The sequence below is a fragment of the Opisthocomus hoazin genome, chromosome Z, assembly GCF_030867145.1.
Source record: "Opisthocomus hoazin isolate bOpiHoa1 chromosome Z, bOpiHoa1.hap1, whole genome shotgun sequence".
NCBI lineage: Eukaryota > Metazoa > Chordata > Aves > Opisthocomiformes > Opisthocomidae > Opisthocomus > Opisthocomus hoazin.
Genome location: NC_134454.1, coordinates 41,092,957 through 41,381,314, shown reverse-complemented (window position 1 = coordinate 41,381,314; position 288,358 = coordinate 41,092,957). Strand labels below are relative to the sequence as shown.

Here is a 288,358-nt window from a genome sequence, read left to right as displayed (position 1 = left end):
ATGTTCCTTAGCTGTGTCGTAACCTGAGAAGCAAAAGACCAACAACCCTAAGGGTGGGCATGGACATGGCAGATCCTCTTGCAGTCCTCCAAGCAAATCAGCATGCTTGAGTTCCTCCTTGAAATGGCTGTACACCAATGCATGCAGCACGGGCAATAAGCAGGAAGAATAAGAAGTCTGTGTGCGGTCACAGGACCATAAACTCATTGCAGTCAAAGAGCCATGGTGGGACAGGTCGCATGACTGGACTTCTGTAGCGGACGGCTACACACTCTTTAAAAAAGACAGGCCAACAAGGTGACCCTGGTGTCTGCAGGGCTGTTTCTCTCACTGTTTCACTCACTACTCTCTCTCAGCCGCAGCTGCATAGATTTTTTTTTACTGTTTCTCAAATATGTTATTGCAGAGATGCTACCGCCATCGCTGATGAGCTCACCTTTGGCTAGTGGTGGCATCTTCTCATGGAAGCCATCTCCGCAGCTCCCCCCCCCCGCCCCCCCCAACTACAGAAACCTTGCAACATAAACCAAATACATACATATATCAGCTGTATGTGTAGTATTATAAGATAAGATGTTTGTAGTTGGATAGAATTGGTTTTGGATAAACTCAAGTTAGACTTAACGGTTCTGCCTTTTACCTCTTGATTTATGATGCCTAGGTTAGTGAATCCATTATTTTGACTTCAGTGGCATTTCTCACTTGCTGAAAGCACAATGTGCTCTCAGGCTTGTAGCAGTACAGCTGTAATCAGAACATTGGAGTCCCTGCTGTGGGAACCCCTCCCCCCGATGTCATATTTTTGAGATTTTTTCCTCCTCTCTTCTCTTGGCTTCAGAGCTCCTTGGCAGCCCATGTTTCTAAGCCATTTTACTATTGTTTATGCATCTTCAGTCACAGATGCTTTGAATCAGCACGTCATTTTTACAGCTTTCCACTTTCCATACCTTTTTATCTGAGCTCTGTGAAGGATGCTCAGACCACTTGTATCAATTTATACCAAGGGCACAGAAAACTATAATATTATAACGGGGCTAGCAGTTAATAGGATACTATTTGCATTTGTTGCACTAGTAGAACAGATTGTTCCTTAGGCTCCCTGTTAGCAGTACACTGTAAATTGCTTTAATCATTTGTTGGTTTCACTCTTGAATCCGTTTCAATTTTCTAGGTATGCTTTTTTACTACGAGCATATTTTTCTAACCTTCTCTCAGGAAATATTTAGTTGTTATATTTAGTATGCAAAATCAAAGTAGAATCTCGTCTTTAGCTGTTGTCTATTTCTTGCCATTGTTCAACCTTGTTTCTGGTAGACTTTAAGACTATTGTATGATGGCATGGGAAAACATTAGGAATATATGTTCTATACATATGTACCAATAAAAACAATATACAGTTCCAAGGAATGTTTGTGGATTTCTTCTTACTGGTGTTTCAATAGTGGCCTTAAAAAAGCTGCAAATTAGAAAAGCAATGACACAAACTTATATTCTTGTAAAACAGTTCTGAGTTTAGTTTAATGGCACAAACAGTTCCTTTCACTAATTTAACTCATCTTTGGTTGTGTTGCAATGCATAATAGGGTGCAATGTTTTGCCACTGCATTTTGCTGTAAAGGTTGTACAGGTTACGATTCCATGCTTATTAATACCAGGTCTGAGCATCACCTGACAGCACTATTAGGTTTATATCAGCCGTGAGCCCACCACTGTATGCCTGTGAGTTGTGCAAAAATGCAAGTAACACTATGATGCTTGTGGTAGAATAGGCAACATGCGCCAGAAGAAAGTACTTGTCAAAACTCTTTCAAAATGTTTTTAACAAACTTGAATAGGCTGAGATCATATTGACCGAGCACTTAATTTGGGCTTCTTAGGTCAGTGGCCTAAGTCTTTTGTGGAATAATGGCCTTATTAAAACATACCAACATGATCACAAGTGACCATCTGCTTTTAGTCTTTGGCATGGTCATAACTTGCAGAAAATCAAGCTGACATTTGTATGACAGTTATTTTTAATATAGTTAAGAATTAACTGGTTAGGTTTCTTTTGGCTTTTTAACAAGAGTATTCATCAGGTTTTTTTAAAGAGGAAGCATTGACTGGGAGGAGGCTATTTGTATCATATCACTGTCATTTTCTGGAAAAGTACGTGCTGTGTTGTGGGAGAAAGATGGTTGGAAAGCAGCAGCAGGGTGTAGGAGTTCCTACTGAGGGAAAGAAACAGGGAAAAAGGACAAAAAAGGAGACATTTGGGGGCATACTGGAATGATGACTGTGTGTTGAATAGGCAATCTAACAAAAAACTACTGTGTTGAGAAGTTGGAGGGGATTTGAGCAAATAATCTGACAGGAGTGATTAGAAAAACACCACAAAGGCTACGTGCCACAAGGTAAACTGACTGCAGTTTACAGTGTTCAGACCAAGCTGCGGAGCCTGTTAATGTCCATGCTCTTTTCCCTGTTAGAAGTGCTGGGCAGAGTAAGGAAGGACACCATACACAAAACAGCCTTTGCCTTTTATTGAGGGGTAAGATATATTGCACTTTGCAGGAGAAAAAAAGATAGAGATTGAATATGTGCATACCTTTGCTTATTGGCAGTAATTACTTGCATCATGACTGACTGTACTTTTCAGGAAGTTTGGAGGCTTCTGATCACAAAATGTAATCCACTGATGTACTGTTTTGTACTGCATTGTGCCTATGTAAGGAAAACCTGACTTAAATCTTGAATTGTTGTGAACACTTGAAAACTTGCAATATACTTCTAGTGCACAGACTTGATATCCCAAATGGTATTTCAAATTCCTAGAAGATTCTGTGTAATATTTCAGAGCTACATGGTCATTCACTCTGATATCCAAGATGGATTTGTTTGATTTTAATTTATTTGGGTTACATTGCACTGTTTTCTGTAATGGGATAATTTCATACTTCAATTTGTGAAAATGTGAAAAAGTGAAAACTTGCATCCTGTTGTTTCTGGCTTGTTAGTTCTGGTCATCTCTTGCAGATTAGCACTCTTCTCTCTGGAGAGAGTCCCTTTTCTGCGTTGGCACTTTCTTCTGTGTTCTTCACACCATTACTTCTGGCTCATGGACATCAAGGAGTTAGGAAAGTGCTTGGAAGCTGTTGCTTTATGTGACTTGACCTTCACCCTGTTCCAGAGAGGGTCTTAACTGTGGTGAGGAGAAGAAGCTTTTTAAAATCTGATTTCACAGATAGCCTGGCGGATGTGGTCAAATACTTTCCTGGCTAAGAGGAATGTGGTGATGTACTCAGGTATTAGATGCAATCCTATTCATCGGAAAAAAAAGCAAATGCAGTGGAGTGCTTCTAAACTTGTAGGAATCCAGCATCAGGAAACAGTTATTTAATAGTTCAATTTTTCTCGTAGTTCCACATCTAAGTCAACCAGTATTCAGCACCAGAACTCACTTCTTATTTCACTCAGAGTTACTCCACGTGTCTTTTCTGACATGTCTTGTGCCTTGTTCTTTTCTTACTGCGTCTCTTTCAGTGCACATGTGCACAAATGTGAAGACTGCAATCAAGTCAGTCCTCCCACTTTGGCATTTAACATCAGCGCATATAATTCAAATTCCTGAAGGACTTTCAGTGTGGCATGTGGTTTGTGTGATGGCTTTCATTGTTTCACCATCTCTAGTCAAAGGGACATTTCACTGTTCCCTTGGGCTTCAGATGAAAGGTGTTTCTGTTTACCAGTTTCAGTCTGTTTCTCCTAAGCCATAATAACATTCTTATTTTCAATACTTTGTAAAATTGAAGAATGAGAATCGAACTGTCAATGCTAATTATACAGATGTTGTGGGACTAACAAAGTAAGGAAATGTATGTGCAAGGTTTTTAAAAATGAAAAAGCAATTCTCGGGGAAAGCACTTCTGTACTCCTTTTGGCTTTTCCAAGACTCAGAGCAGTAAACCAAGGAGAAAAAATCATTCTGTTTAGTAAGAAGACTGTGAAGCTTAACTGTTAATCCAAGACTAAAACTTGATGGATTAGAATGAATGTTCTGCCAAAGTAAGAATGAAATTTAAACTGTAGAAAGAAGTTTAGTTCTCAGATGAGCTCAACCACCATATTCATTGATAAAAATTTTCTGTTAAGCTCCATATATGCACTTAATATTACTGGTGCTACAAGATAGTTCTGCACAAGTCAAGTTCTAATTATAGTATATGATTCTCCTATATATGATGTAGGAAATTTTATGTATGCTAAATCAGGTTGTCTGAATAACACCTGGTATTTTACATGTTTACTGAGCAATCAAACAGCAATCATAACAGCGTATGTGAGAAATAATTTCTACTTCACCCTGGATGAGTTTGTGTAAAGTGTGTTACTTCTTTGTTCTTTTCCCCTGATAAAAGCTTATCTTAGTAATTAATTGTATGTTGGAAATATTTGTGAAAAAAATGGCCAATTGTAGGTTGCTTTGTAGTGCCTGTGGATAATGCACCCGTTACAAACTGTGCTCTGCTTAAGCAGGATTAACAGGGACAGCACACTAGCCACAGCACTTTATCCTGATTAATACAAAAATACAACCAGGATAACCTTACAAACACCAATTCCTTTATTTTTAAAAGACCAGGACGTGTGGTATGAAGAACTGTGTCTTGAGGGGCCATCATAATTTCTGGAAAACCTTGAAAATTGTATGAAATTGTATATTTTTCTGTTATCAGTATTTCTTGACTTCTCTTGCTCTGATAAGGATGCGACTAAGAAAACCATTTTTACTGTCCTTTAAAACCCTAATGAAATTTTAAAAAATCCCTAAAAAGTCAAGCTGACATAAATTATCATTATTGTCTGAGAAGTTAAATTAGTCAGCATAATGTACTGCATTAATCTGTTGCCTCATTCTCTTTTATACTTGCTTTGGTGCTGATTAATAACAAAACATTTTAACAATCTTTTTTATTGCTATTTTATTCTTATTTTTTCTAAGTCAGTAATAGAAATGAGTCTAGTTCTGTAATGCAGATTAGAACTTTTCTGCGATATGCACAGAATATGGGAAAGAATTCTCAACAGACTGGTATAAAAAAAGAGATTGTGAAGATGGAACTATTAATGCAGGAATCTATTCTGCTCTTATATTATTGTTGTCACCACTAATGAGCGGAGGGGCTTGAGAAGACACTGCTAGCCTGCTATGTCATGCTGGAAGGGGAGGCTGGCTGTGACTTAGGCTTCCAGGAGCCTGGAGCAGAGTCATTCCCTCATACAATATTTTGAGGCCATGGTACTGTAGCTTGGAGAAAGTCTAAACTTGTAAACACCATGAGGAAGAGGGCTGAGATCTGTTTCACAGCAATAAACAGGCTGAACAATGGGAAAAACACTAGTTATGAACAGACAAGACTGATACAGGGGTGGACATTGTGGTGGCGAGTGGCTTGTGCAGGTGGTAGCCAGAACAGTTGATAGCCCAAGGGAAGACTGGATGTCTAGTCCTCATGTCCAGGCTTGGAGGGTTGCCACGGGCAAGCTGTCACTACCTGCCTTTCTGCCTACAGTCTCCTAAGCACTTGGGACAAATATGAATTTTGTCTCATCCCTAAGCAGCAGAGCGTACAAAAATCTATGAGTGCGGGTGAACCAGAGGGCTGTGCTTGTGACACTGTGACAGCACTGCCTGGGGAGGCCTCCATTTCTACGGAGACTCACAAAACAGCTGTGCAGGGGTTTGAGCAGAAAATTGCTGAGTGCTTTGTTGATTCAGCTATTTTGCGCATCTTGGCACTTAGTCTGTACATCATTCCGTGACTATATCCTCTTGTGCCATGGAGGTCTTTCAGGCTACATACAGTATGTCTGCTTGGACTTCATCTTGCAACTCACTGTATTTGCTGTTTACAATTAAAACTCTGGCATTGTTACAGCTGTCTAACATCTTGCAAGAATGTTTCAGGTTGCTTATAAGCAACCTGAAACAGGAAGAAGTAGAGAACTGTGTGCGGTTACAGGACCATGAATTCATTGCAGTTACAGAGCCATGGTGGGACAGGTCGCATGACTGGAATGCTGTAGTGGATGGCTACACACTCTTTAGGAAAGACAGGCCAACAAGGTGAGGTGGTGGAGTTGGTCTTTCTGTGAGGGAGCAACTGGAATGTATGGAGCTCTGCCTGGGGGCGGATGAAGAACGAGTCAAGAGTTTACGGGTAAGAATTGAGGGACAGGCTCATACAGGTGACACTGTTGTGGGTGTGTACTACAGGCCACCTGACCAGGAGAAGGAAGTCGATGAGGCCTTCTACAGACAGCCAAAAGTAGCCTCACGATCACAAGCCCTGGTTCTCGTGGGGGCCTTCAACCACCCTGACATCTGCTGGGAAGACCACACAGCCAGGCACACGCAGTCCAGGAGGTTCCTGCAGAGCACTGATGATAACCTTTTGACGCAGGTGTTGGAGGAGCCAGTGAGGAGAGGTGTGCTGCTGGACCTTGTGCTGACAAATGGAGAAGGGCTGGTTGAGGATGTGAAGGCTGGGGGCAGCCTTGGCTGCAGTGACCGTGAGACAGTGGTGTTCAGGATCCTGCATGGAGGAAGCAGGGCAATAAGTAGGATCAAAAACTTGGACTTCAGGAGAGCTAACTTCGGCCTCTTCAAGGACTTGCTTGGAGGGATCCCGTGGGTCAGGGCTCTAGAAGGCAGGGGAGTCCAAGTGAGCTGGTCACTATTTAAGCATCACTTCCTCTGTGCTCAGGATCAGTGTAAGATCCCTGAGTAAGAAATCTAACAAAGGAGGCAGGAGACCTGTGTGGATGAGGAAGGAGCTTCTAGCGGGACTCAGATGGAAGAGAAAGGTCTTCGGAATGTGGAAAGAGGGACAGGCCACTTGGGAGGAATACGGGAACATTGTCAGAGCATGCAGGGAAGCAATGACGAAGGATAAGGCCCATCTGGAATTAAGTCTGGCAAGGGATGTCAAAGACAACAAGAAGGGCTTCTTTGAGTACATCATCAGCAAAAGGAAGACTAGGGAAAATGTGGGGCCGCTGCCGAAGGAGGTGGGTGCCCTGGTGACAGGGCATACAGAGAAGGCGGAGTTACTGAATGCTTTCTTTGCTTCAGTTGTTACTGCTAAGCCTGTCCCTCAGGCACCCCCAGCCCTGCACGTAAGAGAGGAAGCCTGGAGAAAGGATGACCTTTCCTTGGTTGAGGAGGTTTGTGTGAGAAATCATTTAAGCAAACCAGACACCTACAAATGCATGGGCCCCGATGGAATGCACGCACGAGTGCTGAGGGAGCTGGTGGATGTCATTGCTGAGCCTCTCTCCATCATCTTTGAAAGGTCCTGGAGAACAGGAGAGGTGGCCAAGGACTGGAAGAAAGCCATGTCACTCCTGTCTTCAAAAAGGGCAAAAAGGAGGACCCAGGGAACCGCAGGCCGGTCAGCCTCATCTCCATCCCGGGAAAGATGATGGAACAGCTCATTCTGGAGGTCACCATTAGGCAAGTGGAGGAAAAGAAGGTCATCAGGAGTAGTCAATGGATGCACCAAGGGGAACTCATTCTTGACCAATCTGATAGCTTTCTACGATGGCATGACCGGCTGGGTAGATGAGGGGAGAATAGTGGATGTTGTCTACCTCGACTTCAGCAAGGCTTTTAACCCTATCTCCCATAACATCCTCATTGCGAAGCTTGCGAAGTGTGGGCTAGATGAGTGGACAGTGAGGTGGATTGAGAACTGGCTCAACGGCAGGACTCAGAGGGTTGTCATCAAAAGTGCAGAGTCTGGTTGGAGGCCTGTAACTAGTGGTGTTCCCAGGGGTCAGTACTCGGCCCTGTCTTGTTCAACTTACTCATCAATGACCTGGATGGCAAGTTGACCATGAGCCAGCAGTGTGCCATGGTTGCCAAGAAGGCCAGTGGGATCCTGGGGTGCATGAAGATGAAATTGGCCAGTACGTAGAGGGAGGTTCTCCTCCCCCTCTACTCTGCCCTAGGGAGGCCCCATCTGGAGTACTGCATCCAGTTCTGGGCTCCCCAGTTCAAGAAAGATGAGGATCTACTGGAGAGGGTCCAGGGGAGGGCTACGGGGATGATGAGGGGACTGGAGCATCTCTCCTATGGGGAAAGGCTGAGGGAGCTGGGCTTGTTTAGCCTCAAGAAGAGAAGGCTGAGAGGGGATCTTAGAAATGTTATTTGTATATAAAAGATATTTACATATCTGAAGACTGGGTTTCAGGAAGATGGGGCCAGACTCTTTTCAGTGGTGCCCAGCGACAGGACAAGGGGCAATGCGCACAAACTGAAGCATAGGAAGTTCCGGCTGATCATTAGGAAGAGCTTCTCTACTTTGAGGGTGACAGAGCACTGGAAGAGGTAGTGCAAAGGGATTGTGGAGTCTCATTCTCTGCAGATCGCCAAAACCCACCTAGACGAGGTTGTGCAGGCTGCTCTAGGTGACCCTACTGTGACAGGGAGTTTGGACTAGATGACCCACAGTTGTCTCTTCCAACCCCTTTGATTTCGTGAGGCTACACTGGGGAGAACTGCAGAATCTTCACAAATGAAAGTGGAAGAAACACAGTTGACTGCCTTAAGCAAGTCTCAGTAAACAAATCAACCCACTTGCTAAAGATGAGGAAAGTTTACTAAGGAGTGCTCTTCAGAATGATGCAGAGATTTAAGTGTCTTTGTTAGAGAGTTATCACAAATTGGGAGTGCTTTTCCAAAGGCAGTTTGAAATTAATGAAAGGTCTCAGAGACAGGGCAGCCAAAATGCCTCTCTGGCCCACTTAAAGCAGTATGTTCTCAGCTTAGCCTGAACTATCTCAAAATCATAGAAACAAAGGATAAATAACAGAGCGTGATAGGGCTTTCTCTGGAGCGGGGAGAAAGAGAGGCAAAGAAATAAAATGGCACATGCTAGTGTAAAAATAACCGCACTAAGCTATAATGAGAGCTTAACATGGCTTTATACCTCAAAAGCTAAAACGATTTTGTTTGGTTTTTTTCCACGCTTATTTGTTCTTCAAGAATGATAAATTTCAGATCTCCAAAGAAACTACCTTTTACAGAATTATTAAATCAGGATGAACAAAAAGAAAATTACTGAAAAAATTGTTAAATCAGGATGAACAAAAAGAAAATTACTGAAAAATTTGTAGAGTTCTCAGTATTTTATTTGCAAAGAACAGCAACCAGCTGTTTTTAAATTAAATTTCCATGAAGAGAAAAGGTGAAGAAGAGGACAAAAATGCCATAAAGAGCTACAGTGGTCAGTACTGTCTAACTTACTTACACAATTCAGATGTGATTTCTCTCTTAATGTAATCCTCATTGTGTTATCAAACGACAGAACAGCAGAGAATTCATTTACTTCAGAACATTAACAGCACAGAAGCTGTAAGCTAATGTAGGCTGCCTCGAGAACAGCAACAAAGCAACCCAGCTCAGCCTCTTATGCAAAAGAGAGATTAGGGATGAATAGAGAGGTGATACTCTGAGGGCACAAAGCAAGATAATAAGTGACCTGCAGAGAATGTGGGCTGCATCACCCTGCAGCCTTACTGAAGTCAAACGGGGCATCCATTAGCGATCAGGACCAGAGCCTTCCACACGTTTTTCGGACACTGGTCACAACCAGGATTTTTTCACTTGCTTTATGTACATGATTTCTTTACTACAGTCACAGTGATGGGGACTTTCCTAGTAAGCCTGCATACTGCTCATAGTACAGGCTTCTAATAGATATAGCATTTATAGAAATTACAGTGCAAGAAGCAGTTTTGTTTAAACTGCCTATTTCCTCACACTATACCTTCAAAATATAATCTATTAGTAGAATGGAGGAAAAGATAGTACAGTGTAAAAGTGATAAATAAAAAATGAATGATCTGCTTTTTCAGTAAATTTAAGAGCATATTAAATCGAAAAAAAGAAAAAAAATTCCCTCATGGTGTTCAAAGGCCAGGCGGTAAGAAATGGGTAGTTCTGCCTACCTGTTTTTACCCTTGACGACGCTAGTAAAGGAAATAAAATAGCATGTCACAATACTATTCTTCATGAACTGGAAGGAGATAGTTCTCAATACCTGTCTTCTTTTTATGACCAGAATGTGACTCAGATGTGGATGACAGCAGGACCAGATTTTGGGTCTGTACCCTTCACATATTTCACTGTGTTATAGAAAGCATATAATCTTCCTCTCGTCAGTTATGTGAGGAAATGGTCCAACTGAGGAACACACATTTGACCAGCATTAAGAAACAAGACAGAATCATTTGATAACTTCATGTCCTGAAAGATCCTAAAGAGGGAAAAAAAATCCATGGTTCTAATAGCAACCGTTTCATTTGTCCCCAAACCAGTCACAGATTTACCACATATTTGACTTGTTGATATGCCCCAAATGAAACTGAGACATTTTGTTTCACCCTAAATAAAGTACTTCTTTTCACTTATGTCTAATGATATTAACATTTTTCCCCCCCACCTTAGTTCTATGAACAAAGGCTCATTTCAGATCATTTCCGACCTGTTTCACCACCAAGGAAAAAGCTCATTTTTACACTTCATTGAAAAGTCAAGTCTTCAGGTATTCCTTTAAGATTGATTTGATGGATACCTTGTTTTTGCAAAGTTGCTTCTGCCCTACTTGGGTCCACTCTATTGATGTCTGTTGCATGGCCAAGTTCTTAGCCTGTTTAAGGAAGACACTACAATTATCACCTCATACAAAGATAACTCCTGCCAAAGAAATTCAAAGTATATCTGTCATTAGATCTTAGATGTCATAAACTCAGCCATATTCCTTTCAAAATATGCCCCTCTTAGGGTCATGCTTTTTCTAAATCTCTCATTTATTTTAATAATCTTAAAAAGCTCCAATGTTAATTTTGATTCAAGAACACGTTATCTCTATTGCTAAACATGTAGATCCTCCTAAAATCAGACTAGCAGTATCCAATAGCATATTTTTACATATTATTTTTAAAGCTTTATATAAAAAAATAATTTACAACTCATATTCAGTCTATCTAAGAATGACAGGTAATGAAAGAAAGTACCTAGCCTTAGCTTCATTTTCCTAAAACCTAAACGCTTAAGAAATTGTCTAGTACAAGTTTATTTTTTCTTTGTCAAGATAAAATAAAAAGCATTGTGGAGGATATGCAAACAATTTCTTAAGCCTGAAAATAAGAATGTCGTAAGAATGGCACCACTTTGCAAAGCAGGAAACTGTGGCAAATTCTGTTCTTTTTTTTTTAAATAGCTAGAAGGGAAAATTTGCAAAGAAACAGCACAATAAATACTTCTACAAAGACACAACAAAGTCAAGAGAAGCTGCACATCCACCCTTTTCATATAGTACATAGGGTACATTTCCCTCAGCTCTTGGCATGAAGAAAAGGTAATGAGCATGCCAATTATTTTCTCAGGCTGTTCAGGACAGGGTGAAGATTTATTGCTGTTTTCAGACATCATAAAGATGATCTGAACTGCCCAGAAAGTTCATACTCAAGCTATCTTCTTGAATCCAGTTATTCTCCGCCAGAAAAATCCAATTTTAGTAGAGAAATGCTGTGTAATCACAGGTGAGAAATTCTAGACCACATCCCAGATGACATATATCGCATCCTCATTCCAGCTTAGCGTTAGTAGACTGAAATCAAATTACATATAGATTGTATAGCATGTTAAGTACCTTTGCCATAATAACAAACCTTATAAGTGCGTGACGGTTGTATATTTGATCTTTGCTCGCAAAACCATGAATGATTTCAGATCCAAGTAATAGGCTACACTACAGATATTAATTCCTTAGATTCATGTGAAGTGATTCTTAGATGAGTTGCCATAAACTGAATTAGATGTCAGTGCACAGGTATTAATATATTCCTTTTTTTTTCTGGGGTAGTCTTTAAACTCATACACAGTAAATAAAAATTACTGCAAGTAAGTACCATGTTAACTAGACTAGGCTCTTCAGTGCTTCAGAAAAAAAAGCTAGTGTGCTGCAGTACATTGGGTTTTCAGTCTAGGCACTTCTGACATAAAATAATAGAACGTAAAAGAACATAATATAATTACCTAACTCCATCAATTAAGCATAAGTAGCTGTATCTCGTGAACTTTGCTCATTTTAATATCATTTCAATACCAAAACACACCTCCATTCCAAAGGCTACCCCACTCCGAAGTGCGACCACCCCTCTTCGAGTCTGTGCTCTCGATTTTTTGTAAACTATACCTTGAAACGTGAAGCAAGAGAATTTTACACCAGTCATGATAAAAGGTATGTATGACTACAGTCACTCAAACTCCACCTTAAATGTAGAAAGGATATAAAAATTTCGAGAGAAATAGGGGATTTTCGGAGAAGAAGATAACACTGTGAGCAAGTCAAGGGAAAGTCCATCTCAGACTGCCTCTGTTTACCAGGATTGGCCGACAGGCTGAGCCTTGCTTCTCCCCATCTTGGAGGCCTTGGGTGAGACTTAGACTAAGCGCTTTTCTCGGGAATCTTCAGTCTGGCAAATGTTGCAGCATTTCTGATGCAAATATTGAATGTAATCAATAGATACTAGTTTTAATAGCTAAGCAAAAATTTACACTTTTTTTTAATTACCGGTTATTTGGTTTTTTTGACGATTTCTCAAGATATGGCCTGTCCTTTCCTCCGGGTGACCATATTACACACCTACATTATCCATTACAGAATTCTCTTTTACCTTCCATCAATGGTTCTTTTTTCCAAACCAACACTTTTCTTCACATTTCATGGATTTTGTTAATATGGTTCTGCCTGCCAGCAAGACTTTAAGAATGTCACCAGCAAGTATTTTCCTGATTTTCCTTTATTTTTCACCCAGAATGTTAACAAAATGAGAGTTTTCAATGACATTCAGTGGTTATGTAGAGCAGAACATGAAATAAAAGTAACGTTACATCATCAAATTTTCAATAGGCTGCAATGGTAGGGGACAGGAGACAGACCTGTCATCATCAACATTGCCTAACCCTGAAGAGGAGTGTGACAAACACGCAAGAGTGCCCCATGCTTACAGCACAGGATATTCCCACCCTTCCAGCAGAAGTGTTTGCACACGCTAAGAGAAGTCCTGGTCATCTTGTACTGGCAAACTGAAAAATAATCAGCTCTACTTTTACATCTTTAATTTCACATCCCTTGGAGATATGCATGTATGTTTGCTGTTTGTTTTACTACCTACTAAATCTAAATATTTACCATGGAATGGTGACCTTTCCTGAACTGCTACCTTAAGTCACTGCATCTGTTATCAGTTAAAAACCCAAGTCATATATCTATAGACACACACACACTCACATACATATATGTATATTTAGTGCACCAGTCTTGAATCCATTCGTTTTGCTTTGCAGCACAGAGTCAGTTTCACACCAGAAGCAGGAGAGCTGCATTTGTACAGCGCCATGCTCAAATCAACAAAGTCCTCTGCTTGAAATGCTCTCAAGCTGCTTCTACCTGTTTTAACACTAACATTTTCAGAGCTTGTTTTTCCTCCTCAAACATGACACCTAGACAACATTATAAACATGTAGCCAGCTATGACAGAGTCTTTCAAATGTTAATGATAACACATGGTAATGATGTTGATGCAGATATTTATCATGTGCAAGTCATCCTAACAGTGAGTCAGGCAAGTCATCTCAGTTAATGTCAGGGTGCCAGCTCTGCCTGTAAATTGTACTTTTTTGTTTCTCCTCCAGTCCTCCTACCCACGGGAAAAACAACTGTAACTGGTCTTTTAATTTCCCCTAAAACTGTTAAGACATAATCTGGCTATAAAGAAGAAGTTATCTAACCCCAGCAATTTACTGATGGCTCATCCCATGAAGAAAAATATTTTTTCATGTGCTGAGAAAAAAAACCAACCAAAGCTGCAAGGTTTACAATGCTGATAAATACATTAAAAATAAAACCAAAAAATCCTGAAAAAACTCCTTAATTCTTATACATAAGATTATCTTGTAGCAAAGAATTTCAAATGTTAATATGTAAAAATAAACTAAAAATATTCTTCTTCCTGTTTTACTTTTACTTCAAGGCATTTGCATGCCAATATACAAAAATACATTAGATCATGAAATCCATCAATATGTGATTGTTTTTCAAAATCAAAGATTCAAGCAGGGTAGCATCTCACACAAATGAAGTTCAAAACCGAGTCAAGTGACATCGACAGTGTGGTATTTTTGAATGCATAGCTGAAGTCAGTCTGCTTGGTTCGTTTACACCAACAAATTCACAAATAAGTTCAGAAAGAACAAAGAAACCCTATGAAAGAAACCTACTTCAAGAGATAAATTTGATCTTGCTTGTGTGAGAAATTATCTCCCCCAAAAACCAAGGCATTATAGCATAATTAGCAGAGCACTCCAGCTGTAGCTTCATGTTAATAAAGGACAACCAGCCTGTACACCACCCCTAAGACGAAGTTCCCCCTTCTACTAAAGCCTCATGGCCCATTGCACACGATACAGCAAAACATACCTATTCATGCTATACAGCACTGTTCAAGACAGCTCAAGATTAGCTAATTCAAAACTGAGCTAGTTCTAGAACCAAATACTCTATGGTGTCCTGACCAAGTCCTGACCATTTGGTGATTTACTAGCCTCAGCTTTCAGCAAGCTAGTCCAACTACCATACATTTGGACTCAAGGCTTAGACGCTTGGCCAGAGCAATTTGTCCTGGCTCTCAGAGCACTTCCTGAACACAGTAACCATAAGTCCTCCGTTTCAGCATACCATTGCCAGGATCTGTCTGCATCATTGGCAAGCTGCAATGCCCTGTGCCAAACCTGTGGTTTATGAGGCCTACATTTCCTTCCATTTGAGATCCCACAATTCAGCCAAATAGTCCCAGCTTCTTTTCTTCTGTCAAAAATTGGGAAGATATTCCCAAACATCTCAAGACTGGTTTTCTTCCTAATCAGCCTAAATATCCTTCAAATTCGAGCAAGATTTTTCTCTCCTCCCCACACCACCCCACATTTCACTAGATTCTTTGCCCTAACCTGCTCCTCTCTAATTCTGTTCCTAAATTTTATTCTCTTTATGTCCCTCTTCTTGAGCCTAGATGTCAAATATAGGATCACTCTATGCAGTGTAAAAAGGGACGTGGTTAAGTTGCAAATTTCTCCTCACCCTAGTAGTCGTTTCAGAGACAACCATTTTAATCACGCTCTGTCACTGTGCGATGACAGTAGGTGGACTTCCTGGAAAACACTAAGAGCTCAGAAAAGCCTTTGGTGAACAGAATTTTCAAGTATCTCTTGAAAATTTCAATTTGTGGCACTAAAAAACAAACCTGGACAGACTTTTACAGTTATAGAAAATGTCATACACCTGACAAAGCCACAGTGACACTGTTCGTGTTCCCAGCCAAAAGCCTGGAGATGTGGTAGCATTTTCCAAAACAAACAAATATAGAATAACAAACAGTATTTTTCCCTATTCTCCTGGTTAGAAACAGTTAAGTCATTTGGGGTTTCCAGAAAAAAATCACAAGCTGAAAAACTCATCTAGCATACAAAACCTCACCCTAACCATGACAGAAAAGCAAATTATGACAGAACCACAGAGCCACAGAATCACAGAGGTTGGAAGAGACTTCTGTGGGTCATCTAGTCCAAAACCCCTGTCAAAGCAGTGTACCCTAGACCAGGCTGCACAGAACCTCATACAGGCGCATTTGATTATCTCCAGAGAAGGAGACACCACAGCCTCCCTGGGCAAACTCTTCCAGGGCTCCGTCACCCTCAAAGTAGAGAAGCTCTTCCTCATGTTCAGACGGAACTTCCTATGCTTCAGTTTGTGCCCATTGCCCCTTGTCCTGTCGCTGGGCACCACTGAAAAGAGTCTGGCCCTGTCCTCCTGACACCCACCCTTCAGATATTTATAGGCATTTATAACGTCCTCTCTCACTCTTCTCCATGCTAAACAAGCCCAGCTCCCTCAGCCTTTCCCCATAGGAGAGATGCTCCAGTCCCCTCATCATCCCCGTAGCCCTCCCCTGGACCCTCTCCAGTAGATCCTCATCTTTCTTGAACTGGGGAGCCCAGAACTGGATGCAGTACTCCAGATGGGGCCTCCCTAGGGCAGAGTAGAGGGGGAGGAGAACCTCCCTCTACGTACTGGCCAATTTCATCTTCATGCACCCCAGGATCCCACTGGCCTTCTTGGCAACCATGGCACACTGCTGGCTCATGGTCAACTTGCCATCCAGGTCATTGATGAGTAAGTTGAACAAGACAGGGCCGAGTACTGACCCCTGGGAACACCACTAGTTACAGGCCTCCAACCAGACTCTGCACTTTTGATGACAACCCTCTGAGTCCTGCCGTTGAGCCAGTTCTCAATCCACCTCACTGTCCACTCATCTAGCCCACACTTCGCAAGCTTCGCAATGAGGATGTTATGGGAGATAGGGTTAAAAGCCTTGCTGAAGTCGAGGTAGACAACATCCACTATTCTCCCCTCATCTACCCAGCCGGTCATGCCATCGTAGAAAGCTATCAGATTGGTCAAGAATGAGTTCCCCTTGGTGCATCCATTGACTACTCCTGATGACCTTCTTTTCCTCCACTTGCCTAATGGTGACCTCCAGAATGAGCTGTTCCATCATCTTTCCCGGGATGGAGATGAGGCTGACCGGCCTGCGGTTCCCTGGGTCCTCCTTTTTGCCCTTTTTGAAGACAGGAGTGACATGGCTTTCTTCCAGTCCTTGGCCACCTCTCCTGTTCTCCAGGACCTTTCAAAGATGATGGAGAGAGGCTCAGCAATGACATCCACCAGCTCCCTCAGCACTCGTGCGTGCATTCCATCGGGGCCCATGCATTTGTAGGTGTCTGGTTTGCTTAAATGATTTCTCACACAAACCTCCTCAACCAAGGAAAGGTCATCCTTTCTCCAGGCTTCCTCTCTTACGTGCAGGGCTGGGGGTGCCTGAGGGACAGGCTTAGCAGTAACAACTGAAGCAAAGAAAGCATTCAGTAACTCCGCCTTCTCTGTATGCCCTGTCACCAGGGCACCCACCTCCTTCGGCAGCGGCCCCACATTTTCCCTAGTCTTCCTTTTGCTGATGATGTACTCAAAGAAGCCCTTCTTGTTGTCTTTGACATCCCTTGCCAGACTTAATTCCAGATGGGCCTTATCCTTCGTCATTGCTTCCCTGCATGCTCTGACAATGTTCCCGTATTCCTCCCAAGTGGCCTGTCCCTCTTTCCACATTCCGAAGACCTTTCTCTTCCATCTGAGTCCCGCTAGAAGCTCCTTCCTCATCCACACAGGTCTCCTGCCTCCTTTGTTAGATTTCTTACTCAGGGATCTTACACTGATCCTGAGCACAGAGGAAGTGATGCTTAAATAGTGACCAGCTCACTTGGACTCCCCTGCCTTCTAGAGCCCTGACCCACGGGATCCCTCCAAGCAAGTCCTTGAAGAGGCCGAAGTTAGCTCTCCTGAAGTCCAAGTTTTTGATCCTACTTATTGCCCTGCTTCCTCCATGCAGGATCCTGAACACCACTGTCTCACGGTCACTGCAGCCAAGGCTGCCCCCAGCCTTCACATCCTCAACCAGCCCTTCTCCATTTGTCAGCACAAGGTCCAGCAGCACACCTCTCCTCACTGGCTCCTCCAACACCTGCGTCAAGAGGTTATCATCAGTGCTCTGCAGGAACCTCCTGGACTGCGTGTGCCTGGCTGTGTGGTCTTCCCAGCAGATGTCAGGGTGGTTGAAGGCCCCCACGAGAACCAGGGCTTGTGATCGTGAGGCTACTTTTGGCTGTCTGTAGAAGGCCTCATCGACTTCCTTCTCCTGGTCAGGTGGCCTGTAGTACACACCCACAACAGTGTCACCTGTATGAGCCTGTCCCTCAATTCTTACCCGTAAACTCTTGACTCGTTCTTCATCCGCCCCCAGGCAGAGCTCCATACATTCCAGTTGCTCCCTCACAGAAAGACCAACTCCACCACCTCACCTTGTTGGCCTGTCTTTCCTAAAGAGTGTGTAGCCATCCACTACAGCATTCCAGTCATGCGACCTGTCCCACCATGGCTCTGTAACTGCAATGAATTCATGGTCCTGTAACCGCACACAGTTCTCTACTTCTTCCTGTTTCAGGTTGCTTATAAGCAACCTGAAACATTCTTGCAAGATGTTAGACAGCTGTAACAATGCCAGAGTTTTAATTGTAAACAGCAAATACAGTGAGTTGCAAGATGAAGTCCAAGCAGACATACTGTATGTAGCCTGAAAGACCTCCATGGCACAAGAGGATATAGTCACGGAATGATGTACAGACTAAGTGCCAAGATGCGCAAAATAGCTGAATCAACAAAGCACTCAGCAATTTTCTGCTCAAACCCCTGCACAGCTGTTTTGTGAGTCTCCGTAGAAATGGAGGCCTCCCCAGGCAGTGCTGTCACAGTGTCACAAGCACAGCCCTCTGGTTCACCCGCACTCATAGATTTTTGTACGCTCTGCTGCTTAGGGATGAGACAAAATTCATATTTGTCCCAAGTGCTTAGGAGACTGTAGGCAGAAAGGCAGGTAGTGACAGCTTGCCCGTGGCAACCCTCCAAGCCTGGACATGAGGACTAGACATCCAGTCTTCCCTTGGGCTATCAACTGTTCTGGCTACCACCTGCACAAGCCACTCGCCACCACAATGTCCACCCCTGTATCAGTCTTGTCTGTTCATAACTAGTGTTTTTCCCATTGTTCAGCCTGTTTATTGCTGTGAAACAGATCTCAGCCCTCTTCCTCATGGTGTTTACAAGTTTAGACTTTCTCCAAGCTACAGTACCATGGCCTCAAAATATTGTATGAGGGAATGACTCTGCTCCAGGCTCCTGGAAGCCTAAGTCACAGCCAGCCTCCCCTTCCAGCATGACATAGCAGGCTAGCAGTGTCTTCTCAAGCCCCTCCGCTCATTAGTGGTGACAACAATAATATAAGAGCAGAATAGATTCCTGCATTAATAGTTCCATCTTCACAATCTCTTTTTTTATACCAGTCTGTTGAGAATTCTTTCCCATATTCTGTGCATATCGCAGAAAAGTTCTAATCTGCATTACAGAACTAGACTCATTTCTATTACTGACTTAGAAAAAATAAGAATAAAATAGCAATAAAAAAGATTGTTAAAATGTTTTGTTATTAATCAGCACCAAAGCAAGTATAAAAGAGAATGAGGCAACAGATTAATGCAGTACATTATGCTGACTAATTTAACTTCTCAGACAATAATGATAATTTATGTCAGCTTGACTTTTTAGGGATTTTTTAAAATTTCATTAGGGTTTTAAAGGACAGTAAAAATGGTTTTCTTAGTCGCATCCTTATCAGAGCAAGAGAAGTCAAGAAATACTGATAACAGAAAAATATACAATTTCATACAATTTTCAAGGTTTTCCAGAAATTATGATGGCCCCTCAAGACACAGTTCTTCATACCACACGTCCTGGTCTTTTAAAAATAAAGGAATTGGTGTTTGTAAGGTTATCCTGGTTGTATTTTTGTATTAATCAGGATAAAGTGCTGTGGCTAGTGTGCTGTCCCTGTTAATCCTGCTTAAGCAGAGCACAGTTTGTAACGGGTGCATTATCCACAGGCACTACAAAGCAACCTACAATTGGCCATTTTTTTCACAAATATTTCCAACATACAATTAATTACTAAGATAAGCTTTTATCAGGGGAAAAGAACAAAGAAGTAACACACTTTACACAAACTCATCCAGGGTGAAGTAGAAATTATTTCTCACATACGCTGTTATGATTGCTGTTTGATTGCTCAGTAAACATGTAAAATACCAGGTGTTATTCAGACAACCTGATTTAGCATACATAAAATTTCCTACATCATATATAGGAGAATCATATACTATAATTAGAACTTGACTTGTGCAGAACTATCTTGTAGCACCAGTAATATTAAGTGTATATATGGAGCTTAACAGAAAATTTTTATCAATGAATATGGTGGTTGAGCTCATCTGAGAACTAAACTTCTTTCTACAGTTTAAATTTCATTCTTACTTTGGCAGAACATTCATTCTAATCCATCAAGTTTTAGTCTTGGATTAACAGTTAAGCTTCACAGTCTTCTTACTAAACAGAATGATTTTTTCTCCTTGGTTTACTGCTCTGAGTCTTGGAAAAGCCAAAAGGAGTACAGAAGTGCTTTCCCCGAGAATTGCTTTTTCATTTTTAAAAACCTTGCACATACATTTCCTTACTTTGTTAGTCCCACAACATCTGTATAATTAGCATTGACAGTTCGATTCTCATTCTTCAATTTTACAAAGTATTGAAAATAAGAATGTTATTATGGCTTAGGAGAAACAGACTGAAACTGGTAAACAGAAACACCTTTCATCTGAAGCCCAAGGGAACAGTGAAATGTCCCTTTGACTAGAGATGGTGAAACAATGAAAGCCATCACACAAACCACATGCCACACTGAAAGTCCTTCAGGAATTTGAATTATATGCGCTGATGTTAAATGCCAAAGTGGGAGGACTGACTTGATTGCAGTCTTCACATTTGTGCACATGTGCACTGAAAGAGACGCAGTAAGAAAAGAACAAGGCACAAGACATGTCAGAAAAGACACGTGGAGTAACTCTGAGTGAAATAAGAAGTGAGTTCTGGTGCTGAATACTGGTTGACTTAGATGTGGAACTACGAGAAAAATTGAACTATTAAATAACTGTTTCCTGATGCTGGATTCCTACAAGTTTAGAAGCACTCCACTGCATTTGCTTTTTTTTCCGATGAATAGGATTGCATCTAATACCTGAGTACATCACCACATTCCTCTTAGCCAGGAAAGTATTTGACCACATCCGCCAGGCTATCTGTGAAATCAGATTTTAAAAAGCTTCTTCTCCTCACCACAGTTAAGACCCTCTCTGGAACAGGGTGAAGGTCAAGTCACATAAAGCAACAGCTTCCAAGCACTTTCCTAACTCCTTGATGTCCATGAGCCAGAAGTAATGGTGTGAAGAACACAGAAGAAAGTGCCAACGCAGAAAAGGGACTCTCTCCAGAGAGAAGAGTGCTAATCTGCAAGAGATGACCAGAACTAACAAGCCAGAAACAACAGGATGCAAGTTTTCACTTTTTCACATTTTCACAAATTGAAGTATGAAATTATCCCATTACAGAAAACAGTGCAATGTAACCCAAATAAATTAAAATCAAACAAATCCATCTTGGATATCAGAGTGAATGACCATGTAGCTCTGAAATATTACACAGAATCTTCTAGGAATTTGAAATACCATTTGGGATATCAAGTCTGTGCACTAGAAGTATATTGCAAGTTTTCAAGTGTTCACAACAATTCAAGATTTAAGTCAGGTTTTCCTTACATAGGCACAATGCAGTACAAAACAGTACATCAGTGGATTACATTTTGTGATCAGAAGCCTCCAAACTTCCTGAAAAGTACAGTCAGTCATGATGCAAGTAATTACTGCCAATAAGCAAAGGTATGCACATATTCAATCTCTATCTTTTTTTCTCCTGCAAAGTGCAATATATCTTACCCCTCAATAAAAGGCAAAGGCTGTTTTGTGTATGGTGTCCTTCCTTACTCTGCCCAGCACTTCTAACAGGGAAAAGAGCATGGACATTAACAGGCTCCGCAGCTTGGTCTGAACACTGTAAACTGCAGTCAGTTTACCTTGTGGCACGTAGCCTTTGTGGTGTTTTTCTAATCACTCCTGTCAGATTATTTGCTCAAATCCCCTCCAACTTCTCAACACAGTAGTTTTTTGTTAGATTGCCTATTCAACACACAGTCATCATTCCAGTATGCCCCCAAATGTCTCCTTTTTTGTCCTTTTTCCCTGTTTCTTTCCCTCAGTAGGAACTCCTACACCCTGCTGCTGCTTTCCAACCATCTTTCTCCCACAACACAGCACGTACTTTTCCAGAAAATGACAGTGATATGATACAAATAGCCTCCTCCCAGTCAATGCTTCCTCTTTAAAAAAACCTGATGAATACTCTTGTTAAAAAGCCAAAAGAAACCTAACCAGTTAATTCTTAACTATATTAAAAATAACTGTCATACAAATGTCAGCTTGATTTTCTGCAAGTTATGACCATGCCAAAGACTAAAAGCAGATGGTCACTTGTGATCATGTTGGTATGTTTTAATAAGGCCATTATTCCACAAAAGACTTAGGCCACTGACCTAAGAAGCCCAAATTAAGTGCTCGGTCAATATGATCTCAGCCTATTCAAGTTTGTTAAAAACATTTTGAAAGAGTTTTGACAAGTACTTTCTTCTGGCGCATGTTGCCTATTCTACCACAAGCATCATAGTGTTACTTGCATTTTTGCACAACTCACAGGCATACAGTGGTGGGCTCACGGCTGATATAAACCTAATAGTGCTGTCAGGTGATGCTCAGACCTGGTATTAATAAGCATGGAATCGTAACCTGTACAACCTTTACAGCAAAATGCAGTGGCAAAACATTGCACCCTATTATGCATTGCAACACAACCAAAGATGAGTTAAATTAGTGAAAGGAACTGTTTGTGCCATTAAACTAAACTCAGAACTGTTTTACAAGAATATAAGTTTGTGTCATTGCTTTTCTAATTTGCAGCTTTTTTAAGGCCACTATTGAAACACCAGTAAGAAGAAATCCACAAACATTCCTTGGAACTGTATATTGTTTTTATTGGTACATATGTATAGAACATATATTCCTAATGTTTTCCCATGCCATCATACAATAGTCTTAAAGTCTACCAGAAACAAGGTTGAACAATGGCAAGAAATAGACAACAGCTAAAGACGAGATTCTACTTTGATTTTGCATACTAAATATAACAACTAAATATTTCCTGAGAGAAGGTTAGAAAAATATGCTCGTAGTAAAAAAGCATACCTAGAAAATTGAAACGGATTCAAGAGTGAAACCAACAAATGATTAAAGCAATTTACAGTGTACTGCTAACAGGGAGCCTAAGGAACAATCTGTTCTACTAGTGCAACAAATGCAAATAGTATCCTATTAACTGCTAGCCCCGTTATAATATTATAGTTTTCTGTGCCCTTGGTATAAATTGATACAAGTGGTCTGAGCATCCTTCACAGAGCTCAGATAAAAAGGTATGGAAAGTGGAAAGCTGTAAAAATGACGTGCTGATTCAAAGCATCTGTGACTGAAGATGCATAAACAATAGTAAAATGGCTTAGAAACATGGGCTGCCAAGGAGCTCTGAAGCCAAGAGAAGAGAGGAGGAAAAAATCTCAAAAATATGACATCGGGGGGAGGGGTTCCCACAGCAGGGACTCCAATGTTCTGATTACAGCTGTACTGCTACAAGCCTGAGAGCACATTGTGCTTTCAGCAAGTGAGAAATGCCACTGAAGTCAAAATAATGGATTCACTAACCTAGGCATCATAAATCAAGAGGTAAAAGGCAGAACCGTTAAGTCTAACTTGAGTTTATCCAAAACCAATTCTATCCAACTACAAACATCTTATCTTATAATACTACACATACAGCTGATATATGTATGTATTTGGTTTATGTTGCAAGGTTTCTGTAGTTGGGGGGGGGGGGGGGGAGCTGCGGAGATGGCTTCCATGAGAAGATGCCACCACTAGCCAAAGGTGAGCTCATCAGCGATGGCGGTAGCATCTCTGCAATAACATATTTGAGAAACAGTAAAAAAAAATCTATGCAACAGCGGCTGAGAGAGAGTAGTGAGTGAAACAGTGAGAGAAACAGCCCTGCAGACACCAGGGTCAGTGCAGAAGGAGGGGAAGTAGGTGCTCCAGGCCCTGGAACAGAGCTTACCCTGCAGCCTGTGGTGAAGACAATGGTGAGGCAGGCTGCGCCCCTGCAGCCCCCGGAGGTCCACGGTGGAGCAGAACTCCACCTGCAGCCCGTGGAAGGGACCCCACGCTGGAGCATGTGGATGCCGGAAGGAGGCTGTAACCACATGGGAAGGTCACACTGGAGCAGGCTCCTGGCAGGACCTGTGGCCCCGTGAGGAGAGGAGGCCACGCTGGAGCAGGTTTGCTGGAAGGGCTTGTGACCCCATGGGGGACCCACGCTGGAGCAGTCTGTTGCTGAAGGACTGCATCCCGTGGAACAGACCCACTGTGGAGCAGTTCATGAAGAACTGCAGCCTGTGGGAAGGACTCATGTTGGACAAGTTCATAGAGGACTATCTCCCATGGGAGAGCCCCCACACTGGAGCAGGGGCAGAGTGTGAGGAGTCCTCCCCCTGAGGAGGAAGGAGTGGCAGAGACAACGTGTGGTGAACTGATCGCAACCCCCATCCCCCTGCGCCGCTCGAGGGGAGGAGGTAGAAGTATCAGGAGTAAAGTTGAGCCCAGGAAGAAGATGTTTTTTTAGATTTGTCCTTATTTCTCATTATCTTATTTTGGTTTAGACTGGCAATAAATCAAACTAATTTCCCCAAGTCAAGTCCATTTTGCCTGTGACAGTAAGTAAGTGACCTCCCTGTTCTTACCTCGACCCATGAGCTTTTCATCGTATTTTTCTCCCCTGTGTTGTTGATGGAGGGAGAATGACAGAGTCACTTGGTGGGCATCTGGCAGCCAGCTAAGGTCAACCCACCGCAAAGTAACGTCAATGAAATATAATTAGGCCTTTGTAAAACATCTAACATAAGACTACAAAAAATCCAAATTAAGAAACTAGACGGCTATAAAACACCATGACAGAAATTAAACAGATGAAAAACCAAACGACAGCTCATAACATCACAAAGAAAACATCATCATGTAGGAATGCCTCATCTTCAATTGCATGAAATCGCAGAGTGTTTGTTTGCTGCCACAGAGACCACTGCTACAGTCTGTGCTGTATATTAGCCCAAGCTGAAGCAATATGGAACACAGTAGATATTTACACAACGGGGCATCATCCTGGGAAGCTGCAACTCCAAACAAGACTTGGGAATCACAGCAGGTAAAAAGCTGAACTTCAGTTCCTAGGTCAAGAGGACAAGCGTTTTTCCTTATTAGATTAACAGACAAATCCACAAGCACTCTACAATTACACTAAAATTTGGTGTCAACACTTCAAGATGAAAGTTGATAAACTGAAGAGAATTTGAAAAAGCCACGAAAAAATAATAAATTTTTAAAGCACGCTTGATGAGAAACTGCAGAATTTCAGTCTCCTTTACTTCTCAAACAGAAGGGTAACAGGTGATAAGTACCTAATGAAATTTACATAATCTCCATATAGCATAACCAACATATACATAACATCAGAAACCGGATGGAAGTTGAAGCTGTTTAAAGTCAGATCACAGTACAGAACTATGTTACAAATCATAACAGAATCTCCCTGACTGGCAATTTTAACTCAGGACCAGGTCTTCTCCCCTAATATTTAATTTCCAATTCAGAAAATTATTTTAGTCTACACTGACAATTATTCAGATGAGATGATCAAATTTCCCTAGGTCTTACAGGCTGTAAATCTACAAAATTAACCATGTGTCAGTGTTGGCAGCTTTGATTTTTCAATATGCTAACATTTAGGATCCCCTGAAAAGAGGAAGAACGTGATAAGAATATAGCTATTTATTTCAAGACATTTTCATATAACCTTTTCTCAAGGATGTTACATGCAGGCCTGACAAAATATATCTTTCTCTTTTGCTTTCTTATAAACAAACTTTTAAGAACACAGTCTTTCATGCTATTAAATGTGTTTCACTTCATTTGCAGTTCTTGCTAATCTTAAAGCATAAAAAACTCCAAAGATTTTGTCTCTAGAAAGAGGCTTATTAAAATTTTACTGTAGAATATTGTACTCTCATTGTTTTCTTTGCTTTTTGCCCTCCTAAAGGGGGAGGAAAAACGGTCACAATGAGGATTCAAAAGTGACGGTTTCAATACTGGCAAGACGCAGTGAGCAAAGATTTGGAAATGAGGGGCAAACATGCCAACTGCAGGTTGCTCTGATAGGAAGTAAGAGAGAGCAGATGTGGACATCACTCCTTCTGGGACTGCTCAGATGCTGCTTGGCACATCCTGCTCTGGACGGACAGAATCCGGCATCAGCAAATCAACCAAAATACTGAAAGGCAATAAAACTCACATAGTTCAAATGAAAAGGATCACAATTTAACAATATTCACCTCTAGATTCAACTGAGGTGTGAATGAATCTTTTCTACAAGGCAAGTATCTTCATCGCTTCTCAAAGAAAGCTTGACAGACTAATGGTTCCTTACATATGCTTTTAAATGTGTTTAAATTTACATCATGAGCGTGGAATTTTCTTTTTAAAGTTATAAAGATAAGTATTAAGCAGAAAACACCCCTGTTCCAGTACAAGAGAATTCTTATAGGAATCTGGTGTTAGTCAAGAAGTAAAGTAAAATGCAAACTTCTTACAGCTCTCCCACTGTTAAAGTTAACATATAAAATAAATCAGGCTCTGCTTGGTCTCTGGAGTTGAAAAGAGAAATCTGACAGAGTTAAAAGCAGCTGTGGGTCAGATCTCTTCAGTCCAACTTCAACCCCGTTCTGCCATCTTGCAGTTGCTTAGATCAAAGCTCTGCTAGGGCTTTAGAAGACAGTATCTTGCCAGGCAGCACAGCATAAATAGATTTTTTCTTGCCTTATTATACTGATAGGGGATATAATCTGGGAGTAATACTCATAATCCAAATAAAATTAATAAATCAACTTTAATGAAGCTATTTACATGAGTGAGAATATTCACAAGCACTACATGCAAGATAAGGTAGAGAATGAACACTGATGCAGAGAAAGCAGCTCAGGCTGGCCAAGGACACAATTTTTAAAGATAAGCCAGGAGATGGCCGACATTACAGAGAGAGAAGACTAATACCTACTGAACAAAAGGTGAAGAACTAGGGAAAACTTAAAATCTTTGTAAGAAACTGATTGTAGTAAATTTTTAAGTCCCCCAGGAGCCAATAAGGACATACACAAAAATATTTGGAAGAAGATCAAGTTTCATTTATAAGGCAATGAAGCCAAAATAAAAAAGGCAAAAGGACAGAGACTCTAGACTCCTAAAATGCTTTCCATAGTTCAGAGAGGTTATCCTTCCTGAAGCAGTCCACTCTGCCACTGATCAAAAGCTACACACACATCTGCTGTTAAATTCGAGGAGTAAAGGGTCACTGGGGCTACAGCTGATTGATATTCTCCACTCTCTCCTGCAAAAACCCAATCTCCCCACAAAAATATGGCTGACATTTAGAGTATACACATACTGTGGTATTTGCAAAGGTTTTATACAGTTATGAGTCTCCAGTTCTGAGAAGGTGACGCTTCTTTTTCTGAGTGCCTGATTATCAGAGAGAGGAAAAGCCATATGCTGAAAACGTCTGGATACACTTACCGTATCCCAGGCCTTGCCTATTATACAAAGGAAAACTGACTGCTGCAGCGTTCAAGTTCAGTGCCACATCCTTCCCCCAATGCACAGCAGTCTAAAAGGGCAGATGTTGAGAAGCGCTTCTCAACCTGGGACTGGACTGTCAAATGTAACACTTGGAAAGAAGCCAGAGGTAAAGTGGGAAGACACTGCATGGCTCCTCGTTAAGTTTTAGGAATTTCATCTTTTCTTTCATGCGGTTTTGGGTAGCTTCCCTGACCGAAGCAGGCAGTAGAAAGGTCATGCTTTTTTCTACTGCACTGACATTCAAAAAAGAATAGTCAGACATTTAGCTTCATTTTTCTTCAGTGGCTGTAAAGCTATTTTATGTAGCATAAGAAGCATTTTCAATCAATTTAAAGCAAGCTTTCAACAAGAAGATGTCCTAAACTTCCCAGATTTTTACACAGTATTGACAAATTGAGCCTCCTGAGACTAAAGCTATTGAATTGTAAATCTGTAGTGTCCATAACAGGAATAACAGCCAGTCTGAAACAGGCAGGGATGCAAAGTTGGCTTCCCTAAGTGTGGACAGTGGGAGTTACCATACCTTTTGCTTCACTACCAATTATACTCCTCCAAGCATGGTCCCACAGGGACCATTAATTACAGTGTTACAGCATCACAGCCGACAGAGAAGGAACATGTCATGAAACATCAGGTTTGAGAGGGAAGGGAGAAAAGACAGAAAATAGCCACGAATTTTCAGACATCTATCAGAGATAAAGCTCATATTGCAAGACAACTAAATGCAATCATACTTTTTCTCCAAACTGTTTCTCAGAACTTGATCATGCACCTCATCCGTTTTCTCCTCCTTGTTCCATTAGTTTTTGCTATTTTTAGACACTTTTTTGTATCTAATGGCATCAATCTTTTTGCTTATTTACTAATTCTGAATGCTTTATTTCAGTTTATTTAAATAAAAGGCTGTCACTGCACCATAGATCTAGAAATCCCCATTATAAAAGTGCAGACTAAAACCAGTCTACAACTTCTGATTTTAAATCTAAGGAGAGATTATTTTTAAGTTTCCCAGATATAGCTACATAATAGTTTCAGGGAGTAACACACCAAGTATATAAACCTCCTGCTAATTTATAGCTCAAAACTGATCAAAAGATGATTAAAACCTGAAGATTGGTTCTTACAACATTTTTTAGATTCGATTAAATTTCCTCTCTTACAGATGCGACCACAACATAGCGTGATCGTTTATAGGTAATGCAAGGACAGAGACATCTTGTGGTAATAACAAGAGGTATGCAAACAAATGCACTTTCATACACTGGAAATGCCCTTTAAATACAAGAAATATGCTGGATTTACTAAAACTTTTCAAAGTAATTTCAAAACAAAAGCTTTCAAATTAAAATATCAAAATGTTTCACTGATAAAAAAAGAGCCTATTATTTTAAAGAATTGTTTGGAGGTTTTATTGACCAAAGCAATGTTATTGAAATTGTATGTATGTTAAAAAAAATCTGTTAAAAAAGATTCAGCTTTAATTGCAGTAAACATAAGCAGCTTCTATAATTTCAAATTATCTAGAAAGGAAATTTAACCAAACAAATATAAATGGAATCACTGCCCCCTTACAGAAGAATACTTCATAAAATCCCTGGTAGAGGGAAAATGAAATGGTGCAGCCAGGCAAAGTCAGGACATATCTTCTTTCTCCCTGTGGTCGTTTCTAAAACAGACTAGGTCAATATTAGAAGTGATGGCTAGAAGTGACACAGGTATATCAAGACAGTGTGGACTCTCCTCCTGTGGTTAGACTCCATGCTGGTTTTCTGCCATTGAGTTTCTTCATCTTGAAAAGAAAGGCTCTTCTTATCATCTCCACAAAATATTTGCAGTTTCTGTTGGCAGCATTATCCTCTACTTTCAACACAAATGGGATCCAGAGCACTATGAAAAATGCCTTTTCACTGTTGAGAGGCTCCAGTGAGGTTTACCAGGTAAAAATAGACAAATTAAGAAAGGCATTATTTATACCAATCTATGACAACAATGAATACCATAGAAATGGGACTGACTACAACATGTGTAAATCTACAGGAATCTAGATGAGCCTATTCTGTTCTTAAATAAACACCATTGATCAATATTCTTTCCTTTTAAGTGAAAGGAAAAAATAAGTATATTAAATCTGGAGGAATACAGGAAAATGCTTTGGTGCTACAAAACGTTGCTCAGTGCTGAATGGCTGAGGGGTCATGAGGTTCAGGGAGGTTAAACGCTTCAGCTGTGATCACAAGTCAAGGTCAGACACCAGTTTTGCAAAAACATCTCACACCCCAAGCTTCGGCTCTTAACAGCAGCTGACATAGTCTTATATAGGCATATTCCTTAGTTTACTGGCATAAAAGCATCCATGCATGAAATGCTAATTGTTACAAGTTATCATAAAAATAGAAAGGACAATCTCAAAAAATATTTGAAACAGATGCTGGGAGCAACGTAAGACATAGGACTGTATTGCCCTCTGGAATGTGAGAAAACAAATACACTAGTATTTTCAAACAGAGCACTAAACTCCTGTGAGTGGATGTACCATACCTTATCTAAATAAGATCTCTTGCATGATACCAGATAAAAGAACAACAATAGTGGGTCTGAAAGGTTAAATGAGGTTGCAGAGCCACAGTGAAGGAGATTGCTATTAACTGACCTGGAAGACATCACAGGCTGTTTTGCCAGCCATCTAGAAAGTCAGCGGTTTATGGACAGGCAACATACAGCCCAGGCAGTATGCCGCTCCTGTGGCCATTATTTTTTACTAATATTATTTCCTGTCTTCTGAAGACCAAAAATCTTGGCCTAATGCAGCTTTCCAAAGATGGCAGAGGAGGGAGAATACACATATGGTAAAGACCACTCATTTCTGCTTTCATGAAGTTTTACCACAGCTATTTATATTTTTTAAAATACTGCTAAAGGAAACACTTTGGTTTATCTCTAACCAGGAGACAAACATTTTTCATATCAACAGCTTGATAGCTTGACAGTTTTAACCCAGTTCCCAATTATGAGTACAGCTTCAAGTCAGAAGACACATACTGATTTTTTTAAAATCAAATACAACAGCTTTTAAAAAGACAAAACTTTATAAAGAGAAGGCAAACATCCTGTCACATACTTCAGGCTGTAAACTAGGATAACAAGAAAGAATGGAACATAACAAAAAGTTCTGACATAATTAGTAAGGAAATAAAGCCAAATTAAACATTGCACTTGTGACACAAGCAGTTTTTGGAGTCATGCCCTCCTCCTCTCTCACATTTGTTTTCAGCTAAACCACAGCTTTCACATCAATCACAAACTAAAAGAATACTGACTAGGAAGAATAATGGATATGGAATAAGGAGGAAAATAACTGATTAATGAAGGAGTTAGGGACATCAAAAGTTCCTGAGGAGCTCCGACTGCCAGTACTGTCCACAGCCAAGGAAGCCAGAAGAATTCAAAGATCTCTCCAGGAAGCACTGCAGGCATGGCTGGTGATAACGAGCTTCTCACCTGGCACGAGTCCAAGTAAATGCAAAGTTTCACCTTACCAGGGTGAGAATAATCATGCTGCTGTTAGGGAAAGAAACATTACATATCTGTGAGTCTGAAAAGTCAGAATACAATATATACGTCCTGCAAAGCAGTCAAAACAGTAACTACTAATGCAGACATGTTGAGATGCTGTAAAACTGACGAAACTGGGGTGTTCTGGCTTACTACTTTTCTGCTGCAGAGATAATCAAGGAAAGGAAACAAACTCACCACTCTTTCAAGGTGATGGAATGATCTATTTGTGTAACAGAAACACTGTACACATAGAATGCATAGTGGAAGACAGCATACTTCAAGGCACCGATGCGATCCAGATGTGCACACCTGCACATGGAGGTACACACGCAGCCGGTCATGCTTAGGTGTGGGGTGCTTGTGACCTCTAGGCAGTACTCTGAGGGCATGTAAGGTGTGAAACACTCTCTTATCTCACCTTGCTCACCAAAACAAAACTTGGTTTTGCCTTCAACAAACAGAACAGCTTCTTTAGGGTGCTGGAAAGTAACTTGAGGAATAGATGCGCACTCGCTGCTATTTGGACCAATGTCCTGTTACTGCCTGCGCTACAAGTCCTGTTCAAAGCACCCTACGTCCATCATGCATTTTCCCGCTCTGCCTCGTTGAAATGTTTGGTCTGTCTTTGCTTGGGAATCACCTTCTTCAGTGACTGTGACTCAGACAAGCAGTCTCTCTCTTGCCCTTGCACCAAGAGAAATACAAAGGGACTTGCTTCTTGCCTCTGCTGGAACACAGATTTAAGGATGGATGATCTGTGTCCTTTCGCTGTTCTCTCCTCTCCAAAAGAAATAAGATTCACAGCTACCTTGTATATTTTTCAGATCACCAGAGAGAACAGTATTATACTGCAAGAACTGGACTTGCCTGGGATTCAGAAGAAAGCCAACTTAAAAGACTGTTCAATCAGAAATGATTACATTTACATTTTACTGGAGACACGAAAAATCTCCTTTTATGTAAACTCTCAGAAATAACTGAAGCATGAGGTAAAAAAAACCCTGAAGAGGGTAACAGGGTCATCCATATATTTCTGCAATGGTTGCAAAGGAACACAGATTTACCCTTGAAAATCAACAGCTGGACCTATATTAAAAGAAAGCTTTCCATGCCAGTATTTTGTGCTGTCACAGACATACCACTGAAACCAGAATAGTTTAACAGAAAGTGCAGCTATGATCATCTTCCTTAAGGACACCCAATAAAACATTTGTAGGGACTTAGTGCAGGGATGACAGAAGTAAAAAAATAATCTGAAATATGATTATGGACTGCAACAATGTACTGTTTGGTAAGTACTAACAGTTCTCATCCCCTCACAACAGGTGACTAGGTGTGTTCATAAATATCAACTTGCTAGCGTTTCAACAGATGTATACGTGGAACAACACTGTAGCACTGTCAAGCCTGGAGGGAGTAAGAGAAAAGTGAGGAAAAAAAATTGTTCAGGCAAGAGAGAAAGCAGAAGACATGAACATGAAGAATACAGAGGTTAAAAGAAAAAAACAAAGAAAACCAACAACCCTGACAAGAAAAATACTTCCTTCTGAAATGTACTCATTGCTATCGGCCTTCAGGCAATACGTCAATATTAAAAGTAACCTCCACCAATACCTTCTTCTCCACAAAGCTGTATTTTATCACTAGTACACCTGCTGCAAATATTGTTTGGTATATAATCACTTCTCTAAGCTTTTCAATAAAATAGAGTCCATTCTGAGTGGAATGAGGTGTTAACAAATTTTATGTCACAGCTATCACAGTAATCCTACGACCAAGCGCAAACCTACACACCACCCCGACTGAGGCCTCACAAGGGTTTTGAGATAAGAAAGCCACGCACTGCCTGACCATCCTGCTTACCTACCCTGGGTGCCCAGCCACCATTCTACAGCAGCATCACCTCGCTGCCTCGTATTTGATTAATGGCCTATTACATCTAACTCTGTTTCTGTCATATGGTTGTCTGATGCTGAGTTTAGAGTCAAGAAAAGTGGAGAGGACTGCACCAGGGATGGTGAAACAGCCCCTCTCATCTTCCGTTGCCTGGGTTATCTTGCAAAGGAAAGGACGACTGAGTGTTCCAACTCTCCAAGGTAAGACAGGGATTTAGGATGACTGTATTTACATCTAAGATCAACCATAACCATCCACAAGTATTTTAGAGGGTTACTAGTGAAAAGGCAGCAAAAATAAAAATGCCGTTCACCCGCAGGATCTGTGCAACTGGAGACAACAGTGAAGGTAGCGGGTGGCCCAGTTACTCTCCACTGCAAAATGACTTCTGCAGCCTCCTTCTACATACTCCTACTGCGTAAGAGTACTCAGAGAAAGGTGTATAGACCCAAGCTTCTGCAAAAACTACATTATCTGAACCTTATACGAGTCATTCCAAATACCAGAAAAGGTAAAGTGGTGGATCAAGAAAGCATCTGGTATCCAGCTCTGCACTCAGACCCTTTCTCCAGGCTGGAACATTCTGCTTCACTGCTGGCTGGACAAACTGAGCAAGATTTGGTATGGAACTGCACTAGCATCACCACATCTCTCTGTGAATAAAGTGAAACACGGGCAGTACAGGCTATAGGCAGACTTTCCTCCACTAATCGGTTAGAGTACCTGCATGTTTCCGTTGTCACTAGACATCGAGTCTTTCACACTGTACAGAAAGCATTGACTACTGAGGTGGTACTCGTTTAAAGAAAAAAAATAAATCTAGAGAAAACCACAACTATAAAAACTGCCTATCCCACTGTAAGAACCAAATTTTTTTAAGAAATGTAAGCAATCCCAGATGAATCTTTTTCCCCAAGCATTTAACTTCTTGAGCGATTCATATCATCCAGCATCATTTAAGTATTAGTTTATTCCACATTTCACACCAAATTCTTTTTTAAAGGTTTTGAAACCTTCAGTTGCTTAACATGTGCTTTTGTTTTGTAAACAATTATCACAGTCTGGGTAATTCTTAAGTATTCTTGACAGCCAGAGCAGCAAAATGTCTGTATCAATCTACTTGCTTTTACAGACCATTTATAATCAAGAACCTGTGTTTAACTGCTGTTTAAAACTTATGCTGTCAAAAAGCACGAGCTCATTGTGGCAGGCACAGAATAGATACATAATAAATTACAATCCCTGCACAAATGCATTTATTTTTAACTCACTCAAATATACTGGATAAATTACTTACTTCTTCTCACTTCCTTTCTCAGAAACTATTTATATTGTTCTACATCTACCATTGACAGATCTGCTGCATAATGTCATACTTACTTTAATGAGGTAAACAGTTGCACAGGACTACTCAAATAAATGCAGCTAATTCACAAGACCTGAATTTTTCATTAATTATTCTAAACAATTTTATGTTCATTAGGCCTTGGGAGCAAAGGTCTATGCTCTAAAGTATCCACACCTCCTGCCCCCAAATCAGAAGAGACATTTCTGGAGAAAACCACTTTGCAGGATGGAAGGAGAAAGCAAACAACTGCATCAAAAATTCCAGCATGGAACAGTAGTTGCCATTAATTTCATTCTTTTTGGCTTATGTTCGGTTTCACAAAATCCCGGAGCATGGCTAGCTGTTGCTATATGCAGGGGTGTTCAGATGTATCTGCACCACAAGCCTGAGATCAAAAGCAACAGCAGGCCCACAGAAAAGACCTAATGCTATAACCACACCTCATACTTAGTCATGAGGTTTATCTGGACTAACCTGAAAGTAAGGTGGGATCACACAGACACAGGTAGCAAATAGATCCAGGAAAAGCAAGTGGAGAGGAGCTGGCAGTCCCAACGAGGCGGTGGGGTGGCACTAGCTGCAGCTGCCAGCTCTCTACTCTGCTTCGATAAGATAGAACGGGCCAAGACTTCTGAGCAGTGTTCACTCTCAGGGCAGCAGTCTGCCCATAAAATAAGCTGCTAGTTCAACTGTCTGTTTGCTCTTTGGCTATCTGAGCAAGCATAGTGTAGCTCAGTTCGCTGACAATACACATCAATTAATAACTCAAAAATACGCTATGTTTTACTGCCAGTGCTGTATGAAATATTTCTAATTGTTTCTAAATCAAAAGACTTTGTCTAGTTTTACAACAAAAGCAACGGTAATACATGCTATTTGTTCTTATTAAATACTTCCTATCTATAACTACATTGAATTTAACATGTTATCACTTCTTTAATTTAGAGGAAACAAATTGCCCACATACTTCTCACCGAACCACATTAATCTGAGTAATATTCAAGTGGCAATGTTGACCAATGCTGAGCTAGTCATTATGTCTGTTGGGCATGCCCCACATGTTTTGACAACTATACCAACATCTCCCAGAGTACCATGCCATAGTTAAACACTTCTGGTCTTGACAATGTTCAAGATTTGTATGACTTATATCAGCAGCAACGCTGCTGGAATGTTTTACACATACTGCTCTTTAGGAAGCAATATTTTCATCTCTATTGTTTAAGGATCAGAAGACCAAAACAGGTCTTCTGTTTCTTCTGGTCAGAATAATGCAGGTAAGGAATTTCACCCACTAAAATGGTCCTACCAAAGACTTCCTCCTTAATGGTTAATGCCAAGGAAACCATTAATAACAAAACTGGATGGTTAAAAAGTTATAACAAATAACAAAATTAGCATCATTAAAAACAACCTGTTCTTCCCATTTACAGGTCTCTGAACAAATCCCTGACTGTCAGATGCCATGTTGACTATTCTGTCCTCCAAGTAGCAAGCAGGAAGCTTAGCAAAGTTAGCAGGTTAAAGCCTTGTGTTAGTTCACAGATACAACATGGGTAGTATCTATAGGGCTACAAGGATGGTGAGGGGACTGGAACATCTCTCCTACGAGGAGAGGCTGAGGGAGCTGGGCTTGTTCAGCCTGAAGAAGAGAAGGCTGCGAGGGAACCTAATATATACTTACAAATATCTGAAGGATGGGTGTCAGGAGGATGGGGCCAAGCTCTTTTCAGTGGTGCCCAGCCACAGGACAAGGGGCAATGGGCACAAACTGAAGAACAGGAAGTTCCATCCGAACATGAGGAAGAACTTCTTCCCTCTGAGGGTGACGGAGCACTGGAAGAGGCTGCCCAGGGAGGTTGTGGAGTCTCCTTCTCTGGAGATATTCAAGACCCGCCTGGACAAGGTCCTGTGCAGCCTGCTGTAGGTGACCCTGCTTCGGCAGGGGGGTTGGACTAGTGTTGCCTTTGTTGGTGTGTGCCTGGTTCAGGAACGGCACGGCGACCTACCCCCCGGCCGCTCGGGCCATCAGCTCGCAGACACCAATGTGGTGGACAGCAAATGGCGTTTATTGATGGGTAGCACAGTATTATATAGCTTAGGTTTACAGCGTCACTTCCGTCTGCTTACACCATGGGCTAAACGCTACTGGTTATCAGGAGAGGAGGGGGGGGGGGCCTACCTTTCCGTACAGCGCGACATCTTCCGACCGCCAGGCCCTAACTATCCACATTTCCCCCCTCCTTATGCTTAACTAAATAGGTTAATATAAAATATAAAAGTGTTAATACTTAACCTTAAGACTTAAACTTAATATCTGGCCAGACTTAACCTTACTTAACCTTAACTACAATTTAAAAAATGTAAATATTAAAATCTTACGATTACAAAGATAAGGTACCTTAGACAAATGCATTTGTAAATTAGCTAAAATATAATCTTAAAAATTCTATTGTTATTCTTATTCTATATTGTACAGTAGTGTTAAAAAGTATATGCTATAAACTTGAATAGAAAACATAAGGCACAGTAAATGGGTAGAAGTTGAGGTAACTTTTAGGGACGATTGAGGATAACACTGGGTAGGTATATTTTTAAAGCAGTTGTTGGTGTTGTACGAACATGATGTTAACTTTCTCTAGCCGACTCTTGACGAATGACACGATCTTGTTCAGTATACAGGGTCCAAAAATTAGTGTCATTACGATCATCGCGATCGGCCCTATCAAGGTGGATATCAGGGTGGTTAACCATGGCGAACGGTTAAACCACGATTCAAACCATCCTTGTTGGGCTTCTTTGTCTCTTTTTCTTTTTTCTAGACCTTCTCTAAGTTTGGCCATGGTATCTCTGACTACTCCAGTGTGATCAGCATAAAAACAGCACTCTTCCCCTAATGCAGCGCAGAGGTCTCCCTGTCGCAAGAAAAGAATATCCATTCCCCTCCTATTTTGTAACACAACTTCTGATAGTGAGGAACTTCCAGGCTTGGACAGAACGTTTGCTGACTTGTCATCTTCTTTTGTCGTCAGGGTGTGCGGGTTATGGGGGTGTCCGATGATCCGGTCCTGTGAACAAAAACTCACAGTTTTCATTAGTTTTATTCTGGCTAGTATGGTGCGAACAGCCACCTGGATCGGGGTTAGATGCTCTTCCTTCGCGACATGCTTAATCATGTCTGCGATACTCGACCCCGCTGATAGTGATCGCAGGATTTCTTTGGTTGTCGAATTACACTGCTGACGTAAACATTCTGCTACGACTGGGCCTTTTGCCTCTGCAGGCAAGGCTGAAGAATAGACCGCTGCTTGGAGACGATCCACAAATGTTGTGAAACTCTCACTTTCACTTTGCTTAATTGTGGACCATGGCGATGGTTTGGCAATGACTCTAGAGGCTATGCGAATAGCTTCTCTGGCCGCACGAGTAGTTGTAATGACTTCATGGGCCCGCAGGCCCTGGGCTTGTGCCTGGGGAGTAATCGTTGTGGGATCTGTGCCCATTAACCGCTGCAGGCTGGAGCCATGCAGTGGATGGTCTGCCCCAGTTACTTGGGCCAATTGCCTCGCACAGTTGTCCTCCCATTCTTGTTTAAAAACGATCATCCCTGCCCCGTCAAAGATCAATCTACAAGTTTGTTTTATATCGAACTGGAGCATATCGTCTCCCCTGAAGACACCATCTATGAGGGCGGAGACAATGGCAGAATTAAGGCCTTTATCTGCGATTGCCTTAACAATCGCTTGTATATCCTTAGGGTTTATCGGTGTGTGGACCCTCTGTCCCCTGTCCGTCACCCGGACCGGGAACGCTAGTGCGGCCGATGGGGTCCAGTCGGCGCACGCAATCTTTATTCTCCTCCAGTCCGTGAGAGGGATTTCTCCCCCTCGCGGTTTCTCTTTAATTTGGATGGGGATATTTTGGCTCTTGACTTTATTTATCTTTGTTTTCTTCTCTTCTAAACTTAAATTAGTTACGAGCCACTCATCCCCGCTAGTGTCTGATTCGGAGTCGGAACTCGACTGACTGGTTACTTCCGGTCTCCAGTACCTTTTTGCCGAGCTCTGGCCCCCTCCCCTATGGGCGGGCTGCTCCTCCCCCCGCCCGGGCCCGCCCCGCCCTCCGCTCGGCGGGGTGCCCACCTCACAGGCGCACCTTTTGAAATGCACGCTCTGGTTGGCTCTCTGCCCCCCGCTCGCCCCCCTTTCCCCTTCTAGGTCGCTCCTACCGCTCCTCTCCCCCCTGTTCTCCTCCGCCTCCCCTTTGTGTGCGCTTGATAACTTTAGCGCTTCCTCCCTGTTATCACCAAAGGAATTTTCATCCCGCCTTTCCACTTTGTGCTCGGTGCCATCTTGGGGCGCATAGGGTGGTGGTGTGGCCCAGACTTTATCAGACTCTGTTTCTTTTGCGGCGCCCCTAGCCTCCTCGGCTAACCCGCCCCAGAAGGATTTAGCTTGTTTCTCTCCCTCCGTAAGCGGATCGGGGTCCGGGAGTTGAGGGGACGTGTCGCCCTCTTGCTGATTTTTAGGCTCAACAGAACCGTTATCGTCTGGGGGGTGCGAAGTCTGTGTAGCTGCCCCGATTCCCAATTTTGGGGTAGCTAACAAACAGTTCTTTGCCGCCTTCCAGGTCTCCTGCTCTTGTATAGCTTTCTGCAGGGCCTGCACGACTTTCTCCCACGACTTAAGCTTTTTCCCACAACCCGAGGACATCGTTTCCTCGGCTAACGCTTTAGTGCACTTATCTCACACCTCAGGGTGGAGAATATCCACCGGCTGGTCAATGACCCCAATTTGCAAAAGCCTCGCAACTGCGAGCGTAAAATCTTTGGGCTTACAATCAATTCCCCACTGCTTATGTAATTGCGATACGACCTTCACAAGGGCTTCCATCCTCCTTGTTGGTCCGGGAGCGTCCTCCCCGCCGGGCTGGTCCTGCCGCTCCGGCCGCCGTTCACCCGATTCCAGGCGAGTCTTTCCCGGGTTTCGGCACCACTTGTTGCCTTTGTTGGTGTGGCGACCTGGTTCAGGAACGGCACGGCGACCTACCCCCCGGCCGCTCGGGCCATCAGCTCGCAGACACCAATGTGGTGGACAGCAAATGGCGTTTATTGATGGGTAGCACAGTATTATATAGCTTAGGTTTACAGCGTCACTTCCGTCTGCTTACACCATGGGCTAAACGCTACTGGTTATCAGGGGGGGGGGGGGGGGGGGCCTACCTTTCTGTACAGCGCGACATCTTCTGACCGCCAGGCCCTAACTATCCACAGACTAGATGACCCACAGAGGTCCCTTCCAACCCCGAACATTCTGTGATTCTGTGATCTCAGACTCACATGCATCAAAGCTGAATTGATGAAACTGCAGTTTCCTTCATTAAGCAGAGCCAAATCACAAAGCTAATGCATGTAAATCTCTATCTCCACACAGAAAAACTTCATCGAGTTTTCAGAACAAGCCTCCACCAAAGCCAGTCTAGCAACTACAGCTCAGCAAAATGAGACCAGGTTAGCTTTAACCGCGCTGCTGCAGGTGCTGCAGATGTGCAGAGGTCAGCATGAGCCACATGGTCCACGCCAAGATCCGCTTCCCACCAGTGCCCATGCGCCACTCTGAAGCCCCTGGAAGTCTGTCTGCCAGGCAGCTCTGTGGCTGCGGGAACGACCACAGCGCTTCACTCACTAAAACAGGCCCAGTAGTTCAAATGGAACACACAGAAGAAAAGGTTGCTCTGAAAGAAAGATACTAAGATGTAACAAGGTCTAGGGCAGCCAACACCAATCTCAGGCTCTGTCCCAAATCAAACAGTATTAACATTTCAAAGACGTTTTCTACAAATCCCCTAACTCGAATTCCAGTTTCCTCCTATCCTTCATCTTTGTCATCCAAGTCATCTTTGAACTAAATATCAACAACCAAACTCCCTGGCAGTGTGGTGTGATTGCAGAAATCCGCATGAGAGAGAAATGCATTTTACAAGCAAAGGAGGTGTGTCTTCAGATTTAGATTAAAGAACCAGAGTAGTCCACACATGAAAGCTATGCAAAACACTAGTTGTACATACCCAGCCACCATGTTGAGACTTGCAGAGAAGGCAGGTAAGGAGGACAGTGACAGGCAAGCAAAAGAGGGTAAGCACAAATAAACTCTGTATATACTGAGCCAAGCTGAACAAGACTCTTGAAACTCAGACTTCATTGCCACATAGCTGTCACTATGCACTAGGCTAGCAGTGAGGGGTTATTTTGCCTCTCAGTCAATTCACAGAATTTCACTGCAATGTTGAGATCATATGGATGTGTGTAAGAAATTTTTTCTAAAAATCAGCCCTGAGCTGATTTCAATTACAGTTTTCCACATCCAGAAAACGTAGTAAGGAGCAAAGGAAGATTCTAATGAGAGAGACACTTAGTTTGTCTTTGTTGGCTTATAAACTTGGGAATTTTTGACTTGCAATAGCATTTAAAAAACATTAATTAATTCTAACACAGTCATTAAGAAGATTAATACATCCATACGCTTGTATCAGGAATAGTGTGGCCAGCAGGAGTAGGGAGGTGATCGTGCCCCTGTACTCAGCACTGGTGAGGCCGCACCTCGAGTACTGTGTTCAGTTTTGGGTCCCTCACTACAAGAAGAACATTGAGGTCTGGAGCATGTCCAGAGAAGGGCAACAAGGCTGGTGAGGGGTCTAGAGAACAAGTCCTGTGAGAAGCGGCTATGGGAGAGGAAAGAGGAGGCTGAGGGGGGACCTTAGTGCTCTCTACCACTACCTGAAAGGAGGTTGTAGTGAGGCAGGTGTCGGTCTCTTCTCCCACGTAACTAGCGATAGCACGACAGGCAATGTCCTCAAGTTGTGCCACAGGAGGTTTAGATTCGATATTAGGAAAAAGTTCTTCATTGAAGGGGTTCTCAAGCACCAGAACAGTCTGCCCAGGGAGTTGTTTGAGTCATCATCCCTGGAGGCATTTAAAAGCTGTGTAGATGTGGTGCTTAGGGACATGATTTGGTCATGGACTTCGCAGTTAACAGTTGGGCCCGATGATCGTCAAGGTCTTTTCCAAACTAAATGATTCTATGATTCTATGATTTTGTTCATGTAAAGAATGCAAATCCATTAATAAAATGCTGAAGAGACACTAAAAAATTGACTCATAATCCAGATCAATATGTCAAAAAAACATTTCTAATGGTTTCCAAATTGTTCATCAAACTAGTGCAGAGACACTGGAAAAATTCTTTTGCATTTGAAAATGATTAATTCATATAAATCATCACTTTATATGACCTAATACTTTTCAAAATTCCTGCACTGAATATAGAAGATCTATCGCACAAAAGTTTTGAAATGACAGCGTAGAAAAGCATGCATAATACTGTAATAAAAATATGCTTATCATCTAAAGACTTTAAGATCTTCTTCATGGCTGCTTGGATTTTCACAGCAGTGATGAATCATAGCCATTCTGCAAAACCAAAAGCAGATTTTCCCTTCATTGTCAGGAGCTCAGACAGATATATTTTAACCATATCACCCAGTCCGTGACATAGAGTAGGACAAATCTGACCTTGTCCAGTAGAGCAATGTTCATCATGACAGCTAGTGTGCATGTTCTGTACTACTTCAGATGAAAAATACAATTCCCTAATGGAAATACTTTAAATATGAAGGGGTAGGGCATTAAAACTGATCATATAATTTTCATGGTTTCTTACTCCTTCAGATAACCACCTTTTCTATCAAGCTATGATGATTCAAGTAATTTAATAGTTAACATAAAAGTAATGTTCTATACATCATTTTGAATCAAAGATGGCAAAATACAGCCGTTTCTCTATCCTTGGATGTGGTTAGTTATGAGAAGAGTAGTGCCTTTAGTGAATGTGATTATAGCAAAACAGAAGATCATAATAGGACAGATATTGTTAGCACAAAGCCACACAACAGTGTTAATTTGATTGTTTCCATTTGCTCAATATGTAAGTCTATTAAATGGATGTTACTGGAGTCAGGGACTATTAATACTTGTCATGTTAAAGGAATAGCACACTACAGATAGAAACAACATAACGTGGCTGCACCTGGCAACTAAACACCATCTCATGACAGCTCATATTAATATATCCTCATCTAGTCTATTTTTGGGGTTTCCTAATTTGATTCAAGTTTGGATTACTCACTCCTTAATTTAAAGTGCTGGCTCACCACAGACCTTTGGAAGCCATGAACTTTCAAAGACTGTAAAGTTATCAACATACTTCTTCATTCTTGGCTTTTGTCATGAAGACAGAAGTCTTCTATCAAGACACATCAATGAGAAATTATTCAAAGTTACTTGCAGCTTCATAAATCCAAGAATTACCAACCTAGATTTTGCTCTGGAAACACCTCAGCAGGTCAAAACTGTGCATCATTATCTCCCTTACCAGAAAGAATAAACCTCACTTCAAAGGGGCAGTGCTAAATGTCGGTGAGATACCTTCAGAGCTTATTGGGATAGCTTCTATGGGACAAAGTACCAGATTACGTGATTTGTAGTGTTCACCCTAGGAATAACAGGGGCATATCTCAAGTTCTCTGAGTTAGGAGATAAAAGGGAAGAGAAAACCCAGTCCCCCTCTGGAGATTAAGACACTGTGGGATTTGATTCAGCATCTCCTTAGTAAGACATTTACACTTCTGCAACCGAAAGGAATGTTGCTATTAACAGAGGATATTTGGAAAAGCATAAGGTTGCATCTTTGTTTTCAGGGCAAGATTACCCACTTATCAGTGCAGCTTCTACTCCGCTCAGTTTAGTGCAATAAAATTATAGACTCATTATGAGACAATACCTCTCATACAGGCTCCGAATCATAAACAGACAAAAACGGATGCCTAAGATGACAAGAGAGAAATGCCACAGACTTTACAAAAGACAATATAAAAGTGAAAATCTTCCCTCTGACTCACAAACCATGTAAGCTGACGCTACTCACATTTTGCCAAGATCTAGCAGGAAATTTTTCTGAGCTCAGCAATGTGCCAACTCAACTTTGATCAGATTATTTAAATTTTATTTGCCTCATGTGAATGCAGATGGTGGCAGTCCACTGCTACTGTTCACTAAAGTCTGGGGAACAATGAGAAATGTTAAATTTCCTGCTCATATGCAGGGGCGCTTGCCAGGATCCAGGTAAAATTTTCATAGCATGCCCATCTGTTTTGGTTTCGGCTGCCGCCGGCAACAAAAGCGCCACGCGGCCGCCCCTCCCCCTGCCGGCGTGCGGAGGAGAATGAAAAGAAAGAGGCAGAAATCGGTGGGTCGGGATAAGGGCAGTTTAACAGAACAGCAAACAGAGGGAAAACAGGAACAACAACGATACAAATAAGGAGAAAACACAACAACGAACCGTACGACCCAGACAGCCTCTCTCCCGAAACAGGACCGGCGCCGCAACCCCCCCAAGCCGCGAGTGCCTTCCCGCCGCGCCGCCCCCCCCACCGGAACCCCGCGTGACGTCACACGGTATGGAATACCGGGCTCTGTTTGGCCAGGTTGGGTCAGCCCCCACCCCCCGGCTGTGCCCCTTCCTGGATTCCGGTGAAAATTAACCCTGTTCTGGCCAAACCCAGGACACCATCTCAATGTACCATTTTAACATTCTGGTTTCAGTTGTAAAACAGAAGAAGAAAATAATAATCAATGGCTGCTTCAGTAAGAAACTGATAAAATGGAACAAGTTGTCATTATCACCTATGCATGGCATCTATGATACCACTTGAGAGAGAAGAATCCAACAATTCTACAGGCAGCAGGAAGAAATCCTGGGGCACTTCAGCACCAAGACAAACCAGTCATCTTGACTAATATACGTAGATTTTTGCAAATTGATCTATCATTTAAATTACTCTAGAATTGTTAACAAACTAGTCTTGCCAACAATGTTGTTCTCATCTTTGCCTTTGCTAAATAAACACTACATTCATGCCTAGCAAGGGAATTTCCATTCTAGCTCTCAGAGGAGATCTAATGCATTCTTGTTATTAATGATTTATAACACTTTCCCTCAGATTTCACTCATTCTGCTGCTGAAGATTCTTTTTTAAATTAGTTCTTCTGTGACAGATGTCTACGCATGACTTTAAAGAGACATTCATGCAGGGGACTGTCATCAGTATATTGGGGAAATATTTTAAATATTTAAGAGAGTATTATTAATGCAACAAAGAAGATCAGAGTAATGAATCAAAAAACACAGCATCGGAACCAAAGCCTCTTTTTTCATTATCAGAAAGAAATTCCAGTCCAAGCACTCCTGGTATTTTCAGACTCTCTAGACCCAGTTTTAAAGAAGTTATTACATACCCTCAGATTTATAAAAGACTAGAATTCTTACACAGTTCTGGCTTAGGTATCTTTAGACTGTATCTCTCCTGAGGAAATGTGAAATGGAAAGCAAAAACAAACTCCCAGTTGTTTGCAGAGTACAGTAGGACTTTCGAAACTTAGCTTAAGAACCTGCTCGACTCACCTGTTACGTGACCATGAGCAAGTCAGGTAGCTTCCATGTGCCAAATTTGTCCATTATTCTGATGAGTTTAAAAGTTAAGAAAATAGAGGCTATGGAAACAATACCAGCAGGAGGATAAGTACTGGGCAAGTACTGTCCCAGGAAGGTATCAGTACCAAATCAAAACCAGAATGAATCCCCATGCAAGAGCTAAAGTCTAAACACCATTCCTTTTTAAGAACTTGTGAAACAAAATACTGTAGAAAATTTAGAATGCAGAATAACTGTTTTAACCAGTACTAACTTTAACCTAGGAAAAAAACCTTATATTGTGGGTTTAATTATCTTGAGTTAAGAGGTATTCATCTGCAACTTTTTTTCTTGTTGTATTTGAATGAAAATTAAATTTAGCATAATAACATATAGAAGTACTGGAGATAGATACTGATGTCCGAGCCTCCCAAGGAAAGTGTTCCATCTGACTGTATTGCCTGAATGGAATTAATCTTCATCTAGAAATCTGTAAGAAGCGCTCTGCGGCACTGCTGAATATTTCCTTCTCCTTCCTGTCTGGCTGAATTTTTAATTAACACAAACTTTCAAGAACCTTACTATCAAGAGCACATTCTTCTGGTTCTTTGAAATAATGATTAGCATCACTCCACTTGTTTGGTAACAGTACTAGCAATCAATGAAAGCAATTATGCTCATAATAGAGAACACAGAGAAACACAAGATTTGACGACCCTTTAAAACTTTAATTATCGTTGTAGCTAAATAATGTTGCTAAAACACTCCATCTGCTTTAATGATTTATATTGCTGACCAGTCCTACTGTGCTTAACCACTTGCTGTGCTAATTAGATAGGCTACCTGGAGCTTCTGGCTTTTCCCTTATTTTGGATTACAGTACCCTGTCTTCATTTAACAGGTTTTTGATGGATAATGATAGGCAGTAACATGCCTGTAATTTTTCTTTTATCAGAACATAGTTTTCACTATCTGGCCATAAAGAGTACCATGAAAATAATATTGATATTCAAATTGCATGAGACTTACACAGTATTTCTGGACAAGCAACACATCCTGCATCTTCATTTAAATGTAAACAAGCAGTTACACAGAAGACAGCATTGAGATGTATGTTCATCTGAAAGACCTACATCTCACCATACCTTTGCAGTGGTTTTTACCACATGAATCTTGAAGGTTTAAACGATGTATTTGTTGCTTTCCACACATGTGGCAGGAGCATAGCAGAGGCACTTAATCTCCCACAGATGATAGAATATCTGAAACTCCTAAAACTCCAGTTTAATTCACTGGAAGAGCACACCCTCCTTCTTGAAAGCTCCTTCCCCTTGTATTGTATGCCCAGAGGAGCTCTCAGATCGCTGAACAGATGAACCAGAATGGGTTTTAACTGGCAGCCTGAACTGGAGATCGTCATCTGAGATTATCAGGACTCTTTATATATATTTGAATGTCACTTCTTTGTATTATAAGCGTCAAAGGACGAATCAGCAGTTTCAAGACGCGGGGTGTGAATGAAGTTAATGTAGTATTTAATTAATTCCAGTCTACATAACAATACTTGTTAATCAAATGAGAATTTCAAACTGTGTATATATTTGCATATTCCTTCATGACCACAAAAAGCAAAATAAGATTGTTTAAAGGCGCATTGCTGCTTGGAGTGAGAGAGTGATGATACAGTGTTCGTGATGAGCAAACTGAGCATTCTTTATAGCACTGAATTCATTAATTACTGATAACCTCCATGTTCATCTCTGTATCAGCAGAATTTCACTAAATACTAATTACCTTACAGAATTATTTGTCAACTGAGAAGTTTGAAGTTGGTAATTGTTTCTCAAAGTGCAATTTGTACTGCCATGGTGACTTCAGCCACTTGACACGTTTGTCTTCCTCCCAAATAAACTTAAAAAAACCACATAAATGCTAAAAATCCAAGCAAGAGGCATTAGAAGTTTCAAACTACCATTACGAAGCAGGCAGCTTCTATGTGATTACAGCCAGGAAGCAGTGGCATACCAAAGCTGCTCTCAGAAAGGCACAGTTACTGACAGTAAAACCATGGAGGCCAGAATGCATACGCAGCACGTCTGGAAACACAGCATGGGCTCCAAACACCAATTCACAGCCAAGAACAGAAGGGACTAGGGAAACAACTACACTGACACAGGGTACAGATAACATCTTTTTTTTTTTTCCATGAGAGCTTTCAAATTTTATAAAAGGCATGTGCTAAGGTCTGTTGCAAAATGAAGTTAGAATTGCTAAAACATATAGAAGACTTTTCCCTAACAATAAGATTTTCTTATTTGTTGCATGTAACAGAGGACAACTACTGCTTCTGAAAAAGGACATCAATGAGAAAAACATTGCAATTATTCCGCAAGTCCATCTATGTTGAAACAAATAAACCTGAAGAGATCGAAATAGGAAATTAACCGTCATTTAACAGCTAAGGTTACTAGAAACCTCGCGTTAGCCAACTGGTATCTGGAGTAAAAGCCAGCAACGCATCCGACCACATTTTGCTACTTCACGTATGAACCAGGAGTCATTTTGAGCTAAATGCAGACCATGAATAATTATGCTGATTTAATGTAACCATGATAATTATACCACTTGAAACAGAATGGTGGTTAGCACTACCAGCATAAAGGGGTGCTAGTAACAAACATGGTAAGTCATTATCTCTGGTGGAAGGGAGAGACACAGGTAATTACTACCTGCAGATCACTGAGAAGCTGTTTGAGATATACTGTGGGGGAAATGGCAATGTACTACAAAATCAGTGTCTTTATTAAATCTATAATTTCTGTATCCAGGGTTACAGTCCGGTCTGGCAGGAGTCAGGCTCTCTGCTCGCAAGCATGCCTGTGGGAAGTACTGCATGCGCAAGGTGCTTTCAGGAGCAGGACCGTGAGGCCAGGAACCGCACAGCTGGTTTTAAGAGAAACGTTTCTTCACCCCATTATCAGTCATGCGCAAATTTATTAGAGTCATTATGATCTTGTGTGGCCTGCTTTTATTTGTTCTTCATAAAACAACTCCAAGGCAACCAAACCAGTAACAACACCGCTAAAGTGCAGCCTGGTTCCTTCAGGAAATACTTTAAAATAAGTGAAAAAGCCATAATATAGCACGTCTCTTGGTTGTTGTCTCTGTCAGTCACCTAGCAAGAGAGTGACTGAGTGCTCCATTAAATATACATGTTAAAACTCCTGGAGTACAGAGAATAGTAAAGATGTTTACAGCCAGAATCTGTTTTCGTGATGGTTAAATTTGTATGTAAAGAGCAGACTCTGTACCTACCACGCAGCAGTGTTTCAAGACCCAGGACCCCACTGCCACTTTCATTTTTGGCCTCTTCGAGGGGGAATGGCTTGGTAGGGGCAAACTGTGTGGGAGTACTGCTCTCCCCAGCCTGGTATGGGTTAACGTCTCCATTTCGGTCTAGCTAGAAATAGTATTTAACCAGCCCAAGAAAACAACGTTTTACGTAATTTCTCCCGTAGATGCAAAATCCAGCAAAGCTCCTTAAAGACTTCTGACATCAGGAAGGTACTTAAAAAAAATTACTTTCTAACTGGCTGTAGCAACACGCTTACTGGCAGAGCCTTGCAAACAGCTCTGAAGAGTTGAAACACACTTACATATATTTTATCACAGTCTTCTGAGTCCAAAGCTACCTGATGGCTCTGTTTTATGAGAGCTATTAAGTATCCAATACATTACAGCCTCTGGTGTCTAAGCCACTGGGAAAAAAAAAAAAAAAAGTTAATTTTTCTTAGGTCTCCTTGACCTTCATTAGAAAGTTTCCCTAAATACCTGCTGCTGACTTTCAAAGCCTAGCTTAGCAAGACTGGCTGCTATACTTACAGGAACTGCCAGAATTAACCACGAAAATTACTTCACTAATCACAATCCTGCTAGCAAATAGCAAGAGCCCATCGTACAATCTGACACCACCAAGCAGGCACCTGTTTAACAGAGCGCTCGACCTCTGAAGAGGTGCTTTTGAAACAGTGCAAAATTGAATAAAAGCATGACATTCTGACTGTAAATTGGTATTTCCTTTCACAATAAGCTATTTTGATAATAAACAACATTGTCCTCAGACTTTCAGCTGACCATGAAAATGACTGAAATCGCAGACTCATTAAGTGGCCTGGAATTAATCACCAAGCTTGAAGTTGCAAAAGGCACACAGATAAACACACACTTTTTGAAAATAAAGCAAAAACCCCTAAAACCACGTACTAACTTTGAATGACCGCAAGTGATCAGACATTTGATTTTACTTCAGATGTGAGTAAAATCATCTGTCAGAAGAATTTCCTAAAGCCAAACTGGAGCTTAGTTAGTGTTGACCATTACCAGCCTCACAGACAGATGACTTCTGGGCATTTGCTTAACCCAACTGAATCAGAGGGTAGGAGGGCGATTTTCTTTCTTCTTTTCTACATTTATAGTTTTCCCTGTTGTGCTTGGTCACATATATGAAAAACAGCACTGAAGAACCAAATAATCAAAAATTCATTTAAAGTATGTTTGGAGCTAGGAAGGTTATATTTTGCGTGATACAGTCCTCAGGTGGCCTCATTTTATCTTTATGAAAAAAGAAACAAGTAAAATACCACATGTATTACATTCAGTCAGAAACTCTGCTACCTTTTATCATCGTCTTCTAACAGGATTATGATGCTCTCAGCACCACAGCTATTATGAGCTCTGATAACATTACAGCAGATATCCAGAATTTCATTACCCATTGTTCATAAAAATCAGGCTGAGCTTCACACAGCAGAAGGCTAAACTGTGTAGAGCACAGACCAGTTTTGACCAGAAAAGTAAGACATAGGGGAGCAGAAAACAGGAGGGTCAGGCAGCTTCCTGAAAAGGTCAGGCAGCTTCATGAGTCTTCCTGCACTTCATCTTGATGGAAAGACCAGTACAGGTGAAGAACAGTACACAACAAAGCAACACAAGAGAAAAATACTTGTATAGTGCTTTGAGATTTAACCCAGGCACATTGATTGATGGAAGCAGCAGTTCAATTTCTATTTTCTGTGGGAACCTGCTGTCCTAGTTACATTGGAAACACTAACCAGATTGTAGACTCTTAGACTCTAGTATGAAATCAATGCATTATTTTCTTCTTTTTTCCTCCTGATCCTGCAGGAACAGGAAATTATTTGAGTAAAGTTAGCAGATGCAATCAAACCTCAGCAATTCACCGTGATTGTTTTTTTAGCATTTATAGTAACATATGCTTTTTTGACTGGGCTGCAGATAGAAACACAAACTTCCTTCTACTTATTCCTTTTTCTACTTAGTTCACAGAAGTCTTGGAATCCCAACAGCAAGACTTTTCTGGCAGCTTCATTTCTGTCCTGATTCAAGGTTAAGTAAGATCCAGACAGAATTGAAGTGCCACAATAGACTGTTCCTTCCCGTTCCAAATCCAAGTCTTCATACACTACTGACATTGCTATGCTAACCTATGCTTGTGCTCCTTCAGACATGTCTTCACAAGAGAACTGGCAAAATGTGAGAGGGCATAGGTATGGAAGGGGAAAGAAGTAGTACTGGTTAAAACAGATGACAAATTCGGTACACTGACATGCTGAAAATTTAAAAAAACATTTTAAGATTGTATGAGATCATATGCTTCTATAACTAGAAATTGTATAAAGTTTAACCTTAACCTAAATGATATATTACTTTAAATTTGGGTATTCTCAAGTGTTCTTTCAGCTTATGTGATGCCCATTTTTTATTAAAACAGTGAAAAAAGTGGAAAAAAAAGCACTTGCCATTATCAAGGCATATGCAGTATAGGGAAACTGATGAGCTACTGAATGTCTTCTTTGCTTCAGTCTTCAGTGCTAAGACTGGCCCTCAGGAATCCCAGACCCCAGAGGTAAGAGAGGAAGCCTACAGAGAGGACGACTTTCCCTTGGTCGAGGAGGACTGTGTGAGGGATCGCTTAAGCGATCTGGCCCCGATGGAATGCACCCACAAGTGCTGAGGGAGCTGGCGGATGTCATTGCTGAGCCACTCTCCATCATCTTTGAGAGGTCCTGGAGGACAGGAGAGGTGCCCGAGGACTGGAGAAAGGCCAATGTCACTCCAATCTTCAAAAAGAGCAAGAAGGAGGACCCAGGGAACTACAGGCCGGTCAGCCTCACCTCCATCCCGGGAAAGGTGATGGAGCAGCTTATCCTGGAGGCCATCATCAAGCAAGTGGAGGAATAGAAGGTTATCAGGACTAGTCAGCATGGATTCACAAAGGGGAAATCATGCCTGACCAATCTAATAGCTTTCTATGATGACATGACTGGCTGGGTAGATGAAGGGAGAGCCATGGATGTTGTCTACCTCGACTTCAGCAAGGCTTTCGACACAGTCTCCCATAATATCCTCCTAGGGAAGCTGAGGAAGTGTGGGCTGGATGAGTGGTCGGTGAAGTGGATTGACAACTGGCTGAATGGCAGAACTCAGAGGGTTGTCATCAGCGGTGCTGAGTCTAGTTGGAGGCCTGTAACTAGTGGTGTCCCCCAGGGGTCAGTACTGGGCCCAGCCTTGTTTAACTTCTTCATCAATGACCTGGATGAAGAGTTAGAATGTACCCTCAGCAAGTTTGCTGATGACACCAAACTGGGAGGTGTGGTAGATACACCAGAAGGCTGTGCTGCCATTCAGCGTGACCTGGACAGGATGGAAAGTTGGGCAGAGAGGAACCTGATGAGGTTCAACAAGGGCAAATGCAGGGTCCTGCACCTGGGGACGAACAACCCCATGCACCAGTACAGGCTTGGGGTGGACCTGCTGGAGAGCAGCTCTGCGGAGAGGGACCTGGGTGTCCTGGTGGAAGACAGGTTGGCCATGAGCCAGCAGCGTGCCCTGGCTTCCAAGAAAGCTAATGAGATCCTGGGTGCATCAAAAAGACTGTGGCCAGACAGGTCGAGGCAGGTTCTCCTTCCCCTCTACACTGCCCTGGTGAGGCCTCATCTGGAGTACTGTGTCCAGTTCTGGGCTCCCCATTTCAAGAAAGATGAGGAGCTACTGGAGAGAGTCCAGCAGAGGACTACGAGGATGGCGAGGGGACTTGGAAGATCTCTCCTACGAGGAGAGGCTGAGGGAGCTGGGCTTGTTCAGCCTGAAGAAGAGAAGGCTGCGAGGGGATCTAATATATATTTACAAATATCTGAAGGGTGGGTGTCAGGAGGATGGGGCCAAGCTCTTTTCAGTAATGCCCAGCGACAGGACAATGGGCAACGGGCACAAACGGAAGCACAGGAAGTTCCGTCTGAACATGAGTAAGAACTTCTTCCCTCTGAGGGTGACGGAGCACTGGAAGAGGTTGCCCAGGGAGGTTGTGGAGTCTCCTTCTCTGGAGATATTCAAGACCCGCCTGGACAAGGTCCTGTGCAGCCTGCTGTAGGTGATCCTGCTTCGGCAGGGGGGTTGGACTAGATGACCCACAGAGGTCCCTTCCAACCCCTACCATTCTGTGATTCTGTGATGAGGAATAATGTTCTAACATGGCTCTTGGCAAGATCTGTAGACCTTACACCAATATAATTTGGACAACTTTACATACGATTGTACCTTGCTCGATTCTGTCTTTGAGACACTGTGACCTTAGAACATGTAGTTTAATTCAGAAGACTATGGGAACTTTGATAGTACTCAGTGAGACACAGAGATCCACTTCTCACAGAGCTCAGCTTATCCACTGATCCAAGATCCTATCACTCCACTTCAACGCACTGATTTTTAGACAGATGAAACATTTGAATTATGAGGGTAATCTAGAAGTCATATACATGCGAGCATATTCATCGTCTACTGCATTTTTCCTAATTGACGTGGGATCTGCTGATGCCCAATGCCGTCTCAGTCAGTGTGCTAGAGACAGCCGATGGCCTAAACAACAGAATTTCTTACTGACGATGAATTACCATGGAGAACTCATTCTCACATGAGAAGATATCAGCATCAACTGCAGCAGAAGAAAAAAAAACGTTGCAGGAATTGGGATATATTTGTATTTCCTTTCTCCCTTTACCCTTTCAAAGATTATGATCAGAAACACTGCAGTGAGACTCATCCTTTCTTTACACAGATCTTCATTCATTCCAGAAGAAGGCAATGTTATGTAAAGACAAAGTCACCGCCTTCTGAATGCTGCTCTGCCCCTAAGGCTTGTGGAGGGCAACAGAAGACATAATGTTGGTGACGCTGACCTCTGTCAGGGTACAGTACATTATACTAGAGAGCCTTATTTTTTAAAAAAGTAGTACATTAAACTATTTAAAAATGCTCATTTACCCAGCTTAGAATACTTCGTTATAGCACTGAATTCTTCCATTTTACAAAGCATTTTATCAGGGTGGCTCCTGAGCAATGAAGGACAGTTGTTTTTAGAAGTAGTATAGCCCAACAGACTAGAATACAAATAACCCTTAGGAGTGTTGTGCTTGTAGGAAGGTGGGAATAAGCCTTAGAGAAGACAGCATGTGAGTTTCTGTCTGCAATTGCTCAAGTTTACTGCTCTCTCACGCCTCCACTCCTCCCCAGTTTTACTCATTTTAAGATTCTCTGATTACGAATACACTTGTCAACTTTTAAAGAGCTGTTATCTGTAATTATTGATGATAGCTGGAAGGTATATTGAACTCCTCTGAAATAAACTAATTAAGAACAATTCCAGTGACTAGAAAGCATAAAAATCAGCACAGGCTTCTCTGAAGCCAATACTAATAGACAGAAAGCTTATCTAACTTTCCCTATCCATTACTACTGCCCTTCTGCTTTAATTAGAGGACCCACAAACGACTGAAGAGGACATACATCAGTGTAACCGCAATTTACTTTTTGGAGGATGGATGTAATTGCAAGCCAACAGGAAGACTGTAATGAATGTAAGGAGAAGGAAAAAATAAATGAAATAATGCTGTGCCACGATTAAAAAATCACACCATTTTACATGACCAGCGTTAGCACTAACTCAACTATTCCAGAAACAACTGAATTCTTACCTCCAACTGCTACGAAGTCTAGTGTCCAGACTTCACACTGATGTCCAGACAGCACCTTATTTACATGTATACAGAATTAATCAAAACACTATAAAACACTCTGCAATAAACAGCAGCCAGTCTTGCTCTCCTCTACATTCAATAAAGTATATGCACTGTGAAGAATTTTACTGCTAAGACGCTTGTAAAACCCTCCTTATGTGCCAGAGAATTTAGGAATATTAGTAAAAAGCTATCTGAGATGTCTGGACAACAAGTGGGGCTTTGCAATCCACAGTAATGGCACTTATCCCTAGCAAAGAAAAAACATTCAAAGCAGCAGCTACCCTGAGAAAAAGAATGTGGTGAAAAATTCTCTTGCTATTGCTAAGTGTTAAATGTTACGTGGTTAAAGGACATTTCTTCAATCATTTGTATGGGATGGCCTCTCTGAGGTGGTGAACGTCATGCTTGTTCTGTTTCCCATCTATTCATGATATAATTTATGTGAGATACTTGTTGACATACTTCAGATTCATATTTCTCTGCCTGAATCAAAGCATAGCTGATAGTATCACTGTGAAGAAACAAAATTGTGGAGAATTAGACTCAGTATTACAACATGCAAATTTATCCTCAAACTGTCAAACTCATCTGCATCCCCACAAGACTCTTTAATGGCTATGGTCTACTCATGGAGTCAGGGCAGTGATGTACCTCCTAGTTTTGGGACCAAAAAAAAAAAAAAAAGAATTCCATCTTCTAAGATAAAGAAAAATTATTTTGTCATTCTGACCATGGAGACAAGCCTTAGATGGCCTGAATTCTTCAAAATTTATCAACACAGAACAAGTTTGAATGAGAAAAAAAGATATCGAGTGCACAAGATCTCAGTCACATTGGTGAGATCAAATTTCCAGGTGTTCATGTGACGATCAGCAATTAAGAGCATACTTTCTTCAGGAAAACATACAGCCACAGATGCTATCTCAACTCTGGCCCCAAAATGTGGAATTCACTCTTGTATCTTCCCCTGCTGCCATGATGCTGGCCCTCATGAGGATGATCTACATGAAGCATAATTTGGCTACAATGACAGTGCAGTGTAATATCTCTCACATGAAAAAGTTTCCCCTAAAGAATTAATGCTTACCACTTTCCATGTAAACCGTAAGAGCAAATTCTATAAAAATGACTGTCTAAATAAGGTGGGCAGAGCTAAAGTTCAAGCGTCTTTTCCTGTACAGAAAGAAACCCCCTAATGACATGATGTAAACAAATGGAACTGACTTCCACTTTCCAGTTGTTTTAATAGGATCATGAGAACTTGAGACAAAAAATAATGTTAATTTTAATAATAAGCCAGGTAGATTCATGGAAATTAGACAGTCTAGCTGAGGCCATCTAAAGGAAGACTGACAGACACATGGAAGGACATATCAAAGAGGTGTATTTGTTTAATTTGCTTCAGAATTAATACGGAAATATATGCATCTTTGTAAGAACTACATAAATTTTGTTTAGATAAAGGTGTGCAATGAGAAAAGTATGATTCTCTACCATTGCTGAGAAACAAAAGAGACAATATTAACAGTTACTTTCATTTCGTAATTTTCTTGTCTGCAGTAATTAAAACAGCTTGTATATTAGCAGTATAATGAATCAGTACATTGATGTTAAGTAGCCTGCAAATGTTTCAATCATTGGTTCTGAATTAATTGAAGTTTCTGTCTTCTGAATTTCTTCACTGCTATAGTAGACGATCAAGCAGTTCAGAGTTTGGCATAATCTTTCAGGATCATTTCCAGCTTCTGGCTCAGCATGATATTTCCCTTCACTTTTAGTTTACCAGAAAAGAATGCCTACAAAGAGCAGAGAAGAGAAAAAAAAATGTGTTCAACTGTTCACCCACAATCCAAAGAGCTGCTAGAACCAAACAGGAAGCCAAAGGCAACTGTGATTGTTTAGGGCTCAGGAGAAAGCCTTCAGTGTTCAATGTCCATTGGTTAATGGCTATTAACAGAAAACCAACCAAGACCAATTTTAGCATCCGGAATCACAGTTTTCTACCTAGAGTACAGGAAAGGTCAAGTCTATCACTCAGGGGAAAAAAAAAATAAATACAAAGCAACTTCAGTGGCCTCCACTTCTTTTCTGTGTATAGCACAGAAGACTTCTCGTGGTGTAAGACAAACTTCTTCACAGAAGTTGATGGCAGAACTTCACCAGCGCGCAAAAATAAAGCTCCCAGTCGTCCCCCCCCCATGCTGTAGACATCCATATATTCTTATACAACATCAGAAAATTGAATGAAAAGGCCATTTAATGAAAATTAAAGGCCTAACAAAGAGGTCAGCTACTCACTCAAATTCTTAACAAATCCAAACAAGTACTTGCACGACATATGTACACATGTATTCCAAAGAAATGCACTGGCTTTATACACAGCCTATTACAACAATCAGGAACTAAACAAGATCAACCCATATTTTCACTGAAATGCTGGTATATTACTTTTTTATTGTCCCTACTTCAAAGAGGTGCATACCCTGTTTCAGTCTAGCTCAAACCTAGTTTTGCTTAGCTGCGGCTTCGCAATTTGAAAGCTCTTTGAAAGTTCTGAAACAATGTGCTTTTGCATAGTTCCATTAACTTGAAATACATTCAAATAAGGAATAGAGAGAGCCAGCAGAATAGAATTTGAATGATTCTTTGAGCTTCTTTAGATGAAAAACTTCACAGAAACTCAAAGGAAATACTAATGCCTAAGAATAGATAATGCTCCTGAATTGCAATCACTGTTCTTTTAGCATTCTGAAGATTACATGTCAACATCTTGTTTGTTTATGCTTTATGCTTATTATATACAGAGGGTCACAAAGGATTTTACTCATATGCTATGTAGGACTTACAATAAACATTTGCCATCCTCATTAGTCTCCAGCTTTACAATCAAAGTCTCAAAAAACTTCTGCTTTGGAGCTAAGAAAAGGAATTCTTTGATATATGAAGAGCTTAATTAAAGTTTTCATTTGCTCAAGCTTTAATCTGTAAGCTGACGTATTAAATTTGTGACATTTCAATTTACTTTTACACAGGGCATTTTTATTAGCAAAATTAGTAGCTTTAAGCAGTTGATTACTCCAAGAAGCTAGAAGTGCAAACCCAGATTACATACCTTTCTTAAATCTTTCTTTCCCTTAAAAATCTACCTAGTTTGGGTAAATTTTGATCAATTTCAATGGAGCTACATGCATGCGCTATCTGAGATTTCTCTTTGCTGCAGTAGTAGCAGTAAATCAGAATATTGCAACAAATACCAACTTCCTGCAACATGACCAATCAAAGCAGCCTGAGTGATCAGTCTGAGAAACCATAACCTTGCAAGTCATATATTGTGAAGTGCCAGAAAACAAACAAACAACTAACTTTCTACTGCCAGGCTTTCTGTCATTTGAGGGTTTTTTCTCAAGATGATAAAGATAGCATGATTTCCTCATCATGCCTTCAGACTAATCCAGTGTAAGGTAATGATGTGCTTATATCTCATCTGACTCTGGTCTGCATGGTCAAAACGTCCAGTGTTGCAGATTTCAGAATGTAAACAGTCATAAACCAGAGCTTGGTTTAAGGCAAATTATACGTCCCCATGCAGGTGAGTATATCTGTGACACATGGGTTTTACCTTTTGGGGGTTGGTCTTTTGTTGTACCACATCCATGAAATCCTCATCCGAGAGAGTGAAGGTGGTATCAGCAGAACTTCTTGCAGGTCCTTGATACACTGCTCCAGACCCATTCTTTAAGTCAATTGCTGAAAAAAAGCGGCAAAGATAGTTGTATTTCAAAATAAAGATAACATTTTAAATCTAAACAACACTACTCTCATTACTTATTATTACGAAGCATCCAGTCTAAACATAAATCTTGAGCTAACAGTCACTTAGAAAATGAGAGTTTTCGTTCTTCTTCTTTCATGCAAGAAAATAATTGAGATTAGAATAGAAAAATAAATTATTCTTGTACTAAGAGGGAGGGGGTCCACAGCAAGGACCGCCATTTGAAAATCTTTGCACAGATGGCAAAACCTGTTTTTAAACAACACTTCAGATTCACAAGATATTAATTACTGCAACTACTGCAAAAATGTTGAAGTTAGTAATAAAGCTCTAATGCTTTAAAACAGCATCCTATATTCAGAGAAGGCAAATGTGGTGGTGTTCAAACACGCTGCTGCATTTTCCCTACTCTGCCCCACAGGCAATATAGCCTGTTCTGCTTCATGCAAAGAGTATTTAAAGCCTTGCTAAATATCTGCCTTTCTCTTCTGGAAAGCCAAAAATTCCTCAAAGTGTCTGGAGCTTCAGAGTGTTCCTTTCCCACACCAAATGACCTGCCAAAATAATCTACTACAAGGCTAACGCTATCAGGTCTTGTGTCCTTTGTTTAGAAGAATTAGAAGAATATTTTGACAGGATGTGCTCTGCCAAACCATTCTCAGATTTTACAAATTCTCAGTCTTTCCTTTCACACCTCTTCTTCTTGGCTCGCCCCCTGCTCCCCCACTCCAGTTTTTAAGCACAAAACAAAATCATTATTCAAATAGATGTTACCAAAAGGACACGACATCTATAATCACAGAATCATGGCTGCCTAGCCAATACTAATACTGTCAGATGGTTTCTCTTAGTTGACAAATTTTAAGACACTGACCTAATTTCAGAGGCTTATTTCTGCATAAACTATCTCATATGGACTTTTTTCCAAATAATTTTTCTGAAAGCGTAAGGTGAACTATACAGACTGGAAATAGCTTTTGTCTGTTTAAGTCTTTCATTTTCTGAAATCTGTTCTAAGTAATATTTATCCAGTTATAACAAAATAATTCAGTGTAGAATGATGCTCAGTGAGAAGTGACATACTGGATTATTCTCCACTTGATTTTAAGGTAAATTACAATTTCAGGAACAAGTTTAATAGATGTCACTAACCTCATGCAATAAAAGAAAGAGAACAAAATTACTGAGCACCAGATGCACAATCTATTTTTATGTTTGTGGCTAGGAGCTGTGTAACATTCTTTTGATCCAAAACAGCTACTATGTAGTCTAACATCGTGAGCCTTTAAAAGTTGTTGCTTTAGGTTATGCAAGCACAGACTACTACTCAAGAAAAAAAAAAAATCATCTATTGAATCACAAATGCAAGTTTCACAGACATCAGCTCCTCAGATTAAGTTAACCAAGCTTAACTGTCCATTCGCTTTTAAAATGTACTTCTACTGAAATGCTAGCAATGTTACAAACCACAATAATGTTGCCATACGGAGCTCCCTTCCAGCCAAACAGCATTTGGCCACCAGGCCCCACACAGAAATTTACGAAAGACACACATGGGTTACTAAGATCCTTACAGTTCATTGTTACTTTTAATTATTACTGGACCTTAGAAATCAGAAGAGCATGAATCCCTTCTTGGGCTTCATCTTGCATGCGTTAATTGTTTTGGGTGTCTCGAACTTACCGAGACTGTTCCAGAAGGGAACACAGCTGCTGAAAGCCTGACATAACATCTCCTAAGACACAACAGACCCTCTTCTCCTTCTCTACTAAGGACTGGCTAGAAAGGCAGTTTTGATACATCTCATTGATAACATTCATCCACCAGTCTCAGCAGTGTAAAGTTTAGATGACAAAAATTTAGAAATAAAAAAGCTGTAGTGACTCAGGCATGTTCTAACAAATCCTAGATTTCAATCTGACTATAGCACACATTTAACATTATTACAGTCCCTGTTCTCCTTCTCCATTTCCAATCCAAGCCTCGAGAGCATTGCTTATCCATCCATGCCTATAATAAATTGTGCTCTCAAAGCACAAATATGCCTGTAAACATGCATAATCATGGTAACATGGGCAAAACTGTTATGCTTAGTCACATCAAAACCGTCACCCATGACAAATCAAAATTTATTATAAATTCTAAAAAAAAGGAGGATCAATCTAACAGTATGTCCTTTTTCAAAAAATATGAAAATATCAATTCCATTTCCTCTTTATTATTTTTAAAGAGCATTAAGATTTTTGCTGAGGAAGAAAAAAAGAAAAAATAGAGCACCCACAAAAGAGAAGGGCTCTGTGACAACAAATACTGTATTTTTCACAAAAATCTTCTACTGTTACTTGACCCACCCCCTTTTTTAAGCTTTATCATAAATGAGTTACAACATCTCTAATGCAAGCAGTCAAAAAAAAAAAAAAAAGCAGCAGTAGAAACACATACAACCATTTTTCTCGCCTCCTGACACACACCTTGCCTAAAGTATTCAGATGACAGCTGAGGCTGAACTGCAGCATTGGCACACGGATAAACAGGTATAAACTAGCGATGAAAGAAACGAGCCGAATACCAGAACAGATTCAAACCATCAAAGCAGAAAAATCCTTGCTTTCTAAAATGACTGGAGAGGATGCCTTCTTCTAAAATGCAGCTTTACGAGATAAAGCTCTATTAACACAGCTGTCTGCTGCAGCAGGAAATGGTCTCAATTCAAGTCTTCTATACATGTCTTCTACACATACCTCCTGGATACACATCTCTATGGTTATAGCTACCTTCTTGTCACTGCAATTTGCACGCTGCACAACTGCAGCAGCCAGGCTGACAATGACTCAGTACTGGTGTAGATATGTCTGTGTTTAGGTGGCTGGTGACCTGGGCAGCTGCTGGGTGAGCGCCCGGCTCACTGCTAGCATGGCTCCACTGTCAGTAGTAACAGACGAGCAGCCTAAAGGCATCTCCGGCGTTCTTTGCACCTGAGAACATGTAGCCCTCCGCGGCTGCTACAGAGACAGCTCTCCTTTTAGCCCTTCAGACAGCTGATCCACTTCATACAAAGAGAGGAGTCTGAAACATGGGTGTGGTACTCTTCAATACTGTGTGTGGCAACACAAACTAAACTTAAAGCTGAAGTCCCTTTTAAAAATCAGCTTGCTTCTTAATGTGCAAAACTTTAGTATTACACACCTGGCAGAAAAGCAGAATCATGCAGTTCCAGTGCATGAAACAGTGGTTATCCTTCAAATTTTTGTTTTTACTTGTATACATATGCATTATATTACAATAATTAAATATCTATGACATTGTAATCCATAAGATGGTGTTGTCAAAGACATAATAAAGAGGTCAAAAAAATCACATACATACAGGCCAAAACACTAGACAGCAACATTCTACAGCAGGTAGCCAAACAGCCTAAAAATCTAAGATCTGGGGCACAGGTTTTGCTTTGCTTTCCAAGAGTGCCTTACCATTTCTAGGAAAGAAGTATTAGGGGTTCAGACTATTTTTTGTCTGTTTTGGTTTGGTTTTTATTCTGTCTTACAGAGCGTAAGTAACTGCAATACACGACTCATCCTCAAAGCAAACGGAACAAACTGCCACCCATTCTTCACTGCCTGAAGTCATATCGCATCATAAATTACTAAGCAGTTTTGCCACAGTTTGTCAGATGTTCACAATCAACTGCACATAACAATTTCTCCCACTCTCCTGACAAATTTTGATTGTTCTGAGAACTGGAAAGGAGCAGAAACATCTTCTGCCTTCAGAAGCATGATGAAAAGCAACAGATGGGTAAACTCCTCTAAGTACTGTTCTAGAGAGCCATTAATTATCAGCTAACAAATCCCAATGACAGTGTCTTTTCTGTATGGAACGAGAAGTTTAAATGAAGTACCTTAATTCTAAAAAAAAAGATAAATATTTTATAGCCACTGAAAACAAAGACAACTGTTGTACAGTAATAAACACGCAGGAGAGAGCAAACCATGCTTTAGGTAGCGAAGCCAATTGGAGCAGTCAAAGCTGGGGGAGTCTCAATTAAGAATTTTGTTAAAAAATAAGGAAAGATAGCTCCAGTACTGCTAAAGCTTATTCCTTAGGTTTTGATATTGCCAAAATCTGTATTGCGTTACCTTCTTAAGAGGATTTTCAGTATCCTTTCAAATTAGAACAGTTCACTTCTATAAAGAAATACCACTAATCAAGACCATTTGTCACTGACTACAGTTCAACACTGTTTAGACAGTGAATGGGCTGTCCAAAATTTCCCAACCTGAGTGCAAGATCAACGGTTCTGCACCTCCCCAAGGCTTCACACCATCCACAGACAACTATACGAAAGTAAAGATCATCACTAATTAAACACACTAGTGTTACAAATATTAGTGTTACCATCAAGAAGTGCCTCTGTAACAACAAAAGCTAAATCCAATTCACAAATCCCACTTCACTTAAAGTAACAAACAATAAAATCTTACTTTACTGCAGAGAACAGAGATCAAAAGTTTACCATGGCAATTAAAACAAAACACTAAAAATAATATAAATTTTAAAAAACCTTTTGGTTCCTGAAAGTTGGAAAACACTAGAACGACTGCATACATGAGAACAAATCTCACAGCAGTCCTTAATACTGCTGCTTTCTCTCATTTGCTTCCCTCCCAGCCTCCTCCCCGATCTTAAAACGCTCAAGGACATTAGCAGAAGATGCTGGAGCTACAAACATTGAGTAAGACAGCAATGAGCTGCAGGGCCCAGAGTGTTTCTTGTGCTGTCAATTGCTGCAGTTTTCACAACAGCACAAAGCTGTGCAAAAGTGACAAGTTTTTCAACTTAAAGGACAAGCCAGCAGAACTACATGACAAATTTAATAAGGCAAAGAGGCCTACCAGTAGCCCAAGAGAACCGCAAATATTGTCTGTAAAGGCCTGGGAGGCCCTTAGAAAGAGAGGCCTAAAAAGAAGATGGGTAATGAAATAATTAGCATCAACTCCAGGCTTAAAACAAAACAAAAAACTGCCCCAAAATAATCTACCTCTTCACATTGCAGTTGTTTCAGTGATAACGTGTCAAGAATTCTGACAATACATTGAAGGAGTATGCACTATTTATCCACAGGAACTGAATTCTGAATTAATTTTAAGGTCATATTGTCCTCTTTGTTTTATTATAACTATGTATATTATTGCATCTAGCTCTCATAAGAGGAATTTTACTTTAAGAGAGAAAGATAATTCAAAACTGTTACAATCTAACTTAGCATAACATTACAAAACTGATTTAATATTATTGTACACAGAAGACCAACTAATAATCAGTGGGCCAAATTTAAATGTAAAGAACTACAATTCTACTGACAGTTGACTAACATTAAAATCTGAAGCAGGTTTGAAACCAGTCAAACCAGTGATGCATAATTAAATTCAAGCTATAGCAAAGATAACATCTTACTATCATCTTCAATTTTTAAACTTAAAAATAATTTGTCAAGACTAAAATTTCTTGTTAGGCACCGAAGCTTCCATTCCATTAACAACAGAAAAAGTCAAGCATTCCAGTGAGTAAAGGGTATTGTCAATGTTACATAATCTAATTTGGCTGTCATCCTTCAAATGTCTTGGTGATGACCATATAAAGATCTGTAAGAAATCCTTCCGGTAATCGCCAATATCTTAACTGCAAGAAAACTATCTTCCTTTGAATGCAAAGCCACAAACTACTGCAAAGCCACAAACTACTCTCTTCTCCCACATTCACCATGCAAAATGAATTATGCTAGCATCTGGTAGAAGAGACAATACATGATGATGCTTTTGAATACTGAATAATAATGTATGCAAACAAGTAAAAAAGAATCAAGCTGGCAATTGCTTACAAATCTTGAATGCTTGCCTCTGGAATGTCTTTTTTTCTTTCGTGTTTGTCTGTCTTTTTTTTAATGACCATAATAGTGTTTAAAAAATCCCCAAAATAAAAATTCCATCATGCAGATATATATACCTTGCCATCAGAAATCTGACATTAAACTGACAGCAGTAATCCACATAAGGACCAACTACAAGAGTTGATGCTACAGTTGTCACAACCGCTAATACTCTGCCAGTGAGTTTACATAACTATTTTAATATTTTAATACTACAATCTAATATTTAAAGTATTAATCAAAATATAATTTTAATGATTTTAATATTAACAAACTCTTGCTTTCTTCATCCTTTAACTGCTTGAAATTTCAGACACACAAAAATATTCAGAAAACCATCATGTAACACGGAAAGTTCTTTGAAAAAGTGATATGCAAAGGGAGTGCTTGCATATCAATATTCTTGACGAGAAAAGCAAGCAACATTTTCTACAGACACCCTTCTTGTTGCCTAGATATTTACATTCAGACTTACATATTTACTACACCATAGAGATTACAGTGATTTATAAACACTGGCCACTGCTTTGACACCTAAGCTTCAAGGAACTGACCATACTACACAAAAATTGGCAGTAACTTTTCCAAGATTTTGGAAATGTTTCATTTCAGCTCCTAATAGTAGTCACCAATAGGAAATGTTTAAAATACAAGATTACCTCCTCCACCCTCCATCCCACAGCGAGCTTTAAGTAGTTCCAAATTCATATAAAAGTATAGATATTGCTCACTGCAACAGAAGCAGAGAGAACAGAGCAATGAAAAGTTATGTCTACTTAATCCTTTTAGCTAGGGAAACAAGCATTGGAAGAAGGCACTACTTCCCTCCCACTGCTTCAGTAAGAATCAGAAGAGACGACAAGCTTTGTTTGCTTGAAAACCAGAAAAGGCTAACTCTTCATTTAGTCAAAGCAGGAGTACTCTCTCTCTGGATACACTGGCAAAAACATCCATCTTTTTCCCCCCTCTAATAAAACCTGGTCTCATAAAGCAGGTAAGGCCACTGCTCAGGGCTAAATCTTTTAAGTGTGCCTGTTCTGCATTGAGCAGTTTGCAGCTTAAGCTCTTTCTGAAAGAGAAATTTTATTCATGTCTTGAACAATCCTCATCAGATTTTTCTTCCATTGATTTGTCCCTCCGTTCTTGGAACATATGTAATACCAAGTAAGGGTGACAAACAAAGCAGTTCCAAAATTAAAGACACTGATAAATCATCAGGAAGATAGTCTTCTGGTTGTGATTATAAACTTGACCATCACTTATACTACACTTAGTTACACATGAAACAATAGACTGAGGTAGTGCACAGAGTGATTCTCTAACAAACACAAGCATCCTCTTTAAGTGTTCTGGAGTTTAACCTATGCACCTCTAACATATCCTCTAAACATGTACACAAGAACACAGGAAAGACTTCATAAGCCTACTGTCCAGGTTCTAAGCATGCCCAATTGTCATAGTTTAATCCAGCAGCCACCAGCTAAGCACCAGACAGCTGCTTGTTCACCCCTCCCCTTTCCCTCCAGCAGAACAGGGAGGAGAAAAGGACAAAAGGGGAAAACTTGAGGGTTGAGACAAAGACAGTTCAATAAGACAACAAAGTAACTACTAATACAACCAATAATAATGAAAACAATAATGATAATAATGAATATGCAAACCAAACTACATACAATACAACTTTTCTCACCACCCAATGACCAATTCGCATAGTCCCTGAAGAGCGATCACGGAACCCAGAAAATCCTGGATTTCGCGAAACTCCAGAATCAGACCAAACTTCCGGAAAAGTTTGAACTCCTCACCAAGGGAGGATTTGGAAGAAGTCCTTGATTTCATAGGAACAACTGAAAACATCAGTGTTATCAGCATTCTTCTCTTATTAAATCCAAATCACAGCAGCTACTGAGGGGAAAACCAACTATCCCAGCTGAATCCAGGACACCATCATTTAAAGTTACTGAGTGTAAAACTGGTAAACTGCTGATGGTAGGAATAATTAAGAGCCAGTAATGAGTTTTAAGACAGATCTTCTGAGTTGAATTATGTAGTATTTACCCTCCTCTCATTTTGATCTATGGTACTCAGCCTGCATAATTTACACAGGTATATTCAATATATTGATTAACTCCGATCCAAGTGGAAACCACCCCTTATCCCTCAAAAAGTGCTTAAAAGGCCATATAGGTAGAACAGACCTATCTTGATCAATCTTCATATGGTATATTTCCTGAAACTTAACAGCAGTCTTGCTACTCAGAATCTCTGCTGGTTAACATCAGCAAAAGATAAAGTGAAACTCTATAAACCACTTTAAAAGGAAGAGCAGTTTCTTAAACACAACCACTGTTTATTGAGAACAGACACTGCAAAGACTAAACAATAGTTAAAAAAAGTCACAGGCTGTGGGACACAGCACAACACAGACCTATCTGAACTGTACTGACTGGATCCAACTATTGAGACCAATCAAAATGAAGCAGTCTAAGTGACAGACTTGACCCAAAGACTTGCATTTCTCCACAAAAAAGCAAAGGCCTGGAAGTTACAACCCGACTGCAGTTGACCCCTTTGGAAAAACTTCACATTCTACTAATAGGCCATTTAGGACACCTCAGCAAAAAAAACCTGAATAATTCCAAAGACAATGAAATATATCCAATTACTAAAATTAGACTGCTTTTTGCAAAAACACTTGTCCTTAGAAACTGAGCACTAGAGAATTTAAGAAGAGAAGTTTTTTTATGAAGTAATTTTGCCCCCTTCAGACCATTTCAAATACTTTACAATCCATTCTACCAGGAAACACTTCCCTTCCGACCTACTGCTAGCACAAGCTTTAGTCTTTCTTCATGAACTCAGTCCCACACTTAAAGGATGGGTAAGCATCATTATACCTTCTTTAAATATTGATCTCAGACAATCTGAATGGAAACAAATTGAGCTATATTTTTACTGAAGTGATAAGAATAATGCAGTACAAATAAATATTTCTTTGTTTTAGATTAATGTGTACATCACCAGTAGACTAATTACTGTAACACAGAACTCCTAGTGGGTTAATTCCACCTGCTTTTCTAAGTGCAGTGGCAATCCATTCTGGAAAATGTAAACAGAAATGCACTGCAAGTTCTAGAGGATGGTTTGCCTGTGCCTACACCTAAAGAGACAAGTTACAGAAGTATATTCCTAGAAAGGCTAGTAATTACCATTATGGAACTTTATGCTACCTTCTTGTCTCTTGTGCATTCAGTATGTGTTCAGATTCTTAGGTCCCAGTGAATATTCATCTACTATCTTTCAGTTATTTTCAAGATATCAGTTTAATTAGAATAATTAATCTCACTTCATTAAAAAAATGCATCAGGGCATTCTACAAAAGCTACAACTTACTCCACTGCACTGCTGTTTTTCCATCTTTAGTGATGTCCCATTGGAATACGGCATTTACTTTCTTTACCAACTCATTTCCAATCTCTTTTACACGACGACCGATTTCTTCAAACACAAGGTCACTCTGCAGCCCTGTAGTCTTAAAAAAAGAGTATGAAGAATTTAAAATTGAAATTCCATTAAACAAGTACTAAATATATCTATTACTTCAAGCACTGTGTCCAGGAATTATTAAATGCAATTGAGATTTCTTCCACCACAAATAATCACCTTTAGCAACTGTAAGCTTTAAAGAGTAGATTTGATTAGAAAATGCTTCACAGACTCTTCTTTGAGTATTATTTCAAATCTTGCTTTTGCAATTTTTGTCATTTATCACTACAATTTAAGGTATGTTTTATAACTTGGGCTCTAATGGCTTCGAAACTGCCCTTTATTCTCTTTGGAGGATAACCATTGCCACTTTTTCCATGGTGAATGGCATGTTAGATTTTAGAACATACAAATGTTTTCATCAGCACATTACTCTAACTGGACACGGAAGACGTTCAAAACATACCGCACAATGAACACCATCAGAACTCTAATGTAGACAGCATAAGTTTATCCTTTAGGAGTGGGACTAGCTACATTTACATTTTCAGCTTTTCCAAACACACGTTATTTTGCAAGCCTTTCATTGTCTTTCTTCAGTAAATATTTGTACTGGATGAAAAGCTTCACTTTCAGAAGCTGCTCCAGTGACCTTTTTCATCTAAATGGAACTGGAGCAAACAAGCTCTTCATAGCTTTAGCTGCTCTGCTGTACCTACATGCACACCAGAATGCAACACTCCTCACACTGATATCTTGTCACCTCTTTGGTTAAGCCTAACATTTTCCATTATATAACAGAACTCCCAATGACACCTAAATTTGCCAGTCTTCTCTCAGGCTAGTTTCCACTGGTGGATGTCTGCCCCTGTCAGCAAACTTCTACCAAAGTGCCTTAATTTCTCAGAGTAAGCTTAAAGAAAAAAACACTGTTCTGACCATGTTAAAAAAAAAAATCTATACAGTTATTTCATTGAAAAGTTCTAATGCTTATATGTTTGAACTTCAAACGCAGATTTGGTAACAGTTCAGATTGTCAGAGGACTAAACACAACCAGCAAAAAGAAACAGGTTCCAGGAAAATAGCACAAGCTTTATATGAATGCCACTGTCTCAGTATCCCCTAAACCTCAATGCATTAAAGTTTCATCCTTTGCAGACAGGAATCAATGGGGAAAAAAAGATATAGTTTATTAAAGCAATGCACTGTGCACTTGCATCTTTTAGACCACATGAAGAAACCAGGACATCCTCAGCATTGCAGATACAACTCTGTCTTTTGCAGCAAGTCCAGTACTCAAGGCTTAATGCATGCATGCAGCAGATTTTTTAAAATACATATAGTATAAACTGCATTATTGTGTTAGGCCTAACCACATGCACAAACAACCATCAGAACCTTCTTTCAAAATGATTCAATGACAGAACTAATCTTTTCTACAAGTACACTATCTCATTTTCGTTTGTTCTGTTCTTCTAATGCCTTCCTGCCACTCTCTCCATGTCCCTCCGAAAAAATTGAGAAAGGTCGTGCGCCTTCACAACTTGCACTGAGTTCCATCTTCAACATCTACAAAACAAAACTAAATTGCTTGTTTCACAGGTACAGCCCCAAATTACACAAATTTCAACCTTAAATTATGCAAGTGCTCAAAACTTGCGGCCCTCACAGGTGCATGTCTCACTTTTTTTGTAAGATACAGCGCAATGCTTATCCTAACAGTTCAACTGGCATTAGACACTTCAAACTTCATCAGTCATCCTGTGTATCTTAAAACGTCTGTATTTTTCCCCTCAGATAGATCCATGAACCTCTGTATCTTACACACTGTGTGCACTGACACTTTTGAACTCCTGTACTCTAAGTACTGCAAATAAGCCTGGCAAGTGATTAAGTATTTTTCCCGTGTTCTTCACAAAAATAAATCCTAACTATGATGCTATGCAAGTTAAGATTTCTATTGCTTCCCCCTACCTTCAGAGGCTCCCGAGTAGAAGACTTGTCCAAGGCTGGTACTAAATCCACATAGCCCCCTGCAACAGCAACTTCTCCAGTCTCTTTGATCTGCAAAGAGGGAAAAAACATTACATTAAAGAGGTAATATATTTGCATAAAGTTGTAACAGAAGGGCAATCTAGGAGTCTTCCTTAAATTTTAAAATCAGAGATGAAGAGAAAACATAAAAGTTCCAGAGTGAAAAAACCCCACCTCATTGAATGTGTGTAGTCTTGAGGCAAATTAGTATACTATGCTTTGCAAACAGCTCTTTAAACAAAATAATTATTTGCTTCTTGAGAAATTACACCAAAATATATTGCTGTTTCTCTGCTCACACAATGGTAGCAAAAACTTCTTTATTTGAAAATTTACCTCCGGTGTTACAAGATACTGTTAATGTTACTTCATAAATAGTTCTGAGAAAGACATAGTTCTAGAATGTTTTTCCTTGAGGTAGATATGCAGTTGTCGAGTTTATCTAGACAGTTTCACTATCTCCAGATGCCTTACACTGCAACTTCCACTAGAAACAGTTTAGTAAGCGTTATAAAACCAGAAAGATTACAAAAAAGAACAAAAATACCTGAAAACCCTTCCATTTTAAGTTTTTTTCAATAGTTAAGTAAGAGAAGAAAATGGGTTTCATTTTGGCATTGTCTCTTTAAGGGGTCTGACAAACCGTTTTGACTTCTGGCAGCATACAGAAAATGACAAAATGATTTACTGACAATGCATACAGAGAGTTATATGATATATAGCCAAAGTGGACAAATATCCAGTATCACAGTTTAGCTTATTGCACAGGTGAAATTAATACAGAAAGATCACATAATAATGACTACTTAAATCATGCCTAACAGCTTGTCACCCACTGCCAAGGCACTTCAGACAATGTTGAAAATAGATTTAAACCAGCATATTGCAGTTTTATGCTTACTTTTAGTTTGATTTAACCAGCATTTATTACAAGTACAAAGACTGCTTTACTTCAGACTAATCCAACATGCACTGAGTAACAGAATTCTGCACAATTCATAACTGTTGAAACAGGTGGTTTTCTATAATTCTGTTAAACATTGTCATTTCTTTCCAAGATAAGTTACTCCACGCTCGTGGAAAAAAAAAAAACCCTGTACCAAAGCCCCTTCCAAATCTACCTATTAGCAATAACTAAATCAAACCTAATAACAAATCCAGCCTTTAAACACAACAAAACTTCTGACTGTTTATGAATTCCAAAGGGCTTGGAAGCATATCATGAATTCTGTTAATTTACATTGCACATGCAAACCCTCAAGAATAAATACCTGAAGTTTAGAAATTCTGTCAAGACTGGGTGGTAACACCTTTTAAATATAGCTACACCATCCCTGATAAATGAGCTTTGAAAATTATTGTGAGGCACCAAACCATCTTATTTACTACTAGTAACCAGAGATGGAGAATTTGTACATAGTAGTCTCGATATTGTTAGCATTCTGAAATTCTATAGCTGCTAATACTCATCAGGTCTGCAAACAAAATTTATCTCCTTCAGCCAACATTTATTCCACAAAGCTGTACTCCTGTGGAAACAGCAATCCTATGTCCTTATGATGGCTCTCCTCACCTGATTTTGCCTGCCCAATCCTCTCTGTAGCTGCGACTATCACTATCCCTGCCACTGTACTCACCAATCAACAGCTGGCCACATTTTTATATAGACAGGGTTGCAAAACTTTGGCCAGCCAAAGCAATGTAAATTGCATCTGCATAAACCAACATATATTGACAAATACCAGTAGCAAATCACAGTTTAAGAAAGTGACAGTGTCACAGCATGCTACAAGAGAAGCGATGAGAACTTACTTTTTGCCTCTACATGGAGTATTCTACCCTCAGCTTCTAGTAAGTATCCTACCAAGTGCAGGAGAGGATTACAGGATACCCAAACAAAATGCTAACACCAATGCAAAAAAAACAGAATAATGCAAAAACTGAATTTATAAAAGCATAAACTCTGTTTCATCGTAGTTACTATGTCCAACTGCTATGAAATGTCCATTTTTAAGCAAGTTGTTCCGTGTAGATGCAGCTTAAGCCTAACTTCGTTTAAGCTAAATTTGTAGAACTTTGCCTGCATTAACTAACTGTCAGGAATTGTTTTAAGACAAACAAATGTCAAAAAAAGATGCATACACAAGGTTATGATTAACTGCAGAAACCAAGTACAAAGTATGCAGACCTGAGAATGACTGCATTTTGCTCTTCCACAGTGGACAAACACAGAAAAAGCAATACAATGAAATGAGTTCTCATATTATTTAAAGCATTGCATTAAGTCCTATGAGCATAAATGGTATTTTTATTGGAATCTTAGTGACAACATAAGTATGAATATTTCATTCTATTCACTTAATGTTTTTCAAAACCTTCTTCAACGGTGTGCTTGATGAGCCACTTTTTTTGCTTCCCCTCATACCACCAGTCTTTTAACCAACACATCTTTCTCTAAAGCCCACAACGGTGAGCATGTTCTGACCTTGGTCTGAAAATGGATTCTATTTCCTTCTTTCCACATTTCTGTTTGTAAAGTCTGCCCCGGAAAGACTGGTTTCGCAAAGCGAACCTAGAGAAAAAAAAAAGTGGGGGTGTGAACAGATCTGTCATACGTACATGCAAAGCCTAAACGCATAGGCTCTACGGAAAAGAGAAAAAGCAAAGAGGAAAATCAGTCAACTAGCAATATAGAAAGCCTAAATATTCAAGTAAGCCTACTAGGTAGAGGCCTTAAAATGCATGCAGCAGTAAGTAAAAGCAATTGTGGCAGTTACGACAGCACAAAAGCATTTTCCCACCCTACACAATTTTTTTTTTCACTAAAACCAGAAAAATCAAGAAAATTAACTGCAAAGAATGAACACACAGACCTTGATCGCCTTGAATCTGTTCACATCATTATTTGCAAAGTGCTTCAAAACATGTCTAGCAGCAAACCCAAAGGAGCATAGTCCATGAAGTATTGGCTTCTTAAATCCTATTTCAAAAAGTAACATTTTAGCATTTTTTAATGTTAGGAGTTTGCATTTTGCCTCAGCAAGTGTCTATATATTATTCATAGTATTTTCCTCCAATAACGTTCTTAATCCTTTTTCTTTTTAACCTAATTTATCTCACTGAAAAAGCATCCGTTACCATTTATTGTTTCCTCTACTTTGAGGCAAAGGAAAGTGCTCACTCAGAACTGGCACTCCAACATTGCACTGCACAGGCCATGCAACACTGACAAGTAGAATTAGCCCCTGTCTGTAGAAGTGACAAAATGAAAAATAATGAGATTGGCTGCTTTAGTATACGTGCACAGGCACACCAGACACACAGTCACATGGAAGTATGCATATTAAGATTAAGAGGTACTGTAACGATTAAAAAGTGGTGATACTAAGATTGTATGATTCTCCCCATTTTTAATTTTTATTTAAGGTTGCAAAAAGTCTTCAAATATAGTACACATTTCAGGATTAACTTTTCTATACTTAAAAGTGGAAAAACGCTGAAAAGGCATTTTGAACACATCTAACAAGGAAAAAAAATATCTACAGTGTTTTGTTTCTACTGACACTTTTCGTCAGGTTTCCATTCATTTCTATGTTTTGGAGCAGGAGCTGAACATTGGCAGCGGATATCTTTACATTAGCGCTGAACCTTATTCCAGTCCTGTCAGCGTGACAAAATAAACCTTTGAAAACTGGCCAGCGATTTGCTAAGTTTTAAAGATGCTGCATTGCATTACTTGTAACGAGTATGTTCTTATCCTGTAACGGGTTGCTCTGACCTGGCAGGGCATGTGAACAGTAACTGCTCACACTTGCAAAAGCCCATGGATTTGAGTCAGGTCTGTCCACCTTTGGCTCTGAAACCAGGTGCTTTGCCTGGTACTCATCTGCCACTCAGCTGCCAGAGCTTGTTTTTCCTGAGCTCTAAACAACTCCTCATAGCACCTACGCAGCATGAAAAGTTGTCCCAAGAGACAACAGCTGGGAGAAAAAAGCACAAACAAAACCAAAACCAAACAAACAAAAAAGAGGAGACAGAAGAAACTCTAGCCTGCAGCGAATCAGATGTAGAAGCAGCCGCCACCTTCAAGACATGGACAAAAAAAGCCATTAGCACTCAATGCTGGGAAAGACAGCAATTCTGAGACTCAGCCCAAAGGGAAGGCAAGACAGCAATTCTAAGACTCAGGCCAAAGGGAAGGCAAGACTAAGCAGGAGTAAGGATGAGAAACAGAAATTTTGAGTGGTTAGGTTAGGAGCGGAGATGTGACAGAAGGGCAGGCTAAAAGGAACACTAGTCTGTTTTCTTGCTGTAAGTATCCCACTCTGATCATTCTGCCATTACTTTCCTGTAAAATATTTGAACATGCACACTTTTATGAGCACACTTTTTTTTTTTTTTTTTACACTGTGCACAGAGTATTTCTGAAAGCACAAAGATACTATGCAGTCAATTTTAAAAGAGACTTACGGCATTATTGTAACAATATCAATATTCAGCATCTCTCAAACAGAATGTTACAGTGACACTTCACTCTTTAAAAGCTTAGCTCAATCCACCATGCAAGAACCAAAACCCACCACTATTTTCAGAACTCAGACATGTATATATGGTCCTATTCTCCTCAGTATTTTCTTTATAAAACTAATGCATACTCAAAGAAAAATCCATAAGGCAATCAAGTCACTTTTTATCTAAACTAAAATGAAAACAAAGTAAATGCCGCTTTCACTTTCTAGTATCTTGGAAATGCTCACAAGCTACAGGAATAAAGGCACATGAACATAAACAGGTGTTTTCATGTAGTATATCTCCCCACAGGAAGGCTTAACAACAGTCCTGGAATGACCTGAGCGCATTACACTGAATGCCTACTTCCAGTGCATGCTGGTGAGAGCCAGTTACAGACAACACTTTATAGAGATCAAAGACAAGAAGGTGTGTGAATATGCCCAGAGAAAAAAGTGTTTGTACAACTAGAAAAAATATTTGTGGAACATCTCTACAGTAATTTTCTTCTTTCTTTGAACCCACATTTAGTACAGGTATTTGAGTAGTAGACTGCCACAGTTCCAAAATCCTGTGCGGCAGTTTTCTGTTTGGACAAAGAGACTACCTCATTTACAGAGTTAATTTCATTTTTCATTGTGTCTAAGTGCCTGAGCTCTTTGTGTGAGCAGGCAGAAGATTTCTACTCCTCTAATTTTGTAAGGTTTTTATGGGATTATCATCATTATTTTAAACACTGAGGTTTCAATTTTAAACATGTATTTTTCTCCTCCAGCATCTTCACGAGTAATTGGGTGATTCCATCTAAATATTCATCCAAAATCATCAGCTAAGCAAGCAAACAGAACAGTTTAATAAATCAGTGAAATTTCTTTATGGACTCTGGTATTTGATTACCATTATTCATCAACACAAATTTACATAGAATTATACAAACTACAGTTAACCAACAATTAGTATGTATTTATAAAAGGAGACGATTTGTGGAAGTATGTTAACCATGATCTGAACAAGGAAGCATAGCTCTGCTTTATTATCTTGGTAAGAACATCATACAATGGTATACCTATATTAAAAAGATGCAATTGGAAAACTGCAGATTATTACAGACCAGTATTTTCCTGTAAATTTTATGATGACAGCATACATATTCAGGAAAATTTCCTAAGTAAATCAAATTCCTGTCTCCCTTGAGGGATCACACTATAGTACTAGGAAGGCCTGAAAAACACTCCAAAAAATACAACAGAAATTTAAGAAAACAGACCGTTCTTCAGTAATTACACCTCTGCAAGAATCAGTTAATGTAGCCTACAGTCTGTTGTTTTGGCATACAGCATTGCATAAATGCACAAGCTACTGTGCCACCATGAGGTGCAGTTAAGCACTTTCACAGGAAAGAAGTGCTAACAAACTCCCTCTTTCCCACCCTCCTGGGATTTACTGGCATTGAGAAGACTACACAGAAGCACAAGAAGTTCCACAGAGAACAATATAACCTCAAAATTATTTAGATGTAAGGAATTACCTATCAAAGAATTTATGGAATTACTTCTGAAGCTTCTTATAGTCAATTATTTCTGCTTATGAACCAGAGATTGTAAAGATGGGACAGTGGCAAGAAATCAGCTCTAAAAGGAAAATAGGGTAGGACACAGGTTTGCATCGTAGGTAGAGTCCAAGCATCATTTCACATTCCTAGCTACAAGAAGCAATACTTTAAAGTGAAGTGTCACATAGAACTTTGAAGACATCTAATGTGACTCTATGAATAGCTATAAAAAAGCACTGCTTTCTCCAGATTGTTAAAGACATACAGACTAAGTGAAAAAAAAGATTAAAAATACATTTACATCATCCTTTGTCCAAATACTAATACAATGGTACCCCTCAGCTCACCTCCAAGGGCAGCAAAATTTGGATCAACATGTAAAGGATTCCAATCCCCACTCAGCCGATATAAGGCAGCCTGCAGAAACAGAAAAATGGGAGGCTAGGTGTGCTTGGAAGAAACAAGCAGGAGTCCCTCAAAACCTTATGATATACTAACAAATTTATCACAATCTATTTTTCTAGTCCTCAGATAATATACTCCACACCAAAGCAGGTAAAATAGAGATTAAGTGTTATTATGCAGACAAACTGCCAAAGCTCCAGGGAAACGTGCCAAGAACTGTGTGTGGTCTTGGTACAAGAGAAAATAACACAACTGCTCAATGAGAGGAAAAAACAGCCTACTCGGCTGACATACAGATCCAGCTTCACTAAAATCTGGCAACAGTGAAGTAATGCATTTTCTAGAATTTGTCCACAGGTTTGTTAGCTTGAAGTATGACAGATTCATCCACAATTTAATAAAAAACTCGTATGAAAACCTTTTTTTTTTATCTAAACACACACACTCCCACCATGCTTTTTCAACATTTGATTCATCTTAGAGATCAGAAATATTCTTCTCCTTTGCTTTTAAAAATCGCAGGATTGACTAACTGTGATACACTTCTCTCTTAGCAGCTTCATGGGTTGCTGGTCTATTAAAAACAAACAAAACCCCAAACTAACATGCCAAGTTTTCTCAAAGACTTTTGATTTGTGTTAAACACTATTTTTCACTAGTAAAAAGTAGAGAAATACAGATTTAGTATGTTGTATATACTGTGAATGTGAACAAAACTGAGAAGTTATGAAGAATATGGACCAGTTTTCTGTCTCTCTGTGGCCTTAGCATTTCCATTATCAAATCTTATATTTGCTGCATGTGTACAGTGGCTACCAGTTCATATTACAAGAGGCATTATAAGCCAACTTGTGCATCTTTGTGGACTAAAAATTTATTCCCTGGTCATCAGATTCCAGTGAAATCCAGTGACTAAATGATTGTTAAGTATTCTCTAGTACCACATTCCCAAAAGTGCGGAGAAAAATCAGTGCATCGTATTAACCAACACTAGTGAAGATTTCAAGAATTTAATAGCTTTAGATGATGCATACACAAATTGTACATGAATTAAACTGAAAACAGCTTTTTCACTGAAAATAAATTTTATTTTAATTGAGCACATTATTGGTCTTTGGAATCCCTTATCACTAAACATTTTCTCCCTGCATTTTGGACTGGAATCATAAAAAATGGTATGTGTTTATCCAAATGAGGGTAAACCGCACTAAATTCTGTTTGGAGGAAAAAAGGTAACAGGTTTCTCAAACAGAAGGTAAAAAAAGAAAATAAAAATTCCCCAAAGGAAGTATTTTCTGATCTATGCCTAACACCGTTTCTTCTATCACATCTGAAGAAAACAATGCCTAACACTGTTTCTTCTATCAGATCTGAAGAAAACAACCGTGTAACTAAAGAGGTTCTGAACTCATATTATCATTTTAATCCATAATCCATTTGCTTTATTTTTAATCTGTTAATATTCAGGTCTATTTCTTCAAGTATATACAGCTTTCACACTAAGATCTAATTCTCTCTTATTTGTTCTGGTAGCCTTTACCAATACAGCAAGTGTTTTAGGTCTCAGTTATGGTGGAACGTAGCAGAGCTTCCCAGTGCTTTTGTGTGTCAAATTGGATATACACCTGCACTAAAAACAGCAATAAGAAAATCCTAAACTGCACCACAGCTTAAGCACGCAAATCTTAGACAGGCAAGTACTAAGCTAATACTTCTCCATGGGTGCTTATATTGTTGTTTACTCTTTTTGAAACACTTCTCATTTGCAACTAAGATGTGCCAGTAAGATGGCACCACTGAATCTGAAATTTCTAACTGTTTCTGCTTTCACCAAAAATATACATTTATTGTAACTTTTCTTAGTAATTATGTCCTAATTAATCCTAAGAAGTCATACAAAAATAGTGAAGACTGGAAATTTCATACTTAATGTAAGACTACAGTTCAGATGGGTCCAAGTTTGGCCTTTCACGAGGGACAAAGGAGAGGGCAAACACCTCGCTGAAAGAACTGATAACCTGACATTAATCTTACAGCATCACCAAGCAGCAGAAATAGCTAAGATACTACACCTGGTGAGAAGAATAAAGTCAAGATCTCCTGAAGGCAGTATCCTCCAGCGCCAGGACTCTTCAGCTAGCAATCTACAAGCCAAATCAAGACCAGAAGAGCAAGCCAAATGGACGGCCAAGTGATCCTACACCACAGAGCCCATTCAACAGGGAGCACCCAAGGAGCATGTGGTGAAACATACACTGCTAGTTGAGGGTGGAACAGGAAAGCAAACTGAGATAATGTAAATATTTACACACTACTACATCCAGACAGCTAAGTGAAGTGATGAGTTGGAAGAGACAGCTGGAAATGGACAAACAACTACTATCCATGGAGAGTGCCTGCTCCCTTCTTCACTTGCTGTTCTCTCTTACCTCAATTGTCATCTTCAAGCAAGTGGAGGAAAAGAAGGTTATCAGGAGTAGTCAGCATGGATTCACAAAGGGGAAATCATGCTTGACCAATCTAATAGCTTTCCACGATGGCATGACTGGCTGGGTAGACGAAGGGAGAGCCATGGATGTTGTCTACCTCGACTTCAGCAAGGCTTTCGACACAGTCTCCCATAACATCCTCCTAGGGAAGCTCAGGAAGTGTGGGCTGGATGAGTGGTCGGTGAAGTGGATTGACAACTGGCTGAATGGCAGAACTCAGAGGGTTGTCATCAGCGGTGCTGAGTCTAGTTGGAGGCCTGTAACTAGTGGTGTCCCCAGGGGTCAGTACTGGGCCCAGCCTTGTTTAACTTCTTCATCAATGACCTGGATGAAGAGTTAGAGTGTACCCTCAGCAAGTTTGCTGATGACACAAAACTGGGAGGTGTGGTAGATACATCAGAAGGTTGTGCTGCCATTCAGCGTGACCTGGACAGGATGGAAAGTTGGGCAGAGAGGAACCTGATGAGGTTCAACAAGGGCAAATGCAGGGTCCTGCACCTGGGGACGAACAACCCCATGCACCAGTACAGGCTTGGGGCAGACCTGCTGGAGAGCAGCTCTGTGGAGAGGGACCTGGGTGTCCTGGTGGAAGACAGGTTGACCATGAGCCAGCAGCGTGCCCTGGCTTCCAAGAAAGCTAATGAGATCCTGGGTGCATCAAAAAGACTGTGGCCAGACAGGTCGAGGGAGGTTCTCCTTCCCTTCTACACTGCCCTAGGGAGGCCCCATCTGGAGTACTGTGTCCAGTTCTGGGCTCCCCATTTCAAGAAAGATGAGGAGCTACTGGAGAGAGCCCAGCAGAGGACTACGAGGATGACGAGGTGACTGGAGCATCTCTCGTATGAGGAGAGGCTGAGGGAGCTGGGCTTGTTCAGCCTGAAGAAGAGAAGGCTGCGAGGGGACCTAATAAATGTTTATAAATATCTCAAGGGTGGGTGTCAGGAGGATGGGGCCAGACTCTTTTCAGTGGTGCCCAGAGACAGGACAAGGGGCAACGGGCACAAACTGAAGCACAGGAAGTTCCGTCTGAACATGAGGAAGAACTTCTTCCCTCTGAGGGTGACGGAGCACTGGAAGAGGCTGCCCAGGGAGGTTGTGGAGTCTCCTTCTCTGGAGATACTCAAGACCCGCCTGGACGCTGTCCTGTGCAGCCTGCTGTAGGTGACCCTGCTTCGGCAGGGGGGTTGGACTAGATGACCCACAGAGGTCCCTTTGAATCCCGAACATTCTGCGATTCTGTGAAAAATGGGGAATGAAGGGTACCACCACACTCCCACTCACACACTTAAAAAACCCACAGGCAGCAGGAGTTTGGAGAAGAACATGCCCGTGCTGCTCTTCTGACTTGCTGTGTCTCCACTTGTCCATACTCTTCCCCTGACTAGTTGTTAAAACTATGTTTTCACCATTGAAAGGCAGAGATGAGCAGCTCTGATGTACCACTAGCTTCTTTGCTAAGAGCTGTCACAGGTCTTAATGCCACCAATACCAAAGTTATAATACTATGAAAGAGACTTCTAGTGAGGAACAGCCCCTCAGTTTCTTTCATAAAAAAAAAAAATTACAACCCAACAATTTAAAGAGAGCTGCTCTTGACAGAATTCTACAGAGTATCATCCTTCATTACTGAAGCTTGCTTTCAAGAGTCTAAAATCTAACAGTAAAATGCCACACTTGAGAACTAGAAAATAAAAACTGCCAGATGTGAAATAATTCAATTAAATAATTATATGATTTTTAAACTACATTAGAATTCTAAGGTCTCACTTTCATTCTTCCAGTAATTTGAATTTTTACAAAAGTTGCCAGGAGGCTATTTTCACAGAGGAGCTGTTGTAATAAATTTTAATTCAAACTAAATAACATCTAGTTGTAGTACTGGAAAATTCTATTTATGTATCATAAAAAAAGACAAATTTCTGGTTTAAGCTCAAATTTGAACTTAAATCTAGCTATGCAGCTGTTCTTCCTAAAGCTGTAATAAGAACTAGCCATTTATTTGGTGTGATAACAAGCACTATTTGAGACACAATACTTGTAAAAAACAGTATTCAGAATTACTGTGGTAAAAAAAACTTGTGCTTTGCTAACAAGTGCAGCATTCAGGAAATAATTAGATACATAGAAGTAAATGTGATCAATGTATTTAACTAAAAGTCTGATGCACGAATATGGGAGACAATACTTGTCTTTTTGTACTTTCATCAACTAGAGTGGCTCTGGTCACAGCTAGAAAACACATCTGCTGAACTGAATAAAACAGTTACACAGCAGGCTATGTCAGATTCAGCGCAGCCAAGTCAGGTCTGCCAACAAACTTCTTTTCATTTACCACAGACTTTGGTATTACTTCATTACATAAATTACATTCCACATGAGAACAGATTTGTTTTAAAGCCTTGTTGGCTTCACTTTCAGTATTCCTCAAATAATGATATTTCCAGAAGTCTTGAGTGATAGCATTAAAAAAAAAAAGAAAATAACAAGAAAAAGTGATGTGTCCTTTGAGGACGACAAGTCAGTTGATGTGGGGCATGAGACTGAAGTCAGTCATAATATGGTTAGATTGTTCTCCAATTAATAACACAAACTGTCAAGTCTCATTTCCTAACATTTTAGGATTTCTGCCAGACCACAAAAGAAAAGGCGATATCCAACTTGTCTGTGCCAATTTTTCAGTCTTGCCTGCGGATTGCAATAAAGGTCAGTGATAAAGCTAATGAAAAAGGAATCCAACCATCCATCCATTTTCCCTTCTAACTGGGGAGAAAGAGAGCTCTGCCCAAGAGCTTATCTTAGCAAGTATATGTGTATATATGTTTACATGCACATATGTGTGTGTACATGTACATACGTAAACTCCACCTAACAGTTTTTTTAATTAAGTGAGCAACCTCATGAAGAAAAAACACCCACAAACCTCACCTACACATTTCAGTGAGCTCTGATTTACATTAAGAACAATTATTGTTTCCAGTTTAACTGGCAGCACTGAGGCTTCAAGGCCTAAAATTTAGCACTGTATTCTACTTAAAAATTAAGCAGCTACTCTTTCACTATCTGAGATCCGCATTTGCCCTAACTTCTTTTTTAATTAATTATCTCTGTAAGGCTAAGGAGACATAGGAGCGAGCAATTGGTAGAAACTAACACAGAGAAAGACAAAAGGGTTGGTTTGTTCCTCCAGAAAACCAACTATTTTTCTCAAAGTAGGCGTAGGTGAAAAACAAACAAAATAGACAGTTTAAGTGGCTCATAATAGTTTCCAATGCCTAAATATACTTTGTTGAAATCTGGATCAGACATGATACTGTTTTTTAACAGGACTGTAATTAAGAAGTGCAAGTGTATAGTTTCCTGGACTACCTTAGGTTTGCCATTCCATGTTCTCAGTGGTCTGGACTAGCACTGACTTACTCTCTATGTACCTTTGACTCCCTCAAGAATAAGAATTACTAAAATGTTCAGTGAAAACGCCTTCACACAGATGGCTATAAACAGGAACAGGTATAATATGTATAAGCACTACATCTTTTCTCCTTCCTCACCATGTATCACTCATGTCTTAACTGTTTAACCCGAGCGTATATTTTTCAAACTTAAAATCAACTTATACATTCTGGTACAGGCTTCATAGAACATTAACCGTTTTTCAGTAGCATGGCAAATGTACAAGAAGCCTTTCCTTTAACAGTGCCTCTCAACCAAAAAGAACAAACCACTTTGGTTTGGGGAACCTCAACTGAATAACAATTTGTATATACCAAGATGTGCACAGATAATGGAAGAAAACAAACTCTTAGTAAAGAAGAGTATATTGTTTAAGTGAAATAACTGCCAGACTAGTACCTTTTCCTCTTTTATCATTTTACCACACAAAAATCTAGTTTAATTCAAGCCCTCAACTTTTTCTCTAAATTGCCATAATTAGAAAATTATATTCTGATCTTCCCAACAGGAATAAACACAGGGGGTGAGGGGGGTGTGTGTATATGTGTATAAGCTTTCAAATATAGCACCAAAACATGCCACAAACCTTTAAAGTAATTACTATTACAAATGCTCACTCATTACACGATTTGAAGGGTTCTGAGAGTATCATCTCTGCATGGTCAAATCTCCAGACAAATTAAGAATACACTATCAAAACCTTGCAATAGTTTCACATCCCTTTGTTTTGCCTGCACCATCCTTTGCTGTCAGGCACTTTTGTTCTGGCTTGCTCTCCATACCTGTCAACCTACTGCAGCACTTCATTTTCTCTATCATGAAACAAATTATTTATGCTACAAACAGAAAAAAAAAAAACCAAAAAAAAAAAAACCACCTGAGGCTCTCAGGAGGCTCTCTTGTGCGATTCTCCAAAGTTACATCTACACCTTTTCAGGTAATGCTATACTACAATCTTTACAGAGCAGGACATGAAAAACCCCATTTGTCCTGTAACCATATTTTCCCCATCCGCGCACATTGTTTTCATCATCTTCTCTCTCACACGACATTGTTGCACTCATTCAAAAAATGACCTTAACTCAAAACACTTGCCTTCCTATAACTTTTTTTCTTCTAATCTGTTTAAAATAAGCATAAAATCTCTCCAAAGAAACAAACAAAAGCTGGAAATAATCAACGTCTTTTGTTTCCATACGATGTTAGCGTTTACTTATTCTATGCAGGCATATGTTGGCTAAAAACACACACAAATATTTACATACACTTAAAATGAAAACACAAATGAAATTTGTGTAGAATAAAAGATGGCTTTCCACAGCTAAGTATCCACATCCCAATTACACAGAAGCTTGCAGGGGTCTTAGCATACCATCCTCAAAGTAAAGCACTGACTCACAGTACTGACAACAGAGAAAATATTTACAATAGGTTTTAGTTTAATAATTCATTAGTCTGTTAGATGTTTCCCATGCACATCTTTCCTTACAAGATGACTTTTTAATAGGCTTTTACTGCAAAGTAATCTGTTTTACAACAGATTAGATTTATGCATAATTCTCTTCACATTTGTTTCCAGCTACATTAAGCACTGCAGTTTCAACTGAACAAGACACTGTGAAAAACTAAACTCAGGTAGCTAGAGGACAGCAGTATGAGCAAGAGGACTGCGGAACTGAGAATGACTCAGGAATGGAAGGACACTCCTGCAGTCTTTAGTCACAGGATGCTGATGACACTACTTGACACATGGGAGGTGCCAATTATTTTTTTCTCTTTCAAAGAAAACAGAAAATAACTGTATTTTAGGAAAAAAACAAACCACTAAAAAGTAGCAATTTCTTCACACCCTGTCAGTCAATGCTTGATGTATACCTCAACATAAGGCTTTACATAGCTTGTATGTTTTAAATCCTATCAGATTAGTCTAGGTGTGAACTTCCTGAATCTCTCTAAAAACCTCTGAACAAGTAAAGAATGATTAGATTCCCTAAACTGGCTTTTTTTTTATGCTGTTCACTGTATCATATTCTCAAAAATCACCATCGGATGCTATCTGCCACTCCTTTAAACACACTCTGTACAATTAAAATCCCTGAAACTTTCATTAATATCCTTAATCTACAGACTGCAAACTGTAAATGTAAGACAGCAGAAAAGGTTGTAATTGTCAGTAGCACAAACCAGTTCCAGCTCTGCAATTTAACACTTGAAGTCCTAATCCTTCAAAGCGCATCACATTTTCAGAGTACATTGTACAAGTCCAGAACAGAGCCCTACAAATTTCATTTTCAGCCTCTGATGCTCAGACACCCTCCTGCTAGTCCGATTCCCAAATTCTATCTTCCAGATTCCATCATCTCATTCTCTCCTATCAGCCATTGATTAAGGAGCACCCATGTCTGAATCCTTTGGGATATCTGGGTAACAGTTGCCCATAGACTGTAAGAATTCCACGAAAAAAGCAAAGAAAATCCATTGTCAAAGAACTGCAGCTTCCACCAAGTCACTAACCGTGAGATCATTTTCCTCTCATTGACAGATCTATACAAAACCTCTGGAAGACTGATAGAAGGGATCATAAGAGATGTGAAATTGTAAGAAAGTAGCTTTAATGATATTTTTTACTTGTTAGTAGTTATTATTATTGCAGGTTGTATTCTTGCATACATAATGCTCTAACGCTGTAACTGTGGTACTAACCTCTGTTTCAAACACATCTAAGGTACCTACGAATGTAGTGGGTGTATGTAGATACAAATTATCACTTTAAGTCATTAGGACCATTGCACAACAAAGTAATTAAAACCAAAGCAAGTCTTGGTCCTCAGTGGGTAACTGGGATAGCTGTAGGGTAAGAGACTCCTAAACAATTCCACTCCATACAGCTCGGCCTTGGGAGAGCAGATGCACCAAGCTACAGAGATAAAGAGACACCAAGAGGGCAACAAGACCAGAGCAAAACAACCTGGAAGGACACAGTGTACGTGATCTTAGAACTGAGTTTGCGCAGAAACAAAGGTCAACCATCGAACACCGTGATGAAGAGTACGAGCCTTCATTTGAAGACCCCCGACGACCACCCAGACGCATCAACAGACATGCGTGAAAGATATTAACATACCATAATCAGTTTTTGGAAAAACTATGAATATGCTAAGCATTTCTCAGAAATATGATGAATATGTATATTGTGACTGTATTTAACTTGGAATGACAGGCAGTTTGGCACGCACGTTTGGAGGAGAGATCCCCTGTGTGCCTGGCGCCGTAACAAAGGACAGCGGCTTAACAGTATACATTGTACTGTTAGGTTATTACCAGATCTTCAAATCAGGTGGCACTCCAGATGGGACCTACTCTGTTCGGCTGTAGGACCCCGTAAGAACAGGAGCCCCTTGAGTGCCCTTGTGGGCTTTTTCATGAAGGGGCTTATCGGGATCACCATGGGAACAGACAAGGACTATCCACAAGTAAAGGTATTATTTTACTACTACTGGGATCAATCAAAGGTTAGGGACTCGCAGGAGTCATAATGTGATTACACAGGGAGAGTATTCTGGGCTGCTGCTCTCTCTGTCACTCCTTTCACTTGCTTGCTCACTTGCTTGCTCACTTGCTTGCTTTCTTGGCTTCAGAATAAAGGAAACTAGATTGGAGAAAAGAAAAAGTCCAACCGATTTCTTCACCACAACCTTTTTTTTTTTTCCTGCACCTCATTACTCCTTCTCAGAACACAACTTCTTGCAACAAATGATGCAAGAAAACTGACTTCCTATGCTATCTCAGCTCATGCCTAGAGCCCTCTCTTTGCCTGTGGAAGGAGTTCTTGAAGGAGAGGGAAAAAGCACACCATTTATGCCTGCATGACTGAAAATAGGATCATAATGCATTGCACACAAAGGCAATTAAGACTACAAACAAAGCAAGCTTTCTTTGGAATTTTTATCTTTTTAGAGACTCCACAACACTTAAAATATTATTGTAGTTTTCCAAACAAAAAATGACAGGATATCAAAAAGCTATTCCTCCAGCAGACCAGTACCAGTCTTATTTTCATCAGCTCTAACAAGGAATTTAAAAATTCTTGAAAGCAAGAACAGCCAATTATCCTGACCCTGGAAAACACAGACAAGTAGTATCACGTGTTTGAGACACCCAGGTTGCATGGAAAAGTTGCTCTGCGAGAAATTCACGTGGATAGTTCACATGACACCGCTTTGCAGAGATGTAGGGGGGCACAGCTGCACATACGCAGCTGGTCACAGAGTAGGGTAGGCTGAGACACCATGTTTTTCAAAATCTATCTGTATGGTCTTTTCTACCTCTTTGTTAAGTGTGTTTCTCCCTATCAATGTAAGTAGCACATACACAGAGTCAGGATTTAAAGTGGGAGAATGCTTCAGTGAAATACATTATACTGTTGCAAGCAAAGAGAATTTTTCAATTGGCAACCACTTCTCAAAATTATTACACATTTTACTGAAACGAGCTGTCATGAACAAAAACTCGGAAGTCCTGCAAACTCCACCTGTTACAGCTTCAGTTTTTCCATATAGGCAAATAGGACAGGTAGCTTTCAGAAGAAAGTGGGAGGAAACACAGAACAGTAAAACTGAAACAACTTATTGAAAAATTCCATTTCATGGCCTACTGCTATACTGTTTATTTATTGTCACAACACTGTGTATTCAGCATATTAATTCTAATATTTGAAGATAGAGAACAATTTATTTTTTGGGAGGTAACCTTGACAATATCAAAATGCTGTGAGTTTTCCCACTAGGAAACAAAAAAAACCCACAGAAAGCCCCCAGCAAACTCAAGACTCTATATTTATATTTGTTTCCCTCCTCACAAGTGACCTGCATCACTTGGACATCATCCACTTCAAATACTCACTACTACTTATTTTGTGTGTCATCAGAAAATTAATTCCAAAGAAATCAACACATTTGGGAAACGAGTCAAAAGAGATAAAACCATCCAAAGATACAGGTGATTCACTGCCTGTGATTCTTACTTGCATTAGGAACCATTCAGCAAAATCTGCTTGATTGATTAATTTAAGGCTTTGGTTCGAAAACCAACAGGACAAGAGTAGCTTGGTGCTGCTGAAGCTCTGTAACTACATTAAACATTCCCTACAGGGATGAAATTGAATTATTCATTTCTTGCTAAACAGCTAATAGTCAAACACACTCTAGACTTCTTGATCTTCCATGAAAAAGTCTATTTTATTCCTAAAATTCATGGCAGTATAATCTAGTAGAGCATAGCTCAGGTTACAGAGAGACAACAAGCTAGAAAAGTACCACAGCACATGCACTTCTCTACAGGGCAAGATGGAAAAAATGTCACCTAGTTCTTTGCGGAAAAAATCACGAACACACAGAAGACATATTTTTTGTCCTTCTTCAGCAGGAAGCACATTTTAAGCCTCAAAGCCTTTCACAAGGTCAGATACTTCTTCTGAAGTTTTCTTAATCATTTTTCACCTTTAAGCAGCTTACACCATGCTTCTGCAACTCATTCATAAGCACTGGTTTGTGTTTAAAGAAATTCTCAGGAATGAGTACAGATTTGAAGGGGATAAACATTTATTACACTACTTGCTATTAGTCTTTGATATCACTAACCAAAAGGATAAAAATGTTCAGTCAATGGTCACTGACATAACACAGTAATTCTTCAAGGAACTGTAGGTGGCTGTACCCTCCATTCTGCTGAACACAGTGAAGGGCAAAAATGGTTATTAGCCCTCTGTCCCAGCACCCCCTTCAGGAAGCAGTGCTTCCTCCTGTCTGAAAAGACGTAAAAAACATTCTTCCTCTCGGAAACAGCTTAACCCAGTGTAGTTCAGTAGAACTGAATATAACTTTCAAGATAACCACAGGTATTGACTTCAGTGAAAGACAGGAGTCATCACTGTGAACATTTTTAAAATATGCATGATGGTTTACTTGCCAGGAAGTTTACTACATGATCATGCTATGAAAAGTTAAGGGGAAAAAATGCTAATTATGAAAAGCAGTTTAGCCACGTAATTTTGATAAGAAAAACTGAGTGGCAAATGTCAGAACTATCACTGGAAATCAATACAGTTCAAGTTAACTTAAATGCCATCTGAAAACTGACTCTTTCAGTCTGTCTCGTACTCTATACTAATTCAATAGCTGAATGGCCACAGTCATTTCTGCCAACACGCTTTTCATTTAAACTTTAAATTTTTATTTCATGTATTTTGTGTGCCAGCTTCCATTTTGAAAAAGGATTATAGGCAGTTATGTGTCATTCCACAGACACATAAAAGTAAAATCATGACAACGCTTCCCCAAGCTGTCCTTCACATGAAAGTCTGTATTCCTGCGCATAAAGTTCCCAAGTTCTACACATTCCCCCTCCTGTACACAGGCATCATCACTTAAGCACAGATGCTACTGAATAATCTGGCAGATAAGCCTTCTTGGGATTCTCAAAGTCCACTGGTTGTGGCTCCTGCAAGATCTAATTGCAGAAGGATTCTCTCTATGTATCTACCTGTCACAGTAGATCTTAAAACAAGTGTGGTGGCTACTCTGGGCCACTTCCTTTATTTCCAAAAATCAATTTTACAGTAGCAGTGTTTCCCAACTTCCGCATTATACTGTCACTACCATCTTTTATCTCATGAACTTAGTATTTTATACACAGTAACAATTCCAGACATGAATTTAAGGCTCAAAAAATAAGAATACCGTATGAACAAAGGGATCATAAATGTCATCTGAAAATTGATGGACCTGGAATCAATTCCAATAGGAGCATGCAGAAGAGAATCTGAACTATGGTTCCAACATTCAAAGTAAATACTTTAAAGTACTGGGCCATTAGGGTTGCTGTTTCTGATATAATAAAGTGCCAGCTGCTAGAGAGCACCTTCCACTACATTTAACCACCTCTCACACAGAAAGTACTCTCTTCACCACTCCCCCCTCCTTGCTCAACTTGTCAATTTTCCATGAAGCCTATTCAGTAGAATTAGATATCTGTACCTCCTAGACCGACATCGTGAATTTTAGGATGCAGCAAGTACATCAGAGAGAAACAGAAATGCTGATCTAAGCTCTCTTTCCTGGTTTAAGTGAGTAGCGGTAACTTGGACTTTAAGCACGAGCCAGTTGGATGAGACTTAAGTATATCTACTCCATATATAATCAGAGGCTATGCAAACACCACAGCTACCACAGTTCAGCTGATGCTCAACACTTCAACTGGATCTCCAAAAGCTACAGCCTCCTGTCATGACTAAGCTGCTGTTGAAAATACAACTCATTGTCTTAATAATGGTAGCTCCCAGACTTTCCTGTCTTATTTGTCTGACACTTGCACATGTTTACATTCAGAGGAGCATATATTTATTTACTCAGGTTTTTTGCCTATGAAAATAAGATGCCTGTGAACCAGTGGTACTGTGGACAGATGGAAACACACCTGGACTGACATCTATCAGTATTTCAGGTTTCCCTGACTACCACTACAACAGAAATGTAACTTTTTCAACACTTTTTTTTTGTCACAATGTGCTTGCTTGCACCATTTGTTGTAAATTTCATAGATTTTGAACGTCTTTTTTTTTAAAACTATAACAGAATACAACTCTTCATTTTGTCCTTCTATGTAGAATTTTGTAATAAATAATAAAATTGCATCAGCCTTATGAAAAGATTATTTTACATATACTAAACACATTGTCATGACTTAACCTAGCAAAAAAATTAGCTTCATTTTATAGATAGATATATATACACACAAACACATATATACATACAGACATACAAATATACATAATATAAATATCTGAGGTCTACCACAAAATTTGAACTATTAGTGAAGATCATATAAGACCCCTTTCCCTAAACAAATGAAACATTTCCACACCTAGAGCATACAAAAATTTACCTGATCAGTGGTTGTGACATCAGAAATTACAGCATCAGGCAGTCTCTTGGGTGGATTCATTGTTACCTAAAGCAAAAGCAGTCGCATTAATATTTCACTGCAAAAAAAAAAAGTTATCCGTAGCCATACAGCATTTACAAAGCTGTTAATGTTCCTCCTACCCTTTCTACATTTACAGACAAATAGAAAAAGATACTTAGGGCAGAGAAAGTCTCTTTTCAAGGTTAGCTTTACAAAGATACTGATCCTGAGGCATCAGATCTCAATAACAGTTACATGTTGTAGCTGATAGGTTTGATTACATTTCTTCCAAATTATACGAAAAAGCTCAAGCATGAATTATTAACCCAGAAAAAAAAAGCTATCTCACAGAACATCAGTGTTTTGGAACACAGAAATGACACACTTCTAAAATAATGCTTTAAAAAATACAGTGGAGTACAAAATTATTTACTACCTCATTCATGAACTACATCACTTTTGGCCTTTAAAGGCTTCCAGTTCTTTTTTCTGCAACTTTTTTCTCTTGATTTTGCAATAACATGCTGCATATTAAGCCTCACATTATTTTTAAAAAGCTGTTCCTCATGCAATCTACAGCTTCATTGTTTAGTTTTGAAGATATAAACTTTACGAACAGACTGACAGAGAACATCCTAGATCATGACAAAGAACACCGTAACCAATTCAAAACTGTTAAAGTAGCTGAAATCTTTTTTCCCCGTCTCAAGTTTTCAAAACAAACAAAAAAAAGCCCAAATAAAGAGAAAATGGCACAAGCTCTAAAATGAAAGGAAGCAACCTGACTCTTAGCTGTAGTAACTGTTCTTAATCTTAGTTTGTGCAAGCTCTTTACCAAAGAAAAGAGCAATCAAAAGAAACAGGGTACTGTGTACTTTCACACCTAACAACAGCAAAGGCTCTTCCCTGTTTATTAACAGCAGAGGAAAGCCACCTCTTGCATGAAAGACTTGATAATATCACTCCTGCTTTTGCCACTTCAGAGAACCACAATGGACCTACACATTAATCATAGAATCACAGAATCACAGAATAGTAGGGGTTGGAAGGGACCTCTGTGGGTCATCTAGTCCAACCCTCCTGCCGAAGCAGGGTCACCTACAGCAGGCTGCATCTTGGTAACAAGGACACTGCCTAACATGCTTTCAAAACAAGAACGGCTTGTCAATCTATTTTTGGTTGGTTTAAAGAAACTTTCAATCTTCAACTGCAAATTCAATTGAAATTTCAATTTTAAAATTTTCAAAAATACTGAGCTTAAAATAGCCTTTATTGAGTTGACTGTTTATGACTTTAGTGCCTCAAGGCTCTAGCTCATGATAACAACGTTTAGTCATAGCTAGGACTATCCTTAAACACAGTACTGAATGAGACAACAGGTATATATGTCAGGTACCTGAATATCTACTTCATGCATTTGGACATGTACACTATGTGTTCACGTGATAGTGTTTGTCATTTGCTAACTCTCTCCCAAAATGCAGGAGATGATGGTTTTCCACTGCACTGGAACTGATAAACTATAATGCTACTTCTCTCTTTTCCTCTTTATGCTTTCCAAACGTATTTCACACAAACACATAGATTTATAACGAGCTACACCTAGAGATCTCTTCCAGAAATTACAAGTTCAAACCTAACACCACACATTTGAGTACTTCTCAGCTTTTTGCTAAGTCAGTCTTTTTAGTAGAGTAACATCGTGCAATATTAACCTGACTATACCTATTAACACAAATTAAACACATGACAAACAAATTACTGAACTAAACATGAAGACCCTCTGTATACCTACAGATGAAATTATCACTAGGTATCAACTGATTTTTAAGTATAAATAGTTCCCCCACCTCCTTAAACAGAAGCAAAGAAAATCACTGATGTGGAGCAGCAAAACACACTGAAATGCTAAACTGACAACACACAGATCACGTATTCCCAATTGGGAGATGTAAGCACTGAGGCAGAAACTGAAATGTGATCATGACAGCAGAGCTGACAGGTTTAAATCAGGACTCTGTTACGAGTCTAGCTGGCACAATCCAGTAGCTCAGCAGTAGGTCCTTAGACAGAGTATCTAAAATCTCTACTTCTTTGTCAATCTCCGTGCTGCCCATGCTCAAATAAGAGCAGCCAAACAATCTGCTCTTAAAGCTACAGACAAGAGAGGTAAAGGTCCCCAAATCTGCCTGTGAAAACCAAGACTTAAAAGCGACTTCTCTGCTCTTGGTCTAAGAAGTCTCCAGAAACTTTTCAGATCAAACCTTCCCCAAACTAGCTTTTAACAAGAAGTTAGTAACTTTCCTCATCTGTTCATTTATGGGTGGGAGAGGGTGATTGGGAGTCACTAAATACATAAAATCGAAACACATAAACTTTCCTTTGTTTGTAAATCTTATATTTGGGTAACATAAAACTCTTGCCACACTGAACAGTTCAACTGATAGCATATTCCATCTGACCTACAGAATTATGATTTTAAGGAATTTAGCACAGCTCTTAGTACAACATGTAGAAGATTTTACCACTTCTATGGAATTAACGGGGTCAAACTGGGTCAGATTACAGCCTGCTGCAGTGTCAACTTTGAAACACCCTCTTCTAAAAGGCCTAATACGAATCCCGTAGAGGAGCATTCTGTCCACATCATCGTGTCTTTTATATGAATTTCAATTTTAGTTTAACTTCAGATATCATTTTCTAATTCCAAGTCCACAGAATTTAGATTCTAAACATTTTTCAGAGAATCTCCTATTCTGTTTTCCATTAGGATATTCCATACCTGTAATATATCAAATACTTGAATGTAGGAATATCTCATCAGTTGCATGTTTGGTAATTCATTTTTCTCTCTAATTGTCAAAACAAAACCACTGCTTTCCCAGGCTCTGAACAGTAACTTTTCACTCAGGCTCTTCAATGAACAGAAGTATTCAAGTTTCATTTGAGTTTGTACCACCACATTGCTCAAATGCTGGTTTATCCTCCCTAGCTGATACAGCAAATATTTTTTTTTTCAGTGCTGGCAGAAGCTTCTATGTGTTTTGCTTTTTGTTTTTTTTAATATGAATATGTGTGAATTTACCTTGGCCTTTTCTGATGTTCGTTTTCCACCAAATCCTCCAGCTCCAACCAAAAACAAAGAGAACTGATTATAGCACACTAGGTCCTTTCCACTATAGGTATTCACTGAAAGACAACAAAAAAGGAAGGTCATATACCATCTTTGATCTACTTCTTCATATGGCTAGCATGTGTTGTTACAACAGAAAAGTTCAGCTTCAAATATGACAAAGCTCATTTTAACAACTGAAGGGACAACAGTCACACTTTCACTTTGCACTGTTGCAAGAAGACTAATGATATGTTTCAAATAACATTATCATGAGTTTTATCTATATTAAAACATCAGAATTAAAAAATGAGATATCAATATGCCAGTGACATTCAAGGTGCTAAAAATATTTGACAACAGTGTGCTGAAATTAGTATTTATTTCAGCATCTCACACTGCATTAGCAATTTAATATGATAGAACTGTGCCATAAAATACGATGTATTAGAAGCTATTAAGAATCCCTAGTGTGTAAATCAAAATACAAAAAGTGGTACTAGTACCTTGTATGAAAAGAGCTCCAGAGCAAGCTTTAGTTTAAGGTCTCCTGTTCCTTCTTTGAAGAAGTTAAACTTACGCTAAATCAAGGTTCAGCTTCCTATTTCCAGTTCATGCCTACTCCACTCCCTTACATCTTAGACTGAAATTTACAGTATTGTTAATAACGTTCATTTCCAGTTCCAGAATAAGTTTAAAAACCACTAAGATTTTCCTCGCAAAAATAACTTTTGCATGTTGCAGAAACAGACAGGCTTAAAGTTAGCCCAGTATGGAAGCAAAAGACAGCTACCAGGAACAAAGGGACAGTAAAGACCTTTTTACCATTTAATCTGTACACTGAAGGAATAAAAGCTCAAGAGTGTTTAGCGATTCACTGTCTATTAACCTACTCTTGTAGTTTAATTTCCCAAGGGACCTTGGTACGACCACCCCTAAAGATATCAAAATTCTGAAAATGACACGCATCAACTTCCGGAGGCATTCATTCTGATCCTTTAACTTGGATACAAGAGGAAGGAAATGGGATTTTGTTTTGTGTAGAAAAGAATAATGCAGGCATAAAAAAAGAACACTGGACATACTCTTAAAGATGGCTGCTTTGAAGATGAGTCTACACAACACACGTATGCCTAACCTATGCAAAACCACCCCACAAAGCACATGGACACATGTGCGCATGCACCCTCCCTTGCTGAAGGGCAGCAGAATCTAAAATGGCTACCTTCAGATACGACTAAGTATTATCACTAAAGAACTTTGTTCAATTTGCACAGTGCACTATTCCACCTACACAGAAAAAAACAAACCTTCTCTGAAATGTTTTTTCAAAGAGAGTGTTATTTGAGTACATTAACTGCCCAGGAACAGTTACATTATACATTGACACAGCTATTGCTAATTAGCTCATTTCTCAGCTCTCATTGAGATTTAATATGCTAAGTCTTTACTGTCAAAAGGCTGACAGTTATTGGTACAGCTAGTTAACAACTGAACCTGTCAAATTTTACTGCACTCCCTCCAAAAACTATAAACCTTACCATCTATAAGCAAGACTGCTCCTGATCCTTTGTCAAGAATATCAGCAACGGTTGAAACTGAAGTTAATTGCCCTGCAGGAAGAGAAGAACACATACATGGTGTAAAGTTTTGCTTCAGGAATGAAGCCCACAGATCACTCTTTACACTTCCTTGCTGACAATAATAATGGTAATAATAATCATAGTAATAGTCATAGTAATCATGATTGTCACGATTACAATAAAAGTGTCTGGGAATCTTTCCAAATCTTGGTTTGCAGATGGGAGGAATTTTTTTTCTTCATGTTTTGTTGGTTTTTTTTAATGGAATCTTGCTACAGTTTATATACTCAGAGCTAAACACAAATCACATTCCAGACTCAAACACAACGCTAACATCAAAGATAGCTCCAATCACTTAAGGACTGTCCACAAATTTCAAGAGCTGAGACAACTATAGTTCTACAGGAAAGAAGCTCAGCTCAGGGCCTAGGTTTATGAAGTCTGTCTGTAAAGAGGTTATTTTTCTAGAGAGATATGTAACCCTGTATGTTTACATAATCAGCCTATGGAATGGAAAAATAAAAACTTTTATGAAGTCCTCGTAATCCATTATTAATTATCAGACTTCTCTGAAGTTAATATAACTTTCACACATCTCCTTTTTGTTTCAGCAAGAAATCATGACATTTATCTGTGGCTTGCAAGATTTATTTTTCCTTTCTACACTCTGGAAAGTTTAAATTTTAAAAACTACTAACGAAGAACCCAAGACACATGCATGCATATTCTGAATGAGTCTAACAAGCACCTCTCAAGTGTTGTAATCTCAGACAATACAGTCATCAGTGAAACGAGCTTGCTACTGCAGTAACCAGTATCTGCAGAATTTTGACAGTTGTTTTTTAGCCTCCTCATCGAGATGTCCAGTCCTCCTTTATACACATAATTTAAATCTCCTCTTATAGGCACACAGGCACAACCAATGTTGAAGAATTTTTAGGTAAACATCCCAGAAGTTCTATGATACAATCTTACAGAAACAATTAAAAGTTCTGCTAGTTAGTATCAAATTATATCAGTAACACATCAGCATGCAGTGTATTTGCTTATTACATCAAAGATTAGGAATGAGTTTACTAAGTATGCTATAGAAAAGCAACACCTGATCCCAAGAACAGAGAGTTTCAGAATTCCTTCAATAACACAACATGTTGCCTCTCTTCTGCCCCACCCCTTGTAAAAAGAACAGGAAAAAGTCCAGGTGGAAACAGAGCTTCCCCATTTCCATCTATAATGCGGCTACGGGAACTGTCGTCTCAGTGAAAAGCAAATAAGCAACACAAGAGGACTGACCTGAGGTTGGTAATGGTTTATACAGTTCCAGATACTGCTCACCATGCAGCATCTATGTAAAGAAAGGCAGTGCTATAACAACAATCAATATATTGTATTGCTTCTCCCATCAAAATTGCAAGGAAATATACAGTTATTTTAGAAAGTGTTCAGAACAAGCAAATAATAAAACCCCCACGTTTTCCGTTCTGTTTTTCCAATTTTATCCCCAACAGAAAACACCTTCAAAGAAAGTTTTAAACTTTTGTGGTTTAATAAATCATAATAAACACAAATTAAAATTTAACAAAAAAATGATCACTCTTACCATCTTAGGAAAACATAGGTCATATAAGTGAAGTAAATTAACAATTTCTTAGAGCTTAAGAATACAAAACAACGACTTTTCCTTTTCTAGAATAAAGGGAACTTACTAATATTAGAAACATCATAGTTAAAGTCACCTTATAGTTACATCAAGCACAAACAAAATGAGATACTTAACACTTCCATACCTTTGCGAGATCAATATTTAGTCCTGGAAGAGAAGGAACACCATCAAACATGGAGGTTTGAGCAGGAATTACTCCAAAGCTAGGTAAACAGCAGAACTCTTCACTTCCTTCAAACAGAAATTTTAGGTGATCTGGATCCTTTGTTGACATTCCCACACCAAGGGCATATAGAATAGGCTCTAAGTGAGTATATTTATACATGTTGGTACCCAGTTCCCGGCCAACAATGCTTGCCTGGAAATTAAAAGTCAGTATAAAATAAAATTTCATAATAGTTAATATTGCATGTGCATTCTTTCTATAATTCTCATATAAAACAAAATTCATGTTTGAGCATTTTCTTTATAGTCACACGTAAACAGTAAGTATAAGTAATAAACATGCTATAAAATGTTAATGTATTTGTTGCAGTACAAGCAACCTTAATGTAATACATTATATCCTGCTGCACTCAATTTACTTCTAGAATAAGCAGTATCACTTCATACGTCTCTGCTCCCAGCAATGCACAAGAATTTTTCTAAAACAAACCATGAATGAAACAATTAACACTGTAATAAAACTGAAAGGAGGAAAAATTACATCTATAGAGAAGAAGACAGAACAAAACCACACTACCCAACACAACCCATCCCCTGTCCCTTTTCTGAACAATACTCTAACTAAAGAGGTTTACCCAAGAACTTACAAGCACTTGCATTCTGCATTATTCAGTATATTTAGCTTTAAGTTTTCCCATCATCAGTAACAAAGAGTGGAGCCTGGAGATGTTTCTTATTCTGCTTCCTGACTTCACAGTTTAAAACCCACTTTTCTTTTTGCAGACAGCAAGCCAGAGCAGAAACTGATCAGGAACATCAGTCTCTCTGCTCAAGGTTTTCACCTAACTGACTGCATCTGGTAGACAGATGTACTTACTGTGTCAACAGATGAAGAGACCATTGATGCAGAGCTTGTCGAATTCATAGAAACATTCCCTTGAGACTCTATCTGACTTAGAGCATCATTCAGCACACTTACGGACTCTAGACAAAGGAAATGAAAAAAAATCACTTATAAATAGCCAGAAATGAGACACTCCAATTAAGACACACAACAAACATGCCAGCAAATGAGATATAGCCTCAACTCATTTTTAAAACACAATAAACATACATTTGCAAATTAAGCACAGTGCTGCATTTTAGAGGCATCTACACAACAGCTGATGGTAACTGATTTGTACACCAGTCTCATCAGTTCTCCACCCAGCAGTCAACCACGACACCTACCTAATGCAAGTGCCTGAACACAGCTGGTGCTATATGCCACCATTAAAGCCAAGAGGAGTACGCCAGTAAATACTTTGTTTTATTCCCTGAACCACAGTGTTAAGAAGAAGATACTGAGCACTATGTTTCTACTATCTCAGAAGTACACATCTGAAAATCAGAACTGCTTTCTTATCTTGAAAATTATTTGCAATACAATTAACAAGTCTCATCTCCTCATGGCTACCCTCTTTCCCAAGTCACACAGATAAATTCATAAATAGACAAACAAATAAATAAGTGTGAGGCTTGAACAACGCCAAGGTTACAAGCAAGATGATGCATGGCTGAGATACAGAATTCAGCTATGGTAAAGGCAGGCCATCAAGAACAGCCTGCTCCTTGAACCTCAACATAGCTAAAATCAGTATCAAATATTTGTGTGTTTGAAAGAATCAAGCAAAAAGTAGTGAGAATCCTGTACAGAAAAATAAAAAGTATTTACATCAGAGGAGCAAAGAATCATTATTTAACTACCTTTACCTTGCAGCCAGTCCCCTCCACGTCAAAATCCCTACAACCATACTTACTTGCACAGTTGCTCAGGCTAACACCATGTTGCTCTATTGCACAGCACTCCCCTAGATATCCTGCAAGTTAGTTGCATACTCTCTTTCAGAATCTTGAATTTCTAAACTATTTCTTGCTTCCCAGTCTCATTGCCAGAATCATCATCATGTTTTATTTGTGGTCTCAATCTCATGAAGAAAAATGAACATCTACGAAACAAACATATGCTGTCACATCCTCTGCCAAAGACCAATTTATCTTTGGGTGTAATCACTATCATAACATTACATGAGGTTATGACATGTATGTAATGTGAAAATGTGCAAAACAAGATTTGTAATTTATAAGAATGCTTTAAAAGATAATTCCTTTTATCCTTTTTTTATTCATTAAATGAATGGAGGAAAAGCAATACTGAGCTGCTGGAAGAAGTAACAGACTGTTTCTGTCTTTCTTGCATGAACCAAAGAAAGGCTTTCACATTGCTAAAAAATCTTGAAGGGAAAATACAGCTTTGACCTCCAAATAAACCTGACTGTTTCCTCAGCTTTTCCTCTCCACAACCCATTTCCATGCAGGAACATAAGTATACTACTTAATGGTAAAATCTGAAAAGAAGATTACCAGCATGCATCTTACACACAATGACATCATTAAAACAAATAGTATAAAAGCAACCTGCAAGTTAGTAACAGTGCAGAATACTGCAATCTCCTTTTCTTTCAGAATGTATGATACTACTGGACTCTCAAATCAGTGAGCTGGCTAGTGTCTGGCTGAACACTAAGAAGATCACAGAATCATAGAATGCTTTGGGTTGGAAGGCACCTTTAATGGTCATCTAGTCCAATCCCCCTACAATGAACCGGCATATCTTCAACTGGATCAGGTTGCTCAGATCCCCGTCCAACCTGACGTGAATGTTTCCAGGGATGGGGCATTTACCACCTCTCTGGGCAATCTGTTCCAGTGTTTCACCACCCTCAGTGTAATACATTTCTTCATTATATCCAGTCCAAATCTACCCTCTTTTAGTTTAAAACCATTACTCCTTGTCCTGCCACAACCGGTCCTGTTAAAAAGTTCATCCCTGTAATTCTGATATTCCCTGTAAGTACTGAAAGGCCACTATAAGGTGTACACAGAGCCTTCTCCAGGTTGAACAACCCCAGCTCTGTCAGCCTTTCCTCATAGGAGAGGCGTTCCAGCCCTCTGACCATTTTCATGGTCCTCCTCTGGACCTGCTCCAACAGGTCCAGGTCTTTCTTACACTGGGGGCTCAAGCGCTGGACGCAGGACTCCAGGTGGGGTCTCACCAGAGTGGAGCAGAGGGGCAGAATCCCCTCCCTCGAAAGGGGAGGCCCTCCCACATAAATCGCTGCAGATTCACTGCTGCCTCAGAGGCAGTGATATTTTCATGTTGCATTAAGAAGATGGTTACCTTTCACTCCTGGTAAAGGGAACGTGGGAGAATACACTCTGTAAGAGTCCATGCAGCAGATATCTCAAACATCTCACCCAAAAGAATACAGCTATTACCCTATAAATGCAGTTGTCAAGTGAAGGAGGGGGCTTTGCTAAGGTGGGGCAGCACTCCTTTGGAAACAACTTTGTTATCTATGCAGCCTGGAGATAAGATCACAGGCAGAGGATGTGGAAAATCAGTTGCTGGTGATATCTTTTTATTTCTCCCTCTTCCTCTTTTCTTCTCTATCTTTTCTTTTCTGCCTCCCCTATGCTCTTTTCCTTCTCCTTCGAAACTATACAAGTACGGCTTATCATAATTGTGCCACCATAGTTTGCTTATCATCATCATGCCACAATGGTTTATTTATCATAATCGTGAATAAACATTCTAAAGTGATACAGGATCTCTGGTGTCACCTTAATCCAACCAAGGGGATCAGCAAATCTGAGTCACTCTCGTTAATGGAGTGGGACATTTAATCACTCTTATTACTGCAGCAAACCTACATCTTCCACTTCTTCAGCTTCCTAAGGCCTAAATTCTCACATAGATTCTGTAAAAAAAAAAAGTCCGTTCTCAGATTTTTCCATTGTTAAAAAGACAGCATGTAGTGAATGCACAAGCCATCACACCTTTTGCTAGTTAACAGGACTACACTTGAAACTCTGTGGAAGTACAGAGAAACTGTCAGAACTTCTCCGAGTACATCAAGGACTAAACCTGTAAAGCTTAGGGAATAACTATTAAGAACATTCAAAGACACCTGAGGCACTAAAAGGAAAGTAAAAAGGCATGCACAGTCAGATACACTGACTGTGTCGGATAGCTTTTGGGGTCAGGGGAGGAGTTTGGGCAAAAGACTATACTGTACTATCAGCAGCTGCCTGTCTACAAAGATGTAGGGTAACTACCAAAAAAGATCGTTTTACTGAGCACATTATCATGATATCTGAGAAAATTCAATGATTTACTGAATTAACAGCAGCTGCCAAATCAAGTGACATTTAGCTATTTCCTATTAATTAAAATTGCACAAATCCTAGAAAATCATATTCTGGTACATAGGCAAGAGCTTATTCAGTTTATGTGCCAAGAGAACAAGTTAAGCCTACAAAGCAAAGAAATGCTTAAAAAAAGTCAAAAAATTATGGAAAGAAAAATTACTATCTTTTTATTTAAACTGCTTTGAAGAAAAATACTTCAACATTTTAATTTCTTGAAAGTCCACCACTAAAACACAAAGATAAGACAGTACTTCCATTTAGGCTTCAAGAGTTCAGCATCTCCAGCAGAATGACCTTGGCTAAAATACACAACTATGAATGCGCTCTAGTTAAACATCAAAGGAGTGCTTTGCTAGGCAGGGCTCTAAATGCACGATCATTCAGACATTAAATGTGGAGCATTTAAGTTATGTAAGAAAATAACCTCCCCCTATGCTTCCAAAAAAGAGAACTCTAAAAAAGTACATCATGAATCCAAGTATTTAGTTACATATGACTATTGCACGTGTAAGACAATATACCTTTAAAAAAAATCCCAAGCAACCAGCAGATGACACACTTGTACCCTTGAACGAATGAAGTCAAACTGCTCTTATCAGTATGCCCAAATTATGAAACAAGATTAACATCTCTGATTACAGGATTTTCTACTATATTACAAGAAAATACTTTACCTACCTGGTATTTTTTTATAATTATACATAATGTTTAGTAAACGATTACTCTTCACAGCACCACATAAATTAAATTAATGAAATCTTGTGGGAGAGTTTTAACTTGCAGATATTAGGTATTGTAGCTTTTCATTTTTCATGTAAGTACTCCAATTAGTTTCCTTTATTTAACAGTTGAATACCTTCAAGCAATAAAGTGGATATTTTGGCAGTAGAAAAAACTTAAGACAGAACTGACAACTTGTCCTGGGTTTGGCCAGAACAGGGTTAATTTTCACCGGAATCCAGGAAGGGGCACAGCCGGGGGGTGGGGGCTGACCCCACCTGGCCAAACAGAGCCCGGTATTCCATACCATGTGACGTCACGCTGGGTTCCGGTGGGGGGGGGCGGCACGGCGGGAAGGCACTCGCGGCTTGGGAGGGGCACGGCGCCAGTGCTGTTCGGGAGAGCGGCTGTCTGGGTCGTGCGGATCGTTGTTGTGTTTTCTGCTTATTTGTATCGTTGTTGTTCCTGTTTCCCTCTGTTTGCTGTTCTGTTAAACTGCCCTTATCCCGACCCACCAGTTTCTGCCTCTTTCTTTTCATTCTCCTCCGCACGCCGGCGGGGGGAGGGGCGGCCGCGTGGCGCTTTTGTTGCCGGCGGCAGCCGAAACCAAGACATTAATTTGGCGCCCAGACGTGGAGCGGGGATAACGGCAGGGCTGAGCAGCGGGTGTTAAAACTGCTTTCTTACATTTTGTTAAACTTTATTATACGCATTTACTGTGTTAGTTAAAGTCGCCAGTAAAAATGTTTCTGACTTTGATCAAATGTCTCTGCTACATAAATCCTTACTTGCTGTATGTGTTTGCCGCCGTGCTGTTTGTTACCTCGCGAAAGAAGATCAGGATGATGATTCTGCTGTACTGTATGATATCGACTTATGATATGATAACATCACTGTGCATGAAATTAGTCTTGTATTTGCATGCAGCACTGCGCTCATTTCCGTACCTCAGGTCCTATGTCTTAGATCTTGTTAATAATCAAACCCAATCTGTGGGGAAAACCGGAGGGGATACCTTCCTCCACTCTTTCGCCCCCCCTCTCTCCTTCAGGCTGGTCCTAAGGGCTTTTGAGAATTTCGAGTACCCGTGGGATGATCAGGCCAGCACTCTCCTTTTGTTCTGCCTCCTGAATGGGTTGCAGGTTTTGTTTAGGGTTCAGCAAGTCGTTAAGAACATCGTGCAGAGACCTGCCCCGGGGCCACATAGCTGTGAGTGGCTGGGTGTGTGGGACAGCATGGGTAGGTGTCTAGAGCAGTGGGCACCTGCGGTGTGTTTTAAACTCACCCCTGAACAAATACAGAATCCGGACAATCTGGTAAAATATCTGCAAAAAGTGTGCTGCCACCCTGGGAACTCCAGAGAGACACAGATCACCGCAACGTGCTGGGGTCTGGCCCATGCCTACCGAGCCCTGTTCAACACTGTTCAGTGCCTTAAAGGGGAAAGGGGGGGAAGTGAAGCGGCAGGCACTGCGGCTGGCACTGCCTCCCCAGCCGGCCCTGCAGCCCCTCCAGCCCAACAGGCAGTCACAGCCCCCCAGACCGGCACCGCCGCTGCCACAGCTGCAGGGTCTGCCTCGGTTTCCCTGGCAGGCACAGCAGCAGCTCCAGCCCCAGCTCCAGCTGCAGGCATCGCGGCTGAGCCCAATGACCAACCTGTGCCAGTAGCAGTCGCCCCCGTAAAACTAAAGAAAGACGCAAAGAGAGCAGATCGCTCCGGGAGGGATGACGATGAGCCAGGGTCATCGCGGGAGATAGAGACAGAGATCATCACCCGGTCCCTGTCCCTGGGCGAGCTGCGAGACATGCGGAAAGATTTCAGCCGCCACCCAGCCGAGCACATTGCCACCTGGCTGCTGCGGTGCTGGGATAACGGGGCCAGCAGCTTGGAGTTAGAGGGCAAGGAAACCAAGCAGCTGGGATCCCTGGCCAGGGACAGGGGCATTGACAAGGCCATTGGGAAGAAGGAACAAGTCCTCAGCCTCTGGAGGAGACTTCTCTCAGGGGTGAGGGAGAGGTACCCCTTCAGTGACGATTTTGTATGTCATCCTGGCAAGTGGCCCAATATGGAAAGGGGTATTCAGTACTTGAGGGAATTAGCTGTGCGGGAGCTGGTTTATAATGAACCAGACGATGAGCAGGTACCCACAGACCCAGATGAAGTCCAGTGCACAGCATCTATGTGGAGGAAGTTTGTGCGGAGCGCACCCTCCTCATATGCCAACTCACTGACAGTTGTAAACTGGAAGGGTAAGGAGGCACCAACAGTGGATGAGGTGGCTGTCAGACTCCGGTAATATGAGGAAAGTCTCTCTTCCTCCCTTGTCTCAGCTGTGGAGAAACTGGCCCGGGAGGTGCGGCAAATCAAAGAGAACATGTCCTACTCCCCACCTGTACGGGCCAGTGTCTCAGCTATTAGGGGCAAGCGTTTCTCTGCTCAGGAGACAGAGTACAGAGGCTATACACCCCGGGGCACCCTGTGGTTTTACCTGCGTGACCACGGAGAGGACATGAGGAAGTGGGATGGAAAACCCATCTCAAGTCTAGAGGCACGAGTACGTGAGTTGCGAGGTAAAACAATCACCAAAGGCGATTCTGTTAGGAAAAATGCCCCTCCAGTTTCCAGAAGCCAGCTCTCCAGACCAGGCAGACAGTTTGACCTTGATTCCGATCCTCTGGAGGGGACCTCCAAGTCATTTTTACAGCAGGTGAGCAGCAATTTCTCTGACCAGGATTAGAGGGGCCCTGCCTCCAGCCAGGTGGAGGAAAGGGACAACCGTGTTTCTTGGATGGTGTGGATTCGGTGGCCTGGCACGTCAGATCCACAAGAGTATAAAGCTCTAGTGGACACTGGTGCACAGTGTACTTTAATGCCATCAGAGTTCAAAGGGTCAGAGTCCATTTGCATTTCGGGAGTGACAGGGGGGTCCCAAGAGCTGAGTCTACTGGAGGCTGAAGTGAGCCTCACTGGGCAGGACTGGCAGAAGCACGCCATTGTAACTGGCCCCGAGGCTCTGTGCATCCTTGGGATAGACTATCTTAGGAGAGGCTATTTCAAGGACCCAAAGGGGTATCGGTGGGCTTTTGGCACAGCTGCTGTGGAGACGGAAGAAATTAAACAGCTGTCCATTTTGCCTGGTCTCTCGAAGGATCCTTCTGTTGTGGGGCTGCTGAGGGTTGAAGAACAACAGGTGCCATTCGCAACCACAACGGTGCACCGGCGACAGTATCGTACCAACCGAGACTCCCTTCTCCCCATTCATCAGCTGATCCGCCAGCTGGAGAGTCAAGGAGTGATCACCAAAACTTGCTCACCCTTTAATAGTCCTATATGGCCAGTGAGAAAATCTACTGGAGAGTGGAGACTGACAATAGACTACCGTGGCCTGAATGAAGTCACACCACCGCTGAGTGCTGCCGTGCCAGACATGCTAGAACTTCAATACCAGCTGGAGTCAAAGGCAGCCAAGTGGTACGCTACAATTGACATCGCTAATGCATTCTTCTCCATCCCTTTGGCAGCAGAGTGCAGGCCACAGTTTGCTTTCACCTGGAGGGGCATCCAGTACACCTGGAATCGACTGCCCCAGGGGTGGAAACACAGTCCCACCATTTGCCATGGACTAATCCAGACTGCACTAGAAAAAGGTGAAGCTCCAGAACATCTGCAGTACATCGACGACATCATTATATGGGGTGACACCGCGGAGGAAGTTTTTGAGAAAGGGGAGAAAATAGTTCAGATCCTTCTGAAAGCCGGTTTCGCCATTAAGCGAAGTAAAGTCAAGGGACCTGTGCAAGAGATCCAGTTTTGGGGAATAAAATGGCAAGATGGGCGCCGTCAAATCCCAATGGATGTCATCAATAAAATAGCAGCTATGTCTCCACCCACCAGCAAAATGGAAGCACAGGCCTTCCTCGGTGTTGTGGGTTTTTGGAGGATGCACATCCCAAATTACAGCCAGATTGTAAGTCCTCTGTACCACGTGACGCGGAAGAAGAATGATTTTGAATGGGGCCCTGAGCAACGACAGGCATTTGAACAAATTAAACGGGAGATAGTTCATGCCGTAGCCCTTGGTCCAGTCCGGTCAGGGCAAGATGTTAAAAACGTGCTCTACACCGCAGCCGGGGAGAATGGCCCAACCTGGAGTCTCTGGCAGAAAGCACCAGGGGAGACTCGAGGTCGACCCCTGGGGTTCTGGAGCCGGGGATACAAAGGATCCGAGGCCCGCTATACTCCCACTGAAAAAGAGATTCTGGCAGCATATGAAGGCGTTCGAGCTGCTTCAGAAGTGGTCGGCACTGAAGCACAGCTCCTCCTAGCACCACGATTGCCGGTCCTGGGCTGGATGTTCAAAGAAAGAGTCCCCTCTACGCATCATGCCACCAATGCTACGTGGAGTAAGCGGGTCGCTCTGATCACCCAGCGCGCCCGAATGGGAAACCCCAGTCGCCCAGGAATTCTGGAGGTAATCATGGACTGGCCAGAAGGCAAAGATTTTGGAGCATCGCCAGAGGAGGAGGTGACACGTGCTGAAGAGGCCACACTGTATAACCAGCTGCCAGAAGATAAGAAACAGTATGCCCTGTTCACGGATGGGTCCTGTCGCATTGTGGGGAAGCAGCGGAGGTGGAAAGCTGCTGTATGGAGCCCTACACGACAAGTCGCGGAAACTGCCGAGGGAGAAGGTGAGTCCAGCCAGTTTGCAGAGGTGAAAGCCATCCAGCTGGCTTTAGACATTGCCAGTCGAGAGAAGTGGCCAGTGCTCTATCTTTACACCGACTCTTGGATGGTGGCCAATGCCTTGTGGGGGTGGCTGCAGCAATGGAAGAAGAACAACTGGCAGCGCAGAGGCACACCTATCTGGGCTGCCCCATTGTGGCAAGATATTGCTGCCCGGCTGGAGCAGTTGGCTGTAAAAGTCCGTCACGTGGACGCCCACGTCCCTAAGAGTCGGGCCTCTGAAGAACATCAAAACAAGCACCAGGTAGATCAGGCTGCTAAGATCGAAGTGGCTCAGGTGGATCTGGACTGGCAACAGAAGGGTGAACTCTTTATAGCTCGGTGGGCCCATGACACCTCGGGCCACCAAGGAAGAGACGCGACATACCGATGGGCTCGTGACCGAGGGATGGACTTGACCATGGATACCATCGCACAGGTTATCCATGAATGTGACACATGCACTGCAATCAAGCAAGCCAAGCGGGTAAAGCCTCAGTGGTATGGAAGACAATGGCTAAAATATAAATATGGGGAGGCTTGGCAGATCAACTACATCACACTGCCACAAACCCGCCAAGGCAAGCGCTATGTGCTCACAATGGTGGAGGCCACCACCGGATGGCTGGAAACCTACCCTGTCCCCCATGCCACCGCCCAGAATACCATCCTGGGCCTGGAAAAACAAGTCCTGTGGTGACATGGCACTCCCGAAAGAATCGAGTCGGACAACGGGACTCACTTTCGCAACAGCCTCATAGACACCTGGGCCAAAGAACACGGTATTGAGTGGGTGTATCACATCCCCTACCATGCACCAGCCTCGGGAAAGATCGAACGTTACAATGGGCTCCTAAAAACCACTTTGAGGGCAATGGCGGGTGGGACTTTCAAAAATTGGGATACCCATTTAGCAAAGGCCATCTGGTTGGTTAACACCAGAGGGTCCACCAACCGGGCTGGTCCTGCCCAGTCAAAACCTCAGCGCCCCGTAGAAGGAGATAAAGTCCCTGTAGTGCACATGCGGAACATGTTAGGGAAGACGGTTTGGGTTAATCCTGCCTCGGGCAAAGGCAAGCCCGTCCGCGGGATTGCTTTTGCTCAAGGACCTGGGTGTACCTGGTGGGTAATGCGGAAGGATGGGGAAGTCCGATGTGTACCTCATGGGGATTTAATTTTGGGCGAGAATAGTCCATAAATAAATTGTATAAAGTTAGTTGTTAAATAACCCTGTCACTGTCTGTTATCACTGTTATAATCGTTATATTTTGTACCAGTAGTAGCATAGTAAGAATCGTCCAGATTAAAGAAGGATGGACTTTTTCGATGAAAACCTAGCAGAGCACAGTGATGATGGAACTGGACCTGGTTTTCAACAACTGGCATCCAGCAACTTCATGAAGATCAACATCTCCTGCAGACTGTGGGCACGGGCCGCACCAGATACATCAGCCGTGAGCTCCGGATGCAGCAAGTGACCGCCCATCACCACACATCACCTCTCCTGCCATGGAAGACCATTACGACAGATGGAGCCTGAAGTCATGGATTAAATGAACTCAACGGACACTTTAGAGTGATGATCCATAGACTAAGGGAATGATATCTGGAGACAGGAGAAGTGGTGGTGATCAGCTGGACAATGGGGGACCTGGGCATGACGTAGATGGTATGGAATAAGGGGTGGATAATGTCCTGGGTTTGGCCAGGACAGGGTTAATTTTCACCGGACTCCAGGAAGGGGCACAGCCGGGGGTGGGGGCTGACCCCACCTGGCCAAACAGAGCCCGGTATTCCATACCATGTGACGTCACGCTGGGTTCCGGTGGGGGGTGGGCGGCACGGCGGGAACTCACTCGCGGCTTGGGGGGGGCGCGGCGCCAGTGCTGTTCGGGAGAGCGGCTGTCTGGGTCGTGCGGATCGTTGTTGTGTTTTCTCCTTATTTGTATCGTTGTTGTTCCTGTTTCCCTCTGTTTGCTGTTCTGTTAAACTGCCCTTATCCCGACCCACCAGTTTCTGCCTCTTTCTTTTCATTCTCCTCCGCACGGCGGCGGGGGGAGGGGCAGCCGCGTGGCGCTTTTGTTGCTGGCGACAGCCGAAACCAAGACACAACTCTATTCAGCTAATTTATTCAGAATTTTCCTCAACACTTCTGCTGATTCTCACACACAACAAATTAATGCAAGACTTTTCACTCAGCCTGGCAGTATCGGTGGCCTGATGTCACCGGAAGGACAATGCTGTATTTTGGCCAAGATCATAACAAAGCAGAATCTAAAGTATGTGCGCTGTATGCTAATGTAATATGTATAATTTCCTGACTGTAGAAACCTGTTATGTTGTATTGTCAGCACATTTACTTCAGAAGTCCAAAATCTTGTTAAATTTTTTCTCCCGACAGCATGAAGAGGCAGAAGTGTAATATTATCTTTAATGCTGAAGCAACTTTCAAAAGAAATTGCCAACTTCTCTACAACATTTTTCTGCTAGCAACCCATAAAAATAACATAGTACATATGACAGGTTAGAGAAGAGATCAGAAGCCATAAAGCTGGAATTAAGTTCTTACAAATATCACTCCATACCAGGACAGAGAACACTTCTGAACTGACACACATTTGGAAATGCGACACCTGTAAGCCAAAGATCAGTGAAAACAGATCTCTGTCTCTGATCATAGAACTACTCTATGGATGGTTACATTCTTCTACCAAGATCTAAGGGAAAGGACAGAGTATGTCCGATTCTGGTTTTGGTTTAGGCATCTGAAAACCTAACCCTAAGGTTTTAACAAAACGCCCTAATGGATTTCAGGACCAACAGCTCAAACATCTGCTGCATATCTAAGTATCTTTGAAATCCAACTGGCATTGCACATAAGGATGCCTTTTTTCCTCCTTCCCCAAACACTTCAATGCTGGCATTTCCTAATTTGACAAATACTCAGTCTTTGACCTAAATAACAACATGCATAATCACAAAACCACCACCAGTGATACTAAGTACACTTAACTCACACTAACAAACTAAAGGTAACATCTTGAGCAATCTTGGAAAGCAGTTGGGAAAATTAGGATGTATGGCTCATTTATGAACCATGACAACTATGGTTTTAAATAGAGACATAAGGTAACAAAGAGATAGCTTTCAAGATTAAGAAGAAGCAAGTATGGCAGCAGCAAAGATCATTTCGGTGGGGAAAAAAAAAAAGGAATGAATAAAGAAAGTAAACAAAGCACTGGAAGAGTCTTGGTCAACAGCGAAGCGGGTGATGGAACACACCAACTTCTTTGCTGTGTTGTACTAAATGACTTAACCAGAGAGCTTTTTGGTATGTAAATGTTTACCAAAAAACAAGATTCCACGACTGAAAACACAATCTCTCTATTACACTGCTACTACCAGTATGTAGGTGCAATCCAACAAAACACTACCATTAGTCTGGCTGTAAGACATAAAATGACAGTGATGTCGCTTCCCTAGAAACTCTAAAGAAAGATAAAACTGTCTTAATTCTGCAGGTAAGAACACAAAAGGTTTCTTAAAAAGATCTGACTGTACTGAAACATTAAATGATTCGTGTTTAATAGAGAATTCACTGGTTCTGTAGACTTTTGAAGCAAATTTTCAGCAAATGTCTGACAAGAAAGCATTCTCTAAGTGTTGCTTGCCCAAATTATCCACATTGTCAAAGTCTCTTTACCTTGGATACTTCTGGGTTTGCTGGCATTATCAAAGTCACAGACCTTCTCCCATTTATCTCTCACTGCTTCAGGTGTCATTGGCTGATTCTTTCCTCTGACAATAGCACCCAAGGACCGCTCCCATCGCACTAAGGGGAAACATGAGCCAGAGTTCAAACAACAAACAAGGGAACTTTTAGCTTCTTGAGAACACTTTCATTTAGACTACTACTTTCAAGATGGTGCAAGAAAGGAAAGGTTCTACGCACTCCAGTTTAACTCATCAACATAACATTCAGCTAGACTAAAAGGGCTCACTGCTTTTAACTAACATTTAGAAAAGGAATAGCACTGGTTTAAAATTTTATTAAAGCCGCAACAGACTGACTGCTCTCTGAAAACATTACATCAGTTTTAGGATTCCGTCTAGTGAAGAGCTGTAGCTAGTATGTATCTACAGACATTCTCTTCTGACACAATTTTGGCTAATAATGCTTAGGAATCTTCCGAAAGCCTTGGGAAACTATAGCGGAAATGTGAAAACAACTTGTTGCCTAAGAAAAATGTTAATAACAGTAGTCAGTACATCCAAACAGTCCCTGAAGTTATATTTCAGTACTGTTACTTGAGAGAAATGGCTAAGGCTAGTATGAAATCAGCTCAGAAAGGATATAGACTTCCTGGCTTGCAAATAATGCTTGATCTGTCACATTGGTTTTGCTCTTAATTAACAATAGGCAATGAATAAGGCCATACCGATACCTCATTAACAAACTGGTTTCATTTTAAAGACTTCAACCGTAGCCACTATAATGATTAAAAATGGTATCTTCTTTTGACTAGAGAGTAGCAGCCACAGATTTTCAGCTGTCTTAAAACTCCACTCCTTGTGCAGGACAGCAAGGGATTTCACACTGCTGCCACAGTTGTTTTAATCTGTTTAATACACTACCTGGGAAAAGCTATGCCAGTGTCACTAGAACATTTACAAGTAGTTAGAAATGTACAAAATCTTTATCATATGGGTAAAAGCATATTTTGGAAGAAGGGGGAACCACTTCATGAATTAATGGCCCTACTTCCAGTCCACTGGTGTTATTCATGTAGGCTCAAAAGTCCTTGCACAGTTCAGGAAAATAATGCTAGTATTAGGTTCAACATATTTGGGAAAAAAGTTAAGACATTTCACACACTGAATTCAGTTTTCCATCTCATAAGCCCTCAGTATTATCTGCGAGTTCTCTTTACCTTCACATTTAAGCTAGTTACTGGAGTCACTCAAAGAAAATACTTAGCTAGCATAGCTTTTCGTTATTAATAAGGCTAACTGCCTCAACACGTAAATGCATATAACCAGTATTTTTATAGAAGTAAAGGTGGAAAGCAAATAAAAAGCAGCCTGTTTACCAGCATGTGCTACTTTTATACAATGAAAAACTGAAGTTATCAAGAAGAGGCAGCAACATATACTTAGCACCAAAAATGGAGATTCTTCTTGACTTGAATTACACCCTCAGAATCCAAGAGTTAAGGTTACTAAGCCAGATATTCAGTTACTATTACTCAGCTCAAAAGCGTAACAAAGCACATACTTAAATTACCAGTTTCCCCCAAGAGTAGTGAAATTTGTGACTTTTACTTAAAATAAGCAGACTCCTCAGAATACTAGGCTTTTGCTAATCTTCTCTCCCTAAATAAAAAGGTCTTGAGCAGAGGTTAACTGCAAAGACAATTTGCACACAATTCAAAAAATAGAATCAATTCAGCAACACAAAGTACTTACATTTGCCAATCCACCCAGCTCCCACCTGCCAAGAAAGAAGAAAATCATCAGCTCACCACATGTTACAAAGCTAAGTTCTGGTAATGCAGGGAAACAAAACTATATTTCTGAACAAACTCAACACAATAGAAGTTTCTGAACTGTTTCTGGTTATATTTAACTATTTAGTTAAGCACTGGAACACGAGCAACAAAACTCCATGCACAAGGTAACAGCTTCCATCGAATTTATGAGCTAGCAGTTTGATGACAACACCTACAATGTATTCTATAACTTAGTACTTTCATCCTTCCTGTGAGTTGCTTTCATATTTGAATGATTTAGAAAACAAAACCTTCTTTTGAAGTAGTTGCTTTGGTACCTTTTCAAACTTCTAAGCGTACAACAAGAATTATAATAATCAAATCAGTAGTATTTTGAGCACACACCAGAATTTAGCAACGTTGTTACTGCCTGTTGTCATATACAGCACAGCAGGATCAACATTTCTTCTGTCTATGCTGAGTACGTAAAATCTCACATGATAATTGAGTCTCAGCAAAAAGCAAACCATTGATTTCAGGCAAAGGGAGAGAAAGAGGAGGAAGAAAGGGAAAATAAAAAAAATTACCTCAAACAGACTGCCATTCTCTGCACAGCTCTCGTGGCAAAGCCAAACAACTAAGGGAGCAACATATTCTGGTTTGAAAGCATCGACCAGATCTAGAGAAAATTGGAGGGGGGAATCATAAGATACAAATACTGTATGGTTTCACCAAATTATTCTTACTTTAAGACCTTATGATGAACTGCAGAGACAGGGAGAATTGAACCAACAGTGTTCTGCCACGAAAAGAAAGGACAAATGAAATGAAACATTTTAAGATTCAGTAAATACAAACAACTCGTGAGATGTGTGTATGCCTCCAAACCCAACAACATTGATGCTCAGCTAGACAGATGAAAGTCTCTAGATGCTGGGAACACCATAATGTGCAGACTGCAAGACCAGGTACCTTCCTAAATTTTCATCTGACAGGCAGCCTGAAGCAAGGATAAGCCAGCTAGACATAATCCTGATGGGAATGTACCTGAACAATTTCCCTTTTAATTTGCTAGTCAGTCATAAAAAAAAGACAATACGAAAGGAATTGCAGCTGCTGAGTAGTTGAAAAACATCCCATTTGGAAATGCTGATATTTCCAAATGAGATATCAGGAATTATCAGCCCTGTTAAATTTGTATATCAATTGTATTTGGGGATTTCCATCTGGTACAAAAGAAAACTATCTAAAAATGGGGTTATTGTAATGGAGCAAAGCGTGGTTGTCCAGGCAGCTCTTATCATATATTCCATCCACTGTCTGAAAAGAAAACAAAACTTTGTTTTCTTTCATTTTTCAGCTTTTAGAATATTATTCTTTCAACAGCAATAGCTACATAGCTTTTCCTCAGCTGAACGTCAGCAAGGATTTTCAAACATACCCCGACAGATGAAGAGCTGAGAAGTTTAGCATTACAGGTACTTCTTTACTAGACAAGCTGAAGTAACGAAGTTCATTTTTAGAAGTTCCACAAAGGTAAAAGGAAACTGAACTTCATTTAATACGGTGTGTGTGCATAACAAAAGCCTTACGCTTCTCTAAAATATTCCATTTTATGACGCACATCATTTACTCTCAAAAATTAGCACTAGACTGTTATCACTAATGCTAATAATCCACTATTAAATGAAGTAAGAAACAGGCGGTAAAAGAATAAAAAAAAACCACACAGAAGATGCAAACTACATTTAGAAGTCTAGCAAGGACAACAGTAAGTGGGCCAAGTTGAACATATTTAACTGGCAATGCTAAAGCATAGCTGCTTGCAAGCATCTAAAGATGAACAGAGAAGTACTAAGACAACAAGGATTATTTGATAAGACATATGAAAATGTTTTTAAAGTTCTGGTGTCCAATCCTTTTAAAAGTATCTGAAAAACAGGGAGGGAGGGAGGGAGGGAGGGAAGCCATAAATGTCAGAGCTATAACTATCTTACAGTGAGACCAAAGGATCTCACCCTTCTTAAAATGACTAAGATATTAGGAGGTGGTTTTACCACTCTATGTAACTATTTTCATGGAATTCCAGCTATTGAACTCTCCTTTCTGCTTCAGGAACTCACAGCTGCAAGCTTGATGGATTTGATTCTTCTGCAAGCAAGCTAAATAAATCCCTGGAACGTACAACCTATAGAGGTGCCGCCAGATTTCCTGATCGTTTGGATTATTTAGACCTAAACTGGGATACTTTACACAGAACTTAACTGGTCAAACAAAATCATGCATTCAATCCATGCAAAACTGTATGAAATGTATTCTGCTTCCATATCTTGTGTATCAGTCTGAAAAACGAAGTGATTCCCCGGCTTTGACATCTGCCTATCACTAGGGAAAAGAAAGGTGGGAGTGAAATTAAATAGCCTGATTCTAGAAGACTTTCTGAGAGCAATTTCCTTTTACAGACTATTTTTTCCAAATTCTTTTTATTTATTCTGGTCAGTTGCCAAAGTAATTAGTCACTCTCTTTATCCTAAACTTACGCTTTACACACAGCTGCCTCCTATAACATTCTTTACACTGACTTCCCAATGCAGTGCTCTGTTAAGACCTGTTCAAGCATTCGAAGTTTAGTAACTGTGCAATAATGAAAGACATATGTTAAGCAACTCAGTTCATTATCATCTTCTGCTGATCATGAAATGAAGTACACACATGGCGCTGTGCAAAAAATGGTATTTCGCAATTAGACAATATTGTAACAAGTGCAGACACCTCACACAGGTAATTCCACATCTGATGAAACAAACAAGCCTTTCCACTACTGTAGGAGGATCTTGGAAAAGACTATAATTGAAGAGGCTTGCCACATGAAATTGCTTTTGTGAATTACAAAAATTGCTTCTTGTCTTGTGGCAGAAAACAGGAACTCCTTACAACAAACAAAGCTGACAGTTCAGAGACAAAAAGACAGTAGGAATCATGAATTAGCAGTATATTAAGCATAAAGGATTTGCATTTTCTAAGATATAAGAAAGTAAGCTGTGCTTCAATTTACTGAAAAATATCAGTACATGTAGACCTTAAATCATTCACCTTGCGGCATGACAGTCTGGGTCAGTCTGGATCCAGCAGTAGGAGCAATTGTGTTGCAGTGGATGTTATACTTCCGTCCTTCAATTGCAATTGTGTTTGAAAGACCCAAAAGGCCAAGTTTAGCGGCACTGTAGTTTGCCTGACCAAAGTTTCCATATATTCCAGCAGCTGAGGAAGTCATTATTATTCTTAGGGGTGAGGAGAAACAAAAAAATAAAAAAAGGAGAAAAAAAGCTCAGTGATTTCAAGCTGTTTAATCCCACACAACAGCATTTTCCAGCTGTGGCATTATATTCTCCATATTCCACAAAACAGAAGTGCGCAAATAAGAAAATATTATGTGTGGTTTTGCTAACAAACAGATGTCTTTTTTATGCATGATTGATAGCAAACATTTGACAAATCCTGAAGCGTTGTCATAGTAGCAGAAAACTAACAAAGTCGTGGGCCTTTCTGAGTTATACTATAAAACCAGAACAGACATTCTGTGACAACAGGGTATGGTACAGAGGAAGTATTTTCACATTCTAACTATACTTCAATTGGTATTATTCTTACAACTAACAAATTACTTCAGCATTCAGAAAAAAATTATTTTATTCAAAATTATTTCACCTTAATATCCACCCTGGCAGTACGTGAAGACGCCTTCTTACAGAATTCACCTTCAAAGAAACCTGCTGTGCGTTAAACCCACAAAGCAAGAAGATAGCAAAGTCTTGCCCTTTGCTGTCGCCCTAACATTACTGCTGTGGAGATGACTACCTGCTTACAAGAAAGCTCTAAAACCACTACAGTTCATAGCTGGGCTGAGGCAAGAAAATATTGTGCTGTAGGTGTTCTCATAAATTGGAATTCAAAAGAAAAGGCTCTATATTTTCACTTTTAAAAGATGACTTCCCAGAATCCATTCCAACCTACTGTAAACACACTGCACAGCTGGGATCAAAGTTTATTTCATTTTTATTATTATTTGCCTCACCGACAATATTCCGTTGTTTTTAATTTAAATAAAGAGATGTGTTACCAGTACTGGCTCAATATGCTCAAGATGAAAAATGCTATAAAATCTATACAAAGCAAGCATTTTGGAGATGGCATGGGTGATTTATACATAAACTGCAGAAGCACTCACTAGCATCGTTATCTGAGCAAATACAGGAAAGGAGCCAAGGGAAGCGTTTTCCTAAATGCATGCAACTACTAGACTTTAGCCGTGTATTGTCTGCTGACCTCTTGCCTTGTCCTTACAGTTCACTTCCTTGGATAAGAATGAACATCAGTATGGTCACAGAATGACAAAGAAGCTCACAGGGCTTTCAACATGTGTAAGTATGTTTGTTAAGATTAATATAAACATGTCAGTGTTTTGACAAGGAAAAACAACAAAAGTGAAAAAACTTAAAGGTCTGAATTCACTGCGCTCTTTCAGTTCACAGTAACGCATACCAAAATGGACCAAGAACATTCCCGCAACTTCCAAGACCTTTGTACAAGGTGGGGGCGGGAGGGAGAATCCAAACCCAAACAAAAAAACCAAGACCCATAAGCAGAACTGCATGTACCTGTTATTTGAATAAGCAGGAGCAGGAGAAGAAACCCTGGGACTTGCAGTAACAAAGAAGTAACAAATATTTATAACAAGTCCTCGTGAAGCAAAATGACATTTCTGTAACCCTACAGCTCCTGTCTGGGATATCTGCACCTACATAGAAAAAAAACTTAGAAACATTTAGCTGTGGAGGCACAGAGATGGGCAGAACTGAAGGTATGAGGGCTTACACATTTGCACTGATTTTGTTTCATCCCAGTGACAGTGAAAGAAAAGGACGCAAAACTCCTCATTCACTATCAGGGCATGCATCAGCCTGTTATATCCTACTGAAAAAGCAAAAAAATAAGAGACAGATTCTTACCTGCCAAATTTCTGGTTTTTCATATGATTCCATGCAGCTCGGGTGACCAGGAACGATCCCCTCAAATGAATTCTATGAATTATATCTAGGAACAAATTAATGTCGGTTTAGTAATTCCAGGATTTCGTCTCCCAACTCCAAATGCACCATTTGATTCTTCTTCATGACAAAATCTGCACTCTCCTCACAATCTCAAACTGTTCCTAAAAAAAGCTGTGCGCTTTTTTTTTTCCCTTTTCTTTTTAACAGACCGTTTTAAGTGCTTGCCTGAACATGCTGATCACTGATCACACTGATCACCTCTTCTGCCTCTTGGATGGGGCTCTGCTGTGTAGAATTCACAAGCATTCAAAATTCCTGCACTTCAGCAGTCAAATGAGGACTACAGTAGCTAAACCATCTTTGCAAAAGTCTGCTCAACTAGCTTAACATAACTTACCACCTCAGTGAAGGTTTCCCCTTGCTCTTCTGTCCCTTGGCATATCGGTTTTCTTTCCTCTGTTGTCAGTTCTGGGTCTTTTAAGCCTGTTTAGTATTCAGCCAGTCAGTGCTGGCATTAGGAAGTGTTCTGCTCACAAAAACTACTGTGTGTGTTTCACATGCCTCTTTTTTGTATTCTGCTCACCAACTAGGAGTGGCAGCTACGGCCTTTCTTCCCCTTCGGAACTACATGCACCTACCATGCACTGCAGCACAGATCTGTTTTGCAAACTGAACACAGGCAGCTTACCACTAAGCTTTCAGGGCAAAATATAATTCTCTGATCTGGCACAGCCAGCCTTCCCCACCCTCCCTTCTTCCTTGCACCAATGAGAGGGATGTACCTTTCAACTTTTGCACAGAAAGTACATTTTAAAGTCTATCAACTCACCCCAATCTTCATCACTTATCCTAACAAATGAACGGTCTCTTAGGATCCTAAACAGCATCATTAGGAGAACAAAACAAAACAAACAAACAAAAAAAAGATGAACAGGTGTTTACACAAAAGTGAGAGCCCATAATCAAACAGGAAAAAACCTTCAGGTTTACTCACCCAGCATTGTTTATGACAATATCTGCCAAAAAAAAAAAAAAAAGAAAATAACCTAAACTAATGCACTGATAAAATACAAGCTTGTTTCTTTCTTTCCCCCACTTGTAAAAATACATATTAACAAAAACACTGCACACATACATCGTATTGCTATACTACAGCTCCTTGTCCCTAATAGTGGAATTCTACCATTGGACAATAATTAAGACAAAACAAAATACTCTAGTACAGGAAATCTTGGCCTGCCAATGGAACAAATCCTGACAGGAAGGTGTACCTGAGAAGTGCTAGCTACCTGGAAACACAACACCTGCAGGATGCAGCCATCCTGCAGAGTTTTGCAGCTTGCTTTGAATTCCAGAGTGCTCCTGATTATGCAGTTTCTGCCACCATCTTTGTTGCAGTGAGCCCAAAGGATAACTGGAAAAACCAGGGAGTCAGAGAGCCACTAAAGCAACCTGGATCATAACAATTTTTTGTCAGATCTTTAATTTTGTTCCTGTTGGCTTTGATGATGTGTACTTCTAGCCATTTAACCCCTAGTTAAAGCGACACAAACTTCACAACGAAACAGAGACAATCATATGGTAAAGAAGAACATTACTTGTTAGATAAAATACATCAAGATTTTTTTTTTTTGTTAAAGCATTTTGATCTTCTTATAGGCAAAAGACCTTCCAAAACATGGCAGAGTATCTCTGACTCTTCAGCAACATTATTTAGTCTAATTTTATGCAGCCAGTTATAATACTTGATCAACTTTGTGCTTTGAGACAGAAATTGTTAACCATTACTCAAGTACCAAAACTCTGCAGGGCAGGAAAACAAGAATCATGTATCAAGCTTTAAACTTCTGCTAAAAAGTACCAAAAAGACCAAAAACATGCCCATTCAGATTTATATGTTTCACTGACTAAGGGCATCAAGGGTTGGTGAGTTCTACTGTTGTCACACTAAACATCATACGCTTGTTGTCAACTATACTGTTTATAATGGCTCTGCACTTGCAAACAAGTTACAAGAAGAATTAAGCAACTGTACCTATCCTCCCAAAAGCCTCAAGTGCTGTCTTCACAAGCTTTTCACCATCTTCCACTGAATCTATAAGAAAAAAGTATGAATTTTCAAGTAAAATGAACTGGATACACTGCACTTTCAGGATATTAACAACTACTTCCATGAAGCTAAGAAAAATAAATTGTGTATAAGCCCAATACAAAAGAAGTTCAAATTCAGCCACTATTTGCATGTGGCCTAAAGCAAATCCCACACGGTAAGTTTAAAAAGCATAATGTTTGCCATTGCAAGAAAAACAAGAAGTAAAACAAGTAGGAATCATCCATTCCCATTTTGCCACTGAGAACTGCAGGTGTACAGTTTCTTAGTATTTTCAGTGTTAAGAAAGTACATGAAAGAAAAGGGCATTACTATATAGGTATTAGTTAAAAAAGCAATTTATGTACTTGCTTTTAGCATCTCTGTCTCCCTACCCCACATTACATTACACCTATTTAATTTATATGGTATTGGCAAGCTGGTAGTAGTCTTTTATTAAGTAGCGTCAACGTTTCATTCAACAGGTACACCATTCCTATAGATAAATCATTACACTAGTCTGGAAAAATAACATACCATAATTGGGTACTGCTTTCCCTCCTTTTGCTCTGATTTCGTCGACAACTTTGTCAGCAGCTGAGGAGCTCTTGCCGTATCCCTTGAAATCGCCTCCAAGATCATTCACTGTGCACCACAAAAGAAATGAATTTTTCATTGTTAACACTCAGACTTCATGCTCTCTCCTTATCATGCTGGAAGATATAAGGCGTATTATTAAAACCAGCTGCATCTGGATCCTTCTGAGAATCTCAGATGATTAGAGCAGAACAGTAGGTCACATCATTACTTTTTTTTTTTTTAAAAGTAGTCTAACATACAGTTATCGTTTTTTTAAATTAACATGGGAAACAGAACATTTGGGTTTTTTTCCTCTCCACCATGCATTCAACTAGCTTGCCCTGTGCAGGCTAACTCTCTAATTGTGTTACTGTTGTTCAGAGATTAAGATCAAGATTACATACCAATCACAGATTATTAATTCTGGTCACTTGTAAAACTGCCATAGCTACTGCACGAACTGTAAACAAGACCAGGAAGACTTTGTTCCTCTTTAATGGAGTAGCTAAAATGTTACTAATGAACTTTGCTACAGAACAGATCAAGCAGCCTGAACAAAGGGAAAAGAGCCTGCTCTGAAGCTTCAGATCCTGCTCTTGTGGGATAAGAGGGCCACCTGACACAGAGTTGCTTTGTTTCCAGGCCGCTCTCTGTACCGGGGCACATATCATTAATGCTGACTGCACTGTATCATCACCACAGTCTGCTGCATTGCTGTATTTGCATGTCCCACAGTTTCACTGAATTCATCAGAGGAAAAAAACACTCCCCAAAAAAATCCATACACACGTTAACAGTTGGACAAAGAATTTCAAAAGATGGTAAGACGTATGTTTAAATGGGTATAAACTGAAATTGCAAATCCACAACCAATTCTGGTTTTCTTACACTGCATTGGTATTTTGCTAAACAGTCTTGTGCTATGGTGTACTCCAGCCCTGTGCCTTCCAACTTTTTGCAAAGTCCTCAAGAAGCAGTCACAGTGAAATCCACGAAGCATGAAAGATACTCTTGCTGGTCTTGATGACAAACAGCACCTGTCAATCTGCTGTTTCATCACAAAAGGAAAGAAGCCCAAGTTGTGCCCTTTTTCATTTATTTTTTTTAATTTTCCATGTAAAAAGGAATACAGCTTGCAGGACACACGACAAAACCGTTCTCTGTTACTCATACCAGGAAAGTCTCATTGGAATCCTATATTTAACTCTGTGTGCAACACCAAGACAAATGTGTGAACACTGCAGAAAATGCAAATGAGTAAACAAAAACACCAAAGCCCAGAAGTGACCCATGTAAAGAACATGAAAAAAAGAAACAATAGCAACAAACCAAACCAAAACCAGGAACTGCCTAGCTTGCAGCACAAAGAATTAAGACTGAACGTGATAATATGTTCAAGTACATTAACAGATTGATGCAAAAAAGAAAGCAAACAATCTGAAAGCTAAAAAGATCAATATCTAACAGTTCAAACATGCAGGTAGCACAATTCAGGTGAGGCATTCACCAAGTGCAGTGAGGTATTAGAACAGGCGACATGGGTAGACTGCTCAGTCTGCACCATTAAACACAACATTAAAGAAAAGCAAGTCAGGAACAGCACTAGCATTTCTGATCTGACCTGGGAAAGAAAAGTGGACAATTCTGTGGTAAGTATTTATACCAAAAACAGTCAGTCTTGTTAAGTCATTACAACTCTATACCAAATACATGATTATATATGTTTATCCTTCACTTTTTCAATAGTAATTTGCTGACAAAAGCCTAATTAAATATTTGGGAAAATATCCAGAGGCAGCAAAGCACCTTAGGCTGAAGGCAGGCACTAACAGAGTTGAAGCAAAAATGAGTACACAAAAAAAGAACAACTGATTCTAGGCTTTGAAAATGATAAAATAACTCTGCACATGTGAAAGAGTAATTAAGCCAAAAAAACAAAACAATGGATAAATAACTTTATTATAAGCTCAAGCTTTATATCATACACTTTCCAGTTGAAAACATCCAGTAGAAAAGAGCGAGAGACTGTGTCAGTTGTGACAGAGCACAGTTATAGTCTGAGCCATAGAGAAGCCTATGAGTGCGTTACTAGCAAGCAGTGCAGAGCAGCAGAAGCAAATCTGTAGAGCTAAAAAGTTGGTGCTGAGGACCTGACATCTACAGTACATGTTTTTTAAAAAATACACCAGCTCATTTCTTGCTGTAGGCTGGTGCCACAAACCAAATACACATTTGGAACAATTCCAGTGCACTCCTAAATCACATCTTCCAGTTCGGTTCTCAAAGGAACTCCACTCATGCACTTCAAAACCATTCCACAATGCAAACAAAAATACAAATAGATACAAATCAGGAGAGATGCTTCAAAAGCATGACTAATCTAAACTAAAAAAGCAATGCAGAAGAGCCCTCAGGTAGACTGAAAAGGAACAAACAGCAGGGTCTGGATATAAGACAGGTTGCAAGACAAAACCAAAGCATTCCCTTCCTTCTGTTTTCAACTTTTTCTAATGAGACATGAAAGAGACAAAGCACAACAAAAAAGGTGGTAGCAGGCACCCTTTGGGTGATATGGAAGATTTCCACTTGGGCTGCACTGGTCAGTCTAACCATGATGACAGTAACTCACTCAACAGAAGGCTGCAGAGAGAGAGGGATATGGGACTGGACAGATAAAACTCCCATGTTGGGACCCACTGGCACTCCTCCAACTAAGGTATTTGATCACTGTTGTTACAACATACCTTCACTTCCATAACTTCAAAAAGGGAACTTGTTTTAAAGAGACATGAGTCATATCTGCTTTAGCTAAAAAAATACAAATCACTACACAAGTAACTTTTCAACTCTTCGAAGTCAGACTCATAAAAGAGTAAGAAACAGAAACACCAGCATGTAGAGGTAATCGCAAAACACTACTATAAGAAGAGGTGAAGTGCAGTTTCTGAAGGGAAACAGGAGGTTTCCCTTACAATCAATTCTTAACTTACTGATTAGGTACTGTGCAACAAGGCCATGAGATAAAGGATTATTAGCTGTGGTCAGGCAATACAATACATTTTCTCTCTGATCATTCTGGAAAGTTAGAACACCACTAGCTATGCAGAGCCAACACAATTAAACATTTGGGCTGCTTTACTAATGTAATTTTTGTTAAATAAGAAACTGAGATGAAGTATTCATGTTCCTAGTAAATAAGTATCAAAAGTGGCAACTATCAGGAAAAAATACCTAGATTTTTTAAAAGTTGCCTACACACAGACTTCTCACATTTAATCAATAAATTAAAAGCAAACAATTTTTATGAAATTTTGTAAGCTTAGACTGTGATTTTTAACTGAAAAGCTACTAAAAATCAGTGAGCAAGTTCTTGCCCATAATCTGTTTAAACATTCAACCTTGAACTCATCAATGATGCCTGTACAAATTCATTCACAGGTAGTCAAATCGCAATGCCAACTGCCAGAGTGCCCAAGAATACAACTTAACCTTTAGAATTAGCTTGTGATACAGCATTTTGCACAATTAAATATTCCCTGAACAAGGTTCAACCAAATGACTACGAAACTACCACAAATCCTCTACTGAGAGCTACTTGGCACTGTCATTGAGACCAGATGGCTCTTCTGTGCGATGCACTGCAGAAAGAAACCATGCAGTGCACCTGCTGGGGGCTACTGACACTGCGCTGCATTCCAATAAGTTTCTTCCAGGGAGATGGTGCTAGAAGATATTCACATTTTCAAACAGTCATATTAAAAGTTTCTGAACAGTATTCACTTAAGGCAACACCCTCTCTTGCCACAATTCACGGTAGAGATTAGTATGCATGGAGGAAAGTTCAGTCCACAGAATGATCTGATTGAAACTGGCTTTCCAGCAAAGATAAGCCCTTGGAAAGCCTGGGCAACTTGCTTCATGAGAAAATAAAGCTTAGAAGCAAAACTTAAATAGCAAAAGATAAGACAGAAAACCATTATAATAACAAAGGTTACTGTCTAGAAGGGCATGGACTGTAAAATGCAAGCTACATGAAAAGGCAAAGGTTATTGTCTAGATCAAGTTAGTTAACGTAAAACTTACCAACTACTGAAGCTCCTCTTTCAGCAAAAGCCAAAGCATATGCTCTGCCCAAACCTAGTTTAAAAAAATAAAAGCCCAAAAAAGAGTCAGTTTGTATCCTGGATCACAATTCAGAGACAAAGCTAAAGAAAAATCAATTGCATGAAGAAAAATGCATCAAAGCAACACAAAACACCTTGAAGGTTCAAAGTAAAACACTATTTCCTCCAGGAGTTAAAAGTTCCACATAAATTCAAATCATAAAAGTCAACAAACAGATAAATTGTAGACAAACACTCCAGTCAAGAGGAAAAAAAAAATCCCCATGCTTACTCTTCTTTACTGCACTCAACAGAACTATGAGGGAGAGCCGTCTGCTGCCAAGTTTGTGGTTGTGACAGAAAAATATATTTGTATGGCAGAAAGTTTAATGTTGTGATGTACCCTTGAAGAAGGAGGGGATGTTTCAAGTTAATTAATCACATTCTAAGTGCATAAGATGCTTTCCTGGTTAAAGTTAGTCTTTAAGATTTGAAAAAACTGAACAAATTTTAACTGTGACTGAAGACATACTGACAACTCCCCCCCCCATTTATTTGGATACAAGGGTATCACTTAATAACACAGTAACCAGATGCATCCATAGTTTACCAGTCATAACAGAAGACTGTCATTTGTGCCTCACATGCAAACACAAGACTCTTGCACCTTTGCTCTGACTTAGATTCTAGGTGTGTTATACATTAGTTATTTGTTACAACAGATGACTTACCCACTGTGTCAGTCAAAAGTTATTGAAATCAATGACGATGATTCTTTTTTCATTCCAAAAGAAATTGAGATTTGAATGATCAAAAGATGGTTAGTCAGAAAAAAGTTTCTGAGAGTGCAACAGTATTTCTTTGCCCCCCACTAAAACATTCAAAGCTGGCTCTCAAAAGAAAACATGGGGGAAAACAATCAGAACCGTTTAGACCATTTTAAAAGACACTAATCTCACACCAAAAAATTGGAATTTTCCTTGCGACTCCTATGAGCCCCTGCAATGGAGAATAACACCTCTGAGGTGCATATATGTCCACTGCCCGACGTGACCCAAGTCCAAGAAAAGTTTTTTTTGTTTTGAAAAGCCACACAACCGAGAAGTGTACAAAACTCAGACCATGTTACATATGCTGGCATTCTCAATTGGCAAGCAAGGACTGAATGCTTAAGAATCAAAACTAACCCTAAAAAAAAAAGTCAGCTTGCATAAACAACAATAGTACTGCATGACAGGCAAACACAATACTTCATACAGGACTTGCCCAAAGTGAAAAGAAACTACTGTATTTCTAGATGCCTGTGTATGTGAAAACAGGTCTCACTTTAAAATAAACTAATGATGCAGATGTAAATTCCCAGCTCTGATCTGTTCACCGGCATCCAATTAAAAATGTTGACAAACAATGCTATTAGCAGTACAGTCTAACTACAGTGCTGCAAACTAAATAAAAGCAAAGCAAGAACTAGTATGAAGTTAACAGGGCTTCCCTTTATCTTGGCTTAAATTTAATCAGCCACTTATCAAAAAACTATTGTGAAATCAAACGTCCAAGGACAGTTTTCTCTGTTAAGAAATCATTTTCCAGCAGTCTAATAGTAGAAGTACAAGGGTCACTGTACTCACACTCGCGACTAGCGATTTTTGCTCCATGCAGTGCTTTTTAGAAGCTTTGTTACTGCCAAAGTGTCATTGTTTTGCTGTCACCTAAGGTCTTCACCTGTTCCTCAGCGAGACTTGTTATACAGAGAGAAGCACATAATCATAGAATTGTTAAGGTTGGAAAAGACCTCTAAGATCGTCGAGTCCAGCCATCCACCCAACACCACCATGCCTACTAAACCACGTCCCGAAGTGCCACGTCTATCTGTGTTTTGAATACCTCCAGGCATGGTGACTCCACCACCTCCCTGTGCAGCCTGTTCCAATGCCTGACCACTCTTTCCGTGAAGAAACTTATCCTAATATCCAATCTAAACCTCCCCTGATGCAACCTGAGGCCGTATAGGTCTGGTAAAAGCTGAAAGCACCATACAAAGATCAATACAATTATTCTCAGGTTTGTCACCTTCAGGTGATGCAAGTGGACTACTCAGTGACTTCCACAAAACCTCTTGGTCCTTCTCCACAGGACACCACACAATCTAGGCCCCCAACATTACTCCCCTGGCTACGTGCAGCTCCACAACAGAAGTGCAAAACTTCACCGTGGGAAGGCAGAATCTTCTTAGAGAATGTCAGAACAAGCTCCTTTAGCAGCTCATCACAACTACAAACTTTGCCTCTCTCACCTACACTCACAGCTCCCACTTTTGCTGGAAGTACTAGAGCAGGCAAAGCTCAAAGCACGCATTCAGAGGAAGAAACACCCCGAAAGAAAAAAAAAAACCACAACCCACCGCACGCCACAACAATAAATACAAAAATGTTTCTTGGCAAAACCAGGCATTCCGCCGCAGAACCAGCTCCCCGCAGCGGCCCGGCCCGCCGCCCACCCACCGCGGGCCGGCCCTGCTGCCGGAGGCCGCGTCGCCCCGCGCTCCCACACGGCTGCCGCCCCCCGGCGCAGCTGAGGGAGGGCAGCAGCAGGCCCCGGCTGGAACGACGCCGGCTGCCGGCCCCCGCAGGTCACCGGCGCCCGTCGCTACGCCCAAGGCAGAACTGGACGGAACCGTGACGGCAGGACACCCGCTGCCGACCGGGGAGAAGCAGCGCTGCCCTCCCGCCCGTCTGAAGAGCGGAGAGCGGGATCGGGGAGGCAGCGCTGACAGCAGCGCCGGGGCTCAGATCCAACCGCGCCAACAACCCCTGCGCAGCCTTGGCACGGCCCAGGGCCAGCAGCTGACCGAGCCGCCGCAGGGCCCGGCCTGCCCCCGCCTTTCCTGCGGCCGAAACCCCACGTTCTTCACGACCGGAGCCACCACAGGCGACCACGGCTGCAACCGGAGGGCACGGGGGCACCACGGCTGCGGGGCGTCCGCCTCGCCCGGCCTCTCCCGCGCAGCCCCGCTACGCACTCAGGGAACGAAACCCCCGCCACGCCGCACACCGCACCCCGGCCTGGGCCGGGCCGGCGCCGCTCACCTCCTCCGGCGCCGGTCACCAGCACCACCCGCCCGTCAAACCTCAGCCCCGCCGCCATGGCGCTCCGCCGCCCCGCGTCTCACCGCTCTGCCCGCCGGCACGGCCCTGCTGCCAGAGCACGGCGGGGCGGCGCCGGCAGCGCGCATGCGCCGGGACGGCCACCGCCCTCTGGGGAGGGAAGGGGAGGGGAGTGTGGGCTGCGGCGCTGGCGCCGAGCTGAGGGGAGGGGAAAGGGCGGCCCCGGGGCGGGCGAGGCGGTTGTTTCCGGGCTCCGGCACCGCCTGCGCGCTGTGTTTCCATGCGTCTGCAGGCGAGGCGAGGCGAGGCGAGGCGAGGCGAGGCGAGGCGAGGCGAGGCGAAACAGAGGGGTTTTAATAGGCGGGTTCTGTCTGTCCCGCTCTCGCAGGAAACGCATCTTCACTGGCGCCTGGAGAGGGCGCGGCTGGGTGGGGTGGATTTCAAGGCCAGGCCGCCTGAATGCAGACATCATGCCTCCGTTTAAAGTTAACTTTTACTTAATCTTATGTTTTATGTTATTTTTTTTGCTTTATTTACTATTTCCCAATCCAAATCGCCGCTTTCAGCCTTTGCTCCCCTGGTTTGAGGACAAACAAGGTGAAACACACCGCCTTCCCCCCCCACCAGGTTTCTCCTCTCTGTGTGTGGAGGCCGCACTGGGCGTCCAGGGAGCTGCAGGGCCCTCCCTCAGAGGTGGCCGGGGCTGCCCCATGCCGGGCACAGCTGATTCCAGCCGGTTCCGGATGGCTCCAGCAGGCCCATGGCCGGGCGCAGCTGAGCTCGGCGGCCAAGGTGGCGGTGCCTCTGCGAGAACGTGTTTAAGAAAGCATAAAAAACACTGTGTGGCAGCCGTGGGAGAGAAGAGTGAGACACATGCGAAAGGAACAGCTGCAGACCCCAGGGTCAGTGAATAAGGAGCAGGAGGAGGTGCTCCAGGCACCAGAGCGGAGATTCCCCGGCGGCCCCTGGAGAAGACCGTGGTGGGGTAGGCTGTGCCCCTGCAGCCCACGGAGGTCCACAGTGAAGCAGGTCTTCTGGCAGGAGCTATGACCTGGAGCAGCCTGTTCCTGGAGGACTGCGGCCCATGCTGGAGCAGGGCATGGAGAACAGCAGCCCATGGGAAGGACGCCACAGTGAAGCAGGGGAACAGCGTGAGGAAGAAGGAGTAGCAGAGATGACTGTATTTTGTGGAGCCAGCCAGTGGGTTAAGTAGGCATGAATGCACCAATTCATGGTGTCGTTTCATGGCATGGTGTAGTGTGAGGCGGTGTCATGTAATTGTATTGGAGTTTCACAGGGCCGCTGCCCCAGATCTCAGCAGTGGATGTAGTTAGGATTTTCCAGTATCACCCACCCAACTCAGGTGATGACAAACTTCATCTGAACTATGGTCAAGGATCTCATGGAGCTGTTCCTTCTTACTTGCTCTCCCAGCTGACTGGGAGCACCCTAAGCTGGAACCTCTGGGAGCTGCAAAACTCCTGTGTCTTTCATGGTCTGTCTTTAATCTAGGAGGTGCTTGGGGAACAGAGGATGGTGTAAAAAGTGCCCAGAATTCAGAACAGCTGACCAGCTTATTTTGTTGGGGAAATCATCTATATACTCCCCCTGCACAGATTAACTTTAATTCATTATTAACCTTCCTTGTACAGTTTGTAAAGTCTGGAGCTAGTAGAAAGAAAAACTGGCCTTGCTGCAGATTATTTCCTTGGCTATTAGTGCTTTACTGTCTACACTAAAAAGAGGCGATAGTTGCCCAAGGGATAGCTATTTGGAGACTTCCAAACTAGAAGAAATTAGCGTTTCTGACCTCAAGTAGTCTGTAACATTCGCTCCTTTGGAAGTATTAGGAATAGAGATGTATTGCCTGTGATTTTAATACATTCAGTTCAATTTGAACCGAGAAATTTAATCGAATTAAATACTATCATTGCAATTTACAGTTTGGGCACGAGAGGGAGCATTGTGCTACAGTCAAAGTGCCTTAAACCTGTACTTCTACAGACACCGCACCACAAATAGTTGAATTCTTACACGACGAACCGAAAAAAGGCTTACCCACAGATTGAATCACTGCTTTTAGTACACACCGGTTTTACTTAGCCAATAGATTCACTGACGTGGTGGCATTCTTCTGGCTCTATAGGCAAGTTATGTGTATGCACTGGAAACTACAAAAAAATTGTTCTGGACCCAGAAAAGGGAACACAGGACAGACAAACAGTCTACAAAAAATCACGAGTTTTAACTATGGGAAATGTTGTTCAATGTGCACAGAAACAATCCCTTGCACTGCATGTGTGTTATTCTGGAACTGTATTAATTAGCACAAATAACCTTACAACTAATGACACTTCCAAAAGTTGTTTTCATTTGAGTGCAGCTCAACACAAGAGCAAAGTTCCCAACAGTGGGAGGCCTGGTGCAGCTGGCTGTGTATTGCAGAGAGAACATTGATGGCGGTGATTTGTCTGTGCTGCACTGGAGGAAGCTGTTGCTGGAGAGGGCATAGCTGTAAGTCAGTTTGTGATCAGTCTTCCTGAGGAAGTAACAGATTGAGGTCATAACTGCCTGTGAGTTTTGGTTCAGCCTCAACAGTCAGTATTTTGTTTATTGTTGTGTTGCTACACTGTGGAATTGGGCTCCCACCTGGGAGAACGGAGGGAAGTCTCCAGGACAAGAGAGGTGCTGGCTGACATATGGTGACCTTTAAGGAAAGGTACAGTGGACAGAAGGGAGCCTTGCGCTGATGCAGTGTGTAGCCAGCGTGCTGCTGTCTGCTGAGTGTTACGTACCCTTATTCACTCTCACGCGTTTATTAGGGTGGTTAGGTTCTTGTTTCTCTACTCTCTGGTAAGTTTAGGACGTGATTTGTTAGGGCAGGGGAAGGCGTGCAAACTAGGAGCACAAATACCCAATTTAGTCTCTGGAAGTATCCAGTTCAAACTGGAAATACTCACAGGAACTAATGTCATCGTCCTTACACCACCAAATTTATTTGCGTAATCCCTTATAGAATCATATCTATATAAAGCGGCATAGTTCTGTGTGCACGGCTATAAGAAAGTCCTAGAGGAACTTGGTTCATTTTCGGTGCTGGTTCTGGCATCCTACATGGCCTTGAACGGGCCATTTCAGCTCTAGCCTTTCAGGTTTCACAGTCTTCTGTGTCCTGTGTTTTTCAGATGATGAGCTATTGAAGGAAAAAACTCTTGAGTTTGCCTGGAAGCTAGTGGTTACGTGCCCCAGGCAATATCAGACCCTGAGGTACTTCTATAGCATAAGTTGTTCTTTAGGTAGATAACAAACAGGCCTTGTTAACAAGTCAGGGTCTTTTACAGCTTCCCCATCTTGGTGCATTAACTGGGGTTAGAATCAGCAAAGAGCTGACACTGCAAAACAGTAAATAAAATTGGAGTTTTTTTCTGGAAAACACAGCAGAAAGTGCACTGGAGTGAAAGTACGTCACTTTTATGTTTTACGTTTTTAAGGTGAAACCTATCTGTATTAAAAAGCTCCAAAATACAAAGAAGTACTCAGAATGGAAAGGGGTTTGATGGGTTCACTTAACAGTCAGAAGTGATTTGTTCCAAAGCCATACAGCTATCAGAAAATATTTGCATCAGTCTGAAACAAGGTATGAGGGCAAAGCACTACCAGTGTTAACCAAAGTGGACCGATATTTGGTGGAAACTTGAATTGAGTAGGTGTCAAGCCACAAGTCAACAGCAGATCTTACACTAGTGAGCCATAATGGGAAGTTGATAGCAGGATATCCAGATTACAAACTCAGACAGAGTTTACAGTGGTTGAAACTGGTAATGAAATAAATGAGTCAAAAAGAAAAACAAAATCTACTTAATTTTGTCCCTTAGTGAGCAGTGTGAACCAGCATATATTTGGCATTTACTGTTTTACTGACATAGCAGGCTTTTACACCAGGAAAAAATTGCCAAAACACCCAAGCAGTACCTTGTAATACTGAGTACAATTATGTTTTTTTCTGTAATGCTTCAATGGTAGAGCAGGTAAATTCTATAAACAGTGAATTTTCATGTTGTGCACTAAACCAAATTTGATGTTATGTTCTAAAGTCATTGTTTCAACTGACAGGTTAGATAATTGGTGTTTTTTTGGCTTTGTCTCTTTTATAAATTTAGGGTTGCATGTGCTGGTTACATGGATACTGTAGAAGGCTTAATCCCATTGAAAATGTTTTCTGCCATCTGCTGCTGTAGATGGTGAGCACTTCTGAACATTTTATTTGGGAGGAATAAAAGAATTGACTGATTTGCTTTTACTCAGTATTTTTTAATACTGCTGAAAGATCTATTTGGATCATAAGCCTCATTTTCAAGTACTTTATTTGCTTTCTAAATGGTTTTGCTCATGGAGATTATTGTAGAATCCTGTTCACTGAAGATTTCTCTGCAAATGTGAGTGAAGGGGGAAACCAGCTGTTTCTTGCCATCACCAACAACTAGGTATTGGATCCATGTTAAAAACTGTGGCACTCTTCACTGAACACTACAAAAGCTTGGCCTGTAACTGGTGGTAGCTCCGCACAAGCCTTAGTGCATAGAAGTCCCTGGGGTTTTGAAGACAGATGTTTTCTGCTGTGACCAAAGAGGCCTCAGCTGCAGCCAGGTCATCATCCCTGTTTCCCCTCTCTCTGCAGCCATCCTCTGGCTGCCAGTGCAGAGAGGTCACTGAGAGATCTCAGCCCGGAGCTGGTCACATCTCATACAAACCTACTGTATGGCCCAGCTCACCCTACTAATTACTCTCTCAGTAACAGTGATTAGAGAAAACTACTTATTTTGCTTAGGTGTACAGTTTTACATGATAGAAACCCCCACTGAGGAATTCTTCATTGCTACCATAAAGGATTTCTAATGATTACTTTCATCTGCAGGAACAGCAAATAGTATTATTTCCATTCTAATTTGCATTCTCCCGTGTTCTTTTATTTTTCTGTGAGCCTACAGCAGTTAGTATGTGGGGGTGGGGGTTTTCTTGCTGTTGAATCCATTGTCACCCTCAGAACCTGAAAAGCCGCTTTCCTGATGTGATGTTGAGGAGCAGCCTACTGTGTAGTGAAGACTGGATATATTCTTGTGAACCAACTGCAAATGTAAATGCAGACATTTTTATAGCTCTTGTCAACAACCCAGATCACGGGAGGTCTTATGTCCTTGTTTTGGCAAGAAATGTTAATTTTGGCATTTGTTGCACATATCACTCAATTGTGGAAAATCCATGCTGGCAGCTCCAGCAGAGCACTATAGAAGCTCTCCGTTGGACTCCATCAGAGACTCACGGTTTAAGGGAGACTGAAGCCCTGGGTCAGTCAGGGCTTGGTGGACTGCTGAGCCGGTATGTAACAACACAGCAGCAGAACAAACTCATCAAGCAAAAACTAGTTGCTTGTGCACATCTACAGCTTTGAAAATACATCCTGTAGAGAGATGTTAAGTGCCAGCAAAAGGTTATGGTGTTGCTCCCTTAAAACAACCACTCCATTTCATCCAAAATGATTCTTCATGAAAAACCTATTAACTCGGTCTTCTCAAAGGCAAAAAAATGAGAATAAAAACCACATAGATTAAAATAAGAGGTAAAAAGACTAGCAAACAGCCATATGTCGTATTCTGTGGAAAATCAGCTGCATATTGGCACAACTATGAAGTTGCGGGTAAATAGAATCTACAGATGAGCTGAATCTTTACTGAAGAGCTGAAAGACTTGAAATGCCTCCTGAGAGAACTGACTCAGTGCAGTTGCTTCCTGAGTTAATGCCCATATTGAGCTTTAGAACAGCCAAAAATTCCAAGAGCTTCTGCTCATGGAATCAATCCAGGCAGTTTCTTCAATAAACAGAAAATGTGCACAAAAGATAAGCTACTTTTAAACTGTGTGTCCTAAAACGGCCTCGTCTGACGCTGCCATCAAGTACTGTCTAGAGTTCTTAACCCCAGTGTTGTTGCTTTCTCTGTGCACCACAGCACACGTATATTCATTCCCCCTGGATAAACAGCAGAGTTGTTCCAGCTATCTCTCAGAAATACCCACTCCGCCAGCTTCCATCTCAACCACCCCAGAAATGCAAATAAAAGCCAAACACCGCAGGTTCAGATTGACTGTATTCTGTGGTGAGAATTCCTCCCCAGCCTGCAGTAAAGAGCAATATTAGTCAAGAACACACAAAGTACGGAATAGCCCAAAAAACTGAGAAGCAAGATGGATAGATGGAGAGCAGCCAGTCAACTAAGTAACAGCATAAACACCTTTTCCTTTAGTAGCTTGTACTCCTCTTCAGCACTTGCTATGCTCATCAGGAGTGAGGTGGGAAGTCTGAATTCCCCAGCCAAGGTTCTCCCAGCTCCAAACAGTAGCAAAGACTAGTTTTTATTGATACTGTTTTGTAAATGGCCTCCTCCCCTGTTGCCGTATTTTGCAGCATAAGCTTCTCAGTTCTCATTCTGGGGTAAACTGTAGATTGCAGTGTCATAGGATGCTGGAACTGTAAGCTTAAACATACTGTCTTACTTAGCCAAAGCAAGTCAAATGCCTGTGCTTACGGCAGGCAGTAGACCTTATCACAGTGACCATGGCAAAATGAACTTAACAACGTCTTTGTCTGATCACAGCCCTTTGTCCCAGAAAAGTGCTGAGCTTTCCTTTCTGCTTTTCCCGAACAGTTTCTCGTAGGATGGCACAGCAAACGTACCTTCAGGAGTGTCCATACCATTGAATTCAGGTTAAGCAGCCTGTAACTGAGACGATAGCTTTTCAGTTGGGCAAAGAGACTCACTTTTGTTGCAAGGATGACATCACGTTTCTGCTGCTGAATTATGAAGATCCTTGAGATACAGAACCAGCTTTCGTGAAAGGAACAGCTGATCTCATGTTATGTCCTGGGACCAATGCAGTTATTCACGCCCCCCCCAGCTCAAAGCACTGCCTCAGTCTGTTTTATTTCTGCAATCTCATAGCAGGGCTAGCAGATGATACTCAGTTGTAAGTCTTGACTCTCCACAAAATAAAACTGAACCCCAAACAAACAAAGCAAAAGAACACAGTATCTCAAGCATCACCAGTGAAGTAAACTAAAAGCATCAGCGAAGTGCTTCTGGAAGGGGGAAAGGCTGCCCTTTCATGTCACAGGAACCCTTAATTAACAGGAGTCTATCAAACAGCCAGGAGACTGTTGCCTCATGACCCAAGCCACGCCTAGCTACTGCAATAGATTCCTCAAAGGCAAGGAGACTTATTTCTGCTCAAGAAACTCCAATAACTTTTCAACACTATTCCATAATGGAGTAGGGCTGGTACGTTGCCATTCCCATGCAAGAAAAGAAACGTTGGTGGTATATGGGCCCTACATGGGCTGATTTATTCCATCTGCACCATCATACTCTCTGTAAAAAAAAACCTCACACATGTTAAATGTAACAATATTTTTCACCCACTATTAGCTGTGGCTTGGCGAGAACAATCAATGATGAATTAATTCTGAAAAGCGTTAATTCAAAATGTCCCACAAAGGATGTTGCAAATGAAGAGCTCTAAATTGCCATGTTTAAGGATCACTGGGACTGATAGTCTGAAAAGCTGCCAGTGGGAGCTGGAGAACATGTGGGCGAAAAGCCAGCAATTTTCTCTTGGAACAACCTGCATTTATCAAAACCTTCAGAATTATATCCACTAAGAAGTTCCTTTATAGCACACAAAACACCTACTGACTGAAGAAGAAACAAGGTATGCTGGAAGAAAGACATGATGCACAAGGCTGACTTCTATTTATGTGCATTAATAAAAGCACATTTAAAACTCAAATATTTAATACAAACTGAAGTAGGATTTTATTTGTTATGAAGCCAATGGGAAGGGTGATTTTAATATCCAGTGTTAAGATTTTTAGAGTAGAAAGTGGAAGGTCTTAAGTGTGATAGTAAAAGTAATTTGTATCTAAATCACAGTAACTGTAGGAAGCTCCACCTTTGTCCTCCACCTACCACACCAAGACTTTCCCACAGGGGAGAAGGAACAAATAGCAAACAGGTTTTGGTTGCTTGGGAAAGCTGGGCAAGTAATGTAAGTAATTCAATTATTCTTAATTGTTATAGGCTGCTTCTTTGCTTGATACTGTGTAATTATGGGACATTCCAAAGCTACGAGCTGCCACTGTTCAATTTGCTTTCTAATAGAAAGAAATGCCGTAAGGGACGTTTCTCCAGAAACTGGTGGAGTGGTAGCAAGTAGAAATTTACAGATTGTTGTAAGACACACATCAGTTCCTGTATTTCCCACTCTTGCAAGAAGAAGTGGGTGTTGATTCAGGAATGTCCTATCTGTAAATAGCAGCTTTAAAATTGGAAACCAGAATGCTAAACATTAAAACTAAGAGAAGTCACTTCAGCAATTTGTGGTTTAAACACTAAGAATTCTTGATACATGATATAGACCAAGCACTACTGTAACAGATAGTTCTTAGATGTAGCCTCTAAGGAGATACTACTCCTTTATTTTCATAGAGGGGAAATAAATCACACGGTAGACTAAAATATATAATACCATACATACGAATGTCGAAGTTGCAGTATAATTTCAGCTGCAGTATGCAAACTTCAGCACCAATAGATTAGTAATTCAGTATAGATTACTTTTTTAGATCTTCTTTCTCTGTAAGAACAAATGCAAGTTTTTTTTAACAAATTGGAAATAACAACTACATTACTTATCCTTTCTTAGTAGCCACAGTGTGGTTTTGGGTAGTAGGTTTCTTTTAAAGACAGACAGGAAACTTCCCTCTCCCAAAAGAAGTTTCATTTATGTGCAAATCGTAAAAGTAAGATGTTATGGAACTTTTCTGGACAACTATAACCAGTTGTTTTATCCAGAGCACAGATGTTTGCCACTTAACCATGAATGTTGGCTGACCTGCCCAAATCTCAATGAAAAACAGTTCTAACAAGAAGGTTTCTCTGCAAATGGTTATGCAAACGAGAATCTTCATCTCATGTTTGTGCTAAAGGATACCCTCTGTAATGCATTAAAAAGCTCTTTTTTTTTTCAAAGGCTCAGAAATACATGTACTGAAACTGATGAGGATACAGATTATATACAAAACAGTATTAACAACTAAATCAAGGTGTAATTATTATTTCAGATCTCAAATTACATTGCAGAAGAAACAGGAAACTGGTATTCAGCACTGTTTTTAGCATTAAGTGAAGTGGGTAACATATTCTATCTGCTGTTCTCCTTGGATGCATACACAAGGTAATATAATCTTGGGGCAAAAAGGGTAGGGAAGGAATAGACCTGTCTGAAGAGTAGTTCTGCTGCTCAGAAGGGCAGGAAAACCATGTAAGGCCAAAGGAAAGCTATGGTGGCAGGTCACCAGGTGGTGAACACTCATCGTAGAGAGAGACCATCTAAGCCAGTACAAGGTGCAATTTATCCATCCTCATAACACTGTCATCTTTTACAATGATGGACTTACGGGTAGTGTGGATTCCTCTCTGCTAGACCATGAAAACAAGCATGTTCTGGTCCTTTGAAGAGTTACACGCAGAATTCCAGTTTTCCTTTAAATAGTCACATTATAGCTGTTTACAGCCACAAATAGGGGCTGGAAAGCAACTGAAGCCAACTGGCATCAAAACTAGTTCACTATTTCCTTGGGACAATGCGATCTTTTTAAGGAGAGATGTGAGAAAGCAATTGGCCATCTCCTTGTTCCTTTATTTTACAGGAATTTGCTTTAAGGGTGGGGTTGAATCTTTTTTTAGAAGAGACATGACTTTGTATTTTCCTAAAGAAAAAAAAAAAAGCCCACACAAGTTGCTGAAAGCTTACAGACTCCTGATAATCTCTATACCTTCTAAATGGAGATAAATGTCAAGAGAGTGTAAGGACAAGAATAAGGCTTGCAACTTACCCAGTTGTGTCTTTTTGTTTGTCTGTGATGTACATAAATGCACATAATCAACGGATGGCCAAAAGTTCTAGTGAATCCCTTTTAAGGAGGCACACACAAAATGGCCATAATAACATCCCTGAAACTTGTTTTCTTTGTATGGCTTTAACGTGTCTCGCAAAAGGTATCCAAGGTCTGACTTACCACTTTTTCAGCTCCTCTATAAGGCTGTAACATTAGTTTTAACTTCCACAACTTCACCAACATACATTTGGATGGCATTAGGCACTACATGTTAACTAAACATTAAAAGGATGTTACAAATATGAAACATCTAAGGTGCTGAGATTTAAAAACCGACTGCAAAATGAATCCATGATGATTGGATTTTAATATATTAATAATTTTTACTGTATTAAAACACAGTGTTGCATCAGTTTTACAGCACAGAATAACGGCATTCTGCTACCCATAATTAAACAGTACTATTGTAACCATTTTTAAACTCTTGACTATGTCAAGTTTCTGCTAGAGGGTTGATGCTTTAATACAACATCAAGTATATAACAAAGAAAAATGCTATCAATTTATTTCTGAATTTTTATAATTAAAGCCACTATTTATGTATGCTGCAGGAAAATAAATTAACTGCAAAATTATACAGCTGGAGTGCTATGTCATGTTATTTATAAAGGTAGGTCTTTGGAAATCCAGTACAATTGTTTTCTTTCATCATTATAGAAGTCACTTCTTTGTAATTGAAAATGAATGCCAGACAGGAGCTACTGTTACCGCATCTCAGAAGAATGTAACTAGATTGTGAGCTAAAGATAACTTCTCCTAGTTGTCAAGTTTTTATGCTTATAATCAACTTTCCATGAGCAATTTTCACTTTTTCTAAGAAGTATATGGCCAGATAACACCAGTAAGTAAGAAGTTACTGTGTTACTGAAAATACACATAGTTTGACTACAATATGGCTCACAAACATGTAAGTGTGTGTTTGTTAACAATGTACAAAGACCATTTAAGCAATTTTTGTCCCAGAGAAAATTCAAATCTAAGCAGTCAAAATATTCTGGGTCATGGCTGAAGAAAATCTTCCGTGGTTTACACAGCACATGTTTATTGTGCCTGGTGCTTAACAAGGTACTGGAGAATCAGAACATGATTCAGAAATAGGATTTGTAATGAAAAGATTTTCAATTTCTGTAAGTCAAGTTCCTTTCTATTCTCACCTCAGAAGAATTAGGAAAGAAAACTTAAAGGTTTCTCTTTCTAGACAGGAAAAGAAAAGAGGTGGAGAAAATACATCAGAAACTACAGTCTTTACAGTTTGTGGGATTTTCCTCATGATGTTGCACTCCTATTCATGACTTCTGATGGTCAAAAGTACAATATAACTATTTTTTTGGCAAATTCTGGTGCGCTCTCCTTACACCAGTTCCTAGTTGTTCCAGCCTAGTAGTACATTAATCTTCTGTCTCTGCTAGACACTAATGGCTTGTATAAAATGGGTTGACATTTTGAACACATATTTCTGTGGCACATTTCTGGGAATATTCAGAGCCTAGTGACCAAACAAATATGAATTAAAATTAATTTTCTCTCTTAAAAGATCACAAGTAATGCTGAAGCCCTATGTCAGAGCCTGCGATGCTTTCGCTGCTGGCACAAGCAAAGTTTGTTCTTTATAATTTAAAATGCAACGAGGAAAAAAAAAGGCATGAGAAGTTCGGAGTGCAAATATTCTTTGGTTTACTCATTATAACAAAAGGACACAGCAAACAGCAAAAACACTGGCAATTAAATAAACAGCAAATTCTTTATATGCTTCCTAACAAAAAGTCTTCAGGTGTTTGAAATGTAATAACTTCATGCATTTAAGCACATTACAGTGTCTAGAAAGTCACATTTTTTTATCCCCAAGATTAAGGCAGGAAGAGTATGAGGGAGACAAGGAAGGATGAAAGGTAGAAGGGGAGAAAAGAAGAAAAAAATTATTCAAGATGCCATTTTTCCATTAGTTAAATACTACATAATGCAATGATAAAACTAATTTCTGTGTCTAGTTTCACTGTATAAAAAGCAAATTGACTTGGAATTTATTTTCAGATTATTAAGTTTTCTGAATTCACATCATCATACACATCAGCCTAGCGTATAAAATATACTGACTCACACCTTTTCAAAAAGAATTATGATCTATTAGCAGGATTCTAAATATCTTAAGGAATTGCCCAGGTAAGTCACTGTGTTTTACCTTACCATAGGCAGAGTTAAAATTACGTACCGCAGGCAGTTTCTAGGGAATACTTGTCCCCAGTTAGGCTGTTTTACTGTAGCTTATTCCTCAAATAATCCCCATATAATCAAAGGAAGCAAGCATCTGTGCGGGTCTATAAGGATCTATACTTGGTAGCCTTGCAGACAGGAAGTTTTCACCACTGAGCTGGAGATGAACAAGCCCGTTAAGACTCTACGTGACAGTGTCACTGATATTATTTAAAACTGAATGCTTCATAAGGGCAACACTAGGAAGCTGTTATCTGTGCAGAGAGCATAAAAGACTACAAACGAATCAAATATATATTTTACAAAAAAGTGAAAGAAATTATAGAGTGTACCATCACCATAATAGCCTGTTACTAACATTACTGGACTCTGATAGTTTAGAAATAATTCTGTAAATGTTATGAAAGATTTGGATTGTCTGACAGCATATTATTTTGTTTTGTATATTTATCTTGCAAGACTCTTACTCTACTTGGACGGTTCTGTTCTATTGTCTTTATCCAGCCGTTTCCGTAGGCAAAGCATAGTAAAAAAAGTCATGTGCAGTCTTTCTTCCAGATGGACTGTGAACAGCAACAGATACCTCATAATAAGGAATCAATTTAATAAAGATATTTTGGAAAAATTTGTCATAATGTAAAAAAAACCACCTTTTTGCATGCTCCCTTATTCCTTCATAAATCAACAGTGTTCCATCTCCAAATAATGCACAGGCAGTCACCTTTAATACAAGTACTTATATGTTCCCCTCATCTAGCATTTTGTTGACACCATCACAGAGTTTCTGCAAATGGAGTTTATAAGGTCCAAAGGGATTGTACAAGGCAGCCAAAAATTCACAATCAGAGAAGTGATCAAACACATTGTTGACACGTCCATGTGACTTTGCAGTTAGGTGACGCTGAATGATTTCATGAAGTATCTCTCTACAATCATTTAGCAGTTTGGACAAAAAATTCCTGTCAAAGGTATAATCCACCTGATGGAAACTGACCACGGTCTTAGCCATCTGATGAACTTTCTTCTTGAATTTCTCCATCAACGCTATTTCATCCTGATTAAATTGGTTGTTCCTGTAGAGAATTGCCAATTTGAGGACTATTTTAATGAGGTTTTTGATGATTTTCTCTGCTTCCTTCTTATTTTGTGTATATTCCTTCGTCACTCTGTAGAGCTCATCTAAAACATCACTGCTTGTATCATCGATCAGAGTAGTTGCTATTGATTTGGACACCATTTTTCCAAGGATCTTCTTCTGGGCCTGAATGGCCAGACTTTTGGAGTTGAAGACATCTGTGGCCACTAGGGGGGAGGGAAAAAAGTATGCATTCAGTACCGCGTAACAGACATTCTATGGACAGTAAACTGAGGTACAGTTCCATGTTTGTCAATTCATGTTAGTCTTACTAATTGCCACAAAAACAATACAAACTTACGTATGTAGGTGCAGAAAAACCCTTCTTTTCAGTCCCTAAAACTGTTTTCTTTAGGATTAAATTATCTTAGACTGTTTTACTTTTGAGAAAACAGAAAATGAGGCAAAGCTTGCTCAAAAATGGTTTAAAATATCTCTCCGTATATGGATTGATGGGATTTCAAACTGGGCAATAAACCTGCCCTATTTGATCAGATGAGTCATACGGCTGATCTCACTTTCATATTCATAATGAAATCTGAAACCATGACCATCCCAATGTCCTGACAATTACCACTGCTACTCAATTAAAGATCGTAATTCAGTGAATTGAGTATTGTAAAACTTTTTCCTGCTTAGCATTTTACAGCTAATTCAGGTCTCACACATGTATTATGTTTTTTATATGTATTTCATAGATAGACAGATACAAAAAAAACACAATACAAACACAAAAATCCTTTGTCAGCAAACAATGCTGAGATCCTCTGGGTGCGATCTGAAGATGCTACTTTTCAGAAGGAAAGCAAGTATATATTAATACTTCTATGTCCTATACTTAAATGCAGAAACAGACAAAAATGAACAGTTTAGGGATTGCCGTAACACTTGTTAGCATAACCTTACAAAGAAATCCTTCTGTGACCAATAAAGCAGATCTAGAACAGATTTCCACCTTCAAAATTATGCTTGTTTGCACCAGTATACCAAATGACTGGTTTGCAGTTTCTTCAAATGCTTGAAAAAATGAAACATTCTTTCAGAGGCTTGTTTTGTGAAATGTTACTACTCATGTTCTGTTGCCAGTGACGATTATTTACAGAACATTCCCTTTACAGCACCTTCTCCATGAAGTCACCCCTGAATTCGTATTTCCAGGTTGAATAGTCTGGGGGACGGCTGCCTTGACACTGAAGCTTTCCTGGAGCATCAGGCAGGCTGAAGGAAAGCTTCATCTGTTTACATTTGCTTCACATATGGAAGGTTTGCTTTGCAAACACAGGGCCTGGAAACATTCCCCCCCCCCCCCCCCCCCCCTTAATGAAAACATAAACTCTGCAGATGCCAAACCGTAAGTCCCTGAATCTGGAAAAGGTTTCCTTCTAACTGTTTGTGTTTGGGCAGCTAGATGTGTTCAGATGTGTTCTGGGGTTCTAGCAAATAGAAGGAACATGTCCTTCGGGACGTGAGACACAAATCTGTATTTTTTCTTTGAGAACTTAGTAATAAGCTCCTTTTTTGTCGTCTTGGAAACTTTCAAACAGGTTTGTTTCAGAGGACTTTCAGTGCAAACTTGTATTTTTTTTTGAAGCATGAAGTGTTTAAGCGCATTTTTTAAAATCTTTACTACGTGAGGACATGCAAATCCAAAGAACCCATTATTAAATATCTTGGGCAAAGCATTCAAGATCACAAGACAGACACATTTCTCAACCACAAAGATACAGGAAGACATCGAAGATGCTAAGCAGTCAATCTGAACCGAAAATATTTGATTGAATTTTGTGCTTTTAAATACAAAACTGCAACTACATTACTATTCAAATAAAACTAACCAATGTATTTCAAAAGGTGGTCAAATACTGGAACTCAACAGCCAATGCTTTATAAAGCTCTACAGATGAATGATAGCTTTTTTCCTCCAGAACTGGAATATTGATTGTGCTTTCATAACTTTTATTTCTTAAAGCCTTCCAATTTACTAATTGCTCACAATTTCTTCTTTCTGATGCTCTATAAAGATATATGGATGTCTGTGCTAATAGCAGTTGCTGTTTCAATTCCATAAATTTGCAGGGAACACCCCCCCCCCAACACAGTATGTACGTATTTTAAAATGTTCTTTCCCAGCACAGTGTAGGTATTCTTGCAAAAAGCTAACTATATCACACAATGCTCCATGTAATTCCACAGCAATCTGTACAACCTGCCTCTAGCAAGTCACACAAACACTCAGGTACAGTTCTAAAAATTTACACATAGCAACCTGTGAAGTATCAATTTCAAGAAACTGAAAACATGTCAGTTTTCTAAAAATTTTACAGTTTTTCAACAAAAAAACCCTTACATTATGTAATTTAACACTTGACAAAGGAGAGCTTGATATGTAATTACCATTGCTAAGCAAAACAGGAATTGCTCACTTACAAGAGGTGTTAAATTTCTCTAAAAACTGTCCAAGTTGACTATCCAGCACAGCCTATTTTCTATCTACTTTGCAATACACCAGAAGTCAGCTTCATTTTCCCCTGTATTATTACATGGGTTCTAATTTAATTGCTAAACATGTAAATTTCATACGTCAGTATTTCAGTCAATCGAAAAAGGAACTTGCAAACTGTTTGTATTTTATAATCAGAAATCTTCCTCATTGCTGATGGCAGAAAGACTTAAAATGAATTTCACAGCCAACCGCTTAAATAAAACTGTGTTTAAGCAGTAGGATTACAAAGCTCATTCAGACTGAACACACATACTTTCTTGAAAAACAGTAAAATTATTACTTACTTGTTCATCAAATGGAATTGCACTTGTTAACGCTGACAGCAGAAAAACAGACAAATACCCAAGGTGAAGACTGGCCTGAGGCTTATCTACCCTGATAAATCCAGCACACACCTTATCATGTGCTTTGAAATGCTGTCAGAAGCTATCACAGAGCGAACGTGGGTTTCTCCCCCTCACGGTAACAGCAGCTCTTCTCAGCTACCTTTCTCTCCTGCCTGCAGTGCTTCATTTTGCTTTGGCACCTCAGAATGTAAAAATGTATTGCAGTGGTTTCACTTCCCCGAAAAGAGAGCTGAGAGGAAATTGCACTGCTGAGCAAGCAGCACAACACCAATAGCCGTTATTGCTAACTGACAACTGGAACAATTAGCAGAAATGGAGGCAGAAGAAAGGTCCTGGGACTCGAAAGGGCAGGGGACATGTCAAGAAGAGGTTAAAACATTAACCCACTGCAATTGGCAAATGCAGATACTCGCGTGTACTCATGGGTCGCAGGGTGCTGGTGAGGGGCAACCCTCCATCTCCAACGTGAGGACAGCCAAGCATCCCCTTGCAAACCTCTGGCTACAATTTCAGACATGAGCAATGAAAAATAAGCCCATAAATCCACATTTAGACAAACACTTAAATCAGCCCCATTTTATTATTAATTTTATTTTTAAAAATTTATTTTATTATTATGTAGTCAGTTTTTAAGAGTGATTACAGTAGCTGGCAAGGATGTATAAATCATTGATCTCACCTATTGTATTGACAGGTCCCATCCTTGCCTTTAAACTGAAATAGTGCCATTTCTCTGGTGGCCTGCAGCAGACCCAGAATCGGGGCAGGTAACCCCACTAATTTTAAGCATCTCATAGAGAGTTTTCCTTGTGACTGCTCTTTATAGCTCCTATTTCTTTCCTATGCAATTTGACACTGCACTTTTTAAAAGTGTATCATCAAAAACAGTCTAGTGGAAGATGTCCCTGCTCATGGCAGGGGGCTTGGAACCAGATGATCTTTAAGGTTCCTTCCAATCCTTACTATTCTATGATTCTATGAAAAAACACCCCACTGAAATCAGTGGGATGTCATCTTCTGTACAATCTACACAAATAAATATGTTCAGTAGAGCTGCCCCTCTGCAGAGGAGAGCAGTCCAAGGGGAAAGGCTCTCGGAGGAAATCCTGCCTCCGTTACTTCGAAATTCACAGGATCTTATGGATAACTGCAACATCTGCAAAGTCTTCTAATTTATAATTTAGAAGAGCAAATAAGTTGCTAGACACAGCCTCCCATGAAAGCTGGAAGCTTACTAACTATGAAACTTCTTAATATCCACAAACAACAGTATGTGTGTTCAAGTCAATAAATATTGGACATGTAGCATTCTGGACGTGTTTTCCCCAAAATATTTTACCTTGCACATGTTTTTCTTAAAACTGTGGTGGTACTATAAACTTTCAGTGAAAGTTTAGCATTGTGTGTTAATAAGCTCTCTGGAGACTGGTATAAAAGTAGAAGAAGGCGTACTACTCATGGCTGCAAAGCTGACTTTTCCCTGACATGGAAACCAGTATGCCTCCCTCCATCCTGTGGCAAATGCCTGTTACCAAATACCCTGTTTCTCAACCCTATTTAAACTGAAAAAACAAGAAGTATTTGAAGGAAAAAAAAAAGTTGAATCAGATGATTTCACTGCCTTAAATCAAGGCAGAATGTTTTCTCCACGAGATAACAGTCAATGGTAGATTTGACACAGCTTGCAGTTTAGTGTATTCAATCTCGTGTACATTGAGACCAAATACTTGAGTCACCGAGTATTTTTAAACTTGCTGTAATAAAGAAGGACCAGGAAAAAAGCATCCAGCAAAAACTTCCAGTGAACCATGTTAAATTCCGTGGGCAAGCCAAGAGTTGCACTTTCTGACATGAGTTGCATTTCTAGCGTGCGTACACGGCATGTTGATACAACAGTCCCGGAGGAAGAGAAAATGTGACTGTGAAGCCATTAACAACAACGCTGCCGTGTGAGGCCCAGTTCTCATTTCAGTTGCTGGCACACCATGTACCGCACGAGTTCCTGGTGAGCGCAAGGTCCAAAAATGATGGGGGCTCTTGGGCAAGGCACAAAGAACACTTACGTGGGATTAGCAGGAAAGAGACAGTATTGACTGAGCGCTGCAGGCAGCATTTGAAAGACTGTATCACACAGCTCTGAGAAATGTGGGAACTGATTTCCTGCCAGGCATCCTGTGTGGACGAGTGTGTTTGCCTCTCCACAGACCGCGGGTGAGAGCTACAGCTAAAAGCCCGCGCACGCCATTCGAACTGCATGTGCAGTCAGACTCCCGGAGCGAAAGCATCATTTCCCCGGAGGGAGGCAACTTGAAATCAAGCAGGATTGACAGGGCTATGCTCTCCGACTGTATGTGACCATGAGTCATGCACCTCCAAAATCATGAGATCACTTAGATAGCAATGGATAAAAAAATTACTGCCGTTTTACTTTTTCCTGTCCCTTCTGCTTTCTGGGTCTTTACAGGGCTACCTTGTTTTCAGGGGTGATAAAGGCCACAAACATTAAAAAAATAAAGACACTGAGTCGTATAAATATACGACTTCATGTATAAACACATGACTTCAGTAAGGTAAAGCTACAATGGTGATAAACTGCAAGAGTTTCATCAGTAAATGAACAAGTCTTGAAGTACAGAACAGGCAGAAATAGAGTCATAAACCTGTTACTAGGGCTGTAACAATTTTCACAACGTACTTATTATGTGACGATAAGATTAAAAAATGAGTGGTAGGACACAGACTATGAATTCTTCAGATAAGGTAAGCCGATTTTTCTAGCTGCCACCATGATTCATAACTTCTTCTTAATAACCATCTGAGTGAGTAAGTCATGGTTTCAAAGAACATTTTCGGTGTTAGTTTTTGTTTTTTTTGAACAGAACAGGCAGTGTTTTGATCCTTATCTAAGTGCTTCAAAGTTTCCTGGGTGATAGGTGTGTTAAATTTAAGCTTTTTAAAAGCACAGATAAAATCCTGGCAACGTAGAAGTCATTGCAAAGCCACAGCAGTCCCCAGATGGCCACTTCAGCACATTGACCAGACTCTGCATTCGCAAGCATTTGTTCATGTGTTGGTGTTTGAAAAGCTGATGAAAACTGAAGCTTGTACCAGACATGCAAGACCAGACAGCGCACTGACAGCTTTCACTCTTCAACCTCAGACACTGGGACTACAACTTGTAAGCTGCTGATGGCAGGCGTGAGAAGAGACCAGGGCAGCCACGGAGTTTACTGAAGACAGGACTGAAACAGGGCAGATAGCTTGGGCAAGCACCGTCAGGCAGTGGAAAACCCAGAGGCCAAGCAGCTAAGTGCAGAACGAGGGAAAAAAAACCCAGAACAAGGGCAGTATACAGTACTTATTTCTTTCCCATACGTCTCTACTTTTTTGACTCAAATACATACTGTCATTATTTGAAAAGCAAATATTTTATTTGGCACCTTATTTTTAAAAAGGGAGATTTATATATGAATATCAATTTTAACTAGAAAACAGTTTAAAGTGGAATTTTAAATGCATACAAAGCATTCCTTCATAAAGTTAAGTAACCTCTGCCTACAATTCTCTTAACAAGTACAGTAAATTGTACTAAAATTCTTACTCACCATAACCTTTACCAACTGAGCATACTATGAGAATGTTAATTAGTCAAGCAATGTATACTAATTTTAACAGTCACACTGGAAGACCTTCAAAAGAATAAATACCCAATATGAAGCCAAGCCTAATGCATGGCAAATCTTGCATGAACAGTCTTACTGGATTTGGAAGTCAGCTCTGAGGCTGCAAGTCACTCTGAAGCAACAGTTAATCACGCAATTTTGGGAAAAAAGTCTGGCTAATCAAGCCTTTTTTGAAATCTACAGTATGTCTAATCTGCATACTCATACTGAACATGAGCATTCATTCAGCAGCAGGAACATGGAAAACATAAAGTAAAAGCTAGCAAACACCATTGGGAACACCTTTTTTTTACTCAATAAAGTGCTGAAGAAGTCATTCTCGGTAGGTTTGCAAAAGTTGTATGATATTGTTATATGCTTCCTGATTTTGCTATTTAATTCTAGCCTTAGTGTTTTAAAATGCTGAAAAACTGACCAACAGCAAAAGATGACCCACTTTCTAGCTGCAAAACCAAGAACAAATAATGAAAAAACAGAAAACAAAATACTTTTTTGATCAAGGGTTGAGAAGAATTGCCAAAAAAAGTACCTGGAAGTTAAAGCTGAGTAGTGTGCCAAGAAAAGATGCTATTTCCAACAAGAATGTATGTGCAGAGTTTTGCAGTCCCATGGAACAGTCTGTGCCAACAAGTTATTCTGGTTTTACACGCCTGTGCTTCCACAGCCACCCTGTGCATTACATGATACATATACTGTAGTTGATTTAGAAATTTTAAAAGCCTTCTTAAAAGCCCTTTTCCTAGAGCCTCCGCATCTATTTTAATTAACATCGCAGCTTAAGAAGGAAAAAATAAAATCAGATTAACTTCTGATGACTGCTTTTAGCGAAACATATTTTAAAATATGTTGGGTATTAAACAGAGAAAACTACAGTCACACAGAGTAGGGTCATGAACTTAACTGGGTATTTCACTGCTTTGCTACCATTTGTTATCCTCGCTGGAATGTAACAACAGGTGCTGTGGTATTAAATACCCAGCCTGTGTATTTCAGCTGTTGGCCATTTCAGGGCTACATCAAGTGCCGCTGTATGGACCAGGTGTCCATGCACATGCAATAGTAACACTGCATAAATCTTTTCATAGGAAATAGAGTGTATCTTATGCCATTCCTTCCAAACAAGCAAATGCAATGCAGGTACTGTATTTTTTTGTCCACCTTTAGAAATGCAACCACAGAAAGGCAACAGTGCTAAGCTCCCTAACCCAAGTGGCACTTCCAATAAAATCATCTGGTCATTACAACTGAATGTTTTACCAAAAGTTAAAGCGTAAAAAGAGGTATCTAATTGCTCTTACAACCATCCTGGCAAAAGGAATTCCTTCTCACAAAAAACTCTTAGCTGTAGGCACAGGACTTGGACGATAACAGAAGAGCTTCTGGCTTGAATGCAGAAGGAAATGCATTGAGACCAGCAGCCCCAGGGAACTCTGAATGCATTGGAGAGGTTTAAATGTGACACGGGGGCGGACGAAGTTAAGAGTAAGTTTAAGATACATGCAGCAAAAATACAATGAACTGGAAGATGGAGACAAGATGGCACTCCAGCAGGAGAGAAACAGGGTACTCAATTACAACGACAAGGGAGCAACCTGGCTATCAAATGCAAAGGGCATATATTTCGAACAGCGTGTAAAGAAAGCCACGGCAGAGGCTTCCAAGAGTTCAAATGACAGAAAGTGAGTGATCTCACAATGGCTTTGAAAGTAGTTAATAATGCTTTTCCTGTATTTCTAGTTCTGGTTCCCTGTCCTCTCAATGTTGATTTGTACACCACCCTGTCTGTTTCTTGCAGACAGGATGGGAGTCCCTCGGTATCTCTCTTTCAGGGTCATGTTGAGAATGCTGGATTGCTAGCTTGCATTTTTTCAATAAACATTACGCTTCCATTTTCCACTGTTTGCCCTGACAAACTAAATGACACCTGCACTCCCCCCCCCCCCCCAATTTGGTATCTGTTTTTCCCTTCCTAAAGAAACTGCTGAGGCACTGAACATTGCCACAGCTACAAGCCAGATACAGAAAAAAAAACAGTAGTGATTCCCAGGGTCCTCAGTTCTTAGGTGTTTGGTTAGTATATTATTTTTTCAATATCAACATTGAAATAACAGATTATAAAACACAAGAAAATATGCCATCTAAGAATTTTACTTATCAAATACTGGCTCTTTTTTAGGCCTGGGACACTAGTGACACCCTTCATCCCTTCTACAGTTCTTAATTTTTCACTGCCTGTTTTCCTGTTTTATAGCACGAAGGGTAAGTTTTCTGGCACTAAATCCATGGCTGTACATAGAACATATGCTTTGTCTACTCTTCTACATGAATCATTCATGGTAGCTGTCATCATGCAAGACTACACTTGGTGGCCGTAGTGGTCTTTCCATTGCCACTGCTAGCATGCATTTTGCTTACTTTCCTCTCCCAAAAAGAGCAAAATAAACCAACCTCTCAATTGTAATTTTTTCTCCCAATATTTAGTAGACACAGCCTGTTCCCTCTGGTACAACTGCCAGGACTTGGTCCAACTTTCCAGCCATTAACTCAATGGTTGAGAGTATTTTGTCTCCATTCCATTACTCCTCTGCTGTCAGTTCACAACAGGATCCCCAAGACCCAAATGCAGAGTCTAGCTTTTGAAGGTTTTGCTTTCACTCCTGTTTGTTTCCACTCAGTTTGCTTTATTCATGGGATGTCCAATTCAAAACCAATGCTCAAAACAGCTGAAAAAGTATGTAACGTATTTCTATACATAACACTTACTGGCAAAAAAACCCCATCTTTAAAATCTTAAGACTTAACAGCACCTAAACTCTCTAGCATAATCCAAGACTGTCAAAACACAAGTCCACCTCCCCATGTATCTTAAGAATTTGGTTTTGCTTTCATTAATGTAATTAAATCCTAGTAGAATATAAAGCATAAGAGAAAAATTAAGTCTTCAATACTGTTAACAACCTGTTCTTCTGTAAAATTAAATCTTCTGGTTAAACACCATGTGTGTGAAACTATCATTGACTTTTATGTCAGAACCAGTATTATTTGGATACAGGACTTTGATATCTAGCAAAGCACTAGCAATCCTATTTATTTTTTAATGTTGCAAATATATTTACTAACTCAAACTAGACAGTCTTCAGAGGTCCATTTCAGCCTCAAGTGTTCCACGATTCTATAGAACCTGAACCTATTTTGTAGTTCATTTCTCGGGGGAAGGCATAGGAGATTGAGCGCACTGTTTTTTACAGCTGTTGAGTACTGTGGAATTTAAATGTCCAGCTTCTTTACTTTGCACTGGCATCCAGTGGTATTTTTCAGCAGGTGATGAACAGTACTGCTCAGCTATGAGGGATATCCACCACGAGGAAAGGTTGTTGTAGCTTAGATTTTCAGAATTATTACCCATAAAGAAAGAAGTAGGGAATGCAAATTTGAACACACAAGGCCTCAAGTGGTGATTGCATTTTTGCATCAAAATAAAAATGTCAACAGTTTCTCTTTGCCTCACCGTAGTACTGCTACCCTCTCCTCCCATATCGCATGGCATTACGGAACAAGCCACAACAAACTGACCAACATCTAAATCCACCATAATTCACATCTCTTTCAATGGATTATAATACCAACTGTTTGTTGCAAAGAAAGGTTCAACATAGAATGGTTTGGGTTGGAAGCGACCTTTAGAGGTCATCTAGCCCAACCCCCCTGCAGTGATCAGGGACATCTTCAACCAGATCAGGTTCCTCAGAGCCCTGTCCAACCTGGCCTTGAATGTTCCCAGGGGTGGGGGCTCCGCTACCTCTCTGGGAAACCTGTGCCTGTGTTTCACCACCCTACCAACATACACCCAAGACAGTGATGTCTCATACCACAGACTTCTACATCTCTAATCTCCAGCACTGAGGATAAAGCTGTGAGTGTGGTGAAGACTTCTTACCACAGATGTAGACACCAGAGCTGAACTTTATTTTTACCCCTCCCTGAAGTATCCACTAATTCTGTTGGCAGCTGCTCAAATTCACGATTCATTGTTTCAAGTTCTTTGTTAGTTTCTAAGTCACTATTACTCAGCGATAATACAAATGTTTTCAAGTGAACAGAAACATTCATTCATTTTCTCTTTTGCAAGTGGGAAAAAACCACCCTTGGAATCAGATGCTGAAATATTCACCAGTGTCATTTACTTGCTTTTGCAAATATTAAATCAAAATTTTCTTCTTTGTATAAATAAAACTATCTTTGTAGAATAGCTTGGTAAAGCAAACACAGCAAAAGCAAAAACAGATCTCATGAAAGCTTTAAGACAATGGAATTTCTGCATTTTTCAAAGTCAAAGTTTCCTACACACCTCGATGAAGTTAATTAAGTGGAAGCTTGCCTGTGCATGCACTGATTCAGTGTTTTATCAATTCCTGTATGAAGTGAAATGTAAACATTTTGGGATCGAGACTTGAGGGTATCACATTCTTGGAGGTCCCACAGAAATCACAGGTCAGCTACCAATGGCTTAGAGAAACCTGTAAGTACTAACCTTCTTAGATATGTAAAATACATCTCAGAATATGTCCCTGGATTTCAAATTACAAATCTTACAAGGATAAACGCTCTCAAATAAATGAAATGCTAACTCCCACTTTACTGCAATTGTCATTACTGTAAACTGCCATCAGGAGCAGGACTCTGTGCAGATACCCCAACATTTGTATATTCTATGTCAAACTGAAATGTAGGTTTCCCCTACTGCTATGCAAAAGACTCGCAGATCTTCTTTACTAATCTGTATAGTTACGGATATTGATACTGAATTCAGCAAAAGGCAGGGAAAAATAAATTAGTTCATACAGCGAGTATTCAATCCCCTATATTGCTTCTGCTGAAACAGATCTCTGGTGAAGGTTTTCGATCCCAGGTTCCCCAGACTGAATCTGCCACGCCATGCAGAGGGGCGGGCTCTTTCCTTCTCATTGCTAGCCAGTCAAGCACTAGAAATGAACCACAAATTAAATTGTGACAGGAAATGAACTGATGAAACTGAATCAAACCACACCCCGACCCAGGCAGGGAATCTTACGAAGAAAAACAAAATTTATGAGAAAACATCCCAAAAGGATGAATGTAGAATGAAACTCTCAAAGGACAGGTTTCCCAGTTTCTCTCCTCCTCACTCAAAACAAGACTGTGCCCAACTGACAGCAGGTTTAAGGCTTGTGCTTTTGCTAGTGTTAAGGTTAAAGAATCAAGCTGCTGGCAGTTGCATTTACATTGCTAATCCCACAGCGTATCCTGTTCAGGACTCATGATGGAGATGCATGCACAAAAGTGTCCACCTACCATTAAAAAACACAAGTTAACTCGGCAAGCCTACTAATGCAGACAGAGAAAACATGAAAATCTGTAACTTCCAGATCTTCCACAGTACCAAAAAAAAGTTAATGTCAATATGTATAAGACTAACATTCCAACTGGTGCTATTTATTAATGCAGAAACAGTCAGTTTAAGCACTCAGATGTCTTACAAAGTCATATACAGCAACTACTACTGGATACTACTGGATCTGTGAAGTAGCAGAAGCAACCCAATAAGCAAATATGAAAAATTTATCCTTAAATATTAAAAAAATCATTTTGGCTTTAAAGCCATTATGAACTAGATAGAACTATTTTTAGCCTACTACTTCTATTGTGATGCACCAACAAAGAAAAACAGAAGTTGTTTCACAAAGTAGCATAAAACTCAGTAGCTCTTTCACACCTCTTTATGAAATGCTCTCCTCTTACCACATTTTGTAATCTAATTGTAACAAAAAAATTAGTCCAGAAGGCTGAAATAACACCTGCAATATAGTTTTCATTTGCTTTATTTGCGTTAAATGCATTGCAAATATCTGAGGGGAGAGGGGGGGGGGGAAGCAACTGGCTTCTCAAAAAGCAGTATTTAAGAACCCTTATGAAACTGTCACATTTAACAGAAGATTTGACCAAATGATAAATTGTTACTGATGAAACGAATGGTGTGTGCTTTTAATTTAGCCTGTTGCTATACTTGGAAATGCTACTGATAAAGAATACAGCCTTTCTGAACATCGGTACAAGGCCCTTGCCTTACCCAGACACTTCCTTTTAATTCTCCAGAGATTCACTGACTTTTCTCCCTGATTTCTAACCTCATTAGCTCATTGGCTCATTTATGACAGTGCATAGTTTGCAAATTCCTCAAAGAAAATAACCCGAAGGTCCAAGAAGTACTATAATATAGCAAATACTGTCATCAACAGATACATGAAAGGAAGATGGAGAAACTGAGTGTCCAGCACAACAATCCATTCTCTAAGATGGAAAAGACTGGTAGAATTTGAAAACAAAGTACTATCTTCCCACACATGGACTACTGTGTCCAGTTTTGGCCTCCCAATCTCTATCCAAAAAAGCAGCTGACAAACTGAACAAGCACAGCAGACAGCCACCAAGAAGGTTAGGGAGATGGAGTGCATGATACAGAGGACAGGCTTAGAACGCCAGGTTTGCTCACCCTGAAGACTAACAGTGGACCTAACTGATACATCTAACTTGTTACTGAAGAGTTACAGAGAAGACAGGGCCAGGCTCTTTTTGAGGATACAGAGCAAGAGAGCAAGGGGCAACAGACATTAGCAGCAGCAAGAGGAATTCTCATTACACCTTCATAGCAAGGGTGGTCAAATTCTGGAATATGTTGACCACCACACTTGAAGACACTATCAACTTGACTGGAAAAAGCCTAAGCAACCTCATCTAACTTTGAGTTTGGATCCAACTTCAAAGGTGGCTCTGTTTTGAGTACAATGTTGTGCCCAATGACGTGCAGAAGTTCCCTCCAGCCTCAGTTAATCTATGATTCTCTCTATTGAGCAGATAGCTTAAGGGCCTGTATCTTACTTGAAATTAAATATGTGGGTCTTGTAGTTTTCCGTGGATTGAAAGATTTGATTGCATAAGTGTAATTACATTAATGGAATTTTCTCAAAGCAATCTAGCATTCAACCCAACAATCACAGCTAAATGATTAACCTGTTAAGAGTCTCAATGATTCTCAGAAGTAACCCACCAGCCACAGCTAGTGCTTATCCTGCGGCCTCTGCTCTAATTACCACCCAGCTTCCCCATCTGCTCCACCAGCACAAGACTGCTAAACACATGGGGTACGAAGTGTTCTGCAGAAGACTGCTCCTCCATATGGACTTCCAAACGTGGTATACAGCAACCACCACCAGTTCAACCCATTCAGTTCTGAGCCTGTAGAAGCAGCAGCAATGAACCTGATCCATTTACTGACAGGTTATCTTAAAGGTTACCCTGATTTGGCTAGGAAAATATAAACCAACAAGTCTTTCGATTTTTAAGTGGTGGGATGCAGAGCTGCTTCTAGAGTCTTAGGGTTTAACAGCCTTAAGTCAGTGCTCGTACTGAGAGATTCAAGTGCCCACATCTGGACGGAGCAGCAGCAGCTGTACTACAAACCACAGCAGCTGCCCTCCTGTCCTCAAAGCCCTTTACCTGTTTCCTGCATCTTGCTTCATTAAATGTACAATCCTCCAGACTACATTAACAAAATCTAGAAGTTCTGACTTGCCCAGGTACCATTGTCTTGCTTCCTCCAAATTTTCCATTGCTCCTTCTTCATTAAGGTGTCAGCTTCTTGCTTTTCCTTCCACCCCCAATATTTGCACCTCTAGCAGTGCCTTCCCCATGCATATGTGACACGGGATTACAGTGTCCGGTTAGTAACAATTCTTTCTTTCTAATTTCTCATAAACTTACTTCCTTTTTTCCTTCTTTCCTGTAATAAAGTGATACATTTTGCTTTTAGCTTGTCCTATTAATTTTTAATTCTAATAATCTATACAAGGGATTACACAAAATGCCAAATTGTTAAGCACTGCTGTGATTTATAGAGCTGCATACTTGATACATATGACCCCAGTAATATTTTAATTCCCTTCTTCAGCAGTAGGCAAGTTACCTGTGGAATAAAAAAGTCCTCAAATTGACTAATCTAGACCTCTGACACATCCATTGCAGCCAGATGATTCTTCCTGCTGCTGAACTGAACTCTTCAGACTACTCTGAACAAAAGGTCCCTGTTTTACTGGCCTTGCTGTTTTACGGAGATTTTAGTTTTGACAAGTGAGGGTAGGTAAAGAGCAAGTGAGAGCTGAAGGTGGCTCTAATAGTTGGGGTAAGTACTAATTGTCTGTGCTGCTACCCTGTGACTTCACATGGAAAAACCAACTCCACAAAAGAGAAGGGACAATCTCTAACTTTGGCAGCTGTCAAAAGCTACCACAATTCACATAAAACTGTTGAGATTTGGGTCCAAAAGGGGACGCTGAAACATTGCATTTCTGTTTAATCTTATGGTTTTCATGTAGTTTATTCTTACTATGCCTGAAAACAGCCTGTAACTTCAAAAGTTAACACGAAATGGGACTATCACCACCTAGTACATGTTGCATTTCTGTATGGATAACACTCTACTTGCAGAGTTTGGCTCTCCGCGTACACTGTCATAAAAGCATAAAAGGTTCTAACAAATGCTAGTTTTGGAGATAGTGGGATGGAGAATCATACATTGCACTCCCACCAACATTTTGGATGGAATAAGTGGCCTGTAGGAGCATAAGAACAGACAATTTGTTATCTAAGTGAACATGATTCTGCCCTGGAAAAGTTTCACACAATGAGAGGTGACTGCAAAACGTCAAAGCAAATCCATGACTACTTACAGAAAGGAGAACTGACTTCTCAAAACAGTGAGTGCTCTGTGATTTTATAACCCCTGTGTCTCTGCTCTGAGCTCCGAAAGGAACAAAACAGGTGAGCTCATTCCTCAGTAATCTCATTAGGATTAAAAAGTGCTAACTGTGTCTAAAAAAACTCTCAGCACTTGTAGGAATGCAGAGATCTCTCTCTCCCATGAAATGTGGTACTTTAAGTGACATAAAGGTGCAATGCAGGCTCTCACTGTTTCCTAGTTTGTAATACAATATCCATTGTTTCATAGGCTATGTATTGCATTCACTCTGGTATCTGTTATTATTTTACTTTTCCTTTGAGACACTAGATTCAACTCCTGTGGTTTTCTAAACATACAACATAAAACCTGCAGAATAAGCCTGAAGTTTTCTGAAGCTTTACATAAATTACTGTTTCCTTCTATTGAAGAAATACTGTGTAAGGAATCCATTAACACCCCAATAATTTTAATCGGTATCGGCATGTATTTGAAAAGGTATATTCATTATACATATTTTTAATATGACAGCATTAAGAATATTTCCTTCAGATGACAGAAAGAAATTAAGTCAAATAACAGCCTGAAACCATTTGTTACCTTCCTCGGTGCATGACACGCCACCATGCAACACCAGATTGAAATGATGCCATGCAGTTTAATGCTATAGTCTTTTTCTTGACTTCACCATCCTCTTTGATTCATTCAAGGCAAAAGTAGCTACAAGAACACGTGCCAGGGTTATTTATATCATGACAGTTGTTGGAATCAGTAGATGCAATACAGACTGATGCCATACACACCCCAACACACACTCACACACACATTCACCACAGCATTGTGGTATACAGATGAATACAAAGATTGTTCCAATGTTACTAAGCAGCATGAGGGGAGAAAACAAAACTGTTTCATGTTACCATTCTAATATGGACCATGCAGAGATCAAAGGCAGAAGCTGAAAAGCTCAGATAACACTGCTGCATTCCCCATATCCAGCAATTAGTATAAAATACAGTGAAGTAATGCTTGTCTTCCAGAAATGCCTTTTTACTCACAGTTCCGGCTAAAAAAGTAAGATTTAAGATCAAAGACTCTATCTTTATTCAATTAATTATAAAAAACAAAATCTTCAAGAGTTCACCATTCAAAATTGACCATGATTTTGGGTTTCACTGTAAAAAGTGGTATTCATTTTTACAGTAGTTAAACCTACCTTTCGTTATGAAGATTTTACAAAATAATACATATTAACCCATTAAATCCACTTCTATAGATATCCCTATGGTCTGCAAATACTGTGATTCACTTGCACAAAGTAAATGGAAGTATTGCTTACTTCAGCATCAGATCATTGTCAGAACATACACAATGTTTGATGCTATAATTGTGCCCTCAACCCTCCCGAGGTTCAGGATGATCTTCCAGCACACGGTCCGAGAGTCACGCCTTGAAGCTGCAACTGAGTCTGAGAGGTCCTCATATATCCCTTTACTAGCTCCTGGCCGGTGATGCTTCCCTGGCCACCTGAGCATCTCTGTTTTAAGGAAAATAGAAAATTCTGCCTTTGCTTGCCAACAACATCAAAATAACGTTTTTCCTGTAGCTTTCTCCCCCTTTGACTTTTGAGCATGTAGCAGATTAACCACTACGCTTTCATTGCTAGCTTTGGCCTTGAAATGTACAGATTTTGGTAATAAAACTATTTTATAGTTGTCCAAATGTACCCTCCTTCCATAATCAGTCACAGACCTTTACCTACAAAGTGCCTTGCCGGGCCTCATAATTTGTGAGTAAGTCAGAGACTGACATGCAGTCTTGCACCTAAAGTAAAAATCAAGCACTCGCCCTTTGGTAAACCACTTAAAAATTATATATGCTCAGTGTCAAAAGCCTGAGCCCCAAATTCAGTTTGAATTTGTGAAGCATCAGTTTTGTTTATGCAAAAAGCACAGTTTCTTGATGAAACACAGTCAGTTGGAAGACTCTGAATATCTATTTTATGCCACATACACTGGACCACTACAAATCCACAAGCATTTGACTGTATTTTTCAGTATTTTGATCACTGATCTTTCATGCCATGTTCAGTCACTAGGCACACCAGTGTAAAAGCTGCAGTTCTACATATTCACCTGTTAATCCCAACCTTTATTCTCATACACACTAAATCCCTTTTCTCATGCATCTTCTAAATTATTCCTTTACAGATCGGAGTGTATTATCAGGAATATATTTACAGACCAACTGAAAAACCTCAGTGATATCTGTACCTCATCTGCCCACAACAGCTACAGTTTTTATTTTCCATTCTAACCTACTAAAATCACCAGACAGCAAAACCCAAATATTTTCCCAGCTAAAAATAACTAACCAAAAAGCTACCCTTTCTTTCTTGTCTCCGCCACCGCTCCAAATGCTTTTTTTCAGCATGAAGATCCTGGCATTTCAAATTGTTTCAAGAGAAATGCACAGAAAGGCAAAAATATTTTCAGAGGATTTTAAGAATCTTAGTCCTTTAAGGAGGTGAGAGGTTTCTTTAGACAAGAAAATTTACATTTCAAATATAGCTAACTTGGTAAAATTCTCTGGAGTTCCCTGTATGTAAACCAGAGGACCTTTCATGCTATGACATGCATGCTGATCTCTCCTGCTGTAAAACTGAGGGAGAATGCTCACACTGCCATATTCTTATTCACATGTTGTCTTTTTCAAACAGTTTCTATATAGAAATGCTTTTTTCAGTTCTGCTTTTCAATAAGTCTGTCCTACAGAATTTTCTTGGAAAAAAAAGCTGCCTTTTAGTTCATCTGTTCATTTGATGAGAAGAAGAAAAATAAAACAGCAAGCATTATTGTAATTCTTATCAAAACACAGGCTATCGTGCTTCGTTACGAAGCAGGTTCTATCAGCATTACTAGCATTAAGTTTCATTCAGTTCTGCAAATCAACAAAATAGTCTTTTACGCAAGTAAGCAGGCACAAGTCCCTGGTAAAGTTGCTCTTCAAGTGGGGGAAGCTGTACAGAGCGTGAGGGGAAAACCATATAAAATATTCTGAAAATTTGTTTTCACCAAATACAAAATGCATAGGTTGCCTTAGAGCTTGCTTATTGCTTGGCGTTTATAAATTATTTTTCTGAGCTATACTGGATCCCTGTAAGTTTGAGTCTCCCAAAGACTACTCGTAACCATGAAACATCAATTCCGTTCTAAGAAATCCAGTGTATAACCCCACTACTGCCCCGTTCCCTCTTCTGTATAAATGCTCTTTTGTATATAGGCACTTTCAGGAAATCGCCCTCCTCCACCCCCGCTTGCTCCCTACTGTCCTACTCTGGCTCACACCCCCTCCCAATCAACACGAGTGAATAACTGTATTTTTGTTGGAGCACTTCCAGCTCCTCCATACGTTCCACTCTAGAAGCAGTAAATGAAACCCTGTAGCTCTGGCACACTCCCCTTGGCTTTCACACTCGCACACATGCGCACAAACACGCATGCACGCACAGTCATTTGGGCAAAGAAGTAAGCGGCACCAAGCTTGTTCCCAAAATAACGACCTTTCACTTCTCCCCCGTGCAACTTCCTCTTTTGCTGAAAAATACAGTGCTTCCAAATTAAAGCAATCTTCCCCTTTTGATATTCTACTGCCAGTGCTTTGAAACACCGTTTCTTCTACTTATCAGTGTTTCACGCGTGAGTAAACTACCACTGCCAAGACAGAGAGATATGCCTGGGTGCCAACACTTCGGTTATTTCATATCCAGTGAAATCGGCAGGACTTCAGAGAATTTTGCCAAGGCATTCCTCCCTTCCTTTTGAATACCCAAAAGCTAAAGCAAGGAGAAACTCTCCTCCACACTCACAAAGGCGGTGCTGGCGACGCGAGTGTGCATGTTTCCCCTCCTGTGAAAACAGTTAAAATAGTTAAAACCCGTACCTTCCTTGGGTTCATCAGCCTCCGAGCTCATGGTGTCAGCGCAAGGCACTGGGGACCAGATTACAGCTGAAGTGCACGCTGAGAAGCTGCTGCACGCAAGTCAACTTCTCAACCAAAAAAAAAAAGGGAAGAAAAAAAAAAAGAGAGAGACGGTTGGGATTTTAGGGGGAAAGAAAAGTCTATGAATTCAGCAAATCACAGCTAAGCTACTTGAAAAGGATCCCGCCCCTTTCTCAGCTGCACACCAGCGACCGTCTGGAAAACCAGCACCTTCACAGAAACCCTTGTCTTACTCGCCAGCAGCCGCCCTTTATGCATTTTATTCTCCCCGGTCCGTAGGAAGGGTGGAGTTTCACTTGTTGCAGCTTGCCAGCATGGTATGAGAAAGCAAGCAGGGGAGACCAAAAAAGCCCTGAGCACGGAGCAGCGTCTGATTGCGGTAACTGACAATCAGATTTGGGCTCTCCTAACGTGCAGGAAAATCTAACTTAAATCAGTATTTTTTTAAGCCTAAATTGTACATTTCAACACTGGTTACTATCTCAAATTAGTTCTGTAGTCTCTGTAATTACGCTGACTAATACAGGATGACTAAATACATGCTTAAAAGCTGAGAAGCAGCAGCTTTCTTGCAGATAGTTTAAATAATTATTTTTTCTTTAACTCATGCTCAGCGCATGGTGCCATCTACCCTAAAGCAGCAATTCACTTTTCCTTCTTGGAAAAACTATCTGATTTCTCTGTGCTACAGACTTCCCTGCATCCTAGCAAAGATCATTATTTTTAACTATTACACGACACTGTTTTAGAGCACAGCAAGAGAATGGGGGCCTTTTGCAGCCACCCCCAACTCGCCATGCATCATACACGCCTTCGGAGCAAAATCAGGGGGTATTACTCAGAAGCCTATTTTCCAGTTGGCACAGCCTCCAGTAAAATCACAGCCAGAAGGAACTATCTTTTCCTACTTATTCATTTAATATATTTTTAGTACAGCGAACAGGACAAAACCTCAGTGGAAACACGACTGCTCAGATAAAAGGAGAGGTGTGATCTCTCAGGAGATGACCTGACGGTGCTGCCAGCTCCAACTTGTAATCAAATTCCCACCTACCTCCCCCTCACAGGGTTAAATGCGCCTGCCTGAAGGGTTGTCAGGGTCTTCATGGAAGTAACACTATTAACAGTCAGAGAGCTTGTTCCTGGAGTCAAGTAGAAATAAGCATATTTCAAGATGAAGTCAGAAAGCACCAAAGGTGTCAGCCACACAGAACTGGGACACATAGGAAAAAAACCTAAGCATTTCAGATTGTAACATTCAGCTGTATTCATTAAAGCTTATGGAAATACTGCCAGTAGGTAGGATGGTCTTGTAAGTAAAAGGTACAGAGTCAGGAAGGGCGGTATGAATTCTTCAGCCATGGCAAAGTTGCTTTGGGGACCGGTGTACACAGTACTTCAAGAACATGAGCGACCTTGGTCCTATTATGAGTGATTTTATTTGTGATGAGGACTGTCCTTTGCCATGTACTTCTCCCATGCCTAAGACAGACAGATCTCATTTTAGTCAAAGGCTCTTGGTGACTCTTGTAATTTTTTATGTTGCAATACGCACAACTCCATGGGTCCCTTGAGGACATTCCTCAAGAAGCTAGCTGCCTTCTACAGGCCTCAGCATCTGTTGTAGTGTGGCAAAGCACAGCAGCTGCATCCTACAAAGCACGGAGAATCAAAGCGAATATTACCCTAAGCAATATCACAGAAGAAAAAGTAATTACAACAACGGACTAGCTAAAGAAGCCATATTTTCAAGTTAAAAAAAAAAATTAAAAAATTACTTGTTTGGGGTAATTACTATAGCGTAGATTGAAACCACTCAAAAAACCCCACACAGAGTAGAGAAGGAACAGGAACCAGGATAGTGTTAGTTAAGATGAATTGCAGTAGCCTTTGGGGTCCTTTAATCAAAGGGAGCGTTGGCAGAGAGATACAATAGCCAGAATACAACCCAGTATCAAGAGCCCTGCATGCACAGATTTACACAATAGATCGATGTCTTTTGTTATTTTAGATGACAGACGGACACAGCAAGATAGTAAGCCTTGCGGTTAAAAGTCAGCAAGTTCTACAAACAAAGATTTCTCAAATCTCTCAGAAACTTCAGACCTCTCTGGACAGGTAAGAAAAACCCGATGATTTTGTTTTGCTTCTTCCCTACAGAGTGAAGATCGCATCTCCTCACTCAGTCCTGTTCCTCCTGTGTACAGGGTCTCAATTCAGATTGCAGAAATTATTTTGTACTGTTTTTTTGTTGTTGTTATGCTTCTTAAAAACACATCTCTTGGCTGAAAAGACCCCCAAACAGATGAAGGAAAGTTTAAGTAGGCAATTTTCTGATCTCAGGTTAAGCAACAACTTGTAATGGCCTTTGATCATGGGGACATTATCACCTTCTTCACAGTTTGCACCTAATGAACTGCAGTAATTTTACTTAGAAGGCCAATAAAAGTAAAAAAATAAGGCAGATAAAAATTTAAGACAGTCCGTGGACACCTCTGGTGCCCAGGTAACAGATGACACTATATCACCTGCAGCAAAATAAGCCAGTCAATGAGGCCTCCAGACTGATTTTTGGATCCTGTGATAAGTTAACAGCCTGGAAGCCTGAAAAACCTCTTTAATTGCAAACTGTGCATGTAATAAGGAGTAGGAAGGACAAAACAAGGAATGACAAAAACTCTAAAAATAGCATTAGTAGAATTTAGTAGCCAAATTTCATTGGGCAGATTCTCTTAGGGAGAAAAAAGAAAACAAAAAACCAACTCCCTAAAATGAAGAGCTTAAAGCCCACCACACATTTACAAGATGCTGTCTCAGAGGGGAAGTCAGAATTCCCAGAGGACAGTTAAGCATTTGTGTGGCGCACACACAAAAAATGGGTTTACATACTAGGTTTCAGAGGCTAAAAGTCTAAAAGCCAGGAAGCTGGGTAAGGCAACGGGGTAGCGTGAAGTGTGGTCCTTTACACCCTCTCTGCTGAAGAAAAAACTTCTGGTTTTACTTTATAGAAAACGGCGTTGGTTTTTTTTGTTTGTTTGTTTTGTTTTGGTTTTTTAGGTCATCGTTTGTAAATTGTTCCCATTTCTACTAACACTAAGGCAGGGTTACCATACAAAGGACAGGCTGCAGCCAGGCCTTGGCTTACTACAGCAACGTGCAGGGCTTTGTGAAAGGATGGGTAGCTGTATCAGCACATCCTCAGCCCAGCTCAAAATCCCACTCATGTTTTGTGTCTCCGTGCACGTTGAGACAGCTCTGTTTACAGAAGCATTTTCTTATTAGATACACAGATGGCAAATCCTATTACATCTTTTATAAATATTTAAAATAAATGAAAATCACAGTAGCCCAGAAACGGTGCTAAAATTACTGCCACAAAGATTCTGAAGCTCAATGCTGAAATGTCAAAAAAGACTGTAGAGTTTTAGTTCACAAAAAACGGGAAGTGGCACTACTACATGAAAAGTATCAGGAAGAAGCTTTCAAGAGGAGGCAGCTGCCATGGAAGAAAAAATAAATCTTCTACTGCAAAAAAACCCTGCACAGCCCTAGAACAGTTCTAGAGAAGGAAGTGGTAATATAACACTTCAGACATTACCTATTCATCATTTTTTTAAAAAAAAATCTCCTCATGTTTGGTTAATGTAATTGAACTTGTCTGGTGATAACTTCTGCCCTTCCAGAACATCATGTTCAATGGATTTCAAGCCTTTAAACAATAAAAATAAGGTCCATGCCCAACTTCAACTCCTTGCTACAGACGATAGCCACCAGTCATTTTCTCCTTCTAAGCCAACTGCATGCCTTTTGCCAGCTGTGACTGCACTAAGTTATTTGAAGCCACATGACAGAACTCTGATGGCGGCTGAGGAAATCTGGGTTTCCCACCGTACCCTACTCCCAACTGTGAGACGAAAGAGGTGTACAAGTATCCTGAAAGACCACAATAAACATAAGTGCAGATATGGCTTCTTTATGACATGCCAATAGCCATACCGTAGAGATTTTCTCTCCCATGAATCAGCAAAGATGGAGAATGTTGTCTGGATCAGTGATGATCTACACTGTCCTATGTAAGACTATATAGTTAAACAGGCTGCCCAGGGAGGTGGTGGAGTCTCCTTCTCTGGAGATATTCAAAACCCGCCTGGACAAGGTCCTCTGCGGGCTGCTGTAGGCGACCCTGCTTCGGTGGGAAGGTTGGACTAGATGACCCACAGAGGTCCCTTCCAACCCCTAACATCCTGTGATTCTGTGATTCTGTAATTGGCTTCCATAGTACTACTACAAACAAAGCTTTTCAACCAGCTGTTCTCATGGTGTGAACTCAGAGATACGTTACTTCAATGTATACCCTAGGGATTATGTAAACTTTGCCATTTAGCAATCATGCAGTAATTTAAGGAAAGCTTACACCATCTCTCTTCTTTAGTTCCGACAAGTTGTACCTACTTCTGATACACAGGGTTTGGGTTGACAAATTTTCAACTTCTGACATTGGTAATCCACTGGGTGTGGATTACAGGCACATCACGCAAGTTTTCACACAGGACAAGGAGAACACTCGATGCTGTCCTGAAGCACTCACATGTACGATTTCTTCGTACATATCATTTGTAAAATATAATGAGAAATGACAGGATACGCCTGTCACTGTAAATGCATTTCACCAATTCTCAAGTAGTTGAGTTTTTCTCAAACTAATGTTCTGAAAGGGAACAAGCTGTAAGACTGTTACATTTCAATCCAAGATCTCCCAAGCAGAAGTAAGTGCAGAAGGTCTGGTCCGCACACATTTATGGAATCTCCAAACACGCTGCCCTGTCAAGAAGGGCAACAACGTACTTACACAGTATCTCAGAAAAAAGGCACAAGATTTTGTAACTTTCCAAGTTCATGGAAAAAAAGAGGACAAAATGTTAAATTAAAAAGTCTGGAAGTCACAGTGAGATATCATTAGGATCTTAACTGTAGCCACCTCTTCCGCAAGTGGTGCCTTGTTAACTTGTAGGTTTTACCAGAAGGATCTTTTTGTAAAAGTTACTGACTGAGTAAGCAGTCAAAGACAACACAGAAGTGTGCCCTCGACTTGCTCCATTGGTCCTTTTCTGTATCTCTTCCAGTACCTACAACCTTTTTTCAGGCAGGCAGATCATAACTGCACTGAATTTCAACATGCACAGGTTTATAAAACAGGTGATATTTTTGTTTTTCAGCCCCTCCCTAGTTTAGACTAGTTAGTTTAGACCGGTGGATGAGCTCTTTTGCATCTCTGCAGAGCACTGAGATCTTGCAGCACAAAGCAAGGAGCTGCAGCTTCTTCCAGCACTGCTCCCAGGATGCAGAAATCCTCCTGCCAGGCACCCTCGCAGGTCCCAGAGCAGCCCTGACCTGCTTTCTATGCCTTCTGCATGCAGACATCTCGTGTGTGCGAAGGTGCACATGGACATCACCTGTGCACAGTGGTGCACAGGGAGAGGAAAGGTGTGGAGGCAGGGGCACAGAGTCACAGAGAAAGAGTACAATTCCAGTTTTCTTGCATTGCATCGAAGTTGTTCTGCTTTCGGTTATGTACTTAAACAGTTACACACAGACATTCAAATTAGCAAACCAAGGAGCTATTTTAAAGTTATTTCCTAACCCAGAGGTAGAGCAACACCATCTATAGTTGCGTTACTTCTACTATTGCAAAACCGAGTGCAATATGCACTGTCTTTGTAGTGTGAGCATAGCAAAACCATATTCCAACTCTTATGCAATTTTGCTAATTTGGGGTTTAATATTATTTTACAGTAAAAAGCAGACTTTTGATTAGCTGTGTGATTTTAATAGCATTGTTTATACAGTTCTGTAACTAAAAGGATTAGGTATAATAGCCCATCTGTTGTTGCTGTAGCCAGACTTCACTCCTGATTTCTATTTGTTTTATTATCTTCTACACAAAACATATCAAGATAATGTAGACAGTGCTTAGCTTTTGACTGGTGTCAAAAATACTGTTTTCAGCATACAGTATTCAAGTATGTTTATATAACAGCACCACTCTAACACGTCAGTTATCTATGGTGCAGAATTTTTAAGCAATTTGTCTTCATGTGCATAAACCACATACCAGGTACTGTTTTCATCTTAGAAAAATTCAGTCCACTGAAAGCCAGAGCGGCAACATAAACTAGAACATTAGCAGGCTGATCTGTAAGCCAGATCTGAAAATTACAGACACTCCTGGTATTTTGCCTGATCGTCGCTGCTTGCTGTTCCTTATCGTTAACTCATTTTTTTCCCCTTTGCGTAACAGACCTCAGATCAATTCAGCTGACAGTGCTTGTGGCACTTCAAGCACTCACAACACTTCCACCTATGGGGCAGACCCACGAATGATACTATGGTGCGTGTTTCCACCGTGTAGTTAACAAATTACAAAATGTTCAGCCCCAAGGGATCAGGCGATCTGGCATCCAGCACTTCATCCTATTCTTCCCCATCCCCTGTGCTGTCCCCCTCGCCTATTTCTATACCCTCCTGGTCAGCATCCATTCTCCACCATGCTAGTGGTTTATTGAGGCCTGTTCATTCCTTAATCTCCAAACAGCAAGAGCAACATATGGCAAACCTAGCGTCGTACGAACCCAGACCACACTGCTGGTGTGGCCTTCTGTCAAAATAAGCAAAACCTAAGGCTCCACCATAGAGTCAGCTGTACGCAAGTATGTCTGAAGAACTCCTTTCTGATAATGAACTGGCAGAATAAGCAGCTGTACAGGGTGACAAATGGATTCACAATGAACCCACCAAGTTAAGGACAAGAAGAAACAGCATGTAGGTAATAGATCTTGGTTTCCATACGGATGCAGTAAAACTTGCCTTACAGAGGCTGCTCACCTCAGCCCTTCTCTCTCAGACAGAAAACGGGCAGAGACAGGGTAGGAAGATATATGCACAAAACACTTCATAAAGTTGAACCTGCTTAATATTGATGATAACTTTGCTATGAAAATCTTAAGTCCCATTAGTCTCATCTGTGCAGTTTACAAGTCCATCTGCGCAATACTCACAATCACGTCTATGTATTCTCAGCAATGACAGCCCGCGAAGACAACATAATAGTAATTATCTTGCAAACTGTCGAGACTACTGCCCAGTGTGCATCTCCCAAACACGTGTCCCTCTTACAAACATGCTGAGATTGTTAAGTTTCCAAATAGTGACAACAGTTGTTTTTTAAGCTGTTGTTGCCTCTACTCAAAAGCTCTGTGGTTAAGAGGTAGGTAAACGTCTTGACTTAGCCTCAAAACACAGCTTTCTTCATAAGCTTTCTCTGCATCTGCCACTAATTGTTGGATGTTTATGCCACGGCACAGCCTCAGCATAGGACTCAGACACTGCCTTACATTGATCCCCACCTTTCAGCCTCAAGATGAACGTCATTTGTCACAGAACAGCACACCGCTGGGGTACAAGACTGCTCTCAGCTTAGAAGGGGTTTCACTGGATTACCTTTTTTCTTTCAAAACAACTCTGCAAAATCACACACAGAGCAACACCATGCCTTCTGAGATGTGAACTCTGACGTGATTCTGTTGCGCAAACTATAGGTATCATGTTGTACAAATCCGCTAAGAATACCAATGGTTTTATTGTATCCGTGTAGATACTGCGCACTGAGTGGTGCTTATTTATCCAGCAGTTACCAGTTACTGAAGACAAGGTTTCAGCACAGAAGCAAGTATAAGACAATTTCTCCAGAGCAAACATGCCAAATAACATTCAACGACTTGGTCACTATCCACAGATAGTGGATGCTATCAATGATGGCTGCTGAATGCTCAGGAGTTCATAAAGGATGTGACAGGAGTTAAATAAGTCAAGGTTAGCTGTCTTTTTAGGGCCTTGCACCAAGGACTGCAACAGGTACTGGTACAGGCTTATAGAATTGCTTTTCCAGACACCAAAAATTTGAGCGATGATTTTAATTTTTCCTTTAAAAAGCACACACACAGATTGCTACTGACAGCACAGCTATGCCAAACAAAAGGCAGCACTGAAGAGAATGAGACAGTGACAAAGAGACCTGCATGAACAGAGGCTGGACGGTGCAATCCTCCTGTTTGGTAAAGAGTACAGCAGATCTGAGTTTTGACATATAGGAAAATAAGCTTTCCAGTGGTAGTTTATGATAATATTCTTAGAAAATGGCTGTGTTACTATATGACATTGCAGCCTTTGCAAAAACAAAAGAAAGGTCTAAGAAGAAACCTGAGAGGCAGAACGCCAAAGACATAAACATGAAAAAACCCTGACATGAGAAACAGAAATCACACAACAGCGTCCCAGATTCCCCAGATGAGTGCAGAGTCAGTGTGCCACACAGAGAGTGACAGTGTCACCACTGATCATGAGAAGAGATACTTACACCAGATCTGCTCTCAGCAAGACATAAGAGGTAGTGCCAGATACTTATGCATCAAAAAACAGTGCTGACACAATTTTAATTGAAAAGGGATATTTTGATTAAAAACAAAAAATCTAGTCTAATCACATAGCCAAAAGCCAGAAAGAGCTTGAAAACAAAAGTGCCTGAACTAGTGTTAAATACAGTATGTTTTAAACAGTGCTACTGGAGTGTATGGCTAATAAGGTACCTTTTTCTTTTTTTTTTCCAAAGGTATGGCAGTGATGCTGACAGAACAGAAAATTGAGTATTACCTTAAAACAGGAAGGTTTTTGTTTATATAAAAGCAGTGTACGTATGGGAAAACACATGTGTCTCAGTTTGCAAGGGCTGTGTTCCAGTTCTAAGCGAACAATCCAAGTGTTCTGCTAATGCGCAAGAATAAAACTATGCCCTTTTTCTTTTAGATGCCAAAGTCATTAATCATGCAAAGTCCAAACACCACTTGCATATCAAATGCAATCTTATCTAGATAAAATTTCAAATCAAACAAAACTAAAAAAATCAAGCTACAAGAATAATATTTTAGTTCAAATTTAATTAAGAGATTAAAAGAAGGATTTAAATGGATATTAAACCTAAGCAGAGTTTGCTCTTTAAAAATTCAGCTTAGCTATAGTTTACATTCACAAACCAGATGTACCTAATTATGTGGTGTTCATTCAAAGAACCATATTGATTTCTGCATGTTCCAAATTCATTTTAAAATCAGCTTACTATTTGCCTAAAGCTTAGACTGAAGCCACATTAAGAATCTGGAAAAGTAGTTGTAAGAACTGGATTTCTTTTAGGGAAAGTATTAACTAAGATTATGCTGAACATGTGGTGAAAAGTCAGTTCCCAGTACCCAAGCAAATTTAAGAACTCATCACTTACGGCAGCCTTAGAGGGAAGATTTTTGGCACTTGCTTCCCCTAGCCTATGGTGACATTTTCATAACTAAAGCACACCTGGGAGATCATCACTTTAGGCTGGTCCAACTGAGAGTGATGGTCTAACATAGCAGCAGCATCTTCCTCCTCTTCTTTTCCACCTACCATGTCAGTGTAGGTATGTGGTGTCCACTTATGGAAGATCCCAGTTACAGGCAACCTTTAATATTTAATATTTTACTTATTGTTAGGAGAATTGTAGCCTAAAATAGCTCTCTGATCCCCTTTCCTTACAGAAAAAAAAAAAAAGTCTAATAAATGAATTGCAGCTAAAATTAAGTATTTCTCACACAAAAGAAGTGCTTGGACGATTTCTAATCTAGTAATGACAACTGAAAATCCACACCATGCTCATTTTTCCCTGTATTATGCTGGCTTACGCTAGTGAGCAATATAGGCAAACTCCAGGTGTAAACTCTGTTTAGCATTTTAACATTACATTAAAAACCCCAGTGTTGGATTATTATTGACTGCTGTGAGTTCCAATGAAAAAACCTTGTATCTATGCTGGAGCCCAAATGAGTTTATATAGTAGAAGCATGTCTAATCTTTCAAGTCTTTTATTTATTTTACAGGAAATTCATACTTCATCTCTTCAAATGCTTCAGCAACAATAATAACAGAGTTTGCACTCTGGGGCTACGCCAAACTGAATACCACTTCACAGGCTTATTGCAAGACTTTCACGAACAAAAAAAACAAAAAGAGATGTAGACAACAAGATCTGAACAAGACTTAAAAGTCTTTGCTCAACATCTCATTTGCTGAAAGCAGAAATATGGCACATACTTTCACTGTTCAGGCGGCTCACCTGTCAGGCCTGTGCTACTGCAATTCTTCCCAAAGGCTGAGGATTTTACAGTGTGTTTCCAAAATCTGAGGATCAGTATGGACAGCATCTGGTATCTTTGTCTGCTTTAGAAAACGAATGGAGCAAGAAAAAGAATAAAGACTGCCACCGACTGTCACTGCTGGCGTACAAGGGATGGGTCGCTTTTATCAGAAACAAACTTTTTTGTGTGTTGGACAGAGGTAAAGCCTCAGGAGGGCACCCACTGCCCCCTGCGCACCCCACGTCCATCTCACTCCTGACATCTGTCAGAGACTGATGTAGGTCACAGAGCATCTGTTCCCGGTTTTGGCCAAGGCCACCAGGTGGCAACAGCGTCCTAAGAAAAAAAAATAAAGCAAGTCTTCCAGGACTGTGGTTTGCTCCAGCGTAGGAAACAGAGCGGGACCAGCAGCAAAGGGCAGGTAAAAAAGTCGAGCGGCTTCACATACAGCCCTGCGTTAACATTTCATTCTGCAACTTCAAAAAGGCTGAAATTGTCTGTTGTTTGTACATGCTGAAACAGAAAATCTGGAGAACTAAAAGCTTCTGAGGCAGTGGCCGTTGCCTTACATTGGTCATCAACACACCAGGGCAGCAGCAGAAAATGTCTATCATTTTTTCCAACCCAAATTCCAGATACGTTTGAAAGCAGACTTAAACCTACCTAGAGAACTCAATATAACAGATGACATAGTGGCAACAACTTGGCTCCATGACTTTGAAACCATACTAAAATTTCAAGCACCACTTCAAGGTACAGATACAACTGCACCAGTCATGATGCTCCTCATGCCTTGTCCCCCAGTTTCTGCCTGAAATGACTCAAGCCAGCCCTGCTTTGTCTGTACGTTTTTCCCCTTCCAAATCCTGCCACTGCATTTCCAGAAATGGGATAATGAAACTTTTCCTCCCCTCTCAGAAGGGGAGGTTTTGAGATACCTGTAACTCACCTTCCCCACTCCAAAGTCAGTGTGGCAGCCTTTCCTCTCACCAAATACACAGGATCGTTTCACATGTGGAGACAGTGGATAAATCAGGGGGATAGCAGATTATTCAGGGAGACAGCAGATGAAAGAAGGGTCTGCACTGGAGTAGTCTCCCCCACTTCAGGAATTCAAATAGGAGAAGGGGTACTCCTCACGCTGTAGTCACCTCTGTGAAGCAGAGGTCATGCCAAAACAGTGCGGGATGGGAGAGTTGAGCCCCAGCCCTCATCTAAGCAGGAATCCTGACGGCCTCTCGCCTGATGTGTAACAGTGACACAACGTCCAATATCAAGAAGTCACAAATATCACCACTATGCAGAATCAAAATGCCCATTGTAACCAAGGAATACCATGGGTAAAGACTGCACGTACAACCTTCACTAAGCCAGCAAAACATCCCCAAGAGTTATGTTTTTCTCTGTGTCACTTCCAGGAAAAGACAAAGTCTCCGTAATTCTGTGAGAATTTAAAAATTCAGAAGAATTTTTTATTTTTAAAATTAAGAGCAACTCAAATGGTGGAGAAAGGATGGCTTACCTAAAATCCGATAACAGTAGTCATTTCTGTGTACACTGTAAAACTGCGATTATCTGGGGACCATCCCTCCATAATCTTTATATCCCAAATATGAGTCACTTATATTTTTTCTGCATATCAACTTAAACCTTAGCAGACATCTTAAAAGAACACAGTTAATTTATAGTAACGGAGATGCAGTAAGACAAATTAGGATATTCTAGTCTAATCAGTGCAGAAGTCTAAGAAAATAAAACAAATACTAAATCTACGTTTTCTACTTCCTGGTTGCCTTCATCCTAAATGTCTGTACAAATGCATTCATGTTCCCCATGAAAAAAGATGAAGCAAGAATTGCCACCACTTGAACCATTCCCATTACTCTAAACAATGCTATTTAACCAGGTAAGATCTTCCCTCACATCTTGATCCATATTTTACACCAGTGTAGAGTTATGAAGCCTTCCATCTTTAGTAAGTGAAATTGAAAAAAATAAATCTCCATTCTTTATCCAACACCTGACATGACATGCTTCTCTTGCCTGTGAAACTAAAAGAATGGTACTAAAGAACGTATTAACTGAAAGCAGTAAAATATAATCTGGTCAGCAGAAAGCTTATATGTTCACTTGGCTATTCAGCTGTTCCATTCAAATTGCATTTTTACATCCAAACAGGCTTACTTGTTCTCAGCGCAGTTGAGTGCAGGTAGAAACCAACAGCAATTCTAGTTGACGAACAGAAAAGCAGAGGTGAAATGTAGCATTATGAGACCGGTCCACAAATATATCTGACTCAAAGCTAATACAATGCCTTCCCAAAACAGATCACTCCAACATCTCCATAACACAATGTATTTTTAACATCAGGAAAAAGCCAGCAGAAGCTTATCTGACAGTAAACAGTGAACATGTTTGGGCAACATAATACTAAAACCATTATGTTGCTCCCCACTTCCTGAGAGTTTGGTTTCACAGTCCTCTGTGGTTTTTACTCCACAGTTTATACTGTAAATGTAGATTGACCTTCAAGCTTGTGACCAATTCAAGATAGCTCTTCAACGGTCACTGCACAAATAATCTAATTTCTTTTCCAAATTCCTATGGAATTTAAACACAGCAGTCTCCACATGTAGATACATGGAAATCTAGAAGTAAGGCTATCAGTTTGTCAAACAAAGTGAATTGGAATTAAAGAAAAGAACTTCAGTGCAAAAAATCACAGGCATGACAAAATCCACAAGGATAGCTATCTCCTCCGTAGTTACAGGGTTTTGAAGCTACTGACTGCAAGAAAGAAATGGAAATTCCTAGTTGTTGTAGTGGGTTTCTGGCATTTATTCCAATACTGATCAGAAACAGGTGAAATTCACTTACTAGTAAATGAACAGGAAAATAATGAAAAAAGAACTTACTGCACTGAAATACACAAATATCTAAGACCAATAAATAAATCTGTCTTAATGTAAAGTCTGGAGAAAAACATTGTCAAAATGTTTAAAAAAAATTGGTATTCAAAACTGGTATTTTGTGATGATTGCTTGCTGACAAACGCTGCTGCTTTGGCTTAGAGTTGTGAACTGGATGCCTTTTCTTATTTCTCTAGTTTTTAAGAAGTATGCAAATACACTCAGGATGAAGCGTCACCTCTTTAAGTGATAAGGTATAGCAAATGTTAGTATCCCCTGCATGACCTGGGTGACACAGGTTTTTGTGGAGCCTTTGTTGATGATGCATACATGCACACACACATAGAGCACCTGTGGGGTACTTATTGTCTATCTATTTTTCCAGATCCTTTGAAATATGGTGTCTATGAATATTTACCTTTAAAAAAATGTTACACATCGATGCCACCTCCTTCCTTTAAATACTGCTCAGAAATCCTTTGCAGAACTATAGATGTACACAGGCCAATGTGCACAACAAAAACCAGAAACTACTCATAGTTAATAATGTTTGTGCAACGAAGATCTGACAGAAAGTAATGTATCTGATGACCACAAAGATTTATGCTCATCTTATCTGATTTCCAACTTGGAGCTACTTACAGCTTTTCACCAAATGGTTTCTAAATGAAATCAGAACTGAACTGGGTTTGAGGTATTCAACCTTGACTATGACTTGAAATCAGATATTTTTATCATCTTGAAGCTGTTCCTAACCTCAGCATGTGAAGAAAAAAAACAAACCCCACAACTGATATTTAGTCTGAATTCATTTATTAGCAACCTCCATGCACTGAAAGGCCTTGTTTCAGAGGTGAAAGCTCCATGATACAAATTTTGGGGCGAAACAGGCACTGCCTTTCTGTTCAAAGTAGGGTGCCTCTCCGCAGAGAGGAACTAGGACCTCATGTATGCCAACTTCTCCTACTGATGTTCAGGCAAGCCCTTACCCAACGTACTAGTGGCTGTGAATCCCACGTAAACTGGTCAGCTTTCTCCAGGGGTCCTGATGTCTGACCCAGGGCTGTGTGCTGAAATCCCTCGGTGAGTAACACAGCAGCTTTTTCCTCCCCAGATCTCTTACAGCAAAACCCTCAGGTATGAAGCAATAGATTTCTGATTTCACATAGTACTGGTTTCACAGGGTAAAAACACTGTAACTACAAACACCTACTCTAAAATTAGCTGTACAGGGAAGTTAATTATTCACAGGTGTTTTACACTAAAACTGAAATTAGATACAAATGTTATTTTGACTAAAGACAAATAAAACCCTATCTTCTCTATCTGAGCAGAACTGCCAACTCCCAGCAAACAAATAGTATCTGTTTCCGCACTGAACCAGAGACTAGCTGTCGATCAAAGTGTCTGATAGGCCTCCATCAAAACAAGCAACATTATGAAAGATAAAGTCCATGTAGTGACAAAAAACATTAACAGTTAGCATCTGCAGGTACTTGCAAGGCTCTTGTTTAACTGTATCTGTGATGCCTGATATTCCCTCAAAGTTAAGTATGTATTTCTATTTCTCGATGCATTTTAGTCATTAAAAAGTTTTGGGGACCAGTTTCATTACAAAAATTAAAGAATTTATTTTTAGGCCACACGCTTGTTTTGAATATTAACACTCATTAAATGTATTCAGCATCCTCCCCCAGGCCTGTGCTATCATTCTGGTTTATTACAAAATGAGACAGCAATATGCAACACTTGCCCACCCGGTATACAGTTCAGAAATATTCCTAAGACATGAACAATTCTTTCACAAACCACAGTGCTTTCCAAATCCAACTCTGCCATATTCTTAAATGCGTATGTTACCAGTAACCAATACCTTTAAGAGGTACTGTGCACCCACATCATGACTAAGCATGACTGGAGCTGATGAGACAGGAGATGTGCTCACATCTTCTCCCTGCAGCAAGACACAAATAGCTGGAATGTGCTCCCACAATCTCAATGTTTCTTTACAGTCTTTAAATCTCAAAATCAGTTGCCATCACTTGAAGCAGAAGGACAGAGGACGATAAATGTGAATACAGAATATATCTAGAATAACCTCTAGTGATTAATTAACAGCCTTCATGCCTCCTTCAGGTGAGCGCTCATTCACGTTCACGCTCCTTTTCCTCCAGAAGAAACAGCAGACTGCTCATGGCTGCCGCCTTGAAAAGCTCCTTTGCAAAAGACGTCAAGGCCTGACTAAGTTACCTATCAAACACTATCCCTGATTCAAAGGAAAATACTAAGGAGCCCAACTGAGGCCTGACAGGAAGACACAGGATATCATTTGGATAGATTAACACTGCGTTTAAAATCGACGAGTGCACCTCACGGGGCTGAGAAACCCACAAATTTATGTGGCTGAAACAGTCCGGAGGACAAAACGGGAGGGATTTGGGAAGGGAAGCTGTCCCAGCACTCCCAGGGTTCCTGAACTTTTTTGAAGAAGAGGCAGAAATGCTCAATAGAAACACGTACCTCAGGCTGAGAGAGGATGAAGACATCCAATAGCGATGCTGGGAGTCAATAAGCTCAGAAACAGAAAAGCAATCGCTTCTTGAAGTAAAAAGAAAGGAAAGCCTTACAAATTCTTAACTCAAAATGTGTTCTCTTGAACCTTTGTCCTGGGCCTCTTGCTAGCAGCCCAGATGTTTAACCAAACTCATTTATCTTGTAAGATAACCTCCCAAAGGTCAATGACCTCCTCACACAGGAGAAAGATCTCATACTTCTGTTTATGTAACACATTAGGGTTGTTAACTGTCAACAATAAAGCATGACAGCTGTTGATTCAGTGGGAAAATGGTAGACACCCCTCTGTATACCATAGAGCTGCTGTGCAGAAGTATGCAGAAATGCTGTGCCTCAACCATCCAAGCGTGCTACCATGCTGAGGAGAGTGATTTCCATGTCATCTGAATCTGGAGGGACAGTTCCCCAAAAACCTTGCCTAGCCTTGCATCATTCACAAAGAACTTAAAATTGTCAGAAGGACTGTGATCGCAGCTATCTTCAGGGATCATTGATGCCTAGCATCAATTTATGTGGAATACAGTGTGAGATACTATGTCGGTTGATGACATCACGCATTCCACTACAGTTAGGCAGGATGTCATAAACATAAGTGATGTTCACAGCAGTACCACTGCAAGTGAAATGGAAAATGCACAATCTGTGTTGAAATGCACAAGAGAGGAAAAAGAAAAACACACCAGTTCTGGCAGGCATTCAAAGATGTGATGGTGAGATACAGCTGGAGGCACAGGAAGACAGTCTCTATCAGCAACAGCACCGCTTTCTTTTCTGAATATATAGATGAGTACGATTGGTTGTAATGTTGAATAACAGAGGCAGAGTTTGAGGCTCTAGAGAAGGTTAAATTCTGTCAGAGACAGTGCAGAGAATGAAGAGGAACTCCTCAATGGCAGAGCTCTAAGTCCTAGCTGTTTTGGCTCCAGCACCTCTTGTAGGGAAAAATCAAAGCAAGGTGATCTTCTGGAATAGTAATGCAGTCGGGTTACTTCTTTGAGAAAAAGAAATTATTCTAAGCATTTAAGTCCAGTGAATACAAACTGTTAATGCTGACAGAAAGAATTCCAATTTACTGTGATAATCTGCAATAGTAGCCTGGAAATACAGTTTTATCACAACACCACAACTTACACCTATTTTTGCCAAAAAAGCAGAATAAAGCTGTGAGTTATTTTTCATAGCCAACACCAATGAAGGAAACCAGTTCAAGATGGATAAAGAAGAAGCCACTGAGTTAACATGTAAAACCATGTGAAACTTGTGTTTTCCAAGAATTTTGTATAGGTAGAATATGGTGATATGATGCTTCTGACATGTGGTAGCAGCCTACCTGAATCTCCATAGCAATTGGACACCTGGAGAAAACCTCAAAGCCTTTGTCAGATTCCTCAGACTTGTCACCATACATTTCAACAGCTTTGGGAAAGGCCCTAAGATCTTTCATGGTAGTAGCAGATGCTGGAGGTGTAAGCCAGTCTTGACTGAGGTGGACGGGAGGACACTATCTGAGATATTACTGTACTGCAGCAGACTGAGAACAAAGTACGGTTACATCCTTTCTTGTCCTTGTGTAAGAGGAAGCATCTTGAGGTTGTACGAATACAAATAAACTAAAAATAATTTTTTTTAAACTATTTTTAAACAGAGTGAAGCTAACATACGTCAGTAAGGATCATCCAGAAATGACGACTCCAAATGCTTCTTCACTGGTTGAAAACATCACCAGAAAGACCCGAGTATTTCCTGAGATTAGAGTTTCTTTCTGCTGATGCTCAAATGGCCAAAGACTCCACTCAGGAGAACAATCCTCTGATGGAAGAGGAGAAAGATGAAGGTCTGATGAAATTCTAAGCTGAGTTGTAGTAAAATATTGTATCAGAGCTGGTTCTACTGTTACAGCAGTAGTCACCAAAATCACAGAACCACAGATTTGTTAAGGCTGGAAGGGATCTGCTGAGATCACCTAGTCCAACCCCACTGCTAAAGCAGGTTGTCCAGGACTGCATCCAGTTGGGTTTTTAGTATCTCTGCAACCTCTCTGGGCAATCCATTCCACTGTTTTACCACATCACAGTAAAAAAGTGTGCTCCTGTGTTCAGATGGTATCTCATACATTCCATTTTGTGCCCAAGGCCTATTGACCTGGCACTGGCACTACTGAGAAGAATCTGGGTCTCTCTTCTTCATTGATAAGATTCCTCTAAGGCTTCTCTTCTTCAGGCTTAACAGCACTCTCAGCCTCTCCTCACATGAAGAGTCCTGTAATCATTTTTGTGGTTCTTTGTTGGACTTCTTCCAGTAAATCCGTATCTTTCTTGTACTGGGGAGTCCAGAAGTGGGATGTGGCCTCTCCAGTGCTGAGAAGAGAAAAAATATTACTTCCTTTGATCTGCTAGCAAATCTCTTCCTAAAGCAGCCCAAAAGGCTGCTAGCCTTTGCCACAAGGGCACACTGCTGACTCATGGTGAGCCTGGAGTCCAGCAGGACCAATAGGTCCCTCTTTAGAGAGCTGCTTTCCAGCCCATTAGGCATCAGTGTGTACTTGTGAATGTGATTACTCTTCCCCAGATACAGGACTTGGCACTTCACCTTGGTGAACTTCATGAGATTTCTCTTAGCCTAATTCTCCAGCCTGTCCAAGTCCCTGTGAATGGCAGCACAACCAGCTGGTGTACCCGCCACCCCTCCCAGTTTTGTATCATCTGTGAAGCTGCTGAGGATGCACTCCATTTCAGCATCCAGGATGAAGAGGTTAAACAGTATTGGCCCCAGTATCCACCTCTATGGTCACCACTAGTGACTTACCTCCAAACTGACTTTGTGCCACTGGTCACAACCCTCCAGGCCTGGCAGAAGGCCATCAGGCTTGGCAAGCATGATTTCCTCTCTGCAAATCCATGCTGACTGCTCCCGATTCCCTTCTTGTCCTTCATGTGTTTGGAAATGCTTTCCAAGAGTATTTTCTCCATCATCTTCCCAGGAACTGAGGTGATGATGACCTGCCTCTGTTTCCTCAGATCTTCCTTCCTGCAGACAGCAGTGACATTTGCTTTGTTCCAGTCTTGAGGCACCTCTTTCAGCTGCCATGAAAGAAGTTAGTAGAGATTGGCCTCACAGTGGCATCAGCCAGCTCCCGCAGCACACGTGTGCACAACTTGCAAGGCCTCACAGACTACTGCATACAGTTTGTTTAAGTGCTCCCTAACCCTAAGTCTGGAGCAAGGGTAGAGTACCTCAGTCTTTTCCTCGTTATCAGTTCCCTTGCCCCATTCAGCAGGGGGCTCACATTTTACCTAGCCTTCCTTCTGCCATTTATGTACTTGCCCTGTCACCTTTCCCATCCCTTGACAGATTCAACTCCAGGTCAACCTTGGCTTTCCTACTGCTATCCCTTCACGTTTGGACAGCAGCTCTGTATTACTTCTGGGTCACCTGTCCATGTTTCCATCTGTTCTACATTTCTTTTTCATATCTGAGTTTAGTCAGGAGCTCCCGGCTCATCCATGCAGGCCTCCTGCCATCTCTGCCGATTTCCTGCTTGTTGGGATGGGTCTTTCCTGAGTTTGGAGGAGGTGATCCTTGAATATCAGCCAGCTCTACTGGATGCTTCTCTCCAAGGCCACATTCCATGGGATTCTTCCACGCAGATCCCTCAAGTGGTTGAAGTCTTCTCTCCAGAAACACAGGGCAACAGATCTACTTTTTGCTGCACTCTCTCATCTTAGGATTCTGAACTTCACCTTCTTACAGTCATTGCAGCCAAAGTTGTCCCTGATTGTGAAGGAGGAATACCAAATACCTTGAGGTTAGTCAGGATCTCAGGTACCTTTGGCTGCACACATTTTTTCATTTCTCAGATAGTTCTTTTCCACCACCACCATCTGCAGGACTTCCAGGATTTGTAAGGACATACTGTAATACAGTCTGTGAGATGGGACAAGTTAGGGTACTCTGCTATCTGCGTTAATCTTACCTGCTCTTGAAGGAGCTGGAGAATCTTCTCATAAGGAACATTTTTTTTTCTCCTCCTGATAGTAAAAGATCCCAGTAAAAGATCCAGTGGTATGTGTCCGTCAGCATCTGTCTGTCACTGAAGAAAAAACCTGCCAGGAGGCAGGCTTTCCTTTGGACTGTTTCCTTACTCTACCTTTAAACTTCAGAACAGACTAGGCTCTTCATGAGGAAAAAACACACACTGATTACAGAACTAGAAACCTCCCAGTTCATACACTGTTTCAGACTCCAATGTCTGGCTGGGTGACTGAAAAGCTAAGGCTACCAGTGAAGCATAAGCATTAGTGGCTTTTGCCACTATGAACTTACACTTTTTTTAAAACCCAGCTAAAATGTTTCCTTGCTTTAAGTAATCACTTGCAGACATGAAGAGCAGCTGCATCAGACCAGACCAAAGATCTGTTTGTCCCAGAACTCTACCTTCAACAGTGGCCAAAACCAGGAAGAGCACAAGACACCTACAGTGGTACTGCAACCATCTGCAGCTCAGGATCCATCGGAGCCAGAGACGGCTTGGAGATAGTCACATACAACACAAAAGAATTTGAGAAAGCATTAGAGTTAATAAATAAAAATAGAGAAAAATATAAACAGGAAGGATCAGGAACACATTTAAGATTTCATAAATCTGGAACATGGGAAATACATTTCATAACTCATTAGGTTAAAGCTTCTAGCTGTATAACTAATGTGTAAATAACAACATCATACCCATCTCTAAGAATTATGACAACATTTACTTAAAGGATTTACATGGCAACTACTTGTATACTCAAACATCTGTGCAACTTTTTCATGTTTCAAAGTTACAAATGCTTTATTTATTATTTGCTGGATCCAGTCCCAGTACGAACTTATCTACAATTCTTAAATGTTACTCCTCTGCAGAATTAAGCAGAACTACCTATTAGAGCATGAGACCAAATTTATTCTTACTCTTTAAGGATTAGCATTTAATATTTTATTTCACAGTAATTAAGGGTCCTAAAAAATACGAACTGTTTATATTGTAAACGTAAATCTGGAATTAGAAAAAAAGTTTTGTTAATTTGTAAAGCATTCAAAAGATCTACTTTTGTGCATTTATGTCAGCAAAAAAGAAGCTACCTCCCTCTCCTAACTGCTGATTACGTACTGTGGACCTCCACAGCCTCGCCGCATTTACCTTGCAAATATTTCTTAAAGGCTCCAGTAAGCTCTCTGGACGGGTAACAAACAAACCTGAATCTATTCTGCTCAGACCTACTTTCTAAAACAGCATTGGAAAATAATGCTGAGTCCTATGGGCTTTGGGGTAATTCACTGACAAACCTCCTAGGATCTCCAAAGGGCTTTCAGAACTCCTGAAATAGATACGTAGATGCTCAACCACCTTACCCCACAAGTGCAGAGAAGCAGCACCATGGACACTCCAAATCATCTTCAGATGCTAAAAATGACAACCAAAACATGTTCACTGAATAACTGGAAGCTTCTGTTTGTCATGAGTTTCTAGGTGTTTTGGTGGACAGCAAGTAAACCATCAGATTTCTTACAAAACCAGCTTGGTGCTTCAGCTGGCTCTGGGACTGAGGACTCCAAAATGTATGTCCCCAGAGTTGTTCTGGTTTATACAGTCTCTTTGTAAGGAGCAACTGTTAATCACAAAAATCCATCCACACCTTGTGAAACAATCTGCCTGTACTACTGGAAGACACATCTTGCATGGCTTGTTAATTTAAGCTTTTGAGTCCAACCTGGCTCACATCCTGTCCACTTGGAGGATGGCACATGCTTGCTTGCTTAGAACCGAATCTACTGAAGGAAATCCTTTGCAACAATAGACAACACCACCTCCCAGTTTCTGCAGGTTTTATATTGTCAGCTGGAATTCGGTTTCCAAAGATACAACTAGACTTCGGGTCCAACTCACAAAGCTGTTGTTTCCTTTGCATTTCCGCATTTTCTTTGAATTATGAGACAGTCTAAACAAAAGTTTTTGTAGTCTAGGAGAACTTACAGGGTTCCATACTCTAGGAATTGTTTTTCCTTTTCTTTACGATTTTACAAATTTCAGTTGCTGCTGTTTACAGAACAGTACAGTGTGGTCTACAATGGAAAGCAAGCAGTTCAAGCCCTCAGCAGAATGCTATGTTGGAAAGTCATGAGTTAGTTACTCATAAAAACATGAGTAAATTTAGAGATATGGAATGTACTGAACACTTTAAAGAACAATTATAACCAGAGAAAGAGTTTAAGCTTCTTGGTAATTAAAAAAAAGAAAGTAGATAACTTAGATTTACATTTCCAAAACTTATTCTCAAGAACTATGAACTAATGAGCAAGAAAATCGAAAGTCTAATTGTTAGAAAGAGGATTCAGATACTTAATTCATAGCAGCTTTCATTGTTTAAATTTAATGAGGTTTCAGATGCGAGGCTTGAGCTTACAGGGAATTAACAGATAACTGACAATAAGCTCTAGAGAAGTCCACTTTGAGCACGAGAATTTAATCCTTAATTTGGAAAGTAAAATTAAAATGCTTTCCATATAAAGATAAAGCGCTGCCTTTACCATGGATTTGTAGAGTATCTGGATTTTCAGAGCAAAGTCAGTAAACCTATTAAGATTTACGGTACTTGCTGCTTTGCAGGTGAGTCAACAGAAGTGTACTAGGTCTGGCTGGGATGGAGTTAACTTTTTTCATAGCAGCCCTTACAGTGTTTTGGATTTGTGACCAAAACAGCATTGAAACACCAGTATTTTGGCTATTCCTGAGCAGCGTCAAGGCCTCCTCTGTCTCTCATTCTGCTTCCCTCCCCATGTGTAGGCTGGGAGTGGCAAGAGGTCAGGAAGTGATACAGGGGAGACAGCTGACCCCAGTATTTCCCATGCCATGTAAATACCCTGATCAGCATTAACACTGGGGTTGGGGGTGAAGTTTTTTCAGAGCAGCTACTGTTCTGGGACTAGCTGAGCGTTGGTCTGCTGGTGGTAAATGACTGCACACACAGAGATACGTTTTCATCTTGACCCGTGAGGGCTTTTTCCCCACTTTCGTCCTGGTCCTCTCCTCGACCCGCTGGGGAGTGAGCAAGCGACTGAGTGGTGACTTACCTGCTGGCCAGGGTCACCCCACCCCAAGAAGCACAGCCCGAAAAGCTCCATCAGTAGGAACTCAGTTTACTACTACTATCTTCATCCACTTCAGCTGCTACAGATCAGCTCCGTGGTGCTCTGCTTTCCAAGACAAAATTCATCCAATGGAGACCTCCACTGCTTTCCAGCATCTGCTGTCTTTCTAGGGCATTTGTCCTCTCTAACATTTTTGACAAGAAAGTTTGGAGTAGGGCAGATCAGGACTGTTATGACAAGTTACATTTATGTAAAAAAGTGAGAAGTTCTTGAGCACAATATTGCATACAACCACGTAACTGTTCTTAAGAGTTAGGAGGAAAAAGTCCACAGAAAAACCCTCAAAAATCAGGCTGTTTTTATCACCCCAAATAATTGCTGTTATGGCATTTATTTTTTTATTTTACCTGAGTGGTGATAGATGAGGAAACTAGACGTGTGAGTCTCTGCAGCAGCATGAAAAAGTATGTACATTAATACCACTTCTTGTTCTGTATTTCACCAACTACATCAGATGCTTTCTACTTTCTCTTCCACTTGAGGATATCAGGTCAGAATACATTAAATTTTGAGTGTGATTACAGATTACATGAATAGATATTCACTGCTAGCTACAACTGTGTGTGCAGTCCCCTTCTTTTTCTAAACTATCATCAGTAAACACCTCAGCCTGCTCAGTAAAGACACTACAAATCCCTAAACAATGTATGCTTCAGCTGTCTCTTAAGGAAGTTCAAAAAAATCCTAAATAGTAAAATCGGACATGTATGTTGAACAACCCTTCAACACTCCGGTTCAGCAGATAATAAAATATAACTGTAATAGGGAAGCAAGTCACAGCGTGTTGGCTTCTGAGTATTGTCTTGATTTGTTCAAGTATCTCTGTCACATCTAGTGCTATTTTAAGTGACCTGTATTCTGGCGTTTAGTGAAGCAGAGAAATAAGAACTGCAGCAAGTAACTCAGGATTGAGTCTAACCAGTTTAAGAAACACTATAATTTTAACTTTTTCATCTATTTTGAGAAAGAGACTGCAGATCAGGATTAAATACTACCAGTCTTTCTCCCTTAGTTAATATTTTAAATACTTTTTAAAATTCCAGTGCTTCTTTCACATGCACTGACTTGCCATTTGCATTAAAAAGCTATAGAAACAATTAAACAACTGCTGAATAAACGTATTTTTAAAACTCTGCATGGTTACTATTACAAACATAAGAACATTTTTACACGAACATGTACTTCAAGTACCCACACATTTATTTACTGAGATGTTTATACAGCAAAGAGTTTATCTAAAACACAATACACGCACACACATCGATTGCAGATGCTACTTTGGCCCTTCTCATATATATCCTGACATTGCTGATACTGAGAAGACAGATATTCTTAAGAGCTAACTATAGAATTAAATCACTGCATAGAGCTACACAAAGGCTAAGATTAATGAAAATATCTCTGTGTCTAGCATCTTTTGGTTTTTGTACATCTATTGCACTTAGACATTCCTGCGTCAAATTTCCCTGCATTGCAAGGTAAGTCTCCCAGTTTACTGTGGCAAGTTGCACTAATAAATGCCAAACACTACAGCGGCACAATATACACTGTATGAATCGTAAGTGCTACTCAAAAGGCAGATTCTTCTGGTATGCAAGTTTATGTTCGAGAAACAAAGCCAAGCTGTACTCAAATAGTCAATGCAACAACAAAAAACTATACTTTAAAAACTGGCCTAAAGAGAATCAAACACCTTTCCTAAAAATATTTATCCAAAGACTCTACAAAATTTCCTAAATAATTCTTATACACAGATGTTGATTACATTAAGGCTAAATAAATTACATCTGTAAAGCCAGGAAAATGGCAAAACAGCAAAGAACAAAGTGGGATGGAAAAAGGAAAAAAGTGACCAAACCAAGTACAAGCCTGTCAGTTTACAGCAGCATTCCAGGTTATGGAAACCTTTTTAAAGAAAGAGAGGTGAATGAAACTGAAACATAATCCAGAAACAGTTATCTCAAAAGTAGATCATATCCAAAATAACCTACTATCTTTCCCGATCTAGACTTATTATACGGAAAGCTACCCAGTGAACAGCAGATGACTATTAGTGCATTGCTGGATGGTGGATTTGCTACAGGAAAAATGGTAACCAGGTATTCGGGAGGGTGACCCTGCTTCGGCAATGGGGGTTGGACTAGATGACCCGCAGAGGTCCCTTCCAACCCCGAACATTCTGTGAATACTGGAAGGCTGAATATCGGGCTAAAAGGAGGTTTCTTCTAGAGTTTAGGTAAGGCTAAACCTTCCAACACATTTAACCAAAACTTCAGCAATAATATTTGACTTCAAAGAATGTGAGTGTTTGTGCGATGCCTCCCACAAAGCCGAGAGGCATCCTTAACACAGAAAGACCAACCATGCAGGAAAAAGTGAACAAAGCTGAGCAGGACTAGTTTCAGTGAGATGTGATACATAGCAGTATCTGTAAGTGCAAAGTCAGACTGAGAGACTTTTATGAATGCAAACTTGTAAACGATGCCTCCAATGAGGCAGTTGCACCATTCTCAACCCTGAGACATGTTACACCAGCTCTGCCTTGTCCTCCCACCCCAGCCTGAATGCTCCCTGTGGTACCATAAGCGTCTGTTTAGCTGTATGGCACACCAGACTGCAGAACTGATTCACAGAAAAAACTGCTGGGGGGCAGGGTGGAGAGGCTAACCGATCGCCTGATCAAGTTCCTCAGTCTGATGAACATGAATGTTTCTGCTGACACAACAAAGGAAATAATACAAGCACAGGAGCAGGACTGAATGCCATTTTTTGGCAGACAACGATGTGTGTGAAATTAGTGCTTACTCACTTGAAACCTTCTGCAAAGGGATGCTATCATCAACTGGAAACAAAAGGAAAAGGTCCCGTGCCACAAGATCATGACAAATCAACCAATCTGTTGCTGCTCCGAAAAAGGTAAGACAACAATGGTGGGATGTACACTCTCTTATCTGCATACAAAGGATGACACAGACACTTGGTATGTGATAAACAATAAACCACAACTTCAGCTTCTCTGCAGAAACCCACAAAAGGCACAAACCATGTGGGCTTAAGTATGCCTTGTTTCTTATCCCCTACCCAATGGATAAGCAAACATCGCAATCCCTTTAACCAGTTAGAGACCACATAGGTCAAAAAATGGTTCCAGTCACCTATCTTTTCTGTTCTGAGGTTGAAACTCTATTAGCTCACATTACATTATTTCCTTCAGTCATTCAGCCCTTGACCACAGCTACCAGTCTGGTGCTCTAGCTGTACCTGTCATGCTTAATCCTTCACTGCTTGATTACACAGGGACCCCTGCATTTGAAGTAACACTCACACACAGCACTTTTCCAAAATCACTACTCTTGGATAGCCTATTTTTCAGCCCAACTTTTGATAACATTCACTCAGGCATTAAGGGTGCTTGGTAAGTAAGAGACACTACCAGCCCTCAACAGCTTTTCCTATGTGCACTGCATTTCTTTCTGCCTATTCACCCTGCATCCACCCTGCCAGCATTTTGACCATCTCAAGACACAAATTCAGGCCTGTCACAACAATATCCCTAGATTGGCTGTCACTGCATCATATCTGTGTTGTCAGCATTGGTGACTGATTCCATTCATTTCAGCAACTATCCCTTTCACTGCGCAGCACCCAGTTCTCCTGGTGGAGGGGGGCAAAAAGACAACACCAGAACCACTCCACACAACAGCCTGGGATCACACCAGCGCAATGCTCATACCACAGACTTCCTTTGAGGCTCACATACCCACCATCCTGACACCTATTGATGCTTGAAGTGTTGTATTTTCCAATATAAGCACAGACCTCTGAGCTTCTCTACTGCTGACTGGGTATTTGTGTTATTAAATTGTGCCTTTTCACCTTCAGGCCAACTCTAGGTGAGCAGCTACCTCGGCAGCGTGTGCTCAGAACACACACTGTTGAACCTTCTTCACCTGAAACAAGGATAACTTCACCTGCCCATAGATCTTCCACCATTCTTGCAATTAGCTCAAACAGATTAATCCTGCCACCGTTTGCTAACAATGCTGTCTGTACTGTTTCTCAGATGCAGAAAGCAAAGGGGCCAAAGAGCCTCATCTCTTTTTGCTTCAGTCAGGACTCCACAGCCTTGAGCACGCACCAGGGCTGAATCCACCCAGGACCTCACAGCTCCAATGCCCCCAAGCTCCAAAAGCATCTGCTACGCCATCATACACACTGCTCAGCGCAGCTTTCACAGCTAAGCATGAAGAAAAACATGTCTTGCCATATGTTTGCTAACAACGTGCATAACAATCAGACGGTAATGCAGCCAGATGAGCTTGCATGTTTACAATTAGTAGTCCAAGCTGTACGAGAAACGCTGCCACAGTATGACAGTTAGTGCCAAAGTGTATCCTTGCCTCTGGCACCATGAAACCTTTAGCAGAGGAGCCCACTAGTCTCTCTCCAGTAAGAAGAGAAAAGAAAAAATCATGAGAAGTACTTCCAGCAGAGACGGAACTCTATCGAGAGATACTGTTTATGACACACGTATAGGTATGTATGTAAATAAAAGTATGTACACTGTTCAGCAGAGCAGAATTTGAACCAGAGGAAACGCAAATTAAGAGTGTAGCAGTTGAGGGGAGGGACTGCCTGTAGCAGCAGGCAGAAGAGTTTGGCGTATTTACTCTTTCAACAAGCAAGCTCATTATGGAAGACCTTGGTACAAAAACATCCAGGGGCTGAACAGCAGGTAATGGCAAGAATTACTTCAGCTCACAGGCTCATATGAAAACAAGTGAGAACAGACCAGCCACAAAACAAAAAAAAAACACCTCACAAGTAAAACTTTAAACATCAGAAGCCTCCAGTAGTAGATCAATCCTCCACCCTGACAGAACAAAGATGGAAGTCTGACCGCAACACGAGACGCAGCTGCTTGCTACAGGGGAACCCGGAGCCTGTGATCCAGAAGACAGGCTTCTTCCGGTGACCTCTTCCTAAAACACAGCCACCACCAGCCTAATGAAACTGGTATGAGTGTATACAGGGCCAGGACAAAAGCGGAACGCCTCTTTCTTGCTTGCTTGTAAACCTTCTCTTATCAAAAAGAATGAGGGGATGCCTTTAATTATTAAGGCAAAAATTCTGGCAAGTGTCACCCGATTTCAAGTTAACAGCACAAACATTAGCAAAAAATATTTAGCATGCATCCCAAGGTGATTATGATAAAACACTAGAAAAGATTCTCTATGAATCAAAGTGGATAGTATTCAACATTCTTTGAAGAACAGCACTGAAATTTATGTCTAGAGACATGATATTCTTCTAAAAAACTGCACAGCCAGCAGAACTAACAAAATTGCCCATTATTAGTTTGATTCTGATTATATCAGTTTTTAAGTTAAATTTATTTAAATTTATCTTCCTACTAAACAAAAAAAAAACAACATTCAGTAAAGTCATAAAACATTGCTGCTCCTGTTATGTCAAAAATTATTTTATTAGGCTTCAAATACTCTAAATTTAGTTTCTTCTTTCACGAATGAATCTTGAGAAGTGCCTTTTTTTACAGTTTCTGTTTGAAAGTCAATGGAAGACAAGAATCTGAGTGAAAGTGGCAGATAACTGCAGCACGAGAGCTGGTTTCAGCCTATGACTGGAAAAGCTTGTGCTGGTTTTAACATACATCGGCTAAAGCAGTTTCTTAACAGTTCAGATTCCTGGCTGCAAGCTCTCCAGTGAGGAAAGCAGTATCAGTCACCAGTGTAATTGTCTCCTTGCATAGTCTCTATAACAAATACATTCATTACTTTGCAAGAGGCAAACTGCTGCACTCCCTGGAATGTGCTGTAACTAGTTATCTTCACCGCCAGGTAATGTTAGCAAAGCTTGATATGTCCAAAACCAAAACTGACATTATCCAAAGGACACTCTTTGAAAAATTTCCTTACAGCTGTTGACGAGGTATGCTTCCTTACAGCCACCCTGCGCCAGATGTTGTAGTTAACACAAGGAAGTGCTTTAATTGCTATTCTCAGTTACTGTTAGAATTTCATTCTAGGCTATGCAAATAACTTGCAGCAGGGTTACCTCTGAAAAACAGGTTCATAATCTACCTATGCTACCCAAGTAAGCGTGAAAGGGCTGGAAGTGCTTACTTCCTACGGCCGATAAACAAAAAAGGCGTTCTCCCTAGAGAGGAGAGGTGCATTCCCTGAAGCAGCACCTTCCTATCAAGACTATAAAGTGGAACCAGTGAATGTCATACTCCAGGAGTCACTGCTGCAATTCTGCAGTCAAGCTCTGCCTTACATACAAGCAGGAACTGTAGGAAGAAAATCCACCAAAATAAGTAATACTTTTAAAAATACACAGAACAGATCCAAAAATACATTTTCTGAATATAAATTTAAAGAACAGTTCCTTTAGCAGGTATAGTACTCTACACTATTTGTTTCTTTCTTCTAAATGATCTCAATAGACGACACGCTTCCATTTAAAGCTTCCAGAAGTCGTATGTAGATCTGACAGTTTTTCACCAAAAAATACAGAATTCCTAAACACTTATATGCTACAAGTCAAAATCCATACAGTAACAAGAGGATCTGGAAGTTTTGTAGCTAAATGTTAAATGAATTAAGCCTCATGCAACGCGCATCTTCTTTTGCATAACTTAGGGATTTCTTCTTTCGGAAATGGGACTCTATTCCATGCGCAGGTATGTAATTCTAAACAGGGGAAAAATCATGAATATAATCAAATCTTCCTTGAAAATTCTAACTCCATCCCAGTGCTGTAAAACCCACTGACGCTGTCACCTGCCACAGTTAAATGACTGCTTTTATAGTGCTCACTCTTAATTTTCCTTCCTAGAGGATTAAAGCCGTGCATTGCTTTTCATAAAACTAGCCATACTTTCCCTGAAAATAATACAGACTTGCAGGTTTTAAACCAGAATAATTTGTGACTTTCATTGCAGGGCCTTTCTTTCTTTTTGGAACCAGCTATTGCCCATCTGCAACATTTCAGCTGCATAAGGAAAGGACTGAGGTAGGAACTGTAAATGTATTCATGCAGATGCAAAGGAAACTAAAAGAAAAATTCGGGAAAACTACAAAACTTAACCTGTTTTGTTCTGATAAAGCAGCTATGAAAACAGCTTAAACAATCAGACAGCTGCCATGTATTTTCAACTCCAGAACAAACAAACCATCTACAATGTACCATTTAATACTGTCCCTGAAAATAAAGGATATAAAGTTAACATTCTGTACTTACAAGTATTAGAAATACGCAAAAATGATATTTGGATTTCTAAATACTAAGTAAGGATACCTAAGAGTACTAAATGAGATTAAGGGAATTCCCACCAAAACTACACTAGGATAAAAGAGAAGGACTTTGGGGTACCGGTGGATGAAAAGCTGGACACCAGCCAGCAATGTGGGCTCGCAGTCTAGAAGGCCAACTGTATCCTGGGCTGCATCAAAGGCAGCATGGCCAGCAGGCCAAGGGAGGGGATTCTGCCCCTCTGCTCCACTCTGGTGAGACCCCACCTGGAGCCCTGCATCCAGCTCTGGAGCACCCAGCACAGGAAAGACATGGACCTGTTGCAGCGGGTCCAGAGGAGGCCACAAAAATGGTCAGAGGGCTGGAGCACCTATCCTGTGAGGGGAGGCTGAGACAGTTGGGGCAGTTCAGCCTGGAGAAGAGAAGGCTGCAGGGAGACCTAATAGCGGCCTTCCAGTACTTCAAGGGGACTTACAAGAAAGATGGAGACAAACTTTTCAGCAGGGCCTGCTGCGACAGGACATGGGGTAATGGTTTTAAATTAGAAGTGGGTAAATTTAGACTAGATACAAGGAAGAAATTCTTTAGTCTGAGGGTGGTGAAGCACAAGAACAGGCTGCCCAAACAGGCTGTGGCTGCCCCCTCCCTGGCAGTGTTCAAGGCCAGGTTGGATGGGGCTTTGAGCAACCTGCTCTAGTGGAAGGTGTCCCTGCCTATGGCGGGGGGTGGACTAGATGATCTTTGAAGGTCCCTTCCAAGCCAAACCATTTTATGACTCTGATAAAAACAGGAGCACATAGTCAAGGAAAAAAAAAATTAGTATGACAGGACGCTGCAATTATCTCTATACCAGACATTTTCCCAAGAAAACTGAGGGTTAAAGTTTTGCTAAAAAATATGCAAAGACCTAAGAATGACAATGCAGAGTCTGAATATCTTGAGCAACTTTCTTCAGTTCTACAGTGACAGATTAACAGAACAACTGAAAAAAAAAGTAGTTTTGGAGAAGCAATTTGCCTTGTGGTCTCAAGCACTTAAAAGCTTTAATCACAGTAACTTCTGTGTGTTATTAATGCAGTGGAGAACACTGTACAAACATACTACACTCATTGGGTGTAAATGTTACTATATGTAGGTGTTACAGAGTTGGAGAAATCTGTCTGGATTTGGCACTCCACAGAAAAATCAAGAGAAGACATACAAACAGTAGGGAGAAAGATAAATTTTAAAGCATTTTGCACTTACTGAATCAATTCAATAAACAAGTATTAAAACCAGATATCTGCGAAACCCTCCTATTTCTAACAATGTTTAGCTGAGCATGAATTACTTCTTAAACCATGCATAAAAATGGACGTGTATTATGTCAGAAGATGACCTCAAATTATACTGAAGATCAAAGATTACTGGTTACTGAAAACTCATCTAAATGACTGCAAAATACAACAGAAATCAAGTACTTATATTTGGCAATGTGCAAGGAAGTTTTATCCAACTAAAAAAATCTGAATTGTTCCACTCATGTTGAGTAAAAAGAGCTTAAAATTTCACAGAGAATGCTTTCCTCCACCAGACTCTTTTTGGCTTGGTTTAGACTGTTCAAAACAGACAACACTAACCTCTGTAAACGTATTTATCCTGGATCACACACCCAGCTCTATTGCCACCAGCAATAATTCACTTACACCTCTACTGCCAATAGAAGATTTTATGTACTTGAAGAGGAACCCATTTTCCTTTTGTAACAATTATTTCCTACTGGGTCATCTCGAGCTGCTTTCATCTTAACACTATTTAAACATCTCCAGGGGGTTTCTGGAGAAGAGCATGGAAAAAAACGAATTTTGTACAAGTCTTGTACGGAAGGGTCACACAAACAAGAGGACCTGCAAAACTTGCTAGTCAGAGTAAACACTTACATGTACATATGCAAATGTATAGTGCCAGAGGTACTACAAGAATAGATGGGTGTAAAATTAATTCGTTTACTTCATTCAGAGCACTGAAAAAAAAAAGACGGTAGTAAGGGAGCAGGCAAGTTACTGCCTGAAGTCCTTCCACAGTTTCTGAATTTCATCGTTTTATTTCACTAGCTTATGTTAGAATAACTTCATTAACTTATCTTCCCATTCTCGCAGTTGTTAAGATGGGCTACCGAAATATTATTGCTCTAACTTTCTTCCTAAACTACAGGGATTTGTGAACAGCCTGAGGATTCCCATTTTAAGTATCAGCACTACTCTGTCAATACCTGTTCATAGCTAAAAATAATATTTGCATAAATGCCACACCTTGAAATAATTATAAAGAAACAAAAGAGGTTGTATTTTTGAATCACTTGACCGACTTTCATTCCTTCAAAAGATTTTTGCATTGAAAGTTTCATTTCAAGATTCAAATCCAAAGTAGGAGTTAGTTTTGCTATAAACTGCCACACAATAAGTATTACAGAATAACTGCTGTACAATAATCGCATCTGTACAGACAGCTATTTCCTATTTCAATCCTTACCATATTCAGCCGACGTTTTCAGATACAGGAGCACAATTTTTGGGATATGGTCGCCTGGCACTGTGCTCTTCTGCGGGCTCAGCACACGCTGAGAATCCCGGAAGTTGGAAATAACAGGATTTGCAGGAGCTTGTCGTGCTCAGACATACCCCACTGTCCTCTGTCATCACCACCATACGTCTCTATTGTTTTCCACACGGGTTCGTTCAATAGCACACCTCCTAAAAATGTCATCAGACAAAATGGATGCTCTAGCTCTCAGATCAACTATACTTAGGTACAACTTTAGTACGGCAAATTCTAAGAGCTACTTACTCTACCACCATGCTATCTGGACAGACATAGCAACGATGTACCAGCCAGGTAAATGCCATTAAACTGTTGTTTGAGAGTCATTTGTTCCTCAGGCAGATCCATTTAGGTGATCTGGTCTTCAGCTGCATGTAAGGGACTGCAATGCCAAACTAAGGTAACGCGCACTGGTGACTTGAACAAGTGGTCACAGATGCTCTGTGGCCACTTGTGGAGAACAGGGAGGACAATGTCACAATGTGCTTTTAAACTGAAAATTCTAGCAGGGTCTATCAGGTCTTTGTATGCCTAATTTTGGAGAGAGCTATTGTTTTCCTAGTACATCCTTTCAATAAAAGGGGCTGAGAGTGAGATGGGGGTTGTCCAGAGTACCGAATTTCCCCAGCTCTGACTATGAAGGATTTCCACTAGAAGGATGAATAGCTTTCAGCAAGCAGCACTCCATTGCTGAGAATCGTAATTACAATACGGTTTTGTTTAAGGTTGAAAAAGGCTTAAGGCATGTTATTTTCAGGGCTAACCTGCAGCAACACTCAGCACCTGAACAAATTGCCTCCAAATTAGTCAGGCACAGTAGTGTTGCCCTTCAGCGAACTTTAGTTGAATTTACCTGAGCAGAGGAAATCAAGCAATGGTCACCACTCTTCACGCCATCTGTGTAGCATCAATTGACAAAACATTTTATCTCCCTCAGTCGTGCAGCATAACCCCAGAAGATTTGTACTTGGTTGCCCACCTGAACACAGGAGACACAAATACCCCTGTCTGATACCAGAGCGTTACTGAAGGTGGATGGTTACCCTGCATAGATAACTACAATCTTATGATATGTGTGACAGCTTTGCAAGGCACTTCATGGGATGCGCCTTACCCCTGCAGGCCACCCCCAGAAGATGTGGGCTGCCCACAGCAATCATGGCACATTGGGTTCTTCTGCTCCACGTGTCCCTGTGGCCCAAGGCACTGCACCAGCTGTCGACCCACACAGGAGCCGTACCCCAGTGGTGAGCTTCAATTAATGGCACAGACAGGGTCTGCCAGCTTTTTCTTGATGCAAGCTTTCAACACATTTGTATTTTCGGCTCATATCCACCCCAAACAGAAATAGTATCTAGAAAAGCCTTAGTTCACTGATTCTACCCCTTTCTCATAGCAAGCCCTTAGTTCACTGCGCACATAGAAAAATTGCAGTCAGATAGTTTCAGACTGTCACGCTGAGTATTTAAACCACTTCTTCCGTAGCATGAACAGGGTTTGAGAAAGGCCTCCCTTCTGCCTGGCACTGCTGTCAAATGTTTTTGGTTAGCTTTAGGTTACATTATTATGGTGTTATCCAGCTCTTCACATTAAGAAAAAAAAATTAAACGTACACAAAGTTTGTATTTTCAGTCTTTTGGTTTTGGTGTCAAGTAGTTCATTTAAACTCCTCTAGACTTCTCATCCCTATCCCAGTGTTGGATGAAGTTCTGAATTTACTCCTTCTAACTAGTTATTTTATTATTGCTTTGCCTATCTGTTAATTGCCATTCTTCTCCATCAATGTATTCATTGCCATCAAGACACAGAACACCAACTTTCTGACTTGTGCTATAACTACTCACTTTTGAAACAATGTGGCAGTAAAGCAAATAAAGGTGAAACTGGTCATAACAGCATTTTTAGCTGTGGACTCCTGCGTTTCTTTCCTCACACACAGTAGTAAAATGAATAGATTGTTAAATGGTGCACACTGCATTTAAGCTTGGCTAGTACAGAGGTCTACCTTCCTATAATTTTAAAAGCAAATTTCAAAGTCCACTGTAATGACACATTCTCCTTCCCCACACTCAGTCACCTACACACAACCTCATGTGCTTGAGCACAAAATAGGGTTGTTTTTGTGACATGGTTTCCTGTGTACCTAACAGCAGCATATACCCGAGTTTTAGACCCTTGCAGGTTTTATAGGTCTCAAATACTGACTCCCCACCAGTTGGACCCAAACTCTCTGAAAATATTTTCAATACCCCATGTTCTGCTATCACTGAAACTAAATACCTGTCTTGATACGTAGAACTGGGTACTTCTTGTAAAGCAGCATCGTTACACAAATACGGGGTTTATTTTTTTAAAGGTCCTAAATTTAAAAGTGATTAGAAAATGAGTATGTTGAAATACTGAGAAACTTCTAAAAAACCACAGGTAACACGAAACAACTTCCACAAAACTTACTGGAAAACACAGGGAAACCAACAGTGTTTAGGGATGCCAGGTGAGATGTACAGCACTGTACAAACTGCAGTAATAGTAAGAGCCATGTCCTGTGCTCTTCATCTTCTGATGTCACCGAGAACATGCTTTCAACAGATGGATCTTTTTGGAATAATCCAGACTTCCCGTACTTTCTTCTGTCCACCCTAACATCTGAAGCGGAAGAAATGTCTAAACTGACAATCATCTAAGATTACACTTGAACACCTTACGGGAATAAATTTTAAAAAAATGTACAGAGTATTTTATTGCCTAGAACTGAATTCACATTCTTTACTCCTCCTCATCTATTCCCAGTTATCCTCCTGGTGTTCACAACAAAGCTGACATTTCAAGTGACTCCAAATTATCCACCTCCATATTCAAAACCACTTTTACAGCAAATACTACTAGCAAATCGGCACAAAAGCATTCGGTCGCAATCAGCATACTTTCTGCCTCATTGACCAGTGTGGCGTTTTGCAGACCAGTACAACACAAAGTCATAGGTTGGATTATACGGATTTCTCCACAATTCAAAGGTTAATCACATTTCCACTATTATTCAATGCTACATGTAACTTTGAATAAGTTTTCAAAAGCTCCAAGAAAAAACAGATATGCAGATTTCTTCTTCTTTAACATGAGACATTCTAATACACCGAAGTACTAGAACAAACATTTTAATGGAGAAGAAATTAACTGGATACACCTGGAAATAATCAATCGAATTCACATAAACTAGCGGATAAGTCCTTGATAAGAAAGCCTTTCAAATACAGAACTATCATATAAAACATTCCAGAACAACATCTTCAAATGAGAAACAATTCCACCTATCAATATGCTGTCAACTACTTGGGGGGGGGGGAGGGCTAGCATCTAATGAAACACTATCAAGATTCCCATTACACTGTTTATAGTAACAGATCTGTACTATTTTATTTAATTATTTCATCAGATGGGAGGCTAAAGCATTCTGTCCTTTACCCACATTATTAACAGTAAATACTACCCATTGACACAAGAAAAGAAAACTGTAGTCAAACAGAGAAAAACTACTGATTTCCTCTCGGTGTGTTTAAATTATTCTGAAACTGCTGGAAACCACAGGAAGGTGTTCACAAAAACTTTGGTACGCTCATCCTGAATCCACTCCAGACTTCAGCAGGAGATATCCCTGCAAATGAACCTCATGTATTTTGTAACATTGTTTTTATTAACTTCTAAGGAGTTATGGGGGGGAAGTATGAAATATTAAACTTGTTTTCCACCAAGGCATATCTGTCCTTCAGCTCTCTGCAAGAGAGTCACTTTGCACCACAGGGTTAACATTAAAATAAAACTATGCAGCTTCTCAATTTTGTTACACAAACATGCGGTGATTTTTGTTACACAAAAAATAAAAGAACAGCACAGACACAAAAAGTGCTTGAGCTGTATTATTCCATATTTCACTGTTGTAATAGCCATAACTAACTAGGTAAAGATACAGGTTATTAACTGTTTTCTTCTAACTTGACTTGCAAAGTTTTGGAAAGCTAAGCAAACTTCAGAGCTCCTAAAACAAGCTCAGCTTTGTCTCTCTTGCTCTACCCTCTATTTACTTTCTTCTTTTTTTCCCTGTAACTTATGCAAAAGGCTTCTACTTCTTAATCTCATGAAAAGTGCAATTAAGTTTCACATGCCACTAAACTCCCCTAGCTGTTTACAAAATCATGCCAATCGTGCCAAAGAGATAACAAAGCTAGAAGTGCTAGCAATACCAATAAGACCAAGTCTAGACCACTTGAGAGACAGGTTTTACATCTGGAATCCCAAATACTACAAGTTGGAGGTGCAACAGTAGCAAGTTATTTTCCTAACTATAAACTCAACAATTAAAATATAATAAGGACATAAAGCTCTAAGTAGGTTGGCAAGGTATCCTCAGAAGGGGAATTTTTTTTTTCTTTAATAAAAACTATTCTGCAGTTAGTTGTCATAAAGACGGTACTGTACAACAGCTGGAGTAGATGAAATCTTAACATCACCACTTCTTGATCATAAAGCATGAAGATAGGCTGGATTTTTTTTTTTAATTTGCTGAACCATTTTTGTTGATTTTTGTTTCACCTTGTAAAGAAGCATTAAATACAAAAATCAGCTGAAGCACAGCTGATAAAATGCAGTTTGTGTTCCCAGTTGAGGAGAAGGCATGTGGGTTGAGCTGATGGCGGGCAAACATTCCTCCACAGGACTTTAAAATTACTTTAATATGCTAAACAAAGCAGGCTACGCAAATATATAAAATAAATACTCTTTTACCAAAATGGGGAAATATACCATAAATAAACACATATCTAATTATGAATACTCTAAATTGGCTCAACAATCAGGGCTTAATTACGGGCTATTTAACTAGACTTACCCAGGTTTTTTATGCCTGTGCATACTCACCACTTGCAGAGTACCTTCAGCAGCAGATGAGTCAGAAAGTCACAGGTACCTTCCAGTACCAACTAGTGTTTCTCTACAACATTCTGAAAACACACTACCTAAATAATCAAAAAATCTACAAAATGTTTTGGAAGGATGGAGGTATGCTTTAGCTACGCTACATATTTTGTATCAGTTAACCACAATATACCAGAGAGAGCTCTAAAAACTGTTTCATATAAAACTGTGACACTTTATTAATTGCAATTAACACAGCAGCAACTTCCTGGTTCCTCAAAACAAAGCAGCACCTAAACCCCTTTCATAATTACTGGTATAAAAATAACACTAGAATGCTTTCAGTAAGTCAAGAGGCAGTTATTTATTCTGGACATGGTAACAAAAAAGTTTACTCTTATTTTAGGAGCATTTCCCTATTTATGTCCAGTGACACCAATGACTTGCCTATGTCTTAGATTTCTGCAGAACTGGCAAAAGCAGGAAGTTACGGTGTTGTTTCATTTAGGACTGAGTGACAGCAGTGATATATTCACGCCTGGAGCTCTAGCCAGCACACCCACCCATCAGACTTCTGACAAAGAACGCTCCTCATCACCTGAAACCTACTTTTAGTATCTTTTTGTCAGGATTTCCAGATTAACTTCCAGAACTTCAGCTGTACTTGTAGGTAAAATAAATCTTCAGGCGAGTATAATACTCTGCAGTAATGCCAACATACTTCTGATAGCTCAGTACTACCCATCAAATTGGAAGTGGCTGACACTGCTATATGGGAATCAGGTCCAAAACAACTTACTTCAGCTAGAAACTAAAAGCAAATTAATCTTGATGCAGAATCAGAGTGGTTACAGACATTGTACTTACCAACCAATCACTGAAATGTGGTAGCATTTTGTTTAATAAACTCCATTTTAGCATGTCTTTGAATAAAATAATTATTTCCTTATTAAACATTTTTTTCCCTAACAGATGAAAGATTTTCTTTGCCTTCCTGGATCTCTGACTACTTTATTACTTTAAATGCCTTTCAAGACAGCCAATTTTATGGCGGTATCTGTGTGTCGTATGTATGCTAGAGAGGACAGAGGGCCTGAAAATCGGTTACTGGTAACTAGAGGGTTTTTTGTTTCCTTCACAAATTGGGTATTCAACTTCAAAGCTCAAGAGACAAACATGGTTGAAGATAACCACGTGCAGGCATGCCTTCTCAGTTTAAAGCTTATTGTCTCACTCCTCAGTACCTTACAGTTTAACATATTCTGTCCTTTTACATGTATTTCCTACACTGAGGAATCACACAGATTATAGTTACAGGTTTTACCTCAGCTGCTTAGGACAGCCAATCCTGAATACATTTGAGCCCCAGTAACTTTTGCAGACAAAACACCAAACAAGAAAAACCATATTGTCTCTATAAAACCATCTGATTAGCAGGAAGTTAGATTATCAATATTAGATGAAGACACTAAAAGGAAGTAAGCACATAAAATCTTCAACTATCGAACACCATTCAGTTTCATGAAACAGTCTGCCTTGCTCTCCCATTGCGTGAATTGATCTCAAGGCCAGCTCTGTAGCAAGGGCACGGCATTCAGACATGCTCCCACTAAGCTGCGATACTAGAGCAAAAAATAAGCCATTCGTTGAAGAAGGCTTAAGCACACCACACAATAAAATTTTTGCTATTGATTCAGGTAACAAATACGAAATTCATATGCCAAACATCATTCCCACCAGTTCATTCTGAATTCTAGGGCCTCCAGACATGGACACAAAATGGGCCAAATACTCCACTGCGGATGTAGAGAGCCCAGCCCACTGCTCGCACGCATCTCCTCCAGGTAACTGAACAACGATCGTTCGTGGTCAGACGTGTACCCAAGTAACTACCACTAGCAACGACTGCACCCAGCCTGATTTCCATAGGATAACACTACTGTATTCTTCACAGCATTATTCCATAACTTGGGAGAAAATGCTTGGTTTTAACACGTCTAACTTTTGTTGATCTGATAATACACATTCAACTTCAAAACTAGGTACTTAAAGACACCAAACCCTACTTCTGGAAGAAAAATGAGATCTTGGATTAAGCCAGACATATTTAATACTAGAATTCACCTATTAGGAGATATGCTCTTAGTTAATGAGAAAGCACTGAAAGAAATGCAGATTTTGGTACTGATATCTTCTGGACTTCATACTCAGCATACATCTTATTCACTTACCAATGCCAGCTAATGGTTTTATCATCTAAAAGGCATGTAACACCTCTTAAGTCCCCACAAGGTTTGCTCAAGAGCTGAGACACTTACTTTTCATCACCAGGGTTTCTAAACAAAAACAGAATTGAAATTAAGTAACAGCTTTAACTTACATCATTTAAAGGGAATGTATTTTGTTTGATACTCCATCTCACACACCTGCCTTACTCAATTCAAGGCTGCTGCAGAGATCCCAGGAACCATCACAGTCACATAAACAAAAAGAAAGAAGTGATATTTTGGCTTCAAACGACAGTGTCCATGATCAGTTCAGAAAACAGCACTTGAAGCACATGATTATTAGCTTCTAATTAAAATAACGTATTGTGTACTCTTCCACTTCTCTGAGAATTGTCAGAGATGCTAGTAAGATGAGCTTTCCAATTAGATACCTCAGTCTCAGGGCACTGAGCTCACACTTCTCAGTAGCAGTGAGGTCAGTCTATCTTCAAGTCAAAAAAGGAAATTCTGGCTTAAGCAAAACCTTACTCAAGCAAGAGAGTGTAAAAATTCCAAGTGAAACTTCTTGCTCGCTTGCTTGACCAACAAAATGCCATCTTAACTTCTACTTGACCGCACATAACATTTATTCTGGGTCTTATGATCTGAAGATGCTGGAGGCACAAGGAAAAAAACCCACTGTAACTAATTTCAAGCCATACCCACTTTCTTTGATTAAGAAGCCAGGCTCAAATAATGAGGACTAGACCTCCTGCTACATCACAGGCAAAAAATGTTGCAAATATTTGTATTACAGATCAAACAGACAACATGGCTGCTCATGGCTGTGAGCATACAGACATAAAAAAGCCCCAAACCAACCCCAAGAAGTCCCTAAGTTAATGTTCCATTAAATCATCAGTTCCTGGAGCACCACATTCTGTGTATCAATACTCCAAACAAAAGACAAGACTATTAGAATTTGTGAAATTGAGATACGTATCACCAGAATATGTTTTGACGCTTGTTCAAGGTACATTGTATACAAGGTATATACTTTCCCCGTGAGAAAATTCTTCCTATGTACTTCATTTTCAGTTAGATTTTGTTTTGTTTATCAGAACAATCTGATCCACAAAACCTAACTTAATCAAATCCTAAGAAATTTGTCACTGGGGGAAGATGAAAGCAGTTTGAATGATCTACCTAAAGGTGGGAAAATACAAGACATGGCAAGAAACATACCTACAAAGGAGACAGACAGCCAGCAAAGTACAGTCCAAATGCCTTGCATTGTATCTCAGTGATGCAAGAAGCTACAAACCAAATTCACCCAGACAATCAATGCAGTAAAAACTAAGGAAAACATACCACCAACCACTTAGATTAGGCAGGTAATTTACATGTATATGTCCCACATTAAGATCATGACAAATATGACCTGGTAACTTTTTACTTCCTTTTTATCTTTTTACTGTTCATGTATAAGAATCAATAAAAAAGTACAGGGAAATTCTAGGCCAAAAGCTCTATTAAGAGGTAAACTCAAGAGTGAACATCTGCAACCTGGAAGAAATTCATCGTAGAGATGTAATGCCTCTTGAACCAGCTACTGGTTACATACCATACTTTGTTATTTCTATAAAATTAATCTGTAGGGATCCATTATCTGCTTTAAAGATTATTAGGCATTTTACTGTCCATCACTTGGAAGACTCGATGTACTGAAATAAGAAGTTAACCAAGGTTGAGACTTCTCAACCATTTGATCATTTCCTCAGCCATTTTAAGGAACAATTGTTATTCTTTAAAGAAAACTGAAAATAGGCAAATTAACCCACAAAGTACACTGAAATCTGGGGTTAGTCAGATTAGGCTAGTTACTATTTAACGGAAATGAGCAGCTTCCTGTTGTCAGGGCAAACAGTGAGGGACTTCCATTTCAAGCCTCAGTGTTTTGTGCTCCTGCAAACATCTGCACCACAACTTTTATTTTGATAACATTGCATGTGAAATTTGCTTCCAGGTTAAATGAAAATAAGTATGTAAATGTATTAGAACATTTTAGTTCCTTCTTCCTGCTTCTAAGAGTGTTCCAAGTTGACCAAATTTTGTCTTCTCAATAAAGGTCTCAGACCTCCTTCCACGGCAAGTCTCTTTCTCTCTGGATCTTTTTCCTACCAGTTCCTGTTTAGAGACTCAGGAAACTTTTATGCGGTTTATTACACACGGTTCCCGCCTCTTAGGAAACAGAGAAGGAGTGAGGAACATCCAGATCCCTTCTCCTAATACTTGCATAGCTCGTTCACTTACGGATGTTTTTTTCTCCTCCTTATTGTAATTTTTTAAATAAGGCAAAGGTAAAAATGCATCTGTTCATGTAACATGCAGTACATGCATCATGTGCTTTACATTTTTGCACTACTAATACGTAGCAACAATACAAGCAGCATGATAAGGAAGGGAATGCATTCAGCCTAATTCAAGTTACAATCGCTCAGACTTGCACAAAGTTTACTAAAATGCTTGTTAATCACTGCAACGTAGAAATAATAGTCAGAAACTTCCACCACAACAAAGAGATTCCTGCCAAAAGCCATTAAATGTAAGAGTTATAAGCAATAGGCAGTGTCATTGGCTTTTCTTCTGTTTTTAGACAACATCTAACGTGTTGCCCACCCCAGGAACAGGAACAGTGTGCTGGATCAGCACTCGGTCTCGGCACGGTATCTTTCCAGATCGGGCACAGCCTGACCCGCTCTGCCCCTGAAACACCCGCCGCCTTGGGTCTGCCAGCCAGGAACGGTAACTCCTCTGGATCTCACAGCGATGCCCACAAGCGATGAGGTTCTGACCAGCGACGCTTTTCAGACCAGACCAACAGTCTGTGGCAGCCAGGAGGCCAGCCCAACGTGGCGCGGGCTGCGAGTGCTCGTCTCTGCTATCTCACCGCTCTTTCAAAGCAAATTTCCTATTTCACGCTGCCAAGAGATAAGTGGAGCTGGCAGCGGCCAACCCAGTCGGCGAGCGCGACCGAAAGCTCCTCATCCGGCGCGCTGATGGCTCCCAGAAATTTCGACCGTGCAGTCTGTAATGCGAGGAGTTTCGCTGGTCAGTTATGCGAAGCAATATGCAAAGGAGCATAATGAAACAAGACAAGGTGCAGAGCGAAACACCATTTGGACCGCGTTTTGCTTTGTGTGTGGATGAGCCACTGGGAGCACGCGCCTCCGCAGACTCACAGACCCCCAGCTTGGGACGCCTGGCCACCCGGGTTTCTAACGAGGAAAAGCTCACGCTGAGCCGGGATGTCTCTCATTTAATTAGCAGTATGTAAACAAGGCACGAGCTAACATTACTGGCGGAATGTTTGCTAGCAGCGCTTCAAAACCGAGCTCGCGCATCACAGAGAAGTTTGCCTCTCCCAGAACCACGCAGCACCCGGCTGCGTTACCGCGCCCGCCGCCTCCACAGCCGCAGACCCGCTCCGTGCGCACCCCGGCCAGGGCGAGGGCTCTCTCCGGGCGGGGGCTTCCCGAGCCGGGAAGCACTTCCCGGCCCCCTGCCGGATTTCAAACCCCTCCCCGGGCTCCGCCACCTGAACCCCCGGGCAGGCGGGCCGTCTCCTCGGCGGGGCGCCTGCCGGGGCACGGCCGAGCCCGCCGGGCCCCTGCCCGCCCTGCCGCTGAGGCGCCGCCGGCCGCGGGCCCGCCGCCCGCGCCCACCCCTTCACGCCAGCGCGCAGAGCGAAGGGAAGAGACGGGAAGGGGCTAACCGGCGCGGCGGGAGCGGGACCCCGCGCCGAGGAGCGGCGGCACTTACTGTGTGGGCGCGGGGCGGGCGCTCCTCCTCGGGGCTGGCGGCGGGAGCGGCGGGAGCGGCGCTGCCACGGCGGTGCGGGCGCGGCAAAGGCAGCCCCGGCTCCCCGCGCCGCGGGGCGGGGTGCAGCCCTGGCCCTGCCCTCCGCGGCCCGGGCTGGGAGGGGAAGGCGGCGGCGCGGGCCGAGGCCCGGCAGCCCTCAGTCCCTGCGCGGGCAGCCCCCGGAGCGGGCGGGGTGAGCCCCAGGCCGGGCCCCGTCGCCGCTGCCCCGCTCCAGCTTCCCTCGGCGGCTCTCCGCTGGCACGGCCGCGGGGAGAAGCGGGCGGGAGCTCAGTCGGACCGCGATCGCCTGCCCCGGGCTCACGGGGATTGGGGGGGGGGGGGGGGTGTTCGTTACACTGAGCTGTACGTTGAGGCGATTTAATTTTGGCACTTAATTTTGGCAATTCTGGTGCGCACCCTGGTCTGGGGCACTCCTGTTGGTGTCTGTTCCAGGGGTGGAGTTTCCAAGCCCAAATGAAACAGCCGAGCGGCTAAAAAAAAGTTAGTTGTGGAAGAAAATGGCTGTCACGGCAAAACCTCATCCTGCCGAGAAATACAGTTATGCACTGAATTAAAGAAAACCACAAGCCACACACAACTCCGCCCCTCCAAACATCAAAGAGCTAATAAAAGAAAGCTAAGGAATGAAAAACGAAGGCATTAAAAAAAGACAGGAAAGGAGAAAGATCAAAACCATACAAATTTTAGAGCTAGAAACTGTGAGAAATAACAAACACCAAGAAACCTGGTAAATCAATATCTTTATTTTATAGAAAGTAGTTTGATCACTGTGCTGAACCTGCCATTAGAGGCGGTTTTGCTATTTTTAGTAAAAATAAACATCTGAAAAAGTTATTTTGGAGAGCGTATCATCTCCAAGATTATCTCCTTTCAATCACTGTTGCTTTTTTCATACCTATTGCAACTAATCTAACACTGGGTGCTCTTGAGAGGAAGGGAGTGGTACCTAACATACGGTATCTCACCAGTTCATTTCCTGAACTGGTAGCAAGGTGCCTAAAACCCAGCACAACATGTGTCAGCTCACCCTGCGCCGCAGCAGCGTGGCACAAAATCAGCATCTATCCCACACTCCATCTTTCTACAAAAACATCCGGCAACATCAGCTGTCAGCTGAGAAGTTTCTGGTTAAGCGTCACACAGCAAGCCAGTTTAAGTACCCAGATGGCCAGTTTTAACTCTCACAGGTTACTAAAGTAATAGTAAAGAGCTTGGATCATGTATCTGTTTGAGGTAACTGAATCAATTAGCAACACAAGAATGACGCACTCTGATTGCATTATGCATTGCTACAGACAAACACAAGTCACAACTGCTAGTCTATGATAGTTAAAAGGGACACTGTCAACTACAAGTGAATTACTTTTGTCTGGACATGGAATATTGTTGATTAAGCACTGGTAAATGCAGATTTTAAGTTCCATTTGTGCATGTGGCTACGGCAAGCACAAAACCCTGGGTAGCCACTACTGTCTTTCTGTCTGAGTAACTTGCACAGCAACAGGGAGAAAGCATTAGTTGCTGGAGGACAAAAGACAGTGGAAGTTAAGGGCAACACCTGGAAGAGTTTGGAGTTCATTTTTGCCCCAATGACTAGATTTGAAGTTGAGAGCGTCCCCTTAGAATTTCAGATACAACAGAAGTTAACTGATTTTGATTCCATCATTACAAGACAGCTACTGATAATCTGACTTACAGTAATTGCTAAACATCAATGAACATTATACAAGCAAATAACTGATTTGTAAACGAAGTAGCAGCAACGTGGAATTCGAGAAGTTTGAGTTTCTCAGGATTTATTAGATTATGAAGGTGTGGCAAATACATTGTGATTTCACATAATTCAGTTTTGAAAGTAGCTTATGGTAACTATAAACATTATTGAAGATGCCTGCTCACAGTCAGTACTTTTTTGGTACAAGCATTAAATTTGCCAGGATTATTCATAGTGTAGCTCTACTCATAAAAATGACAACATTGCATGTCTTTACAAATTACATATAAAATCTGCTCAGTTCGCAGATGACAGGACAGCTTTTTGTGACTGCCAGTACAATAAACTGAGCTTGAAATATTAAAGCTAATGAGATATAAATATTTCAGGACAAAACATCAAGGATACAATTTTATAATGTTGCCATGATTTTTGCACATTTTCCTTTTATGAATGTAACTTTGTTAGTTCAGTGGGTGCACAAAACTAATGCATGTACATAAGCAGCTACAAAGTCAGGGTTTCAGTGGATTCTCAAGGAGTGTGCTACTGTTAACCCCATCGTTCTCCTTCTTTCGTAAGAATAAGGAATATTAGAAACTCAGTCACCGAGCATCGGGCAAGTCTGTTTAGTTAGGTGTTGTCACTTTCAGTCGGTCACTTTTCTGGTCCATCACTGTACTTAAACTGTTTGATATCAATTTTGAATTCAATCTGTAAGTGTTGTGGAAGAACAATTACAACTGAATCACTGAACAGCTGTACCAGTTTGAAATGCTGTCATATGTTTCTTCATGGCAAAATATTCACATTCTTTTTATTGCACAATTTGAAAATTCAGGTTATGTGCATAAAAACCTTCATAGTGTTTGCACTGCAACTTGCGAAACATACATTTAAAATGACCTTAATACATTTTTACAAAATCTTTTTAAACAATTTTATATTCTTAAGAGAAAAGCATCCTGAGAATGTTACAAAGTTCGTTTTGCAAGCCCTTCGTTTCTGCTATGCTTTATTTATCCCCATAGTTCCTAATTTGACAAGTTTATTTTACAGTTAATATCTTGGTGCAATATTTCACAAAATATCTTTTAGCAAAAAATACACCATTGGCATTCAAGTAATCCACTCTCACATGTAATTTACAAATTAAACCTCTGCCAAGCTCTCAAGTCAGAAAAAGTAAACCAAAATACTTACAGAAATAGGTTTTAGCTGACTAAAAAAAAAAAAACAATGTAAAGGCTTTGTGCATTAACAGTTTGGTCAAATATTTAAGTTATGCAGTTTAATATTTTGGCAAAAAAAAATCTATCCTTTTTAAATCTTTTTCTTTTATTTTACACCAGATGTAAACATACAGTACAAAGACTGGAAAGTATTAAAGTACTTTGCTGTTTAACTTTTTACCTTTTTCCTTTTTTAAAGTACTTAGGAAATGCAGACAAACAAGAACATAAGTGCTAAGAATGAACTGAGTATCTTTGGGCTAAATAAAAGTCTTACTGGAAAAAATTGTAAAAATAAATTAGTCTTTTTCCTCTACAGACATGTAAATAAATATTCTCTGAAGAAATTCTAGTGCCATATCCTAAAGCAGTATCTTCCTGTATCTCTTTGATCAAGACTAAAGCGTCACACAATCTTGACTGTTTTATAGGAAGATATCCATTAATATTTACATATTTTTGTAAAGGGAGTGTTCAGGGTTAAAAATATATTTCTTTTTAAAAGGTAAGCCTGCCATCCTGATGGCAGTGATTCAAGCTATAGAACAGAAGACAAGTTACAGAACATACTCAGTTTCTTATACCCTAGATCAGAGGAAGGAGATTAGGCAAGTTAGAGAGGTAAACAGCCTGGATTCCAGGAATGGAGACAGACAGTGGCTCATCACATGAATGCTTGCATGGCCAGGAGTATCTACTCACACAGGCTTTGTTTCTCTTCTATACATACGTATAAATTTTTATTGTTAGCTGACTAGAAGAGAGACAGTTATGGTTGCCACAGTGAAAAAGTAACATTATCTAAGGTTTCCATCTGGACACATCTGCTTTTAGAAGGTGGCCAGGTGTTGAATATAAGCAGAGGCCATGCCCAGATGGTACACTCCAGGTGGGAGCGTAACTACCTCAAAAGGAAGAGTAAATCACTTCAGTAACATCTTAATAATATTCTAAATATATAATTCGGAGTCATGTATAGCTTTTATTTTAGGCAACAATCAAAATCTGAAGGACCTTGTTAATCTTTAAGGCATCAGTGCATCAGGGACTAAAAGCTCCAGGCAATATATATGGGGGGGCGGGAGGGGGAAGCATCTTTGTGGCACAAGCTATCTTTGTGTATCTGCTTTGTTGGCTAGTTGCAGGAAAAATATTTTCAGGGACGGCAGAAGGGGAACATTATAGACTGTTTTGAGAAACATATTAGATCATAAGCTTCACATCATTTTTCAACACATCATTTAAAGGGCTAAATCCATCGGGCAAGATTCTCATCTTTACTGTTCCATCAGCACCACAGGAAAATATGTGATTTGCTGGTCCTGTCTCAATTTGCATGACTCCCGTCCCGATGTTTCTGAAGAGAGACTGTCGAGCATGCTCATTGATGAAAGTGTGAAGAAGATGAAACGAAGACAAACTCCATACCTGAAAAAGCATCAAACATCAATTTCTTATAAGCATAACTACCATGATCTTATAATTTGCCAATAATGAGTCATGGTGAAACTGGGCTACATTTTACATTCATTTTTTCTGACACTAACTGTAAAAGAAAAGATATGTAGCAATCTGTAATGATACAGTTATAGAATATTAATATTAATTTTCTACAGTAAGGAATATTGGGGGAATAACAGGACTAAGGTAAGACTAACTAAAACAAGGACTGCAAGGTAAGACTAACATTTCATAATAAAATTAGTAAATGTGAAAGTCACGATTGAGAACAAATGCAGAATGTATGACATATCTGATTACTCCACACCTATGCAAGATTCTTTTGAATTTACACATCATCACTATCTTCATCTCTCCCTCCTTCCCCCTCATTAATACCTTTATGTTGCCTTCAGCAGATCCTGTGACAAAATACTCTTCTGTAGGACCAACAGCAATTGCTTTGACTGGAGAGTCATGACTCTGGAGTAACTGCTGCTGCTGTTTTTGGCGAAGATCGATTATACATGTAAAGCCTTTTCTGCCTCCAGATATTAACAGCTGATGTTTTGGAGCATACGCTAGCACAGTTGCCCCACTATCATGACAGATAAAAGCTGAAAACCAAAGCAAAGTAATTTAAATCAACACACGGTACTAACTTCAATCTCACAGTACTGACTTTCATTTTCCATCAACCTCTAATGGTTCAAGACAGTGACTTTGATACTGTAACCCAACTGAACACAACCAGTCCCTTTGTGGCAGTATCATATATATGTAAACCCAGGTTCACATCAAACATCCTGAAGTTGCAGTATTGTCAAATTAAGCAGCTGCAATCTCTATGAAAAAAATGTATATCCTTTCCGTCCCTGTGTAATTGCAAACTATTAAGCCGTGATGAGAAACAGACTATTTTCAAACTCTCTAATGCTTGTTATTTTAAGGCATGTGTTTCCTATAAGAAATGTCCTCCTAAATTATTTGCCCAACTATCTTGTAAGTTTCCTTTGGTTATTTTACTTTTACTCTGCTGCTTTTCACATTTGTTTAGATACATCTACTCCCCGAAACGAGCGGAGGAAGTGAATGAACTATCAGAAAAAAGCTCAGTATGTTTGAGACTAGATGTTATGAATCCTAACATGTGGCATGTAGCATATTGTAGTTCAAAGGGTTCTCTAAATTTACATTTAGAAATTACACGTTTCTCGCATATATTTAAGCATTCACCACACTTCAATTACAAGGAGTTCACAACTCCTCTCTCTGAGCCTCATTCTGTATTTCAGGTATTGAAATGTATTTCTTTTCCACTGCAACGGAATATTAGTAATACAGTTAATGAAACCTCGCTAAATACTTATTATACTGTCTCAAAAAGCATACTTGCAGGAATAATTATTCTAAAGCATTTTTGTAATACCACAAGATGTAGATATCTATACATGCACGCACACAGAGATAGCATTTAAAACATTCCACAGTATTTGGCATTAATACATAGAATAAAAGTGTCACAGAACTGGACAATCTTTGAAAGTAAGAATGTACTACTTTACAAATGTAGCAGTAAGTTAATCTATTACTTCAACTCTGAAAATACTACATAGTTGTAAGATCTTATCTGCACATCTGCTTGTTCAATATATTAATATAAAAACCAATTAATATTTTCTACAAAATTCGTTGTCTTTATTCATATACATACCTCCACAGAACCATTTTATAATCATGGTTTCTCTGAGGAGAGGATTTTCACAGAGGCAATGAAATACTTAACAGTTTATGAAAAGCATGTCCTCTCATATTCTCCAAATAGATAATGCATCTGCAAGCGCCCAATGCTATCTCTGTAGTACCATTATTTGGTCTAACAATCCACAAATTTTGAGTGGGGCCTCTCCGATTTACGAGTACAGAGACAGCCGTAGGAACCTTAAAGGGTGTGGATGCATATTCTGCAAATATGTATCTCGTAACTGCTAAGAACTGTAGTTTAGACAGTGTTACAGCTATTGTCTTCTCAACATGCTAGTCACCACAAGCAGGATTTGCTCAGAATCTTTTAAAAAGGAACAGAAATTACAGCTGTCTGGCTTACACTTGTGGTGCAAAGATACAAGGTATGCAAAGGCAGGTGCTCATGTCCATGAAATCAATCATTTATATATAGGACTAAATCATTTGTCAATAATCTGTTTTTATATTCCTGCTGGTGCACTCTCATAGGACAGTGAAAGATGTTTTACTGCTAATATTAAAATTACTTTTCACAATAACGTTTCCATAAAGACAGACATACACATTTTTTACCGTGACCAAAAATTTTGCTGGTTGTATTTTACTTACCTTGCACCAAGCTATTTGTAGGTGAAACCAAAGTATCCCAAAGACAAATATTTCTGTAGAAAAAATATGTTCTGATTCAGCAAGAAATGTTTTAACTTTTCAAGTGTTCAAAAAGCTTTTTCTGAACTTTACACAGATTGTTTCAGGCATGAAAGCACTGTAAACAGACTTTCAATGATTACTTGTCAGCAGAACCCAAATTACTTTCATAATTATACATGCCCTCTACACAATCACTTTATAACTGATTATTCTCATAAACGATTCATATTAAGATTACACCATTTTGTAGCTGAATTCACCCAAATGTTAGTAATTTTTGCTACTTCTTGATCAAAACTTCTGTAAGAAAATAAGTGTGAAGAGCTATGCACAACACCCTTTGCCTAGGAAAAAAATTTTAGACAGGCTCATACAAATAGAATGGAACAGAACATTTCAGTTGGAAGGGACCTACAACAATCATCCAGTCCAACTGCCTGACCAATCCAGGGCTGACCGCAAGTTAGTGCATGTTATTAAGGCCATTGTCCAAATGTCTCAAACACTGGCAGGCTTGGGGCATCAACCACCTCTCTAGGAAGCCTGTTCCAGTGTTTGTCCATGCTCTCAGTAAAGAAATGCTTCCTAATGTCCAGTCCGAACATCCTCGGACACAGCTTTGAGCCATCGCCACACACCCTGTCACTGGATACCAGGGAGAAGCACCTCCCTCTCCACTTCCTCTCCTCACATGGAACATGAACAGAGGATTTCTTCTTCCCTATGGAATCTCCTTTAATAGGCACATGGAATTTAGCTGTAAACATTCTTTCTTTGTGGGAGGGAGAGAGAAGCAAAGAGAGCAGAAGTACACATGTTGTTCTTCAATTGCTTAAGAAGAATCATCAAGGGGGAAGGAGAGAAAACATGGCAGGCACTTCCATTTTATGCATTATCACAGCAGTTCTTACCTGTTGTCGGAAGACAATCCTGCTGTGGCTATCAAAGATGATGAACTGATGAAAACAAAGTCATTGGCTGTTTTGTTATGACACTGCCAGGTCTGAAAAATTGCAGTTTAGAAATTATTAATTGAAAAAGAAATGGATTTTGAGTAAGTTTGAAATATTAAACATCCTCAAGAAGGTGAGCTGTTTCAAAAACAATTTAAGAAGCACAGGATATAAAGGTATGCGCATGACTTCTGATACTCTTAATTTTTAATGGAAGTATACTTTACAGTCCTGCATCATTGACAATTAATTCACAACTGACAATTATTGAAAAGTCTCAAAGAACACTAAAGTTATTTCACATCTAACATAGCATTTTCTACTCTATAATATACTAAGTATGATTAGGATTTAAGAACTTCTGTCATACGGATCACAAGATGGCAACAATATATTATTAAATCTTGATTAGTACTGGTTATCAGCACACTCCCTGCCCTCTCCTAACTATTCTAAAGAGTGAAGGAAATTAGCACAACACAAGTTCATGGCAGCAAATTTAGTTTTCAACTTACCAAATATGGTTTAGGTGAAGTTCCAGTAAGCGGGCAACACTTCCAATTTGTTTGATATAAACTTATATACCCATCAGCATCAACAATTCCAAACTGAAAAAAGATATATTAGTCGTAAATACATACATACATATTACACAGAAATTATCCACAACTCAGAGAAACTACTTCAGATTTTAAGAAAGTGATGTTTCCTCTGATTTACAATTATATTGGGGAGGAAGGGAGAGAAGACGGGAAGTACAGAAACATTCTGTCAGTTACCTTATTTCCTTGGTAATTGAATCTCATTCGAGTTACCCTTGAGTTGCCACCAGACCGAAAACATGTGATTTGCTGCGCATGACCCCATTCAAACATTCTTACACTACCATCTTGTGCACCTGTCAGGTCTGCAACAGAAGATATTTACATGACTTTTCATAGGTGGTGCAGCATTTGAGCAGGAAGATTACGGCCAAAATTTTAAGAAATCTCACACCAGCTCACACATCCTCAAAATAATTAGTGCCACAGTATGTGCCATAGTACCTGGCATACTGTAGGAGTAGTGGGTACCACTGAAACTTAAACCCATGCTATTCAAACCTTAATTAACTAATGAGGAAGGAAGTTCAATAGGAATTGTGTTTAGAGAGAGTACTGAAATATAAGGCTATTCCCTTGGAGTTAATAATGTTTCTTTTCCTACTATCTTTCATCCAAGTCACTAGTAAAACAGAAATACAGTATGTTTTGGTATTAAAAAAATATATATATCACTATTTCTAAAGGGTATTCTGTATCCCCAGATACAGAAATGAAAAATAGTAATTTTGGAAATGAAAAATTTGGAAATGAAAAATAGTAATTTTTCAGTAAAACAGGGCTTATAAGCAACTTACAAAACATATAATGGATTGCTGTGCTAGTACAAAATAGCACCACATTAAGAAACAGAGCCAGTAAGTAAACATATAATCTTTATATAAATTTTTTCTTTTTTTAACAAAACTGAACTTACAATATGGTAATGTTGGATGAGAAGCCATTCTTCGGACATTATTAATAGCCTTCTTGAGCATCTGTTCAATATACAAAATAATAGAAAATAATTAAACAATACTACTGAACAAAAAAATTAAAAAACTAGAATAATTAGTGATCACAGAGAGTTGTGTCCTATCAAAATTCCTACTGAAAGCAAGTACTGGCTTTACAAATTCAGACAGAAATCAGTTTCTTCCAAAACTAGTGTAGATCTTAATACTCTTGCAGCTTTATACATCTAGGTAAATATTAACTTTTTGCTGCAGAGATTTATGGATCCAAATATAAACACTCCTTAGACTGCAGTCTTACCTCTTTTCTTGCCAATTCCTTTCTGATTCCATTAAATTTATTGGAATATTCCTGAATATTGTAAGATAAGCAAGAGAGAGGCAGAAGCATGTAAAGAAAGAGGTAAAAAAACTTTAACAGAAGTAAGAAACAGGAAGGAATATATTTATTTTCAAGCCTAGGTAATTTATTGTCATTGATTGAAAAGTGATTATTTGTGGCCGTCCAGAACAAGCAATATACCTAGCAACTGGTAAACAAAAAATTCTTCGCAAGCATATGATTTTGCAAATACAGATCCAATGGATTTTCAGCAGCGCTTTTGTTCCTAAATTCAAAACTTTGCTTTGAGCAAGGAACATTACCAACAATAATGTTTTTCTTAGGTGATTAATTCCTAACTGGGAAGAGTTCAATATACAAAGAGGACTAAGACTAGATAATTAAGATAAAAACCCCAACTAATTAAATCATAAGTACAACCCATAATACCACAACGGGAAAGTAACAGTAGGGACTTTTCATCAGGGAAATGCATCTGTATTTTCCCTGCATGTCTCATCTCTTCTATTCTTTCTATTAATGTACGTCAAAGTTAAGTTTTCATTCTTTTATTTCCTGTTAGTTGTCCTCAACAGCATCTGGCTACTTTGAGGATTCTCTTTACTCAGAAAATTGCTGGATTCAGTTTGCTCATGCATGTATTATTTACCTGAATATTTGAGAGAGAAGAGGGCATAAGTTTACATTCATGCCAGGTGTTAACTTTAAGTGGTAACACAAACAAAAGTTTGTTGCCAGAGCACACACTTTCAACACAGCACCTTATCACTTACTACACATCAGTAGCAAGCTGGCACTGAACTACTTCCACAGAATCATTTAGGTTGGAAAAGACCTTTAAGATCATCGAGTCCAGCCATGACATTCAACTGTTATAATTTTGTACAGTATTTTTCCACTGCTTTGTCACTGAAACAGTAAATAGCGAATCAAGTATTTTAAGTACGCTGTTCGCCCCCAGCCTCCAGTCATACCAGGGTGTCAACTGGAAGAACATCTGAATTACAGATTTTTACTTGCTTCATATTACTAAGTACGATCCAAAGAGTTGAAAAGCAGAGTTCTCCAAATTTTCAGTTTGCAAACAAAGAGAAGGGAAAACCCTTGGAAGTGAAGTAATTGTTTTTCTTGCTAAAATTTCCTGGGGTTTGGATTAGTGGAGTAATTACAATCCTCTTGATTACATGTTGGAAGCAGATTTAGATCTTTCAATTCTCAAAGCTGTATTATTTGTTGAAAAGAAAGCCTTATGCCTCTTGGTTACCCAAGTTTATTTCAAAATGCTTTCCTGAAGATAAAAAAAAAAACCAACAGATTTTCAAATACGTATTTTCCTTTTTTTCCTCTAAATACTTCAAGTGACAACAAAAAAAGCTCAATGATTTGGTAAAATACTGGTGAATAAAACAATAATACAGTGTAAGATTTAGGACAAGAGAAAAGAGGATGGTATTCTTCAAACATTAGTGCATATACCAATCTGTAAATAATTGCAATACTTTGCTCCCTAAACTTACAATTTATGTCTGTGTAAGTGAAAGAAAAATTATTGATGCTCATTCTATTTCTTCATCAAAACGAAGGGCTGTGTTGAGTTTTACATTTACTAACTTTTACCCAGAAGTCAATGGAACACCATACTACTTCATTCAACAGATAAGCACGCATCATGATCTCCTGACCTCTATTGGATAACACTTCGGAAAAATGCATGCTTACAGAAACGTGGCTTTGAGAGACTATGCTAGCATAAATCTCTGGTGCAGCATCTCTGATATAGCAGCCAAGTATCATTATCAAATGCAAATACTTCCACTATCAATGTTACTGACATTTGATACCGCTAGTTCCACCTTAACAATAGCTGATGGCTAGAACACTGATTGCTTTGTTGGTGAGTTGGGTGCTTTGGGCCTAATGTACAGTAAGACATTAGAAGAATTAAAAAAACTTAAAATCTGACCTACCACTTATTAAACTGGTGAATATTGCTGTCGTACTGGTTTGGAAGACAAGCTGTTGAACATTACTCAAGTTTCAAAGCTGACAGTACATACTGTTTACTTCAGTGCTCTCTTAGAAACACCTCCCGTAAAAGCTGTGTAAACACACCGTTCTGAAGGATGTAGTGGTGAGTCTCCTTACTTACCTTCTATGAATTGCGTAACAGGAAATGGTGAAGAAGAGTAACAAAAAAACCTTAGAGCTAATAAAACGTTAACTGCCTAAGTATCATAAGTCAAATAATTTCCCTTGTTGATGGAAGTGAAGTAAATACAAGACTGAAAAGCCAGTAATGGTGAAGAACAGTGAACTGTATCTACACTAAATGGGCTGCAAATTATGGAAAAACAAATATAGGAACAAGGATCAGAAGCAGTATCTGAAGGAACAAAGTAACAAATAGCAGCAACAGAAGGATTTTGGTGAAGCTGGTTTTCTTCCAGATTCAAGTCCTTCCATAATGCTACTAAGAAGAGTTACAGCAAAACTGTGCAGCACTTCAAGAAGACAGAGCTGACAACAGCTTTGGAGTTAAACAGTCAAACAACAGCGTGATGTGTAGTTCGAACTACACAAGATGTTTGTAGTTGGTCCTATTTCTGCACTATTGCCCTCCTCACTTCTCTCATGCAACCAAGAATCCCCATTTTACCCAAGTTTCAGGTGCGTAGTTTCTAGAGTTCAATTCCTTCCATTTGAAGCCTGCCTTGCCAGTGAAATCTGCTTTAGTTAATTCATGCCCTTTCTGTAATACAGGCTCATACTACTATACAATGCAATACAATGGTCCTTTGTGCTAGAGCATAAGTTGGTATTTACTTTTAAATAAGAACTGGAATAGTCTGGAACTCAGAATCAAACTTGAGATTATGCTTAAAATAAAAGCCACCTCGGTATTTCACACAAATATCTCTACCCAATCTTTATTAATTTATATCCTGAAATCTCCTGAATATATACTTTTTAGATACTGCATTTGGCTTCAAGAGCAATTTAAGCTGCAACTTCTCACCTGAATCCCAACTCTTTATTGTTAAACAATGTATCTTAAGTATAGAAAGTGTATATGGCAAAAACCTTGCTTGCTTAGTTGGTGTATCTTAAATTCTGTGCAGTATGTCAACCTATTAAACGAATGATTATAAAAAATTCCAACTCATCTTGATTACACAGAAAAACTACATTTACTTACATGCTAATTGTAAAATATAACCAGCAACACTGAATAGACAGAAGGAGAGAAACAGGTAAGAGTACATACGGCTAATCTTTGACAAGCAACTTACCACAGATGCACCCCTGCCAGTTTGTGTACTACCAAGCCAAGGCATATTAATAGGTGTGCCAGGATTACTATGAGTATAAGGAGTGCTTCCCTGAACGTTTACCAGATCATCACGAGCATGTATAACTAAGAAATCATCAGCCCTATAAATGAAACAACATTGTAAGTTAGATTCCAAACAACATTAAATACTGTGCTTTGTTACACTGATTTACACAGTCAAGCTGTGATATTGGAAACATAGACAATATACCCTTTATTTTCTATTTCCACATCATCATCAACCCAGGTATAGATCTGTGTAGCTAAGATCGCAGAAACATCTAATTCTTGAATGTCATGACTCGATGCGATTGCAATGCAGTTTCGATTTGCCTGGAAAAAAGTAACACACACAAAAAGCAGATATAAAAGGAATACTCCAAAAGATGCTTTTTTTTGTATTTTCTCTGATTATGGTACAGTTCCTCACAAAAACATACATTTGATCAATTTACAAAACCCGAACATTTATGTCTACAAATCTATATGCTTAGAACTGTCTAAACTTGACATTTCCCCTTTAAAAGTTTATTTGCATTTGGGATAGCATCACACACTATTTGTATATTACACTTCTCTCAAGCAGCTCTAGTTTCTCCTTGCTTTCCTCAGAGGATAAACAAGAAATAACTATACTACAATGCTTGCAACCAAGCTCCCGTCCTCCACTTCCTAAGGCTTAAATTGTTAAACAGAAGAAGAAAAGATGATTTCCTGGTTGTCTCCAACAGAGAAGGAAAAATACTCCTACACGCAAGCTTAAAGTAGAGGCAACCTCTCACTTCCCTCAATCCACTGCACAGCAGAAGAAAAGACAATTTGTCATAGACCTGTTTAATTATGAAAAGGTCATTATGAAGTGCTTTAGAGAAGGGAGCACTAAGAGTTCAAGCTGTACCAGGATGGCTGGCAAAGGATATCTCACCCATTCACTACAAGACTACCACCTGTTTATCAGGTGAAAGTACAACGCAATCAGATTATCCTACCTCCTTTATACTCACCTTATTGACTGCAAAAGCAGTGATGATGTCAGATTCTTTATGGATTATTCTTGCCTTGCCTCCTGGGTATCCCAAATCTGCTTCTATCTGTATTTAAAAAGTAAAGCATATTTAAATCAAACTTCTATGCAACACTGCTTTTTACTGAAGTACAGAGACCAAACAATGGACTGTATGAAATTTCATGGGGGTTTTTTTCCTCCATTTTAATTCTAAGAAAATATGACAAATGTAACCTGTAATAAAATAAACCTGTTCTGTGTGTCATCTAGCTTCCCGCTGCCATTTTAAGATTATCACAGCAACACAGAAAGCGCAGTTTGCCACACAAGTCACAGTACTGTGTTCATTCTCAAGTTTTTCGTGGATACTGAAAACCAGCAAGGCCACCTGCACACTTAGCGGTGCTGCTGATAAAAAATTGACTCTTGATGTTTTGTTCTTAAAAAAAATTCTTTTTTTTATTAAGATTTATTAATTTATTAAATTAATTTTTATTAATTAAAATTCTAAGTCTTTTCATGCTCTTAGAAAATACTTTTCACCACTGGAACTCATGAAATGGTCCAAACGAGGATGCAGACAAGATCCTGAGCAGGAAAATAAATTTGAACCTTGCCAGCTTACCTATTCAGCATTCTCCACAATTAAATAAATCTGGAATCTACACATTCTAGCACCACAAATGTTTTACTATCACATTTTCCTTTTTTCTTTCTTTAGTGTGATCTAATGTTGTATCTGAATCTTGTCTACCTTTCTGTATTTTAGAAATGTATCCAGGTATATGCCAGCACACAAAATTCTAAAATTTATCAGCACTCTAGTACTCCCATTCAAAACTAGAAGAGCTCAGCATTGCAAATATTGAACTGATACATTACAGACTCCATCTGTTGTAGTCACAAAATAATTTTACAGTAAAAAAAAATGGTAGTGCCAAACAAATGGCAATATAAAATTCTGTATTTTCTTCAAAACACAAAGAATTATTCCAGAACTACTATTTCTCAGCCTCTCCCCTTCAATTTCTTCATTCTCTGGTCTTCAAAAGATTTCAAATATGGCTATTTTTGTTGAAAAACAGTAAGATGGTGCTGTCAAAGAACTGCAAACAGTCTTTTTCAAAGTCTGATTATACACCACAAAGTAAAATACCTTTTTTAAGACTAAAACAAAATTGATACTCTGGTGATCTTATGTACATAAAACTGCACAAAACTGCAGTGACAAACAGATACAAAAAAATGATCTGTGTTGTGTGACGAACAAACCCACATGAAATTAAGATTACTTTTTCCCCAGTCAGTTCCAATATCTACTTACTAATACTGCTTTATCGCATAATTAATAACAAGGTAGCCCAAGGACATTACAGGGTGTTCTCATGTCTGTCTTCTCACCAGTTTCGTAAAAGAATACAGTATCTTTTTGCATTTCTAGGCATAGTATTATACCTTTTCAGTCTCTCATACCAATCTTTCAAGAAAGTTACTATGAAGTTATTATATGGGTTCATTTGTCACCATATTAAAACTAAGGCTCAGAGAAAATTTTCAGCAGCAAACTAGCACCATGCTAACAATGCTCTAACTTCAGTTAATCACCTTCACTTATAGGCAAGTATTCTAATCATCTCATACTGGTGAAAGCTCCTGTATGTACTATGTTTGCACGGTCCTACTGAATTTTTGTTACTTGGGCAGATCTCAGCCTCAGCTCTTCACGTGGCATAGCTATGGAATTTAATAATACATATTGTTCTTAGCCGCTTGTTCAATCCAGCTTTCTAACGTACATTTAGTTTCAGATAGGCTCTACAACAAGACTAGTTTAACCCAATCTCTTGCAAAACTGAATTTTTAAGTTTATTTGCTATGCCAGCAAAGATTTTTTTTAAGAGAAATCAGCACCATTTCAAAAAGGAAATACTTCATAATGATGTAAGGTCTAATTAATTTGAACATCACTGCTGCGTACCTTATTGCTGATGGGCTCCTCCACCACAGAATTTTTCATGGTTTCATTGTGCTCCTCTAATGACTTCACCGAGGAAAGAACAACCACAGAACAAAGAATAAAGATAAGACATAACATGCAAAGTATCAAGGAAATCGTTAGTTCCTTGTTGTTTACCCCAACAAAGAACAAGCGAAACACAACAGCATGTTTGCACACACGTACATACGAATTTTATGTAGTAACAGTAATCATTGAATTCTAAACTCTCTTCAGTACAGAAGACACAGATTTAGCTATTCTGTACTGTAACAGCATCTTGTCCACCTCTAAAGTAAAATTCCTTGGAAAATAAGAGATCTCCACTGATATTTTATCGATAATAAGAGGATACAAAATAAAGCCAACACAGCTATGCTGTGTAAGGCTGTCAGTAATGCTACCTGGAAACATATAAAACACATCTAAAATATTGCAAAATATATTTCCATACAGTATAGCAACATGACTGCATTAACATAAGACATGATCAGAAATGGTGTATCTTCAAAGGACAAGACAAAAGGAACAATTTTCCTTTTAACTGCAGTCTGTTGTGAACACAATTACCCACAAATACTCAAACAACATAATATTCTAGTTGTGACAGGACAGAGATTAGCTCATACAGAACTCTTTGCTGCCATGGCTTTACTAGTCATGAATACTGTTTTTCTCGTGTTTAATTTGTTCAGATTTGTTCTCCTATTTTTCTGCTACTCCATAGTTTTTCTATAATACAAGTGATTTTTTTGAATTATTGCAAGTAGGGGTAAGAAAGAAAAAGAGCAACAAAAGATGGAGAAAACCCCAAAACTCCATTACAGAACCACAATTTTAAAACATGTAACTTAGTCTGGAGCCTAGAATCCAGCTAGACACTGGGACAAGTTATTGGGGACAGAAATATTAACTGAATCATAACATGATAGAAACCAACTGACAAACCCAGGGTGACTATGGCAGGGACAAACTCAAACTTTCAGACCTTTGGCTGATGAGGTTACTGTTTCTAATCTTTGAAATTTTGAAGTCTGTCATTCTTTTGAGGTAGCTTTTAACAAAGAGGCTGACTGTTGCTAAGTGGTATTAGGTGTCAGTCTACAGTCAAAGAATGATTATTTTTGTTTTCAATGAAACAGTGGACAAAGATTTTTAATATGAAGTACTGTAGACTCAGAGTCATAACCAAGTATACTATCCACTCATGCAAACTCAGAAAGCAAACAAGCCAGCCAAATAACTTAAGCAAAAGCTCATAAACTGACCTGTAACATTTTATGCATTTTATATACCATACTAACCTCATTTAGGCATCGCTTCTTTGTAAAAATGTTTCTGATAAAGGTCTCCTGGACTTCTTCCTGTTTAACCAAGTACTGCCAGAGCCTCTTCACAGATAGTGCAACACGACTGTTAGATCTACAGAACAAAGTTTAAATAAATATTTACGTCGTGCGCATACTTTTAAGAGACTGCAATACCTTATCTTCTAATCAGACTATAGTCACAGGAAATGCTGAAGCAAAACCACAGGTCTCTAAACACTGTAAAAGACCTATTCCTAAGAGTTCTGGTACCATTCCCCTGACAAACCTACACATGAGAGGAGGTGCAAAAGGAAGAAGGAAAACCACATGTAGCATTTTCACCTCCTGTCTTGAGACAAGTGAGAAAAATCTCTTCAAGAGATTACACAACAATAAGATCATACAGATTACTTATTAGTCCCCCTCATTCTTTACAACATAGATCATTTCTGTTCATTGCTAATGAATGCTTCTATCACATAGCCAGTGAATGACTAACATTTCCTGCTAGGAACACATCAGCTGTGTAAAATCTCTGAAACAACCATGAATTTTCAGTAATAAAATTGGAAGGATTGTACAATCAGATGAGACTTCAAATGTTTATGCTTATCCCTAGAAACAGTATGGTCAAACAAAACTTGTAAATACAAATATAGCTGCTTATGGCAGGCCAAAAACCAACCCCTGAATTGCTTTAAATCGTAATTTAAAAATAACGCCAGACAGCAGACATGTTAAGCTGTTCCTTTTTAGTCAACTCAAGTTACTAAAACTGTGACAATCACGAAGTATTTTACAGTGAAAAGATAAACTTCCTGTAGATTCTGCAACCACAGGTGATAGTAAGATTAAAAAGGCAGAAATCTATTTAACAGTGACAATGTAAGAAACTGAGCACACTCTTCTGGCTGAACATGCAATTATACAGAGTCACAACTATGCAGGTATTATAAATAGTAAATATTTCTTCTATCATTTTAGGAAAAGATACTGATAAGAACATAATTTTATTCCCTCCAAAGGTGGGGCAATTATTTAATTCATTGTCACTCATCCTTAACTATCTCTCAGGACAAACTGTTATTCCTTCTTTCATTGTCAACCATAGTTCTTCCACAGAGACACTCAGAATCAGTACGTTAAGCTTAATAAAATAACTTTAAAAAATTAGAAACTTTTGATTGCTTTTCCTAATCTTGCTTTGGATCAGAGATGTATGAATTCTGATGTGTACCCATGAGTTCACAACGGACTAAAGCAAGTCTAGAAACTAGTATTACATAATTAACGATGTGAAGGTCTAGCACGTGCACTAACAACATAATGCTTGATGTATATTAAAGGTATTATAGCCAGTACTTACAGAAATTAGACTCACCTGAATGGAGTGTTTGTAGGTTCAAGTAAAGTTTTATGGCGAAGCAATGCAGGACCAGCAGCTAGGGCATCTTCAGAAGCATGAACCGAAATATAATGTTGAGGTGGACCCCCATATAGCTCAAGACGTCGGAGAAGAACTTGTTCCCAGCGCTGTAGTGTTTTCAAAACTGCATGGCATATTGGAGAGCTAACTGGAAGCTCTAGAAAGACAAGTACACAATAATAAAAAACGTTCCTTCTCTATTATAACACTGACAAAGATAATTCCACAGCTTAAGTGTATTTCAAATATCTCCAAAAGCAAGCTTTATTCAAACCTCAACTCGGTATTTGCAAGCATAAAATGATGAACTGCTTTGTGGTGTCACTGCTACAGGAACAGACTTCTTCAATGCCGACAGAAATTAAGTATTACAGAACAGATCCTCCTGGAAGCTATGCTAAGGCCCATGGAGGTCAGGGAGGTGATAAAAGCAAGTCAGCATGGCTTCACAAAGGGCAAATCATGCCTGACTAGTCTGGTGGCATTCTATGATGGAATGACTGCGCAAGGGACCAAGGGAAGAGCAACTGATGCCCTCTGCTTTTGACTTCTGTAAGGCCTTTGACACGGTCCCACATAATATCCTTAGCTCTAAATTGGAGCGATATGGATTTGATGGATAGACTAATCAATGGATAAGGAACTGGCTGAACAACTGCCCTGAAAGTGTTTCAGTCAACAGCTCAATGTCCAAATGGAGATCAGTAACAAGCGGTGTCCCTCAGGGGTCCTAGTTTGATTTGCTAAACAGAAAGGATGCCACCCTGAGGGACCCTGACAACCTTGAGGAGTGGGCCCATGGGAAAGTCATGAAGTTAAACAAGGCCAAGTGCTTGGACCTGCACATGGGTCAGGGCAATCACCAGTATCAATACACACTGAGTGACAAAGATATTGAGAGTAGCCCTGCAGACGAGGACTTCGGGGTGGTGGTGAATGAAAAGCTGGACATGAGCCGGCAATGTGTGCGCGCAGCCTAGAAGGCCAGCTGTATCCTGGGCTGCATCAAAAGCAGCGTGGCCAGCAGGACAAGGGAGGGGATTCTGCCCCTCTGCTCCACTCTGGTGAGATCCCACCTGGAGCCCTGGGTCCAGCTCTGGAGCCCTCAGCACAGGAAAGACATGGACCTGTTGGAGTGGGTCCAGACGAGGGCCACAGAAATGATCAGAGGAACACCTCTGCTGTGAAGGAAAGAGTGAGAGAGCTGGGGATGTTCAGCCTAAGAAGGGGAGCTCCAGGGAGACCTTATTGCAGCCTTTCAATACTTCAAGAGGACTTACAAGAAAGATGGAGAAAGACTGTAGCAACAGGACAAGGAGTAATGGTTTTAAGCTAAAAGAGAGTAGATTTGGACCAGATTAGATATAAGAAGAAATTTTTACAACACGGATGGTGAGATACTGGAACAGGTTGCCAGAGAGATTGTGGATGCCTCATCCCTGGAAGTGTTCAAGACCGGGTCAGATGGGGTTTTGAGCAACACAATCTAGTGAAAGATGTCCCTGCTCATGACAGGGGTCTTTGGACTAGATCATCTTTAAAGGTCCCTTCCAACCCAAACTATCATGACTCTATGACTCCATGATTCTATGAAACAATGAGTAAGAATGAGTAAGAATGATGTGACTTTAATTACAAAAAAAATACAGGTCTTCCACCAAGAAATAAATATTGTAAACGTTCTTGTACAACTAAGAGGCAAAGAAAAACTAAGTATGCAGAGATTTCTGCTAACTAATGAGCATTCCTGCTCACCTAGTCATCTTACTCATCCGCCATGTTATTTCATAAACATATCTGTGTGATAAACAGTGTCAGAACAATTATTCCCAGATCATGGAAAAACTAAGAACTTTTGAACTAAAAATAAAGCTACAATATATATATTATTCAAGACATTACTGATTTTAAATGTGGTTATTAAGCATGAAAAGACAACTCAGCTGCTTATTACCTGAAAGATCATGTCCAGCCAAAGGGTAGAAAGTCTTCAAATTGTGAAGTACCAGCTGAACCATTGCCAATCTCATCAGTGACCAACTAACAAGAAAGCACTAGTAAGTCATTTACTAATATGAAAATAAGTTTTTCCTCACTTATTCACAATTAGGATTTGGAGCTTTAAATCTGCATTATAAATAGCTGATAACTACAAACAGTATTTTAGAATATTACAGATACTTTTAATTTAAGTCACTATATCATGTATTAATAAAATGAGTAAAATAACCATTTTGAAAAATTAATTAAGTCTAGATAATGCGCTGCCATGAAATACCAAGTAACTGGTGCACTATGTCAAAAGTCAAAGGCCAGAAATGCAAGTCTAGCCACTGCAGAACATCTTGCATTCTAAGCAGTTACTTACCTGTATGAATTTGAATTAGAATGCTCTTGATTATGTGAATTTGATGCAAACACATCTCCATCAATATCTTCATCATCTTCACCACTTTCCTGACTCTCTTCTGAATCATATTCCACTCTACTTTGTGAAGGAGGAAAAGGCTAAAAATTTAAATAATATTCCTTGAATACCTTCTAGCCAACATATAGTTTGAAATTATGTTTTTTAAAATACATTATTATAATATTTAATGCTTTTTATAAGAGTAGACATATAATCTTACTTTAGTAACATTTTGAATTTGTATCTCATGAAAAGTATAACTGTCCATAAGCACTGCATACTGTATTTTTTACTTTACTCAAAATTCTAATGCTGAAAATGAAAATACTGAGTCTGCGAATTCTTGTTTTGCTTTACTTTCGCATCAGATGTATCAAACATGTAGAACACACAATCTTATCTGTCAGAGAGAAGACAAAACCACCAGTGTATTTTCTGTGTAGTTCTTCAAAGGGCTCAGAGGACTAAAGAACAAGAAAATCCTACCCTCTGCCTACAGAGTTCAATGTTTATGGTAAGTCCACCACTAGTGCCACACTGTGCTATTTAGTATTTGCAATTTCTTTTTTGTCCTTGCTCCTAAAATACTGCTTTCGTATTTATTTTGCTGATATGGCTAATATTTGATAGAGAAACATGCCATACAACTCCATACAATTGTGTAACTGTCTACAAAGAAAGGCCTGCCACAGCAGAACTGACAGAAAGCAACGTAATCTGATTTCTCTTAAGTATACACATTCATTTCTCCCATTTGAAACAGCTGATAAAAAGCTTCCTGCATTTCCTTGTTATCTAAATAGCTGATCCATAATTACCTATATGTTTGTACTCTGCAACTGTAAAAAGCAACGTTTTGTTCATACCATTATCTGAAAATAAATTAATTTCATAACAACAGTTTTTAAGAAAGCTGTTTCAAAAATATCTATAAGCACTATTTTAGAAAAAGCTAAATATGAGAAATAAAACCAGGCAGCTTCTATCACACATCAATACACAGAATAAAGACTAAGAAGAAAAAAAATTACCACCACAGAAACGACAGAAGATATTTAACTGTCATAACAGCAAATATTTACCTTTGCAATAAAATAATCCCAGATGCTAAGCTCAGGAGGAATAAATCTTTCTTTGTAAGATGGAGATTCTTGGTCTACCAATGGCAATGCAGGGGACTGAGAACTCTCTTTTGGAGAGGTTTTTGATGAAAGCCTGTAACGTTTTTGCTGTTTCTCTCCATCATCTACAGAGGAAGAAAATATAGTATGTTGCTTTAAATTGTCCGCTCCACCTCCGTACTGCTCTTAATAAAGGGATTTATAATAGAAAGTAAAAATCTTCATTACAAATTTTCAGAATTTTACCTTAGCAAGTAAACACAGATAATGTTAATCCTCAAATATGCAAAACTATACATAACCAGAACTCCAGAAGGGGAAAACACTCAGCACAAATAATACAAAATAGTAGACTACACTCAAAACTGCATAAAAAGCTTTCTTCCTGCAACAAAGATGACAAATATTGTTGCTCAAGCAACAGCACTGCAAAACTGAAGTTTTTTAGTAAGCACTACAGAATACTGATCATATTTTCTTTTTTAAGACAATCAAAGAGTCTTGTTTATCAGAATATACAGTGTGAACATGTAAGTTTGCCATTCCTACTGCTAATTTTAATTCAGTGTCTCCTTGCAGAGGTCCGTATCTTCTTCTAAACAGTACAATTCAGATAAATCCAGATGTCCTGACCATGTATTTCTCCAGCATAAAAGATCCCATTTGAACTAATACAACCCAGTATATAGCTTATTGAACAGGGAAGGATTAATTATTTGTAATAATACTCTGACTCCTAGGAGTTAAAGGGTCCCCTCATTTCCCACAGCACAGACTTTTTTCAGAGTAAAAAGTGCCTACAAGAGATTTATTTGAATTATGTTCTTCATGATTACTCAAGCAAACAGCTTATCCAAGCTATCAGAAACATCTTCGTGTCTTCTAACACTGATGCAGTTACATCACAAATGAATGAACAAGCAAGCCTCATTTCAGATCCCTTATTTTCTTGATAATTGAGAAGTGTAGACTTCACAAATACGGAAAAAGTAACGACTTACTTAAAAAGAGGCTCACATAAGCATCTGATAACCTGAAATCATTCCATTTCTTGGTAGGTGAATTATATCCCAAGACAGCCTTCCTGTTAGTAAAGGAGGAATGATACCAATTGTCACTGTCTCCGAGCAGTAAGTCAGTGTCCTGGAGAGCCAGAACACTTCTGAAGTGGAAGGGATAAGGGAGAACAGGAATTGTATTTAGAGATTTGATAAAACATGGTGGCCTTCGTTCATCTTTCATTAGGGACAAAATGGACTTGAATCCATTTTCTAGTTGATTGTAAAACTTCTTTTTTATTTTCAAGTAGATACACATAATGTATGGAGATTAGTTTCTACAGTGCAACAAGAGAACGGGTTCAAGACTTAGGTAACGCATTAAGATTAAAAAGGGAGTCAATTTTTTGAACTGCCTTTTGAAGTCCCCAAAAATTTCAACAGCTATTTAACTGAGTACTGAACATTTACTTTTTCTTAAGCACTTCAAAAATCTCCCTTTTCCAGTTAAGGTTTGAAAAATATGATAGCACCCAAAACCATCACAGAACACACTTATGTTCTACCTCACTGCTTTTAAGTACAAAAAAAAAAAAAAGCAGTTGGGGAAGAAGAGCATAGGAAAGCTTCTTAGTCGTTTCTTGTTTAATTAAGTGAGGTTTTGTTTGGGGTTTTTTTGTATAGAGCAATGAGACCAGGCATCTAGTCATAAAAAAACCTCATCTAAATACCTCTTAAGTAAGAGGAATATGGCTTGCCTTATGATTTGAGTCTTTGGCTGTTGTAACAGCAATAATAAATAGGCTGCAAGAACGCAAATCTGCAGGCTGAAAGAGCCAACACTAAGATTAGATATCCCTATCACTGAGCTCAAGCATCAACACGTTGGGCCAGACTGGATGAACTAATATGAACACCACAAACATAAACGGATGCCTTACTGATTTAAACTTTCCTTATCTTCTGCTACCAAGGGCCCACAAAACTAACTTCCACTGAAGCTTCTGGTATTACTTTCTCCTGTTAATAATGCTTTGGATGGCACAAAAAGAGACAGCACCCACCCCTGTGAAGTATGAACTATTGGAAAGAAGTATTTCCTATACCCTTTTGTTGTTGTTGTTGTTTACATGTTTTATCTACAGGAGACTTTTGAGTGAAAGACTATTTCCTTCAAAACTCTTATGGGTACTCCAATCACTTGAAAACCGAAGGTCTAGCACTCTGGACAAAAGAAAAACAGCACTCATTTAAGAACAGTTGTATTCCACACATTAGACTTACATGCTCATTAACACAAATGGAGCCAACTGTAAATCCTGAGGGAGGTAAGATTTAAGCTGATTTAAAAAAAACCACCACCTTTTGGTTTTTTAATACCTCACAGCTATGAATTTTTTTTTTCTCCAGATGGACAAATTCTTGGTATTCTTTGTGATTGATAGAATTTGTTCATAATTTCTGGTCATTTTTGGACCAGAAAATCCCACACTTTTCCAAGGATTTTCAAAAACATTTTTGACCACTTATGAAGATGTTCATTACCACTACAACCAACTGAACTATAAAATAATTTTTATACAGAATGAAGTAAAAGCTGAAGGCAACATCTCATCTTTCATCTTGAAACTGGGGTATTTTAAGAGTGTGTTACACTACTATACAGTATCATAATTTTTTTTTCCTTTTAGGGATATTATTTGAAATCCATTTACCTGTACCAAAAGTCGCAATGTAATAGCTGCAGTACAGCACATTTTCATTTCATTATTTAAAGCTCATCAGCTAAGAAAGAGCATGCATACATCACAGTATGAATTTTTAGCAATTGCTTAAAAAAAAAAAGAAATTCACTGTGCATAAAATAAGGAGCAAGTGTTGCATGATACAGAAATAAGCAAGTATATGCTTGCAGGTTGTTTTTCTAAGCGGAATTCAGAAAGCAAATGCTTTACTTTAAAAAAAGTAGTTTTTACTCATTCTGTTGGATCATTCTTTGTATTTCTAAGAACACTGCAGGCTAGCCACTGGAAAAAAATTCAGTATTTAAGACAAACAAAAGTACAACCATCTAAGTGGTCTGAAACACATACCACTAATGCAAATTTCCTTTTTGCATTCTAAAAATTCTTAAATAAATTAACAAATTCATTAAAAATCTAACTGTCATTTGGTATTTCAGATCACCGACTATATTCAGTTTCAAATTTCTCATAAATTTCTAGTTAACACTCTTTTACATGGTTTTTGCATGGAAAATATTTATCTTCAGTCTCATTTTACTTGTAAGGCAAAAGGAACATTTATGGTATTTCCCAAGAATACTGGAATATTTCAGACAAGGAAAATGCTTCTTTTTTTGCCAAGATCTAACACATGCAATGATATTCCAAAGACCTGTTGCCCATGTCACCTCCATTCCATCTTCCCAGGAGGAGCTAAAAGGTAGATCTCTTTCAATTTCCCAGAAAACTAAAATGCAAGTCAGAGTTACTGTGTTTTATTGAAGGTTGTGTGCACGCATGAAGCATCGATACCCAAACACCCTACAAAAAATGCAAGTCTTCATTAAGAGATGCAAAATTATGAAGTTCTCGTCTTACAAAAGCATTATCCTTGACTGCAGGCATCAACAAATATTAGCACTGCTGAAGCCCAGAACAGACTAGAATGACAGAGATATGACAAAGAAACACTGATTTTGAATCACTCCTCAAATCATTTTAGTAAGTGTAAAGCCCTGCACAGATTTCTGTAATCCTTTGGGAAATTATGAAAGCCAACTAGAACAGCAGTCTGCTGAAAGTCTACACTGCTGGACATTTTGACTTCAAATATAAAAGAAATTGCATTTTGCAAGGTTACAAATCCTGAAGTTTTCAACATTATATTCTGCTTCCTCACAGGCGACAGCCTTTGTGGCCAAGATGACAAATGTAATGAATCCGCACTCAACAGCAGCAACTGCAATTAGGTTTCATAAGCTGCAATTTGACTACTATACGTACACAAGACTGTAAATTCCTTGTTGTATTTACGCACCATTTAATGAGTAGCGATTCACTGAAAAGCTCAAAGCAAGCATACACTAAACTCTCAGACTTCTGAAGACATTACATACATTGTGGGCATGTCAAGAAACAGTGAATGGAAATCTCTTAAAAAGTTAGACAAGCACAAAGAAATACTCAGTGGCACCCACAAACTTTGTTGACATTTCCTGTTCTGACCATCTAAGCCTTCTTCAACCAAGCCAAAATAACTCCATCATTCCCAGTTCAAACACTTCAAGTCAAACTTCTAATCTGTTTTAACAGTTGACCAAGAATAAGACAGTAACAGTGAAAAGACAAAGATTTAATGTAGAATAGAAAGGCCATACATACACATAATGGGGTACTCAGTATTCCAAACTACCATAAGAAAACAAGCCCAACCCTGCAGTCTCTAATTCTAAGCTGGAATTCAAGGCAAATATTCTCAGACTGATACCAAAGTTTCTACTAGTAACAGTATCACAGGCAATTCTGTATCAAAAAGGAGAAGTTTGGCACAGCTGTGGTGGGTCCTTACACAAGCTGGAAGGAGGAAACCGTATCCTTTTATCTATTCTGAGGTCAAACCATTTCTGGAGATAAAGTCTAAAAATGAAGACTTTTCACTCTTGTTCCTGATTTGATGGTGAAACTGACTAGCAGATACATAGCACTGTTGCATCTGGTCTGAAGCGGAAAGTTTCTAGTCTGAAGCACTACTAATGCAAGTTCAGTTTTTGCAAGGAGATAATGCAAGAGTTCTAAGGGTTTGTTTTATCTTTACAATTGCCTAAGCAAAACTTGGACAAACACTAAAATACTCTTCTGCTTAGATGCTCTGTTACTTTAAGTCAGACACTTATAAAATCTGTAATTGTCGAACAGTATGTTTTCTATGAGGTCATGAACAATGGTTTGTAGAGAACAAGCGAATACTAAAAATTAATTCTGATGATCTAAGAACAGAAATACATGGGTAAGACTAACAGTAGGACTGCACATCCTATGGATAAATTTTAGGTACACATCCTCATTATGAAGGCATATGTTTCTCAAAACCTCTGGCGTGTTCGGGAAAACTTATTACAGTAAGAGCTGACAGTTTATCATTTCTCCCTACCAAAGTACAACTACAACAGACAAGACTGAGAAATAATATTCGTGTTAAAACTTTTTAATTGCTTGGAAAGTTAGGACAATTAGCAGAGAAAAATAACTTGCCTCTACAGTCAAGCATTATTATATTTCTGATTTTCTGCATCTGAAACCCAAACTGACAACTTTAAGTCTACAAAGTGCACTTGTAAGAGACTCAAATTTTGGAAGTAGTTGTGCATTTAATTTACTCTCGTAGCATGCAATAATGGAATACATCAAATGAAATGATGGATATCTAAGTGTTAAAGCAAAACTCAAATTTTTCCTTAAGAACCCTCTAGATTACAGAGAACTGACAATGTCTATATAGACTTAAGTTACAAACCAGTTTTCTGAGACAGTTTTGAAGAGAAACTATATGGTAAATCTGATTCTGAAAAGATCTACTATAATCAACAATAGAGTTATTTTTCATATGCTAATTGCCTTCGAAAACAAAGCACATGCACAATTTTAAGACAGTGTAAATTCTCAAATGCTAACCCAGTTTATCAAAATCATTTGCTGCAACTTTAAAAAAAAGAAACATGTCCAGAAAGCATAAAATGTCAGGCAGCTCTAGAAAGCACTTAAATCATTATGCTTTGTCTGATCTTTACTGTGAAAGAGGCAATAAACCAATAGTTATTCATACAAACTAATTCCTAGTAGAAGTCAGGATTTTTACAACACTACCAGGAACTATTTTTGGTTCCTGTTTTTCAGTTTGTGTCTAGAAGAAAAACTGTATTTAAGATAAATTTTATATCCAAAGTTATTATATGCTCAAGTCAACCAAAGCAACGAGCAGAAAGAGAAATCACATAATTTTACTGTCCAGCACTGTATGTAGTACTATAATCTCTTAAAACAAGTTTTAAACTTGGAGATCAACATCCATATTCATATAAAGTGCTAAAGGATTGGGGAGGGGGGAACAAGGAGAAGACAACATGCAGGACACATAGTGGTATATTAAAATTCTTAACACTAAAAATTCTAGGCTTTTATTCTCCATTTTAGAGGGAAAATATTTCGCAAAAAAATAAAAATAAACTTTAGAAAAAAAGTCTAGTCATGCGTAACAAAATAGGAAGCTATACAAAGTCTAAATCATACTAGACTTGGATCGTGGAAGAACGTGCCACAGCTGACAGGAACAAGCATAACGTTACTTCTCTGTGTTCGTTTCTCCGTGTCAGAAGAAAAAATAAGAGATGACAGTAAAGGCACAAAAACACAGCTGATTTTATTCCAACTCCTCTGCTATTCCCCCCCTCTTTTTTTTTTATTTTAAAGTGACAGAGAAAGACGTTTCTTCAAAATTCTTTCCCCAAAATTTACTCTAGATAAACAAGCATTTAAAAAAATAGACCTACAGTATCCTAGAATTACTTAGGTTAGCAGGGACCCGATCTAACCCCTTGCTCAGAACAGGGCTGACTTAGGTGATAGCCAAGTTTGTTCAAGTTTTGTGTAACTCCAAAGATGAAGACTCCACAACCCCTCTAGGCCCCTTATCCAGCAGCTGATTATGCCTACAAAATAGTATCTAAATAGGTCCTTCTTCCTTAAATTTTCCATTTCAGCTTTATGATTCTTCCAGCAACAATTTTACTAATTCTGCAATCAGACAGCCAACATTCATTTTTTTAAAAAACATGCAGTACACAAGTATTTAGTACACATTTCAGAAAACATTTCTATGCAAAAACAGCTATCATTTTAAAGCAGTAGTAGCAGCAGCATTAACACATCTCACTGTACAGTTACCAACACCTAGGAAACTTAGAATTGCCAACAATAGCCAGTTATGCCTTCCAACAATTCTGATATGGCAAATATATTTACCTTAACAATATCATAATGAGAAATACTTAGTCAATAAATATAACATAAATAATACTTTATTCAGAGAAAATGGATCAGATCTAGAATAAGAATTTTTGATTAAAGATCTCTACTCTGAAAATACTTTTCTAAATGTCTGACAAAGTCTGTATCCAAACAGACTACATCTCCAGTTTTCCTCAAATGCAAGGTTAAAATATTTTTCTATCAACATATCTAATATCATAATAATGATCTTACAAAAATTACATAGCTTAAGTTACATTTATATGTATTTTCAGATGTGATGTACAAAGTCACCATAGTTCAAGTAAATTTATCTTTACAAAATCTCCCTTTTAAAAGATTAGATAATCTGTAGGACTGTTGTTCTTGGTTTTACGGAAGTCTAAATTACAAAAGCATAAATCTGTACCAAAAAGAAAAGCATTACAGAATTCATTCTGGACCTCAGAATAATTTATAATCATCTGAATTTAAAACTTGAAGGTTGTTTGCTTTTCTAAACAATTCTCAGGCTAAATTGGGTATCAACAAGACATCTTTTCTTTGTGTCGTCTAGAATGAACACTTAGAAATCCACATGCATAATAATGCTTATATTCAAAAAGCAAAACAAGCAGCTCTCCAACAAAGATACGAAACACTTCTGATCCTTTCAAACCATGGTCGAAGATGGTTTATAATTAACACTGATTTCAAATGAAGTGTAATATGAATACAACAACAACGCCAATTTTCTTTTTTAAAAAAGCCCAATTCAACTGCTGCTTTAGTTACAAAACTTTGCTTTAAATTTTGATGTCATGGCTTTCAAACAGAAGTTTTTCTGTCTTTCTACATATGCAAAAAAAATTTAAATATCACACATAGCAAACTGTATGTCAAGGCCTAGTACTAAATCTAGGATCTTGCCTGAAGATTTGGTAGGACTATGAGTACTGAAGGCGGTAAGCGATTTGGAAAACCCCACACATTCCATGGAGAACACTACTACCTGATGTGGGCTAGGCATTGGGAAGTGCCTACCTGCCAAAGAGAGAAAACATACTGTATTTGTAACATGGGAATACATTCCTATTATCAGAGAATTGGAAAGTTTTAAAATGAACATTAAAACTAGGACGTAATAGTACCAAAAATTCTCTTGTTAATATTAACTTAATGACCTCACATTACAGAAGGTGTGCTACTTGGAAACCTTATTTCAATAACATTCCCTTCTGCTTCCTACTCTTTTCTATACAATATTTAAGCTAGTAATTTTAGATCCTTTTTTTTCTTTGCATATCTAAAAACTTCGAGAGTTCTTACTGGATATGAACTATTTCAAGCAATTAATCTTAGAATTTCAGCAGTCACATCATTTTCTTAAAAATCTCAGAAGACAAACATAAGTAAAACAATAGAACCAACCAGCTTTTGTCTTCAATTGCAGTTGTCCTCTGCTGGATGTATGAGCTCCTCCTCCAAAGACAGCAGACCACATTTTGTTGTTAAGTGGATGAGCCATAATTCTATATAACTCATTGCTAGAATGTGTTGCCAGGCCATGGATGAACAGACTCAGATAGACCGCAGTTAAAATTTCACAAAGTAAAACTGTGAGACCTGGCTGGGCTTCCTCACCAGCAGAATTCAAGAGACAGATTAGAGCTGTTATGCCTGTGGGGGGGGGGGGGGGGGGGGGGTGGGGGCGGGTAGAAAAAGAAAAGGATAAAGAAAAAGCATGTATGTGTTTGAAAATATTCTGAATTACCATGGATATTTTGACTGGCAACTTACATTATTTAGTACCTTACACTGCAGAGAAATTCTAAGTTTTAGACGACATTAAAAAATGCAGAGGAAGTGGCATGCTATTTATCTTTAACAGCTTCATGTTTTGGACCAACAGTTAAGGAAATACATAGCAACTATTCAAGAATAAGAGGAAAAAAAACACAAAAAAGAACTCAAATATTTTGATATATCTTAAATAAAACACTGGCAGCTTTACTTCAAATCCCTGGTACCAAAACTCTACGATACAACATTTAGTTACCTTATTTAAATGAATCTTTCTTCCCCCATGTCTCAAGCTCACTATTTTCTGGCTCCTCAATTCTTTCAGCAAAGGGTTAGCTCTTTGTTCTCTACTTCTAATCCAGTGTCTCACAGTATATTCAATACACAGAATCCAAATCTTGTAACTTAAAATACTAATCTGCACATTGACTTTCTGTGTTCCTTGTTTCACCAGTGAGGTTTATAGCTCCAGCATAACATTGTAAGTTGAAATGCTATATTCTCATTTTACAGTGATAAAACTAACCAAAAATCATGGACATCAACTTGAACTGTGCATTGTCTGACAAGCGTTCTTTCACCCAAGTACTAAACATCTTGCAGTGTTTTTATGCTTCCACAAAAAGTTATAGAGTTTCAAATGCCGCTTCAGCTGTGTCACTTTGTGCACATAAGAGAAAATACACATAGCAGTGGCCAAAGAATTCTGCTTTATGTCATACTCTCCCATTTGCACATAAGGCATGTGAAGCTATCAAAAAAACAAAACCACTTCAAGGTGATGTTACCTGTAAGCACAACTGGTAATAATCCCTTGTCTCGTTCATTAGAAATTAAACTCTGCAACTAATGCAATAAGGAGAAAACATCTGACCAGATGCAACAATCTGATTTCTCTCTAAAATCTGTATATTTAGTGAAAGAATGTTTTGTGGGAAAGAAAAAAACAGTATAGCAAACACAGACTGCTTCTGGTTCTCCAAAAGATTTTTTTTTAAATGTGAAATTTTCTTATTGAAAAAACAAATCCCTTAATATCAAAGCATATTTCTTGGTTACGCTTATATTAAAGTTAGTGCTGTAAACTGAAGCTCATACAGACATATATTATGTAACTCATACTCCCTCTAATGTGACCAGTGTGGACAGATGCCAGCACACGCGAAGAACTACCTGAAGCTCTACATGGATTTTAAAGCTACAGAAAAACATAGCTCATCATAAACTTCTCATTGTCCATAGTTTCAAGTTAGTTCATAAGTTGTACATAAGCTACAATCATTCAGAGATGGAGCACAAACCAAGATAGCCTTTCAAGTCCTTTTCAAGAGTAACCAAGTAGAATAATGGTGAGACTGATCTGTTGCCTGCAGAGGGAGCAAGTAGAGCACAGGACAATGCTTCACCCTACTTTCCATTTACTTGCCCTTTACTAGAGACCCCACTAAAATTTTTAGCAAGAGTAAGCAATATACATCAACCTGACAGTGAATAATCAAAATTACTAGCTTACAGTTTCTGAAAAATGAAAATAAGAGTTTATTGTAAGAACTTATTTTTACCACGCAGCTGTTACAATACTACTTGAAACTCCAGAGCATAGCTATGTGCTCTTACAGTGGATCCAGACAATAAGTTTTCCTTAAGAGGAAAGAAACAATTCAACTCTACATACCTGGCCACTGAGCAGGTGATGTATTGGGAGTCACTGTTTCTTCTAAAGTTGGTCTTACAGAATGGCGCTGAGTTAATAGCTCTGTCTGATACACTGTTCCAGTGAACTGATTTGCTTGAAAAGAGCTGTGAAACAGAGAAGTGGGATTTTGTATTTATTAATAAAAAGTTACGCTTAGAACTACAAGCGATAACCCTTTCTAGATGTAGGCAGGTGTGCGCACTGCCTTCTAGCGCACTATCTATTATACCATCACCACACCGAGACAGTGCGTTGAACATACTCTAAAAAGTACTTTTCATAGACCTTTACCTGTAGCTGTGGCCATCACAAAGACACTGGTAGATGCAAGCAGAGAGCGACGCTGCTAAGGTATGCATCACATATATCTGTAAGACAAAGTTTTATAGAACATATTACACTCAAGATGAAGAGTGTTTAGTATCACAGTCTTTCAAGCATACAGATTTGTAACAATGAAACAAGCACTGAACATGGAATGTACAAGTACTCATGGCAAAAATCACTTTCAAAGCCACTGTCTCTTCAGAATTCATTTCAGATAAATCAATTCACTTTGCAATGAAAGGAATGTGGAGGCACTTGCTCACCCCACCAACCCATAACTACAGATAAGCTGCCATGTTTTCAACTAAGAAACAGCAACATATTAAACCTCTATACAAACAATCATAAGTGATTATGATTTTATGATTACGATTTTAGAAAAGCAAAATTGCAGCTCTTCAAGAAGTTAGTCAACAGGCCCCCCTGGGAAATGGTCCTCAGGGACAAGGGAGCAGAAAAGAGCTGGCAGATCTTTAAGGATGCTTCCCATAGAGCACAGGAACTCTCAGACTCCCAAGTGTAAAAATCACACAAGGAAGGCAAGAGACCAACATGGCCAAGTCAAGACCTGCTGGTCAAACTAAAGAGGGAATTGCACAGGCAGTAGAAGCAGGGACCAGTATCCCGGGAAGAGTATAGGGACGCTGCCCAGTTGTGTAGGGAGGGGGTCAGAAAGGCCAAAGAGTGGCTGGAGCTTAATTTGGCAAGGGATGCAAAGAACATGAAGAAGCGCTTCTATGGGTATGCCAGCCAGAAAAGGAACATCAAAGAAAGCATACACCCCATGATGAGCAAGACTGGCAAACTGGTAACAACAGACAAGGAGGAAGGCTGAGGTACTCAACAACTTTCTTGCCTCAGCCTTCACTGGCAACCTCTCTCCTCACCCCTCCCCAGCGGATGGACTGCAAGATGGGGACCAGGGCAGGTAAAGCCCCTCCCACTGTAAAAAACGACCAGGTTCAGGGCCACCTGCGGAACCTGAATATACATAAGTCTATAGGACAGAGGCATGAGGAAATTGGCCGATATCGCTGCAAAGCCACTCTCCACGATATTTGAAAGGTCATGGCAGTCAGGTGAAGTCCCTGGTGACTGTAGAAAGGGAAACATTGTGCCCATTTTTAAAAAGCGTAGAAAGGAGGACCCTGGGAACTACCGACCTGTCAGCCTCACCTCTGCGCCTGGGAATATCATGGAACAGATCCTCCTAGAAGCTCTGCTAAGGCATATGGAGGAGAGGAAGGTGATATGAGACAGCCAGCATGGCTTCACCAAGGACAACTCCTGCCAGACCAGCCTAGTGACTTTCTATGATGGGGTGACTACATCAGTGGACAAGGGATGAGCTACAGATATCATCTGTCTGGACTTCTTTAAGGCCTTTGACACAGTCCCCCACAACATCTTTCTCTCTAAATTGGAGAGATTGGTATTTGATGGGTGAGCTGTTTGGTGGATGCAGAATTGGTTGGATGGTCACATCCAGCAGGTAGTGGTCAACAGCTCAACGTCTACGTGAAGACTGGTAAAAAGAGGTGTCCCTCGGGGGTCCGTATTTGGATCAGTACTGTTGATACAGTATCTTCATCAATGTCATACACAGCGGGATTGAGTGCATCCTCAGAAGTTTGCAGACAACGCCAAGCTGAGACCTGTGGTTGACAAACTTGAGGGACAGGATGCCTTCCAGAGGGACCTGGACAAGCTTGAGAAGTGGGCCTGTTTGAACCTCATGAAGCTGCACATGGGTTGGGGCAACCCCTGGTGTCAATACAGGCTGGAGGATGAAGGGATTGAGGGCAGCCCTGAGGAGAAGCACTTGGGGGTACTGGTGGATGATCAGAGAAATGGAGCACCTTTGCTATGACCAAAGGCTGAGAGAGTTGCGGCTGTTCAGCCTGTAGAAGAGAAGGCTGTGGAAAGACCTTATAGCAGCCTTTTAGTACTTCAAGGGAGCCTATAGGGAAGATGGGGACAGTCTTTTTGGCAAGGCCTGTAGTGACAGGACAAAAGGTAATGGTTTTAAACTAAAAGAGAGTAGATTTAGACAGGATATAAGGAAGCAGTTTTTTTAACAATGAGGGTGGTGAAATACTGAAATGGATTGCCCACAGAGATGGTAGATGCCCCATCCCTGGAAACATTCAAGGTCAGGTTGGACAGGGCTCTGACCAACCTGATCTAGCTGAAGATATCCCTGCTCACTGCAGGGGGGTTGGACTAGATGATCTTTAAAGTTGCCTTTCAACCCAAACTACTCTATGATTCTATGATTATACCCTAAGACAGTAAAAATATGCTGGCTCAGAATAGAAAGGCTTTGCTTCAGAATGAAAATTCTAATGTAGCTTATTTTTTTGATCAATTCTTGTGCAGCTCAGACACAATTTACTCAGTATCACACTGATGACTTTATCATAGCTTTTCTTAACGTACAAAACACATGTGAACAGCTGGAAACTGTTGATCAAAAAGGTCTAGTTAAAAAAACAAGTTTATCTTACTACTTTGTCTGCTCTTTCTGAAATGAAGCACAGACTAGGAACTAAGCATCTCTTGCATGTTTTCTAGAAATCCCTAGTAAAAGTAAACACAATTTGGGACGTAATACATACAAAATGTCTGGACAGATTTAACCTAACACTTAAAGTTTGGTTTCCAGTCCAAGGCTAAATACATAAGAAATCTTGCAGAAATGTAACTTTAAAAAATGTACTGTATTTTACTGTATGAACATATATGCTATTTCAGAAGAAAATCTGCATTCACTGCACTTTGTTGACAACCAGTTTTTATACTTCAAAACTTAATTTTACTTAGGTCTAGGACTGAAATGCAGAGTTTAACATTAATATACAGAACTAATGCTTGTGTTGTCATGAAGACAAACATGACACTGACAGCACAGTACAACATGTTTTTCCATAATGGGTATTATGTTCGACGAATATCCAGTCTTGAGAGAGGTGAATCTACTTCAGCTTGTTGAACCAGATGCTCAGCACCTCAGCAATAAGCAATAATCAGTGGATATTATTTTAGCACAAGAAAAGTACTATAGAAAATATTTATGTCCCACAAATTTATTACTTGTCACAGGTAGGCACATCAGGAAGTATTCATGTTGTCAAACCCAAACAGCTATAAAAAATATACACACCTTATTGTTCTGAGTATCTGGATGAGGTGGCGAATCAAAGTTTATTATGGCATGTAATATATCATGAGTTAAGTTACCAAGATGTAGCAACGGATTAGCCACCACTGTTTTGGCACTAGCTGTGCAAGCAAACAGGAGAGGTATGCAGCTTTGTTCTGGTAGAGGGCTGGAAGGTATCTGCATTGACTGCTCCTAAAAAAAAGCAAGAGACACACACATAAAGTAATAGTACAGCTTCCTAAAGGGAACACAAGAACTTCTGAAAGAGGGGAAGTGATTCTAAACAAGAAAAAACCGGCAACCCAAGGAAAACATAGCATATTAGAAACAGTGTTACTTTTATTATAAAACAGGTACATGCCATACTAGGAAAACTTCAACAGTAACATGAAACACACTAAAAAAGAAAAATCTACAACAAAACTGAAATGGAGAAAAGAGAAACTAAACTCCCCTACATACCTGCTGAGACTCCTGCAACAGCAGAATTAATTCCATTCTGACAGATGCCAAACCTCCACCATGAGAGCCATGAAGTATACAGTAACTAAGAAACATTCTTAGGAGAGACTGATATTTCAGAAGCCATTGACGTCTTTTCTGAAAGTCTTCTTTCCGCAGCATATTTTTTTGCTGGTCAGCTAAGTCTTCAATGTTTTCATGTAATGTAGCTTCCTCTGGCATCACAGTAATTCCTGACTGTATCTCTTCAACACTATAATCACAGGTCTTTTGAAGAGCTACCACTTCTCTTTCAAGCCACTGATAAAGCTGATACCTCAACTTCCCACCATCTACTTCGTAACCAGTGGACAGCGTACGAAGCTCTACTGTAAGAATTTTAAGGCATGCTCTAAACTTCAGCTGTGCTGAAATTATATCTTCTGATGGACTCAGAATATCTTTGTCATCAACTACACTAAAAGATTCTGTGTAGCTAGAACTTGTTTCATATGATTTTTCAGTTTTCTTCAGAGGTTTTAGGTCTTTCATTACCAGGGAAGAATCTTCACTCTCATCACTTTCATCACTGTCTGACTGCAGTTTCAAGTGTTCATCTTGGAACACCACACTTGGCTGGCTCCAGTCAAAGGAAAGAGTTGAACTTGAATGTTTTCCTGATGAACAATCTGAAGATGAACCTAGACCATTCAATACTGGTTGTGACCAATCAACACTGGAAGACTGGTCTTTTATTTCCAACTCTTTAAGCGGAGAAGATGGTGAGAACTCTTTACTAGTATTCATTAAACTAGGGGATCTACAGAATGACTTTGACCTCTTGACAACTTTAGGCATCTTTGATAACACTTCTAAGGCCAACATTGGACAACCAGCTTTTAGATGAGCATACGCAGTGGTGAAAAACAGCCGTCTTTCACCTAGGTTGATTTTGTCAGCTAAGTCATTTTCTACTGTTAGGCAAACGTGTGTGGAAGATGTATCAGAAGAGCCAAAATGACGTCTCAACAAGAGAGGATGCGTTCTTAAGTAATTATAGAAGTTAAACACTGCAGGGTTACAACTCGATGAGCCATCTCCATCACCTGAAATGATATTGCATCATGAGGAAAATCTACCACCCTGTATGAAATAAGCAATCTGCAAAGTTCTAAGTTCATCAGGAGGCTATTAGGTCTTAACATTCATCCTATTGTTTACTACATTGCACCCCCCTTTTCACCTTCCTTTGCAGCTGTATCATTTGTATACCTTGAGAGGGAGGATATTGCCAAACTTAATCACTACTAAAAAGAGAAGCTTCAGTATGCGAGCAGGTAAGACCTTTAATTTAAAACAGCTGCCTTTTCTTTTCCTTGCAGTCAGGACAGTTCTAGTGCAGTCAGGCAAGACCATATTCCTGTTCAGTTTAGACTTCTGAAGTCTACATCACTAAATGACAATATGATGTTACATCTTACTAAAGACTTTTACTTAAAAAAAGTTATTTTAAAATTTTGGATTAGTAATTTTTGTTTTCTACCTCTTAACAAAAATGCAACTTATAATAAAACTAAGAAATCCACAACATTTATACATATTGACATCACTATTACCTATAAATACATGAATCGTACAGCAGGGCAGCAGCTACATCTTTTATTTTCATGTCCAAAACCACAATACGAAAAACCTTGGACAAGATACGAGCATCAGCACAGGATGATTCACACAGTTTTCAAAGAGCCCAGGTTCGCCAAGATGGACCATTACTATTTCCTCTATCAGGAGTTATGGTACAACTAACTACAGGTAATAGGAACAGGTACACGAGTGACCAACTTTTAAGTAAGAAAATAAAACAAATCCCACAAACTAGCCACTGAACTCACTAAAGAAAAATGAGTAACATTTAAAAATTATTTTACACAGAATGATGTGACCAAGACGGAAACAACTGAACTTTATATGCCTCATTTGCTCAAAATTTTACTGGGGCATGTAACTTCTACTGAAATCAGTTTAGAAAATAAAATACACAGCTCTGGTAATTCAAGTCTTCATTTATCCCCAACAAGTTCCCCTCAGTAGCCAGGACAGAAACCAGCTAGCATGCTAACTACCAGGGACTAGAACATTGAACTTCCTTGAGAACATTAACTTCAGGAAATAATACAACTGATCCTTAGAAAGCCTATAAAGCTAGCACGTGAACAGGGATAAGAATCACTTTGAGACTTACAAGCTATTTCAGGCACCACGTGGGCCGCCTTCTATCATAATAAATATCACAATCTTTTCTATGGTAGTTTATCATTGGGGTCAACCATTCTTCCCAAGGACTAAGAGATACAAAATACTATGTCTTCCAGTCTCTGCTATGTAACTGTGCACTCAGAAATTTTTTTCCTAGGTTGTGACGGAGTCAGATTAACTAATGAAGTTAATTTGTCTCTTCATCTTTAACATGCCACCGGAAAAACAGCTGCATCACTGCAGAGTCATTCTCATTATCTTGATATTCACATACTTACAGCATAAATTAAATATCCATTCATGGGATGCAGTATAACAACAACAACAGTCACCACATTTACTATAAAAAACACATATTGCTACAGCAAGCTATTTACCAGCAACAGTGAGTAACTGTGCTGTACCTGGTCTTGTTTCCAGACTACACTTTAACAAACTTCTACTTAAATGAACAAATAGTTAAAAGCAATCTAACAGGCAAAATATGCATATTCTTACCTCCACCTTCAACAGAATGTTTAATCAAAGTGTCAAGTGCCTTGCTATAATCTTCCAAAATCCAGTAAGCCATACTTCGCAGAAAAGGGTCACAGTGCATGTTTCCTGAGGTGTCTTTTCCAGGAAACATATTTCCCAAAATTCTCTTCTGTAGTACAGATTTATAAGTAGCAGATACTTCAAACTCTGACTCATAAAGTCTTGATATTACAAGAGCCAACTGAATGTCATTCAGTTTTTCAAGGCAGACCTAATTGAAAATAAATATATTCACAAGACCAAACATTGTAATTTCTGCTGGTTAAAATGATTACAAGACAGGAAGTGACACTAATCCAGTCAGACTGAGGTAAGTAAGTCTACCAATTCCATAAAAAATTAGCTGGAACTACGCAGAATAGCTGTAGCCAACTATTATATGCAAGATCTGATTTGCAATTTCTTCAATTCAAGTCTGACATGACAATAAATCTTTGAAATCAATTGGCTTCAATAAATTGTCAGTGTGCATACGCCAGCTCTCGAAGCTGGACGTTTTGGTTATGAAGCTTTACAGAACAAATCCTTCAATATCAAAGAGATGAACTTCCTCCCAACTTTTCAATTCAAACAGACTCAGGAAATAATAATTTTTGTGAAAGGATTCCAGGAGCCAACCCACATCATTGCTAAAAGGCCTTCACTTTCAGATCTGGAACCTCCTAATGAAAAACTATGTTGTCTTCATATACGACAAGGCAGACAATCCGAAAATGAGTTAATCGTAGGTAGGCCTCAATATTACAACAAACCAGGAATCTTCAGGGTCATACGAATGCAAAACACAAGTCACATTCAATGTATTTGTAAGTTTGGGACAATATAACAGTCAAACTTTTTTGTTTTTTTTTTTTTTGTTACCTCCACTGCATCTTTTAAGTGTCCTGCCAACAAGAAGAATGCTGCAGAATGCTCAAAACGCTGTTTCCCAAGCAAAGAAAATGCATTCTTTAATGCTGCTTTGCGCCATCTGTCCTCAGTAAAGTTATTTCCAAAAAACTGTGTCATTTTAGTATCTTTTTGGGACCTGCATATTGAACATAATTGATAAAATTATTATATATTTTACTGGATGCATTATGGCTCTTAATTTCCTCAGATGCCAGCAGAATTTTACACAGATCTTTTCATTAGGAAATGCAAAGGCTCTCAGCAGACTGGGAGCATAAAAGGCTTCATATTTAAAAATAACAAAAACTTCAGTAAATATGAAAGCTCATGGTATTTTTAGTTAACTTTATACAAATACAGAAAAGTTAATTTTTCCCAGGTGAGCTTTTAAGAGTGACAATGCAAACTACCTTTTAAAAAGTTGAATGTTATATTATGAAATGCCAGTTTGAAAGACAGACTAAATTTAGTCCCCTGAACTAAATTTACAAAAACAAACACTTTTCTAAAAGATAGCCATGTTCATTCCACACTATACAGTGAATTTGAGACTAAAACTTGAAGCATCTACCTTCAGAAACAGCAACTAAATAACCTCAGTAAATAGCATACACTTAAAAACTACCCATACAATGCAGTGACTAATTCAGAAAATGAACTTAAGCTTTCAATGGTAATATTTGTGCTTTTTTTGGATTACCATTACGTTCAACTTTTTTCCCACAGTTATCCCAGACAGTATGAAACTCCATAAGAGTTGCATCTTTCCTACCTGTATAATCCCCAGATCACAGCCTTCTTTTTCATTGCGAGGTAAAAAATGGCCGCATCAAGTGGATCATTATTTCGCTGAAAGGCTGCTTTAGCCACCTGTGAAGACAGTCAACAGCAACAAACCAACCAAAATTTAAACGAATCTTAAACAGGATTCTTGCTGGTTCTGGTATCCCCCACCCCACAGTGCTTGGAAGTTCTTTTTAATATAGGAACCCTCCTCTCACTATGAGTCTGCCATCAGAACACATGAAGACACTACAGCTTCAATCCCTTGTCTTTTTTTGACATAATTCAGCTAATGCTTTTCGAGTTCTAGAAGCTTTTTGGCAGATCAAATGGGAGTGCCTATATCTGAAATCACTTCCTGAAATCATAACAACATTAATTTATTAGTTGCTCTGGTAGTCAAAGGATAGATGGAGTCCTGAAGAACAGGCTGGGACCAGTTACAACTGGAGAAAAGTTGTTTACAGGAGATTACTTTTGGAGGTTGGAAAGGAAAAAGAGATAAGTGGCAGCAAGAACAGTCCAAGACCCATGTAGGGTAACCTTAAATGCAGGCCCAGAATACTTGGAATTTTTTAAATGCAAGGCAGGTAAGTTTCATAAAGTGATGATTAATTGCTGAAGATTAAAAGTAGAAACATGCATTTTATCACTTTGTCCTTGGCAGTCAAAGTATCTTGTGCATGTCATTTTCTAGCTCAACACACTTGGCTTTTCCAAGAGCTTAAAACAAGTGATAATAAGGTTAAGTTTATGGCGGCATCGGTGATGATGAAAATACATACTTAAAAAAAAGCCAATCCATTAGAAGGTTTTGTTATCATAGAAATGTATTCACTTTCAAGATAGAGGTACAATGTCTCAGTTGACCCCACTTCCAACAGGTTTCTCAGAAGAACCTTTTTCCATAACTTATTTCCTAATTTTACTACAAAAAACAACTATATGCTCATTCAGTATCTTGAGCATCCACAACAAGCACTGTACAGTGCCACCTTCAAAATGGAATATCTAAAAGCCCCAAATGTACTTTGCACTGGAATTTGAAACCTAAAGCAATAAAAAAACCAAACACAAAAGTTCATATTCATACGATGAACTACATGCAAAAAAAAACACAGCATGAAACATTCATAAACACCGAACATAGCTAAAAATTCAAAGCCACATAAACAGAAAGTAAACATCAGAGGATAGTTGTTTGAAAAAAGTTTGGTAATTTTGTTTCAGAATCTTACGTTTACCTTTTCTATGCATTTCCGCAGGCTATGGATATTTCGAACCCACCATCCTATACCCATAGCTCTGAGTTCTGACCATGTTGGATCTCCTTTCTGCACTGCAGGGAGCATGCTCAGTAATTCTTCTTCCGCTACCGAATGAAACGCCCAGGCAAAATGACTAGTAGATAAGCCTACATAATCAGCCATTAAAAAGAAAGAGAGATATTCATTAATAAAATTATCCAGAATCTGAAGTCAATGGGTTGAGAAAGGGAGAAGGGAAGAAGGCTAAGCTTTTTATTTTGGTTTTCTAAGTGCACTGCTGATGAGGCAACAGAAATTTAAGAATATTTTTAAGCACTGCATATCAAATACTAAAAAAAGCTTATACAGACAAAAACATTTTTTCACCTGCAAACTCTTTCTGTAAGTTTGCAAAGAACAGAGTTACTGACTGAAGCTCAAAATATACTTATACTGGGTGGTGTTAAGTTTTTCCACGATACAAAGTGCAACACACTGATTGAACTTCTAAAATTTTTGAAAGGTAGGTTCACTATTTTGACTTGGATTAGAAAATGGGAAGTTCCAGACAATCACAGTACAAAACAGGTTTGAGGACAGAGGTATAAAACCACACTGAAAGAAAAAAAAATCATGAGGAAGACAGCAATTATTAAGCAGCAGCATAGCTGGCTATGGATAACCGCAACTCTAGTGAGGGCTAGGAGATGATGCTTTGCACAGAGGTGCACTCCACTGCACCTCTGCAGATGCCTCAGAGGGATTTCTTACTCTCATCAATTACTGAGCTCAGCAGAAGGAGAAGTGTTTCAACTAAAAGTATTCCATCAGAGAGCTAACTCAGAGGTATTCTGCTGCGGTGGTCCTCGCAAATGTCAATCTCTAATGCAGCTGAGGGGTGACAAACCATGAGACTGGAAATGCCATCAACTGTCAGGACAACTAATGGAAGGGTAAAGAAGCAGTCATAGCCAGTCGTTTAGATTTGATTAGGCCTAACCAAATCCGTCTCACTCTGTGATCTGAAATATCACACTGGAACTACTTCAAACTACACCAAAGAAAACTATTTGAAATAGTCCATTAGATCATTATAGTAAGCATATGAGAAAACATATAAAGTCTGAGTAGACTGAAAGAGATCTTTTTCCAAATATGTATTAAAAAACTAAGTAAATACATGCTTTATTTTCTACTGCATTATTCCTGCAGAAGGTTATTAGAACACCATGGTACCAGAAGTACAGAAAAAACTTTCTTTTGGGGAAATAAAAAAAAATTAACAGTAAAAAATTGTTATCAAAAAAAAAAAAAAAAAAAATCACTTCAGTTCCAAGATCTCTACCTAAACTAAAAGAGGCATTTTCTGCTCTGGCATACATTTATATTGAACAACTTTTTTTAAACAAACAAACAAACAAAAAAACCCCAAAACACTCGGATTCTGCAGAGGCATGTCAGCAACACAACAGTAATACGTACACCTACATCACTAAGATACACCCCACCTAAGGAAACACATCAGTTACCTTGGTGAAGCAGTTGAGCTCGATGTACAGGGGGAAGTGAAGTTGTTAGAAATGTGTGAAGACGAACAGCCAATAAAAATTTTAAACCACACTCATCAAGAGTTTCTCCACCTAGAATTAAACATTTTCATATACACTTTAGAGAAACTACAAGAAGTAGCTATTGGATTTGTTAATAGAAGAAACACTTTACAATTCTGTGACTACTAATGCTTTAGATTCATAAATATAATAGCTTAATTCATATTTCATCCCTTCAAGGAAAGGGAAAGAGGAAAATTTCCAATACAAAGAGTTTTGAAGTTATTTGTTCTTAATGCAAGAAACAGAAAAAATATTATAATATTAAAAAACGCATAAACTTATTTCTTAATTCCTCTATACAGTGCAACATTGGCAATTAAAAAAAGTGGTCTCTTCAGAAGTGAAAGAATTGTGGCATGTGGACTGACAGACTAACACTGGCATTGACAGCAATACAAAATTTGATTTTATGGAAGTCTTAAATCTTGAAACTTTAGTTAAATGGTAAGTACTGTGATGGCACAGTAAGTAATACAGGCTGTACTATGACATGCTTTCATAAGCCAGAAAAATATTCCAGAATAGGAAAAACTCCCAAAAAAGGTTGTGAAGCACAGCAGTACTTACAACTTGGAAGACACAGCTTACCCTGATTTCTGTCTCTGCTTTCTCCAATGTCAGTACTGGTAGTAGCAATTGTATCTGCCAAGGCCATCAATGACATTTGCTCCATCCTAGTCAGACCTGGCAAGCTTGAATGAAGCAAGTGACGAGAAAGAACTTGAGCATGCTCTGGTCCAAAGTAAGTTGGGCTGTACTGAGAAAGATCGATGACTTTTGGCTTCGAACCATCTTCATCTGCATCAAACGTAACAAGTTCATCTGTACTTATACCAGTATTTTGAAAGAGATCGTCATAATTGTCACTGGGCATATCTTTTTTATTTAGACTATTCTGATTATTAGACTTCTCTGAAAAGGAATGAGATGAATCATCATCCGCAGCAAGCAGAGCATACAAAGGCAATGGTGGAACAGAGTCTATTTCGATATAGTCTGTAGTCTCAGTTTTGCTGAATGTTTTGGGATCTCTTGCAGTACTTCCACTAGCACTGATGGTCAGAGATCTGAGCCTCTTATCATGATTAGGTTCAGATTCATTTATAGCAACAACTTCTCCAGCAATGCACTTCACCAGATGGGACAGAATGGCTTTTGCTCTACGTACTTTACCTAGATCCATGAGTTCCAACAGTTGATATGGATGGTACTGAGGTAAAGTGGGAGATAATGTATGAGCTGCTTCAAAAAGACCAGAATCTTCCACTTCCATAGACAGATCACAGGCAGATCTTTTCCCACTAAGTTTCTGTGCAAGGCTGGTCATAGATCTGGTCAAGGTTCGCTTTGGTGGATGCAGACCCGAGGCAGCTGACTGGCTTTGTTTCATAAAGCTAGCTATACACGGTGTACCTCCAGTGTATGAATCTGTGCTAACTAGTTCCTGCCTGGAAGGAGATTGCCACTGGGAATAAACATGCATTTCACAATCCATTCCAACTACAAGAATGCCATCACGCACCCAAGACAAGGAGACTGGAAAAGGAGGTGAGCCCTCTACAGATGAAACCAAGTCAACACAACGCAGCAGAACAAACCTTGAAAGGGTTGTAGCCTTCGTACTGCCACTATAGGAGACTGCTACCATCTCCTTGCCGTTTTGTTCTTGCATTTTCCCAGACAGCTGACCAAACATATAAAGTTTTGATCCAATTCCTACTGTTAGAATATGTGAACCATCTTCCCTAGACATCCAATCTAAGTGTACCAAGTGCTTAGCGCTGGGCATAATATTCCCACCATGAGACAGAGGAATGTCTTGTCGGTTATATGCCACTAAATTACTATCAATACTAACACCGGAATCTAACATGGTGCCTATCTCATCTAAATGAAGAGTCTGTTCTAGAATCCAAGAAGAACCCCCTGTAGATTCACATTCAAAAATACTAACATGCATTATAAAATCTTGAGAAAGATGACTATTTTTAGATGTTACCTGCTTGTATGCTACTGCTAATCTGTTTGTGTGTGCACAGCTAACTTCATTTGGCCTTCCTGGAACATTAATAGCACTACTACTAAGAAGTCCATCTTCAATCAGTAATGGCCATTCTTCCCATACATATGTAACATCACCATGTGTGCTGTATTCTGGCATGGAAGAAGCTGATGGTTCAGTGGTAACTCTGCATCTCCAGAACCGAACTTTTCCATCAGAGCATGAAGTAGCCAGCAGGTATGGTGCACGACAAACAGGATATATGGAAGAACTACTCAGATGTCCTAAAATTATACAAAATACACTTTTACTGGGGGAAATATTAAAAAGAAAGTGAAAAAGTAAAAGGCATTTTTATTCAGTTACAATTTTATCACTCTGATACAAAATAAAATTAGCACTTCCTACCAAAGAGGATTCTTTGCAGGGCCTCACAAAGGAGACATGACAAAAATACTTTGAAACTATTTTACCCTTTGTTTCCATTTCATGCTCTACAGAGGAGTCAAATAATATAATTTAAACGTATTAATATCTATAACCTTTCCCATCAAACAAACATTTCCCAATCAGAAATCTAAAAATGTTTCTAAAATATTTTTGGAAAGACTACTGATGGGAGCCTTAAAATATAACTACAGATCCCACAAAAAAATTAATGAATGGCTGCAAACCCAAATTTATATTTCTATAATGCCTTTTAGTGCAAGAATCTGGAACTCAATAAATATTATAACTTAAATAAAAGCTTTATTTTAGTATGAGTTCCAGGATCAAGATATAAAGTCAGGGGAGCAAGTTTTAGCAAACCTTGTCTTTCAATTTTAACAACAAATAACAAATTTACTATTACTTTGTTTCTCTTTTCAGACCAAAGTCAGAAAGGTAAGGATTCCTTATTTTTTTTCCTTAAAAAAAAATACAAACCTGCTGATGGCTTTACACTTATTATGTCTACTCCTTCTGGCAAATTCAATTCTTGACTGTAGACCATTTTGGAAGACAGAGTAAGCCAGCTGGTGCTCTGAAGGTTTGCTCTACAGGCTTGATACTTTTGAGTGAAAAGTGACTGGATCTTCTCTGGATCTGGTGAAGAACACAATTCTTCTGTTTGTGTTGCTTCTTCAGGTGTATTTGAATCTATCTTATCTTCTAAAAAAGTTTGCATTGTTAGTTATTAAAAGTCAATGGTCTCTTTTTAACCTAAGAAGTAATTTTACTCACCTTTAAAGTTTCAAAAAGACACATAAAACAACTTAAAATTTTACTTTCATTTTAATGAAATGTGTTCCCACATTCAGATTTAAAGAGAAATGCTAGCACATCTCAGATTAAATACTTCTGAAATTCTAGAACTGCTAAGAGGTGATACGTTTAAACTCTTCAGACTAAAAACCATCAAACTGTAACCAGAAACACCAAAACTGCACACAAAAGTGGTATGTATGTAGCTATCTAAGGAAATTATCACTTCATGAAGAGCAAAACACCTCCAGCTAGAGAAAATTAAATTAAGACCTCCATGTCTTACCTTACAATTTAGAAAAAGGTACTTTTCAGAAAAGTTTTGTTAATATTTGCTCAAAACGTAGTATCTCGGAGATTATGTGATATGCATACTTCAGCGCTTTTTAATAAAACTCAGCAGTTGAAGTATGAATTTGGAACACGAAAATTTCCAATAGGTTGCTTGAAAAGCCTTATCAGTAATGTCCTCATCATACAGGTACATCAGAAAATTTGGATCTTTAGTCTTCTCACCAACTTTTAAATTAATTGCAGTAATACTTAAAATAACTGAAGAAATTCTGCCTTTGAAAGCAACAGTAAGACAAATATCAGTTTGGTTTAAGTGACAGAAACATGCATTACAATAAACTCCTCCGATATGTGAATGAGAGATTTACATTCTCTTAAAATCTTTAAATGTTAACAGAAAACTACTGAAGTATATCTTAGCTTACTTTAAAAGTTTCATAGCTTTTGTCGTAGTTTGGTAGTCTGAAAGAGAACCACCAGATTTCAGAACTTCAAAATTGTTCATAACTGTAACCCTGTCTCTGATGATTAGGGGCTTCAGGCTATGGTCCAGTTCACAACTTATGTTCTATGTGTAAACTCAAAAATTGCAGAACAAAAACTTCTGAGAAGCAAAACATCTGAACTGTTAGGTTATATATTAAAACCAGATAAATGTACTTGCCCTTAGAACGCACAAAAGTACTAAACTCTGGGCTCAGGCTGAATTCATAAGCTTCAGCATTCTGAAAATTAAGTCGGCAGGAAACAAGGGGCTGCGATGAAAACTTGTACTAGAAGTATTGCAGATTCTTTTCAAAAAGGTGAAATACGATTTAGAATATGCTGAATAGCAGATACATTCACAAGATAGTGACTTTTTTAAACAGAAAACTACAAGAAAGAGGGCTTACCTACTGAGACAGGTATTGACTTCAAATGTAAATGCCACATATGTAGCAATGAACGGTTTTGAGTATACTCGATTACTATTAAGTAGAATTTTTCAGAGAATCCATTCTGCTGGTTTCCTGACGAAATACATAACAGGAAGATCTTAGGGTTTATTCAGCTCAAATCAGAACCAAATTTTGTTAGATAGTAAATAACCATACTAAGCTAACACAAACTAATACTGAAATGCAGTGGTCTGACTACATCGAACTCTGTTATGTTTTCTCAGCACTTTATCACAAGCAATAAGCGCTATAATTATAGGTATACATATGAAGAACTTGTCATTTTCTTTCAAAGAGGACAACTTATTTGCCTGAACTTGCTGTTTAAAGTTAATCCCAGAACGTACTCTTGGCGTTACACCTTCGTCTTCTACTTGCCTGTCTCTTACAGTTTCTTTGCTATTTGATGCTGGCAACTGTAACAGTTAAGAAAGTGAGCTGACAGAGGTTTGGCCTTTAATGTATAAAAAGTATACCAGTCACATGTAGAGAAGAAATGTCATGTCAACAGCTGGGGAAATCACAGACTGGTCTAACAGATAGGCTCATCAGACACAATCCAGCCAGACCAACTATGTACTCTGGAATGCACCAGAGGTACAATGCTTCTTCCTGAGAAATTATTTGCTACAGTTTCACCCCAAGAAAAGACAACATGAGTTGCAGTATCAGTAGAAGCCCATTTCTGCAGGATGCATCCAGCCATACTCCTTCCTTAGCACCAAAGTAAACCCATTAGGATCAAGAAGGAATAGTTTAGTGATCATCTCTACTCTATGATTCCTTTGGCCCTTCTTTCGGTGTGCATCTACATAAAACATGACAAGAATAAGCTGTATTTGCCCTGTAGGTTTGACATTGAGTTGCTTATGGTACTGTAAAAATCACAAGCAAATCTGTTCTTTTTTAAAAAAAACCTTCAATACTTACATGCTTTACTAAAGAGGAAGGAGTGTGGAGGGGTTAAAACTAAAGAGCTCTGGAGCACTAGAAAATACATTAGAAAGTATGCAAATTTTATACTTCTAACATACAGTTTTTCCAAAGGGTGCATTTAGCTCAATTTCTTACATGGCAGCAATCCATACAGACCTTCAGAACACATACAGATGTATTCAGCTGCCCTCTTCCAAAATGAAATAGCTTTCATATTTCTTTCAAGGTACCTTCTGTGTATCATTCTCAAGATGCAAATGTACAACAAATTAATGCTGTACAGTAACCCTTCTTTCTATTCTCTATTTTTTCCTAATTTTCAAGATTCCATTTGTGCTTTTCGACCTCTGCTGAGAGTTGGGTTGACATTTTCATAGATTACCCCCATTACTCCAAATGTCTCTCTCACCTAGAAACAGCTAATTCAGAATTTATCACTACTTATTACCTGAATTGTATACATTTCCCCAGGTGTCTCTCTTTTCTTCCAACAAAAACAAATTTTGTGTAGCAAGTTATTATGCAGCATTTTGACACTGTTCCACAACTTTGCTTCCTTTTCTTTGGCATTCCCTTTACTACTACAGATGACTTGGTATCACAAACTTTACTCTGACTCTTTATTTCCACATTATTTCATTGGAACAGAAGAAAACTGAGATGCCTATACTGTACTCTATACTTGTGTTTGTGGAATTTGTTTCACCTGTAATTTATTGTACCACTCAAGGCCTGAGGAGCAGTATTTCGCTGATGTAAAGGATGAACATCCATCATGAAAGAATGCAGTAAGCTTCATCATACCCATCATGTACTATACTAAGCATTCTGTTGGTGATACCCTGCATTTAAAACCCTTTCCCTGACATGTAAGAAAGGTATCTCATGATTTAAGCTACTTAATCTAAAATTTGGTTGCACACTACTCTTAAAGGAAGTGAAACAGCCTTGGGTTTCCTTAGACCAGATTTTCTTCTTTGGCATATAAAGATCTCCAAAAGAGTAAAGTATTTGACCTTAAAATACTAAAAGATATATAATAAGCTCTTTTTCCTCTGTGGAATGAAAAAAATACAATACTTTGTCTTCACTGTTCTATGAAAAAGAATTCTTTACCAGAGTCTGATAAGTTGTTGTTCTTTTCTGTTATTTCCTTCTCCTGGTTATTTAAAATGAAGTCTTCTTGAAAGACATGGAATAACTGTGTTTTCCTGCCATGCTAAGAAAGTAAAAACACACAGAAGTGACCATCATGGAGTGTTCTGTTTAAGACTGCTCTCTAACACGGAAGCTTTTAACTTGGTAAGATACACACACCAATGAAAGATCTCTCAAGAAAATGTAATTAGGCACATTCTTTTAATTTACACATACTATGAAAACAAAAGCAAGTATACGTCAGAATCAATCTTTAAATAACTAATCTTTACATGATGGAGAGCTACAGGTATAGTCTTTATTATTACCACTTATTAAACTAGCTAATTATGCTATAAAATGAGTATAGAAAAAGATCTTACAAGCTCTGTGATAGCATCCAGCTCAATGATACATCCCGGGCGAGCCGTAGATTGCTGACTTATGATGTTAAAAACTTCACCAACATATTTCTGTTTAAAGACAGTTAGGGGGATGGGTCTTGTTAACTCATTTTTGTGCATATCTGTGGCATAGCTTGCTAGGTAGATGCAACATCACTATGCAAAGCATGAAATATACAGCAGTTGCAATCCAAGAACACGGGTAACATTCCCAGTTTTATCAAAAGCCACACTGTTTTCAATGGCTGAAAGGTGACGATAACATCTGGAAAGCCTCACATTCAGCAGTTTATTGTCCTTTCCCAGGGCTGCACTGTCATCTCAACTTTTCCTTAGGGTGGACAACACACACATACACACACTGTTTGTTGCTCCGTTATTACTCCTTGTAGCGCAAATGTTTCAGAGGTATTTCCCAACCAAACACCAACTTGCCTCAATATGCAGAGTTTGAGATTAAATTAAATTCACTATGGTTATAATGCTAAAAAGATTTACCATATCTGTTTTTGCAAGCAGAGCTAAACTACCATAAGCTGTGAAAACCTCAGCAACCAGCTTAGCCAGTTACCAACAACTCTGAACTAGTACTACTGAATGAAGTTCCAGCCTCCAAAAACTTGAGACAGCTTTTCACTTACAGAAATTTCTGGATTGGAGAGCTCACACAAAAGTTTCTTAGCATCTATTACAGCTTGATATAATCTCAAATGCTGTCCATCACTAGCCACAAAGCAGGCACTTGGAGAATTGCAGTATGCACCTGAAAAATAAGAACACAAAATGTGCTCAAATAGTCAAATACCAACTCGCTCCCTTTTTTTTTTGCAAAAGGCAATTTTCAAGTTATGAAAGAAAACAATATAGCATAAGAAAAATTCTCTCTTGTTAATTTTTGTTCACAAGCAAGAACTACAAAGTTTAATGCTGCACTCAGCCACCAAATCAAAGTATCTGAAAGGAAATGAGAATCCCATTTGCAAACCAGAGCAAAATCTACCTCTGCTTTTAAGTGTTCAGCATGCTTTCAAGTATGTGCTAGCATCTAAGAACTTTACTACATCAGCTCCTAAAATATCAAATACATAAAAGAAAGCAGAACAACACAGCAATTCTTCACACAGGAATAAACAATTTCCAAGTATCAGCAGCTTGGAAATCTGCGAAAGGACCCATGCTTAACACTTTATCCAATGCATTCAAGTATATCTACATTACCTATTTAATAGCATTATCAGGCTATTTTACTTTTATTCTAGAACACTTCACAAATCAGGAAACGAAACTCACCAAGGCAATAGCTGGGTATAAGTGTGGGCAGCCACGCAACATTAGAAAAAGCTGAAACATGGAGAGAATTGATCCGAGCAAGTTCAGAAACTCCACCAGAAAAGGACAAAGGCCCAACAGGGTCAACTCTCCAAAGAATAAGTTCACTGTAGACTGCACTGGGATCCTGCGATGTCATGTTTGCATTGCCTCTACTCTGAAGTCTTATTGGCGACTCCTGAGACTTCTTAGAATCATTTGCCTGTTTTGCATTCTCAGCATCTGGTGAAATTAGAGCATTGTGATGTGAGGTTGTAAGCAGCAGTGGTAACACTGAGTGGCAAGCCAAGTCATTAAGATGAAAACGGTGACCACAATATCGGGATTTATGTGAAATACTGAGTACAGTTGAGAAAGCAGATTCCTCAGCAAAACTCACTAGCCACTGGTTCAATGACCCATCTGCATGTTTGGAAATCATCATAACATTGGGAGTGAAGATACTTAGTTTTAAACTGTTGGTTGATTTACTGTGTCCAGAAGAGATAAGCATAGATGAAGATCGCGTAAGGCCAGGAGGCTTTTGTTTGCCTTGTTGAATAGCTAAGTCAACATTTTTGGTACAAGCATACATCACTATACTTCTGCTAAGAGAGTTTGCATCACCCGTCGGAAATGCAACAGGAATTCTTGAGACAAATGATACCTGGAATTTTAAGAAAGAGAGAAAGAGTAAGTATTATTTTCCTATTGTACTTCTCACTGAATAGCAATGCATAACCCAGGAAAAAATAAAGTACCTGCACCTGGCGAAACATGCCAGGCTGGTATTCATCAAGCCAGTCCACATGCCATACCAGCAGCGAACCATCCATAGGATGTATACTAAATAGCATGTCAGCATTCTTACTCCATTCAGAAAGCAGTACTTCAATTTCATGATCAGTAATAGCAGAAGGTAAAGGAACAAGGCTTGAATTTGCAGTAGCTTTCTCATCACCAAGCTCCTCCTTTTCTTGATTTCCTTTTTGTTCATCTCCATTTTCATCATCTTCTAGAACACACGCAGATATATGTATCATACTAAAACACAGAACTACAGCAAGCAGTGTTATTCAGGCACTGTAGCATCTTTCAGGCCTTTTATAAGCCACTTATACAAGCACAAATTGAAAATAATGAAAATTTTAAACAGAAATGCTCTAGTGGACCTCAGTCCATGACTAACAAATCGAAATAATTTATACTGCACCTTAACTCAAAACACTTTTTTTTTCCCATTTTATATAAATTTTTGCATGCATAGGCAGAAAAGCAGTTATCTCCAAACTGTACATATTTAAATTAATTGACTATATTATGGTATAGAACAAAACTATTTAAATAAGGTGTACATTAATATTTTTTAAAAAGTTAATTCTGAGGTTGCACCTGCTTCCTTAAAAAGGTTAATAACACATTTTATATGCAAAGGCCTCCAAGTCAGCCTAACTAAATAATAAAGTTTTCACCATAAATAACTCAAAATCTCTGAAACAACCATAAACAACTCAGAATTTGTAGACAAAATTTTTAAAAGTCACTCGGGTACTTCCAGCATCAGGGAATGAAATGCACAGAAATGCTACTGTAATCTCTCTATAACCTTACATGTCAAGTTGCCCACCTCTTACTTCACATGAAAGAACATTACAAATTACTTTGTAAAATTAAAGTCATTTGTCTACGATAAGATTTTTACCTTCTCCTCTGCCATCCATTTGATTAGATTCCTCAGTGTTAGTCTCAGGAGAATGATGTTCAAAACTCTTTTTAAGTTGTTGCAAAAATACTTCCATGGATAAGGTAAAATGAAGTTCTTTATTGTTTAGCCAGTGCACAACAAAAGGCCCACTTTTTTCTTCATTTTCACCAAGACTCAGAGATGTAATAGAAGGGAGTAGAGGAATATCTAACAGGAAAAGATGTTGACATTTTTGAAAACCAAATAGTTTGGTGAAAAAACAATTTTAGAGATTTTTTTTTTTTAAGTAGAAACTCTACCAAGAAAAAAATACACTAAGACTATTGCCACTTGTCATTTCTTTCACCAACATCATCTACTTTCCTTATTAAAAGTAGTATTATCAGTATTAAATTGCTTGACTGCTAGGACAACATATGTTCCACAGAAAGGCTCTTTGGTACACTTACATTAGGATTACAGCATAGCCCTGTGCTGTTACATCTTCATAACATAATACCGTCCATACAGGTTATCTTCATAACATAATACCGTCCATACAGGTTAATTTACCTTATCTTTTGCTACTACAGCTGAGTACAAACCAAATAATTTAAGCACAATTTCCCAACATTTAGTCCACATTGGAGGCTGCAGTAGTTATACCGCGTAATGAAGCCAGGATTTCTGATTCCTACAGATTCCATTATTATTTCACTTTGCCCTGTGATGCTACTTGGTGTCCCAGCTGGCTGTGAAAAATAAAGCGGTAAACACAAAGTAATTGACAGAGCAAGTACAAGACTGCTGCAGAGTATCATCATCTAAATTTAGGGTGGCTAAAAAGCAGCTAGGTGATTTACTGCAGTTTCCTCAAATGGGCCATACAGCAACATGCTAAAAGCTCAACTTTCATTTAACTACCACCTAGAAGTCTCCATATACATTCTCATCTCCTTCTGCTCCCTAGTTATGCAGCATTACTTAAATTCCATGCACTAGGAGACAAAATACTTTTTACTCCAATTCTGGGTGTTGTTTGTTTTTCTTCCAAAGACAGTGATGGCTTTCAATTACTTACCCTCCAGCCTCACCTAAGAAAATGATAACTGAGAGCACACAGAGAGAAGAAAGGACCACCAGGACTACCAGCAATTTTTTTGTGGGGACAGGACGCAGCACGGGAAGGAGACAAGAAGAGCACAGAGTATTTAAGAAATACAGTCTGTCTCCCTGCAAAGGCCAATTGACGCCAGTCTCAAACATCATACACATTTGGCAAAATCAGAACTCGGAGGGAAGAATTCTGTTGACCTCTCTTTGGAAGACGGAGCTACAGTACACGTGAATAAAAAGGTGAACTAGGAAGATGGCTTTTCAGACTAGACTATAAATCTGCATACTAGTATATATCAGAAGACCATTACAGAAATCACTTTTCCCATCTCTTACCTCAAAACTACCAACCTCTAACTGATGCTCAGCTCTGAACAAAATCCTTAATGAATGTCTATTTCCTTCACAAATCACATTCGCTCTTTCCAGAAGACTTCTATTGTCTTTGGATACAGTATTTTTTTTCTGGATTTGCCTAGAGACAATTTTGTCATAACAACCAATGCTTATTCCTCTCACTGAACTCCATTCAGCCTGAATACCAGTTTAAATAACACTCTAGTATAACAGAAGGTCTCAAGGATTTTATTGCTATTAGAAAATTAGTTTCAAAATTAACAATCAAACACAAATACAACAAAAACTAAAACCACAGTCATTCTTGTATGTGACAACATTATTCTTTAAAAAGTGAAGCGAATGACAGATAAAGCTGCTTTGACCTTAGTTTTCATCAAGTACTCTGCATGTTGTAATAAGGGCAAATTTTCAAGTAAGAGATCATAAACCGATTTGGTTTAAATTAAACGAAGAAAAGACAATTAGGGTTTCAGATTAAATTTCATTTCAAAAGGGCAAACTAAAAGGACTACTTAGAAAATCTGGTTACACTAAGGTACTTAAGGACTTGACTGTGAGGGACAACAGATATTTCTTCAAACTCAGATTTAAGATGTGAAAGTTACTTCAAACAGATGTTCTGCATTAAAGAAGAAACCGTTATCCTCCAATGTATTGACTTATAGTCCAAGTCACTCAAAAGACAGTATCAAAATAGATAATATTAGTACAGATAACACAGAAGGAGTACAAGATTAAAAAGACCAAAGACAAGTGTGGAACACCTAAGAAAATCTTCTACCATTCTTTTCCAAGATTATTATTCCCATTCTGTGAGTTTGCTGTGGGCACATTTATATTTCAAAGATTATTAAAAGAAAAATTAAAGTTTACTTAGTTATTCTGTATAAATAATCAAGAAAAGAAGTCCATTAAGAGCAGATATAAGAAAAGCTCGTGAAAGATTACGTGCTAGCCACCTGAAAAGGTTAGCCAGCTCCTTGTGCTATTTAAAGACATAGAAATGCAGAGAGGAGAGTTACAAATCCCCAAGAAGCTTGGGAGAAATTTTCCTTTATGACATTAGGTAATAACTTATGTTAATGATTGGCGATATTTCCTGTAGTAATAGAATAGCACTGACAGTACAGCACAAAACTGCCAAACTTACCATCTGGTAAGCTGGATGCGATTGTAGACACCTAATTAATCTTAGAAGAGAAAGTGTTTACAGCTCGCTTAGCCCAGCAATGGTAATGGAAACCAACAGCTCTTTATAATCATATCAAAGACCATACAGCTGCAAATATGAACTAATCATGAATGCCTTTAGGTCAAAACTGGCCTTTCAAGTAAGGGTCAGCAAGAACAAAAAAAAATTAAAAACACTGTAAGACAGAGCTTAACTAGTTTAAGAAAAGTATTAGATAATATGTTTGTTCATTGAGTCTAGACACAGGAAATCACATCACAGCAGTAAAACCTTAATGAACTGCCATGCAATATTGCATTTCTATTCAGCTTTTCAGTGAGCAGACACGCGCTTCATTTTCAGCATACACAGGCAATTATGAAGACAGAAATAATAGCAACAACAGGGGATTTTCCTTAATGTTTATCCACGTATTCCTTGAACGCAAGAGAATATTAAAGTTTATGGAACACAAGATGAAGGCCTGCTTTGCTTAGTTCAGAGACAGAAGTACAGGGACGTGTGGTTACTTCAGACCCCCAGTGTCAGGTACGCATTTAAGAAGCATGCATATTTTTCATTTATGAGTGTGCTCCCAATATCAGACACAATTCCCAGTAAATTTGTAACTCCAGTTGCAAATACTCAGCCACAAGTATCCTTTAGGGCTACAAGGATGGTGAGGGGACTGGAACATCTCCCCTACGAGGAGAGGCTGAGGAAGCTGGGCTTGTTCAGCCTGAAGAAGAGAAGGCTGCAAGGGGATCTAATAAATGCTTATAAATATCTGAAGGGTGGGTGTCAGGAGGATGGGGCCAAGCTCTTTTCAGTGGTGCCCAGCGACAGGACAAGGGGCAACGGGCACAAACTGAGGCACAGGAAGTTCCGTCTGAACATGAGGAAGAACTTCTTCCCTCTGAGGGTGACGGAGCACTGGAACAGGCTGCCCAGGGAGGTTGTGGAGTCTCCTTCTCTGGAGATATTCAAGACCCGCCTGGACAAGGTCCTGTGCAGCCTGCTGTAGGTGACCCTGCTTCAGCAGGAGGGTTGGACTAGACGACCCACAGAGGTCCCTTCCAACCCCTACCATTCTGTGATTCTGTGATCTGCATCTCAGATCACCGTGAATCTCAATTAGAAGATGACCAAAAATGGACAACAGGATTACTGTAGAGGAAATTTATTCAAACCATTTCATTACTGTAGAAGAAGGCTCTTTCATGCACTAAATGAAACAAACATGTTAGTAATCTTGCATGATCATGTAAATACTGTGTAAAGGCTTCTGACCCAGTTAAGCTCACACAGACCTAAAAAAAGTTGTAGGTGACCTTGCAGCAAGGATTTACCACACTTCTTACCTGTGGCTGGATTGATACTGGCAGCAATATGGAAGTGACAAAGTGCATTTGCATGAGGAGGGATGTTCCTGTGAACTTCGTGGGGATCTTGCTGATGTGGAGCATATCCAGTATGTGCTACAACAGCACCCGACCTCCTCCTCCCTCGTCGAAAGTGTCTCAGGTTTAACTGCATGAAGAATAAGGTGTCATTTTAATTCCTTTCAAAGAGAAAAAGCAGATTTCATCTGTAAGTGGTTTTCTAGTGAGTAGTGAATGAAATTCTTCAGTTTACAAGCTACTTTAAACACCAGTGGAGTTTCTGCAAAAATGACACTGTTCAGGTTGTGTCTGCAGTAGAGAGATTAACAGTGCCTTCAGATTAATTTAGGAAGGCCCATACAGTACATTGACCCAACTAGTAACGTCTTCATATTTCAGTGTGCAGACGATGTTCACACAGTTTTTATACTTAAAGTACTGTTGTGTTTCATAAACAAACCATGCTTACTCAAGATTCTGAGCAAACAAAGCAGCAAATCGCAATAACCTCATTTCAGAGACTGACAAACTGGATCAGTACTTTGGGTCCCATTAGGTCAGTACTTCCACTCCCATAAGGGCCCAATGAGTTCTAAGGTCTTCTTCCCTCTATGAAAATATATGTTTCCAACGGAAAAAATAATATTTGATTTTAAGATTGACTACACCAGTATTAAGAAGTCTGTCTCCACATACTGCACAGTTCAAGGCCATTGTGCCACAGATATCTATACAGGCACCTGAAGTACAAGAAGTTACACGATGTGTATTAAGGATGGTATTACACTCTTGACATTCCTTTTCACTTGCTACCCTTTGCATCTTAACACAGCATGCTCTTGTAAAGTATTTTTCTCTCCATTTTCACGTAATTGTTATTTCTGATCTCTGATGGTGTCTCTTGTTTTCAAGGGAACACAGAACTGCCTCCAACTTCCTTCCCCCTGCCCGCCTTGAATATTTTTTCTTTGCTGTGTTGTGCCTTTCAGCCTGTCATATTCTACATCTATGCTACATGTGCTAAGAAAGCACCTCGAGCATGCTAAATACATTACTCTATAAAGATAAAAGCACAGTGCCTGCGTACTTTCTACACAGCTCTGCAGAAGACCACTAATGCCTCACTTTCCCCTACTTCCCATTAGTTAGAAAACACTGCCAGGTAAGGATCATTTGCCTTACAGATACAGCTCGCGAGCAGTCTGCTCTACTTGAGGACTACAGCAAAAAGACAATGAAGGCTATCTTTCTTCCCTCCACATTATCACTATTTTTCCAGCTGAATAAGTCAGAGAACATGTCACAACTTCAGCAGTAACAAGTGAGCCCCTACCACACATTTTAAGGCAGCATCATTAACGGGTTTCACATAACCTACATATAGTATTGTTCCCCATACAGTTCCTAGCTCTTTGAACCAGCTACTGCAAAGCACTTTGCTTCAGTCACCAGAGCAAAATAGGCAGTAGTGACATAAGAACTGTGTGTTTTCTAATGTGAAAGCTCAGTATGACGGCTGTCAGCTTAGCCTTCCTAAGGAAGATTTCAAGTAAATTCACTCCTCTATAATATTTTATGCACATCTATGGTATAAAGGATTTCAGATTATGATACACGTTCGAGTTACTAACTACAAACGTGTCTAAAATTATGTGCGTATACATGTGTTTATTCTCACTGTGCAATTTCACTTCTTACCTCTAAAGCATTTTGCACTTTTTCCTTACTTGAAGTATTTCTTTTCAAGTTATTTGTGAGGTTCACTGCTTCACTCCAACTGTTGTATCCTCCACCATACAGCAGACTGTCATTGGGTAACAAAGTCTCTGCCCAGAGACGACACACATTATCCTTACAGCAAGTCAGGAGTACATTGCAGACAGCACCACTAATGAAAGAAAGTTTCAGGTGTGAAGCAGCTGCTCACTATCACATAGCATCAAAATAAAGCAACAGTACGAAACAGTTTTCCATTATCAATTTTTGGGATTGAACCAAGTAATCTGAAGATACTACGTAAAAAAACCCTCAACAATTCATTCTTAGGAAAACAAACGATGTACAGAAGATTTTCATATCTATTCCAGTATCTGAATATAAATTACCTCAAACTTCATCACACAACTGTGCAACAGTAAATCACAGATCTCCATTTAAATAATTAGTCATAGCTGGAATACCGAAATTTCTTTTTCTTTTTGAAGTCCTCTACATAAAAAGCTAATCATGTTCTGGATACCTGTTCTCAATTTGCCTATCTTACTGCTATATAGCACTTACAAAACTTTATATCCAAAACAGAGAAACGAAGGTAATGCCAGGAATACAACAGCCAATTTAAAAATACTAACTCTTCTTAATTAAAGTTTTTCCAAATACAATTTGTGTTGCATAGATATCAAAAAATCCAATTAACCTAAACTAGGCACTGAAAAACAATACGCAGAGCATCAGGTTTCACAATTTAGTTTTAGCTAAGACTCCAAAACTATACCGATCATCAGACTGGACTGTCCAGCAGCGAACTCCCCTAGGCATCACGGAGTAGGCAGATTTTCAAAACTGATTTAAGGACTACAGTAATGGCTTTATGAAGAGTCTTTGGCTTAAAGGTCGGTATAAAACACAGCATAAAGTTGCTCAAACACAAAGGTATGCAGAATTCAAGTGACTACTATTCAGAATAATACGACAAAAATATGGTTGCAGTGCACAAAACTGCTAGCATTACTTCAGTTTGAGACTGTAATATACTAGTGAAAACTAGGGATGGGTCATTTAGGAATTGTGAGAACACCAAAAAAAAAAGATCAAACCCAAAATATCAATTCCAAATTATAATATTCATTCAATTTTCAGTTAACTGTTCCAGCTCTAGTTTTGGCCTAGGAAGGGAAATAAACTAAAAGACAAGGAAATATGTGAATGTTTGAGAAAGATGACAAAGTGACAGGACTCTTGAATTGCTCTGACTCCGTGAGGACAGAAAGAGAGGAACAAGCTGGGATCAAATGCATGAATGGCCATTCAAGACAGTGCAATCAAAAGATGCACAGAGAGGTAACTCCGCAAGAGCTGATTTTATATTTAGTCCAGTCTTTAAGGCAGTCTGTGGGACTGCTTTTCTATCTTTCCAGTTCCTTCCCAGGTAAGAGGATGCTTACCATGCTCTCGAGAACTTTAGTGTGAAGGAATTATACAAACACACACACACAAAAAAAAAAAAATCTACAAAGTGTGCAAACTCCATTATTAATTGAAGTAAACTGTATAACTTGTGAGACTGTTGACTCTACAGCTGGGAAGACTGTACAGATTGGGTGTTTTGGGGCAATTTACAAACCTCAGTTTACTAGAGCTACTGACCGTGGCATGAATTTACTGGTCTTCCTCCATGAAAATGCATTTACTGATCGAGGATGAGCCAAATAAACAAATGAAAAATCAACTTCTTTCATTTGCTTGTCTGGACTTGAGCCAGGTGGTGTTACGGCTGATCGCCAGTTGTCTGCACTGTACCATACTTTCACAAGACAATCATCCTGGGGAAAGAAAAAAGACAGTAAATAAGAATATGACGCACTTCACGTACCTCTGGGTATGTCTCCTGGGTTTTTGTTTTTCTTTCAAATAAAATACTTTCCTGATGACAAAGTCAATTCAATAAACAGAATTTCAAAACCTGATCTTAAAGAAAACACGGTAGCAGAGCCTCCTTTTAATTTCTCTTGCCACTACTAACTCGCATTTGATCTTGCTCCTTCTGATCAGCTGTCAGTTTTAACCACAAACATGCAAGCTGTACTGGCTTAAGATGGTATTACAATGTTAATACAGCTAACTGTATTTTGACAGAAAGCCCTCAAAACCTATACACACAAATTTAAATGTTAGGAATGCAAACAAATGTCAAAGACAACATCTCAAAACTCAAGCTCCGTACTGCTCAGACTGCTCTTCTTAGATACGCACATATATGGATCGAAAAAATCATGCTCCTAGTATCCTTGTCCTTATGCCTTTAAGCAGATAAATTAAGCCAGATCTAGATTCGCAAGTTGCTGACCAACTATTAAACAGGAATGGTACTGAAACACTGTATTAACCTGGTTGTGCTTAACACGACCCTATTGGGAGGAGGGGGAGGTTCTTTCGCTGACCAGCATCTTCTCTCACAAAAAATTAAACAAAGACAGACGACACAAACAAAGATGCATTTTAAAGATTCTGCAGGCAGGCAATTCACTTAGTCATTTATGATAAAAAAAATCCATTATTAATTTTTTTCCTACTTAGTAATTCTTCCTACTTACTTAGTAATTGTGCTTTTCATGACCTTATAACGTAAAATAACACAAAAGGACATACGACATTCCAGTCAAAAACTCTGCAAGAGTATTACCGCTATAGAAGCTATTTGCAGATCAATTTATTTTTTGCCACAATTCAATCATATCACAGCATTAGCATCCATTAAAACGTGACTTTTAAAACAAATATTAATTCCTACCCATCAAAAAAAAGATCTATAGTGAAATACACTATATACTGCCAGTACACACTACCAAAAATGACACAATTCTTTTTTTATACATAAAACTTGTACTCAAACAATTTTGTAAGTAAAAAGTTATCTTAAACATGACTGGAATAACTTTCAGTCAGTAAATGGCTAAAGACATCACAAAACATATAACATGCAGTATGACATCCCAAAGAAGCAAAACAGGAATGGAGCATGAGAACTTCTTGCTTTGTTATTACATGGAGTATAGTTTATCATCAAGAAAGTCTAGCATTTCACTTCACTTGTTGGAAACTAGTCAACTGGAATATAGTTTACATAGAAAAAGAAACATAGATTATTTTTTTGGATTTGTTACATCTTTCACTCTTCTTTAAAGATAGCAAATGCCTTAAAAGTTAAGTCTTCCAAGCAAGCAGTGACCTGAAGTGGCAAGCTTTAGAGGAAAAAAAATCAAACACCTATAACTAAGAAACATGTGTGTTACTCATCTGTTCTTGATGCATACAACGGAGTCATGAAAATATGCATGACAACCGCCTTTTAAAAGCAAGACCTATTTGCAGACTGAACCACCCCTGAATCTTTGTGCTTCAAGCATGTATTAAGGGAGATTATGATCCAAACCGCATCGGCGAAGTTCCACATACTACTACTAAATCAAACACTGTTCTAACCAATCTTTATGTGTACACACTAATTTTTCTTTCATACTTCCAAAACAGACTAGACCGAACTGCAAAACTGTCTTTGGACTTTGTCCGGATTCTGTGACACTTCAACCAGGTTTTCACTCATCTCTAACTGCACTGTCCTGATTAACCTTACATACTAGCATTACGTTTCCTTTCTAATAATTCTGCAGTCTCTGCTAGGTTCTTTAGTTGGCAGCACAAAATTGATGCCTACCTGCATCTGTTAATCTGTGTTAAAACTGCTTATATTGTTAAGTTCTCTGTTTCTTTTTCAAAAATAGTAATTTGCAAACTTTTTTTTCCCCACAATCTACTTTTTGACCAATGTCAATGTAACTCTTCCCTCAAAGACAACAATATTACTTGTAGAGAACAATTAGTCATTTCTCATGCCTTAGCACATAATATAAATTCTTGTATGGATTTGTCATACTTTTTCACTGGATCCTCTATGTTATCTTGGTTATTCTTCTGCTTTGACTTGTTAGGATATTATTCTTACAAAATCTGAACAAGTTTTGTAGTATAAATAAAAGATTAGTTTGTTAGTGTTTTGGGAATTGAAACAACATGATGGTGACATTTTAATTTTTTTGCTTATTTTACCATGGGGTTTTAATACTTTTGCTGATAACCCACTCAATGCTGAGCACACAGACCTAATCTGTAAAACTGGCCACAAACACTGACCTTAACTATGAGCAAATATACCTGTGGAAGGAATGTGAATTCTCTTCTATGTACTCAAATAGGAATACAGATATATTTACGTAAGATATTAAAGTGCTATTTTTGATTAATGGTGTCACAATAATAAAGAAATACTGAATACATTTCCTCACTAGAACGATGTCCAGTAGTAAACTCATGCACAGATCTCCCCCATTCCCAGAAACTCTTCTCTTTCTGATGTTTTATAATTTGGTACTGATTAAAATCAGTATTTTAAAATACTAAGCAGTGAATATTCATTGGGTTCTGCCCTCGGCCTGTCTTTCTCCCAGATTCTTATTTACCAAAATGTAAAGAGGCATAAACGAATTACTGCAAATACTATGCAAAAAATATAAAAAAAGAAATTTTTCATTAAATAGGTTTGGGGTTTTTTTTAAATGTGTGGTTTGGTTTGTTTGCTTTAATAATACTACAAAACAGTTAGGAAAAAAACATGCTTACCCTTCCAGCAGTAGCAAAAAACTCCCCATCTGGTGAGAATTTCATTAAACAAACTTGAGAAGCAGTTCTATGAAATAAAGACAATTAAAAATAGAAAATAGGTTTTAAGAATTTCTTCAGAAGTCTAACCAGTTTTTTCCTCTTGAACTCATGAAAGTGATTCAATTCTTACATGCAAGTTCCATTGTACTGTGTGAAACAAGTTAAGCTTTAACAAAGTCCAGAAAGACGAGGAGGTAAAACTGTGTGCAACACATGGCTGTGGTCACATGGGAAAAAGAGAAAACCAGATGTAGCTGAGAGTGTTACAATATCCAATATTCCAAAATATCATAACAGAAAGACAGCTGCTAAGACATTAAACTGTTTGCAGATATACTCTACTTCCACTTCACAATCATCTGTATTTCAAACTGATTTCTGCTGTCCCATATTGTCTTGCAACTTTTCTGAAAGACACCTCCATTCCTCACACTTCCTACAGTTGTAACTCAAGGAAACAAAAATGTATAAAAAGAATAATGTAGTTCATGAGTATCTGAAAGTAGTTTTTACATTAATGGCCACACTGGTAAAAGATGCCACACCAAAATAATCTAAACCTAAATATGCGGTTCATTTTTGCTGTTTTTTACTTTCATTGAAAATACTAACAAAACAGCTTCTTTTACAAGTTCTGAAGCATCAAGCTATTGCCTAAGTGACAAGCTTATTAATGGCAACAAGAACACACAATTTAATTGTACAGCACAAGTACAGTGTACATTTTCATCTTGAGTTCATTAGACATGTGTAACGAGTTGTAAGGCCTAACTTTCAGGAAGGATTAGCTTAGTCACCAAGTCAACAAAAGCATGACGATATTGGTGTGTACAGTAACAACAGCAACTCAATTGCAAAAGCCGTGCATCAAAGAAAGTCAGTTTCCACCTAGTTTTCAACAACATTCTCCTAGTAGGGCTAATATGAAGACAATTGGGAACGCCTCCTTCAGACATCAAAAATTATTCTGGCAAAGGGTAGTACTGCAAATCACTATCTTGCAAACTTCTCCTTAGGAAAAACCTATTTTACATCTTAGCTAAAGTACAAATGCCAGAAAACATACATGCATAAAACATGAACTGACCAAGCAAGTTCTGCTGACACTTTCCAGGACCTCCTAGGTCAAAGCAGACAACACTCATCTCTCTCCCCTCCACAAAAGAGTTTAAAAGCAGGAAACAAGTGGAGAGCTATGAAGATTTCTGTAAAGTTTATGATACAAATGCAAAACATATTCTTAAAGGGACAAAGGAAAAGCAGTATCTGTGTGATCTTGACTATTGTTGCCACAAGCCCAGATTCTAAGACCATACCCATGGCATTTGATCTACAGGCTGACTCCTCCTCTTATTAGGCTGAGAGATGAGGGTCCAAAAGTGTCTCAATAAATTGAGAAAGTCTTGAACTTCTTCTATTTATAAAGTTCACCGCATTCAAAGGCAAATTTTTCAGTTGCTGTTTGGATGATCTCGGGATTTTAAACACACCCTTATAAAAGTTATACAGTACACAGAAAAAGGAACAACGGAAGGATTAAAAAAGGATTTTTTCAGGTACATTCAGGGAACTATCCAACCAATGCCAAAGTGCTTCATAAAGAACAATTTCAGGTGGGTCCCTCCAGGTGGCCACTTTAGACTTCTTTAAGGAGACTGCCGTATGGTACACTAGTCCCAACTGAACTGTGCACCTGATGTATTAGAAAAGTCTTCCTATGGCAGGAAGGACCATGATTCAAATTGCCTCACAAAACGAAATACTAACTAAAACTCTTCTGAATGTGCCAATACACCCACACAAAGATTAAATCAACAAGAATGTAAGAAGAGCATTCAGAGATGCAGTAAAACAGAATGCACCCACCTTTGCATGACTGTTCCAAATATCCAGAATAAAAAAAGAAAAAGTAAAGGGTGTATGAAAGGAGGGAGATTTATAAGAAGGAAAGAAAGGTGTGGTACATTAGACAATAGAAGCAGGTTTATTTTAATCAGTCCTGCAAGCACAATAATTTTCAAGTAGGTAGCTTTCACCTTACTTCTTGTATAAGGAACAAAGTCTACTAGGACAGTCTCAATGGTGGACTTCCCTCAGTATTGTACTAGTGTTCAATATAGTTAAAGAACTGCCTAATAACATCAACTACCCCAAAACCAATTACAACTGATCATGTAGAAAGAAATGTCACATATTCAAGGGGAAAAATTATTCAAGTTTATCACATATCAATAACATTTATCAAATAACAGTATGCAATAGGATTTCACTGAACTACACTAAGTACTTCATCTGAAAGTTACAAACCGGCATGGAAGAAGAAATATCTTGTCTTTAAATAAGTTTCTTACTTGCTTTGCCAGATACACCTCCATTCTCCAAGTCCAACATCTGTTCTTTCAGTACTGTCATTGTCAGAAGGGTTTTCCAAAGGAACATTGGACCAAAGCTGAAGACAACTGGAACCAGTCAAAAGGCGAGTGCCTAAAACAAATATTTATAACATAACTACAAAACAAGCAGCAAAATACAGACTTCTATAAGGAGAGAAAAAAAAGAAAACAGTTTTGCAAAACTGAAACTGCAAAACAAAATATGCCATATATTATCTTAACACCTTTTCTACAAAGTTGCTATAACAGCAGTGTGCCTCTTATGCATTCCTCTACATGGATATAGACTAGGTCCACCTTGCAAGAAGATACTCTCATATTGTAAGACATTTTGATTTGAGTATCTACAGTTCAAATTGCGAAAATTAATCAAGTTCTTAGAGTAGCCATTCTCTAAAAGAAACACCTAGAGCTACTGTAGACCCCCCTCTTTCACAACAAATACTTAGCATTTAAGCCATGTTTTTAAACATTAGATACTGCTGAGACTAGAATAATTGAGTAGGACCATACAGATACACCTAATATTTTGGCTCTCCTATAGCAAGTGACAAAAAGTAGATTTCACTTCACTTTGCTGTTCTCTGTCCTGCTAGGACAAAACAAAAATGTTTTCCTTGTCCCCAAAGAATGGAGCAATATAAACTGAAAATTAGTTGTGCTATCAGCTAGGTAGGTGTTTCTTTTATCCTAGTCTTACCTGTGGGATCCCACGTTAGATTATGTGCTATGGTTTCCAGTAAGATTTGAGCATTCTTCTGCCACTGATAGTGTAATGTCTGAAATTTTAAGTAGCATGAAAACTAATTAGCATGAAAATGCTTCCTTCCCCTTCTGTAATAGAAATAGTATATCTTCACTGCATTCTCCAACTTTTACGAAGGATGTGTTTAAAATAAATTACTGCTTATCTAATAAAAATTGATTCATTCTGATTTTTAAATAAAATGGCTTTCCATTAATCCGACCATACAAATAAAAGTTTCTAACTTCTCATTTTAAAAATATAGCTGGAAAAAAATTCAGTACATTAAATCATCATCAGAATCTGAGAGTTTTAAAAGGGAAGTCTAATTTTATTTTTGGAAAAAAAAGATAAAACCAAAATGCATTAAATGCACCTTGTGCTTGATATCAGTACTGTTGTACTAAAGGATTTCAATAAGGTCATGATAACATGTATGATACTTCTCCCCTTTCTTCTTTTTTTAAAATGTACAACAGGACAGTCATCTATCTTCAGATTTTGCATCATCACTTCATTCACTGGAACAAGCTGAGGACAAAGTTCACAAATACTTATCTAGTCTGTTTTCATAACAGGTTGCAAAGTCTTGATGCTTTAGTTATAAAACAAACTGAAATCATTACTGGAAATAATATTAAAAGCCAACAGGACTTTTTCTTAATTCACAGATATTTTTAAAGCAATCATCCCCCACTCCAAAAATACCAAACCATTTGAAAGTTAAAATATAACAACTAAATCTTTCAGAAGTTTGGTAGAAAACAGTAAGAAGTACTTGCAGATAAGGATCTAAATGAAATATTTCTGAAGCTGGTTTTTCCAGTTTTTTGGGTTTTTTTTTTTAGTTCCTGAACATTCTAGTAAACAGAGGACAGAAACAATCTTTCAACCACCTAAATATGCTGGAAACTATTGCACAGAGGTTAACTGCAAGAACGAAGTAACAGAATTATTTCTTCAGTTACAAATTTGAAAGCAAATAATGGGTGGAGTGCTTCCTCTACTGCTTACAGTTACTACACTAACTTCAAAATTTCAAGGTAAGTGTACTATTTACCAGCACGGAAAAATATTCGGCATGGATTCAACAGCTCCAATGATCAAAAGAGGGAGCAGTACTTCTACAAAGTTCATATGAGCAGTAGAAGTCACGTTTCGCCATTGTTTTATTCTACTGCTTTCTAGTGGTATAAGTGATTACATATATTCAATAAAACCTTTTTAATTAATATATAAAATACCACTGGTTTACAGGTACATCAGGTACCACATGACTGAGCCTGTTAGTATAAAGCAGAGAATCCACTATATGGCCGTGTAAACAATTTATTAACACAAATGCAAAGACCACCCCCCTCAAGAGGTAGACAGAAGCTCCTTGAGCAATCCTGCCAAAGCTCTCATATCATCAAATTGACTTTAATTAGACTCTAATGCTTCTAATTATAAGAGTAATGCTGTCCATGTAACAAGCACAGTTAAATAACAACAATTAAAATTCTGGCCGCTAATTCACTAAACGACTGTCACCAAAACTAAGCCATGCCATCAAGAGCATAAATAATGTTCTTATTCACCATAATAACACCAAAGTACAAGCATTCGTTTAGATATTCTAAAAAAAGACACAGACGTTTTGAAACTATTATAGATCTGACCAAGAGGATGCAGTTTCATAAACCAAAGTTCAAATTAATTGTAAAACACATCAGGACATAAATGTTACACAAGATGGTTCAAAAAATAATTCCTATTGTGACAACTATACCTTTTGGAGAACAGGGACATGCACGTCTTTTTGGGTTCTGGAATAGTTCAGTTATGAATTCTAGCGTTACATTATCAGTAATGTGAAGCATTATAGTAAAACCTATTTTTTTAAAAACCATTTCAAATAACGTATCTCTGCCCTCCTTCTACCATTTTCACTTCCCAAGGACCAAGTTACATCTACATTTTATTCTAGAACTAAAAGAAGACATACAAGAAATCTTCAGCTTAAGGTGAACCAGAAAAATGAGTCACGCTCTGAGTAAATGAACTAAGGAGTGATGAATTACTTACATTATGACGACTGCTGTTCTGCTTCAAGAGGGTAACTGGCTCAAAGATACAAATCACCTTTCCGTAAGAAGCTGCAATCTAAACAAATTTGTATTTATATGTACATAAACACATACAGAAAAAACAAGATATAGAACAAACAAGAATAAAATGCAAACTATTGATTCTATTTTTGACCCTCCTTGCAGATAAATGTGAAGCTCATATACATACTCCCTTTCGACAACAGAAAAACAACATCTAGCAAAAATCACGAAGCAAGTGTTGACAATAATAAAAATACAGTTCTTTATTTATACATCAGTCCTGAAGAACTACTGAAAGCACAGGTGACATGAGCTTTTTTAAAAAAAAGAAAATCAGATCTATTATTTGCATGCTTTCCATATTAAATTAGGTAAACACTTAAAGGAGCCTGCAGAGTTCACATTCTCAGAAATCGAACCAACATCGGTTCAAGGCACTTTTGTGTACTTCTCTGGCATGAGAACATGCTGTATTATAAAAAGATAATTCAGAAGATTCGAGCTACACAAGCTAAACACACAGTGCAGAAAACTGCAAAACAGAAGAACCACTAAATGCTAACACAATACTTCAAAAAAAAAAGTTGCAATACAGTCGGCTTTAACTGGTATTTCAAAGTCTTATTCCATCAGTGGTATCAGCCACCCCAAACCCGCAATAAAACAAAATTGAGCACTTTATCTGAAGATATCTATTAAAAGCAACTTCAGAAGACTTTCTAAGAAGAGCCAAAACAAGCCAAATGTACACTAAAGACCTCAGCCAGAGAGCCCGAAAGAGCTGGTCACAAGACAATATTGCCTAAAACCACTTGAAATGCAGATTTACAGAAATGAAGGAGTTTGCACAGGTCTGCATAACAGACATCCTGCATTCTGAGGTGATGCTTGATGTTAAAAGGAGCACATCTACAATTCTGATATGCTCTAATAGTCAATCTCCTCTTTCTGTGAAATTCTGGCTCAGAAAGTATTCACAGTTTTCCTTTAACAACTGTCACGGTCCAACCCAGCAGCCAGGAGCTAACACCAGACAGCCACTTGCTTGTCCCTCCCCTTTTGCCCCAGCAAGACAGGGAGGAGAAACTGAGAAAAGGGGAAGCTCCTGGGTTGATATAAAGACAGTTTAATAAGGCAATAAAGGAAATAACAGTACTAATAATAGTAATAATAATAATGAATATGCAAAACAAATTATACAATTTTCTCACCACACAATGACTGATTTGCAATTGGTCCCCGAGCAGCGATCGTGGAACCCAGAAATCACAAATCCTGCGAATTTCACAGACTCCCAAAAGAGACTGAACTCTCAAAAAAGTTTGAACTCCCAGACAAGAGTGGATTCAAATCCCCAAAAGCAAGAAAGTTAACCCAGCAGGTACAGCTATTTGCCTGGCCATGCTCCATCCCAGCTCCTGCACACCTGCTCATTAACTGAACATGAGAAACTGGAAAAAGCCCTTGTTCTTATAGCAACAACTGAAAACATGAGTGTTATGAACATATGAACATTCTTCTGATATTAAATCCAAAACACAGCAGCTACTGAGATGAGAAATAAGTAAATCAGGACAACATTAAAGAGTCAGAGTCACTTTATAAAATGCATTTTGATTTCAGTATGAGTCACAACAGCTTCAAGAGAAAAAAAAGCATTAAACTGTCATACCTAAGTTGTTAATGTTATTTACAGGTAAGTTAGTTAGATGTACACAATCTGTACAGCTCCATACAGATCCTAAAATCTATATATCTCTAGCTTCAAGAGAAACCCTCTGCCTTAAAAAGAACTGACAGTTAAACAAATTTCTATCATACTAACAACCTAACCATCAGCCTGACCCCAAAGTGCAAACAATAATTTTGTCAGTTGCAAAATGCCTAACGAAATCTTTTCCTTACATCTCTGACTAATATTTGCCCTCTCTAATTCTCTTTAACTACCTCACTCTTTTATTGTTGTAATTTCATTCCACACCCCAGCACCACGAAGTTTATACAAACTCAGATTAGATTTTTCTCTTTTTTCCAGCTGTGGACAGTTCTTTCATTTTTTTTCTTTCGTAGGTTTTTAAGACAAACTAAAATTAGCCTTCCAAAATGCTAAACAAATAGCGTCCAGAGCAAATGCTACCCCCTGAAAGCTTGCACAGGCTTCCATAATGATACAACCATTCAGAGTAGTCCTCACTGAGCAGCATGCTGCCAAAAAGAATAACACAAATTAATGTGCTGAAGAATGTCCCAAACTACCACAATAATCACCCAGACATCAACCAAATGTTTATTGTAGTCCTTTTATTAGAACTAAGCTGTGCAGAGAAGACTTTCTGAGTTGTAAGAGAGTTTACAGTCATTCCTAATGACAGACAGTGGTAGCGAGTGCAGCCTCAGCAAGTTTGTAGATGACACTGAGATGAGTGGTGCAGCTGATTTGCTAGAGGGACAGGAAGTCACCCAGAGGGACCTGGACAAGCTTGAGGAGTGGGCCTTTGTGAACCTCACAAAGTTCAACAAGGCCAATAGCAAGGTCCTGCACCTTGGGCAATCCCCAGTAGAATACATGCTGAGGAATGAAGGGATTGAGAGCAGCCCTGAGGAGAGGGACTTGGCAGTGCTGGTGGATGAAAAAATTAAACACGAGCTGGCAATGCGCGCTTGCAGCCTAGAAAGCCAACCCCATCCTCGGTGCATCAAAAGCAGCATGGCCAGCAGGTCAAGGGAGGGGATTCTGCCTCTCTGCTCTGGTGAGACCTGCATCCAGCTCTGGAGCCCTCAGCACAGGAAAGACATGGACCTGTTGGAGTGAGTCCAGAGGAGGGCCACAAAAATGATCTGAGGGCTGGAGCACCTCTCCTATGAGGAAAGGCTGAGGGAGTTGGGGCTGTTCAGCCTGGAGAATAGAAGGCTCCTGGGAGACCTTACTGCAGTCTTCCAGTACCTGAAGGGGGCGTACAAGAAAGCTGGAGAGGGACTTCTTACAACAGCATGTAGCGACTGGAGAAGCGGTTATGGTTTTAAACTAAGCAAGTAGATTTAGACTAGATATAAGGAAGAAGTTTTCCCGATGAGGATGGTGAGACATTGGAACAGGTTGCCCAGAGAAGCTGTAGATGTCCCATCCCTGGAAAATTTCACAGTCAGGTTGGATGGGGCTCTGAGCAATGCAATCTAGTGACAGATGTCCCTGCCCACAACACGGGGGCAGGGGCTGGGCTAGATGATCTTTGAAGGTCCCTTCCAACCCAAACCATTACAGGACACTATAATTCTTGCACTGCTAGATACAAATAAAGCATCAGTGCTTGAGCAAACAACTTTGTCCAAAGTAGGAATATAACTGTAAGCATGAGGTTCGCACTTTATAGTTTTAGTATAATCCAGGAAGTTTCTTGATATGCTTACATTTTTCTCCACCAGGCCTCCCTATTGCATAGAAGACAGCAACATTTTTCTCGTTCATCAAAAGATCTGTAACTTGTACTAAGTTACATTATCATTCACTACCAAATAGCAGAAAATAAAACAATCAGATTTGCTTTGAAAAGAACCCACAGACCACCTACTAAAAAACAAACATACACCCCCTCACCCTAGAACAGTTCATGAAATTATAAACCCTGGGTTCAAAACTGAGCTTTCATACTCAAAATAACTAGTAGTTTTACTTCTTCTTATATTTAAATGTATCTTAAGACACCTACTCGTTTCACTCATTTTTCTACTTCTTGTACTTGTTAGATATTTCTACAAGCCAAACCAGGGAAACAATTAAAGTTATCTCAGGTTAACATCAAAAGTTTTGGCCTTAATTCTTATGCTCACTAGAGGAAGTAGAAAGAGACTTGTAGCTCACATTATGTGGGAGAAGATCAAGTACCGTACCCACTTACAAGTAATTGTTGATTACCAAGTTGTTTACAACCAGAGGCAAAAGACTGCATTCAGTGGCCTAAGATTAACTTGTCCTGTTACAGAATCACAAAATGTGTGATTCTGTGAAGATTAACTTGTCCTGTTCATGAAATTAGTCCTTGCAAATCCACGGGAGACTTTTTAAAACAGTTTATACACCTACATATACAAATATATGTAAATATAAACATATACATGCATGCTTTCTTGGAATTATTATAAACTCTCATCTTTTTTTCCCCCCTCATCTCATTCTTGGAGACAGAGAACTAAGATTATCTTCAAAAGACGACTGGGAAGAGAAAAGCTGGTGCCATGACCCCCCATTCTTCAAAGCCAGGGGAGAGGTGAGTCATAAATGAACTTTTAAGATACTGCTACTTCAAAGCAGCTCCACAAGGCACTAGCTCCCCAACAAACTACAATTAGACTTATGGGGCAAGAATGGAGAAAAAATTCAACTCATTACTTTCACAACTAGAAAGTAACTCTTTCATAAACCAATTCTGTCATCCAAAGGGACAATGACAGAGATCCTTCAAAGAGAGTAAAGGCCAGCTATTATGGAGAAAAAGCTTGATAGCAGCTCTCCGTGAAGTAAAAAATTAAAAAGGTACACAACCCATGAACTACAAATTATAACTAAGTGTCTTCTAGAAAGGTTCAAAACTGCACCCTAATTAAGCTACATTATTTGCATTCTGCTTCTTCCTATAGATCTTAAACAACAAAAAATAATCTGGAGGTAAGCTGAAAAGAAAACTGTGTATCAATACTGATGTAGTAGATGCAAGAAGAAATTCCATCCCTGCAACAGTGAACTCGAAATGTATTGATCAGTCTGGTCAATAAGTAGATTTCTAGCCATTCATTGCTTAGTATTTCAGCACTCTGCAAATACATCTAGTCTAATTACTAACAGCAAACAATACCAACTTGCAGAATTAAAGTGACCACATAGGTCTACTTAAGAAACAAAAAAAATTCTAAAGCTTAGTAAGCTTGATCATTTGATATATTCATATGTGTTAATTTAGAATTCAAGGACAGATTGTTATTTAAATGCATGTAGACCTGCTATCTCGCAGTCAGGATGACCTTGAAATTTGCAGAAAAAAATTTATAAGATTAACTGTGATATGTGATCTGCATGTGTATTTCACCATCTGTTAATATATCGCCAGGGAACTCAAAAGAACTTTCTACTTAGGAGCAGCCAGTGGAGAAACACATGCAGTCTTTATGGCTAAAAGGTACTAGAGGCACAGAGGAGAACGTTTCCTCTTTTTCATTTATGTTCCTCCACTACCATTGCAAGAGTCCATTACTCAAAAGTTAAAAAGCAGGAACAGAAACTAGTTGGGTATCATCATCATAAACTTCACATGTAATTATGAACTGGTTTCCATGCAGAGGTTTTGACTCAAGATGTACACAGGAATCTAACCAAAGCTCCCATCAACTCCTAACACCTGTAGTGATGTGCAGAAGGCTCACATTATCTCCTCCCTGGAACAGGTTTAAAGAAAGCAATAAAGTAAAAAACTCTCTTAGATGAGCCAACATGTACCCAGACACAGTTCCTACTGAATTGGTGAACAGCTTAACCACATTGTGACATCCTAAAGAGTCACTCGGTTCTTTCTTTTTTACTGTGACAGAACAATTAAGAAAGACCTCTGTAAAAAAACTTGAAAACTAGTAGTGTCTAAATACAACATTTCTGATTCAGTTTACCTACATATGAAAAATAAAAGTTGAGAATTCAAGAAAGCAAAACCCTGTGCAAGAGAAATTTTAAGCCTTTATGAATTGCTTCAAAGGGATGTTATTTTTCTGGATGACCTGAAAGTGATTTTTGTGGAAGCACTCATGCACTGCCAGCCACTAACAGGTCAAAGCATGTCGATGACATGCCTAGTAGCGCAAAGCCATAGTGAATAAATCACCTTTGCTTTCACCTTACCCACTTTTAAGTCATATTCTTGCTATCTCCTCTATATAGCCCTGTGTGTATCTGTATCTTCCTGTGCAGCCCTACGTATCTTCTACAATCTCATATTATGGTTACTATTTCACCTTCACTGTGCTGCCTACCACAAGTAAAGACATGAAGCAATCAGCCATCTTTCTGCTGACTCTTGTGTATATGCCTTAATTTGCAAGTATCCACACTCTTGAGAAGGCGCTTAACGTGACATTGTTAGGACACTATTAGAAACACTGCTCTGCATACCTTCCCCTGTTGCATTGAACAGTCCACACATCCCACTTGAATGTTTCCATGTTTTGCTCCAGGGATTATCTGTAATCTTTCAAAGTCAGTCCCCAATACCACAATATCACATCCTGATGCGTATGCCTAAAAAATAAAAAAGAAACAAGAATTAAGTAAAACTGTAGCTACTTATAGCACGTCAGTGAAGTATGAAACAGTGTAGTCCACGCAGCCTATCCATGTAGGTCACTATAAACTGAAATACATGGGTATCTGCAGATATCAAGCAGATGTCTACAATTTAAATCAAGCAACAGAAGTGCCAGTTTGCTCTTCCTCCATGCTTGGAAGTGCATCACAACACTTGCGTAACAAGCAAACAGTGGTTCAAGACAGAAGAGACAAAAAACATGGAGTTATGAAAACATCTCAGAGAAAAGAAAAAGCATGAAGAAAAAAGTTTACGTAAATTAGGAAAAAAAAAATTTCTAGGCTGCAGACAGAGGCATCTAAAAATACATTTTTGAAAAGGGGGTATAGACCTAAAATGGTACAAAGCATTTAGCAGGAACTTAGTAAAACAAAAATTTAAAAGGGTAACAGGATGAAGCTTAGGTACAAACAAGCAAAACCGTGCTTTCAGACTTGTCGATCCTCCTGTCACTTGCATTCCATGGACTAATTGTATTTTCTTTTAAGTTCACACTGTCACTAACTAATTTGATATACTGAACACACACAGTCAGCTGACTGAGTACTGTAATGTCTGAGTAAAAATTTCATGGTATCTCTATGCAAGCTTTATTGGACATTAACCACAGATTAAAATGGGAAGATTAAATCCTGAAGAAACTTGTGGAAACAATAGTGAGCAGAATCCAATAAGCAGGAGAATATAACACTCAAGGATGAAAGTCCTAGAACAAGGAATGCACATCTACTAAAAAGTTAGAGCCAGGAAGCCAGTAACAAAATTAAGAGCACAAACAACAGTATTCTAGAGAGCAAGAGAATGATAAAAGGGCCCACAATGTCATTTTAGCTGGCCAAAAGATTCAAGAGCAGAAGCCTCACAAAAACTGCAGATGGAAGATTTCCGCACACTGATACAAATGATTGTGCCTTACAACCAACCCTACTAATATCTACTATATTAACTAAAAATACTTTTGATTTGAAAAAAGCAGAAGAATTGAATGTTAGATTTACAAATTTGAAATCTGATGATCATGTTTTCAGGTGTTCCAAGTGAAAGAGCACTTTCACCAAGCCTGACCAAGACTACCACATCATTACATATGTTAAAATCAATAAATAAATAATATGGAGATTTTGGTCCAAAGACAATTTTCCCCACAAAGGATTCAGTAATATTTCACAAAACAATCTTACCCAGAAGACTCTGATCACCATTCTCAGCCAATATTCAGTTATTACTTTCCAACCAGCAGACCACCAGCCACCCTCCAAATAACCTGATAATTGAAACCGCTGTCTATAATGCTTCTCCACAGTAAATATAATCATTATTTATTTATGATCATTTATTATTGGTCGGGTTTTTAAGCCCCTTCCTGTCCTGTCCCCTCTTCAGCTTCACGAAGAGGTTCAGGCAGTGTAATTCCTCCTGTCAAAAGAGCAGCATTTGTTACAAATTGACATCTCAAAATGCAGGCTCCAAAGCAGTCCAATTTAAAACTCACTCCAAAACAGGAGGCTGACTACTATTTTTTATTCAAACATTTAAGTGATTATCTTGATATTGCAGTGACATGAACTTTGAACGTGTTCCTCACAGGGAACTTGGCCTTGTTGAATCTCATGAGGTTTCCATAGGCCCACTTCTAGAGCTGGCCCAGGACCCTCCGGATAACACCCTGTCCTTCTGATGTGTCAACTGCAACACTCAGCTTGGTGTCATCTGCAAACTTTTGAGGGTACACTCGATCTTGCTGTTTATGTCATTAATGAAAATATTAAACAGCACCGGTCCCAGTACAGACCCCTGAGGAACACCACTTATCACCAGAGTCCATTTGGACACCAAGTCTTTGACCACTACCCTCTGACTGCAACCTTCCAACCAATTCTTCATCCACCAAACAGCCCACCCATCAAATCCATATCTCCCCAATTTAGAGAGAAGGATGTTGTGGTGATCCGTGTCGAAGGCCTTACAGAAGTCCAGACAGATCACATCCGCTGCTTTTCCCTTGTCCACTGATGCTCCATCACAGAAGGCCACTAGGTTGGTCAGGCAGGACTTGCCCTTGGTGAAGCCATGCTGGCTGTCTCGAATCATCTCCCTGGCCTCCATATGTGCCTTAGCATAGCTCCTAGGAGGATCTGTTGCATGATCTTCCCAGGCATAGAGGTGAGGCTGATAGGTCGGTAGTTCCCAGGGTCCTCCTTCCTACCCTTTTTAAAAATGGGCACAATGTTTCCCTTTCTCCAGTCACGAGGGTCTTCATCTGACTGCCATGACCTTTCAAATACCATGAAGAGTGGCTTGGCAACTACATCAGCCAATTCCCTCAGGACTCTATGACGCATCTCATCAGGTCTCATGGACTTAGGTGTGCTTAGGTTCCTCAGGTGGTCATGAACCTGATCTTCCCTTACAGTACCATTTATACAATTTTTCCCAAAGCCATTTTGCTGAATTTAGTGCTCCACATGGAGGCAACTGGGGGGGGTGAGGGTTGGGAGGGAGGTGCTTCACTTTAAAGAGATAATGTGGCTTTATTAAAAGTGTCATTAAAAGACCGCAGTGCCAAAACTGCATTAAGTCCCCCTGCTCTTCTGTATGACTCTCCAGACCTCATCAGCACTTTATAGACTTTGCAGATTTCTCCCATCTGGTTCTCTCCATTTCCAGCTTCACAGGCAAGCCTGAGATCATGTAGCGTCACAACACTACAGTATTTCCATCATGGTGAGCAAGAACTAACATATATAGTACCACATGCCATTAGCAGCAATCCTGAAGTTCATCAACTAACCATTTTAATGCGATCAAGAACTTGACCAGTTTTAACATATAAAAAAAGTCCTGAGTACACTTGGCATTTTGCACTGGAGGAACTCTACACTAATTATTAAACACTACGCACCAGAGTCTTTGGGAACTGGTATATTCATCAACACATCAGGAACAAGGAGTCAAAGCAGCATCAGAACTCAGACTATCTCCTGCTAACCTGGGCTGTGCTGGACAGCAGCAGCTCAGAGGTATGCAAACATGCCTTGCCATTTCCTGAAAATGCCCCCTTTATGAATATAAACTCTTGTCCAAGAGCTGTAGCTCCTTCTCCCTTTCGCTATGTTTCAAAATGGCTATTATTTTGTGCTTAATACTCATTTCTTGCCCAACCTCATACACTGTGTGTTTAAAAAAAACATTTGTCAAATCAGAGATCAATTTTTTGAAAAGTTGGGACGTATCTTCTCATTCTAGCGGTTCCCAGTTCTAACCATTAATTATAAGTGCATTCGTAAGAATCCAGACTGGGGCAATGGTGAGAGGAGTGCCCTTTTAAAATATTCTTCTTGGAAGGAAAATACAGTCATTCTACCCTTACGTTCTAGCAGTTCTTCACATTACCTGAAAATAACTGACATTCAGGAACAGAATCACTTCTGACATCAGTCTGGTCAGATGGATTAGATCATACTTGGCCACTCTGACTTCCTCATCCACAGTAAGGTGCAGAACCACTGACTAGCTCTTAAGCCTGTAGAACTGATCTGTACCCAAAGAGGTAAAAATGGGAAGAAAAAAAAAAAAAAAAGCCATTTTCAAAGAGCTTCCAAATAGAACTACAGCCAGGCAGAAGGATGATGACTTGGAGGTTAATTTTTGACATTTAGTCAATGTTTGCCTGCAGGAGAACCACAATTTCAGAGACAAAAGGCAAGGGGATGCAAAGGGGAAGGAAGCTACATATTTCAAAGAAAAAAGTGTCTGAATGGAAGGTAACTAATCTGTCCAGCAAATGAAAACTGGCTCTCTTCCCTACTGTTGCCTACCATCCCAATCCCATTACAACTCACATTGACCGAACACTTTGCGAGGGAAGTTTCATTGTTCCTCTTCTCCTAAGGTGTCTTTCTTTTGGTTCTTTGCTGTCCCCACGGCAACTCATCCATTACACTGTCTCTGTGCAGAGAAGTCACATCCCTCATACACACTCACTGGAACTCTGACTCTCGTTCTGAATGAGGTTTCTGAACAGTAGTATCTATGAAGACTTCTCTCCAAAACAAGAGCACAAAACTAACTGCTAGACTACATTTACACGTACATTTTCTTCACCTCAGAGTATGAAGTGTTTTAGCACAGTATAATGGGACTCAGTATTCATGAGTAAGGGTTACTTCCTATACCCTAACAGTCTGTCAGATACAACAAAAATGAATTCTGCCTACAAGTCAGGTTTATTTACTTTTTACTGCAAGATTTGTCCACTATAGTTCACATGTCACTCATTTTCATTTTGACAGAAGCTACTGAGATTGCATTTTTATAAGCTACGGAAACAAAGAAAAAAGGTAGTTCAAGTGTTCTGCTACGTATAGGGCAAGAAGAAATTTCAGCATATAAGCACTTCTCTTGTCTACTGTACCTGACCCTGGGGAGGAAGAACAAAAGGCTCCCATACAGTTCAACTAAAAGAATTCCTAAATACATATTAGCTTAAAAAAAACCCAAACAACCACACAAAAACCCAAGATGCCTTTTTAAAGCAAGCAGAGTCTCTTAAGTCTGATTTTGGTGAGCTATAAAAGCCTTTCACCTTAAGAATGTCCTAGAATAATTACAAGAAAGTTGTCTTTGCACAATGGGACAAGCAGATAATGTTGACATTATCATGTTCTTGGAATGTTTATTAAACAATGCTCTGTTCTTCTGTTACACAAATAAACAAGAGAACTAGCTTAAGCTGCACAAACATGGATTTCACTAGCTGTTCATGTAGAAAAACAAGCCTGAAATTAGTAAGTGAAAGGCGTTTCAGGCCTGTAAAAATAAATGTGATTTTGTATGCAGTACCGGGTTTTCATAGAATTCCTACCCACTCTTTTAATCAATGTCAGCTGTTGTTTCTAAAATTTTGTTTTGCGAAGATTAACAGATATTTTGACAATAACAGTTCTCCAAAAGCATGTCAGTTTTAACAGAGAAAACAGTATAAACAATTATATGAACTATTCTAATTTTTTTCTGAAGTGAAAGCCTGATACACACAACTCAAAAACAGAGAATGATACTGTCAAATCAGACTCTACGCTCAACAGCAGAAAAGCAAATGAGCAGAGGTCTTAAATACCTCTTATATAGCACAGCACCTTATATACCTCTTATATAACCTCTTCTATAGCACAGCACCTCTACAGCAATTATTTCCCTTATACTCGACCCTCTTTCAAAATTTCTTCTAGGTAGTGACATATGAAGTTTTTCCCGCAGTTTCTGCCACAGCTACACAAGGACTGACAAATTATCTTGCACAAACTGCCTTTCACCTGCGTCTCTTACATGAAGGGCACAAGTACACCCACCATAAATTGCCAGCTACTGCCACAGGCAAATCCAGTAGTACGTGTGCACACATAAATGCATTTATGAAGTAATATATGTACAAACACATGCAAATATACACGAGATGAACATACAGACTAGAAAGATAATGCAGAAATCTGTGCTGTGCCCAAGGTCACAAAGGATCACCTAGCCAAAGCAGACCAAAGGACTGCATTTACCAGTTCACAGTAACTTACCTGGAAATGCTCTCTCCCCACTACAGCTATACTGGAAACTTACTAGTACAACAACCCACATTATCTTTCCTTCTTTTGTTTTTCAGCTGATTCAGTTACTGTATCGGAGGCAATTCTCAAGCCACATTAAGGCCATTTTTATCACTGATGGGTCTCGAGGGTTCTAATGGCCCTTACAAATAAAATGAAACAAGTCCCAAAGGTCAAGATGGAAGGGCTTACAATAAAATCGACCAATTAAAAAGATGTTATCAAAATTCTGTAATAGCTGGATAATATTCATAGAACCCGTTTGAAAGCGGAAGTTTACAACAGATATTTTTATGACCTTTACAACCATTATACCTTAGGGAAGATTCACTTCCCCGTTTAAAAGCAAAAAGCTATTCCAAGGAGAAGTATCCGTTTGTTCTGCCGGATCGAGCATCTAAACATCATACATGACCAGTCTGCAAGGGCTGAACACTGGTTACTTGCAACACAAATAGGGACAGGTGAGAGAGGAATATCTCATAGACTCATAGAATCATTGAATGGTTTGTTTGGGTTGGAAGGGACCTTATATTATAGGTCTCCTCGTTCCTACCCCCCCTGCCATGGGCAGGGACACCTTTCACCAGACCAGGTTGCTCAAAGGCCCATCCAACCTAGCCTTGAACACTGCCAGGGAGGGGGAGTCACAACTCCTCTGGGCAGCCTGCTCCAGTGCCTCACTGCCCTCACGGTGAATTTCCTTGTGTCTAACTTCTCTTACTTGTCCCCCTCCCTCCTCATCAGTTCCTCTTCTCAGCAAAATGTGCAACAAAGGTCATTCTTATGAAAAGTAAAGACAAAAATTAAAGACAAACAAATCTATTAAGTGGGTCATACTGACATAACTTCTGTGTTTTTCTCCTTTGCACTGAATGGTCAAAATCAAAAAGCACAGTCACCATAAACCACACAGTACCTCACTGATTTACTCTACTAAAAAAAAAAAACAAACAAACACCAATCTCACCTGTGCCAATATAAATTTGCACTAGTCTTTTTAGCACTAGTCTTTTTTCTCCCCACCCTCCACTACTGTATCAAAACTTATGCTAGTCTAAGAAATACATTCAAATATCTAATAAAAAATTCTTTCATTACGAAGATTAATTAAATTTAAGAAATACTCTTTCATCACCCTTTGGAAAAAAAACCCACCACTTTCTAATCTATCAAAAGTACTTGAACTAGTATACTTCTGAACATATTAAACATAAGGTTTTTTCACTCAAGTATTTCAGATCTGGAAACAACTGAAAAAGCAAAGGCTGTATTCCACTGTGGACAAGTACATGGAAAATAAACCAACCAGATTTCAGGAGAAGCACACATAGAGTAAACAGTAAATTCTGACTTTGAGGGATGAGTTCTCATTCATTTAGTGCACCATACATCCACTCTCAGCAGACAAATAACAGGCACGCTTCTTACAGTATCTTGATGCTTACGAGCCTTTTTCTACACATAAACAGGTATGCCAAAAACTCTTTATCAGTGTTCTCTCCAAGGAAGCTCATGCTCCACTTGACACTTCACATGCTAAAAAAAGAAGGCCAGAACAACAAACTTGCACCCCATTAGGACAAGTATCTCAAACACCATCTTAAAACAGAACTGCATATATTCAAAAAGATGCACTCAATTCATTGGGTAAGGGCCCTTTTTACTGATTTCACTTCCAATTTCTCAGAGTTTAGGAGAAGAATCTGTTATTTTTAGCTTAAAACTGTAACATTTCAAAACTTCTCTCACCTTAAATACTCACTACAGCATATCAGACCATATTCTAAAAAAATTAAGGTATTACATATCAAGTTCTCTTGACAGACAAAGGTAACTCACCCCATCTGTACAGTACATAAACCTGAAATAGCAACTCCTGTGAGTTCTCAGTCACAAAAACAGGAAGCATACAAGTTTGCTGAGGCATGGTTTGTTCCATTTCTAAGATACCATTCAACAGTATTTATACTTACTAGTGCTTATATCATGACTTCAGCTATGGGAAAACAACCGTCTATTTTTCTTGTTGGATTTTCTAAAGGTTAACTCCACCACTTCTTTCCAAAAATGCAGAAATTAGCTTCAATACCTTTGACTTCTTAATCCTTCTGAGCAATCTCATGAACTTAACATAGCATTATAAAATGAGTAACAGCAACAACAGCAACAAAAAAAAACCTGAAGCAGTGAAGGATATTTCTGTTAGCAGTTCTAAATCTGAAGAAAAAAAATCCATTAATAACCTTCTGGGGAAAAGGACAAAACAAAGCAAGATGAACGTGTCTACAGGCAACATCGTCACCATATTTATGTCAAAACAGCTCTTGTAAAAAAGAGACCATAGAAACAGTTACTGAAAACAGCACTTCCCAATCATTCCTTTCTCCCCAAGGAGATATTCTCACTCATCTACTGGGGAGCTCTAACCCTTTTGCTAAGTTAGGCTATAATGGGCACTGGGCACTTCAGTGACAATAATAACTCAAACTATTTCCCTTGAAAAGGAATGGCATCAAAATAGGAAATTTAGAAGAACTTACTTTGAAAGCTTACTAGCATTTCCCTGTAAAGCAAACCTCCTCGTCTCTTACCAAATGGTTTCCCACCACTGGTGGGTCTTTAATATTTCTGGGTGTGTAAAATCAGAAAGTTTGGCAGAGCTCGAATTTGAAGTCCCAACTGCTGCAGTTTAAGAAGTCTTCCAACGTGAACTTATTTACAGGATTCATTATTTTGGAAGCAAGCACATCACCGGACAAGGCTGCAGACCAACGGGCTTTGCAAAGCCAGCCTGCCTGTGGTGAAGCAGCTCCCAGGTGCTTCGCTGGGACCACCGCCGTACCCAACCTTCCCAGCGCTGGCACCGCACCGCTGCCACAGCGCGGAGCTGGATTCAACCGCGTATGCCAGGCGGGACAGGGAAAAAAACAAGTTCCTTTATTCTTGTGTTTCTATCTTTCATTCTCCTACCAAACCCCAAACCACGCTGTGCTGTAATCAGGGGTGGCCAGAAGAGGCAAGGTTAAAAACTCTCGAACTTGGGGCACTGAGGAACTCTGCTGTGCCTTGTTCAATTCCCCTCCAGCCCAAAACTCCGAGCAGGAACGGCGCGTTCCGGAGGGAGGGTGGGAAGAACAACAACAACAACAGAAGTCGGCTTCGGAAACAAGAGTCAAAGGGAGAAAACAGACCGGTAACAGGCTTCAGCCCCCACTGAACACAGCAAGTGTTTTTTCCCCCCACTCTGCAACGACAGGGAGTTCAAAGATGGCTTTAAAACCCTAGGGCACGGCATTTCCAGGTCTTCAGCTACGACCAGTCAGGATTTTAATGACACATCTGACTGAAAGCGAGCGCCGAAATGCGCTCCCGCAGCAAGCCGCGCTCGCTGGCTGACGTTTATGTAACCTCTCCTCAGAGCCACCATCTTCCCGCGCCGGCGAAGCCCGCCGGGAGCCGCCCGCCCGCCCGCTCCTGCCCCGCACCCGCTCGCTCCCCGCCCGCACACAGACGCCGTCCGTCCCGCCGCCCCCGCCAACCGCCCGACCGCCTTACCGGGGGCCGAGCCGCCCCGCTCCGAGGGCCGCCTGCTGCCGCCGCGCCTGACGCAGCCGCTTTCGGCGCCGGCTTGGGGAACGGGGGAGCGCGGCCCGGCGGAGGGCGCCCGGGTCCCGGCGGGGGGACTCACCGTGAAGGGCTGGTCGCGCAGGCTCCCCACAGAGAAGCAGTTGTCGCCGGAGTTCACGGCCCCCGTCAGCACCTGGTGCAGGTTCATGGCGAGAAGGCGCGGCCGGCCGCGCCGCTCGCCCGCCCCTGGTCCCGCGGGCGGAGACGGCGGCGGCGGCACATACCGCGGGGCGGAGGGGGACGGGGCGGGGCCTCGCCTGGCGGCGCAGCGCCCCCTGCCGCCGTGCTCGCCGCCTGCCCGCTCCCTGCCGCCGCGCCAGCCCAGCGGCCGCGCCAGCTCTCGCGAGAACCCGCCCCGGTGGCGTCACCGTCGTGGCCGGCCGCCAACGACCCGGCACCACGGCACGGCCGGCCCTGGCCTCCGCGCATGCGTGCCGGGCGGGGTGAGCCGGCGCGGCGGGGGGGGGTGGAGGCGCTGCCGCCCGTCAGGGCAGGCCGCGCACGGGGGGGCGAGGCTTTGCCCTGCTGCGGGCCGCCTGGCCCCGCCCAAGCCGCGGGGGGCAGAGGGCGGGTAATGGCGGCCCAGCAGTTAGG

At 39.7% G+C, this 288,358-nt stretch overlaps 3 protein-coding genes across 14 annotated transcripts; all 3 read right to left on the bottom strand.

Annotated features, from left to right (window-relative positions):
* Positions 1 to 55,289: 55,289 nt before the first annotated feature.
* On the bottom strand, positions 55,290 to 126,268 carry HSD17B4 (hydroxysteroid 17-beta dehydrogenase 4). Its single transcript, XM_075411802.1, has 24 exons — positions 126,127 to 126,268; positions 123,021 to 123,074; positions 118,896 to 119,003; positions 118,305 to 118,364; positions 117,264 to 117,285; positions 117,099 to 117,145; positions 116,228 to 116,312; positions 114,312 to 114,499; positions 111,806 to 111,897; positions 111,196 to 111,220; positions 109,433 to 109,561; positions 96,910 to 97,016; positions 95,992 to 96,225; positions 95,498 to 95,549; positions 94,163 to 94,234; positions 92,595 to 92,698; positions 89,489 to 89,554; positions 75,551 to 75,620; positions 72,016 to 72,122; positions 71,628 to 71,714; positions 69,083 to 69,172; positions 67,015 to 67,153; positions 57,542 to 57,669; positions 55,290 to 55,718 (listed from the first exon to the last, which is right to left on the bottom strand). The coding sequence occupies exons 1-24, from the start codon at positions 126,182 to 126,184 to the stop codon at positions 55,629 to 55,631; spliced, it is 2,214 nt and encodes a 737-aa protein (XP_075267917.1). The 5' UTR covers positions 126,185 to 126,268; the 3' UTR covers positions 55,290 to 55,628.
* An 11,548-nt stretch (positions 126,269 to 137,816) lies between these two features.
* On the bottom strand, positions 137,817 to 202,549 carry TNFAIP8 (TNF alpha induced protein 8). Of its 3 annotated transcripts, XM_075410634.1 has the most exons (3): positions 159,038 to 159,086; positions 158,745 to 158,848; positions 137,817 to 139,666 (listed from the first exon to the last, which is right to left on the bottom strand). In XM_075410634.1, exons 2-3 carry the CDS (start codon positions 158,773 to 158,775, stop codon positions 139,101 to 139,103), a joined length of 597 nt encoding a protein of 198 aa, XP_075266749.1. In that variant the 5' UTR covers positions 158,776 to 158,848; positions 159,038 to 159,086; the 3' UTR covers positions 137,817 to 139,100. The 3 variants fall into 3 exon arrangements, with proteins under 3 accessions (XP_075266749.1, XP_075266750.1, XP_075266752.1); XM_075410635.1 differs by lacking the exons at positions 158,745 to 158,848; positions 159,038 to 159,086 and adding an exon at positions 202,485 to 202,549; XM_075410637.1 differs by lacking the exons at positions 158,745 to 158,848; positions 159,038 to 159,086 and adding an exon at positions 142,287 to 142,501.
* Positions 202,550 to 205,045: 2,496 nt separating this feature from the next.
* DMXL1 (Dmx like 1) lies at positions 205,046 to 287,997 on the bottom strand. 10 transcript variants are annotated; one of them, XM_075411800.1, is made up of 47 exons: positions 287,826 to 287,997; positions 278,342 to 278,467; positions 272,162 to 272,239; positions 270,050 to 270,128; positions 269,308 to 269,440; positions 266,915 to 266,981; positions 263,885 to 264,060; positions 262,217 to 262,406; positions 260,498 to 260,666; positions 256,508 to 256,717; positions 255,567 to 255,862; positions 254,788 to 255,472; positions 254,139 to 254,260; positions 253,477 to 253,566; positions 253,073 to 253,175; positions 250,976 to 251,092; positions 249,471 to 249,695; positions 248,681 to 248,827; positions 247,130 to 247,339; positions 246,458 to 246,568; positions 244,926 to 245,095; positions 243,671 to 243,768; positions 242,869 to 243,034; positions 241,969 to 242,218; positions 239,236 to 240,320; positions 238,774 to 238,965; positions 235,575 to 235,651; positions 235,263 to 235,387; positions 233,216 to 233,464; positions 232,715 to 232,828; positions 224,740 to 224,903; positions 223,616 to 223,755; positions 223,202 to 223,287; positions 221,203 to 221,404; positions 219,816 to 219,933; positions 218,494 to 218,556; positions 216,514 to 216,600; positions 215,721 to 215,842; positions 215,469 to 215,610; positions 212,137 to 212,187; positions 211,799 to 211,859; positions 211,060 to 211,187; positions 210,796 to 210,888; positions 210,239 to 210,330; positions 209,286 to 209,338; positions 207,330 to 207,547; positions 205,046 to 206,918 (listed from the first exon to the last, which is right to left on the bottom strand). In XM_075411800.1, the coding sequence occupies exons 1-47, from the start codon at positions 287,910 to 287,912 to the stop codon at positions 206,694 to 206,696; spliced, it is 7,992 nt and encodes a 2,663-aa protein (XP_075267915.1). In that variant the 5' UTR covers positions 287,913 to 287,997; the 3' UTR covers positions 205,046 to 206,693. The 10 variants fall into 10 exon arrangements, with proteins under 10 accessions (XP_075267915.1, XP_075267907.1, XP_075267911.1 ...); XM_075411792.1 differs by having other exon boundaries at positions 247,130 to 248,827; XM_075411796.1 differs by having other exon boundaries at positions 247,130 to 248,827; positions 249,471 to 249,629.
* Positions 287,998 to 288,358: the final 361 nt, after the last annotated feature.

Bases quoted from the DNA above. Each gene is read 5' to 3' on its own strand.
- TNFAIP8 (XM_075410634.1), bottom strand. From the start codon at position 158,775: ATGAGCTCGGAGGCTGATGAACCCAAGGAAG. The intron at 139,667-158,744 runs GTACGGGTTTTA...CCTCCCCCCTAG, and splicing joins GGCTGATGAACCCAAGGAAG to TGGCCACAGATGTCTTCAAC.
- DMXL1 (XM_075411792.1), bottom strand. From the start codon at position 287,912: ATGAACCTGCACCAGGTGCTGACGGGGGCCGTGAACTCCGGCGACAAC. The intron at 254,261-254,787 runs GTGAGTTTCGTT...CTTATTTTTCAG, and splicing joins TATACCCAGCTATTGCCTTG to GTGCATACTGCAATTCTCCA. The intron at 223,288-223,615 runs GTAAGTAACTGC...CTTTCTTGTTAG, and splicing joins TCTAATTCAAATTCATACAG to TTGGTCACTGATGAGATTGG.
- HSD17B4 (XM_075411802.1), bottom strand. From the start codon at position 126,184: ATGGCGGCGGGGCTGAGGTTTGACGGGCGGGTGGTGCTGGTGACCGGC. The intron at 111,898-114,311 runs GTGAATGATTTA...AATTTTCTCTAG, and splicing joins CCAGACTGTCATGCCGCAAG to ATCTGGTCGATGCTTTCAAA. The intron at 71,715-72,015 runs GTCTGTGTGTTC...TTTTTTCTCTAG, and splicing joins ACAGATTCAAGGCGATCAAG to GTTCGCTTTGCGAAACCAGT.